At 42.9% G+C, this 288,358-nt stretch overlaps 1 protein-coding gene across 1 annotated transcript; it reads right to left on the bottom strand.

The window, feature by feature from the left end:
• Positions 1–157,162: 157,162 nt before the first annotated feature.
• On the bottom strand, positions 157,163–267,230 carry LOC124805396 (myrosinase 1-like). The gene is made up of 11 exons (XM_047265958.1): positions 267,059–267,230; positions 245,312–245,445; positions 228,428–228,562; positions 227,587–227,709; positions 219,107–219,290; positions 208,873–208,967; positions 190,865–191,012; positions 172,376–172,524; positions 165,515–165,649; positions 157,551–157,657; positions 157,163–157,289 (listed from the first exon to the last, which is right to left on the bottom strand). Exons 1-11 carry the CDS (start codon positions 267,228–267,230, stop codon positions 157,163–157,165), a joined length of 1,509 nt encoding a protein of 502 aa, XP_047121914.1.
• Positions 267,231–288,358: the final 21,128 nt, after the last annotated feature.

Raw genomic sequence — 288,358 nt, 5'->3', positions numbered from 1 at the left:
AGAGGTATGGCTAGCACATCGGCAATTCACTATGTGCTTCGTGTCTTTTCGTTTAGACAATATGGCGAACAGGTGGTCAAACATGTCCGTGTGGAAGTTAGCGGAAAGACGGCAGGTGGTAAGTAATGCTGTAAATGACGGAAGAAACGTTGAGCTGGAAGTGTGTAGAAGCCCATCTAGCAGAAACTGAATACTTCTGAAAAGTTGCTTTTATTGGGACTCCTTTCTTACCGTGAGTTCGTATAAGCAATGAAATGACCAGAGATGTGTGCACGTGTCGATCAATGGCAGAACTCACACAGTTCTCTCTGAGCTGACCTGTGGCTGGGCTACATAAAACCCTTTCAGGGATTTTGGTGTGGTGGCAAACCAGGCCTTGGCCGAAACGTGATTGAAATGTGCAGTTTCTGCTTTCTAGCTCTTGCGGTGAAATTTAGGAGCTGACCGGACGAACATCTAGGCAAGTCCACATGCTCCTTTAATAGATGGGGTCGCATGGTGCTCTTGCAAGTTGGGAACACATTACTATTAAAATTTTCTGCGTAAACTTCAGTCTGCTTCCGACGTTTCTTTCACACGTGATGAGTTCAGTCACTTTATTGACGGCTCATATGAACCAGGATGCAGTCTACCATACACGTTAGACTTTTTTTAGAATTAGATTCAAGTTTTCTTTGAACCTTTCAGCAAGTGTATTATTTCAGCTGGGAGGTCGGTAAAACGATCCAGTTATTATTTTATTCCGGTTGTCAAGAATGACATGTACCCATACTAACTCACAGGAACTATCTACTTCCATTTCGGTACAGAATAAACTGCTTCTAACAGCAACAAACACGCGACTGCCAGCTGTATTTAGCCTGTCCTTTCTGAACTCTGTTAGGTTCTTCGCAAAAAATGACGTCTAAGCATAACTTTAAGTACCTATAACGATTAGAGCATCAGTACTTTCTATTAGCCACCTGCAGTTGGCTGCACCCTGTGCTCTTCATGGCATCCGGAAGAATACGTTCCACATCTGGATTGGCCCCACCGGGTACGCACACGGGCTTTCTTCCCTTCCTTGGCAGTCATATCCCTAAGGGTCTCCATAACGCGCCTGACATTGGACCTCCCAGCTACCAATAATCCAACCCTTTGTGAGTGCCCGGATCTTGCAGGCCGAGAGGTTTCTTTTGAAATAGGGCAAGTGACTGCATCTGACTCAGGGACATTGTCAGCCGCAGATAGCACCTGGAATCTGTTTGTCAGCCTAACCGGGGTGGCCTCCCGGGGAAGTCTTCTGTAGCCTGCCCCCACCCCCTCATATGCAGACGTCGTTTCAGAACTTTACATTCCTGTGAACTTTACATTCCTGTCCTTGCCTTCTTGTGGACTTGCGAGGGCTCTGTGTGAACGTGTCTCGGATTTGGTCGACATTATCATCACACGTGCGTAGCCGACCAATGCCCTTCCCTGTGGGTATACAACCAACTTTCAAGGATTTTGTATACCACTAATAAATCGCCGGCAAAATGATGTTGGACGTGAACAATGGACTGACCTCACGCAAATTCCAACACACAAAAGATTTCTCTTGTAAAGTTGTAACCATGTTATAGTGTTGGTCTTACTCACACCGTCGTTCAGCTATCTCACGTGAAATTTAATTCATTTGCTTTAGCCACTTAAGAAACGGGATTGGTTCACCTGAAAAGTTTATGATCCATTTAATAGTACACCTATAACCAATCCGAAAGTCGACGAGTCGTCAAAACCAACTTTCCATGTCTGTGAATATAGAGCTTCACAGCATAGGCCGAAGATCAAACGCTGCTCTAGAAATCAGGTGGTAAATGTAATCAACTTTGCATTATCTTCCTTCCTTCCTTCATTATTTTGTGTAGAGATGAAGAGTAAAGAGTGAAGCAGTGCGTCATGGAGTCAATCGGCCATGCACATGCATCCACATGCATCCCTCTTTGTGGGTTGTCTCTTAAGTAGGGAACGATTCCTACGACCAACAAAGCTAAACAGTTTCTTTCATTGCATTAGTCAAGAATTTCAGTAAATAGTCCGATAGTAAATACATCATGATCAGACACTTCAGATTCGCAAATTAACTGCTAGTTGCGTTTACTGTAAACAGTTACCAGTGTTACAACACAGCCCAATGTGCAGCCACAGCAGAATCAGAAAATTCGGTGACTTTGTAGCGTACATCTTGTGATGGACGTGCGCATCAGACTTGAGAACATTTAACTAATTGTATTAATGTCACACCTTTCTTGTGACTGATATATCGTTGTGTCCGAATGAGAATACTGAAGATCGTAGTTTCAGGAACATGCAAACAAGTTGTTAAAATCTAAATTGTCATCTTATATCTCGTACTTAGATGCAAAATCCTGCGGAATGGAGGAAGATTAATACGTACATCACATGATGACATGCATGGTGCAGTGTCTTTACCTTCTAATTCCTAAGAAAACTCATGTAATACATACTTTACTGAACATGTAAACTTCTATAAAATGTTTCGAGGAACTTCAATGGGAATGTTAATGCTATGCTGACAATGACATTCAGTATGAACGCTGTCCTACGAAACACTTCAATTCTGGACCACATAATGAATGGTTCTAAGTAATGGAACAGCAAATTCTGATAATGAGAAGCAATAGTGAAAATGATTCCGTATCAGGGATTGTATTTTAATTATTTATTCCTAACATTATTTTCAGATGCATCTAACCACATATTTTAATTCACTTCCACCTTCATGTGTACTGAACATAAAGGACTTAATGGTAATCAGACAAATAGGTTCGTACGTAGTGAGAAAACACGTTATTTAATTGGGATGCTTGCTTTACTACTGCAGTTTTACATTCACGTTACAAACGCAAAACAAATAGAAATCGATCTCTCCTGATTCTCAAAAGAATTTAATTTGATTGACGATGGATATAAGGCGATCTGTTTTGTTTAGCATATATCCCGAAGAATTAATCTAAGATGGCGAAGGGTCGGAGGTTTGCAGATGAACCGTTTAACAGACCTGTTTCCTTCGAACGTATATTTACTGCTTGTAGGAACATACACACACCTGAGCTGGAGTTAAAATTTAGCAGCGTGCATTCTCGATTACTGCATCTACGCTAGTTTCACGTGGTTTAGCGAAGAAGTATCCGCTGCTCGTTTTGTCAGTCTCATGAGGCTCATGCTGAGAGCATCGTAAGTGCAGATCCACTGAATATGTGTGAGTTCATCGCAAGTCCCCTTAAACGATCAAAGTTTTCTGATTAGTTGCTGCGTTAGCCCTACTGGCCCAGAAATAGAAGACAATAAAGAGAAGGACGAATTGCTGTATTTGGCTGTCCGAAAACATTATGCCACGAACGAAATCAACAGAAATCGTTCATCAGAGGAAATACATTGTTGATGCGTGAGACAGTGCGACATTCTACACAGACTACTCGGATCAAGCGATTGGAAAAGAAGTGCAAGGCATTCCCGTATTCAAGAGGGGTCGACGGGTACTTGCACATAATTGCAGGCTAGTATTACTGTAATTCATTCACAAGAGAAGTGGCTTACAAAAATTTTGTTCCACCGATTTTTAAGAATTTCTGATCACCCTGGAGCCTTTGTCTGGTTTGACTAATATAAGTGACTGAGAAGATTCAACTAAAGTCGGAACGTTTTGTCGAAGGATTCTTGTGTAGGCGTGAGAACGTTACGAGTATGCTCAAAATATATACTCCAGTCGCAGACACCACAAGATATACATCACGAAGATGGTACTGTAGAAATTTCAAGAGCATACATGTCGAAGAAAGATGGGCACAATATTCTCACGAAATGCTAACTACTGGGAAATCAGAACAATTCGAGTCGTTACGATGGTTTGTTTACAGGAGACCTTCACTGTTCCACGTGCGAATACAAGAGGGAAGGCAGAAGTGCTGAAACACTCTGTGCCACACACCGTAAAGCGGTTTGCGGAGCATATCTGTCGAAGCGGAGTGATACACGATTCACAGGAGACTCCCAAGCCAAAATACTAAGGAAATACGCGTATAAACTTTGGAAGTGGTTTTGGTGATGCTCGGATTCACGCTGTACCTTACCCTCATTAGGACACGCAGCAATCAGCAGTAGCAGCTTTTGACATTGTTGCCTAAAGTATCAGATTTCGGCGTGGACTTGTTATGATGGCTGAATATGGATTGATCACTTACCTCCATTGTTTTTCGTCAAAAGTCTGCTTCTCTTCAACAGTTAACCTTCTTTCAAAGCCTTATTTAACTTCTATGTGCTAAGAACGGCAGCAAACTCCTTAATCACTGTATTACTCTCAAAGAACTCCGACGCACGCCCGGATGACTTGAGCTCTCGTAGCAGACAGTTGCTAAGCAACGGCAGAGTCAAGTCGCGCGATTTTCGCATTGTTGTGAGCCTGCCCTGGGACCGATGCTAAGCAGCGAATATTGGTGATGAATAGCGCCCGCAGTATCGGGTTTTTGTAAGACTGATTTTAGCGTTTTGGAGTCCTTCAACTGAAAGTGTAATGGACTCCAATATTAACACAGAAGCCGGCATTATTTTTTTGACAGAGCCATTCCAGTTCTTTGTGGCAAATGAGCGCCTAATTATTCCCTATGTCGAAACTCGGAAAAATTCACAAGCAGTTGAGATATTTACAGGTGATACAACTATCTTCTCTTTTGGTAATATAGTAATGGGACGCGTTTTACGGAAAAAATCCTATCATATGTCACTCACACAAAACACAGACTTGTTATGCGTACCTGAGTACGACCACAGTCCGTGGCCTAACGCTACAATCATATAACATTTTGGAACTGCAGTACACAATGAACCACACACTTCTAAGCTGCGTAATATGAAACTTTTCTGCTGTCTCTCTGTACATTTTTGGAGGCTGAGAAAGGTCTGCCACAGACGTCTGTAGTCCCGTCGACTGAAAGCCAAATGCAGTGGTCATAAATGTCTGTTTTAATACCAGCAATCGTCTTTTCATACATCTGTTAGAAATAATTTTTGCAGTGTCGACTTTCCTGGTATATTGCACGAAGGTCTTAAAATGTTGTGTTCCTTAGAACGACCCATGGCAGATTAGATGACACTAAATCCTCACACAACTCTAGATGAAAGCTGTCCACATTAAAATTTGCCATAGGAGAGTTTAATGGTTCAGTCTGTGTTTGCTCTACTTACTAGTGGAGCGCGTAATGTGAGCTGTGGAGCTTGGTGCTGAAGAAAATGTCTTTTTAGAACGGAATACCTAAACAAACGATTACTAAGATGACAGTAACTAAAAAAATAAGATCGTAATCATATAAAATGTCAACTTAAGCTCAATCACATATACCTGTCAGTCATCCGATTTTATAAAGAACGATTAGAAAGTTTCTGCTTAACAGACGTGGAGTCCAGAATCGGTAAGCCGATCAGGAAAAATGGGCGTGGGTATTCAGGAAATCATCCCACCGACGCTTCAGGCTGCAGATAACTGTTAGCTAAAAGAACAAGTCCTGCTGGTTGACGAAGTCCGTAACTAACTGATACATATCATTTGACAGGTGTAGCTGATTTGTCAAGGTCTTATTTTAAGCAGCAGGTCCATATGAAGCTTCCAGGCAGATTAAAACTGTGTGCCGGACCGAGACTCGAACTCGGGACCTCTGTCTTTCGCGGGCAAGTGCTTTACCAACTGAGCTTCCCAAGCACAACTCACGCCCCGTCCTCACAGCTTTACTTCAGCAAGTACCTCGCCTCGTAACTTCCAAACTTTACAGAAGCGCTCCTGCGAACCTTGCAGAACTAGCACTCCTGAAAGATAGGATATTGTGGAGACATGGCTTAGCCACAGCCTGGGGGATGTTTCCAGAATGAGATTTTCCTCTGCAGCGAAGTGTGCGCTGATATGAAACTTCCTGGCAGATTAAAACTATGTGCCAGACCGAGACTCGAACTCGGTACCTTTGCCTTTCGCGGGCAAGTGCTCTACCAGGAGAGCTTCTGTAAAGTTTGGAAGGTAGGACGCGAGATACTGGCAGAAGTAAAGCTGTGAGGACGGGGCGTGAGTCGTGTTTGGGTAGCTCAGTTGATAGATCACTTGCCCGCGAAAGGCAAAGGTCCAGAGTTCGAGTCTCGGTCCGGCACACAGTTTTAATCTGCCAGGAAGTTTCATATCAGCGCACACTCCGCTGCAGAGTGAAAATCTCAATACGGGGCCTGTGTTCGGCAAGCTCCTTGCCTGGCACTGATGCGCTATCTCTCCCGCTTTCAAGCGGCGCGGACTCGGAACGTTCGCTGCTAGACAGCACAGGGAAGAGGACTGAGGGACTGTAAAATTCCCGCCAAGAAATGATTTTAATTTAATGACGTTTCGTTAGCGCCTTGGCGTTATGCAGGATCACTCAATCTCGCTCTCCGCTCGACCTCTTGATAACAACACGTCAATTGCTCAGATCATAATGGGGTGAATGCCTACTAATGATAATTCAAAATTGATTGTCTTAATCTGTTTAACTCGATTGCGGGTGTTCATTATAATAATGGTGTTAGAAAGGAAAATAACGTTATCGATTCACAGGGTTATAAAAATTGTAGTTTCATTTTCAGAACGTTGTAAACAGCTAACCTAACCACTTCTCAGAACTATTTATAACTTGAACGGGTTATTATCGAAAAAGGGGGAAACGCTATAGGAAAAGAAATACGAAAGTTTTGCGATCAGGTGGCGCTGTAAGGGGGAAAATATGCAAAATATAAGACGCATGGTAAACGGCTGTTTTTAAGTTTGCATCTGAGATACTCAGAGTAACTATCTCAATGCAAGATCGCAAGCTGCTTGTAAAGCTCTTTTACAAGAACGGTGACTGTGCGCCAGTAGCTTTGCAGAAGTTCTGGACACTCAGGGGTATGGAAAAGATTGTTGGTCCGATGTCTGCCAAGGGTCTGGAGTAAATGATAACGATATTCCTGAAGAAATATTCTGCATTGCCAGGGGGCTCGAGTAGAGGTGTGTAAACATGGAGTGCACGGGGAATTACCCGAACTTTGGACATGCCTGTGAGACTGGTGCACAAAATTATACGAAACATCATGTATCCATATCCAAACAAAATTACTCATTTTCAGGACTTGCTGGCGTGGAGTTAGATAAACGTTTGCTCTAGAATTCCTCACTCGCATGGCAGTGTACAACGAGCGACCATGGGACATTCTGTAGACGAACCCCGTTTCTACGAGTATTCCGAGGATCTGTCAACCGGTGGAACAATGCTTCTATGGGAGCACAAAAAATTCGAATAAATTCCTGTTTATTTAAAGGACTCTGACTGAAAAGTAGGTTATCAGCTCCCTCATTTTACCTTTTTCAGTACCTTTAAAAACTTTCCCAAAAATTGTGGCTTGCGAACGTACTCGGGCTTTTCTTAACATGCAACTCACCTCAGAGCCCCACCAGCTCCCCTAACCAAACCCACTAGTCCATCGCTGTAAGTCACTCAAACCCATCCATTTCTGCCGAGTGATACTTTTTCGGAAGTCACACTGTAAATCACTAGTCTCATTTATTCTACACACCAACGTGACTAGTCGTTTTGTTGCCACACCCCCGAACAATTTTAGAAATTCTGACTGAATGTTATCCATCCCTTCTCCATTATGTGAGCGCAACTCATCGGAAACTCTTTTAAACTCTAATGCTGGATCTCCTTGCCCTTTCCTGTCGACTTCCGTTACTTACTTCTTCCATGATGTCATCAGGTAAGTCCTCCCCCTCACAGAGGCCTTTAATGTACTCTTTCCACGCATCCGTTCTCCCGTATTCATTCAGTAGAGGAATTTCCATTGCACTCTTAGTGTTAACGCCTTCGTTTTACTTTTCCATATGCTGAGTCAGTCCTTTTGACAGTAATTTATTGTCCAATTGCTTCATATTTTTCATGTAGTCATTTCGCCTTTGCTTCCCTATTTAGTTCCTAAGTGTTTTGCACTTCTTTATTCCTGAACTTGCCTAAACATTTTTGTAGTTCCTTCTTTCGTCGGCCAGCTGAAGTATTTCCTTTGTTAGACATGGTTTTTTCGCAGTTACCTTTCAAGAACTTACATTTTTCTTTCGAACGTTTATGACTCCCATTTTTAGATACGCTCATTTCTCTTCAACTGAACTGCCGACTGACTAATATGTTTTTCGCAGTATCTATAGCTTCAGAGAACTGAAAGCCTATCTTTTCATTCCCTAGTACTTCCGTAACCCACTATCTTACGCACTGAATCTTTCTAAATAGTCTCTTGATCTTCAGCCAACTCTCCATCAATACCAAATTGCGGCTTGAATCTATATCTGCTACTAGGTAAGCCCCACAATTCAGTATCTGATTTCGGAACTTATGCCTTACAAAAATGTAATTCAGCTGGATTCGCCCTCTATTTCCTGTCCTATTACAGGTATGCCTCCTCCTCTTGTGAGTTTTGAAGACAATAATCGCTATTAGCACCTAAAAATTTATTGCAAAACTCCGTTAGTCTTTCTCCTCTGTCATTCCTACGACCTAGCTCGTATTCTCTCCTAAACCCTTCTTCTAATCCGTCTCCCACAGTGTCATTGCAATCTCTGGCTGTGAAAGATGTCGTGTTCAGGGCTCAACTGAAGGCACAAATTGCCCAACGCACTCTCAACGTGACCCCTGAGATGCTACGATCTGTTGTGGAACATGTTTTTTCTCAATCTCAACTTGTGCAGAAAACGTTGTGCAGCATGTTGAACATACCTTGGAACAGTCTCGCGACAGGTAAAAGCCAATTGTTTGTTGCTTTTCATGGAATTTCTGGGCTCACAACAATGAAAAACATATTTTTCCTCTTCTGATGATGTCCGCAGTTCCTGGTCTAGTGGCTGGCGTTTCTGCCTCTGGATCACGGGGTCCCGGTTTCGATTACCGGTTCCCAAGGTTTACTTCCGCCAGTACCTCTCTCCCACATTCCAAACGTCGCAGCAGTTGCCCAGCACTGTCACTCCTGGAAGACGGGATATTTCAGAGAAAGGCGCTAACTAAAGCCTAGAAACTGACAACAATAACAAAGTCGTGAAGATGTGTAAAAGAAAACATTGAGTAGAAAGCAAAAGTTTAAAATTTCTTCATAACAAAATATTAATTGGGGCAGAACGCACATACGCAACAGAGACGTTGAACTGAAGATTAATAAAGGAAAATAAATGTATCACGAAAATGTTATAAAGGAGTGTCATATACAGTAAAAACATTTAAAGAAACAAGCAACAGAGAAAAGGCCACGCACGGAATTGTTTTTTGCGGGCTCTTGGTGTTAGGTTCCTATTTGACCTAAGAACATAGGGTAGGAATATTTTTCTTTAGCCCGGACCTGCGGCCATTTTTATAGACGTTCTGACATCGGTTTTGCTGTGGCTTCTTTACATTATAATAAACAACGTTTGATCGAGACCCGGAGCTGGCGCTCAGGAAAAATGGATGAATCGATTAATTCCATTCGCAAAAGATTGTAATTGGGCTGAAATTAATGCTCAGTTAATGATACCATTTGTATGCGAACCATTCCGGTTTTATGAGGAAAAACAGTCGCCCTTAAATAACTGCTGATTGGAGTGAGACTGATGGTTCAAGTTTGGTCCACTCATGTGTCGGACCTTCGTCTAAGGTAAGTTTCAACAGTTTCAAAACAATCTTGCTTCGTTTGGATTTTGCGTGCAAACACCTTTCCCTGTGAGGTTTCTGAAGCGCGTCACTTCTATACTTGAACTGAAAACAATTTTGTTTTAATCCAATAATGTTGTTGTTGTGGTGGTCTTCAGTCCTGAGACTGGTTTGATGCAGCTCTCCATGCCACTATATCCTATGCAAGCTTCTTCATCTCCCAGTACCTACTGCAGCCTACATCCTTCTGGATCTGCTTAGTGTATTCATCTCTTGGTCTCCCACTACGATTTTACCCTCCACGCTGCCCCCTTGATGCCTCAGAACATGCCCTACCAACCGGCCCCTTCTTCTTGTCAAGTTGTGCCACAGACTCCTCTTCTCCCCTATTCTATTCAATACCTCCTCATTAGTTATGTGATCTACTCATCTAATCTTGAGCATTCTTCTGTAGCACCACATTTCGAAAGTTTCTATTCTCTTCTTGTCCAAACTATTTATCGTCCATGTTTCACTTCCATACATGGCTACACTCCATACAAATACTTTCAGAAACAACTTCCTGGCACTTAAATCTATACTCGGTGTTAACAAATTTCTCTTCTTCAGAAACACTTTTCTTGCCATTGCCAGTCTACATTTTATATTCTCTCTACTTCGACCATCATCAGTTATTTTGCTCCCCAAATAGCAAAACTCCTTTACTACTTTAAGTGTCTCATTTCCCAATCTAATTCCCTCAGCATCACCCGACTTAATTCGACTATATTCCATAATCCTCGTTTCGCTTTGTTGATGTTCATCTTATATCCTCCTTTCAAGACACTGTCCATTCCATTCAACTGTTCTTCTAAGTCCTTTGCTGTCTCTGACAGAATTACAGTGTCATCGGCGAACCAATAATGTTGATCCGTTATTAAGATAAGATGGTTTAGATTCGAGGTTATTGTAGTACATAAAATTCGTGCTTACTTGAATCGAATGCGCGTAAACGGTTTCAAGTAAATCAAACTAATACAAAACGCCTTACGACGGTAAAATTGAAAACTCGCTTTCGAAAGTTTGGATAGAGTTAGATTTTATGCGCAAAATACACATTTCTGTGAGCCTTTCTAAGCACGCTACGCCACTTCTATGTTCCCAAATTGCGCGAATCGGTTCAAATATTGCAAGAAGTTAGACAAAATCGTGTAATTAATAGCTATCCTATTGCTTTGTGAAAGCTCTATCCCTTACCACGATATAGCGGTCTAAGTTTGGACACAAATGGAAGTGAATTCTGGTTTTATGTGAATAGCACAAGTTGAGACCGTTTAAGGAGACAGAGGTTATAGTAATAAATTGAGTCCTACTGTAAATGTAAGAAACGTTTGCCAAAATCTTTTATCATTCGTCTTTTATTTGCGCAAAATCATGCATTTTCACGTGAAATTGTGTTTCGTAGAAATGCATTTCATTCTTAGCTGTGTATTTGGACAAAATTAAAATAACGTTTATTACAGTTGATTATCATCTCCTTGTTAATGCGTTTACATTTTATTCGCCAGTGGCTTATAACTCTCGAAAAATCTTTGGACATCAAAATAAAGCATGTAACAAACCATAATTATGCCCAGTCCTGTATAAAATGATATATTGTTTGCTAGAGCGTTTAAAGCTTTGTCGGCGACCCCTCAGACAGTTAAACTAACCTACGAATTGGTACAAAAATAAGTTTCAGGGAAGAGGTCACCTTACTTCTAACCAGTAGATAAGGTTTTTCTGTGTTATCTTAAACACTAACGCGCTGTCTTACAGAAAATTTATTTTCGGACACAACACGCTTAATTTCGTCATTTTTCGTACAGGATTGAAAAGTTGATAGTATTTTGTCGTGCATAGGATGTTTCGCTGTTCGTCTGTTTATTTCAGCCAATCATACTCACTCCTAATTCGGTGTAGTTGTTGCAACATTTCGTGCCAAAATTAATTATGTGAAATTATCTGGCGATGGATTTTTAATGTTCAATTTTTATTATTATTGCAAGATCCGGGCAATCACAGAGTGTCGGATTATTGGTAATTGGGAACTCCAATCTTAGACGTGTTATGGGGCTTATTAGAGACATGACTGTCAAGGAGGGGAAGAAAGCCAGTGTGCACTCCGTATGCATACTGGGTGGAGTCATTCCAGAAATGGACCGGGTCCTTCCGGATGCCATGAAGAAAGAGGTTAGAGCGAACTGCAGGTGGTGGCTCAAGTCGGTAGCATTGATGTGTGTCGCTTTGAATCGAAAGAAATTCTCTCTGATTTCGAGCGGCTAACAGACTGCCAAAAGCTGCTAGTCCAGCTGGCGAGATGAAAGGAGAGCGCAACGTTTGCAGCATAGTCGACAGGACCGGTCGCGGATCTCTGGCAGAGAACCGAGTGGAGGGTCTACATCAGAGGCTCAGACGGTACTGTGACAGTGTAGGCTGCAGAGTCCTCGATTTGCGCCATAGGGTGCTTGGGTTTTGTGCTTCGCTGAATAGGTCAGGAGCCCACTACACACGTGATGCGGCATTACCGGGTAGGAGGTGCTGTGTGGCGTGGACTGGGCGGTTTTTAGGGTTACAGAGTCTCGGGGAAAGACAAAAACAGGTTCTGTCTCAAAATGTGCAAGATGAACGTAGGTCTAGGAATCATCGGTTTAACAGTTGTAAATTGTTGCAACTGTGTTGGGAAAGTACCAGAGCTTCAAGTGGTAATAGAAAACACTGATGATCAAATCGTCATAGGCACTGAAAACTGGCTGAAGTCGTAGATAAGTTCAGCCGTATTATTTGCAAAGAATCTAACGGTATTCCGAAAGGATAAGGCAAACACAGTCAGCGTTGTCTTGTTTGTTGCTGTTAGAAGTAGTTCATCTTGTAGCGAAATTTAAGTAGGTAGTTCCTGCGAGTTAGTATGGGTGGATGTCATTCGTAGCAACTGGAATAAAGTAATAACTGGATAGTTTTATAGACCTCCCAACTGAAATAATACAATTGCTGAAAGGTTCAAAAAAAAAACTTCAGTCTAATTTTAAATACGTACCCGACTCATACAGTTATAGTTGGTGATGACAAAGGATATGTTGTCGAAAATACTTGTTTATATCCGGAGGTATGCATAAAACATCATCTGAAGCTGTGATAAACGCATTCGCTGAAAATTATTTCGAGCAGTTAATTCATGAGCCCATGCCAGTAGTAAACGGATGCGAAAACATTGTTGACCTCTTAGCAACAAATAATCCTGCGCTAATAACGATCATCAAAGCAGATACAGGGATTAGTTTACACAGGGTTGTCGTAGCGAGACTAAATACATTAACTTAAAAATCCACCAAAAATAAACTAAAAATACCTCTAGTCACGAAAGCTGATAAAAATTCGCTTGACGCATTCCTAAGGACCAGTTTCAACTCATTCTAAACTAACAATGCAAGTGTAGACCGGTGTTCAAAGAAACAGTATCGTCAGCAGTTGAGAGATTTATACCAAATAAATTTACAAACGACCGAGCTGATCCCCTTGCTACACAAAAATGGTCAGAACACTGTTGCTGAAACAATGAAAGAAGCACGCCAGATTTAAACGAACGCAGAGACTCCAAGATTGGCGATCTTCTACAGAAGCTCGAAATTTAACGCGTAATTCAGTGCGAAACGCTTGTAACGGTTTCCACAACGAAAATTTAAGGGGATTCTGGACGTATGTAAAGTATGATAGCTGCAAGAGACAATCAGTGCTTTCTCTGCACGATAGCAGTGGAAATGCTATCAATTACAGTCTTGCTGAAGCAAAATTACTAAACACAGCCTTCCTAAATTCCTTCACCAAAGAATACTAAAAAAGTATTCCACAATTCGAATCAAGAACAGCTGGCCGGCCGTAGTGGCCGAGAGGGTCTAGGCGCAACAGTCTGGAACCACGCGACCGCTACGGTCGCAGGATCGGATCCTACCTCGGGCATGGATGTGTGTGATGTCTTTAGGTTAGTTAGGTTTAAGTAGTTCTGCGTTGTAGGGGTCCCATAGTGCTCAGAGCCACTTGAACCATCCTTATCTATGTAAACAGATTTAGGAGGCAATCTGAACAGCCGACTGAGTTTGTTTGCAGATGACGCTGTCATTTATCGACTAGTAAAGTCATCAGAAGATCAAAACTAATTGCAAACGAATCTGAAAAGATGTCTGTATGTTCGAAAATTGGAAACTGACCCTAAATAATGAAAAGAGTGAGGTCACCTACACGAGTGCTAAAAGGAATCCATGAAATTTCGGTTACACGATAAATCACTCTCTATTCTAAAAGCATTAAATTCAAGTAAATACCTTTTCATTACAATTACGAACAACTTAAATTCGAAATGACACATAGAATATCTACATCTACTCTACATCTACATCCATACTTCGCACGCCACCTGAAGGTGTGTGGCGGAGGGTACCTTGAGTACCTCTATCGGTTCTCCCTTCTATTCCAGTCTCGTATTGTTCGTGGAAAGGAGGATTGTCGGTATGCCTCTGTGTGGGCTCTAATCTCTCTGATTTTATCCTCATGGTCTCTTCGCGAGATATACGTAGGAGGGAGCAATATACTGCTGACTCCTCGGTGAAGGTATGTTCTCGAAACTTCAACAATAGCCCGTACCGAGCTCCTGAGCGTCTCTCCTGCAGGGTCTTCCACTGGAGTCTATCTATCATCTCCGTAACGCTTTCGCGATTACTAAATGATCCTGTAACGAAGCGCGCTGCTCTCCGTTGGATCTTCTCTCTCTCTCTTCTATCAACCCTATTTGGTATGCATCCCACACTGCTGAGCAGTATTCAAGCAGTGGGCGAACAAGCGTACTGTAACCTACTTCCTTTGTTTTCGGATTGCATTTCCTTAGGATTCTTCCAGTGAATCTCAGTCTGGCATCTGCTTTACCGACGACCAACTTTATATGATGATTCCATTTTAAATCACTCCTAATGCGTACTCCCAGATAATTTAGGGAATCAACTGCTTCCAGTTGCTGACCTGCTATTTTGTAGCTAAATGATAAGGGATCTTTCTTTCTATGTATTCGCAGCACATTACACTTGTCTACATTGAGATTCAATTGTCATTCCCTGCACCATGCGTCAATTCGCTGCAGATTCTCCTGCATTTCAGTATAATTTTCCATTGTTACAACCTCTCGATATACCACAGCATCATCCGCAAAAAGCCTCAGTGAACTTCCGATGTCATCCACAAGGTCATTTACGTATATTGTGAACAGCAACAGTCCTACGACACTCCCCTGTGGCACACCTGAAATCACTCTTACTTCGGAAGACTTCTCTCCATTGAGAATGACATGCTGCGTTCTGTTATCTAGGAACTCTTCAATCCAATCACACAGTTGGTCTGATAGTCCATATGCTCTTACTTTGTTCATTAAACGACTGTGGGGAACTGTATCGAACGCCTTGCGGAAGTCAAGAAACACGGCATCTACCTGGGAGCCTGTGTCTATGGCCCTCTGGGTGTCGTGGACGAATAGCGTGAGCTTGGTTTCACACGATCGTCTTTTTCGAAACCCATGCTGATTCCTACAGAGTAGATTTCTTCTCTCCAGAAAAGTCATTATAGTTGAACATAATACGTGTTCCAAAATTCTACAACTGATCGACGTTAGAGATATAGGTCTATAGTTCTGCACATCTGTTCGACATCGCTTCTTGAAAACGGTGATGACCTGTCCTCTTTTCCGATCCTTTGGAACGCTAGGATTTTGTAGAGACATACGGTACACCGCTGCAAGAAGGGGGACAAGTTCCTTCGCGTACTCTGTGTAAAATCTAACTTGTATCCCGTCAGGTCCAGCGGGCTTTCCTATCTTTTTAGTGATTTTAATTGTTTCTCTATCCCTCTGTTGATTGTTTCGGTATCTACCATTTTGTCATCTGTGCGACAATCTAGAGAAGGAATTACAGTGCAGTCTTCCTCTGTGAAACAGCTTTGGAAAAAGACATTTAGTATTTCGGCCTTTAGTCTGTCATACTCTGTTTCAGTACCATTTTGGTCACAGAGTGTCTGGACATTTTGTTTTGATCCACCTACCGCTTTGACATAAGACCAAAATTTCTTAAGATTTTCTGCCAAGTCAGTACATAGAACTTTACTTTCGAATTCATTGAACGCCTCTCTCACAGCCCTCCTCACACTACATTTTTGCTTCGCGTAATTTTTGTTTGTATGCAAGGCTTTAGCTATGTTTACGTGCGGAATCCAAACCAAAGACTGCCTTTTATTGGCAGAACACTTAGAAAATGTAACGGATCTACTAAAGAGACTGCCCACACTACTCTTGTCCGTCCTCTTTCGGAGTAGTGCTGCGCGGTATGGTATGCTTACCACGTAGGATTGACGGAGTACATCGAGAAAGTTCAAAGAAGAGCAGCACGTTTTGTATCATCGCGAAGTAGGGGAGAGATGCCATGATAAAGATCCATTAAAACAAAGGCTTTCTTCGATGCGGCAGAATCTTCTCAAGGAATTTCAATCATCAACTTTCTGCTCCGAATGCAAAATTATTTTGTTGACGTTGACCTATATACGGAGAAACGGGCATTATGATAAAATAAGGGAAACCAGAGCTTGCACGGAAAGGAATATGTGTTCGTTTTCTCCACGCCCTGTTCGAGATTGGAATAACTGAGAATTGTTATGGAGGCGGTTCCATTCACCCTCTGCTAGGCATTTAAGTGTGATTTGCACAGTATCAATGTAGATGTAGATGTTATTGCTTTGTTCAAACAAACAATGGCAAGAGCTTTACGATAAGACATAACAGCAACATGTATGCTTTGCGGTAATTTATTATATGTTGCTCGAAACTTTCAGCGTTCGTATGATTCATTACAGAGTCACTTTTTTCTTGTTGTGATTGAGGTGAAACATTTCATTTACAGGATCATTCGGAAATTTTCTAAATTTTGAAACAACACATACGCTTAGCTGACAAGCAAATTCCATTTGACCACAGATCCATACGATTCCCAATAAGTTGGGTATGTGTTGGTCAGCCTGTGCTAGGGCGTGGTTATCTGCTTGTCATGATACATTATGAAGATACTTTGACATTTTATAGTGGTCGATTGTAACTTTGTCTATAAACTGTTTCATAACGTGTTTGGTCACTTGGATCTTGGTGGCTACTTTGCAGCTACTTTCACGAAGCAAATGATGTAACGTCTCTTATTGCTGTTGAAATAGGCGAAAGCCATTTGCCGTCGAGAAAGCCTTTGACAAGTAACCCTTTTTAACAGTAGTATGTGTGAGTGGAGAGATTTACACATTTTCTTAAGCTTCGAAGCTGCTACTTCACATGAACCATGTGTACACGTCATTTTTTGTACAGCCATTCTTCATTTTTGTTCGCATCCTAAGTTTATCAGTATATTATGGTTGTATCGTAAGTTTATCTAGGCAGCATAAACTATTTATATAAATATTATCAAAAACTTTGAACCGTATTTAATGTATCCTGTTTTTGTTTGCTGTTATTTTGTACACTGTGTTGAGCGTTTATCTTTACAATGGGTAGACAGCCTCATGCGTATATGAATAAGACGTAACTACAAAACAAAAAATTAAGAATAAAAAATAAAAAATATGCAGAATTATAAAATACAAATTATAAACAAAAATAGAAAAATAGTAAAAAATAAAAACGTACGAAAAAATAAAAGCAAAAACCGTCGTACAAGCATGTGAACTTGGAATGGTGGTCATGCTTGCATGCTCTGAGGACACAGCATGCGATACTGGACAAGTTCAACCATCCCAGGTTGGTAATCGTAGAGGAGAAAGACTAACGGTGCCCAACTCAAAGAACATGGTAGAAAAGACAATAAAAAAACCTATACCGGGTCGGTCGTCGTAATAGTCAACAAAAACATACATCGATTGGCAACCTGTGGCGGTCTAATGTCAGAATTGTGATACAGTAAAAGTTGGGACACACGAATGAAAAATGCTCTTACTGTAGCATAAAAAAGATGAGTACCGCCTGGGCAGAGTTAGGGATGCAGAAGAAGGAAAATTATCTGCCAGCTTCAGCGAAATTTAAATGGAAACGTCTTGACATATTCACTCTTTTTTGAGTTAACCCTACATCCTCAGGGCAGTGAGCTATCTGAGCTGCAAGGTGTTGGTACACCTGATCTTGCAAAAGTTCCTCATCCTGTGCCAAAATCCATAATATCCGGCACCCATACTAAACAATATATAGTACCACACGCCTGAAGAGCATACATTCAATTTCTGAGAAAATTTTTCTACAGGGTCAAAATTTCTCGGGCTGGGTTTGCTACTGTTTTTTGTGGCGGTGTTCGTAGCGACAAACACTTGGCTGTAGAAATGGCTTACGAAGTCACCGCCACACTTTTAATAGCGGGCCGACCGGTCCGCTGGAACAGTAAACAGAAAGATGAAACCCCAAACACTCTGATTAAATAAAAGTCGGTACTTATCTTTATTAAGGAAGATACAGAAACACAGTAGTGAACTCTGTGTCTACAGAAATCGGTCTAGTTCGAGTCGGAGCGGCTAGGTCAGCGTCGGCTGACGACAAACAACAACTCTGCTGCGATGAACACACAACTGACTAGCAAGTACACAATTCGGTGGCGAGTATACAACTGAGCGGCGAATACAGAACTGTCCTAGCGCTCGCGACTCCAGCGCTTAAGAAGCAAGAAGCCAGCGGTGGCGCGCGCAGACTTGCGGCGATTTCCTGTATCGCTGGCGCTGCTTATGCGGACGGCGTCCGAACTTTGATGCTGCCAACCTTTTGGCAGCGGGCTCGGGTGGCATTACTGGCTAGGACATAACACTCCTCCCCCCCCCCCCCCCCCCAAATCGCCGCACCGTCGTTGAATAATGACGTGGCGAGCGTCGACGGCGGGGGAGGGGTCCGGCCGCAGGCGTAGCAGAAGAGACCGGGGCGGAGACTGTTGTCGGTGGCAGGCCCCGGTCCGCACCCCAGCATTGGCTGCGTGGGACCTCGGGAAACACCGACTGAAAACCGAGGTCAGGGTGCACGCCGGTGACCACGGGCGCAGCTTCTGGTACTGGACGCGACGAGGTGTCGGGACCCACGAAGAGAGGCAGCGTCTCCTGACGCTGCGTCGACGGCTGCTGAGTGGGCGCCGGACAAGGCGCTGCGGTGTCAGACTCCTTGGGGGTGCCCAAGGAAAGCGGCTGCAGGACAGGCTGCACAGCCACCGCTGGGGAAGGCGGCCCGGCTGAGGGGTCGACGTCCATCAGCTCCGAAGGCGGTGGCGACTGAAGAGGGACCGCAGGCGCCGGAGCGACCACCCGGGGCGCTCCCGGATGAAGCTGCGCGGGAGGCATCAACGGGACGGGCTGTCGGCGTGGTAGCGGCGACGGCTGCTGCCGCTGCCCTGGGGGCGGCAGCGAAGTCGGAAGGCGCGGCTGGAACCCGCCGCGGACCAAATCTGTGGACAAAGAACGAGCGGCAGAATCCGGGCGGCCAGCGCGGCGCAACTGGTTCTGATGCCTCCTGTGCACCCCAGTAGCACCTTGAACAGTATAAAAACCGCGACCCTGGACACTTATCACGGTACCACGTTCCCAACGACGGCGACCGTGATAAACTCTGAAAAAAAACGGCGTCGTTGCGCTGAAAACGCGTGCGATGCTCAGAAGCGGCGGGTCGATCCGGGGGGTGCAACAACCGTAGTAGGGTGCGATGACGACGGCCGTGGAGAAGCTCCGCAGGCGAAGGGCCGTCGCGTGGCGTGGTCCGGTACGACGACAGGAACGTGATGAGGGCCTGCTGACGAGAGTGCGTAGCACGAAGGCGGTCCATATGATCCTTGAATGTGCGTACAAAACGTTCCGCTGCACCATTCGATTGAGGGTGGAACGGCGGAGTAAGAACATGGCGAATGCCATTGGCAGAGCAAAAACTTTCAAATTCAGCAGAGGTAAATTGTGGACCATTGTCAGACACTAAAACTTCTGGAAGACCCTCAATACAAAAAATTGAAGTCAACGCCTGTATAGTTTGTGCAGACGTTGTAGACTGCATGGGCACAACAAACGGAAAATTACTAAATGCATCTATCACGATGAGCCAACGAGAATTCCAATATGGACCAGCGAAATCAATATGTACTCGCTGCCAGGGACCGGCAGGGCGTGCCAACTCAAAATAGCGTGGAGGCGGAGCAGCTTGGTGTTCGGCACACGTCGAACAATCTGTAGACATCTGCGTAAGCTGCTTATCAATGCCGATCCATGTACAATGACGGCGGGCAAGCTGCTTGGTGCGGACCACTCCCCAATGACCTTGATGCAACAAGTCGAGGACCTTGGATTGGAGCACTTGGGGAACCACTACACGAAGCTGGTCATTCTCGGTGCGTAACAACAAAACTCCGTGCGAAACAGACAACAGATGACGTTGCGGATAATAGCGACGAACCACAGGATCCGATATGTCCTTTGCCTTGGACGGCCAACCACGTTGAACAAAACTTAATAGTAAACTCAGATGAGGATCCGTAGCTGTATCACGTGCCACCTGACGATAATCAATCGGAAAATCCCGGAGGGATTGATGCTCATCGGCGTCAATCTGATGGCAAGAGTCTTCAGAGGAATCGAAGACATCATCCGCAGCAATCGGCAATCTAGAAAGCGCGTCAGCGTTTGCATGCTGAGCTGTAGGGCGATACAGTATCTCATACTGGTATTGTGATAACAAAAGAGCCCAACGTTGTAGTCTCTGAGCTGTCCGCTGAGGAACTGGTTTAGACGGATGAAACAGTGACGTCAGGGGCTTGTGATCTGTGACTAAACAGAATAGTCTACCATAGAGGTAGCGATGGAATTTTGTGACACCGAACACAATAGCCAACGCTTCCTTGTCCAATTGGCTATAATTACACTGAGCTTTGTTTATCAATTTAGATGCGAACGCAATAGGACGTTCGGTGTTACCGACTCGGTGAGACAACACAGCACCGAGGCCGAAAGAAGAGGTATCACAAGCTAGCACCAGAGGCTTGTTAGGGTCGTAATGGACCAGACAACGATCATTCAATAAAGCCTCTTTAAGCTGCTGAAAGGCTGATTGGCAATCAGCTGACCACACAAACGGAACATTCTTACGGCGGAGACGATGCAACGGAGCAGCAATCTGATGCATTAGGTATAAACCTAATATAATATGTCAATTTGCCAAGAACTGCTTGCAATTCATGCAGATTGCGAGGGGCGGGCAAATCACGAATAGCTGCTAAATGTGACTGGGAGGAATGAATGCCTTGAGCATTAATAACATGTCCCAGATACTCCATCTCCGTAAGGAAAAATGAACATTTATCGATGTTGCAACGTAGGCCTGCCTGAGACAACACTTTAAACAAACACTCCAAATTACGGAAATGTTCAGCAGGCGTCCGACTGGACACAACAATATCGTCTAAATAGTTGCAACACGATGGCACATTAGCCAGAAGTTGTGACAAAAAACGCTGAAAAACAGCTGGAGCTGACGCACAACCAAAAGGCAAACGCAGAAAACGGAACAACCCCAACGACGTGTTTATGACAAAATACTGTTGTGACTGCTCGTCGAGGGGCAATTGCAAATATGCTTCACGGAGATCAATTTTGGAAAAGAAACGAGCTTCCCCTAACTTGTCCATCAGCTCGTCCGGTCTAGGCAAAGGAAAAGAATCAATGACAGTCTGAGGATTAACTGTCGACTTAAAATCAGCACACAAACGTAACTTGCCAGACGGTTTCTTTATAATAACTAAGGGAGAAGCCCACTGGCTCGCTGAAACGGGTTGAATAACACCGTTGTTTTGCCAACGACGAAGTTCTTCTTCTACAGGTGCCCGGAGGGCGTGAGGCACTGGACGAGCACGACAAAATCGAGGCTGAGCATTATCTTTTAAATTAATATGAGCGGCAAAGTTCGCAGCACAACCTAGTTCGTCTTTAAATATGTCACTGTATCGTTTACACAACTCGGTTATGCTGTCTTGAGGAACAACAACAGAATTAATTTGCAACACATTGTCTTGGATAGACAGGCCAAACAAGTCAAAACAGTCTAATCCGAAAATGTTTACACTGTCTGTAGCGCGGAGCACTGTGAATGAAACTGTTTTTGTATTGCCACGGAATGTGGCTGGCACGCTACATACACCTAACACAGGAATTTGTTCGCCACTGTAAGTAGCCAAAGAATGTTGTGCCGCTGAAAGTTTAGGGCGGCCGATAGCCGCATACGTAGCACTATTTATGAGAGTCACAGACGCACCAGTGTCTAATTGAAAATTGAAGGTCTTATCCTGGATGCGTAGCTTCACAAATAGTTTATTACACTGTCTCTGGATCGGTGCAGTGGAGGCGGAAGACACAAAATCAGCGCGTTTAGCGCGTGTTCGCTGCTTACGACAACTCGTGGGTTGGGCGGGTGGAACAACAACTCCCGCTTCACTTGCAGTCTGTACATTACTTTTTACAGCGTTTGAATTACGCTTGGGTCGCATAGCAGAGGGCTGGGTGGGTGGCTTATTGCGAACAAGTTTATTACCCACACGAACCGTGGAAGAGTCTTTAAACGCGACCTTCTGGGCGGGCTGGCTTTGAAGAACATGAATATCCATGGGCTGGGCAGCACTAGAATTGTTCTTGCGTTTACGCAAACAAACAGTCTGGATGTGTCCTTTCCTTTGACAAAAGTGACAAACCGCGTTTCTTAACGGGCAACGTTCACGAGGATGAGCAAGAACACACTTAGGGCAAGACTTAACTCTATCATTTTGCACACGCGGCCGACGAATGTGTTTAACATGACGCGGCCGGCTAGTGTTTACAGTCTGACTCTGCCGGTGGGGCCGCGTGCGTGACATAACTTGCTTTGCACAGGCAATTTGAGAAATACATGGCTGATCTAACTCACACTCAGCATAGTCAAAAGTATCTTGGGCTTCAATGATGTTCATCACAGTCTCTAATGACGGGTCAGGCAACTTTAAGATAGCAGCACGAATACGAGAATCTGCAATGTTTTGCGTAATAGCGTCTCGTAACATGACATCACTGTAGGAAGCTCCACACACACAATTAAATCGGCACTGACGGGTGAGGCCCCGTAAATCTGTTAACCACTGTTTATTAGATTGATGTGGCAGTTTCTTTAATCTGAAGAACTTGAATCTGGCTGCTGCCACATGAACTCGCGACTCGAAATACTCAGCAAGCTTGTTAACAACAACGTCATAGTCTAAAGCTTCTGGCTGGGATTCCGGGAACAACTTACAAAGTAGTCGATAGATTTCCATGCCTGCAGTGGAAATTAAATAAAGCTGCCGCTCAGTACCTGTGATTTTGTAGACTGTCATGTGCGCCTGCAACTGCGCGAAATATTCTCGCCATTCCTCTCTGGATTCATCAAAAGCCCGGAACTGTGGTGCTGCCTGTGCTTGTTCCTTTTGTGTTGGAGGATTAGCCGCTTGTTTGGCGATTGCTTCCACCAGACTTTGTATTTGCTGACTCTGTAACAAGATCAACTGTTGTAATTCGGCAGACATAGTGAACACAAATTAAACCAGCCCCCAAAAGTTTATCGCTATAATTAGTATAACAAGAACAAGTTGAACCAGCCTTGCACACGAGTTCGGAAGACCTCGTCGCCAGTTTTGTGGCGGTGCTCGTAGCGACAAACACTTGGCTGTAGAAATGGCTTACGAAGTCACCGCCACACTTTTAATAGCGGGCCGACCGGTCCGCTGGAACAGTAAACAGAAAGATGAAACCCCAAACACTCTGATTAAATAAAAGTCGGTGCTTATCTTTATTAAGGAAGATACAGAAACACAGTAGTGAACTCGGTGTCTACAGAAATCGGTCTAGTTCGAGTCGGAGCGGCTAGGTCAGCGTCGGCTGACGACAAACAACAACTCTGCTGCGATGAACACACAACTGACTAGCAAGTACACAATTCGGTGGCGAGTATACAACTGAGCGGCGAATACAGAACTGTCCTAGCGCTCGCGACTCCAGCGCTTAAGAAGCAAGAAGCCAGCGGTGGCGCGCGCAGACTTGCGGCGATTTCCTGTATCGCTGGCGCTGCTTATGCGGACGGCGTCCGAACTTTGATGCTGCCAACCTTTTGGCAGCGGGCTCGGGTGGCATTACTGGCTAGGACATAACACTGTTGGTATGAAAAAACATTTTATTCTTTATTTTTTTGGGTGGGGGATTTGATTTTTTTCCTCGAAGGGACAATTTCTCCCCAATCCCACCACCTGTTACATGTACAGTAAGAACCGTAAGAACAAACTTATGTGCTTCTAGGGAGTGGGATGTATCTACAATAGGAAGTATCCAAGATATGTGTTTGCTCGTACGTGTATGTAGGATGTATCCCCGAGTGGGGATGCATGGATCCTAAACTTCAGTGACCAGTTGTATCATACCGCATGACAAGGCAAACGCCATTCTGGTAGACATGATGACATGTTTCATGTTATATGACATCTTGTACGATGTTACTTGACTTGACATGACACATTATATTACATGGCATGTGTACTAATACTAACAAGTAAAAAATTGCGAGTATATCAAGATATTTTGATTTAAATGTCTCTGAACGTGCCAGACAAGTAGAAAAGCTAGTTCCCTTTCTTTTACATCCTTAAGTCTGCACAGGCCTTCCTTCCTTTTTTGTCCTATGATACCATTTTTCATTCTGCCATTGTTATGTAAGATACCGTTCAGTCTTCCAGTCTTCCATCATTTGTTCTTGTGTAATGTTTACGTAGCCTCTCTCGGAGCAAGCAACCAAAGTCAACATGTAAGCATAACAGGTATACGTATTTTCTTAAACTGTAAAGTACTGTTTCATGAATAATGTATGTTGTTACATCTTAATATCCCCATTGCTAGTCTATTTTGTAATTCATTTGATGGTTTTTGTAGATTTTTAGTTTAAAATTCTACAATTTGGATGACTGAGGGATCTCTCTTTATAATATCAACGAAAACGATATTGCAGTGCTGGTACTGCTAAAGGCTGAAAGCAAGGGGAAACTAGATACGTAATTTTTCCCGAGAGTGCGGAGCTTTACAGTACTGTTTAATGATGATGGCATCCCCTTGGGTAGAAAATTCAGTAAATAAAATAGTCCCCCATTCGGATACTCAGGAGAGGACTACTCAAGAGGATGACAACATCAGGAAATACAAAACTGGCGTTCTACGGGTCGGAGAGTGGTGTGTTATATCTCTTAGTAGGGGGAGGTAGGTTAGAAAACCTAAAAAGGGAAATGGAGCGGCTACAGTTAGATATTGTGAGAATAAGTGAAGATTATTGGAAAGTGGAACAGGACTTTGGGACAATTGAATACATGGTTATAGATACAAAATCAAGCAGGGGGAATGCAGGAGTCAGCTTAATAATGAATAAGAAAATAGGAATGGTGGTAGGCAACTGTGAACAGTGCAGTTAACGCATTATTGTAACCAAGATATCAAGATAGACACGAAGCCTACACCCACCACAGTAGACGGTGAAGAAATTGCAGAAATATACGATGAGATAGAAGAAATTATTCAGATAGATTAGGGAAACGAAAATTTCGTCATTGGAATTCGATAGCAGGAAAAGGAAGAGAACGAAAACTTGTAGGTGAATATAGACTGGGCAAAAGGAACGAAAGAGGAAGCTGCCTGGTAGAATTTTGCGCATAGCACAATTCATTTATCACCAAGATCTGGCCAGAGAATCGTTAAGAGACCTGGAGACACCAGGAGGTTTCAGATTTATTATACAATAGCAAGACAGAGGTTTAGGAATTAGATATTAAATTTCAGCATATTTCCAGGGGCAGGTATGGACTCTGACCACAATTGACTTGTTATTAATTGCTAATTAGAACTGAAGAAATTGCAAAAAAGTAGGAAATTAAGGAGGTGGGATCTGAATAAGGTGAAAGAGCTAAATAAACTGGTACATCTGCCTAATATCGTGTAGGGCCCCCGCGAGCACGCAGAAGTGCCGAAACACGACGTGGCATGGACTCGAATGATGTCTAAAGTAGTGCTGGAGGGAAATGACACCATCAATCCTGCAGGGCTGTCCATAAATCCGTAAGAGTACGAGGGCGTGGAAATCTCTTCTGAACAGCACGTTGAAAGGCATCCCAGCTATGCTCAATAGCGTTCATGTCTGGTGAGTTTGGTGGCCATCGGAAGTGATTCAACTCAGATGAGAGTTTATACAGACATTCTGTAGCAATTCTGGGCGTGGGGGGCGTCACATTGCACTGCTTGAATTGCCCACGTCCGTCGAATTGCACAGTGAACAAGAGTGGATACAGGTGATCAGACATGATGCTTACGTACGTGTCACCTGACAGAGTCGCATCTAGACATATCAGGGGTTCCGTATCACTCCAACTGCACACGTCCACACCATTACAGAGTCTCCAACAGCATGATCAGTAGCCCATACAGGGTCCATCGATTCATGAAGTTGTTTCCATACCCGTAAACGTCCATCCGCTCGATACAATTTGAAACATGTTGCCAGTCATCTAAAGTCCAATGTCAGTGTTAATGGGCCCAGGCGAGGTGTAAAGCGTTCTGTCGTGCAGTCTTAAGGATACACGAGTGGCCTTCGGCTCCTGAAAGCTCATATCGAGGATGTTTCGTTGAATGGTTCGCACACTGACACTTGCTGATGGCCCAGCATTGAAATCTCCAGAAATTTGCGGAAGGGTTGCACTTCTGTCGAGTTGAACGGTTCTCTTCAGTCGTCGTGGGTCCCGTTCTTGCAGGATCTTTTCCTGGCTGCAGCGATGTCGGAGATTTGATTTTGTACCGTATTCCTGATATTCACGGTACACTCGTGAAATGGCCTTACGGGAAAATCTCCACTTCTTCGCTACCTCTGAGATGCTGCGTTCCATCGCACGTGCATCGACTGCAATACTACGTTCAAACTCATTTAAATCTTGGTAACCTGCCACTGTAATACGAGGGTCGGTCAAAAAGTAATGCCTCCCATTTTTTTTCTACTTAAAGAAATTAAGTTAAGTGAAAAATTTGAATTTGGCGCCATTCCTCAAACCTTCTTCTGCAATCCACTGCAGTAGTAACTTTCTGTGTCAACAGGTGGCAGCACAGCAGAAGTTTGTAAGATAGCCGACATCGATGTTCGTTTGAGACAGCGTTGTGTGATTGAATTCTTGAATGCAGAAGGTGAAACGCCCATACGCATTCATGAAAGACTGAAGAAGGTGTATGGTGTTGTGACAGTGGATGTCAGCACTGTTAGACGATGGGTTCGTCGTTGTAAGGAAGCTGAAGGGCAAACACCGTTGACTGACGAAAAGCGGAGCGGCAGGCCGGTGAGTGCAGTGACTCCACACAACATTCAGCAAGTTGATGACATCATTCGTGGTGACCGTCGGGTGACTGCAGATGAAGTGTGTCGCATTATTTCTCTTAGTAAAGGCAGTGTGATCACGATTATTAAACAATTGGGGTACTCAAAAGTTTGTGCACGGTGGGTTCCAAGAATGTTAACCGATCAGAATAAAGAGGCAAGGAAAACAATAGCCTCCCAACACTTACAGCGCTTCCGTTTGGAGGGAGATGAGTTTCTGAAAAAAATTGTGACCGGGGACGAAACATGGGTGCATTTTTTTGAACCCGAATCAAAGAGGCAGTCAATGGAGTGGCGTCACACAAGCTCGCCGAGGAAGAAAAAATTCAAAACTGTGCGATCAGCAGGGAAAGTTATGGCAACAGTTTTCTGGGATACAGAGGGTGTGATTCTGGTTGATTTTTTGGAGCAGGGATGCACAATAAATTCTGTTCAATACGTCACAACCCTCAACAAACTTAAAGCACGTCTTCAGCGAGTTCGCCCAACAAAATCAATGGCAGATGTTCTTCTTTTGCATGACAATGCAAGACCACACACCAGTCGTCACACCTCTGACGAGATTGTCAAAATTGGATGGGAAGTTTTGCCTCATCCCCCATACAGCCCTGACCTGGCACCATCAGACTTCCATCTGTTCGGGCCACTAAAAGAAGCTCATCGTGGGATTCATTTTGAAGATGAGGAGGCCGTCAAAACATCCGTGCGTCAATGGCTTAGGAAGCAGAGCTGTGATTTTTACCGTGCTGGGATACATGCCCTTGTTCAAAGATGGACCAAAACTGTAGAGATGGGCGGAGATTACATTGAAAAATGACAAAATGATCCTCAGTGTTGTGGTTTTCAACCTATGTAATTGCATTTAAATTTCCTGACAATTAAACGTAGAAAAAAAAATAGGAGGCATTACTTTTTGACTGACCCTCGTAGCAGTAACCGATCTAACAACTGCGCCAGACTCTTTTTGTTTTATACAGGTTAGTCTGCTGTTTACATATCTGTATGTTTGAGTACGCATGCCTATACCAGTTTCTTTAGCGCTTCAGTGTAGAACTTAATTGATGAAAGGAGAAAATATAAAAATGCAGTAAATGTAGTAGGTCGAACCCAATAAAAATGTCTAAAAAATGAGACTGATAAGAAGTACAAGATTGTTAAGCAGAAATGGCTAAACGGTAAATGTAAGGTTTCAGCAGCGTATTTCAATATAGGAAAGACAGATATCTCCTACAGGGATATTAAAGGGGCCTTTGGAGAAAAGAGAAGCAGTTGTATAAACATCAAGAGCGCAGACTCAAAACCGGTCCTAACCAAAGAAGAGAAAGCTGAAATGTGGAAGGAGTATATAGAGTGTCCGTACAAGGGAGATGAATTTGAAGGCAGTAGAATTTGAAGGCAGTATTACAGAGACAGAAAAGTACTTAGATGAAGATGAGCTGGGAGAAAGGAATATGAGAGACCACTGAAAGTCTTGAGCGGAAACAAGGCCTCGGGGGTAGACGATATTCTGTCAGAACAACTAATAACCTTGGGAGAACAGCCATGACAAAACACCCCCCTCTGCTGTGCAAAATATGTGAGACACGTGAAATACCCTCAGACTTCAAGAAGAATATAACAATTACAATTTCAAAGAAAGCAGGAGCTAACAGATTTCGATATTACCGAATTATCAATTTATTAAGCTATAGTTGCAAAATGCAAACACGAATTCGTTATAGAAGAAAGGAAAACCTGTAGAGGCCGACCTCGGGGAGGACAAATTTGGATTCCGGAAAAATATAAGAACACAGGAAGCAATACTAGATCTATGGCTCCTCTCAGAAGACAGGGTAAGGGAAGGCAAACCTATGTTTATAGCGTTTGTAGACGTAGAGAATGCTTTTGGTAACGTTGATTGGAGTACTTTGTTTGAGATTCTGAAGGTGGCAGGGCAAAATACATGAAGCCAAAGTCTATTTACAACTTGTGCAGAAACCAGACAACTGTTATAAGAGTTGATGGGTACGAAAGGGAAACAGTGACTGATAAGGCAGTGGAGTGGTTTGTAGCCTACTCTCGATGATATTCCATCTGTACAATGAACAAACGGTGAAGAAAACCAAAGAAAACTTTTTAGTAGGAATTAAAGATCAGAAATAAGAAATAAAAACTTTTAGGTTATACTATGACACTGTAACTCTGTCAGAGACAGCAAAAGACTTGGAAGAGCAGTTGAATGGAATGGACAGTGTCTTGATATAAGAAGAACATCAAGAGAAGCAAAATGAGGATAATGGAATGAACTCGAACTAAATTAGATGATGCTGAGGGAATTAGGTTAGGAAACGAGACACGTAATGTAATAGATATGTTTTGCTATTTGGGCACCAAAATAACTAATGATGGCCGCAGTGGAGAGGATATAAAATGCATACTGGCAATGGCAAGAAAACTGTTTCGAAGGAAGAGAAATTTGTGAATATCGAATACAGATATAAGTGGTAGGAAGTATTTTCTGAAAGTATTTGTATGGAGTGTAACTAGGTATGGAAGTGAAACATGGATGATAAATACTTTAAACAAGAAGACAATAGAAGTTTTTGGAGTTTGGTGCTACAGAAGAATGCTGAGGATTAGATGGGAAGATGACATAACTAATGAGGAAGCATTGAACAGAACTGGGGAGAAAGAAATTTGCGGCACAACCTGACTAATATAAGGAATCGGTCGATAGAACACATTCTGAGACGTCAAGGTATCGCCAGTTTAGTAGTGGAGGAAAGCGTGGGGGATAAAAATTGTAGAGGGTGACCAAGAAATGAATACTGTAAGCAGATTCAGATGGATGTAGTTTCCAATGGTTATTCGGAGATAAAGAGCCTTGCGCAGAGTAAAGCACCCTGGAGAGCTGCATAAGACCGGTCTTCAGACTGAGGACCACAACAATAACAGCAAGTGTACCTTGCATGATAAACTTGTGTCTAGAATAATTTAATTATCTGAATAATTTAATTATCTGAAACAATCACATATTTTTCTAACAAATAAACAGAAAAAATGAGTTGTTTCGGGCGACATTTGCCACTCTCACATCATAAAATACAAAAGGTGCCTCAGCCCCACCACTGACAACGTGGTTTACGCACCGGTGGGATGGAACCACTGCCTGTGTTTTATTATCTGAGGATGGTCGATGTCGGCCGAAACAGGTCATTTGGTAGGAATAAATTTAATTGTGCTGGATAGTTAAATTATTCTAAAAGTAAGTAATCACTTGATCCTATATCGATAGATATGTCAACCTTCCCTTTGTTCGTGCAATGTTAAGGACTAAATGAGGAAAATGTAAACCTCATATCAGCTTTCCCAGCTGTTAATTCCAGTTTCCTTTGCTTACCAACTATCCCATATTTTCATAAGCCTCTAGTTAGATGGAATTTCATGCACCAATTATCTGTTGTAACTTACATTGCTGACAGAAAATCTAAGCAAGAAAGCATATTAGATAAACTTGCTCTCCCATGCACGATGTGGTACAATGTCTACCAACAAACAGTCAGAAATCACGTATGCCACCCCGGTTGAATCAGAAAGTATCAGTTCTTTCGACTTCCATGTGAGGACGACGCTGCAACGAACATCCGGCCAACAACGCTTACCTGGTTCAAGAAGAAGGTTGAAGAATTCCAAATACCATGTTAAATCTGGTCCAAGATTATGGCAGGTCAACGGAGATTTAGTTATACCTCGACGAAGATGTCTCTCCGTTTGTTTCTGACTGCAACTTCGTAGCACAGGAGCAAACTATAGAACACCTTTTTAAGCAGTGTATTTTACAGTGATCTGAGAACTCTACACCAAGTGACTACGAGTGCTCTGGACTAGTTGCCAAGTGTCATCATTTCCGTTTGGTTGTATATACAGGGTGTTCGAAAATTCTGGTTGCAGGTTGCCATTACTTCCTATGCAGGGGAGTGGACATGTAATATTTTCATCCAGAACCCATGTCTGTAAACATACCGTTCCCGTACTAAAACCATTTGAAAACGTATTGCTGACGCGAACACTTTTACAAGTGACTGGTTAGTCGTGACCCAGCACATCACTTGTTTTACAACACCACAGTCACGCCTGCGTGCGGTGATGGTACCATTTCTCTAAGCCGTTGCGTAATTGTGGGTAAAAAAAAAGGGTATGCGATAGAGCCGGACGTTGTGGAAAAAATCGTGACAAAGGTGAAGGACAGCTCTTCCATTACTATTCAGCAGCATGATGTCTGTGTATTCTGCAAACGTGTACTCGAGCATGTTGCTCTAACACTCACAGACATGTGAATGAGGCTCGACCAGGTCAGGGAGGTAAGACAGACGTCAAATGACTTCAGTCGATCCGACGTAAGTACCCCTCACTATGATACCCTATTGCATACCTACCTAGCAAACATGTTTTTAAACGGCTGTAGCACGGAAACGGTACGTTTCTGGAAATTAGCTCATATTCAGAATACGAGTATGTACTCACTCCCCTCTACAAGTCCTAGAACTTGTATCGGCTATTTCCGAACACCATATATATATATATATATATATATATATATATATATATATATATATATATATATATATATATATATATATATATATATATATACAGGGTGTTTGTTTTAACTTGAGACAACCAAATATGTCGTAAAACACGCATCGTACGGAAAACATTTCTAGTTGAAAAGTTAACATTAGTAAAGGGGACATTTGTCTGTGATAAAACTAGCCACTCCTAACCACCTCTCGTGTTTGTGAGGAATCTAGTTTATATTTTCAAACGAGAAGCCTCCCCTCCCCCTATTTTTATTTCCTATTCGGATTCTAAACCAAAAAATACTTGCTGTTTTTTTGAAACCATTGTTTCCCATTCGTCATAGACGGTGGTGTAATCGATAAATATAAAGTGTGCTTGTTTGCTATTACTTGGTCATACATTTCATTTACGGTGTAAATGAAAGCCTTTGTGTTCTAACAGCTCGTATTTATGTTCGAAATTTACTCCTGTGTTCCATGTTTGTTTGTGCAGTACAATACGGTTAGCCGTTTCAAAGTCTGCCTAGAAGCTAAGTTTAGCATGTGAATGTGATAGTTCTCTGTTCCCCTAGGAATGCTTGATTTCGGCGAATCCCCATGCCTCTTACCATTGGGTTGCCTCATTTCGTTGAGTATCCATGGCACATGGGCCTGTCACGTTCACTTCACGGACATTTTACGTTATTTCAGAGGTTGTGGTTCGTATTCCATCGATAGCAGCACAGCTGCCAGTGCGAGAGTTACGGGGATTCGATGGAAACACACCGGTATCAGCCACTCTGGTGGTGGGGTTCGCAGGTGGTCTCCCAAATCAATCATTCCGTTGGTATCGGGACTCACCAAAAGCAACCCTACAGCAACATAAAACTACGTCACCATTCAAGTAGCTTATCTGCCAGAAATTTCAAGGCCTAACCATACTATTTGTGCTGTACAATCACATCATATGCAACTCTCAATTAACATTGAACATAAGCATCAACCAATAGAACATACAGATTTACACTTACATCGTAAACGAAATGTAGGATAAAATGCATCGGTTCCTAATTGCAAAAACAGGCACATATGATATTTTTCGATTACGGCGCCATTTACCACGGATGGGAAACAATCCCTTGAGTAAACCGTACGTATTTTTTGGCGTAGAATCCGAATGTGCTAAAAAAATGGTATTTCCCATTTGAAAATACGGAGCTGACCCCGCCCACGTAGGAAGAGTGATTAGGAGAAAGCCAATTGCAGCAGAGATAGACGTCAACTTTTAACCTAGAACACTTTTTTCGTGCGATGAGTTGTTTCCAAAATACTTAGTTTTCTCAAGTTAAATTAAAACGGAAAAAATCGCAATACCAAGATGGAATTTGCGACATAAACCAAAGTTAGTAGGCGTGTTTCTACATCTGAAACATGATATTTATTCTAAATTTAGCGCCAGTCGCATAGGAGTGGCGCTACTAACGCCAGTGTAAGGATTCAAATCAGTTTTAGCTGCTGGTAAACCTTTCGGGACGTGGGGTCATGGTCCCAGAAACTCCTCTGTTCCTGAAGTTTCTTCTAGGACTGCGTTTGGTTTGCTCAGGTTTGCTTTAAATACACGCTGTAACGGTCGTGGGCGTTAGTTGCCTTTAAGATTGGACATGGTGACTCGATGTTTAGCAGTAATGCCTTTAAGGCGACTAAGATTCCATTGTCATCATTTCTTCGTTTTTGAACGAGAGCGTCATCCACAACCAGCGTTAACCGTACGTATATTTACGGATCAAGTGCAGCAGACGTGGATCTCAACATCGCAAACCAACAATCGGCACCTGTAAAACACACAGCAGGTACGTTTTCATGCTTATATTCAACATTCTGGAAGGTACACCGGTTATTAATGTACCAGCGTTTCACTTTTGCAGTGGCTTATCTCATGCGTACATTAATTTGTTGTTTTACGTTGTTAATCACTTACATGCCATCTGGCAAATGTATTCTGCTTTAATTACTTTTCGGTGTTGCGATTTTTTTCCCTTTACCATATATAGTGTGTGAGTGTGCTACACATATGATAGTGACGCGCCGAGTAACTGCTCGGTTTGAGCGCGTCTTGTCACGGTCCGCGCAGCTCCCCCCGTCCAAGGTTCGAGTCCTCCCTGGGGCATGGGTGTGTGTGTTGTCCTTAGCGTGAGTTAGATTAAGTTAGATTAAGTAGTGTGTAAGCTTAGGGACCGATGGCCTCAGCAGTTTGGTCTCATAAGATCTTACCACAAATTTCCAATTTTTCCATATGATACTAATTTTTTGGACATTCCATTCCAGGTGTCATGCACTGGAAGCTACGTACGTAAGTATTTTAATCACGTGTAATTTTGAGCCTCGGGATGTAAGAGGACGTGCAGTGAATCTAGTGACCACAGAATGAAATAGCCTCCCCTTACATGCTGAATTAACGTGCTTATAATTTGCAGTCATTTGAGTACCCCTTTTTAATTGCTTTTCAATATATTAATATAGGTTTCATACTGTATACACTACAGACACATGCACATTACACGGGTGATTCCTATAAGGACCAAATTAAACAAGTCAATATACTCAAATTTTGCACTATTGCAACATTTACAGATTACTAACCACTCAATTAGGTTACCCTGCGGGCATTAGTTATGCCACACGATATAAAACCTAATTATGTCTTAGAATTGGCTTACCATGCCAGGACACTTCAACTAGCAGTTCAATACAATTAAAACAGTACACTTTCTTTTGCGTCAGAACGAAAATCTTTTTGTAAGTAAGTTACACAAAACTGCAACCAGTCACTTTTTTGAATAATTATAATAATTATGTTTTATTACATTAACCGGTTTTCGAACCTTTTCAGGTTCATCTTCAGATGGTTTCAGGAAATTACATCATTATTGCTAGCATAATGCTGGCTCTATGACAAAAAGATGGAACACTCTTTAATGTATCGCCATGACTATAGCTTATCTGTCCATATGGATGTAAATTTAGTTTTTTACTTCCTGCGACGACAGTATAGGCAGCTTTTTCCGGTTAGTGTACATCTGGCTACCTCCATTTTGATGTCCGGTTGTTGTATCACTACACACACTTCCACACAAACTATATTGATTACAATCTGACAGAGAGACTTTTCCAGCATCCAGCATGCTTGTAACAAAGGACTTGACCGAAAGATATGGCATAGGCCTACTTTGCACAGATATGTAATTTGTTCTTCTTTATATGTATTAAGATCGATATAAGGGCAAATATCTTAATCAGACTGGCGATAACATGAGTGTACAAAATAAAATAAATAAATAAACTACTACAAGAACAAACTTCAGGTGATCTGACATCTTATTTCTATTTGTATATTACGTATAATACAGGCAGTTTATAGCGTTTTTATTTATTTGTTTATTTTTTTATGTGACTGGCATTAACATGGATATCCATGAATCAATGCTACAGAGTTATTGTATCTGCAGTGAGATGCAGCTGTATGTAGATGCAGCTGTGAGATGCAGCTGTAGAGTAGGACCTTTATATTTAATTTTAAATTAATAACTAACCTTCAGATGAACTGTTGACTTATTTCTGTTGTTATGTTAACATGATCTGGGGTATTAGCAAGAATAGATTCTGTTTATTTTAGCTAAAGGTATATGTATAAAAGTTATAGTGATTGTAATGGACTAAAGCTGTTTGTATGGCTGTACACTTTATATTTAAAAACCATGAACAAAAGTTATTTAACTGTTGACTTATTTTTATTGTAACATTAAAGTGATCTGGAATATTGGTAAAGGAAGCTTCTGTTTGTTCCAGCTAGAAGCAATATGTATAAAAGTACTGATGTATGTTAGTAGTAGAGGGCTTTAACATTTAGAAATATAGTACAGATTTTATTCTGTGGTAGGATATTACATTGGCACCAATGTTGGTAGGATGTAAGGAGGGGGAGGGGGTCGTTGGAGGGGGGGGTGGAGAGGCGGTGTAGGATTCGTTGACTGGTTATTTGTTTTAAACTAGTAGATCTTAAAGTTCTGAAGGAAAAATTTGTGTCTCAGTTCAGTTGATCATTGAGTCAGGTGCTGTATTTGTGTAGATAAATGTTTCAGTTTCTTCAAGAAGGTCAAGTATTGTGCCTTTGTTGGCAAAATGGAGTATTTGTAGATTCTCTTCTGTGTTGTTTACAGAATGATTGTGTTGGCAAGATGTGAGGCAAAGCTGGACTTATTAAGATGGAGTGCATCTATGTGTTCTTTAAATCTTATTGTGAAGCTTCTACCAGTTTATCCAATGTAGAAGCTTGGACATGAGTTGCAAATGAGCTTGTACACACCTCACTTTTGATACTGTTTTATAGTGGTTTCGGTGCTGTGTGTGATTTTAATTTGTATTTGGTTGTTGTTGAAGAAACTTATTTTTATGTTGTATGTCTTGAAGAGGTTGGCAATTTGGTCAGAAATCTTCCCTAGGAAAGGCAGAGTTATAAATGTGGTCTTCTTGTTTGTGGGTGGTTGTTCAGCAGTTGGTTGATTTAATTTGGCTGTATGGATTAGTTTATCTATTATTGCAGGGTTGTACCCATTGCTGGAGGCAATTGATTTAAAAATTTCTGTTTCTTTTTGTCTTTCATTTGTGTCCATTGGGATTTTAGGCACGCAATTAACCATTGTTCTGAAGAATGCTTTCTTATGTTGGTCTGTATGGCAAGAGGATTTGTGTACGGTAAAATTGGTATTTGTTGTATTTCTGAAAATTTGAAATTTATGCTTTTGATTTTTATTTGAGATTGTTAGATCTAGATAGTTAATGCCTTCTGGTGTTTCATGTTCTACTGTGAATTGAATTTTATTGTGTATTTTATTAAGTTCTTTGGCTAGATTATCTATTTCTTCTGTTGTTCCATTGAACGGAAAGAGAGTGTCATCAGCATAGCGTTTGTAATAAAGCAGCTTACCTTTTAGTTGGGTTTTGGAGATATAAAAGTTGTTTTCAAGGTTATTGATATATATATGTCTGCTAGCAGGCCTTCAAGACAACTACCCATTACCAATCCATCTTTCTGAATGTAAAACTTGTAGTTGAACAGGAAGTAGTTGTGAGATAATATAAGCTCCAGGATGTCTAAGAGTTCATAGATTTCAGCTGTACCCATTGTCTCATGTTTGAGTAAGTATTTCTTTTTAAACTAATTGTTTCTTTGATAGGTATTTTGTATATAGGTTGACTAGGTCAAGAGATGCAAATTTGGCTGTGACAGGGCTGGGGATATCTTTTATACTATTGATGAGCTCATATCTATTTTTGATGGAGAAGTTATTTTCAAATACATATGCCTTATCGATAATATCATTAAGTTTCTTGGTGATTTTGTAGCTTGGACTATTGATGGAGTTCACAATGGGACGTATCGGACATTCTGGTTTGTGGACCTTTGGCTGTGATCTCAGTTTTGGTGCGGATGGGTTCATCACTATACAGTGCTTTCCTTCTAATGGTGTCAACAAGAAGTTGCAGTTTTTAAGCAATTTTTAAAATTTTATCATGGAATTTCGGGGTAGGATCATATGCTATTTCCTTTATGTTATTGTTTATGAAGAATTCGCAAGTTTTGCTAATGTAGTCTGATTCATATATGACAACAGCTGTGTTGCCTTTGTCTGCTCTGTCAATGAGGGCATTTTGAGTTGAAAGTTTCTTGTTTATGCCACATAAAGTCCTATGTTCAGTATTCACCTTATTGTACATTTTGTTCTGGTGAATGTTTCTCATACTGATGTTGTTTGCCTTATGAGTTATAGCATTTTGCTCATTGTGTTTTAGTTTAGCTGCTGTGCATGCAATTTTTGTGCTAACTGCGAGCCACCTGTTGCCAGATGATGCGACGCACAGATTTTCTACTTATCGTTTGACTCGCCCCGGAGCTCACTAATTTACGAGACTTGTGCAACTTCTGTGTAGCCAACTAGAAAACTGAGGTGACACGCGCAGTGTCTCAGTGTCTTATTTTTAGATGTAGTGTTAGAAATATATATAATGTTGAACTACTGAATATCAAGTGATCAACTTTTCTCCAGCGACATAAAGCAGTAAATAAATAAAAAATTCAGATAAGTGTCGCTTGCCTCTTACTTGCCGCGCGGGGAAGCCGCGTGGTTTTACGCGCCCTGCCACGGTTCGCGCGCCTCCCTCCGTCGGAGGTTCGAGTCCTCCCTCAGGCATCGGTGTGTGTGTTGTCCTTAGCAGAAGTTAGTTTAACTTAGATTAAATAGTGACCGATGATCTCAGCAGTTTGGTCCCATAATTCTTACCACAAGTTTTCAAATTCCACCGTACGGTGAGTGGCGGACGGTACCCTGTACCACCACTTGTCATTTCCTTTCCTGTTACACTCGCAAAAAGAGCGAGTCAAAATTAATGTCTACATGCGTCCATCAAGGAGAGATTAAGGAAAGGCAAACCTACGTTTCTAGCATTTGTAGACTTAGAGAAAGCTTTTGACAATGTTGACTGGAATACTCTCTTACCAATTCTGAAGTTGGCAGGGGTAAAATACACGGAGCGAAAGGCTATTTACAATTTGTACAGAAACCAGATGGCAGTTATAAGAGTCGAAGGACATGAAAGGGAAGCAGTGGTTGGGAAGGGGGTGAGACAGGGTTGTAGCCTCTCCCCGATGCTATTCAATCTGTATATTGAGCGAGCAGTAAAGGAAACAAAAGAAAAGTTCGGAGTAGGTATTAAAATCCATGGAGAAGAAATAAAAACTTGAGGCTCGCCGATGACATTGTAACTCTGTTAGAGACAGCAAAGGACTTGGAAGAGCAGTTGAACGGAATGGACACTGACTTGAAAGGAGGATGTAAGATGAACATCAACAAAAGCAAAACGAGGATAATGGAATGTAGTCGAATTAAGTCGGGTGATGCTGAGGGAATTAGATTAGGAAATGAGACGCTTAAAGTAGTAAAGGAGTTTTCCTATTTGGGGAGCAAAATAACTGCTGATGGTCGAAGTAGAGAGGATATAAAATGTAGACTGGCAATGGAAAGGAAAGCTTTTCTGAAGAAGAGAAATTTGTTAAGATCGAGTATAGATTTAAGTGTCAGGAAGTCGTTTCTGAAAGTATTTGTATGGAGTGTAGCCATGTATGGAAGTGAAACATGGACGGTAACTAGTTTGGACAAGAAGAGAATAGAAGCTTTCGAAATGTGGTGCTACAGAAGAATGCTGAAGATTAGAAGGGTAGATCACATAACTGATGAGGAGGTATTGAATAGAATTGGGGAGAAGAGGAGTTTGTGGCACAACTTGACTAGAAGAAGGGTTCGGTTGGTAGGACATGTTCTGAGGCATCAAGGGATCACCAATTTAGTACTGGAGGGCACCGTGGAGGGTAAAAATCGTAGAGGGAGACCAAGAGATGAATACACTAAGCAGATTCAGAAGGATGTAGGTTGCAGTAGGTACTGGGAGATGAAGAAGCTTGCACAGGATAGAGTAGCATGGAGAGCTGCAACAAACCAGTCTCAGGACTGAAGACCACAACAACGACAATGCGACCATACGAGCCCTGATTTCTTGTATCTTATTTTCGTGGTCCATAGGCGAAATGTATATCACCGGCAGTAGAACCGTTGTGGGGTCAGCTTCAGATTCCGGTCTTGTATTTTTTTCGGTAACGTTCCTAGAAAAGAACGTCGCCTTCCCTCCAGGGATTCCATTTTAGATTTCCGAAACATCTCCGTAGCTCCTGCGTGTTGTTCGAACCTACTGGTAACATGGGGCGCAGCCCGCCTCTGAACTGCTTGGATGTCTGACTTTAATCCCACGTGGTAAGGATCCCAGACAATCGAGCAGTATTGAAGAATAGGTTGCACTAGCGACCTATGTGCGGTCTCCTTTAGAGACGAATTACGGTTCCCCAAGATTCTTCCAATAAACAACAGCCGTCTGATCACCTTTCCAACCACAATCCGCACATGTTCGTTCCATGTCATATCGCTTTGTAGCACTACCCCCATACATTTAAACGACGTGACTGTGACCTGGAACACTACCAATGCTGTATCCCAACATTAAGGGTTTGCTTTTCATGCTCAGCTTCATTGCCTTCGATTGTTCTACGTTTAGAGACAGCTACTATTTATCACAGCAACTAGAAAATTTTTCTAAACCGTCTTGTATCTTCCTACAGTCACTCAGTTCTGACGCCTTCCGTACTCCACAGCATTATCAGCAAACAACCGTAGATTGCTACCCACCCTCTTCGCCATATCATTTATGTATATAGAAAATATAGCGACCCTATCACACTTCCCTGGGGCACTTCCGACGATACCGTTGTCTCTGATGAGCACTCGCCGTCTACATCTACATCTCCATCTCCATCTACATCTGCATTTATACTCCGCAAGCCACCCAACGGCGTGTGGCGGAGGGCACTTTACGTGACCTGTCATTACCTCCCTTTCCTGTTCCAGTCGCGTATGGTTCGCGGGAAGAACGACTGCCGGAAAGCCTCCGTGCGCGCTCGAAACTCTCTAATTTTACATTCGTGATCTCCTCGGGAGGTGTAAGTAGGAGGAAGCAATATATTCGATACCTCATCCAGAAACACATTCTCTCGAAACCTGGACAGCAAGCTACACCGCGATGCAGAGCGCCTCTCTTGCAGAGTCTGCCGCTTGAGTTTGCTAAACATCTCCGTAACGCTATCACGCTTACCAAATAACCCTGTGACGAAACGCGCAGCTCTTCTTTGGATCTTCTCTATCTCCTCTGTCAACTCGACCTGGTACGGATCCCACACTAATGAGCAATACTGAAGGTCGAACGAGTGTTTTGTAAGCAACCTCGTTTGTTGATGGACTACATTTTCGAAGGACTCTCCCAATGAATCTCAACCTGGCACCTGCCTTACCAACAATTAATTTTATATGATCATTCCACTTCAAATCGTTCCGCGCGCATACTCCCATATATTTTACCAAAGTAACTGCTACCAGTGGATGTTCAACATACTGGGCTGTGTTACTTAGGAAAACTTCCAGCCACTCACATATGTGGGAAACTGTTCCGTATTCTCATAGCTTCGTTAAACATCTGGAGTGGAAAACCGTGTCATACGCTCTCCGAAAATCTAGAAATGTGGAACCTGCCTGTTGGCCGTCGTCCATAATTCGCAGTACATCATGTGAGAGTTGAGTTCTGCACGAGTGATGATTTCTATAACCATGCTCAATCGTGAACATAAGCTTCTTGGTCTCAAGAAAATTTATTATGTTTGAAGTGACAATATGTTCAAGGATTCTGCAGCAAGCCAGTGTTAAGGATATTGGTCTGCAATTTTGCTGGTCCGTTCTCTTCGTTCTCTTACCCCCCTTATACACAGGAGTCAGTTGCGCTTTTTCCAGTCGCTTGGGACTTTGCGCAGGGTGAGAGATTCACGATAAATACAAGTTAAGTAAGGGACCAGTGTCTTAGCGCACTCTTTGTAAAACCGAATTGGGATTCCTTCTGGGCCTAGTGAGTTACTTGTTTTCATCTCTTTCAGTTGCTTCTCTACGCCAGGGATGCTTATTACTACGTCGCCCGTATCGGAGTCTGTTCGTGCGACTCCACTCCGTGAACGATTTCTTAAACGCGAGATTTAAAACTTCGGCTTTAGTTTTGCTATCATCAAGTGCCACGCCAGACAGGTCAACAAGGCACTGAATGGTAGCCTTAGCCACGCTTAGCGATGTTTCTCGGGTTCCCGCCCATATCTTTTGCCAGGATATGGCGGTGGTAGTTGTATCCTTCGCGCATAGATCTTTTCACGCAGGCACGAATGTATGTTAACCTTTGTCTGTCGCCATTTGCGCGTTCTCCTTCGAACCGAAAGTGCAACAACCTTCGTTGTCTTAGCATTTTCTTAATTTCGTTGTTAAACCACCGTTGCTCTTTTCCGTCCTTATTCCACTTACTAGGACCATAATTCTCCAGTCTACGATTTACAAACTGTTTAAGCTTCGGGGATAATTTTTCTGCGTCTGTCTCACTAAAACTAAGTGATTCCAGTTCACTGACTAAGTGAGATGCTGACAACTTCTTATCTGCTCTTTCTTGAAGAAACATTCTCCTAACTTTCTTGACTGATTTATTAACTTTTGTAACCATAGTTGCTACAATGACATCTTGATTATTAATTCCTACCTCTACCTACGATGTCTAACAAATTTCAACTGCGTGTGGGCTATCAAACTAACTGCTCAAGATTGATTTCAGCATACGTGATCAAAACTACTTCGCAAGACTGTCTGTCTGTACCCCATGCGATGAACCTATAGACGTTTCAGTCTGCACTCGATAGGTCAAAGTCGCCTCCTACTGTTATTGCGTGATCTGGGTATTTACGTGCAACTGACCGTAGACTTTCTTTGAATGACTCTAGAACTGTCACAGCGGAATTGGATGGCTGGTGAAACGTATAACAAATAACATAGTTTCACTTCGACCTCTAATACGCGACCAGATAACGTTACTGTCACACCCAACTTTGAGCTCAGTAAAGACAATATTTTCGTGAACTGCATTAAATACTCCCCCTCCTATGGCGTCTAATCCAAGTTTCCGATATATGTAACATTATTTGCCAAATACCTCAGAGTCTTCTACTTCAGGAATGATTTGAGTGCGACAACTTTACAGAAAATAACACAGACAATCCTTAAATTTGATAATGCCCAATCCACTACCCAAAAGAAATTCACAGCTGTCCATTAAAACTGCAACCCCAGGAAGATCAGTAAGTAACTAAGTTGTACTTACTTTACGTAAAGGCAAGAGCAGCAAGAAAACACGATTAAATTTGCTGGTGATCAGGGGGTATACAGAGTACGATCTATACAGAGCTCCCATCTCAGTCAGCAGTAATAGTTGTAACACGATTCCACGTAGAGCTTGTATCGGAGATATTGGTACCTCATCCCGTGCTACCTCAACTCAGTGCCAGAGACCATCGGTCATTCCAGCTATCAACTGGTGGCGTACTTAGTCGCTCGTCAGCTCGTGACCAGATATTTTCAATCTAGAGAACTTACTGGCACTCGAAAATACTAACACTTTTTTTATGCTTCATGTGTTAACTGACATGTGACCACGTGTAGTGTTTACTGATTTATTTTCGTCTCCATTCAGAGATATACATAATACAGAGATAAATAACAAACAGAGAACTTACTCAGTCATCAACAGCCTCCCCAACCTAGTCACTCTCAAGTTGGGTGACCGTCTGCACCGGCCGACCAAAGTTTGAAGGATTAAGGTCCGCCCTATTCCACATTTCCCTGCACTTCTTTCAATAGTGCGGATTCTCTTCCACATATGCTTCAACTGTCAGCTAAAGAGTACAATATCGCCAACTCGGTATTTCTCAGTTTTCATGTGAGGACGGTGGTATTCATAAACTTTCCTCAACTCGAGGAGATAATGTTTCTTCCATCTCTTCATGAAGTTATTTTGCAGTTTTTCTGCTACTTTCGCATCTCTTCCAAGATTATTGTGTATACGAGATTCAAGAGCAGTGGCTAATGAAGTCAACCGTTCTCCAGTTTAGAAATCTACATCTACATCTACATACATACTATGCAATCCACCATACGGTGCGTGGCGGAGGGTACCTCGTACCACAGCTAGCATCTTCTCTCCCTGTTCCACTCCCAAATACAACGAGGGAAAAATAACTGCCTATATGCCTCTGTACGAGCCCTAATCTCTCTTATCTTATCTTTGTGGTCTTTCCGCGAAATGTAAGTTTGCGGCAGTAAAATTGTACTGCAGTCAGCCTCAGATGCTTGTTCTCTAAATTTCCTCAGTAGCGATTCACGAAAAGAACGCCTCCTTTCCTCTGTAGACTCCCACCCGAGTTCCTGAAGCATTTCCGTAACACTCGCGTGATGATCAAACCCACCAGTAACAAATATAGCAGCCCACCTCTGAATTGCTTCCATGTCCTCCCTCAATCCGGCCTGATAAGGATCCAAAACGCTCGAGCGGTACCCAAGAATAGGTCGTATTAGTGTTTACAGATGAACCACATCTTCCCAAAATTCTGCCAATGAACCGAATTCGACTATCTGCCTTCCCCACAACTGCCATTACATGCTTGTCCCACTTCATATCGCTCTGCAATGTTACGCCCAAATATTTAATCGAGGTAACTGTGTCAAGCGCTACACTACTAATGGAGTATTCAAACATTACAGCATTCTTTTTCCTACTCATCTGCATTAATTTACATTTATCTATATTTAGAGTTAGCTGCCATTCTTTACACCAATCACAAATCCTGTCCAAGTCATCTTGTATCCTCCTACAGTCACTCAACGACGACACCTTCCCGTTCACCACAGCATCATCAGCAAACAGCCGCACATTGCTATCCACCCTATCCAAAAGATCATTTATGTAGATAGAAAACAACAGCGGACCTACCACACTTCCCTGGGGCATTCCAGATGATACCCTCACCTCCGATGAACACTCACCATCGAGGACAACGTACTGGGTTCTATTACTTAAGAAGTCTTCGAGCTACTCACATATTTGGTAACCAATCCCATATGCTCGTACCTTAGTTAGGAGTCTGCAGTGGGGCACCGAGTCAAACGCTTTCCGCAAGTTAAGGAATATGGCATCCGTCTGATAGCCTTCATCCATGGTTCGCAAGATATCATGTGAAAAAGGGGCGAGTTGCGTTTCGCAGGAGCGATGCTTTCTAAAGCCGTGGTGATGCATTGACAGCAACTTCTCTGTCTCAAGGAAATTCATTGTATTCGAACTGAGAATATGTTCGAGAATCCTGCAACAAACCGATGTTAAGGATATTGGTCTGTAATTTTGAGGATCCGTCCTTCTACCCTTCTTATATACAGGCGTCACCTGCGCTTTTTTCCAGTCGCTCGGGAGTTTATGTTGGGCTAGAGATTCGCGATAAATGCAAGCTAAGTAAGGAGCCAATGCAGTAGAGTACTCTCTGTAAAACCGAATTGGAATCCCCTCAGGCCCTGGCGATTTATTTATTTTCAACCCATTCAGCTGCTTCACAACCCCAGGGATGGCTATCACTACGTCCTCCATACGGGAATCTGTACGAGACTACAACTGCGGTATGTTTGTACGATCCTCCTGCGTGAAAGATTTCTCAAATGCTAAATTTAAAATTTCAGCTTTCGTTTTGCTGTCTTTCGTTGCCAGGCCAGACTGATCAGTGAGTGACTGGATGGAAGCCTTCGACCCGCTTACCGATTTTATGTAAGACTAGAATTTCCTTGGGTTTTCAGCAAGATCTTTTGCTAAGGTATGACGGTGGTAGTGGTTGAATGCTTCGCGCATCGCTCTTTTTACAGAAACACGAATCTCTACTAACTTTTGCCTGTCCTCATTATCCCGATCTTTCTTGTACCGCGTGTGCAACTGCCTTTGCTTCCTGAGTATTCTCCGAATTTCGCTGTTAAACCACGGTGGGTCTTTTCCGTCCGTAACCCACTTTTTCGGCACATACTTATCCAATGCGTGATTTACAATGTGCTTAAAATTTGCCCATAATTCTTGCACGTCCATCGTACCGGAAGTAAATGAAGTCGATTCATTTACTAAGTGGGATGCTAACAACTGCTTATCTGCTCTTTCTAGTAAGAATACTCTCCTAGCCTTCTTGACCGACTTTTTAAATTTCGTAACTATAGTCGTAATGACAACATCATGATTACTAATCCCCGTCCCGACACTGACACCGTCGATGAGGTCTGGTCTGTTCGTGGCTACCAGATCTAAAATATTTCCATTACGCGTTGGCTGTCGATTTAGCTGCTCAAGACAGTTTTCGGATAATGTGTTCAAAAGTAATTCACACGACGGCTTGTCTGTACCATCTGTAATGAATCCATAGACATCCCAGCCTATACTAGATAGGTTGAAGTCGCCTCCAACTAATATAGAATGATCCGGGTACTTCTGCGATACAGAATGTAGACTGTCTTTGAATGATTCTAGAACTGTCACGGTGGAACCTGGTGGCCGGTAATAACACCCCACAATTAACTTTCTTTCCCCTAGCCCTGTTAAACGTGTCCAGATAACTTCACAATCACACAAATGGCTTCGTGTCATTATTTCCCAGTCGCACTTCGTGATCGATCGCGAGCTGATGGCAGCATCTACAGTGAAGCGCCAATGAAACTGGTACAGGATGCGCATTCAAATACAGAGATATGTTAACAGGCAGAATACGGCCATATGGTCGGCAACGCGTGTATAGGACAAAACGTGTCTGGTACAGTTGTTAGATGGGTTATCGCTGCTGCAATGGCACGTTATAAGACTTAAGTCAGTTTAAAAGTGGTGTTACAGTCGGTGCACAAGCGGTGGGACACAGCATCTCAGAGGTAGCGATAAAATGTGAATTTTCGTGTGCGACCATTTCATGACTGTACCGTGAATATCAGGAATCGAGTAAAATATCAAATCTCTGGCAGCGGTGCGGCTAGAGAAAGATCCTGCAAGAACAGGACTAATAACGACTGAAGAGAATCGTTCAAAGTGACAGGACTGCAACCCTTCCGTAAATTGCTGCAGATTTCAATGCTGGGCCATCAACAAGTGTCAGTGAGCGAACCATTCAACAAAACATCATCGATACGGGCCTTTGGAGCCAAAGGTACACTCGTGTACCCTTGATGACTACACGACACAAAGTTTTACGCCTCGCCTGGGTCCGTCAACACCGACATTGGACTGTTGATGACTGGAAATATGTTGCCTCGTCGGACGACACTCGTTTCAAGTTGTATCGAGCGGATGGACGTGCATTGATATGGAGAAAACCTCATGAATCCTTGGACTCTGCATGTCAGCAGGGGACTGTTCAATCTGGTGGACGCTCTGTAATGGTCTGCGGTGTGCGCAGTTGGAGTGGTATCGGACCCTTGATACGTCTAGATACGACTCTGACAGGTGACACGTACGTAATCACCCTGTCTGATCATCTGCATCCATTCATATCCACTGTGCTTTCCGACGGAGTTGGGCAATTCCAACAGGACAATACGACAACCCACTCGTCCAGAATTGTTACAGAGTGGCACCAGGAACACTCTTCTGAGTGTAAACACTTCCGCTGGCCACCAAACTCCCCAGACATGAACATTACTGAGAATATCTGGTATGCCTTGTAACGCACTGTGTAGGAGAGATCTCCATCCCATCGTACTCTTACGGATTTATGGACTGCCCTACAGGATTGATGGTGTCAGTTCCCTCCAGCACTACTTCAGACATTAGTCGACTCCATGACATGTCGTGTTGCGACACTTCTGTGTGCTCGCTGAGGCTCTACACGAAATTAGGCAGGTGTACCAGTTTCTTTGGATCTTCAGTGTATTTCTACCAATAAAGTCCTAAATGTTTCTTCCTCTACTATCGTTTTCCAAAATCCTTCTCAGATAGTGTTTCTCAGTTCGTACCATACGCTCATCCACCAAGCCGCACGTAGTACAATAAGCTTCAAAGAAACTCCTTGGTGTTCTCGAAGAGGTGAGTGAGGTATTTTAGTTCAGTGCGTGACATGAAATATAGTCCCTGGCAGTCTTCTTCTCTCCGGAAATATGGGAACGGCAGCATATATTTGCTTGTTTTCATATTTAACATTAGTTCAAATTGGAGAGATGTTGTTATAGCAATCTAAAATGAAGGTTGTAGCACCGAAACAAGTTATCGAGCTTGACGAAAAGTGAACCTACGAAATCTAGGCCTGTTACAGAAAACGACTTGGTGATTTCAGTACAGTCAGATGGTACAGGACCTCCTACCTCGGATACGCAGGCACTTCTGTTTAGTTTCCAAGGAGACACGCATGTATGATCATTTTTACCGTTTCTCTTCCCTTCAAGATTCAAAAGTCGTTACATATTTCAGACAGCAGTTCCTAGGTGGTGTAAATGTACATGCCTCTGTCGAGTGAGTAGTTTTGTGAACGGGTGGGTATACTCTATGAGTAGTGGGTGCTTTTCTTATATCTTATACTCTGCAAAGTGTACTCGTCTTTCAAGTCGTACAAGTTCGTTACGAAGAAACTTGTTATAACGTTAAATTTCATATTCCGTTGGAAGCTGGGTATTTGTCAGGGAAGCTATGATGCTGGACCATCCGCATCCCTGCGTTTTTCTGATCTTGGAAAGTGAATTTGCTCTTAACATTTTCTGAGCGTCGAACATTATAGACCAAAGGCAATAATCCATGCTGCTATGCGTAATGTTTCCTGTAAGCTCTATATTTTGACGCGTCAATGGACCACACCAAAGCATTAATAATGAAAGAATGTTCGATATCTTTCGCATCTCTGGAACGGAATCGTCAGAGATTTTTTCGAGAGACCACGTGTGAAGTGGCTGACTTTCACACGGAGGTCCATTCCATCATAGTACAGAAGACCGGAATTTTCCCATTGATGTTCCACGTAATACTAGATCTGCAGGATCATATGTCATGGGACAATGTCGCCCCTGCAATGGCGTCAAACTCTCTTAAGTATCAATTACTCTACGGACAAACGTAGTCTGGCAATTTCGGTGTTTCCGTATCTAGTCCAGAGTCACCATAGGATCGCTCCACATTCTGGCGTTTGCGATGTCAATTACGGAGAACTGGTGAAAAAATCTCAGAAGTCGCGAACCCAGGAAGGCGTATACTTAGTCAAGGCGCGGAAGCGTCACCATTTTAATAAAGGTACACTGCTTTTACTTACGATCAAAATAACAAATGTGTTTTTAGTCCTGGAGATTCTGATGTACAGCACTGCTCCATGAACCCTACCCAAGGCATCACATACCCTGAAAAACAATTTTTTCTACAATCCTTTTGATGAAAAGATACCAAGAGAATCATAGAATTTCGCAGTCACGTGCAGTAACTTTCGTTTAATTAGCAGGCTCATACTGCAGTTTATCGGTTACGGGACGGTAATCATAGAAAACTTATTCCGTGTCCCAATCAATGCCTAACACTGCTGTGTGTTCTTCAACTCTTCGCTGATCCGTTTACCATATGACCTCTAGTATATTATAAATACTATCCCATTTTTTCATTGGAAGTTTTTTCTGTTTCAGCAGACTTGTCAGCTGCTTTTGTAAGGATATCAGATTATTTTCGTCCTCGCAACAGGCGGCACAGTCGTCCACGAAAGTACTTTCCAGCAGGAGTTCTGCTGCAGCAGGATATGTGCCCCTAAGACGTGTATCCAAATCACTCAGAGTTGCGGAAAGGAGAAACCTGGTGTATGTGAGACCAAACGGTACACGTGTATTAAACCTGTGAATGATGACGTCATCATACTTTGCCAAATTGCATCTTTTTTCTCGACATGAAACCGGGGCAATCTCGTTGTATCTCTATCCTTTTCGTTCTACGTCAGTTGTAAATATACCTGAGTGCCATCTCCAATGATTGTCTTCTGGAACATCCTGAAGCAAATTCATGATGACAATATTTCAGACGACAGATTGGAGACTGTGTCCAAAATGTCGTTGAGTCATGGTGAACTGTTTATCCGAGTTGAAGCATCAACTAATTCTGTGTTTTGTAACTCTCAGTCTTTCTTTCCTCGCAGCCTGATAAGGAAGCTAGGATACATTTTTTATAGTATCCTGCGTACTTATCGTTTATTCCTGCTGGTTCTAAATGTAAATAAATATTTGGGAATGATACATCTCACAAAACAGAACGTTTTCAGAAAATTATCGTTTTAATGATATGCAACGTTTACCTGCGTTGCAACGATTCGAATAAAGGACTCCTTGCGTCTAGAACGGGCTACTTTAGTTTTCTTGCTTTATTAGTTAATCTTGCTACCACTTAACAATCGTAAAATTCCATTGGCTTCATGACGTGCCTTTCTGCGTTCTATAGTCTTGTAGCACACATAAACCATGTTGAGCACGCAGAATTTTGGGTGCCATCATGCGGCTATAATTGTTCACGTTTTTCACTTTGGCCCGTAAGGCTTATCGGGATATTTAGAGGATGACCTTCACAGCTTAAAATATTGCTGAACATTGTTTTATATTGTGTTTGTCGTGTACGTTTTGTGAAGAAATTTCGTTCATTTTATGTGTTAGATGTAAAAAAAGAATTCTATGCTTTAAGAATTTGTTCACAGATTATCATTAATGTAATGATTTTACATCATAATAATGAGTTACTGATTGTTATCAGTTAACAAAATACATGTATGTGAAACGGTAAAATAAAAGGAAAGATGGACATAAATGTGAAATGTAAAATTACAATTTAAAACATAATATTTAAATACTCTGGCAGCATATAGTGACAGCTTATCTTCCAAAAATGGGATTTTAGAAACCTCCTTTAACGTCGCGAGTCAATACGCAATAGCATTTTATTGCAGTAAGCTACTTCGAAGTACGGGCTCGTAGCTCTGGAACCATTGGCGGTGGCAATATACGGCCTTTGGTATCTTAGCGTGGCTCACTCGCACCTGACGCTAGCCTAGCCGTGGGAAGCGCAACCTGTGTTAGTTCGACCGACAGATTATTCAAGTCCCTAAGAATCTAAATAAACTGTATTAAATATTACTTAGTTTTGTTAAAAGTCAATATACAGCCCTTTGTTATTGAAAGAAAGTTTGTGCTAAAATCCCAGCTATCTAGCTGAGATACTTTCAGATTTAGAGACAATTACCTAAAACACCAAAAACTGACACTAATAGGATTAAAGTCAGTTAGGATTCACAGCAGTTTGTCTCTTAGTATCATTTGGAATTATTACTGAAGTTCACTAAGTGGCAGAACAATTTATTTACATTTTTTATAATTAAAAATGTCCACTATTTTTCATTTTAGTAACATAGAATTCAGAGAGGGTTAATATTTATTTAATAACAATTTGTTTCGTTTTGCGAATAAATGAGATTGAGTAAGAGTGTATATGTGGGACATACGTAAAGATTCAATATTATCTGATGTTTAACGTTACGTAACTATGTCATGGGAAAGTGTGAAGCAAGCAGTTGCAATGAAAGCTGTACTTTCCCTACCTTGCTGATGACGTGCGTCCAAGAGTACTTGCTTTTGTAAGAAGGTAGCCAGAATAGCCATTTGCAGAGTGAAGATTTTCTGAAGTCACTTCAAGATTAGTTTTCTTTTCGTTTGGTTTTGTTTAACACTTTATTAAGATTTGAACGATGAAGTGACGTAAATGCATATTTGAATATTGATTGGCGTTGGACAGTTTTGGCGCGAGAAAGAACTCGAAGGATTGTTTCGATTGGCTGGTCATTTTGAACAACCAATCAGAGTTAAGCATTTCCCGCGCTCTATCAAGCAGTTATAGGCCCTGGAAGGAACGGCAGGGAGTCAGTCGTTGGCTAGCTACTGGACGTGCCTGCCTGTGACGTTATTTTCGTGAAGTATGCAGTAGAATGTCCCAGAAAGAAAACACAACTGACTACATACCGAGGCTTCAGATGCAGTAATTTATCTGAACTTGCAAGTAAGGCGCAAGAAATAGTTTGAGTGACATTCTTCCTTGGAAACGAAAAACCTCTCGATTTACTAAAAAATATTTATGAAAAAAGGTACTCCCCTACGGACAAAAAAAAGGAGGAAATCTGCACGTTGTCTAACTGAAGAAATAAAACAGCTCATGAGTATGAGAGATTCGGGACATCAATGATACAATCTATGCCCTATGCCGGAAAATCGCCTCGCCTACAAGCAAAACAGTAATAATCAGTCACGGAGGGAAAACTCAGGAATGCCTGTACGTTGACCGACAACAGAAACAAACTAGCTGCCCTAAGGAAAAACTTGCGTTCTCTTGGCATATAGAAAGTTAAAGCTGCAGCTGATTTCATTGTCGCAGCTGAAGAACTCAACCGATTCTTCACATTGACAATAACCACAATTGAACGGCAACGAAACAGAAACTCATTGATTCCTTGATAGTGGTAAACGACTGTAGCACGAAAAATTCTATCTGAACCATGTTACTCGTAATACTGTCACGAAAGCTGCCATGCGTATCAGATCAGCATCTACTGGACACGATGGCACCACAGTCCAAGTGATGAAGCTTGCTATTGACTCACTGCTGCCACTATAACAGTTATAGCATCCCCTTGTCTCACGCCGGCCAGAGTGGCCGTGCGGTTCTAGGCGCTACAGTCTGGAACCGAGCGACCGCTATGGTCGCAGGTTCGAATCCTGCCTCGGGCATGGATGTATGTGATGTCCTTAGGTTAGTTAGGTTTAATTAGTTCTAAGTTCTAGTCGACTGATGACCTCAGAAGTTAAGTCGCATTGTGCTCAGAGCCATTTGAACAATTTTTTGAATCTTGTCTCACGTGATGTTCTACAAACCATGATTATGTCAGGCAGATTCCATATTTCTAGATTTCCGGAAAGCATTTGACTTCATGCCCAATTGCAGACTGTTAAAGGTCCGAGCATATGTGTTAGGTTTCGAGATATGCAAGTGGCTTGAAAGCTTTTTAAGTAGTAGAACCCAGCACAGAATTTTCGACGGCGTGTGTTCAGGTCATCTTCGGGAGTGTGCCTGGGAAGTGTGGTAGGAACGTTTTTATTCTCCATGTACATAAATGGTCCAACGAACAGGGTGAGCAGCAACCTACGGTTGTTTGCTGACGACAATGAGGTGTTCGGGTAGGTATCCTAGCTGAATGACTATGGGAACATACAAGATGATTTAGATAAAATTTCTAGTGACAGCTTGCTCCACACGTAGAAAAGCGTAAGTAAATGCGGATGAATAGGAAAGACAGTCTTGTAACCTTCAAATACAGCATTAGTTGGGTGCAACTTCGATTGAAGATCCAGGCATAACGTTGCAAAGCGGTATGAAATGTAATGAAAACATCATTTTGGTTATGGGTAAGGTTGATGCTCGACTTCGATTTATTGGGAGAAGTATGGGAAAGAGTAACTCATCCATGAAGGAGACGGCGTTTAGAACGCCAGTGCGACGCATTCTCGAGTACTGTTCGAATTTTTGGGATCCCTGCAGAGGACAAATTAAAGTAAGGCATCGAAGTAATTGAGAGGCGGACTGCTAGCATTGTTACCGACAGTTTCAATCGGTACATGACTATTACACGGATGCTTCGTGAACTCAAATGTTAATCCCTGGAGGGGATACGATGCTCTTTCTTCAAGATACTACTGCACAAGTTTAGAGAACCGGCATTTGAGGCTGACTGCAGAACGATTCTACTACTGCCAACGTACATTTAGCGTAAAGACCATGGAGATAAGATGCGAGAAATTAGAGTTCGTACGGGGGCTTTTAGGCAGTCGTTTTCCTCCCGCTCTATTTGCGACAGGATTAGGAGGGGACATGACAAGTAGTGGACAAGATACCTTCCGCCATGCAGAATACGGTGGTTTGCGAAGTATTGGTGCAGGTGAAGGTGGAGGCATCTAACACCACTCTTTAACCACAAGTGTCTTCACTGAGGTCTGAAAATATGGACTAGTTACGGAACTACCTAAAATTGGCGCTGCAACAGTACCCTCTGATTACAGACCTATTTGCATTCTTCTTGCGGCGCCGAAGGTCTTAGGATAAACATTATGAGGCCAGCTAACAAATTACCTAACTACAGACAACCTACTAGAGGAATAACAATCATGCTTCCGTAAACATCGAAGCACAGTATCTGCCTTAATAAAGTTAACATACAGTATGACCTGAAGCTTGTCATGGATGCACAAGAGGCAACTATCATGTACCGCTCGGACTTCAGCAAAGCATTTGACATTGCCTATATTTAGTTTTCGAACTTAGCAGACTAAATTTCTCGCCGAGTGCAGTGTAATGGTATTGCTCATACATGTCGCATCGCCAGCAGTGTGTCATGTTGGGTACCATGGAGACTCAAAGGACGCAGGCAGTTTTAGACAGGTCCTACGGTTATTTATTAGTTTCTATAATCTGTTCATTGAATGCCAATGATGTGTCATCAGTTTTGCCCTGCTGAAAACACAACGTGACAAAGCTGTATCTAAGTACAAAACCAATAGGCCTGAAGACAGTCGTCGAGAATGTCAATACCGACCTTTGCGCGATACCAAAATGGAGACAGTCTGTCGGGTTAAAGGGCAACCCACCCTAAATCTCAGCAGTTCTGAGCCGTCATTCTAGCCTCATTAGCCCGAATTATCGGAAGTTCCTACCACCTTCAATCCTAATTGGAAAAAATATCAACTTATCTATCTCAGCATATGTTCTAGCAGAAATAATAGATGAAAATATAGATTGGGATGAACACGTAACTGCTCTGTACAAGACGGCATCAGCATCTCTGCATGTCCTACAATAGTATACCATAAAAACCTCTTCCCTCTTGAACAGAAAAAGAAATTACTACAAACACATATACTTCCAGTTATTGATTACACTGAATGTACCCTGCAAGGTCCTTCTCAGGAAAGCTCAAGGTACCTGTAACTGGTCATGGATGCCTATGTTCGTCGCATCTGTGGTGTTCGACTCCTTGATCATATTTCACCATCATATACATACCTATCCCGACTGCGTGCAGACTAGTCCAGATTTTTTCCATATCCTTCGGATTCTCTACTGTCATACCAACGTACACTGTTCTTCATATCACTCCTGGACCTTAACGTTCTTGTCTCAACAACATCGCAGTAATACCCACTCCTATCAGAGAAAAATCCTTTCTACACCACTCCATGGTTGAGGCACTTTCACGAAGTCCTTCTCTGAAGCAGGAACTCGACTCTGGCATAACCTCCTGCACTATACTAGATAACTGAATAACATTTACAACTTCAGAATAGAGCTAGTGACATATCTACTGAAGCATAAATAATGGATACGACTGTTCCTCAACGCACTCGTTTGCGCCATACATACTTAAATTTCCTTTCCCCAGCACTCGCTGTATCGAAAAAGATCTATTTTGTACACCTAGACATTCTTATTACATCTGCCGCTATCACCATTGTCATCGCTGTCATGACTACCATTTTATTGTTATTAACGTTATTAGTGGCGGCGGCAGTGGTAGTAGAAGTACTGCCAGTATTAACCTCTCAGCTCATAGTATTACTCACATTATTCGTATTGATACTATAACCATTTTGATACTGTTTATCATATTAAAACTTCTATTTTTTAGGTAAATATGCCGTAAAAATGTATTTCATATGTGAAACTTTGCTCAGATGCATGACAGGGCCCGATGGCCCTCAGCTGTTCAGATTTAGAAATAAATAAATATTTCTCCTGAAAGTAGCTCTAAGCTGATGGCTGGGAGTTTAACGGTGTGTGTTACAGCTACAGCTGCTGATGTCGCGGCTGGAGATGGAGTAAGTGTCACGTTTGCAACCAATTAGGATACAGTATCTGCTGTCGCTCATGTTCCTTTCAAAACTTCCCCGTTAGCAATGTCGACATTTTCTTCGCAGTTCTTTATGTCAGCGTGTTAGAAAGCAGATCCTGAATTGTGTCATCTCGGACTCTCGAACCGTCTAACACCTCTTTCAGCGCGTTTGAAAGTACTCATAATCTGTATCTTTGTTTTTGCCTCCCTCATCAGTTGCCGTACTGAACAGCGTTACTAGCTTTCTTTCAATGATTCGTTTGTTATTGAAATTGCACAAACGTATTTCTGTATCCGTCTCCACATCATACCTTGATTTGATGTCACATGCGAAGAATCAGAGAATATAGTACAAGACACTGTCCATAGATTGCGCTATCGCGAGTTGGTGCTACGCTGGAAAATTCAAAGATTATAGCAATATAAACAAACAATAGAAAGCGCTGCCTGCGGTTAAATATTTTATCATTACACGACGTTGTTTAAACTATTACTATCCAGCCTGTGACTGAACCTGACAATACTTGGAGAGTTTACTTAATATACGTTTACTAGAATAGTAAAGCGTACAACTCAATTGCTGTGCCGAGGCTATGCGGCTGCTGAGTATTCTGCTACATGCTGTCTCCGTTCTTACCTCGACTCGAGGGCGTGAAGCAAGTGCACGTCGATTTTCGTCTGGTAGCTGGACTCCCACTCCACCGCCATACTATCCTAGGCACAGGTTCCCGGGTGACGGCACCATATTATGCACCGTGCATTAACTGACGTGTGATGTTTACAGCTTTATTTTCGTCTCCAATCAGAGATATATATATTACAGAGATGAATAAAGATCAGAGCATATTCACGATGAAGATTATGTCGAACGTGTATTCTATGTAGATGGCTGAGGAATCACTCATGACTAAATGTAATGCAAATTATGGAACATAAAAACTTTATTTGCCTTGACTCTGTGAAACCAGGAACTAGGGCTTAAAGGGCATGTTTGGCTATGTTTGTCCATAATATTTCCATTTACTGCTCCTTGATGACTGATATTCGAGTGCCCACTCTAGTCTTCCTCTTCTGTATAATGCAATCTTTCGGTGAGATGGCATATTTTAAAGAGCCATTTTTATCAGCGATCCCCACTAACTCATCCACTACTTCATTAAATATAATGTTAGCGTGTCCCCTGATCCACATAAACGTTAACTTCTACGCGAGATTACAGACCTTTTTTTGTGGCATTCTTAGTGTCCGCTACCATTAAATTAGTTTTCCTGAGAAGAGCTCACGTCTGAATGTCTTGGAACAACCTTCTACAGTATAGTAAAAGCGCAATGTTTATATTGCGAGTTTCCGCAACTAATTTAAAGCTTCACGCATAGTTCGTTGGCGCTTCTATGGAAAGTCTCCCTGGGAAGTGCAATCTGATTCTTTTCAACATGTGCTTGGCCACAGGAACACGCAGCAACCCCTGCCATTAGCTGTGGTTTTGGATCCGTCATTATATACACTACCGGACAAAATTTTTCGATTACCTATCACAACTACGGATTTTTAATTAAAACAGGGAATTCATTCTGAATATTATATCACATCCCCAATTCCGATAATAAAACAATTATAATCATGTAAAACTGGAAGCGCCTGTACTGTGTATTTGACTGGTTGTTCACCTACAGGGGCACTGATGAGCATCCGCTACAACACTGACGTAACTTAACGTAAACTGGTTCCGTTCTAATAGGCCTCATTCCTTCAGTTTGCTTTAGTGTACAGTACAGTGGGTGAATCTGGCAGTGTGCTTGTATACCTAGTGACGTTCATAACGTATTATCTCCTAATGAGACAGAATCAGAAGACTGGAATTGAAAAACGTGCTGTAATTTTAGCCCTGCATCAGGAACGCTACTCCAGAAAGACTACAGCAACAAAAGTTGGCATAACCCCATCTACAGTGATATATACGTTGTAGCGGTTCAAGTAAACTAGTGTCAATGTAAGTGTGTCTGGAAGACACCGAGTAACATCATACAGGGAAAATCAGTTCATATGTGCACACACTAATCACCAGAGGACGCGTACTGCACCTTAAATTCTCGAGAAAGTGAATACTGTGCGAGCAACTCCAATCGCTGTCCCAACAGTGCAACGCCTTCTCCGTGAACCAGTTTTAAAGTGTTGATAGCGGCCGTAAAACGGTTATTATGTGACCAAAATAAGGTGGAACTATTACAACGGGCACCGCGAAAGCAGTGGTTTTCACGGACGAAGCTGGATATGAAGTATTTTAGAAGCCATCGTCGACTTCGTCGACAACGTATGAGCAGTATTGTTTGGCGGCAACGGCGGATGGTCAGCCATGGTGTGGGGATGTTTTATGGTTGATAAAGTCAATGGCCTAAAGAGAATTAATAAAAAATTAGAGAAGGAGTAATAGCTCAAGGATACTCATCAACGATGCAGTTCCATCTGGCAAGGGACTTAACATTTCGTGGATTTGTTCTGGAGCAGGACAACGATCCGAGACATGCATCTAAATTGTGCAGAGGGCTTTTCAATGGAAAAGAAAAATCTGGGTATCAGAAGAATATGATTTGGCCAAGTTAGTCTCCTGCTTTAAATTCCATTGAAGTCTTACGGGATGGACTTGACAGGCAGAATAGATAAATGAGGTTATCTAACGTTGATGGTCTGTGGAATAATTTACAGAAGTGTTGGACTACAGTATCTGCAAAAACACTACAAAATCTTATTTCCAGAATGACAAGACTTTGTGTAATTGTACTGAGGGCACCGTGTTGGTACTTTGAAGAGGCTAAAATCTAAACCATATTCAACTGTACTTAATCGCAGAGAGAGAAAATATTTATTTTGTTGGTGAATTTAGTTTGTATGTTGTGTTTGAACACTGAAACAAAGTATATAGCTTTTTTCGTAAGGGATCGAAAACTTCTGACCGGCAGTGTATCTCAAAATACTACAGGAAATTATCAGCAATGCTGTTTTTTACGAAGTGCGCTGCTCCGACGAAAGTTTTTGTTGGAAAGTAGAAAAGGTCTGCTGCTAAACTCTATTTGTTGTAATGGTAATCGGCATTATAAAATTCACACATTCGAACGGGGTTTCCGATGTAGCCGTTGCACAGTCAGTTACGAGTTAGTGTTTGATCCAGACCGTCCTCCTCGCGGTAATTTGCTAGCACTGCCCCTCCAGCTGCAATTTTCGACTGTGTATGCCGTGCAAACAACAAATTTTGTTTAACAATAATGGACGCCTTTGCAATAGTTACGTCAGTTCCGTTAGTGAACGTTGAAGATAAGCGGAAAAAATAGCGGAGAATATTGTGGACATGTCGGTGGAATTAACAATGAATTGTAACGCGTATTTAAAGAACTGCTTTGACATTCCTTTGGAGTATTAACTCCGGCCTGACGCATTTTACTTTTTCACATGCGCGAGAAAGTGTCCGGGATTCGGATTGTCTATTGTTCTAATTGATAATATCCACACTGAACTAACACTGCCTCTCTTTCACAGTGTGTATTAAAGCGAATATTTGCTCCTTTATCAAGATGTCGTTGTGCCTGTAGGACACACTGTGCTGAATTGTGAGGTAGTCAGCCAGTGATGCAGAAAGAAATTTTTGCAATTAAATGGTCGATGTTCCGTACGACGTTCCAAAATGGAACAAATACAGCCCCAAACTTATATATAATATACACACTTATATAAAACATCGAATATTCCAGAATATGCTTCTATTAAATGTAGAAAGAGGTCATAGATGCCGAGAGAAAATACACAAACGACCAAAAAATGTGACTTCTGAAGAAGTCTAAAAAATGACTCGCTGAAAGGAGATCCTAGCCAGAAACCGCTTCGTTCTCAGCTCGTGTCCACATGCGTAACACTATTTATTTGATTTTACGATGTTGTCAAAGCCTTATCTATCGAGATGTCGTTAACTGACATTTAATTACAATAAATTATACAAAAAAGGCGCGATTTTGATAAACTTCTAATGCGCTGGTATCTTGAAACGGGATCCACCAAGTAACGATGCGAAAAACACCAACAACGAAAAACACCAAACACGAATATTTTTAACCAAGAATACTTCGCTACCTACATTTATTACAAAGAACCGTACCACAAGCGGCTCTTTTTTCTAGAGATCATCAATATGATAGCATTACATCAGATCATATTCAGAGTATTTAAGCAATAATGTAGAAACATCAGCAATAAGGGCCAAAATTACAAATATGGTGGCTCATAAATTGCGTTTGTTAGGCAGAAAGCCCTTATGAATCTCATCAGTCACATTTCTCTCCATGAAGCAAAATTCTGCGGCATCTGATTCTACCTGCCACGGTCGATATGCTGCTCGCTGTGAAATTCCCCGTTGTGACGCCATATATATTGGACCAGATTCTCGTCCAAGTTCGCTTTCCCGCCTTGAGTGAGGACTGCTTGACCTGTTGTTTACTACCAATGAAATCTGTGTACAGTGAAATACAAAGGCAAACTAATAAAAGGGCCAGAACATTCAGAAAACTGTTTTACAGTATTTTTGTTGTATGTCGTTTCAGAGCAAAATTATTAGAAAAACCTATGTTAAGTGTTTGGGAAACTCTGCGAACTGTTGTTATTACTCATGCAGAACGCCGTGTTTCACTGTGCTGCACAGTTTACCATCTTGATGTTCCCTCTGTAAGCGTATGTTGCTGCTTCATTTAGCCGTTCGGCGTGTGGAACGCGGGCTTTAAAATAGCTAATGCTTCGTGATTATTGCTGTTATTGTTGTCGAGAGCGTTGAAGGCCCCACGACTCGTAGAATCATAGAAACTGTAACCTTTGTCAAACTCAATCATCGTTGTGAATTAATTTCGCAGAATATTATGCTACACTGACTATAGCCACGTGAGGTACAATCCACGTTATTCGTTGTCAGTGTTCCACTTTGACTGTCGTTGAGATTACTGACTTCTGATAGCCTAACAGTGGCGAGATCAGCAACGCACAGATTCCATTGTTCCGTGATTCTATTGCTGAGCAGACGAGACGACTCAACCCTTATTTGTCAATGATTACACACTGAAGCCATGCATGACTCTTTTGCTCAGGACGAAAGGTGACTCGTAGTAATGACTTACAGTAATGACTTACGGCACACAAAATGTAAGTTAAAGGCGCCTCAGCAAAACCTGAAGTTCTCCGAACTGTATAACCACAAATTCGATACATACAGTGCACTGTGGCCGCTGTTAGAGGTCAGATGTAATTCACCATTAAAACAGGGGGTTCATAGGGTTCATAGAACCACTTCACACTATTTCTCTACAGTCCCACTCCCGAACGGCGCGCAGGGAAAACAAACGCTTAAATATACTTAAATCTTTCTGTGCGAATACTGGTTTCTCTTTTTTTTATGTTCGTTTCTCCCTATGAGTGGGGGGTGCATCTCCAGCACAAGCTAAGTGGGGGAGTACTGTTCTCTTATGGAACCAAACTGACCAATTGCCTTAGTACCACTTATATAAATAAAGCTTTCATTTAGGTCCTTCTTTTGTTCATTTTGGAGGTGATCTATAACTATCATGACAGTTACTATAATTTATGGCCATGGTAGCTGTCGAGTAGCCTACTTGCATTCATGTTTAAACAGGAATTCGATTACTTTCGGTATGAAGTGGCAACTGTCATGTCCACCTTGGTAGCTACGTGGCTAGCGTGGCGAATTGCTGAGTGAGGGGTCTCAGGTTCAGTTCCTGCTATGTCGGAGATTTTATCCCTTTTCGGACTGCACGTTGTGTTGTCCTTACTTTGGTATCGTCATAATTGACATTACTATTGAGAGGGCTGAACGGGCATGGCCCAGAAGAACGTAAAAATTACAAAATAAAAATAAACTATCGTAATGAAGACGGCAACTTATGACCCACAACTGATGCCACTCCTCCCCCACTGGAGCAGTGTGCTCTTTCTCCTACCAACAATGTTGTCGTGTGCTCACATTGGTCCTCCCACCACCGCCACCACCCTCCTCCCTAGTGCCTCCACCATGCTGAGACCGTCATTCTTAGCCTGCACCTCCACTGGGCAACTGCAAGAAATATCTGCAATTTCCAGCATGGTAATGCATCCTCAATGCTGTTTGCTGATTATTTGAGGAACGTGGTTGTAAATATGGAACTTAACATCAAAAGACACAAAAAAATGCACTATTACTACTCTCATATTATAGCAAATAACGTTCCTACATAAGAAGAAAATAGGACTTTGTAACTAACATTACAGGACATAAATGGCAATCATGCGTATAAATGTGTAGTTAACGTCACTCTGCGTCAACAAAATACTCACTTTCTACTTTGTCCGCGGCTCGTGGTCTAGCGGTAGCGTTCTCGCTTCTCGCGCACGGGGTCAGGGATTTTCTCTGCCTCGAGATGACCGGGTGTTGTGTGTCTTTCATCATCATTCCATCCTCATTCACATGCAAGTCGCCGTAGTGGCGTTAAAGAAGTTGTGGAGCGGCGGCCGGAACCGCCCCGCGAGGTGTCTCCCGGCTACCAATGCCATACGCTCATTATTATTATTACTTTCTACTTTGATAGTACAGTACTGTGGCAAATAACAGTCATATACGGTATCAATGTATTTTATTATATACCTTCTGCACACTGGTACTGCACTTGATTAGGGATACTTGAGAGAGCAGATCAATGCAGTCCATTTCCTCCTTCTCGTCCGCTCCAGTAATAACATGGATACACTGCCTGATGTCTCTCTTGCAGCATGATTTGCATCAAATTCAAAACGCTTAAGGATGTGCTGCTGGTTTAGCACAACCAAGAGGGTACTTGCTAATAGAGAAAGGGAGTAGCCCTCATTGTTAACGAGTCTGCAGCTCGTGGGCTAGCGGCTAACGTTGCTACTTCTGGATCACGGGGTCCCGAGATCGATTCCCCGCCGGTTTGTGGATTTTCCCTGCCCGGGGACTGGGCCTTTGTGTTGTCCTCATCATTCATGAAAGTGGCTAGACTGCACTGTGTACAGATTGGGAATGTGTACAAGCGCTGGTGAAAGAGCATTTGAGCGCCCGACAAACTAAACATAATCATATTACCAACTGGTTCCGTTAAACCAGCCATAAAATTTATACAGAAGAAGAGAAAAAAAACTTTTTTTTTTAAAAAAAAAGCCATTTTTATTCGAATCTTCATTTACTACCTTCACAGTGCAGTAATGGAAGATGTGCCATCAACATAGCAATTTACATCGAACGGTAAATGCTTATCACAGAGTCGTACTTGGAAATAACCTCATCACTATGAAACACAGGTGGTAGCTTTTGAAATTTCTGTGTTCTATTACAAAAAACAGATATTAGTTTTTAGGAAACAGATAGTAAGTACTCTACTGCATTCAAATTATAGCGCGCATTCATAATTCTTTTATAAACTTTAGGAATAACTTTATACAGTTTTCAGATACAAGTGGGTAGAGAATATATATTGCTACCTTTTCACCCCAAACAGAAAAACATTCTTAAATGTCATTATCGATCTAGACGCAACAACACTTGTACTACGAGAGATGGTCTAGATAAGCATCTGACTGATTGTTTCACGTAGGAACCGGCGACATGTGGAAATGACAATTGAAAACTAGAAATACCAGCACGAGGAGCGTTACCCCTTCACAGCATAGACTGACTTTAAATGTCTACTCATTCATATCGCGCTCTGTAAGGGAGACTGCACTGATACATATGCAACCTTTACAGAGCAGCATGTACCACATGTTGCGACATATAGAGTTGTATGGTGGTAGGACTCAGGTAAGGATCGTTTGATATCATTTGTCAGGGATAATTCTGGGAGGTGGCTGCTCAGTGAGGTAGGACAACTTGCGTGGTATTTTGATCACAATAACGGCACCAACATCTCCATGATCATCCCCCAGGGGAAGTTCTGCAGCGCAGCAACACTGCATGCAACTTAAACAACTACATGCCATGACTCATACTCACATCCTTCCACAATTTGAGCAGTTATAATGAATATTTCATGACTGTGCATTTGGGTGATTTTGGTTTGCACAAAGACCAGGTCATGTCCTGCCTGAGAGCGTTAAGCCACACATGTCGTTCTCCAGGCGAAAGGACGCCAAACATTACATCACAGTTCCTGGACTTAATTCGATTCATGGAAGCGCTGCTTTAGAAATACATTAGGAGGACAAGTAAATCTCTAAAGCTGCATTTTCCGATGATGCGAACTTCCACTCATGACGAATAATGTTGTCTTTCCTTATAAATACCTGCATTTCAAAGAGAGACTCAACGAACAAGGGGTGGCCACGACGTTTGGAACGCGGATTTACTGCAAACTTCGTACACTCGTAGTACTCCACGAGAACAACAAAATGTGTAAGCAGTAGCGCGTACTTCTCAAGCGTTACTGAGAAAATCGCAAGATAATTTCGGTCGTGGAATATATATCTGTGCGTGGCCATTTTAACCATGAAGCGTGTGCAGCCGCGTGGTGTCGGGACAGCGGCTCAGCGTGTTCGGTCAGAGCGTTAGCTTTCCTTTCCAATAAAAGAACTAAGCGAACAGATGAACGAACAAACTCAACGGGTGTCATCGGACGTCGCCCTGAACAAATTCAGCGAACAATATAGAACAAATTTCTTTTTTTTTAAGACGCTATTAAAATACACTCGATACTTCATAACCAATTATCATCGCCGAAATACTGCGTGATGCATGGTTTGCTTCCAAACAATCGTCTGAAAGAGAGGTTTTTGAAAATGTTAACAAGGTTTTTTTCCACAGGAAACGTCAAAAGACCTTGCGTGTGCGGAGACATAGCATTTATACAATGGAGCTGGTGCCGTTTAACTTTACGTTTTCCATGTTTTTACGAAAAATACCATCCTGAAACTTGAACTTGTAATGTCGAAAGCGACGATTAATTGTACATCTTTCGAAAGCCGTCTGTGCCGGTTGTTTCGGGCTCCTTCCAGGTATAAGGGATTTCTCAAATCACGGACAAGCATACATTTTCAGTATAACTTTATGAATTTGTTCGTTTACTAGTCGATAGTTATGAATATTACATTATTTGTGATAATAAAAATTAGTAGAATGCCAAATAACATTGTAAATTTAATAAAATTTCATCCGATTACATGTACTTTCCCCATTATATGAGTTGTAATGTAAATAATAAAGAAAATAACTGACGAACGCAACTCGATCCAGCGATCCAGCGGCTACAACACAAAACTCTTTTTTTTTTTTTTTAATTTTTGATCTATATTGTTCGTTGAATTTGTTCAGGGCGTACGTTCAATGACACCCATTCAGTTTGTGGATGATCCGTTCGCTCAGTTTTTTTTATTATAAAGGGTAGCCAACGTTCTGACCAAACACGCTTTTTTCATTTTGTTCGTTATTGATCGTTGTGTTTGTGTTTGTTCGTTGCGGACGTCGCAAGACATCCTGTTCAAATTCGGTGGTTGATCCTTCCACTCAGTTTTTTTGTTACAGAGGCCAACCGGCTCACTGACCGAACACGCTGAAATACCGTGCCGGCACCACACGGCTGCAGCCGCCTCATGGTTAAAATGGCCACGCACACACACACACACACACACACACACACACATATGTATATATATATATATATATATATATATATATATATATATATATATAGGCCACCCAGGCCGGCAATGGGCGGACAGTTTAAAGCATATGAGTATGAGAGTTACATACGTATATATATATATATATATATATACCGAAATTATCTTGCGATTTTCTCAATAACGCTTGAGAAGTATGCGCTACTGCTTACACATTTTGTTGTCCTCGTGGAGTACTACGATTGTATGAAGTTTGCAGTAAATCGGCGTTCCAAACGTGGTGGCCTCCCCTTGTAAGTCACATTGCCTGACACACCCACATTCACCAGTACTCTTACAGGCTATACCATAACGAATTCTGAGTATAAGCATCTGGTGAATGTTTAGCAGGAATTCAGCTTCCATGATTTAGGGGAATATACAAAGCTATATATGGGCATGGGCGTACAACTACTTGCAGACATTTTCGAGAAGTTCTGGATAGTATGCATGACCACATACACTTTGAATTCCACATTATATTATATGTCGCCACTGAATTTCAAAGTCAACATGGTTTTCTCTTTCGAATGCAGCATGCACGGTGGACTTTGACAGTGTGTGCACAGACACACCAAGGCAAACAAGATGTGAATGGGCGGACAAATGGCTCTGAGTACTATGGGACTTAACTTCTCAGGTCATTAGTCCCCTAGAGCTTAGAACTACTTAAACATAACTAACCTAAGGACATCACGCACATCCATGCCCGAGGCAGGATTCGAACCTGCGACCGTAGCGGTCGCGCGGTTCCAGACTGTAGAGCCTAGAACCGCTAGGCCACCCAGGCCGGCAATGGGCGGACAGTTTAAAGCATATGAGTATGAGAGTTACATACGTATCTTCGTGTTAACAACTTATACGGATATGCCACGCAACATAATCTGGCTGTTGGGAAGTTTCGATGGCTGTCTGTGGAGGACAGCCATATATTAGGTGATTTCAAAGGTGTGGCAGCTGGTCTGGTAAAGGATATGGTGTGGAAGACAGACTTGGCATATTCTGCTAGTTTGCATGATACGCACAGCAATGGAGCACCTCGTCCCATAAAAGGACTCCAGTCTCAGTCTAATGACGGCGCTGGGTCGAAAACAGATATGCATTATGCACTGCAGATATCTCCAGCAACGTATCCATTTGGAATGGTTCTGATTAGCGTCACCCGTGGAATGTCTTTCAAGTGAAGTCACTGGTTGAGGAAGTATATTGACGTTAAAACGGAACGGAGTGCCCTTGTGACACGTGACTTAGAGAAATATTTTTTTTAAAATTGATGAATAATGCTATTTTCAAGAAAGAGTCGACAAATTAAGAAAACACCACGAAAATCACGAAGTTTATTGCTGGGAGAGGTGTTATGGCGGCATTATTATGTCGCTTGGCCACATTCTTCAGCCAAGGTTTAGTCGTTCTCGCGATGGATAAGTTTTCGACGGAGTTCATGAGACCTGTTTATGTTTGTATGTGTATATCGGACATTTCCTAACTCCATGTGCAGCAATTTCACTATGCCTTTCTGAAGACCAAATTCACTAACACCGAGTTACTTTATATGGATGAAGACTGTTTCATCTACTGAATGAAAGACTGCAATCCATATAAAGTAACGAAATATAGTCCGGAGGAATTCGACACGTCTGGATATTCGACCAATAATACGGTGTACACCTCATAACAAGAGGGTTATCAGAATCGAGTCTTCTCGATTGTAAAGCCGCGTCAGTTCGAATAAAATTCTCAAGGTTTTCTGGCTGTCACCGCCATCGTTGTCAGGAGCAGGGGATAGCACTATGTTCCGATTTTATAACCACGAATGTGGCGGCTGGCACCAGTGAGAGAGGGCCGAAACGATGCGAGCGAGGAAGGTGAGGCGGACAGCTCGTAGCAACTCCGGCCCGCCGCGGGACAGGGTGACATCAGGTGGCGCAAGAGCCCGGCGACAAGTTTGGAACTGCAAGCGTTAAGCATCCGCCGTGGTTTCCTTTCGGCACCCACAGCCCACCCCCACGCACTACTCACTGTGTGCCTCTTTTCTCTGTTATAATTGTTGTTCTTCATTCTACTCTCGGCCGTCTATTTTACACTACTGGCCATTAAAATTGCTACACCACGAAGATGACGTGCTACAGACGCGAAATTTAACCGACAGGAAGAAGATGCTGTGATATGCGAATGATTAGCTTTTCAGAGCATTCACACGAGGTTGGCGCCGGTGGCGACACCTACAACGTGCTGACATGAGGGAAGTTTGCAACCGATTTCTCATACACAAACGGCAGTTGACCGGCATTGCCTGGTGAAACGTTGTTGTGATGCCTCGTGTAAGGAGGAGAAATGCGTACCATCTCGTTTCCGACTTCGATGAAGGTCGGATTGTAGCCTATCGCGATTGCGGTTTATCGTATCGCGTCATTGCTGCTCGCGTTGGTCGAGATCCACTGACTGTTAGTAGAAGATGGAATCGGTGTGTTCAGGAGGGTAATACGGAACGCCGTGCTGGATCCCAACGGCCACGTCGAGATGACAGGCATCTTATTCGCATGGCTGTAACGGACCGTGCACCCACGCCTCGATCCCTGAGTCAACAGATGCGGACGTTTGCAAGACAACAACCGTCTGCACGAACAGTTGGACGACGTTTGCCGCAGCATGGACTATGAGCTCGGAGACCGTGGTTGCGGTTACCCTTGACGCTGTATCACAGACAGGAGCGCCTGCGATGGCGTACTCAGCTACGAACTTGGGTGCACGAATGGCAAAACATCATTTTTTCGGATGAATCCAGCTTCTGTTTGCAGCATCATGATGGTCGCATCCGTGTTTGGCGACATCACGGTGAACGCACATTGGAGGCGTGTATTCGTCATCGCCATACTGGCGTATCACCCGACGTGATGGTATGGGATGCCATTGGTTACACGTCTCCGTCACCTCTTGTTCGCATTGACGGCATTTTGAACAGTGGACGTTACATTTCAGATGTGTTACGACCCGTGGCTCTACCCTTCATTCGATCCCTGCGAAACCCTACATTTCAGCACGATAATGCACGACCGCATGTTGCAGGTCCTGTACGGCCCTTTCTGGACCTGGGCAGCACATTCTCCAGATCTCTCACCAACGTCTGGTCAATGGTGGCGAGCAACTGGCTCGTCACAATACACCAGTCAGTACTCTTGATGAACTGTGGTATCGTGTTGAAGCTGCATGGGCAGCTGTACCCGTACACGCCATCCAAGCTCTGTTTGTGGTTGTTTTGGGCATCGCCGGCCCGGGTGGCCAAGCGGTTCTAGGCGCTACAGTCTGGAACCGCGCGACCGCTACGGTCGCAGGTTCGAATCCTGTCTCAGGCATGGATGTGTGAGATGTCGTTAGGTTAGTTAGGTTTAAGCAGTTCTAAGCTCTAGGGGACTGATGACCTCAGAAGTCCCATAGTGCTCAGAGCCATTTGAACCATTTTTTCTCAGGACCTATGCACGCAAATTGCGTGAAAATGTAATCACATGTCAGTTCTAGTATAATATATTTGTCCAATGAATACCCGTTTATCATCTGCACTTCTTCTTGGTGTAGCCATTTTAATGGCCAGTAGTGTATAACGGAATCCCATTACGTTCACGCACAAGCCAATCAGTATTTTGTGTCCGTTTACCAGGCAACGCTCAGCTACGGCCGACTTTTCAAACTACTTTTTTTTTTAAGATGTCTGTCGTGCCCGGTACGATTTGCTGAATTGTCTGACCTACGTAGATGCTGCTGCACTCGCAACGGCACCATACGCACGGGGCACACGAAGAGCTGTGTCGTCTTTAAGATGGCGCAGCACATCTTATATTTTGGGCCGGTCTGGGACTCTGGTGTCAATCCATGTCGCTGCAATACACGTCCTTACTTGCTGCTTATGTGCCAGAGTGTGTCTCCTACTCTACAGTAAAAATTTTACTGACCTGCTTTTTCTTCACTTGTTTACACATTGTAGTAAGCAACGGAAACTATAGTGCATTTGAAGTTAGTTGCGACTTATGACAGTTCAGTACGGATCGAGTGGAGGAAAGCGTAGTTGCCAGCGCGTGCTGAATGCGTCAGCATGCGAAGATAACGCCAGGCCTGCTTTTGCGTAAAACTGTCGGCCGCGCAAGCTGCTCTATCTGCAGTCTTTTTCAAACGATTTTGGATAGGGTGACCAGATGCAATAGTTTAAAAAGGAGGACAAACAGCTTCGAAAAGGAGGACAAAGGAAGAAAAAAGAGGAGACATCAAACGGGTCAACTGCAGATGAGGTTACCACCTGTCAGCTTTGGAGAAGTCACGTGACAGCCGAGTTGGTCCAAATGGCTCTGAGCACTATGGGACTTAACTTCTGAGGTCATCAGTCCCATAGAACTTAGAACTACTTAAACCTAACTAACCTAAGGACATCACACACATTCATGCCCGAGGCAGGATTCGAACCTCCGGTAGTTTTAAGATTTAACGAAGACGGCTGCCTAAACGCCACTCCTGACTGCCTACTTTCATGTAACTTGTCCAGAGCTGACGGGTGGTATCCTTATCTGCAGTATTCGCCATCAAACACACGTTCAATTTTAATAAATGAGTTTATTATTTATAGACATAACATACATACTTTCTTTGGCGTACAATTCATTGATCTGTAGCTAAAATGATGGCTAACATTATGGAATGTTAATGCTCCTTCTCCTACAAGAACTCTGTGGCTTATAGCACAAGTAGATTGTTGTTGCTGAAATAATGTCTCTATCCTAGACATTGAACTGGAAGCCTGAATGTTTTTTTTATGCTTCTGAGTGGCAATGTGATCACCAAGATCTTGGCCACCTGTGCAAGAAATTTAAGATTTCAGTGCCAAAGCAACATGCATTTCGTTTTATAGCGTTCTGGCAGCCAATAAGACTGCGTGTTTCTACCGGGAATTAAAACTAGTTGTCAATTGTTACTGATGGTCCGGTGGTAGTTAACTGAGCAATATAAAAAAAAATTAAAAATATTGATTATGGTGACTGTGTGGCGTCAATTGTTTTGCTATGTCAACAACACGGAATTGTTTACAAAGTGAAAAACGTAAGACTATTCACCTCCCTTCATTCGACGCACCGCCACCAACATCTACAATTCAAGCAGCAGCTGACGACATGTAAACTGCACTTTAACCTTCCGAATACAAATAAATTGAGTGACTATTAAACAATGAAATAAAACCATGACAGCTAATCTGTCGAGTTGTTTCTTACCTTTATTGGCCACTGAGGCGTACGTTCCAGCTCCACATATCTTACATTCCGCTTCAAATTCATTTCTCCCTTTCTTGAAAGCCGAATATTTGCAGGAAAGGACATCAGAAAATGTACACTATCGTTTAGGCATAGCCAAATATTTTACGTAACTCACTCGGTTAAAAATTACACTCACAAATCAAACGTGTACTACAGGAAGCCAAGCCAATACAAAGCGAAGATACGAAACGAAAATTTTAAATAATCTATATTTGCATTCGCTTATAGGTCGATCAACGATAACATCGACGATCCTGGTACCACCTACTAACACCGCCTTCGTGCGTGTTTATCACGAAGGCTGTGCCAATAGTTAAAGTATTTAAGGAAACAGCAATAGAACGGGTCGAATTGTGAATTTAGCTGTATTACGCTCAACTTTGCGACAAAGCCGGACACTGTAAAAATCCGTCCGGACCCCGGACAAAGAGCTAAAAATGAGGACCTGTCCGGAGTAATCCGGATGTCTGGTCACCCTAATTTTGGAGAAACTATACGGTAGTAAACTGTGAGCTTCATTCGTCAGCTTCAGGATCACTTACCTATTACTTCGTTAATGGTCACAGTTATTGCGATATTTCGGTATTATCTAAACTACTGCGAGAAATTCTTAAAGTTTGGAGTGAAAAATAGGTATCGCTACGAATTTTCGTGTGATGTGGTATATCTTATGTTGCTGCATACAAAATTTAGGTAACACATAGAATTATTTATTAAACCTCGAAGAATATCGTTATATATCTCCAGCGTCCAGAAAATGGAATGTGTGTAAACGTTTCCGTCACGAACGCACAAGCCACTGAAAAAGGCAGAATGAAATATTCATAAAGCCCTCGTAACTCATAAACGGTCTGAGATATACAAACAAGATTTTGGCAAATGATAGAACGCAGAGGATTTTGCCATATGATTAATACGCGCAACTTCCATGTCTACCACGGTATTCAAGCAACTATAGAATTTTTTAAAAGAAATAATGTAATGTTCAAGGACCTTCAGTAGCCTGTGAAACGAAAACTGCTGTGAATTTTGGAACAATGTAAATGAAGAACCTGCACATTTATTTTTATACTGACAATGGGCTCTCTCATAACTAATGATATGTGTCGCCCTCTGTTGCTAGTTTAATAATACGCTGTTTTATGATTCTGCCACTATTTCAACTGCAGTAGAATCTTAGTCAGATGTGTATCTGTAAATTCTGCTGAGTCTAGGCAAAAGAGGTAGTTGCTAACACAATAACAAGAGAAGGGAAGTATTACATAAATACATTTATGGTATGACTGACAACTTGACACTAGTCCTGTTATGTAACATTTCAACCTCAATGAGCGTAAATTTCTTATTTCTGCCAGATTACTTTTCACCTAGGTCTATATATTCTCAGTCGGATTTAAATGTGGATGATACGGGGGGAGCATTATTAAACTATGCCCTTTAGCGTTAGCCTGTTCTCGGCCTGTTAGCGTGGAGTTTTTGGCTTGTACAGTACTATCAGTTCCATTAGCTTCGCCTTACACAAGCTAGGTTCAATTTATCCAATCGAATATTACTTTGCACCTATGGTTCAATTCTTTTATCTTGGCGGCTCGTGCATGCCCGCCCAGACGCGGGAGATTGCTGCGTTGCCAGTTGCACACGACACACGCGCCAAGAGAAGCAGCGCCGTAGTATAGTATAGTTCGCAAACTTAACGTTTAGGGGGAGCACGCAGTTCATGAAGTAAAGCCACCACGGTCGCATTAACCCTTTCGCTGCTACAGAGACGTGCTCCCCGCATTCCGCGCTGTGCGCGATTTTGTCATCACTGCACTGCTCGCCTGTACAGACACGTGGTGTTCCGACTGCTTTTACACACTTATCATTCGATTTCACAAAAATTTTATTTTTACACACCTTATTGACTGATACCTTCCCCTCATAAATGACTTAATTTTGTTTCGATGTTAAGCGCAGTTATTGTGCACCATTGAATGTAGTATACCATTGCACGAAATTTTGAAGAGTTTGCAGAGGTAGAAGTCCATAGCGTATACTTTACGTATGGTCGATTTTAGTTGCCACAATGTTGAGAATGAAATGTGGACAAGATACCTAAATTTCATATAAAATTTACTGTATAACAACATCTCAGTTAATTTAAGTACCAGATAGGTATCGTATGTAATATTGATAAATATTCCGTCTTTCGCGACTGTAATAAAAGTTTTATTTACGCTGGGCGCGTTTGGCTTTATTTTAAAGCACTTCAATCAATCAAAAGGAAGTAGACAAAATACATTAAACAAAACTTGTAACACCATAACTCTAGTACTCTATTGATTTATTTTGCATTTGTTTATTTAATGTTACTTCGTTGAGCTTCTGTAAATGTGTTTGATTGAATCGATAACACAGAATTGTATACTCCTTTCTTTGTAAAAACTTTGATGTCTTGGTTTGATTCTATGCAATGTAGTGTATCTGTCATTTAAACTCTTTGTCCCATTTGGAGGGAACAAAACTTACTATATATAATTGTAATTTCTGTGGGAATAATTTTTTGTAGAAATGTCAATATGTGCAAATGTTCTGTTTTATTTAATGTATTTGGTTGCTGTTATGTGAACTGCTGATCCTCGCTTAGGGTTCTTAGTTAGTTTGTATGTAAAAGGTGTAGTGATTCCCCTCAGGAACGGAACTGTGTAGCGCGCGCAAATTGTGGTTGGCTTAGGTAGAAAAGGTGAAACAAGAGTCAGTCCGGGATGAGCTACCAGTCTGGGACGAGCTACGAGTCGGGGACGAGCTACCAAACTGTGCACTGCCATGTAAAAGAAGCATATTGTGCTGGTTCCGAGAGAGGCTTTTTCTGCTGCTTTCCAATGCCTCGGATAGATGGATAAATAGCTGGAACGATTCTGGATTTGGTATTCATCATCGCCACCAAGAAGGGCCAGAGTCCAGCAATTCTGCCTGCGAATCCACCTACCAACATGCAGTTGCCACCACGTTGCGCGAACACTGTAACGTAATACTATAATGATGTACAGTGAAGGATCAGCTCATTGGATGCTTTAGTGTGCACAAATATAAGGTAACTTATAACTGAATTTATGTATCTACCCTGATTTTTCTCCTCATCAGAACACCTCTCAGGTTCCTCTCCGTTTGAGCTAAAGTGATATCCGAGTGTCCTTACTAAAAGAACATTAAAGCCCAGTATTTTGCTCATTAATGCCTCTTCAACATAGTAAAAAGAAAGTTAAAGTTAATGTGGCAAGAGAGTGAGTTAAAGTAAATGTTGTTTGCTGAAAATTTTCCTATTGAAACTGCTTATTAATGTGTTGTTGCCAACTTCAAATTAAAAGTTCTCAAGACTGAGGATTATAAAGTTTTGCTTAGTAAATGATCACATTGCTGTCTGTAGTATATTCTAAAAGGTGAGTCAGTTTCTTGCAATTTCGCCAACATTGTGTTTCACTGTAGTAAAAGTGGAAAATTGCAGTTGTGAAACGTTATATACTCATGTTTGCTAAGTGTATGTTTCTCTTGTGTATAGGAAGTGCATATTAGTAGTATAACAGGATCCACAGTTTGTCTATTGTATTAATGCTGAATAACAAGTAATGGGAAGATCACTAATTATAAAAACCATAATTTCTTTATTCAAATGATAGTGAGAAGTAACCTGTTAGTGGATTCCAATTAACTTTCATTTTAAATAGTAAAGTATTTAACTGAGAGAGGCTTAACCTATATCCAATTAATGATTCTGCAGTGAATAGTAATAATAACGTTATAAAGACCATTCAGTTTGTGTAAGCCCTGAAAGTAATAGTGTGTTTCGGTATGTGTTATAATTTTGCAAATAGTTTGTGCTGTTCTAGCTGCTAGCTTCAACTTTAACGTAAACAAATGTATGTGTCAGAGTTCACTGCACTCCCGTGTGACAAAGTATAGGTTGTATTTATCCACTAAAATCACTAATAACTATTTTCTTGAACGACAATGTTAATCATTCTCTTGCCTAGTTAGGCTGGCGACCGTTTTCTTTAGACATTAAACAGTGCAGATAGGCAAAATTTCGTCTGTTACTGTTCAAATATTTACGTAATTCTGACTTTCATTTCCGATAAGCCACCTCCGTTAGGTACAACACGGTCAACATAACAAAATTCTTCTCAGAGGGTAACACTGCTCTGTTGCTTTATACCATAATTGCTTTAACAAAATAGTTTTATTTCACAACCTGTTTCCAGCTTTAAGGTTATGGTACAGTAGTAACAGATGGTAGTGTTATAAACTGTGGACTTACAAAAACATTAGGACTTGAATATACTGTGTATCAGTGAAGTGCTCTGAGCTATGTCAAATATAATTTTTGTGTGTGGCACACACAAACAGCATTTATTTACTAAAACACTGATCAGCCGACACAAACGTTGAATATTGTGTTACCGCAGCACAAAACTACGAAAGGCTACTTGGCAATGGAGGAGACAAAATACTGTCCACTGAAGATGCTTCAAAAGAGAAAAACGCGTCTGGTCTAAATAAGACGCTTATTACAGTTGCAGAAGAGGAATATATTTCAAATTCTGCTCTAAATAATACAGGGCTATTGCAAATGATTGACGCGATTTCATAAATTCACTGTAGCTCCATTCATTGACATATGGTCACGACACACTACAGATATGTAGAAAAATTCATACACTTTTGTTCGGCTGAAGCCGCACTTCAGGTTTCTGCCGCCACAGCGCTCGAGAGTGCAGTGAGACAAAATGGTGACAGGAGCCGAGAAAGCGTATGTCGTGCTTGAAATGCACTCACATCAGTCAGTCATAACAGTGCAACGACACTTCAGGACGAAGTTCAACAAAGATCCACCAACTGCTAACTCCATTCGGTGATGGTATGCGCTGTTTAAAGCTTCTGGATGCCTCTCTAAGGGGAAATCAACGGGTCGGCCTGCAGAGAGCGAAGAATCGGTTGAACGCGTGTGGGCAAGTTTCACGCGTAGCCCGCGGACATGCTGGAAAATTGGCTCATGCCACAACTGGAGACCGACAGCGCCGACTTCATCTTTCAACAGGATGGTGTTCCACCGCACTTCCATCACGATGTTCGGCATTTCTTAAACAGGAGATTGGAAAACCGATGGATCGGTCGTGGTGGAGATCATGATCAGCAATTCATGTCATGGCCTCCACGCTCTACCGACTTAACCCCATGCGATTTCTTTCTGTGGGGTTGTGTGAAAGATTCAGTGTTTAAACCTTCTCTACCAAGAAACGTGCCAGAACTGCGAGCTCGCATCAACGATGCTTTCGAACTCATTGATGGGGACATGCTGCGCCGAGTGTGGGAGGAACTTGATTATCGGTTTGATGTCTGCCGAATCACTAAAGGGGCACATATCGAATATTTGTGAATGCCTAAAAAACCTTTTTGAGTTTTTGTATGTGTGTGCAAAGCATTGTGAAAATATCTCAAATAATAAAGTTATTGTAGAGCTGTGAAATCGCTTCAATCATTTGTAATAACCCTGTACTTTTAATACTGTCGCAAAAGAATATATCTCAATGTGAGTAGTAAAACAGCGACTGCCGAAGAGACGATACACAAACAAAACAGATATCATGAATATTGTATGTGTGCCTTTTCATTGTTTTTAACTGCTGTGAAAAGAAATATTGGAGGACAAAATTAGAAAAACCGAAAATCTATTACGGTTATAATGAACAGAAAAAGCATTGGAAATTTCAAAAAATTTCATTCAAACGAATAAAATTCATGAAGTAAGACACTTCGATATTGTTTTTAAATAAAGAAAATATTAAATACCGAATTAGGTTTGATATCAGAATCTTACACTTGGCAGCCAAACACCTTAACCATTACGCCAACATAGCTCGTCATACGACAGAGTTCCTGGAGGACTCTAAAATATCACGCAATATACCGACAAACACTGTTGGTATTACTATGAATTACTCACGTTTCGTAGAAGTACAATAGGAAATAAACAATTACCGCTGTTCTTTATTGTTCCTCGTCACTCTCACACTGCGATGGAATGTTAAACATGTCAATTATAGAGAGTCTGTCACTTCCAACTGTTCGTCCGAATTTAACCACTCGCCTACTTCCACCTCTTCTGCCTCTTCACACCCTGGCAATCTTCTGATTAAATTACACAATGGTCGATCGTCCTCATCTGCTAAATCTTCAGTTTCTGTGTCTGGCACACTTTCCTGTAGAATTTTCCTCCCTGACTTAGAAATTGTGTCTGACTTCATTTCGCTCCAAGATTCGCTAATCCAGTACACGACATCCTTCTAAGTCACTTTCTTCAAAGCTCCCACAATGCTTTCGTTGTCTTCGGAATGCAGGATTGACTGTAGCAATCGCCGTCGATACTTTTTTTAGACATTCCAGAACGCCCTGATCCATGGGCTGAATGAGACAGGTAACGTTTGGTGGGAAAAACAAGGCTCGGATACCGTCACACTGCAATTCTCCTGCACTTGGATGTGAGGTCGCATTATCCATGAGCAAAATTGCTTTGCATGGCAGTCCCCTTTCTTTTAAAAATTTTTTGCAGTCAGGTACAAATGAGTTAAAAAATCAGTTCTTGAAGAGTTCCTTATTCATCCAGCCATTATTCTGATGTGTATAGACAACCGGAAGACCTGAGATGGATACATTCTTGAACGCTCTTGGCTTGGCAGACTTCCCAATCACAACTAGTTTTAGTTTGTGATTTCCAGTTGCATTTGAAGTTACCATAACTGTGAGCTGCTCTTTGCTTTTTTTGTGCCCAGGAGCACTTTTTTCTTCACAAGAAGCAAGTGTTCTCGCTGGTAACATTTTAAAATTTAGCCCAGTTTCGTCACAGTTATATACTTGTTCATTAGACAAATTTTCGCCAGTTATGATTTTTATAAACTCGACGATAAATTTTGAAACGGTCTGAGCGTCACCAGAGGGTTTTTCTCCACATACATCTAGTTGACTCACTCCATACCTCTTCTTCCACTTGTCGAGCCAGCCCACACTAGCGGCGAAATTGTCATCTCCTTCCTGCAGCTGGTTTCTGAAAAACAAAGCTTTTTCTTGCAAGATTGGGCCAGAAATCGGAGCACAATTCTGTCTCTGTTGGGTAAACCACATGAACAATGCCTCACTTGTTTTTTCGAAGTTTGACTTCTTTATACTTCTTCGACTGAGAGATTCATGTGAGCATTTCTGTGAAGAAAACTGTTCCAATTTAACTCGGTTTCTTCGCCAGTCACCAACAGTAACTTCACCTACACCGTATTCGAGAGCAAGTATTTTTATTGTTTCTCCTTTGTCAAGTCGTCTTAGTGCTTCTAACTTTAGATGCAAAGGCACAAATTTCCTCTTTTTTGTTACAGCACTCATCTTTGTAAGGTGTACAACGGAACACACAGCCAACAAACAAAACGACACACAACACTGTACAGTACAGATACTGGAAACTACAGCAGAATATGAACTCCCCAGTTTTGATCGGTAGCAGCAGGCAGCAGTCGGGGTATTTCGTGCCATACTGACAACTGATGTTCGTGCAACAGGGCAGCGGGCTAATCGTCGGTGTTCAAAACCGGTTCAAATGGCTCTGAGCACTATGAGACTTAACTGCTGAGGTCACTAGTCCCCTAGAACTTAGAACTACTTAAACCTAACTAACCTAAGGACGTCACACACATCCATGCCCGAGGCATAATTTGAACCTGCGACCGCAGCAGCAGCGCGGTTCCACACTGTAGCGCCTAGAACCGCTCGGCCACCCCGGCCGGCTCGTCGGTGTTGATTGCATTGTTGTCTGCTTTGTCACTGAGATGTACTCTCCCTATCTATCTTTTGCAACGATGTTTTCATTATTTATCATGTCAGTAAAAAAAAGAAATTAGATCGTTGCAATTTTTTTTTTTCTAAGAGGCGCGGATTAATGGAAACTCGAACTATCGAGACTCGATTGAGACCCGAACTATCGAGACTCGAACTATCGAGACACTACTGTAGCACCTCGCACCTGTTGCTAAGGCATACGGAGCCAGGTGTAAGCGTATTCCCTCTTTCGCCTTCCGCCCAGAGACACCCCACGTTAACCCACCACTGTCTATCACTCTCTGTCGAGTGAGGACGGACCGGTCAGATCTTGCATATCGGAGGATACAGCGACAAGCGACAACTAGGTCATCAGGGGATTCCAACGACACCAACGGTGTCGTAGGCTTCAACACTGGCACGCTGATGTCGCCGACGCTTTGAACAGAATCTAGAAGCCTGTCGACAATGGCCAATTTAGCTTGCAGCAGTTTACGGACAGCAGCCACTTCTCCTAGTGTCCATTCACAACAAGCACAGTCCGTATTGATGTCGTACTGTCTAAAGTTACTGAACAAGATCTCAAAAAAATACAAGCAAAGCAGTCAGGAGTAAATGAGAAAGTACAAACAGACCCCCCCCCTCCCCCCCCCCCCCCCCACGAAAGGGAAATTATCCGATCGCGGTGTTACTGAGGTTTGAATGTAAGCAAAACATAACGAGGCGAATAAACGAACACCAAAATTTGCTCTGCAGGTTCGCGCTATAGCCTGGGACCGCAAGATCTGCAACCTCTGAAAACATAATTAAATGTCTCTGCTATCAATTTGATAAATCAACAGTTCCTTTTTTACTAAAAACTCTGCTTCTACGAAAGCTACTCCAGGAAATAAATGTGGAAAATCTAATGCACTGATCTAAACTATGCACTTCGTGCTAACATGACACTGAAATGTAATCACAAGACTTTGCACTTCTGGCGGGGGAAGAAATACGCGAGGAAGCCACCTCACACAAGGATATGCACTAATACTTAAGCAGAAAGAAAGCTTTGAGTAATTTGCTAAACAGTAGTTTAAGCAGTAAAATACACAGGTACAGTTCACAGAAACTAACCTAAACTACTCTGTATCAAACAACAGGTACTGCTGCTACCGCTACATGGGCGTTCTCTTGCCTCGGTGCCTGACACTGCTCTTATGAGGAGCTGCCCGACCACCGTACCCTAAACTCCGAAGTGCTGGCTTTATGTCAGGTGCATTGCTGGCAGCACTTTGGAACGGACGAGTCATTCGTTCGCTGACCTCATACAATTTTGTACACCCATCCTCCACAATGCTCGACTTTCCCTGCCCGTTAATACAGGAGGTCCGACTTGGTCTCGATTCAGCTGTGGTTTCTCCTTCGCATTTTCACTTCAGTAACAACCAACCAACAGTTGACTTCGAAAACTTTAGACGGACTGAAACTTCTGTTGATGAATTTGTTACTCAGGTGACATTTAATGACTTTTGAAGTGTCTTAGTTCTTCTGACTGACCAGTTCTGCAGTTATTGCCTCTCGACTGATAGCACAACACACTCCTCCGCCTTCGATACAGGCGAGTCAGCCTCTAGCGATGCATTTAGTTTTCACTTCTGTAATACTTAGTGGCGTCCGAATACCTTTGATCAGATAGAGTAGCAGGTACCTGTGTACAGTGATTACCAAGTGTGCTCCCTCTTTCTTGTGGTAGATGCTGGGCAGATTGTAATACCTTCTTGAGAGTACTTTACAATTTCACGTGCTAGCACCATTCTGAGTTCTATCTCATATGTACACTCGACAGCAAAAAAAGTGGGTCACCCCTGAATTCCAACGTGTAGGCTGCACCTGAATGTATGCAACCAACAAAGCATATCTGTGTTGCACATAGTCGCAACCCTCCACAGTACAGTCGTTGTAAGATACACAATGGGTACCGCTAGAGACTACTAGAGAACACCAGTCTTTATGACAGTCCGTCCAGATGTAAAGTAAAATCATGATAGTACAGAAGAGATCAGACAGTCCTTAACGTTTGTAAACTAAACTTAATTACAATAAGTGACATTTCAAATGTTATGGGATAACTAGTTTTGTCACATAAATCGTTCAGTAATCCTTAGGCACAATTAAATATTTGAGACAGTATATGGATTTATAAAGTTGTATGGCAATTGGAAACAAGTTCTTTGCTGTCTGAAAGGATTACCCAACACATGCAGAACGTCATTCAACGTTCAACGGGGAGTGATTTCGCATCAACTTTATGTAATACTAAGCAGTTAAAAGAAAACGTGATTAACGGCGGCAACCACTCGAAGGAAATCCCAACATTAACAGCGAATCACAAGTAATATCATTGTTCACATTACTCATCAACAGTTACTTGTACACGAAGTTGTACTTTAAATGACATGACCAACGTCTTCGTTCTGGATCCGGATGCAAACCCAGAACGTAAAGCCATTGTTAACCAAGCAAAGCTTGGCAGATCACTAGGCAGAAAGAGACGTCAAATATTGACGTTTGCACCAGTATCAATTATCAATTCTCAACTTGAACGTAAATGACGATAATGTTTGTACGAAAGCAGGAACCCTAACATGACAATTACCTTCTTGATAATTAACCTCGAAAGACGTTGTATAGTGTTGCATTGTCAAGGAATAAAGGATGCACATGTTTAAATTAAATTAAAATTAAATCGGGTGATGCTGAGGGGATTAGATTAGGAAATGAGACACTTAAAGTAGTAAAGGAGTTTTGCTATTTAGGGAGTAAAATAACTGATGATGGTCGAAGTAGAGAGGATATAAAATGTAGACTGGCAATGGCAAGGAAAGTATTTCTGAAGAAGAGAAATTTGTTAACATCGAGTATAGATTTAAGTGTCAGGAAGTCGTTTCTGAAAGTATTTGTATGGAGTGTAGCCATGTATGGAAGTGAAACATGGACGATAACCAGTTTGGACAAGAAGAAAATAGAAGCTTTCGAAATGTGGTGCTACAGAAGAATGCTGAAGATAAGGTGGGTAGATCACGTAACTAATGAGGAGGTATTGAATAGGATTGGGGAGAAGAGAAGTTTGTGGCACAACTTGACTAGAAGAAGGGATCGGTTGGTAGGACATGTTTTGAGGCATCAAGGGATCACAAATTTAGCATTGGAGGGCAGCGTGGAGGGTAAAAATCGTAGAGGGAGACCAAGAGATCAATACACTAAGCAGATTCAGAAGGATGTAGGTTGCAGTAGGTACTGGGAGATGAAGAAGCTTGCACAGGATAGAGTAGCATGGAGAGCTGCATCAAACCAGTCTCAGGACTGAAGATCACAACAACAACAACAACATGTTTAAAATTGAAATGCCATCATGTAATGCTGGGGACAAGGATGCGAACCCAGCACCTAATCGGATTGTTGAATAAGTACGTAAAATCAGAATGTAGATATCACAGTTTGCCACCAGTAGTGGGGTGGGAACCTTGAATGACGACTGAAGTTGTATTTCCTGACCGGGATTCGAACCCGGCGCCTACCGCCGTCGTTGTCTAACCAGGAACAGACGAGAAATGTCCAATGTTGGTTCACCATCAGCGAGATGTGCACACGTTCAACTAGAAATAAGGTGACGAAAACGTCTACGCTGACTGAGAGTCGAACGCCGCACACATGGTTATGAAGACACGTTAACAACCAACTTCACAGTCAGTAGTAGCTAGGAGTAGCATGTTTAGTTGCAAACCTTAAGGCCTTCTCATCCCTAGTAACGTGTTGCCTAATATCTGCGATATCATGATGTTAATTTACAAGTGGATTGACTGCCGTAAAGAGCAATGTTCTCTAGTAGTCGTGTATCATTGAGATGTAAATGAAGTGCCTCAGCGGAAAGTAATTTCCGCCGTGCAGCACGTATTGTTTCAGAGACACTGAGTACATGTTATAAGTGCACAAAACGTGTGTTATATACTAAGTATATACTATTATTCGGAGAAGCTGCCGCCAAACCTGTTTACTTTTACATTCCGCTGAGTTGTCGTGGTTGAATACAGGTTTTCTTGAGGCTACATCTAATGCACAGCGCTTACAAGGTAGTATAGTTTCCTGTGTCATGCTATTGCTAGCTAGGTGAAATATTTTGTGGTAGCTATGTTTAAAATGAATGTATTTTTGAAAGTATTGTTCGTCAAATATTTGAATAAATCGTCAACAGTAGGTGTGCCTGCACATGTTATAGCATAATAGCTGTAGCTGCGTTAGTTCGTACTACAGACTTGGGTAGATTAGGTGTAACTTTTGATCCTTCAAGGCGTGATCATGGCCCTGCGGCCCGGGTCTGTACTAGCCGCGGCTCGCGAGCTACGGGCCAGCCAGGCTGGCCGAGGCGAGACGGAAGTGAGCGATCTGGCGGTGGCGTTGGTGGGCCAACAGCCCGGGACGAGCGAGCACGGCTGCGCCGCATGCCTCTGCCTCTGCCGCTCCGTTTGACGTAAATATGTTTACCTCCTCTCCTGGAATCAGTATGAGAGCGGCAAGCAGAAATACACATCAGGCTGTCTGCCGTAATGCCTCACTGGGAGAGGTCTATTCGAGGTAGAGTCAAAAAATGGTTCAAATGGCTCTGAGCACTATGGGACTTATCATCTGAGGTCATCAGTCCCCTAGAACTTAGAACTACTTAAACCTAACTAATCTAAGGACATCACACACATCCATGCCTGAGGCAGGATTTGAACCTGCGACTGTAGCGGTCACGCGGTTCCAGACTGAAGCGCTTAGAACTGCTCGGGCACTCCGGCCGGCCGAGGTAGAGTCGTCGCTCTCATTGAGGAAGGAGGATGTTCCATCAGAGAAGCTGGCAGGCGGTATGGCGTACCACATACCACTGCAACGAGATGGTGGATGTCTGCCTTGCACCACCAACAGGGCTCCTGGCTCAGGCAGGAAGTGATCTGACAGCAGGAAGACAAGGACCTATTGTCTAGGAGCAGAGAAAATCCCTTTCTGAACGCGAAGCAGTTGCGGCGGGAGATCAATTTCCCCGGCTCCAGTGACACGATTCGCCGAAGGCTGAGGGACGCTGGACTGCATGCACCACGATCCGCCGTGAATCAAGAGCTCAGCGAAGACAACGTTTTATACCGGCTAGCATTTGCGGAGCTCCATCTGAGGGCGTCGTGGGACAACGTCATTTTCACTGATGAGAAGGTGTTTTCCACCAATAACGACGGTCCACGAATCGTTTACAGGCCACAAGGGACTCGCCATCGACGCGAATATGTAACCACGACGAGAAGAAGTGGCCGGTTATCTGTTACTTGCTGGGGTTGGAATTCTCCGACAGGGGCAGGAATCCTTCACAGGATAGAAGGAACTCTGGACAGCGCGCAGTATGCCCACATATTGGAAAATGTGATGCTTCCGTCAGTGCGAATGCTGTACGCAGAGGGGGACGTCACATTGGAAGAGGACCATTCTCCCATTCACAAGTCTGCATTTGTTCAGCACATATTGTCTTTACTCTCTCCCAAATCCACGATTGGCGTTAACGTCATGGACTGGCCGCCACGAGCAGCTGATATGATGGAAAACATGTGGGCTGAGGTCGCCAGAACATTAACAGAGAACTGGCCACGAAACCAACCAATTACTGCGGACGCTCTTTGGGACTGCGTCCTGGAAGCCTGGGAGGAAGTTGTTTCTTCAGGCTGTTACGTCCGACGGCTTATACATTCTATGCCAAGACGCGTGATTGAAGTACAAAATAATGAAGGATTCTGGATAAAATATTAGAGTTCTTAAAATGTTTTGTTATGTCTTCTTTTTCGGCATTTTTCCTCAAAATTCAAATGGCTCTGAGCACTATGGGACTTAACTGCTGAGGTCATCAGTCCCCTAGAACGTAGAACTACTTAAACCTAACTAACCTAAGGACATCACACACATCCATGCCCGAGGCAGGATTCGAACCTGCAACCGTAGCTGCCGCGTGGTTCCAGACTGTAGCGGCTAGAACCGCTCGGCCACTTTGGCCGGCCATTTTTCCTCATTGGAAGCTAGTGGAAGCTCGCGTGGCAACAGAAAAGGTACAATATGGGTTAGCTTTCCTTTGAGTTGCCCTTTTAATTCAAGTGGGTTTCTTTTGAATATACAGTTTGTTAAGTATTCTATTCTGATTTCATTTATACCATGTCTACATACCTACATACTAATCAGCGAAGGCCGGCCGAAGTGGCCGTGCGGTTAAAGGCGCTGCAGTCTGGAACCGCAAGACCGCTAGGGTCGCAGGTTCGAATCCTGCCTCGGGCATGGATGTTTGTGATGTCCTTAGGTTAGTTAGGTTTAACTAGTTCTAAGTTCTAGGGGACTAATGACCTCAGCAGTTGAGTCCCATAGTGCTCAGAGCCATTTGAACCAATCAGCGTAGATGGGCTCTGTCACAATAGTTTTTGTTATTTCAAATACGTCTCTGTCTTCCCCTCCATCCATGAATACACTCTCCGTCCTCCACACAATACGCCAACGATTTCATATTATGTTTACTCGCCGCGCGGGATTAGCCGAGCGGTCTCAGGAGCTGCAGTCATGGACTGTGAGGCTGGTCCCGGCGGACGTTCGAGACTTCCCTCGGGCATGGGTGTGTATGTTTGTCCTTAGGATAATTTAGGTTAAGTAGTGTGTAAGATTAGGGACTGATGACCTTAGCAGTTAAGTCCGTTAAGGGTTCACACACATATGAACATTTATGTTTACTCGTTGTTAATATCTCTTCTGTTGTTAATATCTCTGACGCTACATTTTCTCTTTTGATTGCTGCTGTCTTTACTCTCTGTCATTCCTCTCACCACCTATGAAACCGTATTCGTTGATCTCCTCTTCCCTGTAACCCATTCTTCGTTCTGAGAACAGTCCTTCCTTATCTCTCGGTCCTAAGATAAAACGAACTGTGGCACACGTTTAAATACGCAATACTTTGCAAGCATTTCACGCTTATATTTTTCACATCTGCACTTCAATCCATTCCCAGATCCCGCCCTCCTTCCTGTTACGCGTCCCTTGACATCTGCATCTACATCTAAATGAATACTCTGCAATTCATAATTATGTGCTTGGCAGGGGGTTCTGTGGTCTGGTGGATTAATCTTGTATTGAGGTGTAAAACGTGTAGGTTCACATCTCACGTCGGGCGTAAATTTTTAACACACACAAGTAGCTCTCCTTCACCCCTAGTAACGCCAAGTGCAGAACGCCTGTAAGCTCCGTAGTTCAATATCCGCAGTAAAGATAACATCCTTCGCTGCCGACTGGGCATTTGTTTGAGCTGTGACAGATGGAGAAACCCCGTAAGGCAGAGACTCTGTCACCAGCAAGCCGTCGTAAACTAGAAAACGTATTTCATTTTAATGAACCAATGGCCATGTAAGTTCAAAAGGGTCTTACTTGATTTGAAACTGAGACGTTGAAAATTGTGGTGCTGGACTGGGATTAGAATTCGATTTCACTATGTTCCCGAAGATTGCAAACTTTTCTAGGTGTCCTCGAAAGCCACCTATCTGATTTCGAATCCTGATCAGCACAAAATATTCATTATTTCATTTCAAGCCCTAGCATGTGCACTCCCAACTACTGGTGAAAAATAGTTGCATTTTCAACGTCTCTTCGTGCGTTGTCAGCTGTAACGTGTTCGTTTCAACTCACAACCACATGATGAGCGTTTTATCACAACATTACAAGATCAAACGTTTCCTTACATCTTTTCAAGTTCAAACATTCCTCCCCATCCTACTGGTGAAAACGGATTTGGGTTTGACGTTGTGTTCGTTGTGATCACCAACGATGACATGTTGTGGATTCAACTTCTAACCAGCAGAGTATTTTCCATCACATCATTGACAGTAAAAACATGCCATTCCTAGCTATTATTGGAAAAGAATTTGATAGTTAACATTTCTTCATGACCACGTGTGCGGGGTTTGAATTCCATTCAGCACAGAACTTTTCGTCGCCTGATGTCTAGCTAAACATGCGCCCATCTCGCTACTGGTGACCAACAACCGCTATTTATCGTCTGTTCCTGGCTAGAAAACGACGGTGCTAGATGCTGGGCTCGAATCCCAGTCAGGCAAAAACAATTCTATCGTCAATTAAGGTTCCAGCATTTTGCTATTGGTGAAAACATTTGATATTTAACTTCTGATTTTATGTACAGTCGTGCTCAAAAGTATTCGAACGACCTGAATTGCATTTCACATGATTCCCATGCGACCTACATAACGCAGCTGTCTAGCAGGTCCTCTAATCGCTCCTTGATACAGTCGTTTGACTATTGAAAACGGTTCCAACAAGTCACTACTAGAAAACACTGCTCTGTATCGCAATAACTCAGGATGTCAAGTAATACTACAATACTAAAAATATCAGGGAACACCTCATCACGGGTAAGACTGTCCTTCAGGCTTGTAAGCTCGCATTTATTGCAATAACTGACATACCTGAAACGTTAGCACTCTCATTCTTACGTCAGATAGGTAATGCACGTAGTAAGTTCGTCGTATTCATTATTTCCTCTTCAAAGTAACATACCATACTTGTTATTTAACACAAAATGTCATTAAAAAATTACGTTATTCACGAGCAGCTAGTTGAGAATATGCATGAACTTCAAATGCCACGACGAACCGCCTCGTTCTGCATATGGGTTCAAACCCAGGTCATGCAGGCTAGGCCGCGGTGGCCGTGCGGTTCTAGGCACTTCAGTCCGGAACCGCATGACTGCTACGGTCGCAGGTTCGAATTCTGCCTCGGGCATGGATGTGTGTGATGTCCTTAGGTTAGTTAGGGTTAAGGAGTTCTAGGTTCTAGGGGACTGATGACCTTAGATGTTGAGTCCCGTAGTGCTCAGAGCCATTCTACATCTACATCTACATCTACATTGATACTCCGCAAGCCACCCAACGGTGTGTGGCGGAGGGCACTTTACGTGCCACTGTCATTACCTCCCTTTCCTGTTCCAGTCGCGTATTGTTCGCGGGAAAAACGACTGTCTGAAAACCTCCGTGCGTGCTCTAATCTCTCTAATTTTACATTCGTGATCTCCTCGGGAGGTATAAGTAGGGGGAAGCAATATATTCGATACCTCATCCAGAAACGCACCCTTTCGAAACCTGGCGAGCAAGCTACACCGCGATGCAGAGCGCCTCTCTTGCAGAGTCTGCCACTTGAGTTTATTAAACATCTCCGTAACGCTATCACGGTTACCAAATAACCCTGTGACGAAACGCGCCGCTCTTCTTTGGATCTTCTCTATCTCCTCCGTCAGACCGATCTGGTACGGATCCCACACTGATGAGCAATACTCAAGTATAGGTCGAACGAGTGTTTTGTAAGCCACCTCCTTTGTTGATGGACTACATTTTCTAAGCACTCTCCCAATGAATCTCAACCTGGTACCCGCCTTACCAACAATTAATTTTATATGATCATTCCACTTCAAATCGTTCCGCACGCATACTCCCAGATATTTTACAGAAGTAACTGCTACCAGTGTTTGTTCCGCTATCATATAATCATACAATAAAGGATCCTTCTTTCTATGTATTCGCAATACATTACATTTGTCTATGTTAAGGGTCAGTTGCCACTCCCTGCAACAAGTGCCTATCCGCTGCAGATCTTCCTGCATTTCGCTACAATTTTCTAATGCTGCAACTTCTCTGTATACTACAGCATCATCCGCGAAAAGCCGCATGGAACTTCCGACACTATCTACTAAGTCATTTACATATATTGTGAAAAGCAATGGTCCCATAACACTCCCCTGTGGCACGCCAGAGGTTACTTTAACGTCTGTAGACGTCTCTCCATTGATAACAACATGCTGTGTTCTGTTTGCTAAAAACTCTTCAATCCAGCCACACAGCTGGTCTGATATTCCGTAGGCTCTTACTTTGTTTATCAGGCGACAGTGCGGAACTGTATCGAACGCCTTCCGGAAGTCAAGAAAAATAGCATCTACCTGGGAGCCTGTATCTAATATTTTCTGGGTCTCATGAACAAATAAGGCGAGTTGGGTCTCACACGATCGCTGTTTCCGGAATCCATGTTGATTCCTACATAGTAGATTCTGGGTTTCCAGAAATGACATGATACGCGAGCAAAAAACATGTTCTAAAATTCTACAAGAGATCGACGTAAGAGATATAGGTCTATAGTTTTGCGCATCTGCTCGACGACCCTTCTTGAAGACTGGGACTATTTGCGCTCTTTTCCAATCGTTTGGAACCCTCCGTTCCTCTAGAGACTTGCGGTACACGGCTGTTAGAAGGGGGGCAAGTTCTTTCGCGTTCTCTGTGTAGAATCGAATTGGTATCCCGTCAGGTCCAGTGGACTTTCCTCTATTGAGTGATTCCAGTTGCTTTTCTATTCCTTGGACACTTATTTCGATGTCAGCCATTTTTTCGTTTGTGCGAGGATTTAGAGAAGGAACTGCAGTGCGGTCTTCCTCTGTGAAACAGCTTTGGAAAAAGGTGTTTAGTATTTCAGCTTTACGCGAGTCATCCTCTGTTTCAATGCCATCATCATCCCGTAGTGTCTGGATGTGCTGTTTCGAGCCACTTACTGATTTAACGTAAGACCAGAACTTCCTAGGATTTTCTGTCAAGTCGGTACATAGAATTTTACTTTCGAATTCAATGAACGCTTCACGCATAGCCCTCCTTATGCTAACTTTGAAATCGTTTAGCTTCTGTTTGTCTGAGAGGTTTTGGCTGCGTTTAAACTTGGAGTGGAACTCTCTTTGCTTTCGCAGTAGTTTCCTAACTTTGTTGTTGTACCACGGTGGGTTTTTCCCGTCCCTCAAAGTTTTACTCGGCACGTACCTGTCTAAAACGAATTTTACGATTGCCTTGAACTTTTTCCATAAACACTCAACATTGTCAGTGTCGGAACAGAAATTTTCGTTTTGATCTGTTAGGTAGTCTGAAATCTGCCTTCTATTACTCTTGCTAAACAGATAAGCCTTCCTCCCTTTTTTTATATTCCTATTAACTTCCATATTCAGGGATGCTGCAACGGCCTTATGATCACTGATTCCCTGTTCTGTACATACAGAGTCGAAAAGTTCGGGTCTGTTTGTTATCAGTAGGTCCAAGATGTTATTTCCACGAGTCGGTTCTCTGTTTAATTGCTCGAGGTAATTTTCGGATAGTGCACTCAGTATAATGTCACTCGATGCTCTGTCCCTACCACCCGTCCTAAACATCTGAGTGTCCCAGTCTATATCTGGTAAATTGAAATCTCCACCTAAGACTATAACATGCTGAGAAAATTTATGTGAAATGTATTCCAAATTTTCTCTCAGTTGTTCTGCCACTAATGCTGCTGAGTCGGGAGGTCGGTAAAAGGAGCCAATTACTAACCTAGTTCGGTTGTTTAGTGTAACCTCCACCCATAATAATTCACAGGAACTATCCACTTCTACTTCACTACAGGATAAACTACTACTAACAGTGACGAACACTCCACCACCGGTTGCATGCAATCTATCCTTTCTAAACACCGTCTGTACCTTTGTAAAAATTTCGGCAGAATTTATCTCTGGCTTAAGCCAGCTTTCTGTACCTATAACGATTTCAGCTTCGGTGCTTTCTATCAGCGCTTGAAGTTCCGGTACTTTACCAACGCAGCTTCGACAGTTGACAATTACAATACCGATTGCTGCTTGGTCCCCGCATGTCCTGACTTTGCCCCGCACCCGTTGAGGCTGTTGCCCTTTCTGTACTTGCCCAAGGCCATCTAACCTAAAAAACCGCCCAGCGCACGCCACACAACCCCTGCTACCCGTGTAGCCGCTTGTTGCGTGTAGTGGACTCCTGATCTATCCAGCGGAACCCGAAACCCCACCACCCTATGGCGCAAGTCGAGGAATCTGCAGCCCTCACGGTCGCAGAACCGTCTCAGCCTCTGATTCAGACCCTCAACTCGGCTCTGTACCAAAGGTCCGCAGTCAGTCCTGTCGACGATGCTGCAGATGGTGAGCTCTGCTTTCATCCCGCTAGCGAGACTGGCAGTCTTCACCAAATCAGATAGCCGCCGGAAGCCAGAGAGGATTTCCTCCGATCCATAGCGACACACATCATTGGTGCCGACATGAGCGACCACCTGCAGATGGGTGCACCCTGTACCCTTCATGGCATCCGGAAGGACCCTTTCCACATCTGGAATGACTCCCCCCGGTATGCACACGGAATGCACATTGGTTTTCTTCCCCTCTCTTGCTGCCATTTCCCTAAGGGGCCCCATTACGCGCCTGACGTTGGAGCTCCCAACTACCAGTAAGCCCACCCTCTGCAACTGCCCGGATCTTGCAGACTGAGGGGCAACCTCTGGAACAGGACAAGCAGCCGTGTCAGGCCGAAGATCAGTATCAGCCTGAGACAGAGCCTGAAACCGGTTCGTCAAACAAACTGGAGAGGCTTTCCGTTCAGCCCTCCGGAATGTCTTTCGCCCCCTGCCACACCTTGAAACGACCTCCCACTCTACCACAGGTGAGGGATCAGCATCAATGTGGGCAGTATCCCGGGCAGCCACAGTCGTAGTCCGATCGGGGGATGCGTGGGACGAGCTGGCCGTCCCCGACAAACCCCCATCCGGACCCCCACAGTGATGCCCATTGGCAACAGCCTCAAGCTGTGTGACCGAAGCCAACACTGCCTGTAGCTGGGAGCGAAGGGATGCCAACTCAGCCTGCATCCGAACACAGCAGTTGCAGTCCCTATCCATGCTAAAAACTGTTTTGCAAAGAACGTCTTAACTAATTTACAGAGAGCGCAAACAAATCGACAAAATTTAAACGGTTATTAAAATACAAGATTGCCTAGTAAATGCAGTAATGCTGCTACTTGCGCACTGCTGACACTGCTCGGCGGCGGAAGGAGACTAAGCGAAATTACACTATTCAGGTACTAAAACGCGATGCTACACTCTCAAATACTATAATACGCCCGGAATTTATGAATTAAACAATGCAAGTACCAAAAACACGCAAAGAAATTAAGAATTAAACTATGTAACAAATGAGTGAGCTAGGAGTATACGACTTGCTGCTCAGCTGCTTATCCAACGGCGGCAGGGAGCACACTTGAAATGCAGTGAGGTAAAGCTTTGTGTTGGACAGGGATTCGAACCCAGAATCTAATCGGATTGTTATCGAAGCACAATCAACTTTGACATATCGGATTCTCTCAGCAGTAGCTAGATGTATTAAATGAAATGACGGGACGTAAATTAATTTTTCCCTTCCAGGACTCCAACCCGGCACATATCGCTGTTATATTCTAGAGAAAAGGAACGTTAAGTATGGGTTTGTTACACCAGCAGCGACATGTGAGGATGTTTGAACTAGAAATAATATGACGAAGTGTTCAGTGCTGACTGAGAATCGAACCCCAAACATATCGTTGTTGACTACACACAAAGAGGCGACACTTACCGAATTTTTCTCCACCAGCAGCTCGGAATAACATCCCTGAACTTACAGTGATCTCGCAAATAATTCTGTGTCTCACTGGGAGTCAAAAACGTCAGATATCTTTAGTGTTGACAACGAATGAAAATGCATTAAAAATAAAAATTATTATCCATCAGCAGATAGGTGTTCTCATGCTAGAGCTTGAGAATATATAGTGAAAAGTTTAGTGCTGGGCCAGGATTACAACCCATTCATGCGCAATATGTGGAGATGTTAAGGAATCTGCAGTTTTGAACAAACAACAACTTGTAGTAGAGCTGTATTGTCTCGAAGGGATCAAATTCCGCGTTAAGGGCGGTCTGAGTTGCGTTCCCAGTTCAGAACCAATTTTATCGACATACAGAAGCTCAAATAAAAGACGGGATAAATGTCCTGTGACCATACACAGTGTTTTTTTCGTCACTAGAAATAAATAACTAGTATAAGAAAAGTTACTGGTGATAGAGTTTCTACATGTCGCCACTCCTTACTTTATTGTGGTTCCACCTAACGTCTACTTGGTAGATAAGGAATATCATGTTTAATGTGATTTTCAGACCACAATGCCACTATACCTTCTTCACTTGGCGTAGCCAGACGAGAATAGAATCTACCTCTCCTTATCAAGTAACATCGGCAGAAGTTGGAATCGAACCGAGACCAACAGCATATGAAACTATCATCAGTCCTACAGACCACCACACCCACTTCACTACGGCTCATTTCTCTATCATAACACCGTTGCGGCACACAAGATGAGAATTCCGACACACAGGCTCCCTGTAGTGGTTTGCAAGATGTTCAGTACATTCATTTACATGGTTGACCGAATCACCATGAACTAGCTGCCTTGGCTACCCAGTGCATACATTCGACTCTATTTTTTAATCACCGAAATGAAATAACGTAACTGCCACCTACACAGAACTGCCAACAGTGTAGGATGCAGAAATTTAAATAGGAAGTGTTCCTTTCGATTTGAGCTACTCTATTCCGCTATCTGTTTGTTGAAACCATCGTGCAGTGCAAAATAAATGCTGTAACTGTCTGTCTGTCAGAAGTCTATATCCGGCCATATGCATTATCCCACAGCGCTGTGGAATGCAGCAGTTCTGAAGGAATTGTTCTTGACTTTTGGAGCGGCTGTAGATATGTGTGGGCTAGTAGCGTAATGGTAAGTATCGCACACAGTAGGTAAGATGTCGCGAGTTCGAGTACATTCACCTCTATATTTTGTAAAACGCAATTCTGCTGTCTGCTAAAGTATTCAATTTAATGGAATTTTGAACACAATTCTCTTCACTTCTCAACCCAAAATAGTCGCATGTGGAAAAAAGGCTAACTTCTGCGTCATTTTGTTCTTTTCAGGTTTAATAGACGGCCAGGCAGCAGATGCGCTCGAAGCATTTGTATTATGTATGGGGAGAGCGCATCGTGCCAAAATAGTCAGAAAAGTATTTTCTACATTAGCTGTCGTCTGGTAGTGGCATTTTATTCTTCTTCAAACCTTGTTTGACAGCTTTAACTCAGAACAAGTTTTCTGCATGCATGTAATCAATAAACTGCATGTGCATTGTCAGACTGTTATAGATAACATCAGAAAATTCGCATATATCATTGATGATTAATTTCTCTCTCATGTTTAGCATTGTTTTAACAACACTAAAAGAAACCTTATGAAAACTGTGGACTGTATTGTAAGAAAGGAAATAAAACTACCCACGATAACCTTACGACGAAAGTCTGTTTTAACAAAACTGAGTATCTGTACAAAAGCGTGCCTCTATCTGCACGAATTAGTAAAACACTATTCACTTAGATTTCGATTGGGTCTGTGTTTAAATTGTATGCTGTGTCATACTCAACAGGTATGCAAACGTGGCATTTCATAAATAAAGTTACGTATTCCTAGAAACCCTTAAATTTGCTTGTCAGCAGCGGAAAGAGGCGTTACCTGTTGTGCAGCGTTGTAAGTTTTTCACCATTGCACTATGAGCTGAAAGTATTTTCTTACGATTTGCTAATCAATTTATTTCCTTCATACTTATCACTCTGGCATGGGAGTCTTAAATGATCAACATTATTGAATTTCGTATCGTTGACGGTCGACTCAAATTTCTTCAGAGACGCTTGTATTGTATAGCAGCTTGGCAGTCAGAAAGCCGAGATCTACGACCATTAACACAAGTTACTGAGTCGAGCTGCCAAGAGGATTTGATGTGTAAAGGTTTTCTTCTGATTTTGTTACAGAATTTTTTCTGGGAATTCGCAGCTCCATGAAATAATACACCTCGCACGTTCTGCCCCTACCACAGTTAGAACTGACGATTTTCTAAACCGGTGGAAAACGAGACGCGGGCGGTACCACGGGGCTACGGACACGCTGCTGCCAGCACGCCACTCTCGTCATGGTATTGGTCGCTCAGCCTCATAACGCATCGTGAAAGATGTTAAAAGTTGTCACTTATGTGAAGAATAGCATTTCTTAAGCCCAAAAATTGAAATTTCTGTCTCAGTGTCTTAGTTTACGTGAGGATTATATACCACGAGTCATTCAAATGGAAAGGGAATATCAAGTGAATTTAGCGAGTCAGTTCAGTACCATACGCGGAAGTAATTGCACTGTCACAGTGTTGCCAAATGTTTGTGACGATGTTGCCAAATCTCAGCTGTGCTAGGAACAGCTCTGTAGCGTTATAGGAGGAAAATCCTGTGCTCGTGTCATAGGAGGATACGGAGAGGAGGCGCGGGGTTTGGTTAATATGCAGCGCTTTCTCCTACCAGCTGTGTCAAACATTTAGGTGTGTAATCTTCCATCACGATTACAGTTTCCCACGAAATATATACGAATAAAACACTTACCTTGTTACTTTGTTACAAAAGATTATTTCAGTACAATAAAAAGTCTTTGGAAATCAACTTTGCCAACCTGTCACGAAAAGTAAGATAACAAACACTTTGCATCTCGAAATCGATTGCATCTATGTGCAGTCTTGTGATCATACAAGAAAAATTTCATGAATTGCACGAGAATGTAGAAAAATGTTGTTGCGAATGGAAGCTGTAAGAAACACAGTTACCTAATTATTCTGTACCACGTAATAATCAATTCATTTGCTAATTCATAAGAAATGAAACTAAAAATTATGGCCATTAAGACAGAAACTAAAGTGCAGATGCGGGCACTGTGCAGATCTGCGCTTTTTCATCTTCAGATCTATACAAATAATGAATACTAACCAGCGTATTCATTGCTTTCGTAATGTTTTCCTCTTGTTTAGTCTTCTTATGATGAACTTATGATGAAATGGATCCACACCCATGAGTCTGATTTTTTCTTTGTATCCTTCCATCTGCTATCTTTGTGTGTTATTGTTCGGTGTTCAAAAAGCAAAATATAATGCCTGCTCCCACGAGGTATTAAAATGAGGTCGCAAACTGTGGGAAGTTTGTTTTACAACCTTCGTACCTGGATTAAGAGCTTTTCCTATTTGAAATAACGGCACTAAATCGTGGTTTGTAAATCGTTTACCAGCTGTACTCTGGCGCATTTCGCTGGTTCGAAGGCAAAAAGCTTACTGACAAATTTCACAGAAGGAAAAGGGGGACGAAATGTCTCCCACTGGAAGGTCATGTTGTTTTACTTAAACGATTACAAAATCGGGTAAAACGAACAATGAGGTCGTCAGTATAAGCACATTACTGTCGTCAATATGATGTTGCACCGCCCAGGGACTGTAATGATAAAGGGCTCGCTTAGGTCAGTCATAATGTACACAGAAGTGGAAGAGAGAGCACCACTAAATTCTACAATCCGTATACATTGCATACATACAGAAATTACTGTTACAGTGTACTTATGGAGCCCAGTGAGTGAATTGCATATTTTCTGGCGAGAAAGAGCACTGGCCAACAGTCTTCGCTACATTAGGTTACTTAAACTGGCGTCACTTTGAGCTAGAATTTATGGCCAGCGACTAAGTTTAAGGACAGTGAGTCGGATGCGGGTTTTGCAACTGTGAAATACTTTCCTTACATTATGGAAGCGAATATTAAATTTGAACTAATATTGGGAAAATTTTGGACTTGGATATCTTAGAATGAAAATCTTTCTGTTTATTGCAAAGGAAAACAATTGATTTTCTAAAACATTCTGTGTCATACACAACTTGAAACAGGCCACGTCGACCAAATCATACGGAAGAACCGACAGTGACGTATATTGGAAGGCAGTAAGATCCCTTTGTTTTTGGTTTGGCAGTATTCGACAGCCATTTCTAGGCGCAAGTAAATGAAGAAAGGCAGCGCGTTTTCGTTATCAAGTAAGGTCTTCATCAATTACTTTAGTTTTAATGTGATCTACGAGTAATTGCTGATGTTCGATATTAACGTGAAAAGGATTCCGTAGACAGGGAAAGAACTTGTTCTTGGGCAACTACTTCTATAATGACCAAAAGGACTTAAATGATCTTCAAGCACATGAGTTCCAGCAGCGGTATGAAGGAAATGATAGTAATAATGACGGTGATAATCGAATTATCCGGTAACTTCACACTTCACAGTGGATTTTCTGGAACTAAGAAATTTCCTGAATTAGTAAAATTTCCAAATGGCTTCAAATCGAGGCTATGACGCCTAGAAGAGTCTTTACATCCTCCTGACATGATAATAGCATAATCTCCACGTCAGAAGCTTGCTTCTACTTAACCATTTAATAAACTCGCGTTTTTTCCACCGTGACTAGTTTAGTAAGCTAAGCACATCATCCATTACAGCACACTCCTGGGGCTGGGAAATGTGGCCGCAATGGTCTGGTGGAACGAACTATCACAAGTGCAATGCGTGGGTTCAGGCATTTACTTTTAAGACGCAGAAACAGATTTACTTTACCTCTGGTAACCTCAAGAGAAAGCTGTTATAATCCAGAATCCGCATTAAACATCACGTTCCTTCATTCCAAACTGGGCAGAGCCGGTTTACGTTGGAAAATGTCATAGGTGGAGGTCAGGGAAAACAGAAATACTGTCACCAGTAAACTTACTTACATTAGAAAATTTTATTTTATTTGATGAACTGATAGCCGCCTAAAGGAACAAGGCTCTTATTTTACTTGTACTTGATTGAACTAGAGACGCTGAAAAATTTGGTGCTGGGCCGTGATTCGAATTCGTATCTCCTCTTCCGAGGATCTGAATCTCTCGGAACAGTATAGTTCAATCATTTCATTCCTTTTCCCAAGACTGCAGTCTTCTCTAGGTCTCCTCCAAAGGTAAATATGTGGGTCCGAATCCTGATCCAGTACAAAAATATTCATAACTCCATTTCAAGCCCTATCATGTGCACACTGGCCTGCTAGTGAAAATTAACGTGCATTTTTAATGTCTGTTCACGTTGCCAACAATTTCTGGACAAATACGCACACATCTTACTGTTGGTGAGTAAGCAATTGACACTTAAGCAATATTTGTGGACAATAAAGAAGAACGATAGGAGTGCGGTTCGATTGTCGCTCAGACACAAAAATTTGTGTCCTTATTTTAGATTAAACACCTAGTAGCTGGCAAGAAAAACCTATACGTAACATTTGGTTTTACTTGATTAACAATTCGATTACGTCTTGGGTTCGTATCTCCGTTGCAGAACTTCACATCATGAGCTTCATCTTTAAATTCATACACACTTCATTACTTCTGATTTGAGGCATATGAGACATCTTTCATGGTTAGTTAACAGGGATGAAAAGGTCTTGATAGGAGTCCCGGTTTATTACAAAAACTGTCGTCTTTTATTTTCAAGTTTAGATTTGGTTACTGATATAGGCGAAAATTTCGGTACTTCATGACTCATCATGGATAGTCAGCAATATGGTATGATTAGATTAGATTAGATTAATACTTGTTCCATAGATCATGAATACGACATTTCGTAATGATGTGGAGCGAGTTATTTTAATGAAAGATTTCTTTACATACCAGTATTCAATGGCTTTACAACAATTTTCTCACACACACACACACACACACACACACACACACACACACTCCCTTTTTATATTTATTTGTTTGTTGTGCTCGACTATCTGCGAGTCACGAAAACGTCCTGAATGAATTTCTTAGTTTTGAGTACAGTTACGAAAGAAATATAAAAACAACTATGAGAGTTACTGATTTATGATGCTTAGTAGCAGTCAGTTCTGACTATTATTAGCAACTAAGCTCCAGTCCCTAAACTTAGTTACAGAAATGCGAATCAGACGCATTGCGTATTCCAGGCCGTAGCAGTCGCGTCTTTCAGGCGCCAGCTATGGTCACTTCCCAGCCCGCTGTATGATCACATCGGTTCGTCTTCTTCCTGCTGGTAATGTAACTGAGATTTGGCAACGACGCAAGGTATATTCGGCAACTCAGTGATCGACGAGTTACTTGCTGGTGTGCACGGAATTAAGCCTCAAAGTTCACTTGATTTCTCGTGTCATTTCCATTGAATAACCTGAGTTGTTATCGCTTGAGGTGTAACAGAAGATTGTAAATTTACGGTTTTCAGCCCAGAAAAGTCACTGAACGTGGCAATCGCAACTAATCTCGTCCTGTAAATATCGGTTTACGAGTTGTAACAGCTATTGAGCTAAGAGGATGGCGCAAACCATATCTATCCGCTAGCTCTGTATTGACGTGCTGACCTGTGAAAACGTGACTGTTATGGTTCGCAGTTCCCGCCTCGATGAAGGTAACGTTTTTATCCCGTTTGTGTAAGAGCTGCAAGCAGTTAGATCAAACATTGATAAGCAAATCGTAAGAAAATACTTTCAGCTCACAGTGCAATGGTGAAAAACTTACAATGCTGCACAACAGGTAACGTCTCTTTCCGCTGCTGACAAGCAAATTTTGGGATTCTAGGAATACGTAACTTTATTTATGAAATGCCACGTTTGCATACCTGTTGAGTATGACACAGCATACCATTTAAACACAGACCCAATCGAAATCTAAGTGAATAGTGTTTTACTAATTCGTGCAGATAGAGGCACGCTTTTGTACAGATACTCAGTTTTGTTAAAACAGACTTTCGTCGTAAGGTTATCGTGGGTAGTTTTATTTCCTTTCTTACAATACAGTCCACAGTTTTCGTAAGGTTTCTTTTAGTGTTGTTAAAACAATGCTCAACATGAGAGAGAAATTAATCATCAACGATATATGCGAATTCTCTGATGTTATCTATAACAGTCTGACAATGCACATGCAGTTTATTGATTACATGCATGTAGAAAACTTGTTCTGAGTTTGCTTCGAGTGCATCTGCTGCCTGGCCGTCTATTAAACCTGAAAAGAACAAAATGACGCAGAAGTTAGCCTTTTTTCCACATGCGACTATTTTGGGTTGAGAAGTGAAGAGAATTGTGTTCAAAATTCCATTAAATTGAATACTTTAGCAGACAGCAGAATTGTGTTTTAAAAAATATAGCAGTGAATGTACTCGAACTCGCGACATCTTACCTACTGTGTGCGATACTTACCATTACGCTACTACACATCTACAGCCGCTCCAAAAGTCAAGAACAACTCCTTCAGAACTTCTGCATTCCACAGCGCTGTGGGATAATGCATATGGCCGGATATAGACTTCTGACAGACAGACAGTTACAGCATTTATTTTGCACTGCACGATGGTTTCAACAAACAGATAGCGGAATAGAGTAGCTCAAATCGAAAGGAACACTTCCTATTTAAATTTCTGCATCCTACACTGTTGGCAGTTCTGTGTAGGTGGCAGTTACGTTATTTCATTTCGGTGATTACAAAATAGAGTCGAATGTATGCACTGGGTAGCCAAGGCAGCTAGTTCATGGTGATTCGGTCAACCATGTAAATGAATGTACTGAACATCTTGCAAACCACTACAGGGAGCCTGTGTGTCGGAATTCTCATCTTGTGTGCCGCAACGGTGTTATGATAGAGAAATGAGCCATAGTGAAGTGGGTGTGGTGGTCTGTAGGACTGATGATAGTTTCATATGCTGTTGGTCTCGGTTCGATTCCAACTTCTGCCGATGTTATTTGATAAGGAGAGGTAGATTCTATTCTCTTCTGGCTACGCCAAGTGAAGAAGGTATAGTGGCATTGTGGTCTGAAAATCACATTAAACATGATATTCCTTCTCTACCAAGTAGACGTTAGGTGGAACCACAATAAAGTAAGGAGTGGCGACATGTAGAAACTCTATCACCAGTAACTTTTCTTATACTAGTTATTTATTTCTAGTGACGAAACAAACACTGTGTATGGTCACAGGACATTTATTCCGTCTTTTATTTGAGCTTCTGTATGTCAATAAAATTGGTTCTGAACTGGGAACGCAACTCAGACCGCCCTTAACGCGGAATTTGATCCCTTCGAGACAATACAGCTCTACTACAAGTTGTTGTTTGTTCAAAACTGCAGATTCCTTAACATCTCCACATATTGCGCATGAATGGGTTGGAATCCTGGCCCAGCACTGAACTTTTCACTATGTATTCTCAAGCTCTAGCATGAGAACACCTATCTGCTGGTGGATAATAATTTTTATTTTTAATGCATTTTCATTCGTTGTCAACACTAACGATATCTGACGTTTTTGTCTCCCAGTGAGACACAGAACTATTTGCGACATCACTGTAAGTTCAGGGATGTTATTCCGAGCTGCTGGTGGAGAAAAATTCGGTAAGTGTCGCCTCTTTGTGTGTAATCAATATTGATATGTTTGGGGTTCGATTCTCAGTCAGCACTGAACACTTCATCATATTATTTATAGTTCAAACATTCTCACATGTCGCTGCTGGTGTAACAAACCCATACTTAACATTCCTTTTCTCTAGAATATAACAGCGATATGTGCCGGGTTGGAGTCCTGGAAGGGAAAAATTAATGTTTCGTTTCGTCATTTCATTTAATACATCTAGCTACTGCCGAGAAAATCCGATATGTCAAAGTTGATTGTGCTTCGATAACGATCAGATTAGGTTCTGGGTTCGAATCCCTGTCCAACACAAAGCTTTACCTCACTGCATTTCAAGTAAGTTACTTGTGAAGAAGCAGTATTTAACATCTCTCGTAGTTCGTTAACAGGGACAATAGATGCTGGGTAGGAATTCGCGACCGTTAAAAATGTTTCATTATGTAATTTAAAGTTGATATTTGTTAACTGATACTGTCTAAAATCGTGGTATATCACTCTCTCTATGCTTAGTCAGGAATGACTATTAGTGTCCGTCAGTCACGAAATCATAGTTTGCATGACCTGGGTTTGAATCCATATGCAGAACGAGGCGGTTCGTCGTGTCATTTGAAGTTCATACATATTCCCAACTAGCTGCTCGTGAATAACGTAAATTTTTAATGACATTTTGTGTTAAATAACAAGTATGGTATGTTACTTTGAAGAGGAAATCATGAATACGACGAACTTACTACGTGCATTACCTATCTGACGTAAGAATGAGAGTGCTAACGTTTCAGGTATGTCAGTTATTGCAATAAATGCGAGCTTACAAGCCTGAAGGACAGTCTTACCCGTGATGAGGTGTTCCTGAGTTATTGCGATACAGAGCAGTGTTTTCTAGTGGTGACTTGTTGGAACCATTTTCAATAGTTAAGCGACTGTATCAACGAGCGATTAGAGGACCTGCTAGACAAGTGCGTTATGTGGGTTGCATGGGAATCAGGCGAAATAAAATCCAGGTCGTTGGGTTACTTTTGAGCATGACTGTACTTCGTTAACAATCCGATTAGGTGCTGGGTTCGCATCCCTGTCACAAGCTTTATATGGTGGCATTTCAATTTTAAACATGAGCATACCTTGTTCCTTGTCAATGACACCATATTAAACGTCGTTGGGGGTAGTTCTCAGGACGGCAACTGTTACGACAGGATTTCCAGTTCAGTACAAAAATTTTCGTCATTTATTTTCAGGATCTGAATTGATAACTGATACTGGTGCAAACGTCTATACTTCACGTCTCTTTGTGCCTAGTTATCCGGTCTCAATAAGGCACAAACAAAGCTTAGCTTAGGTGGCAATGGCTATAGGTGCTGGGTTTGAATCCAGGTCCATTACGACGACGTTGGTCATGTCATTTAAAGTTCAAATTTGTGTACACGTAGCTGTTGATGTGTTACGATAAATTACTGGTGATTCACTGTTAATGTTGAGATTTCCTTAGAGTGCTTGTTGCCGTTAATCGCGTTTTTCTACTGGTTCGTCCAATATCCAGTTTCCAGAGCCACTCGCCGTTGAGCGACCTTCAGCACGTGGACGGGGAAACCTTTTAGAGAGCGAAAAACTTTTTTCCAATTGCTGTACAGTTTTGTAACTCCATATATTGTCTCAAGTATTTAATTTTGACCAAGGATTACTGTACAATATATGTAAAATAATCCGTTTTCTCAGAACTTTTGGAATGTTACTTGTTGTAATTAAAGTTAGTTTATGAGTGTTAGGAATTTCTCATCGCTAAGAACGTGTTTTCTAATATGTTTTGTATGACGATATTAGTTGACGCTTAGACTGACTGCCATAAAGACCTTTGGTCTCTTAGTAGTCTCTTGCGGTACCCATTGTGAGTAGTCAAACAACTGTACCCCACGGGGTTTTGGTGTTTAGAGGACCTGCAACACAGCTGCGTTATGTTGGTTGAATTCGGCAGTGACCCACTTTTCTTGCTGTCAAGTGTACAGTCACGCTTAATAGTATCCGAACGACCTGAATTGCACTTCGCCTGATTCGCATGCAACCCACATGACGCAGCTGTCTAGCAGGTCCTCTAATCGCTCCTTGGTACAGTCATTTGACTATTGAAAATAGTTCCAACAAGTCACCACAAGAAAACACTGCTCTGCATCGCAATAACTCAAGATGTAACGTAATAACACGATACTACAAATATCAAGGGACACCTTATCACAGATAAGACTGTCCTTAAGGCTTTTAAGTTCACATTTATTGCAACAATTCACGTACATGAAATGTTACCACTCTCATTATTAAGTCAGATAGGTAACGCACGTAGTACATTCGTCATAGTCCTGATTTTCTCTTCAGAGTAACATACCGTACTTAATATTTAAGAGAAAATGACATTAAAACTTTAAGTTATTCACGAGCAGCTGGTTATGAATATGTTGTTGTTGTTGTGGTCTTCAGTCCTGAGACTGGTTTGATGCAGCTCTCCATGCTACTCTATCCTGTGCAAGCTTTTTCATCTCCTAGTACCTACTGCAACCTACATCCTTCTCAATCTGCTTAGTGTATTCATCTCTTGGTCTCCCCCTACGATTTTTACCCTCCACGCTGCCCTCCAATACTAAATTGGTGATCCCTTGATGCCTCAGAACATGTCCTACCAACCGATCCCTTCTTCTGGTCAAGTTGTGCCACAAACTTCTCTTCTCCCCAATCCTATTCAATACTTCCTCATTAGTTATGTGATCTACCCATCTAATCTTCAGCATTCTTCTGTAGCACCACATTTCGAAAGCTTCTATTCTCCTCTTGTCCAAACTATTTATCGTCCATGTTTCACTTCCATACATGGCTAAACTCCATACGAATACTTTCAGAAATGACTTCCTGACACTTAAATCAATACTGGATGTTAACAAATTTCTCTTCTTCAGAAACGCTTTCCTTGCCATTGCCAGCCTACATTTTATATCCTCTCTACTTCGACCATCATCAGTTATTTTGCTCCCCAAATAGCAAAACTCCTTTACTACTTTAAGCGCCTCATTTCCTAATCTAATTCCCTCAGCATCACCCGACTTAATTAGACTACATTCCATTATCCCTGTTTTGCTTTTGTATGAATATGTATGAACCTCAAATGACACGACGAACCGTCTCGTTCTCCATATGGATTCAAACCCAGGCCATGCAGACTAAGCAAATATTTCGTGACTGACGGAAACTAACAGTCATTTCTGACTAAGCATACAGAGAGTGATATACCTCGATTTTAGACAGTATAAGTTAGCAAATAGCAACTTTAAATTACATAACGTAAACATTTTTAATGGACGCGAATTCCTACCCAACATCTATTGTCCCTGTTAACGAACTACGAGAGTACCTAGATGTTTTAACTGAAATGATGAGGCGAAATATTGATTTTTCACTTCCCAGGTCTCCAAACCGGCACATATCGCTGTTAATTTCTAGGAAAAACGAACGTTAAATATGGATTTGTTACACCAGCAGCGACATGTGAGAATGTTTGAACAAGAAATAATATGATGCAGAGTTCAATGCTGACTGGGAATCGAACCCCACACATATCATTGTTGACTACACACAAACAGACGTCAGCTATCGAATTTTTCTCCACCAGCAGCTCGGAATAACATCCTTGAACTTAGAGTGATCTCGCAAGTAGTTCTGTGTCTCACTGGTACTCAAAAACGTCAGACATCGTAAGTGTTCTCAGCAAATGAAAATACATTAAAAATCAAAATTATTATCCACCAGCAGATAGGTGTTCTCATGCTAGAGCTTGATAATACATAATGAAAATTTTAGTGCCGGGCCAGAATTCGAACCCATTCATGCGCAGTATGTGGAGATGTTAAGGAATCTGCAGTTTTGAACAAACAACAAGTTGTAGTCGAGCTGTATTGTCACGAAGGGATCAAATTCCGCGTTAAGGGCGGTCTGAGTTGCGTTCCCAGTTCAGAACCAATTTTATCGACATACAGAAGCCCACATAAAAGATGGAATAAGTGTCCTGTGACCCTTCATAGCGCTTGTTTCGTCACCAGAAATAAATAACCGGTATAAGGCAGGATATTGGTGATAGTGTTTCTACATGCCGCCACTCCTGACTTTATTGTGGTTCAACCTAACGTCTACTTGGTAGTGAAGGAATATCATGTGTAATGTGAATTTCAGAACACAATACCATTATACCTTCTTCACTAGGCGTAGCCAGAAGCGAATAGAATCTGTCTCTCCCCATCACAATGCATCGCCAGAAGTTGGAATCGAACCTAGACCGTCAGTATATGAACATATCATCACTCCAACAAACCACCAAATCCTCTTCTCTGTTACTTATTTTTCTATCCTAACACCAATGCGGCACACTCGATGAGAATTCTGACACACAGGTTCCCTGTAGTGGTTTACAGCATGTTCAGAACATTCATTTACTTGGTTGACCGAATCGCCATGAACTAGCTGCCTCGGCTATCCTGTGCATACGTTCGACTCTATTTTGTAATCACCAAAATAAAATAACGTATATGCCACCAGTGTAGGATGCATAAATTTAAATAGGAAGTGTTGCTTTCCATTTGAGCTACTCTATTGCGCTATCTGTTTGTTGAAACCGTCGTGCAGTGCAAAAGAAAAGCTGTGACTTTCTGTCCCTAAGAAGTCAAGATCCAGCCATATGCATTCGCTCACAGCACTGTGGAATGCGGAAGTTCTGGAGGAACTGTTGTTGACTTTTGGAGCTGCTGGCTAGTAGCGTAACGGTAAGCGTCGCGCACTGTAGATACTGCGTCGCGAGTTCTATGACATTCGCTGCTACATTTTTTAAAACTCAATTCTGCTTTCTGCTGAAGTTATCAATTTAATGTAACTTTGAACATAATTCCCTTCACTTCTCAACCCAAAATAGTCGCATGCGGAAAAAGGGCTAACTTCTGCGACAATTTGTTCTTTTCAGGTTTAATAGACGGCCAGGCAGCAGATGCATCTCGAATTATGTATAGGGAGAGCGCATCGTGCCATAATAGTCAGAAAAGTAATTCCTACATTATCTGTCGTCTGGTAAAGGCATGTTATTCTTCTTCAAACCTTGTTTGACAGCTTTAACTCAGAACAAGTTTTCTACATGCATGTAATCAATAAACTGCACTTGCATTGTCAGACTGTTTAGATAACATCAGAGAATTCGCATATATCATTGATGATTAATTTCTCTCTCATGTTTAGTATTGTTTTAACGACACTAAATGAAACGTTACTAAAATTGTGCACTGTATTATAAGAAATGAAATAAAACTACCCACGATAACCTTACGACAAAAGTCTGTTTTAATAAATCTGAGTATCTGTACACAAGCGTGCCTCTACGGCACAAATTAGTAAAATACTACTCACTTAGGTTTCGATTGGGTCTGTGTTTAATTGATATGCTGTGTAATACTCAGCAGGTATGCAAATGTGGCATTTCATAAATAAAGTTATTTATTCCTAGAAATAGGCGTTACCTGTAGTGCAGCACTGTAAGTTTTTCACCATTGCACTATGAGCTGAAAGTATTTTCTTGCGATTTGCTTACCAATTCATTTCCTTCATACTTATCAAATGGCTCTGAGCACTATGGGACTTAACAGCTATGGTCATGAGTCCCCTAGAACTTAGAACTACTTAAACCTAACTAACCTAAGGACACCACACACATCCATGCCCGAGGCAGGATTCGAACCTGCGACCATAGCAGTCGCGCGGTTCCGGACTGCGCGCCTGGAACCGCGAGACCACCGCGGCCGGCCTTCATACTTATCACCCTGGCATGTGAATCTTAAGTAAATAACAATATTTAATTTCGTATCGTTGACGGTCGATTCGAATTTCTTCAGAGACGCTTGTATTGTATAGCAGCTTGGCAGTCAGAAAGCTGAGATCTATGACCATCAACACAACTTACTGAGTCGAGCTGCCAAGAGCCTTGATGTGTGAAGGTTTTCTTCTGATTTCGTTACACATTTTTTTATGGAAATTCGCAGTTCCATAAAATAAACCATAAGAAAAAGCTCGCACATGCTGGCCCCTACTACTATTAGAACTGATGACTCACTGAGCCGTTGCGACACGAGACGCGGGCGGTACCACGGGGCTAGGGACACACTGCTGCCAGCACGCCACTCTCGTCATGGTGTTGGTCGCTCAGCCTCATAACGCATAGTGAAAGATAAAAAAAATTGCCACTTATTTGAAGAATAGCATTTCTTTAGGCAAAAAATTTAATTTTCTGTCTCAGTGTCTTGGATTACATGTGGATTATACAGCACGAATCATTCAAATGGAAAGGGAATATCAAGTAAATTTAGCGAGTCAATTCAGTAACATATGCGGAAGTGATTGCACTGTCACAGTGTTGCCAAATGTTTGTGACGATGTTGCCAATTCTCAGCTGTGCTAGGAACAGCTCTGTAGCGTTATGGGAGCAGAATCCCATGTTCGTGTCATTGGAGGATACGGAGAGGAGGCGCGGGGTTTGGTTAATATGCAGCGTTTTCTCCTACCAACTGTGTCAAACATTCAGGTGTCTAATCTTCCATCACGATTACAGTTTCCCACAAAATATATACAAACAAACCACTTACCTTGTTACTTTGTGACAAAACATTATTTCAGTACAATAAAAAGTCTTTGGAAATCAACTTTGCCAACCTGTCACGAAAAGTAAGATAACAAACACTTTGCATCTCGAAATCGATTGCATCTATGTGCAGTCTTGTGATCATACAAGAAAAATTTCATGAATTGCACTAGAATGTAGAAAAGTGTTGGTGTGAATCTAAGCTGTAGGAAACACAGTTAACTAAATATTCTGTACCATGTAATAATCAATTCATTTGAAAATACAGAAGCGAAGAAACTAAAAATTATGCCCATTAAGACAGAAACTAAAGTGCAGTTGCGGGCACTGTGCAGATCTGCGCTTTTTCATCTTTAGATCTATATAAAAAATATATACTAACCAGCGTATTCATTGCTTTCGTAATGTTTCCCTCTCGTTTAGTCTTCTAATGATGATCTGGATCCACACCCATGAGTCTGATTGTTTCTTGGCATCCTTCCATCTACTGTCTTTGTGTGTTATTGTTCAGTGTTCAGAAAGCAAAATATTATGCGTGCTCTCACGAGGTATTAAAACGAGGTCGCAAGAAGGCTAACGAATTATAATCAAAATAAAGTGAAACGCCAATTTGTCTGTTGTCATGGTGTTAAGTCGACAGAAATAGTTGGGTGTTATTGCCTGCATCTCCGGCTTCCCGTTGTCGTCTTCTCTTATTGAGCGATGACTGTTTGCCAGTGCTCTTTCTCACCGGAAACTAGGCAGTTCACTCATTGGGCTCCATAAGTACACTGTAACAATAATTTCTGTGTGTATGCAATGCATACGGATTTTAGAATTTAGTGGTGCGCTCTCTTCCACGTCTGTATACAATATGCCTGACCTAAACGGGCCGTTTCTCATTACAGGCCCTGGGCAGTACAACATCATAATGACAACAGTAATGTGCTTATACTGACAACCTCGCTGTTCGTTTTGCCTGATTTTGTAATCATTTAAATAAAACAACATGACCTTCCAGTGGGAGACATTTCGTCCTCTTTTCCTTCTGTGATATTCGTCAGTAAGTTTTTTGCCTTCCAACCAGTGAAACGGGGCAGCGTACGGCCGGTAAACGATTCACAAACCACAATTTAGTGCAGTTAAGACGATTTCTTTAAACATTGTCGTAGCTGAAGGAATTTAGTTTTTTTCTTAAATCGCCTTATGCAGCAACGTTCACAGATATCTCAAATAGGAAAAGCTCTTTATCCAAGTACGAAGGTTGTAAAGCAAACTTCCCACAGTTTGTGTCAGGTTGATCTTTTCGTCTGTTAGCACTGCATAAGTATTTTGTCTAAGAGGAGTCACAAGTAGTGTTCCTGTAGTTGTGGGAATCATTGGTTGAGAACGAGTTTAACACCAATAGGTACAGTACTGCTAAATATTCAAAATGATTACTAACCTAAGTCTGAGTTCATCCACAAACTGAGGCGTATTTATAATATTGAAGCTAGACTGTGTATACTTGTCTTCCTTGAGAGGGCATTGGAAGGCGTTTGCACACACGTCTACAATACTATGAATACTTTGAACGCAGTAGTTAACATTCCTCTCATAAACTGATTTTTTGTAAATTTTTCTAGTTATCCAGCGTGCAATATGTGTTGTAAATACAGTCTTAGACAAAAACATTGACCGCCAAGTCGTTCACGTAAGGTGGACAATACAGTCGTGCTCCCCTCAGAATTCTATGTCCTGCAGTATGCTCGATCTGGCAACATTGTAGACTGAGGCACTTCCCGGAGGAAATCTTAACTGCAGTCTGAGTACATTACCCTTGACTATGACCATAGTCTTGAAGTAAAACGCGGGACTAGCTAATACGACATCTGGCAACACGTCGACAAAATTTTTATCGCCCTTTCTTCTCGGTGCTGAGGCTATGAGTGAAATTGAAGTGAATCTACAGTATATTTCGCTTTCTGTCACATTGGTAATAACAATTTGGTTCAACAACAGTATAGCGAGAGATTTCTTGACCGACCATCTGCCTCTGAACACCGCTTGCATCTGAGTTCTCTGGGACCCGTTTGCTGCCTACCGGCAGGGGCTGAGGCATTGCACTGCCTCGTCCTCTGCCGACAACGTCTGCCCCACTCCTCACTCTCGACGGTGTAAAATTTGATGGTCTGTTAGACTGATGATAGGATCATATACTTACGGTCTGTGTTCGATTCCAACTTCTGCCGATGATTTTTGATAGGGAGAGACAGATTCTATTCTCTTCTGGCTACGCCAGGTCAAGAAGGTATAATGGTATTATGGTCTGAAATTCACATTAAACATGATATTCCTTCTCTGCCAAGTAGATGTTAGGTCAAACCACAATAAAGTCAGGAGTGGCGACATGTAGGAACTCTATCACCAGTAACCTTTGCAAGATACCTCATGTGGGAGGGAGAAAGAAGTGTGAATTATATTTAGATTCTATAAATGAAATGCAAGGAGTGTTGTTCAACATGTATGTGGTTTATTCAGTGAAACTGCATTAAACTGTATATGCAATAATCATTGAAATTTTATCAAATTCACTAAACATTCAATCACACATTAATCAAATAATGATAAACAAAAATTTTAAAAGAAATAAAAATATTTGGGTCGCCAGATACTGTAGAAAGTATAAAAAAACGACAAATAGAATTGAATTGACACCAAGAGCTCCCAAGTGAATTATATAAGGTGCCTGCCCTGGTATTTGCCTTTTATCATGAGCATTGTACGACTTCATTCTACACTCCTGGAAATGGAAAAAAAAAACACATTGACACCGGTGTGTCAGACCCACCATACTTGCTCCGGACACTGCGAGAGGGCTGTACAAGCAATGATCACACGCACGGCACAGCGGACACACCAGGAACCGCGGTGTTGGCCGTCGAATGGCGCTAGCTGCGCAGCATTTGTGCACCGCCGCCGTCAGTGTCAGCCAGTTTGCCGTGGCATACGGAGCTCCATCGCAGTCTTTAACACTGGTAGCATGCCGCGACAGCGTGGACGTGAACCGTATGTGCAGTTGACGGACTTTGAGCGAGGGCGTATAGTGGGCATGCGTGAGGCCGGGTGGACATACCACCGAATTGCTCAACACGTGGGGCGTGAGGTCTCCACAGTACATCGATGTTGTCGCCAGTGGTCGGCGGAAGGTGCACGTGCCCGTCGACCTGGGACCGGACCGCAGCGACGCACGGATGCACGCCAAGACCATAGGATCCTACGCAGTGCCGTAGGAGACCGCACCGCCACTTCCCAGCAAATTAGGGACACTGTTGCTCCTGGGGTATCGGCGAGGACCATTCGCAACCGTCTCCATGAAGCTGGGCTACGGTCCCGCACACCGTTAGGCCGTCTTCCGCTCACGCCCCAACATCGTGCGGCCCGCCTCCAGTGGTGTCGCGACAGGTGTGAATGGAGGGACGAATGGAGACGTGTCGTCTTCAGCGATGAGAGTCGCTTCTGCCTTGGTGCCAATGATGGTCGTATGCGTGTTTGGCGCCGTGCAGGTGAGCGCCACAATCAGGACTGCATACGACCGAGGCACACAGGGCCAACACCCGGCATCATGGTGTGGGGAGCGATCTCCTACACTGGCCGTACACCACTGGTGATCGTCGAGGGGACACTGAATAGTGCACGGTACATCCAAACCGTCATCGAATCCATCGTTCTACCATTCCTAGACCGGCAAGGGAACTTGCTGTTCCAACAGGACAATGCACGTCCGCATGTATCGCGTGCCACCCAACGTGCTCTAGAAGGTGTAAGTCAACTACCCTGGCCAGCAAGATCTCTAGATCTGTCCCCCATTGAGAATGTTTGGGACTGGATGAAGCGTCGTCTCACGCAGTCTGCACGTCCAGCACGAACGCTGGTCCAACTGAGGCGCCAGGTGGAAATGGCATGGCAAGCCGTTCCACAGGACTACATCCAGCATCTCTACGATCGTCTCCATGGGAGAATAGCAGCCTGCATTGCTGCGAAAGGTGGATATACACTGTACTAGTGCCGAAATTGTGCATGCTCTGTTGCCTGTGTCTATGTGCCTGTGGTTCTGTCAGTATGATCATGTGATGTATCTGACCCCAGGAATGTGTCAATAAAGTTTCCCTTTCCTGGAACAATGAATTCACGGTGTTCTTATTTCAATATCCAGGAGTGTAATTTAACATGTAAATAAATTACATGAGAGGGGTTGACCTGGTTTAATAAATGAGGAAGGAATAAAAAAACAGCTGATCATATGACTCTCTTAGCGGACAAACGGTAAATACTGTGCCTTGCATCTTTATGAACATCTGACGCATTCCAAGGAAACTGAAGAAAGCGAAAGAAGAATGCGCAGCTAGAAAAGTTATCACTACTGGACGACGGTATGCGACCATCTGCAAGTGAAAACCTACGTGAAATTGCATTAAACAAAGCTCAAAACTGTTCTAACAGTACTATCGTCATCGGACATGTAGTAAATCAAAATGGTCCTGAGTTAGGCTCTTGATAACGCGCACAGTGAGTGAAGCCTACTTGGATCTAACAAACTTGGCTCTCTACGCTGATTGCAACGAATGCAAAGTGCATTGTCTCATGATAAGCGATAAGAGAATCATTGCGACTTATCGGAAGCAGTCAAGAGGGAACTCCTGCCTCCTCAGAAGCAAAATTCGGAATGCACAGTACTAGTGATCTCCTGGCACCTGGAGAGAGAGACAGAGCCGCTCTCCTCCAGTGTCTTGTCTCCGCCCTTTCGCAAATTACGGAGCTCGTACTATTTTTCAAAGCGAACATTAGATTCTTGCCAATGAAGAAGTCCCTTTCAAAATTTCCTCCCTCCTTGCCGTCACATTTCGCAAGGAAAAAGAGAGCGATATTCTGTGTGAGACAGAGTATACAAATAAATCAAGACTTCTCCCTTTGAGTATTGCCGCTGCGTTCCCAGGTGTTCTGCTCGCGGAAAACGACCAAACTTCCCCGGGCCCTTTGATATTCTTGGACGCCCAAGCCATACTGTTGCTATTCAACTCGCCGCTCTGTGTGTGTTACCTAGAATCGTGACAAAGCTGTTTTTCGCTCTAAGTTTGCAGTTTCCGCTGCCTCGGGCACACGTGCGAATGTCCACGGCTTCCCTTGGCAGCGTGTTGATGTATGCAGCGTCTTCGCTAATCCTCTGGGGGCCTGCCCTCTGTGAAGCGTGCCGACATGGGCACGCGACCGCCGCTCGCCCGTGTCCACCTGGCCGCCGGGCTTCCCAGCTAGGAACGCATCGGAAGAATTCCTTTCATGCACAAAGTGTACCAAGTTTGCAAAGAGAAGAATCATAGCCCTTTACCCATGCTCAATGACACAAGAATTCACCTCCATCACAATTCATATATTGCAATAAACTAAAGACTGATTTTAAAAGCAATTATCTCCTTTAATTATAAACATGAAAAGCTTTGACGCTTTTCATCAGACTCCCGTTGCAAAGAATTTTTATAGGGAGTATGGCTTACTTCATGCGTAGTAAGCGATACATACAAATAAAAATTTTAAACCATCTCTGGGTGTGTAAGACAAATTTCTATCACTAAACAGCTGTTTTTTCGGATTTGGCAAGGATTTACACCTGGCCAACGCCAGCATAAATAAATACATTATTAGTTTCCCACTCAAACACAGCATTCATACCTTTACAACGACATCCTATCAAAATCTTATTACGTGGCTAAGTACCACTATTGAATGTCTAACAGAAAAACATATGGAATTTCCCGAAAACTGGCAGAAATGTCTTCAAAAATGCGAGCATATAAATCTTACATCCAATCGTCATCAAGACATAAGAAGCTTATATCCATATTTACGTTATTATTAAAAACCGAGTTTCTTGGCCAATGCCTTAAGCAAATAATATGAAAAGCATGTCTATCATTGACTGACAAGAAAACTTTACCTTCTGCAAATACATTAAAACATTAAAATTCAACTTGCGCTCTTCAGAGGTAATAAAACAAAATTGAAACTGAAGCAAACATATTACATATGTCATTATTTATTTACATACGCTCACATGAGCAAGACTTGTATGTCATACGCTTACAGCATCCATACCAACTCTGCATTCTGTTTGCAGTCATTCATTCATTTTAAGTTTTTTTTTCAGTATAGACAATTGATCACATATACTAAACCAAAACAAGAAACTTTGCACCTCACTTATAACTAACATTAGAACATACAAAAACATCATAGTTATGAAAGAAAACTCTTAACTAAACACATAAAACATACGAGAAACATAGTAGGCATCAATTACATGTACACACATAATCGTCATGAACGGAACATCTTAACTAACACAAGAAGACATAGAAAGAGAACACATAAACAAATTAATATTTGTTTCACTTTGAACGGTCACCTGGTGCTGCTGTTGTACTAATCAAGGATCACTGTTTATACGGAGAGGGCCATGAAGCAATTGCAGACTGCTAGGTAAGGGTGCAGTTCGTTTTCTGCATCGATGGTACGCCACTCAACTCTCCCGTGGCTAGCTGAACGTTGAATTATTTTGCCTGGCCTCTTGATAGACAAGCCAAAAACATGGTGACGTTGTGCTGCTATGGTTGGCCTCTTGATAGACAAGCCAAGTCATTGTGATGTGCCCAGGGTGGTAAGCATACCAGCCTGTGCTCTCCGCTGTTGTACAACATCCAAGCGTCACCATCACGCGTGTTTTCCACGCTCTTGTTTTCTTCTTCTTGATGGCAATAGTATGGCGTGAATTGGGCGCTTTCATGACTCGTGAGGGGACAATTTGGTAGGCGCCGTTTGTTCTCGCTTGCGCGGTATGGCGCCGGGAAGGTACATGGGATTTACCGGATGGTTCAAGATTTCCGATGGCAGATAGGAATACAGATAGACAGACGGAATATTAGGTGAGGTTTTCGCCTTCTAATTCTCCTGTGATGTTGTTCTATGCCTTCGCCAGCGAATCCTTGGACAGTGACGTGCGTCAGCTGTGTTTACGTGTTTGGAGCATTGAAAAAATGTCGGGTGGCTAGGGCCTCCCGTCGGGTAGACCATTCGCCTGGTGCAGGTCTTTCGATTTGACGCCACTTCGGCGACCTGCGAACCCGGGACCTTAGGATTGACATACTTTATTTTTTATAGCCAGCTATCCTAGCCACTTGTTTTAACAAAAATAAAAAAAAAAGGAAAAAGGATTTTGGAAGGTTTGTTTTTCTGCTTCTTTTTGTTTTTTTATACAAATGGATAAAAAGAAGGCCGTTCCTCTTCGGCTATATGAACAGAATAATAGAAAGTCGTCCCGTTACGACAAAGGATGCTCCATACTGTAGGCCGCTGCGAATTTTTCGATGACTGTCTTCTCGTTGCTGTATTGTTTCCGTTGTTTGTTCAATCTCATAAAAAAAGGAACTGGGAAGAGGTGCTATGGTTATCTTCTCATGTCATCGATAATCCAGCTGCGAGGCGGATTATGGAATGCGCTCCAAAGGAAATTAGAAAAATATTGCCTGTATTTAGGGTTCTTGGCGATCGCACAATGTAGTTCGTTGAGGTAATACCAAAAATCGGGTACTGACTTTTCGCCATTACCGAGGAGGTAGTGAACAGCGTGGCCGCTGATCCACTTCACAGAGTTCGTTTTTCCTCTTGGGAAATACATCTCATGGGGGAAAAGAAGTGATCGGGTAGTTATCCCGTCGGGAGTCGTGCGTGTGAGAAAAGCCAATATCTGACGCACCAAATACCAAACGTCCTTTGCCGACCCGCACTCGAAACGATGTTCATCCGTGTCAATCACTTGGCATGTGGCACACAAGGGTGTATCAGCGAGGTGGATGTGATGTAGGCGGGACTGGCACAACTGTTTCCCATTAACAGTTACGTACCATGCAGATTGCACGTCAGTATCAAGGGTGGTGGCATTCACTGCCTGCCACACAGCGCGCCACTTTGTATTGGGGTGTTTGCTTTCAGTCACATTCGGCTTCCTGTTCATTTGCATGGCAGCATATATCGCCCCCGTTATCATCAAGCGTGTGGGTAGTAGTGCGGTGCGGATGTAGCTTAATTCAAGGAAGAATTGGCTGATGTAGAAGAAAGGTGCTGGGATGTCCGAAATCATCACAGGGGGTGCGAGTGAGGTCGGTCGTAAGGCTTCCAGTAAGAGACTTGTGAGGCACGTCGGGCTTCGTCGCCACAGTTGCAGGTGACAGCTGACGAACAGGGCCTTCACTCTGTTCTGAACATGACAAAGGCCTAAACCCCCTCTGCTCCTCGGGAGGGTTAGGGACTCGTAACGAATCTTAAATAACATGCCCGTATTAACAAAGGATCCCAAAGCCGCCAACATGCGGTGAGCCAGGGTAGATGGTATCGGGAGTACCTGTGCAAAATGGGGGATACGTGACGTCAAATAGACGTTAGCATGTCGTGTCCGTTGCAGGAGGTCTAGATGTCGCAGACGGTGGTCACTTATTCCCGCTCTCATCTAATTCAATAAACGCCTGTAGTTAAGGGCTGTTGAACGCTTCATGTCAGATGCGAAATCAATGCCAAGACAGCGGATTGTGTCACTGATTCGTAGCGGTGCGACGCTCTCGTCGGGTAGACCTCTGCCTATAGACAGGGCGTGCGATTTGTGGAGATTGAGTTTGCTCCCCGATGCCGCGCCGTAAGTCGCCACCCACGCCAGTGCTGCACGAACATCGTCATTATTGCGAAGAAGGAGTACCAGATCATCCGCATAGGCAGTGCAGCAAAAAGTGTGTCCACCAACGGACATCCCAGTCAGGCGTTGTCGGAAGCCGCAGAGGAGTGGTTCAAAGACGAGAGCGTACAATATTGCCGAAAGAGGGCAGCCTTGTCGCACCGATCGCTGGATCTGTATCGGCGGCGTGAGGCGGCCATTATATAACACCTTGGACGTCGCGCAGCGTAGGAGACGCATCAGTACATTAACTATGACGTCCGGATACCCCATGTGTCGCAGTACCTCCATCAAAAATGTGTGGTCGACTCTGTCAAAGGCCTGGCTAAAGTCGAGTGAGACCAAACCTCCTGGCAGTTGGCGAGCTTTGGCTAGCGCGATCATATCTCTATATCGGTACAATGCAGTGCGAATATTATGGACACCACCTAACGATGCCTGGTCCTGCGACACAACACATCGTACTGATCGCTTTAGGCGTGCCGCCAGAAGCCGGGTGAAAATCTTCAAGTCACTGTTGAGTAAGGCCAAGGGCCGATAGTCACTGATCCTGGATCCGCCTCCTGGTTTGGGTATGGGCACAATCAGTCCTTCTAGGAAGGCCCCAGGTATCTGCGTCGTAGGAGACATAAGATCGCGGCAAATATCAGTCCATGCTGGTGCCAGCAATTGTTGAGACGTCCGGTAAAATTCCAGAGGAAGGCCATCAGGTCCCGGGGACTTATGAGCAGCCCCAGCCTGTATTGCTTCAATGATTTCCTCTTCCGTTACATCTGCAGTCAAATCCGCCGCCGCTGTCGGAGAGATCGAGCCATAAGTGAGTTGAGAGACTTCAGCGATCACCTCTGGGGGATGTCGATGTTCCGAGTACAGCCTAGTGTAGTGAGCATGAAGGGCGTTTCCTATGTCGCGCTGGGTATCAAGGCGTCGTCCGTCCTCCGTCGTTATAGCTTGGATCAGTGTCCTGCGTCGGCGCCGCCGTTCTGCAATGACGTGGTACATGGACGGTTCCTCCTGGGCCACTCTGTCTTGAGTGCGCACTCTGACGATCGCACCCTCAAGGTGGCAACGTGTTAATCTGATGATCTGTGCCTTGGCACGGTTCACCGTCACCTGCCGTGCAGGTGAGTACGGCAGTGTCGTACATTCCCTTAAGATGCTGTAGTAAAAGTCCATGGTATGTCTCTTCCATGCTGCAACATCTCGGCCGTAGCCTATCAAGGTCTTCCGGAGGGCTGGTTTGGCGCAGAGTAACCACCACGACAGTGTAGACCAGTAGGTGCCACGCCGGCGGCTACAAGAGTCCCACGTGTTCTCTATAAGGCGGCGACATTCCTGAGAAGCTAGGTAGGCGACGTTCAACTTCCAAGGACCACGGCTGTGCCATACCTTCTGGCGGCCGAGGGTAATAGCGCAGATGTAGGCCTCGTGGTCAGAAAAAGCTGTGGGCCAAACTTCGGCAGCTCTTGTCCCCGCAGCTATGGAGCGCGAGATGTAAATCCGGTCGATGCGGCTGGAGGAATGGCTGGTGTAGTGAGTAAATCCGGGCCGGTCTCCACAAACATGTTCCCACGAGTCCACCAATTGAAGATTATTTATAATTGTCGTAAGTTCTGCGCAGGGAGAATGATGTGGTAACTGATCCTTAGGTGCTTGGCTACAGTTGAAGTCCCCTCCCATTATCAAGGCGTCCTGACGGCCCATAAAGAGGGGCGTGATTGTATGAGCGAAAAAGGTGGACCGTTCGCGACGCCGACAAGATCCTGACGGTGCATAGATGTTAATAAGTTTGACTCCTTGGATAGTAAGAGCCATGCCTCTGGCGTCAGGGAGATACTCGACGTCTTCTGCGGATATGCCTTCGCGGAGGAGGATCGCCACACCACTGCCATTGGCAGACACATGTGAGACCCAAGTCTTGTAGCCATAGGGTCCCTTGAAGTATGCGACATACACCTCTTGAAGGAGCGCAATGTCGATGTCTGCTGCGTTGAGCAGAACCTGTAGCATCGCTAGTTTATGTCGGGCACGTATGTTGTTGATGTTAATCGTCGCTAGACGGTATGTTTGGTCAGCCAGGTCGGCAACTGGATTGTGTAGGAGGACAGGTGTGGGCGGCCCCACAGAGGCTGACGATACAGCCGTAGTCACTGTGGTTGGTCGGTGCTGGGTACAGCCGAGGGAGCATCTCTGCCCTCGGCATCCTCCTGGTGCTGTGTCTCATCCTCGACATCATCCGCCCAAGAATCAGATGCAGCAATTGGTAACTGTTGATTAGTGCTGTCAGTAGGGCGCTTGCACGTATGTTCAGTAGTAGAAGTCATGTTGTCAGACCGAGGCTCAGAAATTGAATCCGCTGTAGCATCGTGACGGGAAGGGTTAGTTGTGGTGGTAGAGTCCTGAGTGTCATCCGACACCGGATGTTCGTCCGAGTCACACATCCGAAGCAGGCAATCATCGGATGGCGTATAGCGCCGTTTCTTGCGTTTTCGAGGGGATCGTTGTTTCCGGACATGTTGTTCTATGTCAGAGTGCGGGTTACAATCGTCTGATGCGGTCTCCATCAGGCAGGAAGGCAGAAGTCGGGACAATTTCCACTTCCATCTTCTCTTTAGGCTCGTCTCGGTGGCACAATTGATCACCGTCTTGAGGCAAGTCTGCCGATGACGTCGTAGAGGGGAATATGCTGTCCGCCACACTGTCATCGACCACTGGCTGCAATGTGGTGTTTTGACCCTGGGCAGGAACAGCTGTGGCGGTTGCAGCCGCTGCATACCTAATGGGGAGTGAGGTAGGCGTCGCCGGGGATGGAACTTCACCAACCGGTGTCTGGGTCAGTCGGCGTTGAATGCAGGCCGATCGGACATGTCCTTCCTGGTCACAGCCGGCACAAGCACGCGGTTGTCCGTCGTACATGACAATGGCTCTGCAGCCGCCAATTACTAAATAGGATGGCACATGCTTCGTCAGTTCAATCTTAATTTGTTGCACTCCATTTAAGACGGCGTACGTCTCAAACGTTTGCCATTTTTCAGCCAAATGGCTTAGCCCGTTGCCGTACGGTTTGAAAGCTGTCATCACAACATCTGGCGGGACTTCGAATGGCAGCTCGAAGACCCTCAGAGTGTGAAGGCCTAATCCAGCATGGTCGATCGTGACAGTTCCTATGTGACCATCAGAATGCTTAAATTTAAGTCCACGAGCGTGTCGGCACACAACATCAGTGCACGCCTTTTTATTGATCATTTTTATGTAGACGACACTTTGTGTTATAGAAAAGTGGATCCCAATGATGTCGTGAGGTACAATATGAAGTTCTTCCCGGATGAAACGTTCAATGTCAAGTTCTCGAGGTCTTGCATAGTCCGCTTGAAATGTGATCTTAATTGTGGACTTCCGATACGAGTGCGCCATGGCACTACCGAGACACGGACGCGTGACACTCGCCGCAGCAGAAGGTAAAGAGTAAACACTCGCGCGCGCGGTGCGCTAACAGGGGCACACTGGCACGACGACCGTGCCCCACCGCTGCTAACAGCCAAGGTTGCTACATAGGCCAACAGCGGACTAAACATTCCGTCACGCTGACCACTCAGCTACCGGGGCCGGACCGGAGCATTGAATTGGCTGCGAGTGGCTCGGCAATGTCGCCTTCGGCGTCGCCCATTGAGCTACACTGTCGCTGCTCAGCGGTAACCAGATTACAAGGTATTTCCTTGCGGCCGCTGGACACTTCTGCCCAGGCGCTGCGAAGCCTGGTCCCTTGTGACTGGTAATCTCCCCTTTCTCTCTCTGTGTTGTGTTCAGCCTCCCAAAGTTCCTTGTAGTTTCTGCGTACAGAACATTAAAGTACATTTTAGAAACAAATACAAATCTCCCCTACTTACATTCATTTACATGTTATTATAGTTTAATCCTCGTTATGGTCACCTCCCGCGACCTTTCCATACATTACAATTCACTGTGGAACTTGTCAATCGTTCCGTCATTATTCTCATTTAAAAGGACTGAGTTATTTTACTCAGTTCAGTTATAAAAGTTACATCCACTGTTATTACAATAATAAACAGACAATATAAGACATGAAGAAGAGAGAAAAAAAAACAGGAAAACATATAACCTATCCCAACCCAACTATGTAGGCCTTTGGATTACAAAAAGCCGGCCGCGGTGGTCTCGCGGTTCTAGGCGCTCAGTCCGGAACCGCGCGACTGCTACGGTCGCAGGTTCGAATCCTGCCTTGGGCATGGATGTGTGTGATGTCCTTAGGTTAGTTAGGTTTAAGTAGTTCTAAGTTCTAGAGGACTGATGACCACAGATGTGAAGTCCCATAGTGCTCAGAGCCATTTGAACCATTTTTGGATTACAAAACAAAATATCATTTCTATGAAAATATACATTTACACTCTTCTTTCTATCTGTTTACTAATAGTTTTTTAACAAGAATATTCCAGCTGGAATCTCGTTTTACGTTCTTTTCTATCTTACTTTTATGTTTGGAACAAGTGGGTGTGCTGAGGAATGAAGAATGCCCATTTGTTAGTATTCTAATTACATGCCATGGTATTCTTCCATCTAGCACTAACTACATTTTCCTTTCCTCCTGCATCTAACTACCTTCTACTTACTACTTTCTACGTAAACCTGGTAGTTCCGTTTCCCTTATTCCTTTTCTTCTGTGTTCTTCCCCGTAAATTCGTGGAAATACATGTAGGTTAGATGTCGCTTCCAGTCCACTGCATACTGGTAAGAAATTTTCGACTCTCCGATTCTCACTGCAATCTGTAGAAATTATTAAACGACGATTACAACAATTGGCGCTGTTATTTGGCTGCAGTGCTCGTGTGTTACTTAGTCTTCTCCTTTGTCTCCCATCTGTAACATTAGAATACATTCAATGGTTAGTACTGAAACGTCCCCTTTGAACTATTCTACAATGACTGTGCTTAAACTGACACACAATATTTTTAGCGCAACGCAATCTGACTTTCAAAATTCCCTACTAAAGAATGGCCCTGACAAACATTAAACTATATCTTTCACAAATCACTTACCTCACAAAAATCTTCGCTGCTCAAGCTACTGCAATACAGCGAGCGCCACTACTGCCAGCTAAATAAAAGATTCAAACTATGGAAGGCGCTAACTACTCATAGGGATAGTTAGCAAATGAAAGATATTAATAGAGAACAAACAATGTATTTACCTTGATATCATCATATATAAATAAAGCAGTTCATGAAAAATTACAAAACTCCGCCATCTTTCTCCCCACATCCACCACTGCTGGCGGCTCACCTCCAACTGCGCAACGCTACGCGCTGTTCACAGCCAGCTGCCTAACACTACAATGGCGAGTATTACAACAATGCAAAGCAGACACAGACTGCCCACAGCACAGCCAGTGATTGTCATACAGAGGTGGCGTTACCAATAAAAAACCTAAACAGCCTACTTACATAGAGAAAACATAAACAGCCTACTTACATAGAGAAAACATAAACAGCCTACTTACATAGCCCCCATGCTCCCCACAAAAATTTTTATAAATGGTGTTGGGCACTGGCCAATACAGATTTGACAAAAATTTTTCACAATTACAGTAACAAAGATATAAAATGCACACACTTATTAATATTATGTTGGTCAAAAGATCAAAATTTCTCACAGTCCATAAAGACAGTCCACATTGTTCATCACAGTAAAAATGCAGAGTTTTTCTCAAAGTCCAAGCAGTAAAAGAAAATGCACACGGAAGTAGTGGATTTCCATGCAGTCTTGAAGAAGTAGTGTTGTCCTTCCAACGGAAAGACAGTGCTGACTCTCGACATGCAGACAGGTAATGGGCCACAACAGAGCAAACCCACAGCAGAGTCATTCGAAGTTTGGAAGAATATTGGTAGGTAGGTCATCACAGAGCAGACCCACTGGAGTCCTGGTAGAGATTGTGGTATTGGTGGGCCACCAGAGGTGCAGACCCACTGCAGTCCTTGTAGAAATAATGGCGTTGGTAGGTCATCATAGATGCAGACCCACTGTAGTCCTTGTAGAGATAATGGTATTGGTGGGCCACCAGCGGTGCAGACCCACTGTAGTCCTGGTAGAGACGGCCAGCAGCCATCCGTTGCGACTGTGCAGGTGCACAATCACCATCGAAGATTCTTGCAGAGAATATAGCAAGTCCATAAACCACCACTTGTGCACTCAGAAAGTTTTTCTTTTAATTGTCCTTAGAACCAGCAATGCTGTTATCCAGTCCCTTGCTGAATTACCAACACACGTGCAAACACTATCAGTCCCTACTTCTCACATATTGTCCATATACTATGACCAACAGAAACGTGTGCAGTGAAATGGAACTTACAAGTTAATAATATCATGAACTGGTGACAATTACAATTTTATAACAGAAGAATACAATAACAAAGGTACAAAATACATCATTAAAGAACATAACAATACAGATAACATTTGTAGTAAAACAGGCGTTACAAAAGAATAGAAATAGACATATACGTCAGTGTTACAGGAATTATGACATGAGTACATACATAAAAGATCACAATAACTTTTGAAACATCAACTTCACACATTAGCATTAACACAAAACAGAGTAAATAATGTCTAAACATCTTTACAAAGTAAATAACATATTATTAATGCCAATTATATTCGAGGATAACAGTATTCCTCATCATAGTGAATGTAGCTTAATATTAAAAGAAGAAAAAATTCTATGAAACTACACAGAGACAGGAAGAAAACAAATACACAAGGGTACACACACACACATAGTGGGATAACACCAATAGGAAAGGACAGGGTTCGTTTTCAGTGTAACATTTGGTACTGCAGTCCAACCCAAAACTTCATATATCTTTCCTCTTATTTCATCCTTTGTTTCCACCAAAAAAAATTCTATCTAAGCATGCTTTCTGTATTTATATGTTCACACATTTCTTACCTCAACATTTATTTCCAAGAAAATCCTACCTAAACCTGTTTTCTCAATGCATTTCTTCCAATTCATCGCAACTCATTCTCTTAGAGGCTACCCCCTCTTAAGCTAACTTAAATCTACTGAGCTCAGATGCTAAACTAAGGGACGAGGCAATGCAGTATCACATAACAAATCAACACAAACAGCAATGCAAAAAATGCAAATTGGCAAAGCTAGCAGCATAAATGAGCAAAAGTCAAATTCAATAACACTATGCCTGGCAAACAGCAGCAACTTATACCTAAACATGACATAGCGCAAGCAGAAAAAATATTACACTAAACAACAATGCAGATAAGGGAAATGTATATTCACATCTTAATGTCTATGTAATTAAAGTGGTGCACCACAAGAAGTTATTCTACCAAAAAGTTACCAATTACTTGAAAAGAAAATTATGAATGCAGTTACTAGTTCCTTCTTATTGTTCTTTCCTTTCCAAGTGCTCCTTTTTTAAAGAATGTGGATCATAAAATAATTATTTAATAGATCTGTTGACAGAAAGTGTTCACATTAGCAAATGCATTTCATTTTATAAAAGCAATGCTGCAACACAGCTGGAAACCAGATATCAAATGAAATAAGCAATTACGCAAACCAAAGCATAAAAACATCATTCAATAGCTATGTGGCATTTCGTAAGTCAGTAGCGCTCAATTCTCGTAGAAAGACACTTGTCATTATCAGGTTTGCAGATGTAAGAATATTTCCAAGGATAATGGCCTCCCCTTTTTTTGTGCTACCGGTGCCGCTGAAAAGGGCTCGCAATAATGGCTTTTTCTCCAGGCGTCTGACACAGCTGGGTGCCCGCGACGCATTACGTGCAGGTGGTCACTTAACTTTCGTACGGAAATATTTACGACAGGAGATTCTGCTACCGTGGTAGTCTCATATAAAAATATTTCACAGGTCAAGAATTAGCGTTGCAAATCTGTAGAAACAAAACCCTATAAATATAACAGTGTCCAAAAAAATTTTCAGTGGCATTGTGATACATTCATGCATATACACACACATTTCATAACTCTTAAAGTACGATTCTTGGTTTCCAACAACCTTTTCATAAATCAGAGTCCCTACCCACTATTCATTACTCCTTACCTTATTACACATATACGTATCCATCGACACTCGTCAATATTTCGTCATTATAAATATGAAGCATAATCAAATAACTCATGTAGCCTCAGCCTATTAATCATAAACATACCTCAGCAGCATAATACACATCGTCGTCGTAAAAATAACATCATAACACCTCAGTCAAATCTCAAAATCGTCGTAGCTTCCTCCAATAATTAAAAAAATTCTCTGCTCATGTCAAAAGTGTCATCTGCCTCAAACGTACTTTAAAAATCATAATCCCTTTACCAAATACATCATTCAAAGCTCTCATAGTATCACAATGGTTCCGAAAAAATATGAACAGTTTACAATGCACAGACAAAATACAGTTTCATAAGTGTGAAGTTATCCAGCTGTGTAATTACGTAAACATCTGTCACTGACGTAGTAAAAAAATGTTTATCTCTCAGTTAAATGATCAGATAGCTGTGTAATTTGTGTGTTAGAGAAATATGGTACCGATGTGTAAAGTTGTATAAGCAAATACCATATTAGCTAGGGTTCCTTGTGGTTGCCACACACATGGTACACAAAGTAAGCGTGTACCCCCCTGAGGATTAATGTAATTATACCCTCAGGTGTTACAGATTACACCAATGGAATGAAATATATCACGGAAAACTTTCTTTGTAATTCAAAAATCTTTAAAAATAAATGTTTTAAGTACAAAATTAATCACTGAAATGCGTGTCCTGTAGCGCTAAATGTGCGTCTTGTTGCAACATAATCTCTGTGGAAGTGTCGTAGTTATCGTCCTCCAAAAGCTAAGTTCTGCAGAAGTCAATGTACTTACCACATGATAAACAAAAGTGAAATGCTTTGCGTATAGATGTCGTAGTTATTATGCTTATTGGCGTGATGAAGAAAGTACTGTACAGTAACGTAATGTTGTGCCACGAAAAAGGCTGTCTCCTTGTAGCTATACCATAAAAGTTACTACTAAAACATGTTTTACTTTCCAGAATAATACAGAAAAACTGTGCAGATATAAAACAGAAACACCGCAAAATCAACATTGTACATTGTCACTCATTAGTAGCGTCGTGATAAAAATCTTGTAGCTGTCACATAAACTAACCTCTGTGTCATCTGGTATCTCTCAGAAAGCACTTTAAATACAGAATGTATTTTCAGGTAACCAAAATGTTGCATTAAAATCTCATTAGCAGTACTGGTAAATGTTCTAAGTATGTGAGCCTTATAGTCGTTACGTAATCGTACAACTAACAAGCAAGAATGTACACACACAATAACACTGTGACGTCTGTTCACTATAACAATGCATTCGTCATTTCTGTTTAAATAAGTTCTCTTGGTTCTTGATTGGATACTTAACTTCAAACATTGTTGCATGTTAACAGTTTCTTAAGTCTGACAAAGCATACTAAAAATGTGAAGTGAAAAGTTATATGACAAAGACAAAGTTAAAAAGCAGATTATCTTTCAATAAACGGTTTTACATGTGAAATGTGGTGTAAACCTTTACTCTTCATAGTACTCAGAGTTTGAACTTGAATGCAATTGTCAGGCGGTATACGTCGGTAAAGAATACTGGAGTTTTTCTCAAGGTTAGCGTCTATGTTATTTTTCTCTGAGCCACCTGGCGCACGCGGCTGCCTGCTGTGCGAGTCATTGTCTGTCTCTTTGTTGGCGCGCGTCGTTATTGGGATTTGGAGACCTAACTTCTACAAATTCACTCTGACGGGAAGGCCCTGCTCTGTTTGAATCCCGCCAGTTCTGATGCAATTCAGGTCTGTCGTTACGATCACATCGTCTGTCGTCATGTCGATAGCTCCTGTAGTTTCTTTCTTGTCGGTTAAGTGGTGGAGAATTTCTCCCTGAATCGTAACTGCGCGCTGGACCGTTGCGTCTAAAGTTATTCTGTCTCCCTTGATAATAATTATTCTGGTTCCCATATTGTCTGTTTCTCTTATTGTCTCTGTGATAGTCATTACCACGGAGAGGTGATCTTTCCCTGTAATTATTACTACTCTGCCAACGCTTGTCATACGGGTGGTGTCTGTTTTGGTCACGATATGTGTTGTGAGAATAGCCTTGTCGTGTCCAGTTATTACTTCTTTCATCGTGGAATTGTGACAGATGTGACCTGTAATTGTTGTGCTCCTGTTTCCGCGTTCCCCGATTGTCAGTGTCAATTTCCAATTCTTGTAACAGACCCTGAAATGCTTCAATGTCATCTTTGCAACGTCCTGCTAAAATAATATGTCGTAAATGTTCAGGCAATTTGAGTAAGCAAATGCGGATGAGTTCTGAGGGGCTGTATGGGTTTGAAAGATATTGATTCTTATGCAACATGTCTTCAAAATATTTGACAAGACTGGAAAATTCAGATTGTTCAAAGTGTTTCATCATCATGATGCTATGTTTTACACGGTCTTGTGTAGCTTGAGACCAATATGCTGAGAGGAAGGCATGGTAAAATTCTCCTTCACTGTGGCAATCGTGAATGACCGACCGCATTCTTACAGCTGGTTCATTCTCTAAGTAGCCACACATAAATTCTAATCTGTGCTCTAATGACCAGTTGGGAGGAAAACAATGAGAGAATTGATGGAGCCATGCTTGTGGATGAATGTCGTTCCCAGAATTCTTAAATGTTTTGAATTTACGTGTAGTAATGAACAGCTTATAGTCAAAGTCATCATGTCGGCGAGTCGCATATCGGTCAGTGTTATGTCGTTTCGGCGGTTCCATTTCAAAATTCGGTGCACCTTGCCAATTTCTTTCATAACTTCCGAAGTGTCCTGTGTTATTATTTTGTGGTTGTTCCGTATTTCTAAGTCCCTCTTCCCGTATTGGGGCGCAAGTATCCTCTGAAATACGTAATTCTTGTATTAACTGTGTCAGCTGATCTTGTACTTCCCGGATTTCTCTTTGGTGTTGCGTATTAATCTGATTCTGATTTTGTTTGAATTTCCTAATTTGTTCGCACTCTTCAGTGTCAGTGAAGGCTACAGGTCTTGTGTCATTCAGATCATCATCTACCTTTGTAGATAAGTTAGTGACCTGATCCGAAAGTTCGGCTACTTTCTCCGATAGTGAACACATTTCCTCAGTGTGTTTTTCTGAACCAAGTTTCAGAGTGTCCATTTGTGTTGAAATCGTATCTACTGTGTCCTTTAAGTTTTCCTGAGTTATTGCAAGTTGCGTAACCGAATCGGTAGATGCAACTGAGTCAATTTTAGCCCACAAGGTCTCATGATTTTCATGAACAATGGCTTGCAGTTCTTTTATGGCTGCTTCGTGATTCTGTAATGCATTTTCATGCCGCGAAAAAATAGGTTGAAAATGCTCACAAATTTGTGTTTTTACGTCATTACAGACTTTTTGACATTTCGATTCAATGTTATGTAACTCAGTAGTTAAATCTTCACGTGTTTGTTCAAGCGTGGTGTGAAGATTTTGTTCCATTGCGTCTAACTGTTGCTGTGTTTGTCTCTGGTGTTGTTCCATTGTGTCTAACTTTTGAAGATTTTGTTCCACTGTGTCTAACTTTTGCTGTGTTTGTCTCTGATTTTGTTCCATTGTGTCTAACTTTTGAAGCTTTTGCTGTGTTTGTCCCATTTGTTGTATTAATTGTAATAACAATGCATTGGTGTCTGAAACATGTTCCTCAGTGCTTTTCGGCAGTGAATTTGCACCGGAAACATTCACATTTTGACAAGCAGAAAATGTGTCTTGACTCATTTGAGAAAACGGTGAGGACGCAAAACCTGAATCTACAGTGTTTGCAAAATTGTGTCCTATCATTTCGGATTCCTGAGGCGAGCTGTTGCCGACCGATCGATCGATAATGCTTCCCTCTTCACTAATTGTTTCACTGTCCACGCCATTGTTTGCCGCCCGCTCCATTTCCCTATGCACAGTTACCAAATTACTACTTTGAACATCAGTTAATTCATTACTCGGTGGCGCTAACACACTGCTCTCATTTTCACTGTCATTTCTCAGTTTACTTTGGAGCCTAGTATTACGTTTTTCACACGCCATTATTGTCACAGTATTTCACACGACAACACAGAAAAACACAATTTGAAGAGCAAAAATAAGAGAACACATTAACATAACACTGAAAATAATATCTAGTTAATTACAGCTGCGAAATACTTGGTGCAAATCTATATGCATGCCACAACTGTTTTACTGTACAACAATGAAAGGCTACAACTACAAAGGAGATTCTCTCTACAATTACGCGCTAGCAATAAACAAAAGCTACACTAAATACACAAACTACAAGAAAAATCAGAAGATTCCAGTGAGGTATCCTAGGCTAAGGGTCGACATATGAAACGTCCCCTTTGAACAATTATATACGACTGTGCTTAACCTGACACACAATATTTTTAGCGCAACGCAATCTGACTTTCAAAATTCCCTACTAAAGAATGGCCCTGACAAACATTAAACTATATCTTTCACAAATCACTTACCTCACAAAAATCTTCGCTGCTCAAGCTACTGCAATACAGCGAGCGCCACTACTGCCAGCTAAATAAAAGATTCAAACTATGGAAGGCGCTAACTACTCATAGGGATAGTTAGCAAATGAAAGATATTAATAGAGAACAAACAATGTATTTACCTTGATATCATCATATATAAATAAAGCAGTTCATGAAAAATTACAAAACTCCGCCATCTCTCTCCCCACATCCACCACTGCTGGCGGCTCACCTCCAACTGCGCAACGCTACGCGCTGTTCACAGCCAGCTGCCTAACACTACAATGGCGAGTATTACAACAATGCAAAGCAGACACAGACTGCCCACAGCACAGCCAGTGATTGTCATACAGAGGTGGCGTTACCAATAAAAAACCTAAACAGCCTACTTACATAGAGAAAACATAAACAGCCTACTTACATAGAGAAAACATAAACAGCCTACTTACAGTACCTCTATGAGTCTTTTTACTTACATCCTTGTGTTTACGCTCTGAAGTTTATGTTACCCTTTTCTCTGGATTTAGGCTTCCTTTACCAGTCCCTCCTTGCGTATCTTTTGGTCCGATTTTGTCTTACTTTGATCTTATTTGTCGTTCAATTTTCTTTCTTGCGTTCCCTATCCTAGAGATAAAAAACAGAATATTCAATTATTAAAGCTAACTACTTTAACCTAGAATTGTTTGATTTTCCGTCGGGTAACTTGGATGTTGTTACATTTCCTAGAATTATTTGTTCGCCAAGTTGATGGTTTGCCCTACGATCCCTTTCTCCCCACACATTACGTGCTCCTGAAATCTAGATTTCGCGCCTCAAAACTCGCCCTTGGATTAACATCACAGAGCCGTGACCAAAAATCTCCTCACATACGTCTCCCTGTCGGCGACCGAAAATAACTCCCAAAACTTTGTCCTTCAACGCATGTCCTCGCGGACTACTCAAAAATGCGCCCCCTCAACGCCACTAAAACAACGCTCTACCTCTTCCTGACTGGCAAATTGAATTCCGATATTTCATTTCGCGAACGCATCATCCTTTGCTTGGCTCAGTAGGCCGCTTTCAACCACTCAGCATCCCATAAGCTGACTCTGCGCACGCTTAGGCGCTCAAATACCTTCCGTATCATTGCTCCTCCGTTTTATTTGTCGGAACGTGCTTTTCCGTTGTGGAACAATCTTTTACGTAACATGCCCTGTTACAAATTTATCATTGAACAATCTGCTGATCTCTTGTATCGAAGACAATACACAAAAATAAGACACTACACAAAACAGAAAACCTGATACACTCTAAATCCTACGCATTTCAGAACTTATTACTAACGCAACACAAGAAACACAAAGGCAAACAAATTACCATTTTTAACCAATGAAAGGTCTCATATGCGTTATATGATGTAACCCTAATGATCGTTTACTCTTAATGTACTCCAACTCGTATGAGTTCGGGTGGGCCGTCCTTCTTAGTCTGAATGGTCCATCATAAACAGAAAAAAATTTCTGGCAGAGCCCCTTTTACTTGCATGACAGTCGTTGTGATTTCAATAGGACTTTCTGTCCGACCTCAAAGTGTCTGACCTTCGCCACTCTGCGAACGTTTTGCGTTTTTCTGCTGCCTTTACAACTCGTACTGGAAGTTTCGTATAGCCCCTGGTATCGACCAAAAATCTTCTAAGCTGTCCTTTAGAATGTTCCTCAGATCTTCTCGTTCCTTTATCGCTTTGTTCCCTCATGCCTCGACCTTGCCGTCTATTGCCTGTGCTAGTTCTTCCTTTACATGAACTGCCTCTTCTTGCCACCTTAGAACGCGTTGTTTCTGCCTCCTTGCACTACAATATGTAGTCGCAGACAGTTAGTAGGGAGTTGCGCCGGAATAGTCTGTTCTTCAAATCTGACCTGCCTTATCTTCCTTTCTGGAAGGTGACCGAGCCGCTACCTATATCAATTACGGCCTGGTTGTCGTACAAGAAGTGCATGCCTATTGTAAATTCGATCGCTAACTTTGGGACCACAATGAAATCGCCTTCGAACTGACAGCTAAATTCCAATCGTACCTGTTGCGATACTTCCATGCGTTTTCCCGCGATTGCCCCTCGTATTTTAATCTTTTTGACTTTAAACGTAGGCCATGTTTGATCACCCTTGCACCCTTCGAAGGCTGCCTCTGAAAAAGCCGAAAGCTGACTTCCGCTATCTATGATTCCTTGCAAGGCTACTTTTCCAATCGCTATCCTTACTACCGGGTGTAGGTCATTCGTAGTGTGTTGTTCGTTTTCTTTAAGCAAATCTTCAATCACGTCCCCATAGTCCAGCATGCGTATCCACTTTGTACCGAGTTTCTGCGCGGTTGTTTTAGAATTCTGTTCCGCGCGAGCCACCCGACATTGTCGGGATGACTCCGTTTCTCTGTCCTGTGGTCTCGGATTCGCCGGTCGTACCTCGACAATTTCGATTTCCTGTTGTCTCCGGTCATTGTTTCCCCCTTGATAACGGCCGTCATTTCGACCATTGTTACGATCGTCGTCGCCGTCTTGAGACTGACGCCATTGCCTGCAGTTGTTCCGATACGTCGGTCCGTTCCTACCATCGCCTCCATTGCCGCTGTAATTGCTATTACGCCTGTACGGCTGTTGATGCAGACCTCCTCCGCCAGAATTATTCTAATTGTTATTGTCACGCCTACGGTCCCTGCGCTGCTCTCTTCCCGTTTGCCCAGTCTGACCGTTCGCCTGTACTTGTTGCCTTCTGCGGTTTCCATCTATCTCTCTCTCTCTCTAATGCAAACTCTAATTCTCTGAGAATGTTTTCAAACTCCTCAAAATCACTGCTGCATCGTCCTATCAGCGACTGTTGGTAATTCAATGGCAGTTTCATATAGCAATAGCGGATGAGCTCGGTATCACTACATGGTGCACCGAGGAAGATATTCTTATTAATTAGAACCTCAAAGAACTTGACCGGGCTTGTGAATCGCGAGTTCTCAAAGTCTTTAAAGAGAATAATCTCCTGCTTGATACGTTCTTGGGTCGACTTTGACCAATAAGTGCCCAAAAAAACCTCCTTGAATTCCTCAAAGGAGGTGCAATTATCTGCGACGCCTCGCGTTCGCTCGGCTACGCTACCCTCTAGAAATTCGCAAACAAAAGACAGCTTTAATTTGATGGGCCAATTTGGTGGCATTGGCACTTCAAATTGCTGTAAAAAGGCCTGGGGATGCAGAACGTTTCCACTACCTGCACAGAGAGCATGTGTTTGTAATCCATGTCGCTGATCATTTGCGCTCCTGAATTCGAGTTCGCGCTGTCTACAATGGTTTCCTTTCCTTGTGGCGTCTTGCTCGTTTGGCTTGCAATACCCAGATTGGCCATTTCGCCGACAGTTCGCCTAATATCGTCGTTGCTGTCTGCTAATTCTTGCCTGCTCGGCGGCGCAGGTTGCAAACTGATTTTCTGCTCGCTGCTCGAACGACTTGCAATCTCCTGCAACTTCTCGCTAAGTTGTTTACTAATTAGTTCCTGCACGGTTTCCGTGGTTAACCGCTCGCGCACTTCTGTCGTCGCTTCAGCAGCCGCCCCAGTCGTCAAATTTGACTCCTTCTGCAGCCGCTGCAGCTCCGTTTCAAAAATGGTTCAAATGGCTCTGAGCACTATGGGACTCACCTGCTGAGGTCATTAGTCCCCTAGAACTTATAACTAGTTAAACCCAACTAACCTAAGGACATCACAAACATCAATGCCCGAGGCAGGATTCGAATCTGCGACCGTAGCGGTCTTGCGGTTCCAGACTGCAGCGCCTTTAACCGCACGGAGCTCCGTTTCGATCGACCTTTTATTGCTCTCTTTTATTCTTTTCTCCAAGTTTTTCTCGATTTCTTCCACCTTCTGTCCGCACTCTTTCATGCCCTTGACGGTCTTAGTTACCTCCGCCTGAAATAACGGAAGTTGCTCTACGGATACCGCTAATTTAGAGAATTTTGCCTCATTATTCCGAGTGTGATCGTCGACCTGCTCAATTTCCCCATGCAGTTTGTTATACATGTCTTCCCTGAAAGTCCTTGATGTCCTTAGTGGAATTGTTTGGTTCAAATGGATCTGAGCACTATGGGACTTTACATCTGAGGTCATCAGTCCCCTATAACTTAGAACTACTTAAACCTAACTAACCTAAGGACATGACACACATCCATGTCCGAGGCAGGATTCGAACCTGCGACCGAAGCGGTCGCGCGGTTCCAGACTGAAGCGCCTACAACCGCTCGACCACTCCAGCCGGCAGTGGAACTGTTTGACTTTCCAGATCCTTCTTCACGCTTTCTATGCTTTCATTCTGTTCCTTCATTTGACGTTGAATACCTTCCTGGATGTTCTTAATATCGCCTTTGATTTTCCTTCCTAGGTTTTCGTTATTTTCCGTCATTTGACCTTCTATGCCTTCTCTCACATTCCTTATTTCGTTTTTGATTTGACTTGTTAGTTCATCTTTGATTTCAACAGCATCATAAATTTGTCTGCTTCTGTTTTTTCTCGCGCTGCACCACGATTGTCTAATTGGACACCTATGTGGTGCTGTTGTGGCGACACTGCCCTATAGCTTTCGTCCTCGCTGTCTTCTTCCCCGTAATTTACAAAATTAACGACAGCCTCAACGTGTTGCGGGGCCTCCGTTTCAACGTCTTCATTCTGAAGTTGCGCGGCACCTATCGGGCCCGATATGTCGACATCCGTGTTTTGTACGTTTTGGTTTTTCATTTGTTCCAGCTCAGCCGTCGTTAGATTCTATAAATGAAATGCAAGGAGTGTTGTTCAACATATAAGTGGTTTATTCAGTGAAACTGCACTAAACTGTATATCCAATAATTATCGACATTTTATCAAATTCATTAAACAATCACTCACAAATTATTCAAGTAATGATAGACAAAAATAAAAAAAATAAAATAAAAAAATTTGGGTCGCCAGATACTGTACAAAGTATAAAAAAAAAAAACGGCAAATAGAATTGAATTGACACCAAGAGCATACAACAAGTGAATTATATAAGGTGCCTGCCCTGGCATTTGCCTTTTAACATGAGCATTGTATGACTTCATTCTACTTTAACGTATAAATAAATTACATGAGAAGGGTTGACCTGGTGTAATAAATGATGAAGGAACAAAAAAAAAACCAAAACAACTGAACATATGACTCTCTTATCGGGCAAACGGTGAATACTGTGCCTTGCGTCTTTATGAAAATGTAACACATTGCAAGGAAATTGAAGAAACGGAAAGAAGAATGCGCAGCTAGGAAAGCGGGCGTTTTCTGTATCACCATGTTCATACAGTGGTCGGCGTGGCGGTGGAGTCGGCTGATTGCGTGCGGCTGCATCAAGACTCTGCCGGCGTTGTAGTTGATAGCGTCTAACATGTCCTACGCTAGAAAATAGTGACCGGAACCTGCTACTGGAAGTTATCATTACTGGACGACGGTATGCGTCCATTTGCAAGTTCAAACCTACGTGAAACTGCATTAAACAAAGCTCAAAACTTTTCTAACAGTACTACCGTCATCCGACATGTAGTAAATCAAAATGATCCTGAGTTAGGCTCTTGATAACGCGCACAGTGAGTGAAGCTCGCCTATTAGGATCTAACAAACTTTGCTCTCTACGCTGTTTGCGACGAATGCAAAGTGCATTGTCTCATGACAAGAGATAAGAGAATCGTTGCGACTTATCGGAAGCAGTCAAGAGTGAACTCCTGCCTCCTCAGAAGCAGAATTCGGAATGCGCAGTACCAGTGCGCTCCTGGCACCTGGAGAGAGAGACAGAGCCGCTCTCCTCCAGTGTCTTGTCTCCGCCCTTTCGCAAATTACGCAGCTCGTACTATTTTTCAAAGTGAACATTAGATTCTTGCCAATGAAGAAGTCCCTTTCAAAATTTCCTCCCTCCTTGACGTCGCATTTCGCGAGGAACAGAGTGCGATATTCTGTGTGAGACAGAGTATACAAATAAATCAAGACTTCTCCCATTGAGTATTGCCGCTGCGTTCCCAGGTGTTCTGCTCGCGGGAAACGGCCAAAATTCCCCGGGCCACTTGAGATTCTTGGACACCCAAATCGTGCTGTTGCTATTCACGTCGCCGCTCTGTCCGCGCTACCTAGAATCGTGACAAAACAGTTTTTCGCTCTAAGTTTATAGTCTCCACTGCCTTGGGCACACGTGCGAATGTCCACGGCTTCGCTTGGCAGCGTGCTGATGCATGCAGCGTCTTCGCCTGAGTAAACGTTAAAACCTGCGAAGATCCCAGCGAGGATCCCCCCCACTCTTCCACCCTGCGACACTCACCCGCACTCAGCTCGCCCACGACGGGTCCTCACCCCTGCCCCATACCTCGCTCACGAACGGGACCTCATCCCACCCCCTATAGTTCCCTCACAACGGAAGACCGGAAACAGTACCTGCAATTACGGTTTGGAGCCCGGGTGGTGTTGCTACTTTGTGCGTCGCTTTGTGAGTGCGGAGAGCGCGTGATATCTTCGTGTGTCTCAAAATCATTGTGAGTGCGGAGTGCGCGTGCTATTTTTTTTTGTGCGACTTTTTTTTATGGTTCAAAATGGTTCAAATGGCTCTGTGCACAATGCGACTTAACTTCTGAGGTCATCAGTCGCCTAGAACTTACAACTACTTAAACCTAACTAACCTAAGGACATCACACACATCCATGCCCGAGGCAGGATTCGAACCTGCGACCGTAGCGGTCACGCGGTTCCAGACTGAAGCGCCTTTAAACGCACGGCCACACCGGCCGGCCGACTTTTTTTTATCATTGTGATTACAGTGTAGCGTTCGTGTCACTAAAATGAGTGCTTTTAAATGCCAAGTGTGTGGGCAAGTGTATAATTACAGAAAGAAACTCAGTCAGCATGTTTGCAAAAACCGTCAACAAGAGCTGCCTGTTGCCACTACAACTACTGTAGCTTCTTATCAGTGCTATGTGTGTGACAAAATTTTTTCTCTTAAAAATAATTTGTATCGCCACCAAAGAAATATTCATGGTTTGCAGGAAGGGGAGTTGTTCTTCAAGTGTACATTGTGCCCATTTCAAAGTAGTTCAAACCGGGGTTGGATGGAACATTTACAAACTGCTCGTCAAATTCAACTTAATTCTGAAGATCTGCAGTTCTCAAATGAAGACGAGTTTTTGCAGTGGAAAGAAGACACTGAACGCACGACACATTCAAAGTTTATTAAAACGCATGGGTCTACTAGTTCCACACATTATTATGGATGCCATCGGTCAGGTAACTTTATCTCCAAAGGTAAAGGCACAAGACATCTTAAATTGACAGGCAGCAACAAAATTAATGGAAAGTGCCCTGCAGAGATGAAAGTAACTGTACACGAAGGTGGAACATACCAAGTACATTTTGTGTTGACCCACATTGGTCACGAACAAGATTTAACGCACCTGCCCCTGAGTCAAAAAGACCGGGAAACCATAGCAACAGATATTGCAATGGGACTTCCGTATGACAAAGTTCTAGATAACGTACGGACAAGTTTGCAGAATTCGGACTTGCAGAGAATCCATTTGACTACCAAGCAAGACTTATATAACATTGCAGCAAGCTACAACCTCTCCTCCAAGTTGGTCAGACATAAAAATGATGCAATCAATGTCGAAGCTTGGGCAAAAGAAATGAATGAAAGTGAGAATCCGTCTGTGTTATTCCACAAGACTCGTCCAGTGAACATCAAGAACTGAGGAGTGAGGATTTTGTATTAGTGATAATGAACAGAGCACAACGCGAAATGTTATCAAAATATGGAGAAGACTGTATCTGTATCGATGGAACCCATGGGCTTAACGGCTATGATTTCGAAGTGACCACTCTCTTAGTACTGGATGATCTCAGGCAAGGATTCCCATGTGCATTTCTAATTTCGAACAGGAAGGACGCTGATGTTTTAAGTATATTTTTGCAGTACTTAAAATCATAGGTTGGACCAATTTGCCCCAATGTATTCATGTCTGATTTGGCAGAGTCATACAGTATTGCATGGAACAAGACAATGGGTGCTCCTAAGATGAGACTCTATTGTACTTGGCATGTGGACAGAGCATGGAAAACTAATATCAAGCGGAAAATTTCGGATCTGGATAAAAGAAATGAGGTGTATCGGCTCATTAAATCAGTGTCAATGCTGAGAAATGTAAGTATGTTTCAGGAATCACTGCAAAAAGCACTGCAGAAGCTCAGTAGTGACCCTGACACATCAGCATTTGCTTCATACTTCAAGACACACTATGAGGGAAATGTGGAGTGTTGGGCCTACTGTCACAGAATGTATGCCGGTCTCAATACCAACATGCATGTGGAGAGTATGCATAGGACGTTAAAGGAAATACATGGTAATGCAGGCAGATAAAACGACTGGACAAAGGCATATCTACACTAATGTCCCTAGTTACAGCCAAGATGTTTGACTGGCTTATAGCAAATGTAAAAGGGAAGGTTACAAGCAAAGTTCAAGACATTCGTAATAAACACAAAACTAGTTTGTTAATGGACAAGGACCTCATCACTGAGGTAGATGGTGGTTGGGAAGTGCCATCCACATCATCTTCAGAGGTGTACATTGTTAAAGATAACAGAGTCAACTGTGAGTGCAAATTAAAATGTAGTGATTGCAATGTGTGCATACATAGGTATTACTGTACTTGTATGGACTACAGTATTAGATTCAATATGTATAAGCACATTCACACTGTTTGCCGAGATGACAGTGTCGGTGAAAATCCCCTGCAAAGTCCAGAGGTACTGGCTACTGATGTTGATGCCACCAGTGAGAGAGCAGCAGTATTAGCTGAAGTAAGCACAAAATATGTTTCAAAAACACCAAAATAATTGTTCGAAGGGAGACAGGAGCTTATTTCAGTGTTTTCCAATATTGTCAGTGGAATGACTGAGACTGAACTGCAGTTGGCCAAAAAAACTGTGTTATCCTTAAAGGCAAATGTAGGAGCTGTTCGAGCCCAAAACAGTTATTTCAAACAAACAGATAAGGGCCAGAAAAGAAAGCTAATACCACAGCGGAGGGTGTTTTCTACCAAGAAGAAAACAGCACGTAATATTTCTCTGGCTGTTCCAAATGCTGAAGAAAGATGTGAAGTAGTAAAATCACTTCTGAATGAGGGTATGTATCAATTTTCAAGTTATTGAGTAGATACATTTATGTGTTGAACCTTGGCAGAGTAAAATGTAATTCATGGTTAATATACGAATTTGTGTTCAGTACCTGTCAACTTTGTGTGAATTATAATTTGAAATTTATATGCAGAGCTCGACATGAATCATGATGTTCCTGTGGAGCATAGTCGTGCCATGCCAGATGTACAGCACAGCGAAACAGGTAAAACTTGATGGGATCCATCATTCTAAATATGTGTGGTACTACTGTAATGTCCTCACACCAAATAAACATGTCACATTAAGCAAAATTTAAAATTTTGCTGTTCAGTAGCAATGCAGTGTGTTTGGAATCTGATGTAATAGTTACTTGCAGTACAGTATATGTATATACTATCTTTCAGTACCTATCAATTTTGCCTCAATTGTGACATGAAATTTATTTGCAGGGCTTGACACCAAAAATCACTTGTATGTTGTAGAACAACCACACAGTATGTTATGGCAGTTAGGTATTCATCATGGTGCATCAGGTGTTTGTAAAGTAAATCTAATGGAGATAACATATCTGAGTATGATAATAATCTGAATTCATATTAATGTATATTGATATCAATAAATTCTATTTTACTGTGTCTGCATTATAATATAAAATTAATTTACAGGGCTGGACATGAACCACATTGTTGCTGTGCAGCATGGTTATGCCATACCAATTGTGCAGCACAGCACAACAGGTAACACTTAATCGTACCCATTATTCCGAATGTATCTCATACTGCTCTAATGTCCTCATATCAGCTAAGGGTGTCAGATTAAGTAATATTCACAATGTTGCTGTTCAGTAGCAATGTAGTGTGTTTGGATTCTGATTTAAAAATCACTTGCAGTGGAATATATGCCACTTTTTAGACCTATCAATTTTGTCTGTATAATAACACAAAAATTACTTGCAAGGCTTGACACCCACAATCAGGTCCATGTTGAACAACCACACACTATGCCATGGCAGCCTGGTGTTCATCATGGTGCGTCATGTGCGTGTAAAGTAAATCCAATGGAGATAATATTATTGGATTATAATGAAATTCTGAATTTATATATGTATAACTGAACTGTAGTTAGCCAAAAAAACTACGTTATCCTTAAAGGCAAATGTAGAAGCTGTTTGACCCCAAAATGGTTATTTCAGACAAACAGATATGGGCCATAAAAGAAAGTCTATGCCTCAGAGGAGTCTGTTTTCTACGAAGAAGAAAACAGCACGTAGTATTTCTCTGGCTGTTGTTGATGCTGTAGAAATCCAGTTCTTGATGACTGGACCTGCAAATAAAATTCATGTGAGATCGCGTAAGATATTAAATTAATATTTGTTTCACAGATCATGAATATGACACTTTATAATTATGTGGAATGTATCAGTTTAACAAATGTTTACTTGTCATGACTTTTTGTGTTTTATAGAGGAAATTATAGGAATTTGATAAAAGCAGTGTTATCTGGTGTATTACTACATGAATTATTGTTACTTACTTCAAGCATTACTGTGGTGACCCGGCCATGCCAACAGCATTTCAGTCCCTAATTCTACTTATTATAGATGAATGACCTCCACACACTTGAGTCTTCCTGAAGATGCTGAGTGGTCTTTAGTTCTGGGATCAGATATTGCAGTTCCTCTCAAATCTGATCCTGATGCAGCTGTAGAGAACAGGGTGGAATGCTATCCTGAACTCCAAATGGTGGAGACATCTCAGGTCCTTCGCATCTGCTTTCAATGCATCACACTCTGGACTGTAAATAAAGATTTAATTTGAATTCAGCCATGCCATATTGCTATCAAATACCAAAAGTGTGAATAATAATTAATATTATACTGGGTTGAAAACCAGTATCAAAAAATACTTATATTGTGCCGGATTAACTGAAATACCATTACACACCTGACTTGCCTTTCACTAGGCCTGGTGAGGCTGAGTGAATGACAATCCTGACCTCTGGAGTGCTGATATTTCATGGACATTTCCACTCACCTTCTGGCAGCCAGGTAAGGCAGAGTGCATCCCAGTCCTGACCTCCTGAAGTCCATATGTTGGGAATATAAGGTCCTCCACTCTTGATACAGTCTATGGGGCCTGACTCCACATCAGTGCCAAGCTCCTAATGTTTGGGACTTCCCTCTAGTCCTCAAGATGGCATAGTCCGGACTGCAAGTAAGCATTTACTCAGAATTCAGATATGTCACATTGCTCCCAAGTAATAACAATTTACATAATGGTTAATGATATACTTGACTGAAAACCAGTATCAAATCATTCTTATATTGTGCCCTATTAACTGCAATACCATTACATACCTGATTTGCCATTCACTAACCCTGATGATGCTGAAAGGATCCGGATTGCCACCTCTGAAGTGATGGAATTCCAAGGTCCTTTCAAAATGGTTGAAATGGCTCTGAGCACTATGGGACTTAACATCAGAGGTCACCAGTCCCCTGGAACTAACCAACCAAAGGACATCACAAACATCCATGCCCGAGGCAGGATTCGAACCTGCGACCGTAGCAGTCATGCGGTTCTGGACTGAAGTGCCTAGATCCGCTCAGCCACAGCGGCCAGCTCAAGTTCCTTTCCACTCTCCTTCTGGCAGCCAGGCAAAGCTGAGCAGATCCTAGTCCTGGCCTTCTGAAGTCCAGATGTTGTGGATATAAGGTCCTTCACTCTTGAGGCAACCTGAGGGGCCTGACTCAACATCAGTGCCAAGCTCGAAATGTTTCGGACTTCCTTCATTAGTCCTCAAGATGGCATAATGGCATAGTCCGGACTGCAAGTAAGCATATAATCAGAATTCAGATATATCGCATTGCTCCCAAATAATAACAATTCACATGGTGGATGATGACGTACTGGACTAAAAACCAGCATCAAAACATCCTTATATTTTGCCCTATTAACTGCAATACCATTACATACCTGTCTGGGCATTCACTAAACTTGATGAAGCTTAATGGATCCAGATTGCCCCCTCTGAAGTGATGGAATTCCAAGGTTCTTTCCACTCTCCTTCTGGTGGCCAGATAAGGCTGAGTGTATTCCAGTCCTCGTCATCAGCTCTTGTGGCATCCTAAGGTGCCTGACTTGACATCAGTGTCAAGATCCAAATGTTTGGGACCTCCCTTGACATGGCATAATCCAGACTGCAAGTAGACACTGCATTGAAGTTCTACTGTTCAGAAAGAATATAATTACAACTACTACTCTGTCTTCTCCACAACTACCACTTTAGAAACTGTATAGGCCTTAAGGCGAGTAAAGTAGAAAGTTTGCATTATGGTATCTTGATATATTAGACAGGCAGTCATCAGATGAAACACTATTGCTTTAATAAATAGGATTACTTAATTAAAAAAAAACAATGTTACATACCTGATGTGCTCATATATAATTTGTCATTGTTAAAGAATATAAGGTCACTGGAGCAGTACCACAGACATTTGATACGATGGGTTCCATCAGGTGTTACCTGTGCTGTGCAGCACATTTGATGTGGTGTAACAATGCTGCGTAGCAACAATGTGGTTCATGTCCAGCACTATAAAATAATTTTATATAATATTGCAGACAGTAAAACAGAATACAAAAGTATCAATATACAGATATAAAATCAGAACTTCATTATCCTCAAATATTGTTATCTTCATTAGATTTACTTTACACACACCTGATGCACCATGATGAACACCAGGCTGCCATGGCATAGTGTGTGGTTGTTCAACATGGACCTGATTGTGGGTGTCAAGCCCTGCAAATAATTTTTGTGTTATTATACAGACAAAATTGATAGGTCTAAAAAGTGGCATATATTCCACTGCAAGTGATTTTTAAATCAGAATCCAAACACACTACATTGCTACTGAACAGCAACATTGTGAATATTACTTAATCTGACACCCTTAGCTGATATGAGGACATTAGAGCAGTATGAGATACATTCGGAATAATGGGTACGATTAAGTGTTACCTGTTGTGCTGTGCTGCACAATTGGTATGGCATAACCATGCTGCACAGCAACAATGTGGTTCATGTCCAGCCCTGTAAATTAATTTTATATTATAATGCAGACACAGTAAAATAGAATTTGAAGATATCAATATACATTAATATGAATTCAGATTATTATCATACTCAGATATGTTATCTCCATTAGATTTACTTTACAAACACCTGATGCACCATGATGAATACCTGACTGCCATAACATACTGTGTGGTTGTTCTACAACATACAAGTGATTTTTGGTGTCAAGCCCTGCAAATAAATTTCATGTCACAATTGAGGCAAAATTGATAGGTACTGAAAGATAGTATATACATATACTGTACTGCAAGTAACTATTACATCAGATTCCAAACACACTGCATTGCTACTGAACAGCAAAATTTTAAATTTTGCTTAATGTGACATGTTTATTTGGTGTGAGGACATTACAGTAGTACCACACATATTTAGAATGATGGATCCCATCAAGTTTTACCTGTTTCGCTGTGCTGTACATCTGGCACGGCACGACTATGCTCCACAGGAACATCATGATTCATGTCGAGCTCTGCATATAAATTTCAAATTATAATTCACACAAAGTTGACAGGTACTGAACACAAATTCGTATATTAACCATGAATTACATTTTACTCTGCCAAGGTTCAACACATAAATGTATCTACTCAATAACTTGAAAATTGATACATACCCTCATTCAGAAGTGATTTTACTACTTCACATCTTTCTTCAGCATTTGGAACAGCCAGAGAAATATTACGTGCTGTTTTCTTCTTGGTAGAAAACACCCTCCGCTGTGGTATTAGCTTTCTTTTCTGGCCCTTATCTGTTTGTTTGAAATAACTGTTTTGGGCTCGAACAGCTCCTACATTTGCCTTTAAGGATAACACAGTTTTTTTGGCCAACTGCAGTTCAGTCTCAGTCATTCCACTGACAATATTGGAAAACACTGAAATAAGCTCCTGTCTCCCTTCGAACAATTATTTTGGTGTTTTTGAAACATATTTTGTGCTTACTTCAGCTAATACTGCTGCTCTCTCACTGGTGGCATCAACATCAGTAGCCAGTACCTCTGGACTTTGCAGGGGATTTTCACCGACACTGTCATCTCGGCAAACAGTGTGAATGTGCTTATACATATTGAATCTAATACTGTAGTCCATACAAGTACAGTAATACCTATGTATGCACACATTGCAATCACTACATTTTAATTTGCACTCACAGTTGACTCTGTTATCTTTAACAATGTACACCTCTGAAGATGATGTGGATGGCACTTCCCAACCACCATCTACCTCAGTGATGAGGTCCTTGTCCATTAACAAACTAGTTTTGTGTTTATTACGAATGTCTTGAACTTTGCTTGTAACCTTCCCTTTTACATTTGCTATAAGCCAGTCAAACATCTTGGCTGTAACTAGGGACATTAGTGTAGATATGCCTTTGTCCAGTCGTTTTATCTGCTTGCATTACCATGTATTTCCTTTAACGTCCTATGCATACTCTCCACATGCATGTTGGTATTGAGACCGGCATACATTCTGTGACAGTAGGCCCAACACTCCACATTTCCCTCATAGTGTGTCTTGAAGTATGAAGCAAATGCTGATGTGTCAGGGTCACTACTGAGCTTCTGCAGTGCTTTTTGCAGTGATTCCTGAAACATACTTACATTTCTCAGCATTGACACTGATTTAATGAGCCGATACACCTCATTTCTTTTATCCAGATCCGAAATTTTCCGCTTGATATTAGTTTTCCATGCTCTGTCCACATGCCAAGTACAATAGAGTCTCATCTTAGGAGCACCCATTGTCTTGTTCCATGCAATACTGTATGACTCTGCCAAATCAGACATGAATACATTGGGGCAAATTGGTCCAACCTGTGATTTTAAGTACTGCAAAAATATACTTAAAACATCAGCGTCCTTCCTGTTCAAAATTAGAAATGCACATGGGAATCCTTGCCTGAGATCATCCAGTACTAAGAGAGTGGTCATTTCGAAATCATACCCGTTAAGCCCATGGGTTCCATCAATACAGATACAGTCTTCTCCATATTTTGATAACATTTCGCGTTGTGCTCTGTTCATTATCACTGATACAAAATCCTCACTCCTCAGTTCTTGATGTTCACTGGACGAGTCTTGTGGAATAACACAGACGGATTCTCACTTTCGTTCATTTCTTTTACCCAAGCTTCGACACTGATTGCATCATTTTTATGTCTGACCGACTTGGAGGAGAGGTTGTAGCTTGCTGCAATGTTATATAAGTCTTGCTTGGTAGTCAAATGGATTCTCTGCAAGTCCGAATTCTGCAAACTTATCCGTACGTTATCTAGAACTTTGTCATACGGAAGTCCCATTGCAATATCTGTTGCTATGGTTTCCCGGTCTTTTTGACTCAGGGGCAGGTGCGTTAAATCTTGTTCGTGACCAATGTGGGTCAACACAAAATGTACTTGGTATGTTCCACCTTCGTGTACAGTTACTTTCATCTCTGCAGGGCACTTTCCATTAATTTTGTTGCTGCCTGTCAATTTAAGATGTCTTGTGCCTTTACCTTTGGAGATAAAGTTACCTGACCGATGGCATCCATAATAATGTGTGGAACTAGTAGACCCATGCGTTTTAATAAACTTTGAATGTGTCGTGCGTTCAGTGTCTTCTTTCCACTGCAAAAACTCGTCTTCATTTGAGAACTGCAGATCTTCAGAATTAAGTTGAATTTGACGAGCAGTTTGTAAATGTTCCATCCAACCCCGGTTTGAACTACTTTGAAATGGGCACAATGTACACTTGAAGAACAACTCCCCTTCCTGCAAACCATGAATATTTCTTTGGTGGCGATACAAATTATTTTTAAGAGAAAAAATTTGTCACACACATAGCACTGATAAGAAGCTACAGTAGTTGTAGTGGCAACAGGCAGCTCTTGTTGACGGTTTTTGCAAACATGCTGACTGAGTTTCTTTCTGTAATTATACACTTGCCCACACACTTTGCATTTAAAAGCACTCATTTGACTTACTACCATTAATTGCTGGTTTAATTCAAGTACATGGAGGAAATATTGCAGACATGGGGGCTAGCCTGAGTGGCCGAGCAGTTGTAGGTGCTTCAGTCTTGAACTGCGCGACAGCTATGATCGCAGGTTCGAATCCTGCCTTGGGCATGGATGCGTGTGATGTCCTTAGGTTAGTTAGGTTTAAGTAGTTCTAAGTTCTAGGGGACTGATGACCTCAGATGTTAAGTCCCATAATGCTCAGAGCCATTTGAACCATGTTTGAAGACATGGGTGTAAGTGCCACTCTGAGATGAACAGACGGGAATTTGTGTCTGTCTTTCTGACAATTTTAATACAAATGGTGGATACATCATACTTGCGCAAGATTTCTTCTAGTATAATTCACACAATGTATGTGTCCTCTGTAATATTATGATGTAATATAACACAGCTGGAAATGTTATTAATTTTAGCTTTTTGAAATAGTTAGGGATTTCCCATATTACTGCAGAAGTTGTGTTCTAATGCATGGCAATTGGCATAAACATAAGAATGTCCCAATTGGACACTGGTGATAGATACTCGTGATGTTTTCCATGTATCTATTACTGCATTTGTGACCTACACAAGCATGTTTTTATAGGTTTGAAAACAACATCAAAATTGCTGGAGGTAAAGACAAATAGGTACTTTCAACTCTTAAGATTTATGTCTGTCATTTATAATACTGTAAGATTGATTGTTCACTGTCATCATGGTACAAGCAGTATTTCTCCTTAAGAGCCCAATGTAATTATGTTTGTTGTATGTCTACTTGTAATCTGTTTCTGTAATACTTTATTATTCATGACACTTCTTTTTGTACTAATGTATCTGCAATTAAATGATTGGTTGTATATTGTCAGAGTACTCAGTAAACTTTTATTTTGGACAACGTACAATGTATGTATCATGTTGTAATTTCATTTTACTGTTGGTACTGTATGTATGGAATTATTTCATAATGTTCTAAATTGTACAACTTTTGAATGTTAATGTGGTGTACTTTCCTAAGAAACAATTGAAATTGTGGCATGTAGTGTAACACAGATTGTGTTTTCAAATATAGTTATCTGAATAATCAAATATAGTTTGCTACATCATTTGTATGACCAGTGAGAGAATTTAACCATCTATGATTGAGACTGTAGTTTGCAAAGTGAAAGGAATTCATTTGTGACCTATGAGATGTTTTTAATGATTAACTGTTGACATTACTACACTCCCAAAAATAATGGTATCCTCTTGGAACATCAGATATTGAGTCCCAGGCTAAATGCCCCTTGTTCCCCACATTTGGTTTACTCTGTTGTGTTAGTGATTTATAGAAAGTTAATGATTCAATGAAATTATATCACTGAAGAATTTTCATTTCCATTATTGCATTGCCTGTCCTACATAATTAAATGCCATTCTCTGTGCTGCAGTGTCAAGAAATTAGTCATCCTAAATGTGTTATGTAATGTGAATGTACTGAAGGCATAAACAAATTGAGCCTCTGAAGCAAATCTCATAGGTGGTTCACGATTTTATCCCCAGCACCTCCCTCCATATCTTTCTACATTTAACAGAAAATCAGCCCCTAGGTTGAGAGTAAGAATTCTTCTCTATCATTTCATTCAATAAAGATCTTCCTGGAAGGTCTTGGAGAGAGCCACTGGTTTGTTTGGAAAGATGTGGAATGAGGTAGTAGATTATCAAAGTTTGATGACTGGCTCAACTGGCATGAGAGCTACTCTACAAAAACCAGTGTGGTATCTGGATTCAGATTCAGGCTGGTTCACAAATTTCATGTTTCATTAATGTTTCAAAAACAGTACACTCCACTGCACTGTAAAAGATTTCATTTTTGCGGTGTATACATCACAAATGGTTCTAATTGGTACATCACTTCCTATGAAGCTAGGTTATTGTTCATGTCTAATAGTGGAAAAACTGGGATGTGACAAACAAATTAAGGAATTAAGTCACCATTAATCTCATTATCTTGCAGTTCCTTGGAAAATATTTCTGACCAGTTTCCTGGTTTTTGAAATCCAAGTGCTGCCACCATGCGCCACAGTACTGACGCTTGCTTGAGTTGAGAACTGGTAACACCTAATATCATGACAATACACATGATGTATTGAACAATTAGTCAGGATATTTTAATAACACGGGACATTGAGCCAGAATGGAGTCTGGTACCTTTTTTCTCGCCAGGGTATATCACCCGTGCAAGAATCTTTTCCATGTTCTGTGTGTTTACACATAATCCCTGGGGTTCTTGTTATGCATCCAATAGCCAAGATGGTGACTGCATAAAGATGCAATTAATGAAACTTGTACTTCTGTGCAGAACACTTTTAAAATAAAAATATTAGGTTTCACACTATAGATAATTGATAATATTTGAAGTCTTGTGGTGATATACAAAACTTTTCAGAGGATAATAGAATAGCTACATTTTCAATTGTGATCAGTAACTTCATACCAAGAATGATCTCAAGAAAGAGATGTAAGGTAACTACTGAGAAATTAACTGTCAAGAGTCATGAAATATACTGGATCTAGTGTTATAATGAGACTGATGAATTCTTTTCGTAGGAGGAAATTTGCATTACTGTGATAAATGTCAATTTCACAGCAAATTCAATTATATAATCACTTTAACTACCTTTAGAATTTCTATGTCTACCTAATCTTATTATGATCTGAGGTATGTTGGTAGCTGTCTTTGTAGGATTTTGTTGTGAAACGATGTTAGATGAAATGTAGGATGCATAACACTTACACAAGTATACTGCAGCTAAATGTATTATGAACTGATATAAATAACATTCTGATTTACAGTGTTATGCATTGTTATGTTTTCAGTGTGTGTTGTATCTGATGTACAACTATATTATGAGTAGTAATATAAGTCAGAAATGGAATCAGACATTTTAACTTTAGAGTGAGGGTTTTCAAAATAATACTCAATAAAAAATAATTATGTATAAAGGAAACTTACGTTAAAGTGACCATGTTCCACATCATTACGAAATATCGTATTCATAATCTATGGAACAAGTATGTATAATAGAGATGGTACAATAATACTATTATACAAAATAAAACAGTAATATGTAATACTTATGTATGGTTAGTTTTCGCCCACCACAATATGTGGTTGGGGGATTTGGATTTTAAAAAAAAAGTTCAGAGAAACAAAATTTAAACTCTTGTCAAGAAGGGGAAAATAATTAAAAATATAACAGAATAATTTTGCTGCTTAGAAAATGTGGAACATATTTGGCCAACCGCAGCCACCCTCTGAACACACTAAAATCTCCCATGAAAAAAAACGACAGAGGGTCTTCAAGACAAACTTAATGAGATAATCAGACACAAACAAGAGTAGTGTCACTGAGTAAACACCAGACTGATGTGAATTATCAATCATCTTTAGAAAAACAATTCTGTTAATCATTTTCAAGTAACAATCAAAATTTAGTAACAAATATTTGCAAAAGTTGACTTGTTGAAGGAACTCAAAAATTCTACTTAATCTCTAATTATTTTCCTTCAAGTCAGTAGACGTTTCTTTGCTAATCAAAATTCGTGAGGATGAATGTGTGAGTAGCTTGGTGGAACATGGAAGTAATGAAATGCTTTCATAATGCTTAAAGACAGCCAACTGGCTGGCTACTGCCCAGTTAGCCATTTTGGGTACTCCCTCTGTCAGGTCTACTTTATCTGGTGCATGGGTTCAGATGGGGAAGAAGTCACATATACAAAGGTTGACAGCCATGTCCCAATGTGCAGTTTCTGTCAAGATGAGCAAGCAGGGTGAGAATAGATCTATGGTAGTAGGTGACCGTGTAGCACTACTGAAGCAGGTAGCATGCATTGCATAGCATAGAATGATATCTTCAGTCTGTGTGAGACCCTCAGTTTCTCAAACCCTCAACCAGGTGCCACTCCCCTCGTATTACACTGTATGCAGGAGAATTATCAGTGAAAACTGAGCAATAACCTCTTAGAGGGTCTCACTGTCAAGGATCATGTGGTGGAAGACACTGTGACATTAAATAGGCATGTACCATCACAGCAACTGCCTATGCTGATGTGATTAAGGGTGCTGTAAAGGCTGATATATGTCATTGACAAAAGCAGCCAGCCCGCATTTTGCTCTGTGATTGGTACTGTCTTCTCTTCAGTGGAGGCTATTGTCTACCATTACAGGAGTGTCAATAGGTTCAAAAATGTTCCTTGCAAACAGAGACACAATTGTCTTCCCAGCACTATGAGCTTCATTTCCTGTATGTGAATTCTGTAACCCATTACATGGGTGTAATTTTATCTACTTTGCTTCTTCTACCCTTCTATTGTGACAGTGGGGCCACACAGGATTAGCCAAGTGGTCTAAGGCACTGTAGTCATGGACTGTGTGGCTGATCCCAGTGGAAGTTCGAGTCCTCCCTCGGGCATGAGTGTGTGTGTTTGTCCTTGACAGTGGGCAACTGATTTGTGGGGTAGGAAAAGCAGGATTTACAGACGCGAATGTGGAAGCATCAGTGTTGTGTGGGTTGGGGAGCATTTGGCATGCTACATCCATTGTGTATATGCTGCAAGAATAAAAGTATTTGTAGCAAGTGCTGAGTGATTATTTATCATCATAATTGCCAGCTCCTCACTGCCTGCAACATCAACAGAAACATATGCACGAGCCAACTCTCAAAAAACAATCAAAATCCTCCACCTTCAGGTGATCCTGTCATAAGGAAATAAGAGTAGTGGTCATGGCAACTGGAAGATTATGGAAGAAAATGTTTCAGTGTCAAACTCTAGTGGTAGGCTTGCTACCCAAAAGCCAAATGCTCCCCAACCCACACAACACCGATGCTTCCACATTCGCGTCTGTAAATCCTGCTTTTCCTACCCCACAAATCAGTTGCCCAATGTGAAAAAAAAAAGGTTCAAATGTTTGTGAAATCTTCTGGGACTTAACTGCTAAGGTCAGTTCTCTTCTCTTTAGAGATTTGATCTGGCAAAGAGACAGTTCTTCTTGCTGTCATATAGGGCAGCAATATTATTGGGGGTTAGAGCCAGCGGTTTGACATCCCCACACTATCTTCACCACTGTAACAGCATAGGCCAGAAATGCTGGGATTTGATGACCTACAATTAATCTCAGAGTCCACTGAATGTGATTCCTTTCATTATTTTTACTTATTACAATCTTTCTCTGCTTGGAAAATAGGGTAATCACTTCTCAAATCTGAGAGGTATCTGAAGTAGTCAATGTGCACCAATGAGGTACATACTGCCTGCTTCATGTGTGCCTCAACATATTTGCTGTAAGATGTCTTACCCTTGCAGGTCATTACCATATGACCCAACTAGTGAAATTTAAAACATCACATGGTGCTGATGATGAATGCCCTAACCACTGCACACATTACTACCTGTGTTTACATACTGTGGTAAGTAGGAATGCTAAATCATAATAAATGTAACAGTTTTTCCAGGTCTTTATTGTTCCTACTAGTGACTTGTACTGCATCCATGATCCATTGATAAGCTTCTTCATATTTTAAAATCATGTCCATGAGGTCTCTACGTATTACCCTTTCTACTATTTGGAGCATAGAAGCAAGCCTCACTGTTTCCTTTTCTATAAGTAGTATGCCATTAAACAGGCCCGTTATTAAAGTATATTGTCAAAATTCAAACAACAGAAACACCAGGGAAGGATATCAACAGTGTAGGAAAAGACACATTGCTGCTTACCATAAAGTTTATATGTTAAGTTGCAGACACACTCAATTAAAACACACTTAAACACAAGCTTTCGGCCACAGCCTTCATCAGATAAAGAAAACCACATCATTCATTCACACAAGCAAGCACATCTCACGCACACATGACCGCCACCTACAGCAGCTCAGCCAAAATGGGGGAGTTGGGGAAACCTTCTCAGAAGATCCCTCCCTTCTCCCATCATCAAAACCGTATCCCTAGATACTGGAGCCCTGATAGTTTTATCATAGCTTTCAAATAATTATTTAAGAACTCTGAATCATTATAACTGTTTTTCATGGAACTGAGGTATTTAATGGCTCATGAGGACTTTTTGATATCTGCCGTTATCCACTTGTTTTGTGAGACATTGATATGATGTAGGTACCTCTGGAAATGTCTTTTCAAAATTCAATTTAAAAATGTTGAGAATTTAGAGATTTTCACATTTACATCAGTTTCTCCATATGATTCATCTCAACTTTGGTTTGCTTGTTATTTTGAAATATCTTCTATTTTTACGTCTGATAGATGTCTTTCACAAACTTGCAGTTTCGGGGATTTTCCGATGCCAGATTTTACTGTTGTTATTTGCCAGAAATGGTCTGACAGCCAAAGATATTTTTCAGCTACATCACACTTTTCCCTGTCCATGTTTGTGGCCACAGTGTCAATCACCAATGGAGTCACTGCAGTAATATTTATTACACCATTGACCAACAGGGACATGTGAAAACTCTGAAGTATATTGATGAGGGTTCTACTTGTTTTTTTTTCATATTTGTGTTTATGTCTCCACAGAGAGGTTTGTTTACTTTAGTGTCTGAGGCCTTTAGAACTTCTGTTAATTTATTGAAAAAAGTTCCCACACTACTACCAGGAATTTGATACACACACAATATGATTAATTTTCTGGTTGTATCAAGCCCTGTTAATTCAGTAGCTGATATTTCAAAGTGTTTGTCTTCACTTATTGTAGTAAGGACACACCTTGATTTGAGCCACATTTCTTTTCTTGTATAAATTCACAATCCTCAACCCTTTCGAAGTAGCCCTGCGGTAAGGGTCTGTCCTTACATACAGTGCTAATAATACATGTTTGATTTCTGAGTCTTTACACCAGTGCTCAGTGACAGAAACTACTGTGCAGTACAAGGACTGGATCTCACCTTCAGACTGTTGTATTTTATGTTTTATTGATTGTATGATTTGATGGAGAGTTGTTAAGTCTCTGGAATGTCCCATGATACTTCTTCCGATGGGTTCTTGTTTTCTTATGACATGTAAAAATATCCATATTGTAAACTATTGTATCAGATTTTTTTATCTGCTGCAGATACCCTTCAGTTGGGGAAATCTGTTATCTGGATTTATTATAAAAAGGATCTGCTTCTCCTGTGTATGACAGCAAATATTTCATCATGCTTGGGCCGAGGTACACCCCATATACTATGGTGAATCTACTGTACCAATTTTCTCTTCCTCTGCCTGCTTAGGACTAGGCCATGTCTAGTGAGACACCATGATAGTATTGACTGGCATGACAGCAACATGTGTGAACCTGGCTGCCATCACTGCCTTCTGTAACCCCACATTAATCTGCTTCAAAGTTCCATATAGGTGTGGCTGATCATGACACTGGGACAACTCATCAAAGTGTGCATTTGTGCCATGTGTCAGGGAAACTGTCTTGTCCAGGTCACCACCTATGTCTTACGCCCCATTCCTGTCGAAACTGTTTCCAACCCCTACCCACCATCACCACATGGTCATCTTTTGTGAAATCCGTAACTAAAGACCTTAAGTCCTCCATCATTTGACAAAGCCCTGAATTTACTTTGAATATACTCGTGACCTTGTAAGCTACCCTAATTTTTTCTGTAACTGAGGCCTACATCTTGTCCATGACTACTACCTAGCAGCACCACATTTTTTCTTCCCAACTCGTTGTATACTCCTAGGTTTCCTGACATTGGTTGAAATGTATTGTAAATTTCCTGTTGCTAGTCCTACCCGAGGCTCTGCTCCACTGAACTCTGGCAGAAGCAAATACCTGTTTTTTGCGTTGATAATAAAACTATCAGATCACATTCTCTTTCTTCTTGCCCACTGCCAGTTCGTAACCACTGTCCTCCCCTTTATCTCTCTTGATCCTGATCAATTCCTACTTGCTTCCTTTTCTGTTCTTCAGACAAAATGTTCCTACTGCATACTCTGCATTTCCAGGAGATTTCCCAGTGTTCTCCCCACAGCATCTCTACCCCCCCCCCCCCCCTCCCCTTCAGTGAGAATATTTTCTACAAGACTGGCAACAAATCACCCTACTCACTATGCTATAACAGCTCCTGTATCTCTCACTCATGATTGAATTCCATAGAAGAATTAAGTTCAAATTTGTCAAGGACGTGAGATTGGCTGCAAGTACACACACACACACGATGATAAATTGTTTTGTGTTGTTGCCACTGTTTACGTTCTGTTTTAGAGGTACAGTGGCAGAAGAATTAATTACTAATTGCTTTGGTTTTGGAGAATCTCGTTATAAAGAATGTTTAGATATGTTTTTAAACGTTAGCAACTCAGAAATTGTATGCCTACATCACGTCTGTCTAACCAGTAACAAATACGAACTGTGTTGATAAAAATGAATTAAAACGTTTAATTACTCTTTTCTGGTAAGAACAGACAGAATAGACACTACTGGAACTAACTGCTGCCTTGTTTTAACGAAATTTAAATTATTAAAAAAACTTAAGCAGATATTTTAATCTTTATGTAACTCAAAATTTCGGCCTACCTCGCGAGTATTGGGATTTCTATTAAACGAATTGCTTTTAAGAAAAAGTATTACTGAAAACGCTAAATATTCATTTTGTAACAAGAACGGACAGTACAGCAAGTATACAAAATAAGAGCTCCTGCTTCTTACTTAAGGCACTCGTGCACCCACACAACATTTAAGTCACTACAGATAAACTGAAAGTATATCAATAAATAGTACGTAATTTTGAAGTGAATTAGTCGTTCCATTGAAGTATTTGGTAATTATAACAATAATTCATAGGTTGCAATATACCTACTTCTAACTTTAGATACAGACGCAAATACTATATTAATGAAATACCTCGTGTGTCATGTATGGAAAATACGACTGTCTTCATAACGTTTTTGTTATCAGTATGATTTTTATATTCTTCATTTCTTTAGGTCTAATGATTCAAGCTACATTTTATAAACATAAAAATATTGAGTCAAGTGAGGACATTGTAAACAAGTAGGCCTGTCTATTCTTATTAGATTATTGCTTCTATTCCGTAGCAGAATATTTTGGATGTTTGAGATACAGAGACTAGAAACAAGATAGTGAAGCTAATGCAAATAGTGCAAGCTGTTTGGTGGATAAAGCTTACATTTATGTCTCTACTGACATAATACAGTATTTTTACTGTGCTGTTTTGGTTTGTGTTTGTTCTGTGTCTTATAATCTGGAAAGATTTTTTTGGATGAATAAAAGAAATAAACTCTGTTGCCATCTGCGACATCGTAAGCTTTTATTACCGACATACGTAACATTTCCAACCACATTATTTGCGAAGTGTAGTTTCCCGAAAGATCACGTTATATTAAGCGATTAATTTGATGATAATTGGCTCACATTATAATTAACAGACAGCACGTTTGTATTTCGCTTTCATTTCTTATTTTAAATCATTCGTGATTTTTTGTTCCGCTTGTTGTAAGTACCATTAGGTACCGGAAATCCATTTTAATTTATAGACACTTCTACTTCATCAATAACATACAGTTATAATCATAGTCGTGTCTGTAAACGTTTACATTAATACCTGAAACTTAAAGTCTTTGCATTATACGTTGGAAATTGTTCATTTTCTAGTTCTCGTTCTAGGAGTAACATATCTGCGACGATGAGTATCATTTTGTTCCGGTTGGGCGGAGTGGGTGGAGCTTTTGTGGGGTGGGCGGGGACTATGTGTCGGGATCTTCGCAGGTTTTGAGCTCATGTATTCATTGGTGCCACCAGAGTTCAGTTATTGACAAAGTATTATATTTAGTAGGGGATGTGTGATAGATTTGCTGTGATCGGCATGCTTATAAAGTTTGTGTTGGGGCGTAACGTTACTGTGGTCATTGCTACGACATGTGCGGAGAAAATGACATGTCTGGTCTTAAAGGGAGGTATGGATTTGACTTGGGAAATGGTGACAGCCGTAAGAGGGATGAAGGACATTATGTTGAAAGTTATGTCCACTCACAGGAGGGATACAGATACTGATATTTTCAGTTAAAGTGGAGAGAAAATATTTCCAGATTTTTATTTAAGTGGAAATATGATTGATTCTCGAAAGAAACATAATTTCATTATTTCTGAGAGTGTGACAATTTTAAAATGAATTGTTGCCTTGGTATGCAAGTTATGGAATGATATTTTAGCGTGGTTGCGATGTGGGGAAGTTACCTCTGATTAACGTCGTCAATTCAACAAGAGTGTAAACATTATATCTCTGAAAGTGTGACGTAAAATAAATATTATTTAAAAGTACAGACAAGCCCAATGCAGTTTGCTGGTTCTGCGCAGTCCGATTGTGGTTTCCAATTGGAGAGACTTGTGGTATAATTCATAACGGCGACTGGTATTTATTTTCAATAAAAGATTCAATATTGTTGTTAGGCCGTTGTTTAGCGAGGCTCACTGTTGTGTAATAGAGATATATACTGGAAGATTTAGTTTGTGGCAGTGAGTTGTGAGATCGAGTCTCTGATTCTGTCCAACGTATACATAGAGTATAGTATTTTCCACTGATGCTGAGATCTTCTTCGGTGGTAGTGATTCGTACGCACTTTATTGTCAGATGCATTATTAATTCATTCTCATCATATTCCAGTTGCTACCACTAGCCCGTCAAACCGCAAATAGTGTCTGTGGAAATTCTGTAGTCCACAACATTTTCGTAGTGGTACGTAGCGTGGCCTGTATCGTGAGAATTTCAACATACAAGTTAAAGCGTCCACGTTCTGACTGGACAGACGCTACTTCCAATACAGATGTTAACACCCGCTGGTTATCTTATGCGTAGTCTTACCTGTAAAGTGGAGTGACGTATTTCCGCAATAGTGCTAACATAGCAGATTCTTGTGTTGTGCTTTCTGAGTACAACTGAGCGAAACTAAGGTGCTGATTGCTGCTGTGCGTCGTCGTTCTCCCCTTACTTGCCACTGCGCGTGTGTAGTGTCTAATCGTTTTGTTATTTCTATTAGGGTGGTCGTGTCTATAGGGTGGCGTAGTACAAGTTGTGTCTCTTCTCCGAAGAGATGAGCTTGTACTATTCCCTCTCTAGACAGGCAATAACATTATTGCCACGCACTTAATGCCAGTGGTTGTAAATACGTATTTCATAATTTTCATAGCAGCGGCAAGCGTCCACAGAAAATACCCCTACCATAATTATTACTGAGTGACTGGTTACTAATACGCCAGAGTATAAATTCTTTTTGGTTTATTGAGTTACGTCTTACCTTCTCTCAAAACAGGATAGAGCACTATTCACTCTTTTGTGAAAATTGTGTAGGTAGTTCCTTTTCTTAGCAAATAATCCCACTCAAAAATCTTCCATATTATCTGACATATCACGGAATAGTTTTTATCTTCTTCCGTAATTTCATTCTTTCTTTCTAAATTTCGTAATATTTGGAATAAACAATCCATACACGATCCACGAGATAGTATTGTTCTGTATCCAAATATCGCAACTCGGGCAAGGCTCCCAGTTACTTAGCGAGAGTTAAGCAGTCTGTGCGATTTTCAGTGAAGTTACGGATTGTTCAGACTCTTCGTTAGGTGTCAGGTAAACATAAAGCGGTAGCTTTAGATGGCCAGAACTCTTTTTTATCGCAGTTCAGTTAAAATACTACACAGTAACTGAAATTCACGTGAACATTAGTTAATCCGAACGTCAGCTACGTTTTACTACCACAGGTGACCAATTTCCTTCCAAAGAGGGTAATGGCTGCTGAATGAGGCGGATATTATTGACGACTATTGATACATCCGGAAACGGGCGTTATCGTGTATTTTTCTGCCTGTGCGCATGACGCACCCACTATCTCCTTGCTTTTGTCGCTTGACGCCTTGGCGATCAGCGGTAGCCTGTCCTGCGCGAAGAGAAGTTCGTAATGTAGTAAAGTGAGGCAGCTGCAGCCGCCGTTTTGATGTCATTTTGTTACACTGCAGCCAGTTCGGTGACTCCGTACACCATCTTCAGCCCTTAACTGAAGCTGAGGCGTTGAACATCAACAGTTTAAGCGATCCCATCAGTGGCGAACATCTATGAACTGGCTTCCGTACAATACTGTAAAAGCGATGTTGTATCTGTAGCCGTCATCTACCAGGTCAACTTGAATTCTTCGTTGACGGTTGCAGATACAACATCGGTTTTACAGTGTTGTACGGAAGCCAGTTATAGATGTTTGTCACTGATGAGATCGCTTAAACGATTGAAGTTCAACGCCTCAGCCTCAGTTAAGGCCTGAAGATGGTGTAATGAGTCGCCGAAACTGGTTGCAGTATGATAAAATAACATCAAATCGATGGCTGCAAGTGTTTCATTTCATAATATAAGTGAACGACTAAAGTACCGCATATCGTCAATCGCAAGGAGATACACACAAGAACTAGAAGTTCGTAAGGTTGTAATACTTCCAGGCGCCAAAGCTGCGCGTATAAACTGAGTGGTTTTGGATAAGCTGGCGGAGGGTGATGTAGCTCAACGTTTGTGTCGATTATAGATAGAATCAGTCAAACATTTGAGAAAGGTTTGCTCCTATTTTAGGGAACCTTGTTTCATGATAATAGTGAAAAAACACAATGGGTTAATACCAACAATAGCTTTATTTCACCATCTATCTCATATATTTAGCAGGAAGAGTTTTTGTTCTGAATATCTCCTCCAAAAATCTACTAGATGCCTTGGGAGTCCTCTTCCGATCCGGATCAGTGATATCCACGTAGTGCAGTCCAAATCTCGTCCTTGAAACACAAAAAAAGCACAGTTTCAGTACATTATACAAAATTTGTCTTTCTGATCAAATAGTTTGTTCTGTGTGTTAGTGAATTTACCAGTTTCAAAATTACTAAAACAGCACAATCCTCTCACCGTTATGTAAACTTTTAGCGTTATTTAGGTAACAATGTTCCTTAATACTTAGAAATTAATTAACTTATATAAACCCCGATGAGGATGACGCCGAACATAATGTTAGTTGCAATCAGTAGTCTAAGATAGCTTACGTGAAACCGGTGCCCCACTCGAAGTTATCCAGAAGACTCCATGCGGTGTAGCCTATTACAGGGACGCCGTCCTCATTCATAGCGTTCAGCATCTCCGCCAAGTAGGCCTGGCGAAAAGAAAAACAGTTAAATGTAGGTGATTTGCCCCGCTTGGCTAACGAATGTTTGCTGTATAGTTTGGAAGTACGAGAGAATCTACATTTGGTGTAATTAAAATTCCAAGCTCTTGTCATCTAGTGTGAGGAGAGAATCGTAAATTTTTTCTGGTGTCTTATAAATGTTTAGTGGGCTATCCAAGCCATCCATCCTCACAGCTTGGCCAGTACCTCATCTGCTTACTTCCAGGAATGTTGATTCTGGAGTTATGCAAGAGAACGTCTCTGAAATTTGGAAGTAAAGAGAGAGGTAACGGTCGAACTGAAGCTTTGGGGGAGTATTGTGGATTGTGCTTGGATAGCAGAGCCGCTGAAGCAATTGCTCGCGAAAGTCAGAGGTCTCACGTTCGAGTTCCACCCCGGTACACAGCTTTGGCCTGCCCTTAAGTTTGAGATCAGCGCATACTCCGCTGCAGGATGGAAATTCATTCCGTCACGCACTATGATGCGTTTACTGCAGTTGGGACATGCGTTATCAGCGAATAATTATCCACAATATACTACCATTCACGTATCATCACTGATGGAGTAGTTATCATAAAGTTGGTGGATGAACAAGCTACAGCAAGAGAGGTTTCCTTATTGTAACAGACGAAAACTTTTTTTGCAGTTATCAGCAAGTCTCTCTGAGATGCAACGTCAGCAGCCCCTACAGTATGTGACTATTCTGAGTCACCTTCAGAAAAGAAAGGAAGTTGCTCACCGTCTCTCTTTATGGGGACTGGATCGCTCATCAGGTTTATAGTGCTTTCCTGATGTTGGAGTATTTGTAAAAGACATAAACATATATTCATTCGATTGAAACAAGTGTTTGGCTTCGACAGTACAACAGGGTTTGGTGCAATTCAGAATTCGAGTTCAGATCGTTCTGAATACTCGTAGGGGTGTAAGGAACGCTGCATGGAACAATTTCCGATGCAGTTGAAGAGTGAATTGCATTCATCAAGCCGAAACAAAAATGCTGGCAGTAAAACTGGTGTCGACGCAATGATTCAAAAAGCTCCACCATGCCGAAAGTATACAATTTTCGCTTAGCAAGATAATAAAAAATTAATATACAGTGTATTTCACATTTCATGTTACACACTTCTAAAGGCTGTAGAGGGCAGTTAGTAGATTAAGTTTTACATGGGAACCCATGTTCACAAACGCCATCCAGCCTGGTTACAATGGCTCTGAGCACTATGGGACTTAATATCTGAGGTCATCAGTCCCCTAGAAGTTAGAACTACTTAAACCTAACTAACCTTCACACACATCCATGCCCGTGGCAGGATTCGAACCAGCGACCGTAGCAGCAGCGCGGTTCCGGATTGAAGCGCGTAGAAGCGCTCGGTCACAGACTGGTAAAACAGGACAGACGGCGTACTGTGGCGGAGCTGACATCAAACTTGACTACTGGCCAGAGCACAAGTGCTTCTGAATACACACAGTGCACCGAACACTCCTAACTATGAGCCTTCGCAGACGACGATCAATGCATGTGCCAATGTTGACACCATGACGTCAGCAACTACGACAGACATGAGCACGTGACCATCGGCACTGGATGTTGGCGCACAGGCGAAGCGTTGCATGGTTCCGATCTACATCTACCTTTATACTCCGCAAGCCACCCAACGGTGTGTTGTGGAGGGCACTTTACGTGCCACTGTCATTACCTCCCTTTCCTGTTCCAGTCGCGTATGGTTCGCGGGAAGAACGACTGTCTGAAAGCCTCTGTGCGTGCTCTAATCTCTCTAATTTTACATTCGTGATCTCCTCGGGAGGTATAAGTAGAGGGAAGCAATATATTCGATACCTCATCCAGAAACGCACCCTCTCGAAACCTGGCGAGCAAGCTACACCGCGATGCAGAGCGCCTCTCTTGCAGAGTCTGCCACTTGAGTTTGTTAAACATCTCCGTAACGCTATCACGGTTACCAAATAACCCTGTGACGAAACGCGCCGCTCTTCTTTGGATCTTCTCTATCTCCTCCGTCAACCCGATCTGGTACGGATCCCACACTGATGAGCAATACTCAAGTATAGGTCGAACGAGTGTTTTGTAAGCCACCTCCTTTGTTGATGGACTACATTTTCTAAGGACTCTCCCAATGAATCTCAATCTGGTACCCGCCTTACCAACAATTAATTTTATATGATCATTCCACTTCAAATCGTTCCGCACGCATACTCCCAGATATTTTACAGAAGTAACTACTACCAGTGTTTGTTCCGCTATCATACAATCATAGAATAAAGGATCCTTCTTTCTATGTATTCGCAATACATTACATTTGTCTATGTTAAGGGTCAGTTGCCACTCCCTGCACCAAGTGCCTATCCGCTGCAGATCTTCCTGCATTTCGCTACAATTTTCTAATGCTGCAACTTCTCTGTATACTACAGCACCATCCGCGAAAAGCCGCATGGAACTTCCGACTCTATCTACTAGGTCATTTATACGTATTGTGAAAAGCAATGGTCCCATAACATTCCCCTGTGGCACGCCAGAGGTTACTTTAACGTCTGTAGACGTCTCTCCATTGATAACAACATGCTGTGTTCTGTTTGCTAAAAACTCTTCAATCCAGCCACACAGCTGGTCTGATATTCCGTAGGCTCTTACTTTATCAGGCGACAGTGCGGAACTGTATCGAACGCCTTCCGGAAGTCAAGAAAAATAGCATCTACCTGGGAGCCTGTATCTAATATTTTCTGGGTCTCATGAACAAATAAAGCGAGTTGGGTCTCACACGATCGCTGTTTCCGGAATCCATGTTGATTCCTACATAGTAGATTCTGAGTTTCCAAAAACGACATGATACTCGAGCAAAAAACATGTTCTAAAATTCTACAACAGATCGACGTCAGAGATATAGGTCTATAGTTTTGCGCATCTGCTCGACGACCCTTCTTGAAGACTGGGACTACCTGTGCTCTTTTCCAATCATTTGGAACCTTCAGTTCCTCTAGAGACTTGCGGTAGACGGCTGTTAGAAGGGGGGCAAGTTTTTTCGCGTACTCTGTGTAGAATCGAATTGGTATCCCGTCAGGTCCAGTGGACTTTCCTCTGTTGAGTGATTCCAGTTGCTTTTCTATTCCTTAGACACTTATTTGGATGTCAGCCATTTTTTCGTTTGTGCGAGGATTTAGAGAAGGAACTGCAGTGCGGTCTTCCTCTGTGAAACAGCTTTGGAAAAAGGTGTTTAGTATTTCAGCTTTATGCTTGTCATCCTCTGTTTCAATGCCATCATCATCCCGGAGTGTCTGGACATGCTGTTTCGAGCCACTTACTGATTTAACGTAAGACCAGAATTTCCTAGGATTTTCTGTCAAGTCGGTACCTAGTATTTTACTTTCGAATTCACTGAACGCTTCACGCATAGCCCTCCTTAGGCTAACTTTGACATCGTTTAGCTTCTGTTTGTCTGAGAGGTTTTGGCTGCGTTTAAACTTTGAGTGAAGCTCTCTTTGCTTTCGCAGTAGTTTCCTAACTTTGTTGTTGTACCACGGTGGGTTTTTCCCGTCCCTCACAGTTTTACTCGGCACGTACCTGTCTAAAACGCATTTTACGATTGCCTTGAACTTTTTCCATAAACACTCAACATTGTCAGTGTCGGAACAGAAATTTTCGTTTTGATCTGTTAGGTAGTCTGAAATCTGCCTTCTATTACTCTTGTTAAACAGATAAACCATCCTCCGTTTTTTATATTCCTATTCCATATTCAGGGATGCTGCAACGGCCTTATGATCACTGATTCCCTGTTTTGCACTTACAGAGTCGTAAAGTTCGGGTCTGTTTGTTATCAGTAGGTCCAAGATGTTATCTCCACGAGTCGGTTCTCTGTTTAATTGCTCGAGGTAATTTTCGGATAGTGCACTCAGTATAATGTCACTCGATGCTCTGTCCCTACCACCCGTCCTAAACATCTGAGTGTCCCAGTGTATATCTGGTAAATTGAAATCTCCACCTAAGACTATAACATGCTGAGAAAATTTATGTGAAATGTATTCCAAATTTTCTCTCAGTTGTTCTGCCACTAATGCTGCTGAGTCGGGGGGTCGGTAAAAGGAGCCAATTATTAACCTAGCTCGGTTGTTGACACCTGTACAGCGGGACGGAGACAAGTTGGTGGGGGCTCCCTTATGCTCTGGGGAAAACTGACGTGGGCATCCAGGGTCCAGTGGCACTCACAAGGCATCGTGACGACCTAGGAGTATCGTACACTGGTTGCAGACCACTTATATCCCTTAATGACGATGTTGTTTCCCGACGGCAGTGGCATTTTTCAACAAGATAATGCGCCATGTCACAAGGCCCAGAGTGTGATGGAGTGGTTCGAAAAACAAAATAGCGAGTTCCAATTGATATGCTGGCTCCCCATCTCCCTAATTATGAACCCGATAGAACGCACCTGGCACGTGAGTGAACGTGGCGTCAGAGCTGATCGAATTCCTCCGCGGAATTCACGGGAATTATGTGACTAGTGTGTGCACATGTGGTGTGAGCTGCTCCAGCGAGCTACCAAGGCCTCACCCCTTCCATGCCACGACGTGTCGCCGCTGTTGTCTGTGGCAAAGATGGACGTAGCGGCTATTAGGTAGGTGGTCATAATGTTCTGGTTGATGAGTTTATAGTCAGGGCAATTCCGTGATGACCTCATAAACTTTGAGGGACGATGGAGACGGATAAATTCATCACTTAGAAGTAAGAGGCCCTGGTTCGGAAAGTTGCAAGTGAAAATCATTGTGATACTTCTAACAGTGGAACACATGTACGGGTACTGTAGTTGCTGAGAATGTAGGGTAGACAGCTTTTAGAGGTGTGACTAGGGCCTCCCGACGGTTGGACCGTTAGCCGGGTGCAAGTCTTTCGATTTGACACTACTTTGGTGACTTGCGCGTCGATGGGTTATAAATGATGATGATTAGGACAACATAACACCTAGTCCCCGAGCGGAGAAAATCTCCGACCCAGCCGGGAATCGAACTCGGGCCCTTAGGATTGACATTCTGTCGCGCTGACCACTCAGCTACCGGCGGTGGATACTTTTAGAGGTGGTATCACGGACCAAGACAAGGAAAAACGTCTAGTAGACATGGGCACTAAAATGCATGCCTGAGTAGCTATGAGCACTTGTTCATCTGTGCTAGTGCGAAACACTTCTCCTCCATTGAACAAGGGCTCATAGCTACTCAGGTAGGCATTTTAGGGTCCATGTTACCAGACGTTTCTTCTTGTCTTGGTCCGTACTACCACTTCTGAAATTTGCCTACCCTACATTCTTAGCAACAACAACACCGGTACATGTATTCCACTGTAGGAGGTACCACAATGATTTCCGCTTGTCACTTTCACCTCGTTTGTTTCCGAACCAAGGACTCTCACCTCAAATTGACATATTTATCCTTGAGAGTTTTCAGCGTCATCACGGAATAACCCCTATATACATACATTTACAGGCGCCGGCGTCTCTAAGTTCTGCGCTCTGTAGCGTCGCTGGATCACGTTTCTGGACTTGGGTTCCTATGTGAAACTTGATGTACTAAGTCCCCTCTACAACCTCTAGAAGTTTGTAACATGAGCCGGCCGTGGTGGCCGTGCGGTTCTAGGCGCTTCAGTCTGGAACCGCGGGACTGCTACGGTCGCAGGTTCGAATCCTGCCTCGGGCATGGATGTGTGTGATGACCTTAAGTTAGTTAGGTTTAAGTAGTTTTAAGTTCTAGGGGACTGATGACCTAAGATGTTAAGTCCCATAGAGCTCAGAGCCATTTTTTTGTAACATGAATTGTGAAAAGCCCTGTGGAATGTGTGTGGAATCTCTACCTATATTCATGTTTTTTTTTTGTGGAAATATGAATATAGTCTCCCCCGTTTTTCTTCGGCCTAGTACATCGATTGTGCATCTTTCTCGTGTGGATGGTTAGAGATCTGGAAGAAAAACTGACGGTAAAATCTGGTGACGTGCAACTGCCCTCTCCTATCTAACAGCAAAAACTGAGCTTATCATCTCCGTCCGGCTAGGCGATCGCTTGTACTCCTCATTATTCGGGACTCTGCAGAGAGATTTTGGGCAACACCGGCTCATAGGTTGCTGGACGACACCATCTCTCAACTCCCTTCCGACCAATAACTGAGGATTAAATTTGTTTCCACAAGAAAGAATCGAACCGGCTACTCTCAAGTCACCCGCCACTGCTTCCTTCACGGAGCTTGCCTTCAGAAGTGACTATTTCTGTACTTGCTGGTTGCAAGGAGGATATACTCGTCGTGACATAACTGTACTTCAGCGAGACCCACGACGAATGCGTATCTGCAGGTTTCAATCTACACACAATTCGTAGGATCATCGCCGTTACCCACTGATATTCTGAAAAATTACGTACTCCGAAAAAATGATAATGCAAACCATTATCTAATTAAAAAAATGCTCTTTAGCGGCCATTGAATGGAGTATTTTGATAGTAGTTTTCACGAGTTATGGACAAATACATCGAGAAACATAGACAAAAGTGCCTGCTGATGATATCATCATGCAGCCACTGTGGTCCATGCCGCCGAAAGTTGCACCATTTTGTCGAAAGTTATCACATCGCCAGCGAATACAGCAGCTGAACAAGGTAGGAGAAGCATTTTGCAGAGGAGGCGACTTGCAGTACCGCAAGAGACAGCGATAAAGCTCAGAGATTTTTCTGTTCTCAACAACAAAAGATTCAGGAATGGCGAATTGGAAATCGATGAAACACGCAACAAAAAAGCCTTCCTCCATGCGAGAACACGTATCAATGGAAAGAGACACGCTTTTCTAAGATTACTCAGTATAGAAGGTGAAAGGTATCAGCGTCTCCATTCTCAAAAGAGGCCTGGAGTACGGTTCAGGTATTACAGTCACCTTCCAGTTCCAAAAAGAATTTGTGGTAGTACTAGATTGCCATGCAACTCAGAAACCACTGCATTGAACTCATCCATCTGCAGCTTTTACCACCTCCAAAGGACTACATATGACGTCATTTGGCCCCGTTGCTGATAAGCTATCCACCTGCATGTACATCAGAGCTACACTGCGCTGTGACATCTGCTTTCTGTGCTATACGTAGAGGTTTTATACGACATTAAGCCTCGTACTATGAGCTGAGGAGACGAACCTCCCGTCATTTTGACCCACAAGGGTCCACTGCTGTAAGTAGCGTTCCGCAGCTGTCGGTCGCTTCTGTCACGGTGGGCGACAAAAGTGACGAAGATCCACTGGTCATTCCAGTGATGTGAAACGTGTCGTTGTGGCGCCTGTAACAACGTAATGCGTGTGAACCTTAACACACGTACCGCATTTTTTTTATGTGACGAACCGAGAATTACGGTTTCTTCAGCGAGTTATCGTTCACCTCTCAGTATTAGTTTCTCGAATTATGAATTCTGTAAACTATCAGAGAGCGCTGGCCAAGTTCCTGTAAGCCATGCCGTTCTAACAGGCTGAAAGTGATCAATATCTCGCATGATGAGATTACTATTACAACAAAGTGAAGCTCCTATCTCAGTCATGTTCGAAATGAAGCGAGAGAAGGTATTAATATATCAAATGCCACGATCTCAATGAACTTAGTATTTTTTGTATGAATTACTGATAACCATGCAATACGTAAATTATTGCATTGAAGTTCGTCACGATGAGTGAGGAGAGGAATAACATGAAAAATTAACAACACTCTCGCAAAAAGTAGGGCGTGTGTCGCCGAAGATCGACGCCACGTCGTTATGTCGCCACGAAACTACAGGCAAGTGGTTTCGCGTGTACGTCGAAATGCGCGTCAGCTTGAGACACTTACACCGTAGTAGTCTATCCGCCCCTGGTCGTCCAGCTCTCCCGTGTCGGACCAGCCGTTCTCCATGACGAAGATGGGGTACCCTGGGTACTGCTGGACCAGCCAGTTGAGCGTCTTGCGGAAGCCCCACGGCACACTCTGCAAAAAGACAAATCACACGTAAGTACACAGGCTAGTGATTGGCTGTCATCATCATTTGGCGTGGAAATTCAACATATATTGTCAGTTACAGTCTACACAAATTAATAAGTAGCTGAAGAGAACGCGCTACAAATAATTTCCAGTAAAAGATCTACTGGAACAAAGCTTCAATTTTAAATGGCTACAGAAATGTTTAACGCTTTCGACTCTGACGATCTTCCGAGAGAGATCACCAGCGCATGTGACTATTCTTCCTCACTGCATTCGTAAGGCGTAGTTCACTTTCAAGAAAGGCAGCTAATTGTTGCGCACTGTGGGTCAAAGTCTCCCAGAGGACAGAATTCCGGGATACAAAGAAACACAGAAGAAGAAAGAAAGTACTAACCTGACTGTAGGAGATGAAAGTGACCACCTGACGCTCTTGGGAGCTGGTCAGAAAATTGCCGAAGGCGGATGGACGCTGGACTGCTGGCATTGCTGCAGTCTCATCCGAAATGTCCTGCTGCAGGTCTTGAAGACTATGAGGGTTGTTCGGATACAACTTAGACTTGGGGGCTCCCGGCAGAAAGTAGTCGCACGCTGACATGACCTGTGGGGCCACCGCACTGACCTTTGACAAAGTCTTCACGCCTGACACAGTTAGCAAAGTGCTACAAGGTTCGGCCGGTTGAATGGGCAGTTGCTCCATCCTGTTGCAGATAACTGTAGGTCTTTTCCTTCTCCGTTAATTCTGCCACAAATGATCGTCCAATCGTATCCTGGCCACTTTTATTTGCCCCATCCTGCATTTTCTAAATTGGGGGGACGGGGTACTAGTTCATTAATGTTTTCATGAAAGACTATCACGATCACTACATGAAAGACTATTCACTGTCACTGTGAAGAATACCTTAGACCGTTTTATAACCACAGGCTGTTGGAGCTTTCTCACATTTCTAACAGACTGCCGGATCTCCGTGCTCTTCGTGTTGTCCATTAATCTTGTCGCGCTGCCGAAGCATAAAAACGTAAGTCGAGATTGAACAGGTCGCTAGTTTTCAACCGAAAGAAAGTAGTCTTAAGTCACGTGGCCGAGCGGTTAAAGGCGCTACAGTCTGGAACCGCACGACCGTTACGGTCGCAGGTTCGAATCCTGCCTCGGGCATGGATGTGTGTGATGTCCTTAGGTTAGTTAGGTTTAAGTAGTTCTAAGTTCTAGGGGACTTATGACCGCAGCAGTTGAGTCCCATAGTGCTCAGAGCCATTTGAACCATTTTTTTCTTAAGTCACGTATGTGAAGCGTTAAAACTTTGGCTGACTTTAATTACCGCATGACAGCATTAGGCACATACAGGGCTTTCATAAGTATCGACTGTGCTGATGAAGAGATGAAGACTTTCTAGTCGGTTTCAGAAGTAGCAGGTCTCATATGACGTTGATGCTTACTTGAATCACTTGACGCGAACGGCAAAATGTCTTTTAAAACGCTTAACGCCCATCTTCCTTATCACTGTCCAACGGGGCCAGAGCGCTGGTTCCAGTCTTCCCAGCAACGCGTTAGACTACAGTGGTGTGTTGAACATCGTGACCGCGACCATCGGCCGGTGTACATCGTGATTCTGTGACATCAGTGCCGAGCGACGGGATCCTCAGCGAATGCTACTACAGTAAAACTTAAACTCCGCCCAAACAGGTCCAACGGTACCGACCGGCCGCCATGTCATCCTCACGGCCCTATTCTGTATCGTTCATGCCGATCGGTGTAGTAGGTTAGTCTCGGTAGTGACGTCATTTTCGGTTCTTTATCGAAATATCCTATTCAGTGAGCTTCTGAGACTTGTTACCGGACGGTCCTCCTACCGATTTTAAGACAATTGTACCGAGAGGTTTTGGATTTCGGTCTGGCACTGTCGATCAGTGAGCTGTGGCTTATGTACACCTATAATTTGTTATTTTAAACATATTTAGCGGTTTTAGCTTTGGATTTAGTGATTGTGTTACTATAGAATCGCCAGAGGACGCATCCGGTTGGAAAGTGAGTTCATAATTGACTATTTTCCTTTGTTAGAAATATGGTTAGGTTAGGTTGTTACTGTGAATGATTACAGCCAAAAAAACAAAACTTTTCGGTCAATATTTTCTCAAAATACGCGTTATCTTTATGCAAATAAGAGTTTAAACATAATTAAATATCAAGACATCGGCTCTGCTTACGTATATTACATGAGTGTGAACTGACGTTACTAGTGCCTTTGTGTACTTTTCCCCACAATTAGGTTAGTTAGTAACTATCGAAACGTGTTTACAACTTTCAAGTAACAATAGAAAGGAAATATGTGAAGCCTGATATTGGAAACCTTCCAAACTATCATGCATTTATGACTTACGCAGCACCGTTTGGCAACGAAGTCAGCCTACGTCCCTCTGCACAATACAACATGAATTGACCACTACGTGTCTGTTGGCTGGCGTGGCCAAGTGGTTAGCGCGCGGGACTGCGATACGAAACGACATGGGTTCGTAGATGCAAAAGTTTTTTTTTTTTTTTTCCTATTCATATATGCGACACGTTCTGAGGCATTGTCATTCGTGTAAGTTAAGATTTTTCTGCAGTATTCGTTATTACGTACATGTAAGAGCGCACTTCTTCAGTAATGATTTCGTGATTTCTGTGTGTTTAAAATACGAAATATGAAACTGTTGGAGATGAAATTGCTGTGAGTGAAGCAGCCGACAGTGACCTTTATATTTTTTCTTGTCAGAAATAATACACCATCTTTTCCGAATATGTAGCGACTTCCGAGTATGCGGTTAGACAGAAATCTAAGAGCACAACTTAAATTACTGGGAAAGTAACTAGAAGCAGTCATCTTCATAATCTTGCTTGTAACAAGTATTTATCTGCGATCGAATCCTCAACCACTGTAGACGGAGATGAAAGATCTCTGCCGTAATATTGTCAGACTTTAGCACCATATACGAAACATTTTCATTCATGAGATGCATGTTATAAAGTTCAACGAACTGCAGGAACTCTCGAAAATGCGTTTTTTTGGTCAGTTTTGTTTTTAAGACCCAAACAGTTGACTCATCATATAGGGAAGTGGGCTGCTTAATCATCTGGATATCTAGGAGCGTGTTATAACCACATTCTGTTTATCTTCCTATTCTTTGAAACTCTCAGAATCAGTTTTTCGGGTGTTTTTATAGATGTATTAGTACAATGTGGTACTACACACTATTCCTAACTCATTCACACTGGCATCGTGTTTTGAATTTTACGTTTCAGAAAATAAGATGATATAATGCTGCATTTACAATCTGCAGAATTCAGTCAAGTACGCTATCGTTATTATGCATGCATGGAAACATGCGGTCAGAGAAACTGTAAAAAATTTTATGGATTTCAGCTGAGAATCATGGAAATAGATATACTGCGCCTGATACTGTTAAGGAGGAGGCAAGGGCGATGATGGCGGGCACGTCAGCTCGATGTAATGCGGCGTCATGCGTTATGGCAACGTAAACGCAATTTTCAGTACTTGGGTGAATAGCGCGCCTGTGTCGTCTGCTAACCGCTTTGTGGTGGTGGCGCTGTGCGGGCTGCAGTGCGCATGCGCGGATCTGTGGCCGCTTGCTTTTGATTGGCTTGCGCGACACGAACCGACAACAGCGCTTCGGTTCTCTAGGCCCGAACGGTATCGCTACCGAAATGCATACTGAATAACGCAGAGACTTTAATTCGAGTACTAGACCGTTCGGTGCTATTGAGTACCGAAATGGGCACAATGGCGGAAAGATACAGAATAGGCACACAATTCACAGGCGTCGCTGGAAGTGGATATGGAGGGGCATGTGGTCAGTACACCTCTCTCCCGGCCGTATGTCAGTTTACGAGACTGGAGCCGCTACTTCTCAACCAAGCAGCTCCTCAGTTTGTCTCACAAGGGCTGAGTGCACTGCTCTTACCAACAGCGCTCGGCATACTGGATGGCCACCCATTCAAGTGCCAGCCCAGCCCGACAGCGCTTAACTTCCGTGAAATGACGGGAACCAGTGTTACCAGTGTGGCAAAGCCGTTATGCTATTACCATACTGTGCTTTTTTTCTTTATTACTTAATTTATCTGAGCGATACCTTTAGCAAGAATTCGTATGTCCAGGAGAGAATCTCACTTACAGTTTGTCAGGAAGTCACATTACGCTAAGAAGTATGTTGAAGAGTAACAATACTTGTTCTTTAATGATATGACGTAGGTGAAGTTTTGTTATTCGTTCTCAATATAACGAATTTTGCTTTTGATTTTTCTAATATTTACGTCGTCGGAAAATCTCCTTTGAAGTAAAAGAGACCAAAGTTATACATTTACAAGCACTATAATGAGTCTCCAAAAAAATTGCGAACTGCATTTTATTGCTGTGTAATTTATCATGCGCAAAAAGAGGTAAATTACATTAACACCGGAGTTCAGCTGACAATTTCATGTTAGCCTGTATTCCTGCTTTTCTTCTGCAAATTTTAGTAATTTTCATCCAGTACTCAAATTTTTTAAGTGGAGTAATTCTTCTCTAATATTATTTGCCTGCAAGGTCGATAAATAATTCGTCTGTATTCCTTACCTAACTGCTGTAGATTGTAAACTGAAGAGACAGTAACTAGTATAAAAGAAGCAAGGGATGCTGATCTGGGTGCCTTTAGTCAATGTAAACTTGTTTGATTTTCCAAATATCTTATTTACTGAAACGTTTCTGTATATTAAGCAATGAAAGCTGCATAAGACTCATAGATACCGTTGTTGTTGTTGTTGTTGTGGTCTTCTGTCCAGAGATTGGTTTGATGCAGCTCTCCATGCTACTCTATCCTGTGCAAGCTTCTTCATCTCCAAATTAGTACTGCACCCTACATCTTTCTGAATCTGCTTAGTGTTTCATCTCTTGGTCTCCCTCTACGATTTTTACCCTCCACGCTGCCCTCCAGTACTAAATTGGTGATCCCTTCATGCCTCAGAACATGTCATACCAACCTATCCTTTCCTCTAGTCAAGTTGTGCCACAAATTCCTTTTCTCCTCAATTCTACTCAGTACCTCCTCATTAGTTACGCGATGTATCCCTCTAATATTCAGCATTCTTCTGTAGCACCACCTATTCTCTTCTGGTCTAAGCTGTTTATCGTCCATGTTTCACATGCATACATCGCTACACTCCATACAAATAATTTTAGAAAAGACTTCTTCAGAAACGCTTTTCTTGCCATAGCCAGTCTACATTTCATATCTTCTCTACTGCGACCATCATCAGTTATTTTGCTCCTCAAATAGAAAAACTCGTCTACTACTTTAATTGTCTCATTTCCTAATCTAATTCCCTCTGCATCACTTGATTTAATCAGACTACACTCCATTATCCTTGTTTTGTTTATGTTGATGTTCATCTTATATCCTTTCAACATACTGCCTGTTCCTTTCAACTGCTCTTCCTGGTCCTCTGCTGTCTCTGACAGAATTACAATATCAATGGCAAACTTCAAAGTTTTTATTTCTCCTCCAGGGTTTTTAATTTCTAGCCCAATTTATTTTGTTTCCTTCACTGCTTGCTCAATATACAGATTGAATAACATCGGGGATAGGCTACAACCCTGTCTCACTCCCTTCCCAACTACTACTTCCCTTTCATGCCCCCCGAGTTTTATAACTGTTATCTGGTTTGTGTACAAGTTGTAAATAGCCCTTCGTTCCCTGTATTTGACCCCTTGCCACCTTCAGAATTTGAAAGAGAGTCTGCCAGTCAAAATTGTCAAAAGTTTTCTCTGAGTCTGCAAATGCTAGAAACATATGTTTACCTATCTTCTAAGAGGAGACGTAGTGTCAGTATTGCCTCACGTGTTCCTACATTTCTACTGAATAGAAACTAAGGTCGGCTTCTACCACTTTTTTCCATTCGTCTGATACTATTTTGCAACCGTGACTTATTAAGCTGATAGTTCGGTAATTTTCACACATGCCAACACCTGTTTTCTTTGGGATTTGAATTATTATGTTCTTCTTGAAGTCTTAGGGTATTTCGCCTGTCTCATACATCTTGCTCACCGCATGGTAGAATTTTGTCAGGGTTGGCTCTCCGAATGCTATCAGTAGTTGTAATGGAATGTTGTCTACTCCCGGGGCCTTGTTTCGACTTAGGTCTTTCAGTGCTCTGTCTCATTCTTCAAGCAGTATCCTATCTCCCATATCATCTTTACTTACGTCCTCTTCGATTTCCGTAATATCCGTACATCTCCCTTGTATAGAGCCTCTATGTACTCCTTCCATCTTTCTGCTTTCCCTTCTTTGCTTAGAACTGATTTTCCACCTGACCTCTTGATATTCATACAAATGGTTCTCTTTTCTCCAAAGGTCTCTTTAATTTTCCTGTAGGCATTATCTGTCGTACACCTAGTAATATATGCCTCTACATCCTTACATTTGCCTTCTAGCCATTCCTGCTTAGCCATTTTGCACTTCCTGTCGATCTCATTTTTGAGACGTTTGTATTGCTTTTTGCCTGCTTCAGATACTGTTAGAAAAACTTATATCGCCCGAGAGATCTGTGTCTCGCTGCTATTCAACATTTATTTTGCGTTATCTCCGTCGGAAGCGACCTAAAGAGTCCAAAGCGGACACAACGTCGACACCTGACACAATGGAGAGACAGTAAGGAAAGATTTCGGCAGGGGTGTAGGTGTAGACTTATGGTAGAGTACGGACCCTGAGCCAGGAAGAGGCAGCGAGCGGATAGTCCGTGTAGTCGCCGGCCACGGCGCCAGCGTCTAGGTCCATGGACGGGTTGGAGCCGCTGACGCCCTCGGTGGTGGGGTAGCTGGTGTAGTGGTTCAGCCCGAAGAAGTCCGCCGTCCCTGCGACAGGGTGAGAAACATTCAGGAGGGACTAGCGAACATTTGGCTGAAGCGTAAGTGCAAGATTACAATAAATAAAATTACTGTGTGATACAATGCTACGTAACTCACCGCATTTTCATACGTCTTATGCAACAAAATTCAGTTCTGAAGCAACATAAGATACATTTTCCACCACTACACAAAATTACCTGATACTGTTTGTCTTTTTTCATATCACGCCCTTTTCTTACATTTACTTTATCAGTTTTCTCCCTGTGGTTAAAGTTTTTTGTATTTGGTTCCTGTCTTAGAAATTATACCCAGCTTTATTAATGTGTGTTGTAAGTAAGAAACATCTTTTATCCGCAAAGGCTTATAGGAAACAATTACAGTTTTGTAATCCTCTGATAGAACGGCGTCCTTTGGTGTACATCCCAATAATATACGCTACTGGCCATTAAAATAGCTACACTTCGAAGATGACGTGCTACAGACGCGAAATTTAACCGACAGGAAGAAGATGCTGTGATATGCAAATGATTAGCTTTTCAGAGCATTCGCACAATGTTGCCGCCGGTGGCGACACCTACAACGTGCTGACATGAGTAAAGTTTCCAGCCGTCTTCTCATACACAAACAGCAGTTGACCGGCGTTCCGTGGTAAAATGTTGTTGTGATGCCTCGTGTATGGAGGAGAAATGCGAACCATCACGTTTCCGACTTTGATAAAGGTCGGATTGTAGCCTATCGCGATTGTGCTGGATCCCAATAGCCTGGTATCACTAGCAGTCGAGATGATAGTCATTTTATCCGCATGCTGTAACGGATCGTGCCGCCACGTCTCTATCCCTGATTCAACAGATTGGGATGTTTGCAAGACAACAACCATCTGCACGAACAGTTCGACGACGTTTGCAGCAGCATGGACTATCAGCTCGGAGACCATGCCTGCGGTTACCCTTGACGCTGCATGACACACAGGAGCGCCTGCGGTGGTGCACTCAACGACGAACCTGGGTGCACGAATGGCAAAACGTCATTTTTTCGGATGAATCCAGGTTCGTTCTGTTTACAGCATCATGATGGTCGCATCCGTGTTTGGCGACATCGCGTTGAACGCATGTCTGAAGCGTGTATTCGTCATCGCCATACTGGCGTATCACCCAGCGTGATGGTATGGGGTGCCATTGGTTACACGTCTCGGTCACCTCTTGTTCGCATTGACGGCACTTTGAACAGTGGACGTTAGATTGCAGATGTGTTACGGCCCGTGGCTCGACCCTTCATTCGATCCCTACGAAACCCTACATTTCTGCAGGATAATGCACGACCACATGTTGCAGGTCCTGTACGGGCCTTTCTGGATACAGAAAATGTTCGACTGCTGCCCTGGCCAGCACATTCTCCAGATCTCTCACCAATTGAAAACGTCTGGTCAATGGTGGCCGAGCAACTAGCTCGTCACAATACGCCAGTCACTACTCTTGATGAACTGTGGTATGGTGTTCAAGCTGCATGGGCAGCTGTACCTGTACACGCCATCCAAAGCTCTGTTTGACTCAATGCCCAGGCTTATCAAGGTCGTCATTACGGCCAGAGGTGGTTGTTCTGGGTACTGATGGCTCAGGATCTATGCAGCCAAATTGCGTGAATATGTAATTACATGTCAGTTCTAGTATAATATATTTGTCCAATGAATGCCCGTTTATATCTGTATTTCTTCTTGGTGTAGCAATTTTAATGGCCAGTAGTGTACTTAGCTTTTTATTCTGGCACTTTTTTAAAGTGTTTTAGCCTCTTTCCATTCCATTCAACCCTGTTCAGTCTTAGCGTTCCAAATTAACGACGATACGAAACTGCAGTGTCTGTTTTGTTAAGAAGAACGATGCAATGTTTCTTCGGACATGCGTGCATCTCGGAAGGAACGTTGCAACGTTGTTCTTAACAACACAGGTATTGCAATATCATACACTCCTGGAAATGGAAAAAAGAACACATTGACACCGGTGTGTCAGACCCACCATACTTGCTCCGGACACTGCGAGAGGGCTGTACAAGCATTGATCACACGCACGGCACAGCGGACACACCAGGAACCGCGGTGTTGGCCGTCGAATGGCGCTAGCTGCGCAGCATTTGTGCACCGCCGCCGTCAGTGTCAGCCAGTTTGCCGTGGCATACGGAGCTCCATCGCAGTCTTTAACACTGGTAGCATGCCGCGACTGCGTGGACGTGAACCGTATGTGCAGTTGACGGACTTTGAGCGAGGGCGTATAGTGGGCATGCGGGAGGCCGGGTGGACGTACCGCCCAATTGCTCAACACGTGGGGCGTGAGGTCTCCACAGTACATCGATGTTGTCGCCAGTGGTCGGCGGAAGGTGCACGTGCCCGTCGACCTGGGACCGGACCGCAGCGACGCACGGATGCACGCCAAGACCGTAGGATCCTACGCAGTGCCGTAGGGGACCGCACCGCCACTTCCCAGCAAATTAGGGACACTGTTGCTCCTGGGGTATCGGCGAGGACCATTCGCAACCGTCTCCATGAAGCTGGGCTACGGTCCCGCACACCGTTAGGCCGTCTTCCGCTCACGCCCCAACATAGTGCAGCCCGCCTCCAGTGGTGTCGCGACAGGCGTGAATGGAGGGACGAATGGAGACGTGTCGTCTTCAGCGATGAGAGTCGCTTCTGCCTTGGTGCCAATGATGGTCGTATGCGTGTTTGGCGCCGTGCAGGTGAGCGCCACAATCAGGACTGCATACGACCGAGGCACACAGGGCCAACACCCGGCATCATGGTGTGGGGAGCGATCTCCTACACTGGCCGTACACCACTGGTGATCGTCGAGGGGACACTGAATAGTGCACGGTACATCCAAACCGTCATCGAACCCATCGTTCTACCATTCCTAGACCGGCAAGGGAACTTGCTGTTCCAACAGGACAATGCACGTCCGCATGTATCCCGTGCCACCCAACGTGCTCTAGAAGGTGTAAGTCAACTACCCTGGCCAGCAAGATCTCCGGATCTGTCCCCCATTGAGCATGTTTGGGACTGGATGAAGCGTCGTCTCACGCGGTCTGCACGTCCAGCACGAACGCTGGTCCAACTGAGGCGCCAGGTGGAAATGGCATGGCAAGCCGTTCCACAGGACTACATCCAGCATCTCTACGATCGTCTCCATGGGAGAATAGCAGCCTGCATTGCTGCGAAAGGTGGATATACACTGTACTAGTGCCGACATTGTGCATGCTCTGTTGCCTGTGTCTATGTGCCTGTGGTTCTGTCAGTGTGATCATGTGATGTATCTGACCCCAGGAATGTGTCAATAAAGTTTCCCCTTCCTGGGACAATGAATTCACGGTGTTCTTATTTCAATTTCCAGGAGTGTATTTATCCGCCGTTATCAGGCAGCGACTTTCAATTAAAGTGTCCTCTCCTGTATGGGACTTCATAATGTGTCCACGAGTGCAGCTAAGTCGTGCACGGGTAGCCAACAGGCCACACTTAGCAGCGTTGGGGAGCGGACGTCAGTTTGCGTGCGGTTAGCGGAGCTGCGCGCGGACACCTGTTTACTTCGAGTGGCCGTCGCGAGTCGTTAGGCTCACGTCCTAAATACTGCACAACGATCCAAGTCACTTTTCAACAGGATGACGCCAGACCACGCGCGCATGACGTCGAACGATTCCTTCGAGACGATCTCCTCCTGGATCCTATGCACATCGTGGGCATCCACCTTTCAGTTACGGCTAGCGTCGTTTACATCAAGATGACAAATGCCGAGATGTGCACAACTGTGGTGAACCAATGCGCGAACTCATTTGAGTTGTAACACTCCATTCGTCACACGAGGGCGGCCACAGCGGACGACACGGGCCTGGGCTCGCGCACATTCAGAGTCTTTCAACTTCCCTTTGAGGTGCCAACCGACGTCGTAAGTGCAGCTTCCCGACCGTACGGCAGCGTGATCAGCAATGTGCCCGAGAAACGTTTGGGTTTTGTAGGGTGTATAATGGTGCCGTCAACTAAAAATCGAACTGAAGAAACACGTCCCGTTCCTACCTGAGCATCGGTGTTTGCCACGCGTTAGTAATATACGATGGCCAATTGGCCAATCACGCAAGTGTTCTGACTGTGGTCGGTGTACTTGACGCCGGCTGACGCGAACACCGACCGGAGCATCGGCGCCACTGGCGGAGGAGACAGTCGTCCTCGTCTACTAAATCATAGTGGCGAAGACGTCCCCTGTGGAAGAAGAAGCCACTGATCATCTGCGGCCGGCCGCGGTGGCCGAGTGGTTCTAGGCGCTTCAGTCCGGAACCGCGCGACTGCTAGGGTCGCAAGTTCGAATCCTGCCTCGGGTATGGCTGTGTGTGCTGTCCTTAGGTTAGTTAGGTTTAAGTAGTTCTAAGTTCTAGGGGACTGATGACCTCAGAAGTTAAGTCCCATAGTGCTCAGAGCCATTTGAACCATTTTGAACCGGCTCGGGACCAGACGGCTTCCCGTTGCAGTTTTATTGGGCCTTCAAGCAGCTGTTGGTGCCATGCTGGACAGAGATTTGCCAAGAATTGATGTCTACAGATCTATCACTTCCTCTAAACTTCTTAGAAGGAGTAATAACGCCTGTTTATAAACCGAAGAAGAATCCCGTATCCACGATTACAGGCGCTTGACGCTGCTGAAGAGCAACATGAAACTTTTCACCAGGTTAACGGTTAAGCGTTTTAGGAGTACAATACAGTATGTAATTCCGCAGGATCAAGCATCGTTGGAGGTGGGGTGGGCGGGGTCGACACAACATACGTGCAGCTATGTGCCGATACAGGGAGCTGACACCACTGGCGACTTTGGTCAAGCATCTGACCGAGTTGACCACTCATTCTTGACTGCATTTCTCTGGAGCATGGCATCCACACTGCTTTATCGAAGTGGTGTGCGCCTACTGCGCAATGCGTCATCAAAGGTGCTCGTTAACGGACGTTTAACAGCAGCCATCCAGATTCGACGCTTGGTGCGCCTAAGCTGCCCATTATCGACGATATTATAAGCGTTGGCCGTTGAATCCTTGGTATGCGGCCTGCTGGCTGGAAGAAAGTTCGTTGCTGCGACATTCCTATGCACCGCATATGTGAACGACTTGATACTGGTACTTTGCAGCGGTGATGATATGAGGGACGCCATGGAATGGATGACGATATACGGGGCTGCCCCTGGTGGTCTATTTAACGTCGAAAGTCACTAGCCATGCGAAGCTGGACGGGATTACCACCTGACAGTGTCACCCCATTACGTATCAGCGGCCAGATGAGGTGCTTGGGTTTAGATGAAAGATGTACGCCGTACGAAGACCCGAAATTGAAGGCGCTTCCTGCAAAAATGGTTCAAACGGCTCTGAGCACTTTGGGACTTAACTTCTGAGGTCATCAGTCCCCTAGAACTCAGAACTACTTAAACCTAACTAACCTAAGGACATCACAAACATCCATGCCCGAGGCAGGATTCCAACCTGCGACCGTAGCGGTCACGCGGTTCCAGACTGTAGTGCCTAGAACCGCTCGGCCACCCCAGCCGACAACGCTTCCTGCACCAAATTAGAGCATGGATAGCAAATCACCACCTGCAGACTTCGAACATCCTCCAAAAAACACGGTATGGCAATGTTTACCTAGCGTCGCCCACCCTGCCTGCCGCACAGGCACTTCCAGCATTATGGCGACTCTCGGCAACTTCACCTTCCCCAAGGACAGGGGAAGACTAGGGCTGGTAAACGTTTACGATAGGATGGTGACCATGTTTGTTAGTTCACATTTAGGGTTCTGCTGTCCCACCATCCTCATGAGCTTGCTGTGGGCAGCTTTGGCGCCAGCCTCCCTCGCGTCCCTAGCGTCACTGCAAAACATCCCAGCACCGTTCTTCTACCTTGGCGGTTATTATTTGGAACTCAGTTACACACGCGACGCTTTACTGGCTCCAACTTCGGCGACGGCGATGGAGATCTACTGCGTCATGCAATGCATACGGCAACCGAATGTGGTGGAAACGATATACCCCATCGTGCAATGGCGTATCGTGTGGCAGACACTTCACACAGCCTTACTCGCCTCTAATGTCCGGTCCAATTGATACGTGACAGTCAACATGAAACACATCACATAGGTACAGCTACATAAGATCCACATGGCAGAATCCCCCAACGGTGTGCAGTGCAATGTGACTGACACAGACGGATGCCGCCTTATCTGAGCAGAGGCTGTGCTTCGTCAAACCAGTGTTGGCTTTCCTACTGACGGTAACACTGACACATGTCACCAGTCAAAGTCTTCTTCATCCAGACGAAACATACTATCTGAGGACCAGAAACAACGCCGTCTCGTTGGTTCGAGGCCATGCAGTCCATTACGTATTCAGTGATGGCCCAAAGGATGTACTCGATTTCTGGAACTACATGAAGGAACGGCATTGTACCATTGTTAGGAAGTCCAACTATAGACATTAGTTTTCGAACTACCTCTGGAGTGCACTACACAGTCTGCCGTGTAGCTGGATCATTCATTGCGAGAGACGATGAACGTGTTGAAATGCAGATGACTTTGGAACAAACAACGGTACCCAACAAAAGATGTGAGAAGACACGCTGCGATGACCAGGCAAAGACGAGGGCCCTAGTTGCAAACTGCTAGTGGAGTGACTGCTTACTTTTTTCACTCGGAGTGTACCTCCCTTTTCTTTTCCATTACAATAATAATAAAAAAACATTTAACAAAAGCAGATAAGATGACCGCTCGTGTAAAACGGGAAATCCGGTTCGAGTCTCGATCCGGCACAAATATTCATTGTCATTATTCCCTTATACAGCTCACAGTTATTCGTATTGGTAACTGGGAATACGTTTCATGGGTTTCATAACGGCTGTAGTCGCCGCAGTGTCCGCTCCTTTGGACGTGTATGCATGCTGGAAGGAACATTGCAGCGTTCTTCTTAGCAACACAGGCACTGTAATATCGTATTTACCCGCTGCTACCAAGCAGTGATTTTCAATTAAAATGTCCTCCCCTGCGTGGGAATTACGTAATGTGTCTATGAGTACAGGTTGTGACACAGGGAACGACAACACATGGGCGTTTGAGTCTGGCTGTGAGTCATGCATGGATAGCCAGAGTAGTTAGCCGACGGTTCGCCTAATGCGGGTTATCTGTGTTCGAGTCCCGGTCTGGCACAAATTTTCATTGTTGTGTCGTCCATACACAGATGACGGTTGTTCGTATTCGCAGCTGTGAATACATTTCACGGGTTTCGTAACAGCTGTAGTGTCGTCCATACACAGATGACGGTTGTTCGTATTCGCAGCTGTGAATACATTTCATGGGTTTCGTAACAGCTGTAGTGTCGTCCATACACAGATGACGGTTGTTCGTATTCGCAGCTGTGAATACATTTCACGGGTTTCGTAACAGCTGTAGTGTCGTCCATACACAGATGACGGTTGTTCGTATTCGCAGCTGTGAATACATTTCACGGGTTTCCTAACAGCTGTAGTGTCGTCCATACACAGATGACGGTTGTTCGTATTCGCAGCTGTGAATACATTTCACGGGTTTCGTAACAGCTGTAGTGTCGTCCATACACAGATGACGGTTGTTCGTATTCGCAGCTGTGAATACATTTCACGGGTTTCGTAACAGCTGTAGTGTCGTCCATACACAGATGACGGTTGTTCGTATTCGCAGTTGTGAATACATTTCACGGGTTTCGTAACAGCTGTAGTGTCGTCCATACACAGATGACGGTTGTTCGTATTCGCAGCTGTGAATACATTTCACGGGTTTCGTAACAGCTGTAGTGTCGTCCATACACAGATGACGGTTGTTCGTATTCGCAGCTGTGAATACATTTCACGGGTTTCGTAACAGCTGTAGTGTCGTCCATACACAGATGACGGTTGTTCGTATTCGCAGCTGTGAATACATTTCACGGGTTTCCTAACAGCTGTAGTGTCGTCCATACACAGATGACGGTTGTTCGTATTCGCAGCTGTGAATACATTTCACGGGTTTCGTAAAAGCTGTAGTGTCGTCCATACACAGATGACGGTTGTTCGTATTCGCAGCTGTGAATACATTTCACGGGTTTCGTAACAGCTGTAGTGTCGTCCATACACAGATGACGGTTGTTCGTATTCGCAGCTGTGAACACATTTCACGGGTTTCGTAACAGCTGTAGTGTCGTCCACACACAGACGATGGTTGTTCGTATTCGCAGCTGTGAATACATTTCACGGGTTTCGTAACAGCTGTAGTTGGCGTAGTGTCTATTGCTTTGGGCACGCATGCATGTAAACTCAGGCAGCCTCTAGTGCAGTTTTCATTTCTTATGAACAGTCAGCTACATAGCTCATTGTGCATTAGCGTCAATTGCTGTCACATCAGAAGGGTAGCAATTTGCATGTCTAGCATTATGTCTGATTTTAAGGTTTACTTCTTCGGTTAGTCTTGCTATGATGGGTAGGATGTATCAAAGCTGTGCGCAGACCCAAGAGGAACTCGCCACTGTTCACGAACAGCTGAATGCTCATTTGGCTACGGTCAGCCACCTTCAGACTGCTGCCTTGGGACGTAGCGGTGGCAGATAATCTGGCGCATTGCAGGGGCGCAAAGCTGTCGTTTGTTTCGCTCGTGGACTCTGCTGCCGAGGCACCTCATAAAGTACCCGACACGGTGGGTCTGCCCTCACAGCAGAACAAGTGGCGGGTGGTAACGCATTTGCGTCACTTGATGCGGCCGGCCCGTGTAGAGACTGGACGGGTGACCTCGCCAATTCACCATGTGATTGGACAGGTCGCTGCTCCTCCAGCAGGGTTCGGGAAGGCAGGGATTTACCGGTACTAGCTATTAGGAGCTCCACTTTAGGTGCGTTATGAAGTCCCTTTGGGAGATAGCGTTCAGGGCTTGAAAGAAATCCAATGTGCAGTCGGTATGTGTGCCGAAAGTAAGGGGGAGGAGGGGGGGGCCGGAGTGGTTCAAATGGCTCTGACTACTATGGGACTTAACATCTATGGTCATCAGTCCCCTAGAACGTAGAACTACTTAAACCTAACTAACCTAAGGACATCACACACATCCATGCCAGAGGCAGGATTCGAACCTGCGACCGTAGCAGTCGCGCAGCTCCGGACTGAGCGCCTAGAACCGCTACACCGCGGCCGGCGGGGGCGGGAGTGGCTCATCCGAGATGTGCGACCTCTCCTGCAGCTATCGGGCGCGCAGGGTGCAGTCATCTGCAATGTGTGACTCACGTTGCACCTACGACACCTGAGCTGTCGACAGTTCATACAGCGACTGGTGGAAGTGGTGAAGACTGCTGCCCTGAGATGTAAGGTGCAAGCAGAGCTCGCAGAATGGAGCGTTGTTACCAGAGTAGAGCGGTGATCCTGTGGTTTGGAGCCAAAGCACTCATCAACTCTGGATGGTCGGCTGCAGAGGTCTAGACCTGTATTATCGGGCGAGGATTTGTAGAACTCCCTTTGATAGATTAAGGGCGCGCTACATAAAACGAGCAGCTACTCAGGTAGCAGAGTACTTGTGAAGTGCACATGGTTTTTGTTTTTAGTCTAGGCGATAGTTTAAGGTACTCTGATGAACACTTGCCAGTCATTACGCAGCAGGGGAAGTCAGACCATACTCAAGAGTAAAGACACTTAAACTGTAAAAATTTTATCAGTAAATTGTCTAAATATTCGTAACAGTTCCTGAATTTACTTCCATCCGGAAATGTTCTCACGCTCAAATTATTCTCGGGACTGAAAGCTGGCTGATACACGAAGTGGAAAGCTCTGAGATATTTAGCAAGTCATGGAACGTATTTCGGAAAGACAGCTTAGGGGTCATAGGAGGGGAGTGTCCATTGCTGTTGACAAAAGTGTTGTCTCTATTGAGGTCCGCAATTCTGCTGGGACAGTTCTAGAGTCATTCAAAGACTGGGTGACTGGGTGGCTGGGTGACTGGCTGACCGATGTGGCAGCTCATAAATACCGAACTCATTCAATGGTAGTTGGAGGCGACTTTAAGCTATCGAGTATAGACTGGGATGTCTACGGGTTCATTGCAGGGGTACAGACAGGCAATCGTACGAAGTACTTCGAACATTTTTTTCTGAAAACTGTCTTGAGCAGCTAGTTCGGCGTCCCACAAACAGTGAAAATATCTTATACCTTGTACAAACAGGCCGGACCTTATCGACAACGCCAGTATACAAACGGGGATCACTGATCATGATGTCATTATAGCAACTATGGTTACGAAACTTAGTCGAGAAGGCATGGAGAGTGTTTCCGCTAAAAAGAGCAGATAAGCAGTTGTCAGCATCTCAATTAGACAGTCAACTGACTTCACTTAGTTACAGTGGAATGGACGTAGAGGAATTATGGACAAAGATTAAGCAGAGTGTAAATCGTGATCTGGAGAATGGTGTACCCAGTAAGTGGATAAAGAATGGAAAAGACCCACCATGGTTTCATAACGAGATTCGGAAAATGCAGAGGGAGCAGAGGCTGTTGCTCTCTCGTTTCAAGAGAGAACGCACAAAGGACGAAAAGCAAGGGTTAGCAGAGATTCGTGGGCCTGTGAAAAGTTCTGTGCGCGAGACACACAACAGTCACCACCGCCATACCTTAGCGAAACATCTGTCAGAGAACCCGAGGAAATTCTGGTCCTATGTAAAATCGCTAGGTGGGTCTAAGGCTTCCATCCAGTCACTTGTTGACCAGTCTGGTGTGACAGTTGAAGACATAAAACGAAAACAAAAGTTTTAAATTTCACATTCAAGAAAACGTTCAAGCGGGAGGAAAGTGCAAACATACCGTTGTTTGACCATCGAACAGACTCCAGTGTGGACGGCATAGCAATAAGTATCCCTGGCGTACAGAAACAAGTGGTAGGTTTGAAAACAAATAAGTCACCAGGTCCGCATGGAATTCCAGTTCGGTTTTTCAACGAACGCTCTACGACATCGTCCCCTTACCTAGTATGAATTTATCGCGAATCTCTCGCCCAGCGCCAAGCCCACAGAGACTGGAGAAAAGCGCAGCTGACCCCTGTATATAAGACGGGCAAAAAAAAAAGAGACCTGCAAAAATTAGAGAGCAATATCCGCAACATCGGTTTGCTGCAGGCTCATTGAACTCATTCGCAGATCGAATATAAATTTTCTTGAGACCGAGAAGTTTATGTCCACGAATTAGCATGTTTTCAGAAAGGATCCGCTTTATGAAACAGAATTTGCACTTATGTCACATGATATACTTCGAACTATGGATAAAGGGCAGCCGCGCGGTTTGAGGCGTTACGTCACGGACTGCGCAGCCCCTCGCGTCGGAGGTCCGAGTCCTCCGTCGGGCATGGGTGTGTGTGTTGTTCTTAGCATAAGTTAGTTTAAGTAGTGTGTAAGTCTAGGGACCGATGACCTAAGCAATTTGCTCCCTTAGGAATTCACACCCATTTGAACGTTTTGATAAAGGGCAACAGGCACATTCCATATTTCTAGATTTCCAGAAAACTTTTGTCATAATGCCCCACTGCAGGCTGTTAAAGAAGGTACGAGGATATGGAATAGGTTCACAGATATGTGAGTGGCTCGAAGACTTATTAAACTATAGAAGCCAGTATGTATCCTCAACGGCGAGTGTTCATGAGACAAGCTTATCCTCAGGAGTGCTCCCAGGGAAGTGTGTTAGGACCACTCTTATTGTGTATATACATAAATGATTTGGCAGGCAAGGTGGGCAGCAATCAGCGGTTGTTTGCTGATGATGTTGTGGTGTAGGGGATGGTATCAAAATGGTTCAAATGGCTCTGAGCACTATGGGACTTAACTTCTAAGGTCATCAGTCCCCTAGAACTTAGAACTACTTAAACCTAACTAAACTAAGGACATTACACACATCCATGCCCGAGGCAGGATTCGAACCTCCGACCGTAGCGGTCACGCGGTTCCAGACTGTAGCGCCTTTAACCGCTTGGCCACACCGGCCGGCGGGGATGGTATCAAAGTTGAGTGACTGTAGGAGGAGACAAGATGACTTAGACAAAACATGAAGTTGATGTGACTCATGGCAGCTAGCTCTAAATGTAGAAAATTTTAGTTAATGTGGATGAGTAGGAAAAACAAACACGTAATGTTTTTACACCATTAGTAGTGTCCTGCTGGACACTGTTCAAATGTGTGTGAAATCTTATGGGACTTAACTGCTAAGGTCTTCAGTCCCTAAGCTTGCACACTACTTAACCTAAATTAAATTATCCTAAGGACAAACACACACGCCCATGCCCGAGGGAAGACTCGAACCTCCGTCGGGATCAGCCTCACAGTCCATGACTGCAGGCTGGACACAGTCCTGTCGTTTAAATATATGGGTGTAACGTTGCAAAATGATATGAAATTAAACGTGCATGTGATGATTTTGAGAGGGGAGGCGAATGGTCGACTCCGGTTTATTGGAAGATTTGTAGGCCAACGTGGTTAGACTGTAAAGAAACTCGCATGCTAATGCCACCTGTTCGTGAGTACTGCTTGAGTGTTTGGCATCCGTACCAGGTCTGATTAAAGAAAGACATCGGAGCAATTCAGAGGCCAGCTGCTAGATTTGTTCAAATGGCTCTGAGCGCTATAGGACTTAACATCTGAGGTCATCAGTCCCCTAGAACTTAGAACTAGCAGTCGCGCGGTTCCGGACTGAAGCGCCTAGAACCGCTCGTCCACCGCGGCCGGCGCTAGATTTGTTACTGATACGTTCCCTGGAGGGAAGGCGACATTCTTTTTGAGGAACACTACTGAGAAAATTTAGAGAACGGCATTTGGAATTGACTGCACAACAGTTCTACTGCCTCCACCATTCATTGTGCGTAAGGGCCACGAAGATATGATACGAGAAATTAGGAATCATACGGAGGCGTGTAGACAGTCGTTTTTCCCTCGCTCAGTTTGCGAGTAGAACAGAAAAACAAATGGCTAATAGTGGTACGGAACACCCTCCGTCACGCACCGATCATGGATTGTAGAATATCTATGTAGAAGTAGATGTGGATGCATATCGGAAGGAACACTGCATCGTTCTTCTTAACAATACAGGCACTGCAATGTGGTACTTATTCGTCGTTAGCAGGTAACCACTTTAAATGAAAATGTCCTCTCCTGTACTGGAATTGCGTGATGTGTGTACGGGTACAGTTTGTGACGCAGGGACGACGGCATTGGCAGTTTTCATGTGGCCGAGAGTTGTACAGCAGTTACCAAATGTAAGGAAGGCTTTTGGCTGTATCTTACCTCGTAGCATATGAAAAGGGTAGTTGCTACTTACGAAATGGCGGAGGTGCTGTGTTGCAGACAGGCACATCAAAAAGATTGTCAGACAATGAGCTTTCGGTCAACAAGGCCTTCGTCTGAGACAGAACACACACACACACACACATCACACCTCACACTCACATGACAGCAGCCAGGGACTACGGTCACGTGAGTGTTCCTTGCTTTTGAGTGAGTATGAATGTGTATGTTCTGTCTTCGACGAAGTCTTTGTCGGCTAAAAGTTAGTTTTCTGACAATCTCTTTGTTGTGCCTATCTGCGACTCGGCATCTCCGCTATGTGATAAGTAACAACTATCCGTTTCATAATATTGTTATTCCCGAACACCAAAAGCAATGTTGTCAATTTGCTCATGGGACATCCAGTCCATTACATCCACACAGCAGTTACCAAATGTAAGGAATACTTTTGGCTATATCTTACCTCATAGCATCACAAATTATCCAAGATAAAAAATATAAGCAGACATAAGCTAATTATTTGAAATATACATGCAATATTGAATCACCACTTGTGTTGCACCTGGTCTGGAACACATTTTAGCTTATCGCTGCTGATTCCGCATTATGTCACGGTGCAGTAGACATCAATAGTTCCTTTCCTTTCCTTTCATTTCTCCCACTCCACCCACAATTTACGAAACAATTTACTTGTATTGCAGTATATGCTACCTGTGATTAGGTATGAAATATGATATTACTCGGATGCCCATCACCACGGCGCAGTCACAGTCTAGTTCTTTTGATACTGTCATCCGCAACTTTTCGGTATACTCGCACCATTAGTTCTGAAATTACATGCTACATTTCGCTCTGGAGCTCTGAGTGTGACCGTAGTTTGTTGGCGTGCACACGAGATTTTTTTAAATATTCCCTCAGAAAGAAATCACGTGGTATCAAATCACAAGATCTAAGTCGCCATTTCACGTCACTGTTGCGAGGAATCACCTCGCTGGAGAATCTCTCTTGTAACAGGTCGACTGTCGCAATCTTATAGAAATCAGACCTCTTCAGCATTCGGAAGGTCAAATCTCAGGCCACAAAAACTCCTTTAACATATTGCGGTAGCGTTCGCCGTCCTCTGTTACTGCATATCCGTCACCATCTTCGAAGAAGTAGTACGGCCCATTGACGCCCTCGGACCGAATTCACACTACGAGCTTAGTCGATATGGATGTAATGGCTATTCCATATTTACTCGAGTATTTTCTGCGCCGTAAGCCCTGCAAATCTGCTTATGTGCGAAGTCATTCTACAGAAAGTTTGCATTGTATTGAACATTATTTTCTTGATGAAATTCTTGTCCTCTCTTTGATTAGTAAGCATCCAATGGGCAAATGCTCAGCGTTTTTCATGGTCGTTTGGCTTCCGTCGTACGGGAAAATCCCGACTTCATCGCTACCTCGGAGGTGCTGTACCCCATCGCCGGAGCGCCGACTATAACACACAGCGTTCAAACTCACTTAAATGTTGATAACCTACCATTGTAGCAGCAGTAATCGATCTAACAAGAGCGCCAGACACTTGTTGTCTTAATAGGCGTTGCCGACCGTAGTGCCGTACTCTGTCTGTTTACATATTTCTGTATTTGAATGCAAATGCAGTTGGGTTTTGTAGGCTCAAAAGTGCAGACCGAGTTTCAGAATTCGTTACTTTCTGGTTCTGGGAATATCTAGTTTTTGGGATATTCAGCGAATGGGTTTCACCAGACTTGAATTAATGCTATTACTTACGATGGCGCTTTTTCCGCGTATGACACCCCGAGGTTTTATTGTCCACAACCTAAATGGATTTCTCAGATTTAGCAACCAGTCCCATAACAGTGGACTTAAACGGTACATTACGTTGGCAATACTTTCCACGGAGTTTGTGAACGGTCTCTGGACAAAATTGACCACAAGTGTAATACGTTTTCACTAGGGTAACACACTGTTCCGTCGTGAAGCGCTCAGTTGCTAACCACTAAGAAAAGAGATGAAAATCGTGCATTCGCCTGCGCTGCCAGCTTAACTAGAACAGGAATGACCGGCATTTCAAAAGTTTCTCCGTTCATAGGACACCTTTTAGTTTGAGTCTGTATGTAATAACCCACGTTTCTGAGTGGTGTGTGGTACTCAGATAGAGGCGGATGGGGCGGGTGTTGCGAGAAGAGTTTCGTGTTAGAGAGAAGGGTAGGTCAGTCCAGGTGTAAGTTTCCCACTTATTACATACTAACCTTCCTTCCTGGGAGTACTCAGCAAGTGGTTTCCCTACCAATTCCCGCCACCACTCGATGTTGTCAGCAACATTGTTTGCTAAGATGTGTGTGTATTTTCAGCAGCAACTGCCACCTGTTCTTGTTGCTGAGCCACAAACCACACGTATTTAGCAGCAAGCGATATCGCTATACTCTTGTCGTCTAGTTTCCCAATTTCTTGCGTCAATTTGACAGTAAAATTTTCATAATGTGCCTGTCGGAATCACATATCGCAGGTTGTTCTCCATCGAGATGTTCAAAGAGGAATTAGTAGTCCTTACGAGTTGATGGACGTCGACGACTTCTGCTGTGAAGAGCGCTACTACAACAACAGGGGTAAGAAGGGATGAGGCAGAGTATGTAATACACAGTTTCCACTCTGCGCTAAAGTAACTGTTCCAACCTTTCTACAGTACTATCCGAGACTTGGCAACGGAACCTCACACAACGTCTAGCACGTGATAGCGGGAATCTTCCGTTCGCCTGTCACTTTCGATGTAGTGACTCATTTTCATGGATGTCACCTACATCTAATACACCGAAACAGTGAGGTTGCGACCCCTTTGTTACCTTAGTATAGAGAGAGCAGCTGGTATCCGCGACATGTTGACGCGTTGCACCTCACATTTTAGCTTAGGTTTTAGTTATTTTTATAACCATCCTGAAGATCAACGCTTCACTGTAAGATAGGTAACCATCAAATTACTGAACATGGGACCAGCGTCTGAGATGGGTAAATACCGACAGCATCATTATTAGGAGACGAATGATGGGATCCTTTGCATGGAATGATTGCAAAATAAATTAAAACGATCGGGCTTTTATCTCATGGATGCTGACTGCTATGGACAAGTACAAAGTCTGTTGACAACGATCTGTCGACTTCACCTGAATCCTTTGGGAGGGAAAAAAAATTCCAAGGAGGTAAACTTAAATAATTACAAAAGTTGTTAACAGATACTACATCTAATTACTCTAAAACCAGCAAACAAAAACATTGTAACGCAACTTACACAGCATGTCTGCAAGCTATGACAAACTAGGAAAGAGGGGCACGGTAACTGAGTCTGACTCGCGCTCCTTTTCAGATACATGAGAACATTTTTCCCTACTCTATTATGTTTCAGGAACAGGCCATTTCAGTATCGCTGATTATCGACAAATCTCCACTACGGTGTCACAGAATAGACTTATTATTACACACAGACTGTTACAGAAAAAAAACCGCATGTAAGGGAGCCTGGCTGTTTACAAAAGTGAACGAAAATATGTGGTTCATCCAATAAGTAACATTTTAATGTGCATTACGGAATTGAGGAATGAACGTTAGTACGCAACGTTTCTTTGGAGTTAAACGTATTAGAGGATATGCTGGTGCTGGACAAGCATTGGGGAACTTTACGTAAATGATCATATCTACAATTCCGTGTAGTGATCTTTAGATAGCCCGGAATGTAATTTGCACGACCAAATGCGGATATGTACCGTTATTAACCAGAGGTAGTTATCGTTTCCTATTTGATTATTTGTTGAAGAGTACGTGCAGCCGACTGAACAGTTTACGAAATAATTTAAAAAATTGTTTTTGCCACGAACAGATTTTCGCATTACGGAATTTGTCGTAAGAAACTATTTCCTTAATTATCACTACGCGTCGAATAAGTCTTAACCTGGATGTAGTGCTCTCATACGGCAAATACTACAGTGCAGCGTGCAGTGGTGGGTGCGTTTAGCAAAAAGTATAATTTCAGCACGAGATTCATTCCACAAAACTAAGTCTTACAGTTTCTTTTCAAATGGAAAGATAAGGTGAAGTACTGAGCCGACAGCTTTAAATTACGGTCATTTTAAAGTAATAGTATCGGATTTTACACCTTGACTGTTTTATGTTGCCAGCATTGTCTGTAAGTTACCTAAGTTCAGCAGATATTGTCCCGGTTTTATGCACTTCCAACGATAAGATTTTTTTTTTAAGTCAGCACTGACACTAAAGCAGGAATACCTCTGTGCAATGATTATTATAAATACTGCAAAAATATTTTATCTATTTCTCGGACAAACTGTGAGAAGTTTTGACTACTGTTTGGAAATCGCATGGACGGATCGTGACAACCCACTCATTAAGGGAGCTGTGAACACGAGCCCGGATGATTTCAGTATTCTCGGTGACTGGAATGCTGCCCTTTCTTCTACATCTTCATGATGAGTGTGCTATAGACACTCTTGTCTTCCAAGATGACAACAGTCATTTGACATGGCTGCATCCGTACGTCCTGGTATGGCGAACACTCAAGCATCCTATTCCACCCCGACTGATGCTTTAAATCACCTCATCACATAGCCTCAGTCTCATAGAAATTGTTTGGCAGCATTTGCGACTGGAGCTCCATGCGATCTGATATCGTCAACGAGTGACTCCGGCCGGTCGTAGTGTACCTGAACAAACTTGAGGACTGTTTTGCTCGTCGAATTGGGTTCATAATCAAGGCTGGAGGCGTGTCACACGATGTTACCGTTATTTCTCCTGGGACGACAAAAGTATTTTTTCCGTTGTGTTGATTACACTTTCATTAACACGACATTGTCATTGTTGTTTTTACAGTTTTATTACTCCCATTAATCTCTTAGAACTGAAGTGTCATAAGCAGTTTTACTTCACTTACCAATACATGGAATAGATCCGCTGTTGAAAGTAATTCACGTTTTTCATGGACGTTGTAACTTTAAGTGTTTCGTAGAATGCTGCGAAAGCGCACACTACTCACCTTTGATGTACTCGACTTCCTCCGGCGTGAACTCAATGAGGCGGGACCTGGGGTACCCCTCAGCCTGACTGTTCTCCGCCACCCTCTGCTTCACGACAGCTGGGTAGTCACCCTCTGACGTGAAGATTGGGTGACCGTACAGCCCGGCCTAAAACACGATTAAATTTTCACTGATGACTAATAATTAGACGTCGGATTTTAGGCAAAAACCTATTTTGTTTGTCATCAAATAAAGACAACAGAAGTTGCAGATACATAAATTACGCCAATTTATGATCGAAAAAGATAGTTTTATAGCACCTAAAAATACATAATTTCAGGTGAGTACCTGATGGTACCTAAATTTTAAAAATCAAATAAAATGGAATTTTTATGACTAATATTCTCTCGTGGTCTTCCCAGCTAAGAATTAACGCAAATATTTTATCGAAAAGTGTAATTTTATAATTCCTTAAATACCTAATTTCATGTTAGAACCTCATTGTACCTCATTTTTAAAATTTTTTCTACCGATGTTACTACAAGATGTTTCACTGCACGACAGAATGGCGATGTACTTCCAACATGATGGATGTCTGATACATAGCTCGCGTGCGGTTGAAACGGTATTGAATAGCAAATTTCATGGCAGGTGGATTGGTCGTCGAAGCACCACACTATGACCCGCACGTTCACCGGATCTGACGTCCCCGGATTTCTTTCTGTGGGGAAAGTTGCAATCGTGATCCACCGACAACGCCTGACAACATGCGTCAGCGCATTGTCAATGCATGTCCGAACATGACGGAAGGCGAAGTACTCGCTGTTGAGAGGAATGTCGTTACACGTATTGCCAAATGCATTGAGGCTGACGGACATTATTTTGGGGATTTATTGCATTAATGTGGTATTTACAGGTAATCACGCTGTAACAGCATGCGTTCTCAGAAATGATAAGTTCACAAAGGTACATGTATCACATTGGAACAACCGAAATAAAATATTCAAACATACCTATGTTCTGTATTTTAATTTAAAAAACCTACCTGTTACCAATTGTTCGTCTAAAATTGTGAGCCATATGTTTATGACTATTACAGCGCCATCTATCACAAAGCGAAAAAAGTGTTGCAACTAAAACATTCATATTTCTTTACGTACTACACGAATATGTAATAAAAATGGGGGTTCCTATTTTTAAAAGCGCAATTGATATCCTTTTGACCTATGGCAGCGCCATCTAGCGGGCCAACGATAGCGCCATCTGCTTTCCCCCTTCAAGCTAGACAAGTTTCGTTCTTTGTAGATTTTCGTTTGACGCTTATTTCGTGAGATATTTGGCCCGGTTACTATCACTGGACCACCCTGCATAGTTCTCGTATATTATTTTCGTTCTCAGTTACAAATGTTTGGTGTGATGCTTTGTAATGTCTGTATTAAAAAATGTAAGGGGTAAGCTTCTATCGATAACCATAGTTGGGTGAAAATTCAATTTACCTTAGAGTGGAACCTTATCTCACCTTCCCCTACTGCTGCACTCACACGTACTGAGAATGAAAAGTCTACAACCTGTCTCTTGTGGATGAAAACTTATCTGTCCATTAAACATGAAGGTTGGAAGGTTTTCATTCGTTCGTTACTGCTGAAAGAAACACTGGCCAGACTTTGTTCTCAAAGGAAAGTCAAGAGGGTGTGATGTTCCAAGTTACAAAGTTACTTTGTTAATTCTTTAGACTGCATTTTTAGTCATCGAGATTTCAGACGGTTTATGTAAATCTACTGAGCGCAGGGAGTGGAACTGTGTATCAGTAGCAGATGTGTCAACAGTCAGATACTTGCGGGCAGCCAGGTTCGCAGATCCCGTGTGCCTAACTACACCGCCGTCCGGGGTGGCTGAGCGGTTCTAGGTGCTACAGTCTGGAAGCGCGCGACCGCTACGGTCGCAGGTTCGAATCCTGCCTCGGGCATGGGTGTGTGATGTCCTTAGGTTAGTTAGGTTTAAGTAGTTCTAAGTTCTAGGGGACTGATGACCTCAGAAGTTAAGTCCCATAGTGCTCAGAGGCATTTGAAAGATTTTGAACCTAATTACACCACGAAGAGGATGTGGGCGCCAAAGAAACTTTTTTTTTTTTTTCACTACTAGCTTTTGCCCACGACTTCGTCCTCGTGGATCTCGAACCCGCATGAATCTTGAAAAATTATGAATGTGAGAAAAACAGGTGTAAAAGACTGAAGGTGAAGCTGTCAAAAGGGGCAATGGAGAAGAACTCATGTGTTTTTAAGTACACATACTGATATTTGAAGTATGAAATACCAGTATACCCGGATAGGGGAGCAACGATATTTTAAGAAATTGCGAAAATTAGGAAATTCCTTTATATACAAAATTTGATATTTTGCCCATTAGAAACAAATAATCTTAGCTGTGACCCGCGAGCAAGCTATGTAGAGTTGTCCATGAGAGACAGTGGCGGCTCGAAGCGCCTGTGCTGGCGACATGTTGATGGTCAGGTTGGAGCATAAGCTTACGGGGAACTGCATGCGTTTGAAGAGGAAAGGGGAATTGTTGGGAATGACGGGTATGCGTGGCATGAAAACTATTTCACCAGCTCCCCAGTCCACGAGAATTTCACCTTTTATAATATTATTACGAAGCGACAGCACCTTAAGGTAAGTTTCATTACACAGCTTCGGAGTGGTTAAGTTTGCTGTGTCGTCCGAACAAGACACAGCCAGGGCAAAAACACCACAGCCGCAAAGATGGGAGCTGGTGCCGGTGCCATAGAGACTCGCCACTTACACCGGCGCCACGGGCGGCGCTGAGGATCAAGATATCGACTTCGCCTCGGCCAGTTGCCGCCCGAGTGCACTCCGCCAATGACTCAGAAGGCCAGCTCTCGCCCCCTTGGCTATAGATCATCGACCAGGGCTGACTCAGACAGGGAACGTCGTTTAGTGAACTCTTAGAAGTGAACGGACAGTAGTTGTAAACTGCTTTTGCCATGTACTGTGAAGTTTACCTACGATTCGCACTTAGCCACTTGAAACACCCCGTTTAAATTCCTTGTTGGATTTTGTGTAATTCATCGAAGCCGCCAAGCAGTTAATTAATGTGCTTATATGACCGTGTGCTTAATGGAAGAAAGGATACCGGTTTTTCTGCTGTGGTTTCGGTGGTATTTCAACCGAGTGCGGCTGTTTTGCAACTGAATAGTGGCATGACTGAAAGTTTGTCTGTTATTAAGGAACATAAAGGTTGCGATGTACAAACTGTATTGTATTTGCTACGAACACACAAATTCTGAGGCAGTTGCTACCTTCGCCTTACACGTCTAATTACATTTATATCTTTTTATTGGTTGCTGATTTTCAGTACTTCGTCACACGCAATGCTGATTGTTAACATTCACAACAATCCTCACTGCAATTCATGGTTGTTGCTGGCCGACGCGGTTGACGCGAAACACGTAATTCGGCACTTGTCACTTTCTGTTTCATATCACTCGCGAATCAGTATTAGTGAGGGTCAACCCCATGACGATCAGGGGGACGTGCTCACTTGTCATCACTTGTCATTTTCTTTTCTTTTTTTTTTTTTTTCATCAGTCTACTGACTGGTTTGATGCGGCCCGCCACGAATTCCTTTCCTGAGCTAACCTCTTCATCCCAGAGTAGCACTTGCAACCTACGTCCTCAATTATTTGCGTGACGTATTCCAATCTCTGTCTTCCTCTACAGTTTTTGCCCTCTACAGCTCCCTCTAGTACCACGGAAGTCGTTCCCCCATGTCTTAGCAGATGTCCTATCATCCTGTCCCTTCCCCTTATCAGTGTTTTCCACATATTCCTCTCCTCTCCGATTCTGCGTAGAACCTCCTCATTCCTTACCTTATCAGTCCACCTAATTTTCAACATTCGTCTAAAGCACCACATCTCAAATGCTTCGACTCTCTTCTGTTCCGGTTTTCCCACACTCCATGTTTCACTACCATACAATGCTGTACTCCAGACGTACATCCTCAGAAATTTCTTCCTCAAATTAAGGCCGGTATTTGATATTAGTAGACTTCTCTTGGCCAGAAATGCCTTTTTTGCCATATCGAGTCTGCTTTTGATGTCCTCCTTGCTCCGTCCGTCATTGGTTATTTTACTGCCTAGGTAGCAGAATTCCTTAACTTCATTGACTTCGTGACCATCAATCCTGATGTTAAGTTTCTCGCTGTTCTCATTTCTACTACTTCTCATTACCTTCGTCTTTCTCCGATTTACTCTCAAACCATACTGTGTACTCATTAGACTGTTCATTCCGTTCAGCAGATCATTTAATTCTTCTTCACTTTCACTCAGGATAGCAATGTCATCAGCGAATCGTATCATTGATATCCTTTCACCTTGTATTTTAATTTCACTCGTCATACTCCGGTGAATTTTGCCGTTCACAACTCACACGACCACCATTCTTGCCTGTCTCTCCGGCACCACCGGTCGCTCGACATTCTCCGGTACTACTCCGCACTCGACACTCGTCTCACTGCCTCCTGCAGCGCTCGACAATCAACTCCTGTTTGCTATCGACCTGGGCGTCGGATACTAGCATCTATGCTTGTGGGATCACGGATCCCTTACACACTGAAGGCCTTTTTTGTGTTACATTACATGCACTGCTCCAGACTTAATTATTCGACAAGTCTAACAGATAAGTAAATCTTTTTATATCATTTGTGCTACTTTGTTACTAATTTGTTGGAGCGTTGTAGAGCCTTCGTTCACCTATCCTGTTACTGAGTCTGGGACATAGCCGTGTAATATTGGCATGGATCATGATGTTTCGATTGTGAAGCGCTCAACTGCGCGGTCATCAGCGCCCGTACAAAGTCCCAATTTTTACACAGTCCAATTTTTTCTCAATCCGGTCTAGCCACGGTCACGAATGATGATGATGTAATGACGAGGACAACACTAACACCCAGTCCCCGGACAGAGAAAATCCCCAACCTGGCCGGGAATCGAACCCGGGACCCCGTGATCCAGAGGCAGCAACGCTAGCCACTAGACCAGGAGCTGCGGACAGAGGCCGGGAAAAATTATCTTAGCGGTGTACTGGACCAGAAGACGTTTCACGAACTCACAAGCTCGGCCTTCCGTAACAACAGTGGCACCTAGGCCTCCTCAGCAGTAGCGACGAGACCTAGCGACTACGGTCTACAGAAAAGTTCAGGAGCAGCGTAGTCGGAATAAATACTTTCAGAAGCGTATTATGCGCGGTGAGTCCTGGTGCAGGGAAGGGAGTTAAGAAGCTCTACCGGATAAATGGTAGCATAGATCTGGTGCAGAACTGTATTTATGAAACGATACACCACTTCGTTCCCATCAGTTTCATAGCAGCAGCATTATATGTTATTTCGGATATATCTTCATCAACGAAACGAATATGTTCCTCCATCGAAGCAATAACTAGACAAAGGCACTGTGGCAGAGTCACAGACCCATTCGATTCGGGCAATATATCCTCGCCGGTATACTCTACAAGACATCCACTGAAACGATCGCATTACGAGAGGCGTCGCTGTTTTATTTTGTGTGATATCCGTCAGACTTCTCCTGTTATAACCCTAGGAACTAGAGCAGATAAGGTGAGCGCATGTCTCTAGTACCCAGAGCTACAACAGGTGAAGTCTGACGGAAAGCAGCGACGCCTTCCGTAAATGTGATCGTTTCAGCGGATTCTTGCAGATTGGGACTGACTGCTTTCACGCCTTTTTTGTGTGCCTTGGTGCACTCGTCGCAAACGCTTAGGCAACACTCTGATAGGATCTTCGCCTTGTTGCTCTTTCGCGATACTGCGCGTACTGGGGTTTCATTTATGTCTAAATCCAGAGATATCTTGTAGACAAAAAATGGCTCTGAGCACTATGGAACTTAACAGCTGAGGTCATCAGTCCCCTAGAACTTGGAACTACTTAAACCTAACTAACCTAAGGACATCACACACATCCATGCCCGAGGCGGGATTCGAACCTGTGACCGTAACGGTCGCGCGGTTCCAGACTAAAGCGCCTAGAACCGCTCGTCCACACCGGCCGGCTCTTGAAGACAGTGTGGGCAGTTTTCCCGCCGTGGGTAAGATAGCAGCAATCCCAGAAGACGCAACTGTTCAAAAAATGGCTCTGAGCACTATGGGACTTAACATCTGAAGTCATGAGTCCCCTAGAACTTAGAACTCCTTAAACCTAACTAACCTAAGGACATCACACACATCCATGCCCGAGGCGGGATTCGAACCTGTGACCGTAGCGGTCGCGCGGTTCCGGACTGAAGCGCCTACAACCGCTCGGCCACACCGGCCGGCCGCAACTGTTAATTCTACCTTCCCGTGCCTTCTGATTTCAACCAATGCTAATGGAATCAAAATTGTTTTGCCTGTACCACCAAGGACCTCAAGGAAAAAGATTTCAGCCTGCTCTTGAGCAACACTCCGTAATACGTTGTCCTGTACTGACTTTTGGTCACTGGAAAGGCTGCCAATGTTATTATTCACGATCTCAGCCATTGCAGTGAAATATAATTTGTCTCCGCAGCATATACGCGATTGTCTCACAGATGTCAGCGCTTTCCTGCGATTTGGGAAGACCGTAATGACTTACAGGATTGCCGCTAATGGAAATAACAATATGTCGAAGCGAGCAGAGGCAACGACTGATAACACTCTAATCACAGTCTGCTATCTCCATAAGCGCCCCTACCCACTAAAGAAGTAATAGATGTCGCTGATACTTCTTTCTCAGCTGCACAGGATGGGAAAGTGCGCAGAAGATCATCATAACTGATAACAAATGACGCGATCCACTTGCACTTCCACCGATTACGGCGTCGTCGAGCGTTTCTATCTAATTTAGATCATGATCTAGCAGCCGCAGCGCACTGCAACCTGCGTGAAATGTTGAATGTTCAACGCCATTTTCAGTTCTCCGAAATGCGAGACACCTGGCTCTGCGAACAGTGTGTAATAAAAGGCACAAGTAAAACAGCATTCACCGTTACTTGGATGGACAGTGCACACACTACCTAATGTGGGGTCCTGATAAACGCCTGGAAAATCCTTCCATTGACTGACCGCGTCAGCGTCTACTGAAAACTGTTATATCCTAGCCAGTAATGCTACCCGAGCCCGCTGCCAAAAGGTTGGCAGCATCAAAGTCCGGACGCCGTCCGCATAAGCAGCGCCAGCGAGACAGCAAATCGCCGCAAGTCTGCGCGCGCCACCGCTGGCTTCTGGCTTCTGAAGCGCTGGAGTGCGAGCGCTAGGACAGTTCTGTATTCGCCGCTCAGTTGTATACTCGCCACCGAATTGTGTACTTGCTAGTAAGTTGTGTGTTCATCGCAGCAGAGTTGTTGTTTGTCGTCAGCCGACGCTGACCTAGCCGCTCCGACTCGAACTAGACAGATTCTGTAGGCACGGAGTCACTACTGTGTTTCTGTATCTTCTTTAATAAAGATAAGTACCGACTTTTATTTAATCAGAGTGTTTGGGTTTTCATCTTTCTGTTCACTGTTCCAGCGGACCGGTCGGCCCGCTATTAAAAGTGTGGCGGTGACTTCGTAAGCCGTTTCTACAGCGAATTGTTTGTCGCTACGAACACCGCCACAAAAAAAAACCCTCATTGTTTGTCATAAATATAGTAGGAGGGCAATTGTTGTACGAGGGCAGTTCAATAAGTAATGCAACACTTTTTTTTCTCGGCCAATTTTGGTTGAAAAAACCGGAAATTTCTTGTGGAATATTTTCAAACATTCCCGCTTCGCCTCGTATAGTTTCATTGACTTCCGACAGGTGGCAGCGCTGTACAGAGCTGTTAAAATGGCGTCTGTAACGGATGTGTGTTGCAAACAACGGGCAGTGATCGAGTTTCTTTTGGAGGAAAACCAGGGCATCTCAGATATTCATAGGCGCTTGCAGAATGTCTACGGTGATCTGGCAGTGGACAAAAGCACGGTGAGTCGTTGGGAAAAGCGTGTGTCATCATCGCCGCAAGGTCAAGCAAGACTGTCTGATCTCCCGCGTGCGGGCCGGCCGTGCACAGCAGTGACTCCTGCAATGGCGGAGCGTGCGAACACACTCGTTCGAGATGATCGACGGATCACCATCAAACAACTCAGTGCTCAACTTGACATCTCTGTTGGTAGTGATGTCACAATTGTTCACCAGTTGGGATATTCAAAGGTTTGTTCCCGCTGGGTCCCTCGTTGTCTAACCGAACACCATAAAGAGCAAAGGAGAACCATCTGTGCGGAATTGCTTGCTCGTCATGTGGCTGAGGGTGACAATTTCTTGTCAAAGATTGTTACAGGCGATGAAACATGGGTTCATCACTTCGAACCTGAAACAAAACGGCAATCAATGGAGTGGCGCCACACCCACTCCCCTACCAAGAAAAAGTTTAAAGCCATACCCTCAGCCAGTAAAGTCATGGTTACAGTCTTCTGGGACGCTGAAGGGGTTATTCTGTTCGATGTCCTTCCCCATGGTCAAACGATCAACTCTGAAGTGTATTGTGCTACTCTTCAGAAATTGAAGAAACGACTTCAGCGTGTTCGTAGGCACAAAAATCTGAACGAACTTCTCCTTCTTCATGACAACGCAAGACCTCACACGTCTTCGCACCCGAGAGGAGCTCACAAAACTTCAGTGGACTGTTGTTCCTCATGCACCCTACAGCCCCGATCTCGCACCGTCGAATTTCCATATGTTTGGCCCAATGAAGGACGCAATCCGTGGGAGGCACTACGCGGATGATGAAGAAGTTATTGATGCAGTACGACGTTGGCTCCGACATCGACCAGTGGAATGGTACCGTGCAGGCATACAGGCCCTCATTTCAAGGTGGCGTAAGGCCGTAGCATTGAATGGAGATTACGTTGAAAAATAGTGTTGTGTAGCTAAAAGATTGGGGAATAACCTAGTGTATTTCAATGCTGAATAAAACAACCCCTGTTTCAGAAAAAAAATGTGTTGCATTACTTATTGAACTGCCCTCGTACATAAGAGCTCGAGCAAAACTATCCTCCTGAGAGAGATTGAAATAAGCTAAAAGTATGGCACGGTGAGGATTTTCTAAACGTTCCTGCAGTGAAATGAAATCGTTGACTGTTTTCTAAACGAACATGTGAGTGCATAACGGTAGGGTGTCGTTCGTGAAAAGGCAAACGCCAGACTGCTTGCGTGGTACCATTATAGCGACCTGACTGATCTTTGGTCACTTAGTCACGCTCAACGCTCTGAAAGCCAAACGTCACCTGGTGGCTTCCCTCATTTCACGTGTTTGCAAATGTATTTGCTCGATTCTATGCCAGTGCAGTATTCGACATTCAGGTGAGCTTCAAATGCACGTACTGGTGAGTATTGTGCTACCAACAGACTGTCTACTGCAATACTCGTACTTTCACCGCGCGTATTAACTTCAGCTGTGAAGCCGCCAATTTCAGGTGCCCGTCCACGATACACTGGACACATGTTCCCAGTAGCAACATGTTCACCAGAAACAGTTTCGCTAACAAATTTGTTCGGAAACTTCTTCCGGCAACGGTCTTCTCTCTGGCTAGTTGAACTGGTATTTAATGAGCCACATGGACCATGTATCATATTGGTTTCGACAGTGCTGTGCAGATGGGGTCTGTGTCAGGATTTGGTATTTCGGCGCTAATAACTCGATCAATGTCATTGGACCTAATCTTCTCTTCGAACAACAAAAGGTTGTGCGAATAAGGCAAAGCATGCTTCTGTCATTCTATCGAATGCATATAGCCACCGTACTGCTCCAGATAACTTTTCGCTTGTAAGCAGGTCTATCAGACGATTTTGTTTCAAATGAAATACTCGAGAAATCAAGTTGTGCCTGTCGTAGGATGCGTGGCCGGCAAGTTAATTCGTTCTCTATTTCGGGCCACTTTGGATAGTTCGTCTAGTAATAAATAAATATCTGGCGCCGTATTTTCTAACGCATCCTGAGTACGCTCTGCCATATTCCTGGGAGCACCAGTAAATGTGGATGAGAGAATCACCACCTTATCGAAGTTTTCAGCATCAGAATCTTGCTATAAAGTGTCTCTAAGGTCGATGCAATTTTCCGCACGTCATTTTCTCTGATCAGCGCCGATGAGCACTGACCGTTCAGTTCCAGTTTTTGCATATACGTCTACTAAAAATTGGTTAAAAAGGCCTCGAAATCGGTGTAAGTAGGTACGTCGGTTCTTACTTAGCTGGATTCAAAAACTGTAGAACTTCGTTGCACAAGGTTTCTGTTAAAATTAGGAGAACCCGTGGGAGGATCAACATTACACACAGCAAAATTATAGCTGTCTTCACCTCGGGAAAACACTGAAGGATACTGTAACGGATCATAAGCACGATGTGTTTCTCTGAAGAGGATCATCATGAGTACTTAATTAACGTCTCTCCAATCACATTCCTGCTCGACTAACACGACAGCCAGTTAATTTGTAATTGGTGCATTATTGCGACCCGAGTGAGATTTTCTTGGTATTTTTCAGCTGTAACTACAAACTTGTAACTATTGCGCTAGTCATTTGGAACTGATCGAAGTGCGACTTTAAAGCTGTCGACATACGGGTTCACACTGTGTAGCATATTTTGCAGACTTGTTATCAAACCTGAATTTAAATTAGGAATACTTTGTTGCCTAACATTTGCCTGGTCTTGTTAATTAGCTACAAAATAAATTTGTAAAAACCTTGGATTATCTGTTGGCAACAAAGATCCAATCAAATGTTACAGCCGCGCGGTCTCGGGCGCCTTGTCGCGGCCCTCGCGGCTCCACCCGTCTGAGGTTCGAGTCTTCAAAAACGTTCAAATGTGTGTCAAATCTTACGGGACTTAACTGCTAAGGTCATCAGTCCCTAAGCTTACACACTACTTAACCTAAATTATCCTAAGGACAAACACACACACCCATGCCCGAGGGAGGACTCGACCTCCGCTGGGACCAGCCTCACAGTCCATGACTGCAGCGCCCGAGACCGCTCGGCAAATCCCACGTGACACCGCTATGGTCGCAGGTTCGAATCCTCCCTCGGGCATTGATGTGCATGATGTCCTTAGGTTAGTTACGTTTAAGTAGTTCGAAGTTCTAGGCGACTGATGACCTCAGATGTTAAGTCCCATTGTGCTCAGAGCGATTTGAACAATTTTTTTGAGTGATCCGATTCGCACGAAAAGAAGTCATTTGGAAAGCGCTCTTGTAGGCCCCTAAATTCTCCAAAAAGTGTTTCGACAGCGGATGTTCTGCATTCAATAAATCTTTCATGGCCCTAGTGGGTCTTGTAGTGTTTCTTAGGAGAACGTTGCTAGATGAACCACACATTCCCTTGAGTTCTTCGTGACAATTCAAAGCACCGTAATGCGAGCATATTTCGTGCAGTGAGTCAAGTAGAGAATAATCGACATATTTTATTACGGAATCGTAGTCAGATCCATTTTTTTTCTTTTTCTAGCCACTGTAGGTCCTCAGTATTGCATACTGTCGGCTCGTCATCACTACTGACTGACAGCCTAAAAACGGCATGTCGCACCCGGTCTGCCTCTAACTACGTCATTCGGGTCTCATTGGATTGTGTTTGCCGCACTTCCTTTAAAGGACCGCTGTCATGTTCCAGGTGATGGACGGTTGCCCCGTCTCTATCAGGGTAGCGGCTCCGAGCAACAAACGAAGCTCATGCTACTTATCTGTCTCCAACAGACGCGAAATTTCATTACGGCTACCATAAGCGGATAAACGTGCTTCTCTTTCATGGTGCGTTTCTAGAGAAAATGAGATTTCGTGACGGGTGCAGTCATCGGCCAAACGCATTTCTCGTTCAGAATTCGTATCTACCGATCGGGAAGTCTCGTTACGCCTACGATCAAAGGATAACCGAATCTCACCTTCTTCGTGAGGTTCTGCTCTTCGGGCTGCAGCGTGACGACGTTCTCTCTAGAGACCGCGACACAGCGTTACGGTGTGTGTCAGGATTCAAACGTGATTCGTGTTCACACGAAGTCTCTTGAGATCGGGACGAAGCAGTGCTAGCACGCTGCAGTGCTAAACGCTCTTCACACTCCGGTTCACTTTCTGTTAATCTTTGCAATTGTGCTCGTTTGGCTTGAGCAGATACAGAAGAAAAAATGGTTCAAATGGCTCTGAGCACTATGGGACTTAACATGTGAGGTCATCAGTCCCCTAGACTTACAACCACTTAAACCTAACTAACCTAAAGACATCACACACATACATGGCCGGCCGGTGTGGCCGAGCGGTTCTAGGCGCTACAGTCTGGATCCGCGGGACCGCTACGGCCGCAGGTTCGAATCCTGCCTCGGGCGTGGATGTGTGTGCTGTTCTTAGTTATGTTTAAGTAGTTTTAAGTTCTAGGGGACTGATGACCTCAGATGTTAAGTTCCATAGTGCTCAGAGCCATTTGAACCATGTTTGAAGACATCCATGCCCGAGGCAGGATTCGAACCTGCAACCGCAGCAGCAGCGCAGTTCCGGACTGAAGCGCCTAGAACCGCTCGGCCACATCGGCCGGCTTACAGAAGAAAGGTCAAGATCGTTTCGGGAAGGCATTATTAGTAATCGAAAATCTTATCACTGGTAACAGGTATACCCGCTGAAGAATTAATTCAAGAATGTAATAAGCTAAAGGAACGAAGACGCTAATACGAAATCACAATAATTGTGTCACTTCACTTATACCGATAACACCCGATGAAACTCTCTGAGGAAATGTACTTATAAACGATAATAGTTACACAGATTCAAGAATCAGTTCCAGAATGTCTTTCTATAACCTGATTAAACTGTTAACATTATTATTTCTTTACTTTCTCAGACGTTAAGTCTGGTTAAAAATGGAACATTATTATAATTATTATTATTATTATTACGATAAAACGTTCCAAAATACTACTTTTTACGGATTCTATCATTTCTATTCTGGTTCATTTGGTTTGGTTTTATAAAACTTCAGCTGTTCCGATCTTTTCCTTCCAATACAATGACAGGATTCTTACACGAAACTGAGTCGATATACATAAAAATTTTTTGTCAATTTTACTCATTACATGGACAACTCTCGCTTGACCAAAATTTTAATTATGAAAAAATTGTTTTCACAAAAGTGAACCTAAAGGTTCCCAAGAGAGTTTCTCTGTATCTCCTGAAGATTCAGAATTTCCCTTGCTGACACAGTTAAAGGAAGCCCTCTGTATATATAGATAATTCTGCTACTAGGCAGTGTATCAAGATTAAAGATGCGTCAGAATTGAAGTTAGACCTCCAACAACGCAAACGCGAAAACCGCATCCAAGATCATGCAAACGTGATGCGCGTACTAGCATACGTACAGACAGACAACAAACAAAAATTCTAAAAATAATTGTTTTGGCTTCTACTGCTATTAAAAAGAGCCCTCATATTACGTTTTCTTAAATACCCCCTACGCATAGACATCGGCCAATTACAATTTCTTTATATCTGTAGATGAGCGAAAACATTATAATCACCTACTTAAAAGCGTGTTCGTCCATTTCTGGAACGCAATTCGACACTGAACCTGCGTGTCATGGATTCGACAAGTACTTGCTAGGTTTGCAGAGGTTTGTGGCACCGGATGCCAACGAGAAGGTCACACACTTGCCGTAACTTACGGGCGGTTGGTTTGTGGGCACGATAGCGTCCGAGTTGGGTTTCATCGGACTCAGATAAACCGAGTTTGATGACCAGGATATCAACGTGAGTTCACTAGCATGCTCCTCAATCAACTGTAGTACCATTTTCGCCTTGTGATAAGCACAGTTTCCCTGCTGGAACATGCCACCGCAGTTGGGGGTGTTTAGGGTAAGGGTTTGCAAGTGCTTCACAATAATCATAGTGTGTAGGCTTTCACGGCCGGCGCCTTCAGTAATTAAAACTTCCGGGCTAAGAGGCCGTGGTCCAATAGTAGAAATACTTCTCCCTGACGTTTCGTTGCCAGCTGCGGGCAACATCATCTGAGGTGAGTCTACGAGTCGTAGACTCACCTCAGATGATGTTGCCCGCAGATGGCAACGAAACGTCAGGGAGAAGTATTTCTACTATTGGACCACGGTCTCTTAGCCCGGAAGTTTTAATTACTGGATTCACAATAATGTTCACGTAGACCACGGCTACCACGGTGCCCTCAGTTACTACCGCAGGTCCCATGCAAAACCAGGTGAACGTCCCCCATAATGTAATACTTTCTCCCACCGTCCGTGGCGCGCTGCATGTCTCGAGCAGTCTGGATGACGGCATATCTGGACACGGGCATCGATATTGCTTAAGTCGACGGATTTCCGCATTTGCGCCACTTGTCTTCGCTATAATGTTTTCCCATTCGCTCCGCTCGTATACTTCTCTTACCTCGCCATGTGCCCCCAGCGCCAGCAAGCAGCATACAACCTCGCGGTGGGCAGTGGTCATGATATGTTGGCTCATCATTGTAGATTTCGCTGAATGCCAAGCGTAGGCCGGGTATCCACTTCTTCTAAATCTATTAGTCTAACCCCAACTAGCCTCCCTCCACTCTCTCTGTCCATCACCTCCTGCCGCTCTCCCTGTACATCTTCTCTTTTCCCCCTCTCTGTCCATCTCTTCCTCCACCTTCTCCCTCCAGGTTATCATCCCCACCTAATAGAAGTTTGCTTGTGCTTACCCCCACAGTATTTCTTTCCAGATTGTAAGTAGTACGTGTACAGCGTTTCTTTGAAATCGATACAGGATATTAGGAGGAGCTTTTTACTCGCAGCTTTGTCCGCATACATACACGTCACATAGACCTAACGTATTTCGCACATATGTCTACACATATTTGACCTTTATCTCCAGCGAATTTCACCCTGCAGTTTCGTTTTCAAGGAACTGAATGTTTACGACGTCATGTGTCCTGATCTATGTGTCGCTAAACAAAATTTCGAGATACATTCTCTAGTATATGTAAATGCTGTCTGCTAAACGTGTTGCGATTACAGTTATTAGTAAAGAAGTAATGCCCTGAAAGTTCATGCCTGATGTGGCAGTTTTACTGCATGAACAACGAAAATGTATTAACATATAAACTTTTTTCGTTTCATCATTTCGTAGGGGCGTGAGCGAGAATAAACCTCGTAAAGGCTTGAAATTGTATTTCAAGTTGGTTGCTGATCACAAAGTTATCTCATTCTTAAATAATGGATTAACATAATCTGGCTATTTGGGCCGACCGTGGTGGCCACGCGGTTCTAGGCGCTGCAGTCCGGAACCGCACGGCTGCTACGGTCGCAGGTTCGAATCCTGCCTCGGGCATGGATATGTGTGATGTCCTTAGGTTAGTTAGGTTTAAGTAGTTCTAAGTTCTAGGGGACTGATGATCTCAGATGTTCAGTCCCATAGTGCTCAGAGCCATTTGAACCATTTGGCTATTTGGTACACTTCTTCATCGCCACTCCTCCCCTTTGGAGGTAGGTGGTTCTTATCCCTACAGTGGTTCTTTACAAGCGGTAAATGACGTTTTAGCAAGTTTGGTTGAAATCGATCCAGTGGTTTAGGGTAAACGTACTTCCAATTGTATAACATGTATGGATTAGCTACATAAAAGACTAACGGTAGTGTGCCAATACATAACCTAGTGTGGCCTGTTTAATATTTTGTACCCGCACTAGTAAACCACACTCGTTACACTCCATCGGAAAACCTTATCCATTTCATTGCCATGTTTCTCTCACTATTACCTTGTTTGTGACATGAGTAGCAGACAATTTCTCAGTCTATTTAAAATTTCGTAGGGGGCCAGGTGTCGACCGGGACATCTGTTGCAGTATGAATAATTTTCTACACCGTGAACGGCATAAAAGACTTTTTTATTTTTTATTTATATATATTATTATATTTTTTATTTTATATATATTTTATATTTATATTATATATATTTTATATATTTTTTATTATATAAAAGTCATTGAAGCCTTGCAGAAAATTATCAGAGGACAGGAGTGTGTTTCCTAAAACTCACTCTCGAGGCTCTTAAGCGATACACACCACCCGCAGTGAGTTCTGGTGACACGTAATAGATCGAAACACCAGCTCAAGTCGCAAGCACGGCTTTATAACTGAGTTGACAAAGGTCTGTGACACCTCCTAAATGCGGGTCGGCCCTTCTTCTGCCCGGAATAGTTTAGAAAGTCGACGTGTCGTGGACGCAACAAGTCCCCTGCGGAAATATTGAGCCGTGCTGTCTTTATAGGTGTGCATAATTGCGAAACTGTTTTTGCACAGGGTTTTGTGCACGAACTAACCCCGCGACTTTGTCCCGTAAATGTTCGACAGGATTCATGTCAGACGATCTGTGGGCCCAAATCATTCGCTCCAATGGTCCAGATTGTTCTTCAAACAGTCGGCCGCTGTGGCCGAGCAGTTCTAGGGGGCTTCAGTCAAGAACCACGCTGCTGCTACGGTCGCAGGTTCGAATCCTGCCTCGGTCATGGATGTGTGTGATGTCCTTAGGTTAGTTAGATTTAAGTAGTTCTAAGTCTAGGCGACTGATGACCTCGCATGTTAAGTCCCATAGTGCTCACAGCGATTTGAACCACTTGGTTTTGTTCTTCCAACGAATGACGAACAATTGTGGCCCTATGACATGATATCATTCGGGATATGAACTCCATGAATGGCTGCTAATGGTCTCCAACTAGCTGAACATAAACACTTCCAGTCAGTGATTGGTTCAGTTTCACCAGAGAACACGGTCCATTCCACGTGAACAGAGGCTGCACCATTCTGGAGCCACCTCCTGCTTGCACAGTGCCTTGTTGACATCCTAGGTCCTTGTCATCGTGGGATCTGCGCGCACTCGAATCCCACCATCAGCTCTTACCACCTGAAATCGGGACTGACCAGGCCACGGTTTTCCAGTTGTCTAGGATCCAACCGATGTGATCACGAACCCAGAAGAAGCGCTTTCGGCGATGTCGTGCTCTTAGGAAAGACACTCGCGTCGGTCGGCTGCTGCCATAGCCCACTAACGCCAAATTTCGCCGCACTGTCCTAACGGCTACAATTGTCGTACGTCCCACATTGATTTCCGCGGTTATTTCGCGCAGTGTTGCTTGTCTGTTAGCACTCTACGCATACGCCGCTGCTCTCGATCGTTAAGTGAAGGATGTCGGCCACTGTGTTGTCCGTGGTGAGAGGTAATGCCCGACATTTGGTATTCTCGGCACAGTCTTGACACTGTGGATTTTGGAATATTGAATTCCCCAGCAAGTTCCGGAATATAATGTGCAATGCGTCTAGCTCCAACTGGTATTCCGCGTTCAAAGTCTGTTAATACCCGTCGTGCAGCCTTAATCTCTTCGGAAACCTTTTCATATGAGTCTCCTGAGCACGAATGACATCTCCGCCAATGTGCTGCCTTTATATGCCCTGTGTACGCGATACTAGCCATCTGTATATCAGCATATTGCTATTCCATGACTTTTTTTCACGTCAGTATACAGCAGCTCAGGGAAGACCAGTAGCAGGGTGATACGACTTGTCCTGCTGCGATAGGTCTGGTGCAGCAGTTGTTTAGAGGACATACACCCACAGCCGTTAGTCATGCATTCCAGTACACTGTTTTTAACGGTCTGAAGGTGATTCGTTGGGGTTGGTAAATAATTTCCATCTGTCGTTTGCTCGAGGTCAAAAATATGACTCGGAAACCAAGCAATTATGATCTCACCTTGATGTACCATTGTCTTTTTATTTTCATATGATAAATTGACTTTACAGTTCTTATGTGTTCAAATGGAGTAATTGGTGTACGACGATTTTTGATAAATGAGAAATCATACAGAGTGTTGCTAAAACCAAAAAAGTATGCACATTCAGTAGAAGCAATGAATGTTTGTGGCTAGCTACAGTCCAATGTGTGTTAAGACCGTCGTAAGAGAAGAGCGCATTATGGCAGTGAAAGACGGATAATGTAGGAATCCACACTTACGTAAAACTGATTCTTGCGTTCAGCTGCGTCGACGTCTGCTTGAGCGTCCGTGGCGGGCTCATACCACATTACGTTGATGGTGATGCCCACCTTCCCTGAAACACGTAAAACAGTGGTCATCAATTAGCTGTTGAAGTTATCAAGGAATTCACCTCTACTGATAAAATCGAAATGGAACATAGCAACAGTACCACATAAGAGAAACTAAGAAAAATAACAGTATGGCATAAAAGTCCTCACGGTTAACTCAGAAACAAAAATACATTAAACATTAGTATATGTGTACAAAGTAGGAATTATATCAAAACGTTAGAAATAGTCACAGCGAGTGGCAGTAGCCCATTACAAAGAGTGCCGTAAGCTGCTTAACAATGTCATTAAGGAGACAAAAATTTTTGGTATGCAAATAGAATAGCTAATTTTCAAAGTGTAATTAAAACGATGTGGTCAGTCGTGAATGTTGCCAACAGCACAAGGTCGAGGATACGAAGCCAATGTGTAATAAAAAGGTTTTTATTATTAGTTAGATATATTTATATTATTTAAGTATCACTTTGGGAACATAGTATGTAAATTAAATAAAAACTTCGTTTCTGAAGGTAATCCTATAACTGTATTACAAAATGGCTTTCCAAAATTGCTGTCTGGGATACACCTCCGTGATACTGACAAGGGGGAGACGGAGTCCCTAAAGACTGAGGATTATCAGGGATACAGTGACGAACGATTAAAGTACTTAATGGAGAAACTAATTTATAAAACAGCTAAAAGGAGCAATATAGACAATTTAGACCTATTTCTATACTATCGGTATTTGCAAAATTTATTGAAAAGGCTGTATAGGAATTGAACATTTACGTTCACATAATTTGCCGTCAAACGTACAGTTTGGTTCAAAAAGTGCTTTAGTAAGTGAAAACGCTATATTGTATTTTCAGTGCGAGGCACTCGACGGGTGAAATAAATAGTTGCGAATACTTCATCATCTTTGATTTAACAAAGGCGTTTGATTATGTTGACCATAAATATTACTGCAGAAATTGGGCCATTATGAAATAAGAGGAGTAGCTTACAATTCGTACCTCTCATACTTTAAGAACAGAAAGAAGGGAGTCATTCTCTGTATTAATGACAATGGTTATGAGGTGGCGTTCTGAATGGGACAGTGTAAAGTTGGAGGTTGATCTATGTCAGTGCTAGGAACATTTCTGTTTGTTATGTGGATAATGATGTATTTCTGTTTGTTGATGACACTAGCTTGGTAGTGGAGGATGTTGAGTGCAACACGGGCAATGTAACAAACAGTACAGTTCATGGCTTGTAGAAAATGAACTGATGTTAAATCACATTAAGATTTTTTTAAATATCAAATACGCAATTAAACTATTACTGATATTTTGATTACATAGTACTGGGATATGGCTAGCGCGTCTGAAGAATCCGTATTCCTGGGTGTTTGGATACATGGTAAGGCGTCTTGTAAGGCCCATGTTGCAATAAGTTGTACATTATCTGTGGTTCGTACCTATCTCAAACGTGGTCAGAGGAAAGATTAGGTTTAAACTATCTTGCAGAGGAAACTGTAACTAGAAAGCAGCGCATCGGCAGGCAGAACGGACTGCCATGAATAAATAAGACTGGGACACACTGTGGCTGCATTTTAATATCAGTCTCATCAACAAAATATGTATAAGTATGAAAGGAAGAACTACTTGTTGTTGATGTCCGTTTGCTGACTGGGCTAAAACGGAACGCATGTGGATCCACATAGCTTCCCAGAATGCCTATAAATTATCTGAATGAACATCAATTACATATATCAGTTTAGTATCGCAAAAGAAAACATATTTTACATGTTATGTAATAAACAAATTGTCAAACTGCAATGGTGATACGACTGGGGAATAGCGAATTGAATCTGAACAATCATCATGAACACATAGATGGGGCTTGTTCACATTTAAATTGTCACGTCACAATAGAGCACAAAACAGACATGTGAATTAAAAACATGACTGGTTTCCACTAGTAATGTAACTTGCATATGGTAGAGGTGTATACTGTTATTAAGGCAATGTTTTCCGTGGGTAACCACCGCTAATATTGCGGGAGTCACTGTGTTTCTGGAACGAGGAACGTACGAAAACATCCTGCATTAGGACATCCATTCATAGACTCATTCAGAATAGCCACTCTATTATAACACTACGGCATGCAGTGCTGCAGCACGTAGAGGGCGTACCACATCACCGAGAACAGAGTTCCGAGTTTACAAAAACTGTTTCCTCTGAGAAAACCAGTATTTTCATCATCTGTAACTATTGTGCATGATTAGGTAACTACGAGGAAAGAGGCTGTTATTTCACCATTGGTGCTGTGGGTGCCAGGGATTGTCGGAGAGGCGTGACACTGAGCATCAGTGTACTAACAACAAGAAAATCAATTAAAATCCTGATACAGAAGGCATAGTAACTCGCGTGGAACATGTAATATGAACGAGTAACGCATGGTTTATACCTCACACAAAGTGGTTGTATGTTACGCACCAGCCGCACAAAGGCATGTGGATCCAGAATTCTTCAGTAACACAAAAATGGCTATAAAGTGGGAAACTCGCGTGAAGCGCATTGTTTCACGATAATTATTCCTCGAAACTGAGAAATGGTTTGTAGTAATAACCGTTGTCTAAACGTCCACTTCCTTTGTATAGTCGGTACGCGTGGCCCCGATGTTCCTGTGCATAAAGCAGTGATGCTAATAAACGAAAGTACTTCTAAACGGTTGATTTTCGTGCGTCTAAAACCTGGAACTTCAACAGAAATATAGTCATTAAAAAGAAAACCGATTAAACAGCCTAATAACGGGCGAATCTGGAAATCTGAACATCTACACAACACAAAAAACAATATGGAACGTGTCCACGTCTGCCTCATCTGATGCCTGGCCCGCCAGTGCTTCCCCAGGTGATATCCGCTCCACCTGCCACAAGTTGTTGTTGAGGGAGAAAGCACACCGAGCCCTTACCAACTTATAGAAAACATCCTTTGTCTACCAGGTGTACCGGTATGAAATGAGCGTTTTTCTGTGAAAATGAAACACTAATTTTGAATTGAAAAGTAAAAACATTTTATTCAAAGTATTGACCATTGCTTTCTATACATTTTGACCACCTTTATAGCAATTTGTGGACACCACGCCAATAGAAATGTTCGTCTTTTGAAGCAAACCAATTAGACAGCCAATTTTCGACTTCTTCGTAGGAATCGAAGTGTTCCTTAGCCAATGCGTGTCCCATTGACGAAAACAAATGGTAGTCGGAAGGGGCCAAGTATGGTGAAAACGGCGGGTGGGGTAGCAGCTCCCAGCCAAGTGTTTTGATTGTATCCTGAACCAGTTTTGCTTTGTGTGCCGAAGCATTGTCGTGAAAAAATTACTTTGCCATGTCTTCTGGCCCAGTCTTGTCTTTTTTCGATCAATGCGTAGTTCACATTGATCATTTGTTGTCTGTAGCGATTAGTATTCACAGTTTCACCGGGTTTTGCCACACCTTTCTGATCCCACCAAACACAGAGCATTGTCTTCCTGCCAAATCGATCTGGTTTCGAAGTCGATGTTGATGGTTGTCTCGGATGATACACCACACCTTTCTGATCCCACCAAACACAGAGCATTGTCTTCTTGTCAAATCGATCTGGTTTTGCAGTCGATATTGATGGTTGTCCCGGATTAACCCATGATTTTTCCCGTTTAGGATTCTTAAAATAAATCCATTTTTCATCGCCAGTAACAATTCGATGCAAAATTTATTTTCTTTCATGTCTTTGAAGCAAAATTTGACAAATGGTTTCTCGGTTTTCCATCTGTCTTTCATTCAATTCATGTGGCACCCATTTTCCACACTTTTGGATCTTTTCCATAGCTTTCAAACGGTCAGAAATGGTTCGTTGTGCAACATTTAGCATTGATGCCATCTGCTTGTGACTCAAAGTATCATCTTCATCCAATATTGCTTGCAATTCGGCGTCTTCGAAGTTTTTTGGTGGTCTTCCACGTTCTTCATTTCTTACTTCAAAATCATTATTTCTGAACCGTTGAAACCATCTTTTGCATGTTGCTTCTGATAGAGCATGATCACCATATGCCTCGAGAAGCATTCGATGCGACTCTGCACCACTTTTTTTCAAATGAAAACAAAAAATTAATGCTTTCCGCAAATCATCACTCTCTGGTACAAAATTAGACATTATTAACACGATGAAAACATAAGATGTTGTTTGTTCCATGACTTGATGCATACTAAATATCTTTGACAGATGTCATATCAACCAAACAAACAAAAATTAAGCCTCGTTCACAACAAATGTTCCCTATCGACACATTTGTATCTTAACGCTTATTTCATACCGTTACACCTGGTACATCCCGAACCAGCCGTACAGCTCTCTGGCCACGCAGCACTATTTTAGTATTGCCATACCTGCATTAGCAGACACGCTACTCTTCACCCAAAGAACAGACTCAAACTCATTTTAGAATACTTCATTTTCCCGAATAAATAGGCGGTTGAAAGTAGAAATAAACATTTAGCCATCCTATCATTCACATTTATTCACTCTATCCTTCGTTGAAACTGGCTTACCCTCCGCATGGATAGGAAGAGGCGTAATGCTGAAACACATTGATATACTTCTCCTTCTTCGAGGTCTGCTGCAGACGCTACGAAGTAGCGAGGGCCAGTAATGATGGACATGTTAACTACTATGAAAGGGATCTGATCGAACCCTTTCAAAATGAGAGTCGAACACGAAATTTCGTCAACCGTTCATATTGTCATTCGTCTATGACCTCAGCGAAGGGCAGTTCGAGCAATACGTAGCGCAAGTTTGCGAACTTTTTTTTTTTTTTCTTTATTGAATTTCAATTCCCCCCGAAGGGGGCGGGCTGCCAGCAGCTTAGTATGCCGCTCTTCAGCCTACAGATTTTGTGACAAAGATCAGGAGAACAAATAATAACAAAAAAACAGGCGATAAAATCGGAGACTTAGAGAGTAACAAGGCGAAAAGAAATCGTGAAACTTAAAACAAACAACAGAGGGATGATGATGCTAATAAAAATACATACGAAGCAGACAGGGAAAACAATAGACAAGTAAAAAACACGGCGACAGTCTGGATTCTGTTCGCAAAAGACATAAAATTCACACCTGGCGACAGCATGGTTTCTGTTCGCAACACGAGAAAGACAAACAACACTGAACAGTCACTGGAACACTGCACAAAAAAGTTGGCAAATGTGACATGTGACACCACAGTCGAGAGCAGGTGGAGGGGGGGGGGGGGGGTTTGCGAACCTACAATTTCACCTTTTGTGGTCACGCGTCTAGAAAACCTGACAATGGTCTCTCAATGTGTATTTTGTTTAATGCCTTTTGATTTTAACAATATGAGCTCATTCCCAAGAAATAGCAGCTTTCACTCAGCTAGTACTAAGCTAAAGTCCAATCCGTGTTTGGGTCGCACCTCCTTGAATACTTGTGCGCAAAGTCGCAGGAGAGGGTGGGGTAAAACCGACTGGGAGGGACAGAACGACCCCTAGAAGATATCCCGTTAGGTGCTGCTATCACGCGGCCACGTTATGAACTAGTGAAGAGGCAGCGATTATGAGCAGTTCGAGCTCCGTTTGGTTCCTGTGCTGGCCGTCTTTCGGATGGTGCGAATTTTTAAAATTCCAAACAGTTTCTTTTCCGATTTGCGCGAAGTTTGTTCATGGTTATGAGAATTACTACACCATCTTTACCCAGCGATGAAGAACTGAAGAAAAAGTGGCTGAAAAAAATTGCCACTGAATTCTCAAAACTAAAGAAGCCTATAATATGCACAAAACAATTTATAAACTATGGAAAAGTAAAAACATTTGTAAGGAGTTACTGAAAATTGAAACTAGATGTAGTCATATTAATTCCTTAATTTTCCACGATACTTGACAACAGCTGGAGCTTCTTGCAAATGCAGAAAAAGAAAATTTCGAAAAAGTGATGGTAAGAAACCTGGGAGATGGATAGGCAGTACGAAATGCAGAATGCTATTCATAATGTGGAAGACAAACACACATACACTCATGTTCAGAAGAAAAACACAATATCTTGAACTACTAGAGATAGGACGTTCATATTCATAGGACATATACGTAGAATGTTCTGCAGAAATGATTTGCATTTGAACCATGGCAACCAGCAGGTTCAAGGTCAACATCGATATTGCGGCGCAACACCACCTGCCGATGAAATGCGTCTGCGGCTCTCGTTGTCGCTGTAAACGAACGGCAGTGGATCAGTGTGACTCCTCAAGTCACGCAGGCTGCCTCGATGACCTATGCACAAACCGTATAATCAAATAAGTGAGTGCGAAAGAGGGTGCCTTATTAGCATGAGAGAATGTGATGCATCCATCCGGGAAATTGCTGCTCGTGTGGGACGAAGTGTTCCGGCAGTGCAACAGGTGTGCGCAGAATGGTTCACGGAAGGCTGTGGAACTTGGAACATGAAGAGACTGATCAGATCGCATCGCCAGAGCCCCCCCAAGAAGTTCGACACCTCATCCAAATGGCATTGTGGGACAGATTTGCGTCGTCCTCGCCTCTGGCGCAACAGTGGAACACTATGAGGGGTGACAGTCCGTCGCTGTTTCTTATGGTTACGTGCGCGTCTTCCACTTTTCCACCTACCTTTGACGAATGTTCAGAAACTTCTAGACAGAAATGGTGTATGGTACGACGTCAATCGGGACAATAATGGTAATAATAGACATTGTTTCTGGACGAATCCGTGTTCTTTTTCTTTGAAAATGGTGGCCGCATTTTGGTTCGATGCACACAGGGGGAGCGGCATCACAGTGACTGCATTCGCACAAGACGTAGCGCGCCAACTCAAGGCCTTATGGTATGGGGTGCTACTGGGTACAACCACAAATTACAGTGTGACCAGTGTGAATTACGTGAGTAACATCCTGCGACCCGTAGCCATGCCCTTTCTGCACAATACCCTTGACGCCATTTTTCAGCAAGGCAATGCACGACCACATGTTGCTGCACAAACACATGACTTCTTGGTGTCACAGGATATCAGCGTTTTGCCTTGGCCCTCCAGATCACCACACTTGTCGCAAATGGAAAATGTGTGGGATATGGTGAAATGACGGGTGCAATATTGTGACCCAGTTCCAACCACCGCAGATGAACTTTGGAACCAGGCAAATGCAGGACGCCATTCGCGCCTTATACGCGTCGCTGCTATCACGCACAGAACAAGTTATTAGGGCGCATTGCAGATTCTGTGCCCTCTAGGCAACAGGACACATGCTGAGCTGAGGTGACTGAAATGCTAGTTATTTCTGCAGAACATACCAATCTACATCTCCGGTGAATATGACCCTTCTATCTCTAGTTATTCAAGGTGTTCTGTTTTCTCTCAACATGAGTGTATTTTTCGAATTCTGTCCATTTCAACAAGAAACAATGGTGCTGTGTTTAGAATGAACAAAACATAGTGCTGCGTTTTATTGATACGAGTGGTGAAATACCCAGCATTACTGGCTCTGTAAGTGCTATGACCAATTTGAGTGTCCTCATTACCCTAAAAAAGAATCTTGTGATTCAACACATAGTGAATATGTTGGAAGACAATTTTTCAGGCCACAGATAATGGAAGAAACCGAGTTATTAATTAAAAACGTCGACAGTCTCAGGCTGAGTTGGACCACGAGCTGCTGACTCTTTGGATTTGATATACAGAAAATAAAGTGGCTCTCTAGCAATATACAATCGTTTTCTGTCATTTAAGATCCTCTTCCCGTGTAACATTCAGAAGCAAAATGTTAATCTAGCACTGATAGTTTTTGATGAAAGGACGTAGCTGTTTTAAGTTCTTAACTTCTAAGGACACAGACTTTTCAGGGTCAGAACATCATTCATACAAATAATTTGAGACTGGTGGCACACAGTGGATGTTGAAGGTGCATATGAACGTGAAAGATTCAACAGTCAGTACAGGCAACCTTTTAGGATAAATATCTTCTTACAATTATACTTAAAAATAGTTGAAAAATCTTTAAGCCCTCAGACTTTTTAGTCATTAATGAATACCCTTGATGCATTTTAGCCTTGATTCCATAAGTATCTGTACATTATAAAACAGATTAAATATTTATGAACAAGTTTCTGAATGACAATCTGGACGATAGATTTAGTTGTTACTGTCAGCTCAGTAGGCCAAATTACTATCTAAGTTATGTCCAAATACCTGAGAGTGAGAAAAAAAATTAAGATTCGAAGATATGGCGCTGCTTAATTCTTTGAATAAAATAATACAATTGATGACTCTCCTTCCTTGTTCTGACACAAATGATAAATGTGCAACTGTTGACAAATATCCTATGGTGTTAAGGGAGAATTTTAAAATATCAAAGGTACCAGAAAGTTTTCTGCATTTACTGTTGGAGGTATATGATTATGCTGCAAAGAAGGAACTTTTTCTTAAAAACTGAGAGATTTGCACCTCTTGTGTGCAATCTGATAATGGGGTTGAATTATCTATCCCAAGGGACTTCGTTGCAGAATGAACCCTGGAAGGTTGACACTTCCCACTGACAAAGTTATTGTTGTGACTACTATTGCTTGGTTAATATTGAAACATACTGTATATTGGATGTGTGTTCAAGTACTTTCATTGGTGATTTACATCATCGTTCTGTTTTGTGCAAAATTTGTAGTCTAAAGCTTGAGAGCTGTGATATTGTTGAGGGTGAGACCCGTAAATGCCAGAGAACTGTGAGCGATGTACTGCAAAACATCAATTCCCAATCATGCAAGGTAGTGATAAATGATTTGACTAAGAATGTCAGTGACACTGTCGCAGCAAACTTAAGTGGCTGGCACTTAAAAATAGTAATGACAACACAGAATATTTTGTAAATAAATATCTAAATGCTTTATTGTCTGCATATTTTACTGTAGTTTTGAGTAAATACATACGTAAATGCTATATTTTTCAATCATTCCATCTCACTTCCCATTTATGAAAATTTCGGACTATAAAGTTTGAAGAATCCTAGAAACAAAAGAAAAAATTTCAGTTTTAAGTTTGTGTGTGTGTGTGTGTGTGTGTGTGTGTGTGTGTGTGTGTGTGAGCTGTAAGTTTTTTTTTTTAATTACAAATGAAACAGTACCATCATTTGTTTCAGTGAGGACACAGATTTCAGATACTTCACAGTTAAAGCAGTTAATGAAAGCGCTGTGCTTTTTGCTGTGAGAGTAAATAATAAACAAACAGTTATGTCATTTATACTTTCTTTAGAGCAGGGGTTCCCAACAAAATTTTCTTGAGGACCCCCTTATCGCGCTTGATTGGTACCTTGTCGTATCACAGTATCAAGTACCTAAAAAGCCAAATTAAAAGTCTTTTTATATGTTTTCTATTTTTGGTACTTGGAAAAAATATTGACAGAGTCATTATTGAAAAAATATTGAGCTTAAAACTTTTTCAATTTAGCCATCATTGTTATTGTTAAATTTTTGATTATTACTTAAAATCTTTGTCTTCAAATCTGGCTGTTTAGTATAAGAAACTCATTAAAAAAATAAAAATTGAGTATGAACTGAAAATGGCAGGAAAAAATTAAAACTGAGTGTATTGGTCTGTCAAGTGTACTACACTTGAGATTGCATTGAGTAGACATGCGTGAAAAATAAGAAAACACAAATTTCATGCAAGGTGTGCTAGTGTCAGTTGGCTCTAGGAAGACGCTATACGCAATACGCTATACGCAAAAGCTCTGATCACGCAGGAAGCAGCCAAAACAAAAAAATCTCGTATCATACGAAATAATTTAACATATTTTTTTTTTTTTATTCTAATAGCATCTTGCGGACCCCTCTGGCATATCTCGCGGACTGCTGTTGGGAACCACTGGTTTAGAGCAACATGAGAGGCAAGTGTGCGACGTTGTGCACAGCTCTGGCCACGAACCGCCAGCGGGCGTCGTCAAGCCGCAACTCTGCTCGCGGCTGATGGAGCTACTTTGCTGACGTCACCAGTGTGCGCGCCAGACCAGCGTTTCTAGTCGGCCGTGAGGCACCCTAGGCCCATTTTCACTTCGCCCTCAGTCGCGGAGTGACCCTGCTGCCGCTCCGGGAAGAGCACACTTACGTTAGGCGTGCAGTGGGGGAAACGGTTGCCTACCTTGCTGGGTGGCGCGGTACTGCTCGTCGTAGAGGCGGTAGGCGGCGGCGTGCGCCTTGAGCAACGTGTAGGCGGCCATGTAGTCACCCACGCCCGAGGAGTTGATGGCCGGCGCTATGGCGGTGTTGCCCGAGTAGCCGGCCACGAAACTGGCCGGCTCGTTGAACGTCTGCCACCACTTCACCTGCAACCAGCAGCACGGTGTGTCGCGTGAGATCTGGAGATCGTTGCGCTCTTAATCACTGCTACTTTATTATCCACGTTCTTTCTTCGGAGGATCTACCAATGTATACACGGCGTTTCCTGCTTGTTTCTCAGCTCTCTGCAAACATATGGTGACGCATAATTGACGATCGAAAAGTTTCTGTCACAGGACGTTGCTGCAGCGTATAGCCCGCATCTCGTGGTCGTGCGGTAGCGTTCTCGCTTCCCACGCCCGGGTTCCCGGGTTCGATTCCCGGCGGGGTCAGGGATTTTCTCTGCCTCGTGATGGCTGGGTGTTGTGTGATGTCCTTAGGTTAGTTAGGTTTAAGTAGTTCTAAGTTCTAGGGGACTGATGACCGTAGATGTTAAGTCCCATAGTGGTCTGAGCCATTTGAACCATTTTGCAGCGTATACGCTGTAAGTAGGCTGTTTAGGTTTTTATATTGGTAACGCCAGGTAGCGCTCTGTATGAAAATCACTGGCTGTGCTGTGTGCAGTCTGTGGCTGGTTTGCATTGTTGGAATATTCTAGTGTTGGGCAGTTGGATGTGAACAGCGCGTAGCGTTGCGCAGTTGGAGGTGAGCCGCCAGCAGTGGTGGATGTGGGGAGAGAGATGGCGGAGTTTTGAGAGCGGATGATCTGGACGTGTGTCCGCCATAAAGAGTAAATTTGTAAGACTGGATGTCATGAACTGATATATATATATATATATATATAATGACTTTTAAACACTATTAAGGTAAATACATTATTTGTTCTCTATCAAAATCTTTCATTTGCTAACTATGCCTATTAGTAGTTAGAGACTTCAGTAGTTTGAATCTTTTATTTAGCTGCCAGTATTCGCGATCGCTGTATTACAGTAGTTCGAGTAACGAATATTTTTGTGAAGTAAGTGATTCATGAAAGGTATAGGTTATTGTTAGTCAGGACCATTCTTTTGTAGAGATTATTGAAAGCCAGATTGCGTTGCGCTAGAAATATTGTGTGTCAGTTTAGTGTTGATCAGAATAAGTAGAGAGCGAAATGTCTAAGAACGTTCAGTTCTGCTCAGCTGTTTGAAAATCAAATAACGTAAGAGGTTTACCAGCACAATCATTTATAAGTTTTTTTTAGGGGGACGTTTCAACGCAACGTAACCCAGGTGCAAGTATGTATACACCAACGTGCAGGCAATGGACTGGTGTGGTTCAAATGGCTCTGAGCACTATAGGACTTAATATCTGAGGTCATGAGTCCCCTTGAACTTAGAACTCCTTAAACCTAACTAACCTAAGGACATCACACACATCCATGCTCCAGGCAGGATTCGAACCTGCGACCGTAGCGGTCACGCGGTTCCAGACTGAAGCGCCTAGAACCGCACGGCCACACCGTCCTGCGACTGGTGTGGCATTCGCGGCTTTTGATGTGCGCACGGTAAATGGGGAAACGTCAACTATGGCAACGTTATTACCAAATACATCCAAATAGGGCCAACATGCTGTTATTACTTTCTTGGCTGCCAAAGGACAAGCACTGATAGACATCCTTCACAAAGTGAAGAATGTGTATGGAGCAGCATGTCTATCGAAAACCAGTCTGGGAAAACTGCGACGAGGGGTGCTGCTGCTTCATTATAACGCCCTCACCGTATCGCAGGTGTCGTAACGTAGAAGCTGCGTCCAAACAAGTGGGAGACACCAGCGCATCCGGCCGATAATCCTCATCTCGCCCTGCAGTCCCTTAAGAAAGGCCTTCACGTGTCGTCAAGTTCTGTCAGACGAGGATGTGCAGTATGCAGTTACGAACTTCTTCACACCGTAGAGCCGGCCGGGGTGGCCGAGCGGTTCTAGGCAATACAGTCTGGAACCGCACGACCGCTACGGTCGCAGGTTCGAATCCTGTCTCGGGAATGGATGCGTGTGATGTCCTTAGGTTAGTTAGGTTTAAATAGTTCTAAGTTCTGGGGGACTGATGACCTCAGAAGTTAAGTCTCATAGTGCTCAGAACCACTTTTTTTCACACCGTAGAACACAGTGTCTTACGAAACGGGTATCTTCAACCTGGTGCGTAGGTGGGTTGATTGCCTCAGTATTCACAGCGATTTTGCCTGATTGGCATACCGATTCTGCACTGCGAATTACCAGTATCAAAGTGAAGGCTTCAGTACTGTTTATACCACATAACGTATTAACGTGTACTCGAGCTACTCATTTCATTACATCTCATTTATTTACGTGTCTTCGACCGGCCAGTCTGACTCCCCTTCTCGATGCCGACCGGATCATCTAATTGCGGTACAAACGTGAATTTTATACTATAATAAGTTTTCTGAGAGCATACATTTTATTAGTGACACCGCTAGATCTTTGCTTTCTCGTTGAGGAATGCAATCATCACTCGCCATTGGTGTACTAGAAAGCAGTGTGGTTTCACGTTAGCCTGCCTATCCTCTCGATGGATGTTGCCTCATCGTGGTGTAGATTCGTTCACAATTTGATCACGACCAAGGAACGCCTTCATCGCATTGGTCGCAGTCCCACTGATCTTTGCGACGCTTGTCATCTACCTGATACGTTACGTCACAGACTCGTCTCTTGCGGACGAGAACACGCACCGGATTCGCAGGCAACTGGCTTCTCTTACCCGGTCACCTCAAAGTGCTTTCTCGGTTGAACTTGTCTGTCCGGACTTTCCCATTTTCCATCGGGCGAAGAGTAATTCGATCGTATGGCTACTCGGACACCAGACCCACTACGTAATCGGGTGTGAGAACGATAAAAATACCCGTGCTTTTTAACAATAAATGGTCAACGCCATTGGCTTGCACGTTATTGTGCTGTATTTGCAAATACAAGCGTTGGAATTTTAATAGTTTCAGCTATTTATTTACAGCTCGTACAAAATAGATACGTGTTTTAAAGTATTACTGATCTTCAGACTAGCCACGAGCATTGTTTTTAACCCGTTGACAGCGATGTGGAAGTCATAGGATACTCTTAGCAGTGCCAGTTGTGTTGACTGTTCGAGCGGAGCGGTCTATTGCCTGACGAATTTGTAGCAGTTCTGAAGCGAATGCCGTGAAGAGTTTCCTTCAGTTTAGAAATCGAGTTGAACTCACGAGGGCTTAAGTCAGGGGAGTGCAGTACGTGGTATAGCACTTAGCAGCCCCATGAGTCAAACAAACCAGTGACAGGAAACTTCCAGGAAGATTAAAACTGTGTGCCCGACCGAGACTCGAATTCGGGATCTTTGCCTTTCGCGGGCAAGTGCTCTACCATCTGAGCTACCGAAGCACGACTCACGCCCTGTCCTCACAGCTTCATCTCTGCCAGTACCTCGTCTCCTACCTTCCAAACTTGCCCGCGAAAGGTAAAGGTCCCGAATTCGAGTCTCGGTCGGGCACACAGTTTTAATCTGCCAGGAAGTTTCATATCACCGCACACTCCGCTGCAGAGTGAAAATCTCATTCCGAAACCAGTGACAGCTTGCACTGTACGTTCTTGAGCATTGTACATCAAAACGATGGTCAGGTCCTGCAGAAACTGTCACCACTTCTGTCTGTAAGCTGGTGGTAGGTTGTGTTCCAAAAATGAACAGCATAGAGACCGATGTGATGACACTTTCTGCATGACCTGACCATCATTTTGTAGGACAATGCTCAAGCACGTACAGTGCAAGCTGTTACTGGTTTGTTTGACTGATAGGGCTGCTAAGTCCTATACCAACTACTGCACTCCCATGACTTAAGCCCTTGTGAGTTCAACTCGATTTCTAAACTGAAGGAAACACTTCACTGCATTCGCTTTAGAACTGATACAAATTCGTCGGACAGTAGACCGCCCCGCTCGAACTGTCAACACAACTGGCACTGCTAAGAGTATCCTACGACTTCCACATCGCGGCAACGGGTTATACACAATGCTGGTGACTACTATGAAGGTCAGCAAAACTTTGAAACACGTATCTATTTTGTACGAGCTGGAAATAAATAGTTGAAACTATTAAAGTTCCAACCCTCGCATATATCAGCTTGCCTTTAACCGTCAAGTTACTGGTTAGTTTTTTTTGTTCGTTTTTTTTTTGTTCTTTTTCCGTTTGTTCTGGAGCCTTGTTTCATTGTGTTCTTCCAATTTTTGTTTTTTTTTCTGTCCCGGAATTGTAGATTTTACATCTGTAGAGTTTTATTTTCATAAAAAATTCAAAAGTAATAAAACAAAAAACAAATGGCCTAGTAATCAGTAAAGCATTTGCCCCCGAGAAGCAAAAGGTTCGGTGTTCAAGGCCCGGTCCGGCAAACAGTTTGTCTACCAGGAAGTTTCGAATCAGCGCACACTTCGCTGCGCAGTGAAAGTTCATACTGTACTATAACTGCTTACATCGATTATAGAGATAATCAAACTTGCATTTCTAAGCTGACTGTTCGGATACGTTTTAATGAATTAGACAGTCAACCATTACTTGTGCAGCACGAAATAAAGGTTTGTAAAAATGGTTGGTTGGTTGGTTGTTTCGGGGAAGGAGACCAGACAGCGAGGTCATCGGTCTCATCGGATTAGGGAAGGACGGGGAAGGAAGTCGGCCGTGCCCTTTGAAGGGAATCATCCCGGCATTTGCCTGGAGCGATTTAGGGAAATCACGGAAAACCTAAATCAGGATGGCCGGACGCGGGATTGAACCGTCGTCCTCCCGAATGCGAGTCCAGTGTCTAACCACTGCGCCACCTCGCTCGGTTGGTAAAAATCTTAAGCACTTTAACCACCCTACAATACACACCGACGGCAAAAAATTGCAGCACCAAGAGGGAGTGCGACATAAACGAAAGTTGACAGGCGGCTTTCTAAATCTGAAAGACGATGTCTGTTCAAATTTCGCGCCAGTCTCATCAGTGTGGCGCTAGTAGTGCCACTGTGTTGATGCAGATCAGGTTTGCTTTAAATACACACTGTAACGGTCGTGAGCGTCAGTTACATTTGAGAATGGACGTGATGAGTTGGTTAGTCAAGAATGCCTTTAAGACGACAGAGACGACGTTATTAAAACCTCACTGAGTTTGAAGGAGGCCGTGTAATGAGGCTATTGTCGTGGTGAACTGTTGGCCTTTAAGGCAACAAAAACACAATTATTAGATCCTGAATGAGTTTGGACGAGGTCGTGTAATAGGGCTACGAGAAATTGGACGTTCCTTCTGCGATATTGAAGAATGTCTTGGCAGCACTATAGCCACTGTACATAATTGCTGGCAGCGGTGTTCATGGAAGGACTTCTCCGACCCAGAAGCTCTGTAGTGTGCATTCCACTGACCCCGAACCACCACCATTTGCGACTTCAGTGGTGTCGAGTGAGAGCTCACTGGAGGTCAGAGTGGAGGTCTGTTGTGATGTCTGGTGAGAGCTGGTTCTGCCTCGGTGCCAGTGAAGGCCGCGTGTTGGTTAGGTGGAGGCCGGTTGAGGGCTTGGAACCAGCCTGTCTGCGTGCTGGACACAATGGACCCATACCTGGAGTTATGCTCTGGGATGCGATTTCGTATGACAGCAGGAGCACTCTTGCGATTTCCTACGCACCTTGACTGCAAATTTGTGCGTCAGTCTGGTGATCCGACTTGTTTTGCTGCCATTCATGATCAGCATTCCAGGAGCTGTTTTCCAAGAGGATAACGCCAGCCCACATACCGCTGTTGCAGCCCTACATGCTCTGCACAGTGTCGACATGCTACTATGGCCTGCTCGATCATAAGATCCGTTTCCAATCGAGGATATATGGGACGTCATTGGACAACCACTCCAGCGTCATCCACAACCAGAATAAACCGTCTCTGTATTGACCAACCTAATGCAACAGACATGAAGCTGTATGCCACAAACTGTCATCCGACGCCTTTAAAAGACAAGGGATGCACGTTTCAACGCTTGTGTTCAACATTCTAGAGGTTAAACCGGCTATTAATGTACAAGCACTTCACATTTGTAATGTCTTATCTCGCGCTTACATTAACCCATTATATTCCATGGTATGATTTATCATACGCTTACTCTTCTCAGGCATATTTGTTTTCAGAAGCTCTATGTCAACAACTGAAATATTTATTTTACGTTTTATTCTTAGTATGAAAGTCCATTGTTGAAACTGACAGTAGGAGCGGAGATCAGGATTCTTTATTTCCTAATGGAAAGCATTTGTTCTAGTGCTATTGACTCTGCTGCTTCTCGTAATTATAAAATTATGATGTGCTGGTTCATAATTTCGCTCATGTTATCACAGATTAGTAATTTGAATACTTAAATGCAGTTTATAAGCACAAATTGGAAAATAGTACGTTATCTGCTTCGTTGTGGTTCTGGCTTTACGTATGAACCGTGGGGTAATTTTCTCGCAGTTGGTCCGATTCATTTAAGATGTAATGTATCCTGTGATCCTACACCTGATATAATAGAACATCTCTGCACATCAAACTCGACTCCAATAGGTCTTTTTCGTAAAGTTTTTGACGCTGATTTGGTTGAGATTCTGACGAGAGAGACAGTAAAATATGCTGCTCAAAAGGGACAAAACGTACAAGTAAGTCATGATGACATCTACAAATACATCGCTATTTTGCTGTTATCTGGATATTGTAAAATCATGCATAGACGTATGTCCTGGGAGATCAGACCCGACACAAACAATGTCCTTGTTTCGGATTCTATCTCCAGGAATACGTTGGCAAAATTCATAGCATCTTTCATGACAATGATAATGACAGCATTGAAAAAGAAGATAAAGTTTATAAGGTTCGGCCATTAATTTCACATCTAAATAAGAAATTTCAAGACACCACAGAACCTCTAGTGTCAAACTTCTCCTTGGATGAGGCCATGGAGCCTTATTATGGCCACTACTTTGTGAAGCGGCTGATAAGAGACAAGTCAATTCGCTATGGTTTCAAATGGTGATGTTTAGCTACATCTAATGGATATCTCATCAAATTTGTCATTTGTCCTTTATTATTATAATGCCTTAGTTTATTAATGTAATGCAGTACAGCTATTTTGTTGATTGCACTATATGAATTTGCCATTTATACTTGATGTTTAAAAATATAATGGAGCCTAATAACACAAATAAAATGAACATTACAATTCCTGGAAATTATTATTGTACTTTTTCTTCATTTATTCGTCTAATAAATGATAATAACAAAAAATTCAACATATTACTTGTGGTAAAATTGTGTAAGGAATTGTACCCCTTACTGCCCATCGTATGATATATCATACGTTACTAAAATTATAAATTTAAGGCCGTCATCATATATTAACATTCATAATGTGATTATTAATCCTTGTGGGTAGTGGATCTGAAATCAAAATCTAAGGAAAAAATTAAGTCTGGGATTAATGGGTTAACTGGAGATTTTGCAGTGTTAATCACGTAAATGTTTTACCTAGGCACATGTATTCCGAAATTTCACTACTCTACATTAATCATTTTTTAGGGGTAGCAATTTTTTCCGTCAGGGTACTTTCACAGTATGATCCATCGTACTGCAAATTTTCATGCACAGGATAAGTGAGGGGTGCCACTAATTTCTATTAATGTTGCTGATTTCAATACTTCGTTTATTGTGAACGGAAGTGTACTCGTGTATTTTTCTGAGAGGCAAAGAAAAAAACATGAAGGTCGTAATGGAAAAAGGGGAAGAATCGTCATTTTCATGTTGGCGCTAGAAAGTGTGTGTGGAGGGGGGGGGGGGGGGGGGCGCGGTTCTAGGCGCTTCAGTCCGGAACCGCGCGACTGCCACGGTCGCAGGTTCGAATCCTGCCTCAGGCATGGATGTGTGTGATGTCTTTAGGTTGGTTAGGTTTAAGTAGTTCCAAGTTCTAGGGGACTGATGAGCTCAGATGTTAAGTCCCATAGTGTTCAGAGCCATTTGAACCATTTTTTTGTGTGTGTGCTTGTGTGCGTGCAGCGACCTATGGGTAATTACAGGCCTGTTGAATGAATTGGTAGATTTGTGTGAAATCAATTTGTTGGCACACATTATACTGTAGAACCATATCGATGGATAAACAATGCTCCTAGTAGTCCCAACACTCACACAGGAGTGGCCGACAGTGGGCAACTACAAACTGGTAACTGTGCCAACAGTGCACTGGGCTCTCCGCGTACGGCACAACCTCACGGCATCCAAATTACGCACTACACGAAATACATATCTCTTTGTTGCTCCTTTGGGTGAGCACTACTTCAAAATTCTCCGGTCTCGACAGCCATGGCACAGGACGGGCGCAGCGTGTCGCTGGCGGTCTACTCACCCTGTCTCCGTAGTTTTCGTAGAGCACTCTTGCGTACTCGACGAAGTAGTCGGCCAGCCTGGGGTTGGGCCATCCGCCGATGTCCTGCAGCTTCTGTGGGAGGTCCCAGTGGAACATAGTTATCTGGAACACACACACACTCACACTCACTCACACTGAATGTCAGCAGCAGTGCAGAGAATGTGGCAGTAGGGCGCTGTTTCTGCCCAGCGTAAACACCACAGTCTCCGTTCTCTCGTTAACGGCGGTTATTTTCGTACTCAGAATAACATATAATTATTATATGCTAACCATTCTTAGAAGAGAACATTTCTAAGAAATTTGCATCGCTATTGAATTTACTGTCTTCAGAAGCAAAGTACGAAAATAGTTTGTGACTAATTCAGGGTGGGAACGTTTCTATCGTCGGTCCTTCTCCTAATCTAAGCAAGAGCGCAGTAGCACGCTTACTTTTCTACTCTCACAGAGAGACGCGGTCAGCAGTGATATTCTCGATTCGTATTCCAGAGGGCGGAGGCTCAATTCTCCGTCCAGAGCTCCAGATTTAAGTTCCCCATGATTTCCGTAAATCTGTTAAGACGAAATCCGACAAATTCTTGCAAGGTGTTCCCCGATTTCTTTCCACATTTTCTTGAATTTGCTATTGCGATCTGTCTTTAATGGTCACCTGAACGTTAAATATCAGTCTTACTTTCTTCTCTCTGAATTCTGAATTTTTCGAGTGGACAAATCTTGTTAATTTCCGAATGTCAAGAGGTATCACAGTTGACAGTGGCACCGAAAGCATGCGACACATGTTCACAATACTCATATACTATAGACAATAAAGCCTGATTCTTACCACGGGCTCGATGTCATTTGCCAACAGTCCATCGATGACGTTGTTGTAGTAGTCGATGCCCTCCTGGTTGATGTTGTTTATGTCCCCAGTTGGGAGGATCCTGGCCCACGCTATGGACAAGCGGTAGACATCCACCTGCAACAGCACTGACACGTCACTAAAAATATAAAACTACGTACTTTATCTTATGCTGAACAGACAGTTTTGTACCTCTCATCATACGAATTGTTAAAAGTTGCTATCCCTTTAGTACACGTGCATAAAACTTTACATATTCTGATGTAAAGGTTGTGTAGCATTATTAGGTGGAATATCCCACTGGGTTGACTTAGGCTCGTGTTAAAAAGGGTATTCTTTCTCCGCGGACGACGGCCCCTTACCTTGTGGATGCATCTACATCTAAATACACTCGGTTACTCTGCAATTCGCAATTGAATGCTTTGGCGGACGGTTCATCGAACCACCTTCAAGCTCTTTCTCTACCTTTTCTCTCTCGAAGAGCGCACGGGAATTAGGAACACTTAAATGTTTCCGTGCGAGCTCTGATTTCTCTTATTTTGTCAAGATGACCATTTCTCCCTGCATAGGTGGGCACCAACAAAATATTTTCACACCCTGAGGAGAATGTTGGTGGTTGGAGTTTCATGAGAAGATCCTACCACAACGAAAAACGCGTTTGTTTTAATGACTGCCACCCCATTTCTCGTATCATATCCGTGTTTATCTCCCCCCTATTCGCGATAATGCGAGACGAGCTACCTTCTTCGAACTTTTTCGATTTCCTCCGTCAGTCCTATCTGATGCGCATCTCACATCGCTCAGCAATAGTCCAGAACAGGGCGGACGAACGTAGTGTAAGCAAACTCTTTAGTAGACCTGATGCATTTTCTAACTGTTCTGCCCAAAAATCGCAGTCTTTGATTTGCTTTCCCCACAACGTTATCTGTACGAGTATTTGAATTTGAATTATTCGTAATTGTAATCGCTAAGTACCGGTACTTAGTTAAATTTACAGCCTTTAAATTTGTGTGTATTATCCTGTAGCCGAAATTTAGCGGATTGATTTTCGTACTCATGTGGATTGCTTCACACTCTTCGTTAATTAAAGTCAGTTGCCACTTTTGTCACCATACAGAGAATTGTGTCGTATGCGTTTCTGTAGATTGTAGTTCAGTGTATAATGCAGCGCTATGTTTGTGCTGTGTGATGATGAGGAGATGTGGGACAGGCTGAAACCTGATGCCGGTACATAGCCTGCTCCCCACCTACACTCACATCTGTGTACATCTGCTAACCACCTTACGGTTCTTGGCGGAGTCTGCTTTCCCCTCTTCCTGTTCCAGTTGCGTATGGTTTGCGGGAACAACGACTGTTGGTAAACCTCCGTGAGGGCTTGAACCTACCTATTTCTCTCGAATAGGACAAGAGGGCCGCCGAGCGTAACGTTCACACCCGATGGGCGAGTCACCATCAACAGTGGCGCATGACTTCACCTAATGAATCACCTCGCAGATATTTTGAATTTAACCCAGTGCATTTGCGCAGAGACTGCCGCTCAGGAACTGTACGCCACCAAGTCTCTTCCCAACGCTGGACAAATACTGTCAGAAAATTTTCCAGCTTGCACCTTCCTGTCTTATCTTTCACATTATAATATTTCTTTTCACTCAGAGACGACGTAGCCAAATAATATTTGCTTTGCTCCGGGAAACAACAAAATATACAGGGTTTGCTTAATACAAACAAACAATGCGGAAGGCGGTATTTATATTATTAAGAATTTATTTCTGCAGAGGTAAAATTAAAATTAAAATTCAGAACGTATCAAAATATATATATAATGCATCCTTCTTGTATGACGTCCAGAAAACGAAAGACGACCATCTCGAGTCTATCCGATAAAAGAAGAAAACGGTAGCAACGATGGAGCTGCTGTGAAATAGCGTCCTACCCGAGAGAGAGATCATGATGAATCAGCGAAACAAAACAGAAAGACTGCTGTCGCTGATGTGGGAGATTTGTATATGACAATTCCTAACTTGCTACCTGTTAGAAGATACCGTGCTGGCGGTTAAAGGTGCCGTTTTAAGCACCGTAATTCGAGCACTTATCTAGTCGTTTTAGTTGGGCGCTGCAAGCCACAAACAATCACTCCGATTGCTTCAGTCTCCACAAGATGATAGAAGAACCAGCGTTTCAGACACTTTGTCTTATACTCTGCTTCGACACGGGGTGGTCAAAAACGTGGAAACACAAAACATGAAACACAGTGTCCATTGCGGTGTAGAAAAACTGTTGCCATTCAAAATAGCTTCCCGCTGTCCCGGAATGGTTAAATGCAGAAGCTGAATGGTTTTCAAAGGTATCTTTCACCGTTCGTCCCGAAAAACAGCAACAAGTTTAAGTAACGATGATGAAGGTGGATACCAACCACACTTCTCTCTAAAGTAAACACGTAAGGCTCAGTAGTAATGAGATCTGATGACTGTGGTGTCCAGGGGAGACTCGACAATTCATCCTGGTGCCCACAAAACCCGGGTCGGTGCAGGCTGTGTGAACAAGGGCCTTGGCGTTCGGAACACATCACCACTGGGAAACAAATATTGTGCCACGGCATGGACTTGATAAGCCAAAATGGTCACCCACTCCTTGGTGGTTATACGACCTTGTAGAGTAACAGTGGGGACCACAAATTATCACGATAATGGCTGCCTAAATAATTGTCAAACCCCGCAATGTTTCATTTTTGGGACGTAACGTTGGTCAGAAGTTGGACACAGTGCGAAACATGACTAATCGGACTAAATGACTTTTTTCCATTGCTGCCTAGTCCAGGTATTACGGCTTCGGCACCACGATATCCTGTTACAGACATTTGCATTGCTAATGAGCGGTTTTGGAATTCCAGTTATCCCAGAAGTTCCCTATTTACGGAGACCCTTCGTGTTGTTTTGGTGCTGACAGTTTGTAAGTGACATTCAGTTTTTCAGTGACTTTTGCAGCTTTCGTAATCTTCTTTTTAGTGATTATTCTCTTCAACGACTGTCCGTCGCGTTCAGTGAAGATACATTTCCATCCACGTTGTCACTTAGCGAGTGAAGTACTTGCTCTTTACCTCTATGCGTTATACATCTTCGATACGGCGTCTCTCAAAAGACCAGCCATTACGGCTACCTTGCTTACGGGTTCACCCACTATACGAGACCCAACAACTTGCCAGTGCTCTCAACTTAGACATATTGCAGTCCCAACTACGCAGAACACTGTCCTGAACACGACTAATGCGTGTAACGCATCGAGGGCATTCCACAGATGGCGTTCGTGGTGAGACGCAACATTGCAGGCTGCAGGCTTGGATAGCATCTCATCTACCTTTACACTGATCAGCCGGAACATTACGACCACCTACCTGACAACTGATACGGATAACAGCGGCGACGCGTCGTGGCATGAACGCAGTGAGGCCTTGCTAGATCACTGGAGGGAGCTGGTACCACATCTGCGCACACAAGTCATCTAATTTCCGTAAATTCGGGGAGGCGGGTGATGAGCTCTGACGCCACACTCGATCACGTCTGTTTTGTGTTCCATTGGGATCTGGTGAGTTAGGGGGCCAACACATCTATTGGAACTTGCCACTGTATTCCTCGAACTACTCCATCACACGCTTGGGTTTGTGATATGGCGAATTATCTTGTTGAAAAATGCTACTGCCATCGGGTAACATGAAGGGATGTACGTGATCTCTAACTGGTGTACGATAGTCCTTGGCCGTCATGGTGCCTTGCACGAGCTCCTCTGAACCCATGGCTGCCAACGTAAATGTTCTCCAGAGCACAATGGAGCCGCCGCCAGCTTGTCTCCGTCCGGCAGTACAGGTGTCAAGGAGCTGTTCACCTGGAAGACGACGGATTCGCGCTCTCTCATCGGCATGATGGAGGTATCGGGATTCATCAGACCACGCAACGCAACGCTCTGTCACTGCGCCAAGGCGATGTCGTGGTGTTAACATTGGCACATGCATGGGTCGTCGATCGCGGAGCACATCGCTATGAGTGTTCGGTGCACGGTGTGTTCAAACACACTTAAGTCTGATTTCCGGCACAGTTCACCGCCTGTCCTGTTTTACCAGTCTGCCCAGCATATGACGTCCGACATCCGTCATGAGTTGTGACCGCCCAACTTCCCGACGTCTGGACGTGGTTTCACCACGTGTTGAAGACACTCACCACAGCACTCCTGGAACACCCAATAAGTCATGCAGTTTTCGGAATGCTCCCGCCGAGCCTCCGGGTCATCACAGCCTGCCCTCGGTCAATCTCAGATAGATGGCGCGCCTTCCAATTCTACACAAGGACACCACGCTCACGCTTCGCATCATACGTTTGAGTCACTGACGAAAACTTTCACTATTGTTATTCGTATACCCGAACAACTGCAGCCTACTCCTTGTTTTAGAGGGGTGTGTAAATGTTCCATTTTCTTCCGGTACGAACTTGCAACCACCAGACACTGATTCTAACCGTTTTTCGACAAGCACCTCAGGCTTTATTGCGGAACTAGTTCATTTTTCGTGGGCCCAACACTTCCGCAGCTATCTTTATTCCTTACGCTTTGGCAGAATTATGACTGCGAATTTGTAATAAACTGGTGATCGCGTGCCTTGCACTTCTATCGTAACATATTCAAGGGCCGACTGGTGGTTCAATGTGTGTACTGGCTGTTATGGATGTACGTGTTTCTTGTGTTCCTTCTTCATAGAATACTGTATTTTCTCTACATGTGCTTTATCGTTGCTTTTATAGTACTGATTACTCTGTATGTTCGTGTAGATCGCATATCAGTAGCACACTGTTGTAGACTGTATGTCATTAACACATCATCACACATTGTGAGCCTTCAGCTGTTGGCCACGTACTCTTGCATTCATGAAACTTCCTGGCAGTCCTGCCGGACTGAGACTCGAACTCGGGACCTTTGTCTTTCGCAGGCATGTGTTCTAGCTACTTTTTTTAAAGCATTTATTGAAGGAACCATATAACACATTCCAAATACATACTGAGTACATGTACTAACCATGCACACATGTTATACATGAAATGATTTAAACAAAAACAGTCTGATCATTGCAATTATGCCGATGTTAAACAAATACAACGGAAGATTGTGTTACTGACTAAATTACCAGAAAGAATTAATCTGAATATGAAGAAAAGTTTTTTTAAAGACATTCAAACTTCTTCAAACATGAATAAATAAAAAAACTGCTCTTTGAATTACATGTGCTCCAATCTTTACAGAAGCAGTAATAGGATTTACCAGCAAGTTTGTCGGATGATTTTTAATATATTAATGCATACAAGGAAATCGTCTCCGTGAGAGACAGGTTGAGGGAAGAAACTGATCTTTAACTTTCTCAGATCAGTCAGATTAGTTATGAGCATTTCACACAATTGTAAGGAAGTTATCAAAACGTATACAGAATATGGAAGATTTATGCCCAAGGCACACAAAAACAATTTAATAATCACATTAGGAAATCTCTTAAATACTTGAGAATGGCGTAAAAGAGATGTTACCAAGTGGACTAGCCTTCAAACTATACTTTCTGGACATTAATGGAATGTTAATTATCTGCAGCGATTAGACCTATATAATAGATCTTTCACTGGAAAACTGACTTACACATCACAGTGCAAAAATGAACAGGGCAATTTGCCAGCCATTGAATATTACATTGTATCAGATACAGTATTATGGTTTTAACCAGTCGATAAAGACATTTCCATAAAAACTGACAATTTTCGTATTTATACTGTAAACCAATAATGCAGCTTTATTGTTTTTTTTTTTTTTTACACTATTGGAAGCACAATCTGACTGTCACGTAAGTTCTGAACCTTAGCTTATAAAGTTTCAAAAACTACTTTCTGAAGAAGAGAAAGCACCCACAAAACATTTACAGTAAAAATATAAATCATATCCTTAAGGGAGCCACAATACATTACTGTCAACACCGTCTTCTTTTTTTTTTTATATAACCAATGCCCATACGTTCAAATTTAATTTTTAACATAGTACTGAACTTTTTCTTATGATTCGAATACCTTCTACTGTTGCGGTATTCACACAGCATGTGTACCTTGAACTCTATGGTGCTGTCGGATCCTAGATTGTTAATCAAGTAATTAACGAAATTTCCCAGCAATCAGTACACAGCATTGTTTTTTGCCTCTGGGAAACAGCGTGCTTCAGGCCTGTGTATCAATGACAGCGATATACTCTCAGGGGATGTCGTTGTAGTCAGAGCTGTTTGCTCTCGGATCCACTTCCAATTATTCATGTGACCGATGCAAGTGTATCTATGAATTATTGAGTCAACGAGATGGCATTGTTGACATAAATTTGTTTCACAGAGTCCGATTGCGTACAGTCTTTCATTGGTGCTATGTTGTTGACTGTCTTGTACCACGAAATTTTTATATTAGACGTGAGCACAATTCTACTAATGTTCTTCCAAATCTCAGTGCAATCAGTGTTTGGAAACTGCCGTTGTATGTTCTTCCTTCCTTCGCTTTTCTTTCGTTCCCGCATTATCGGTCTTGATGTCAAGTGTCGTGACTGTCTGATTTCGGCACTTACATAACTGAACTCAACATAGAAAACATTCACATGCTGTAAACGACTGTTGATATTCTGCACATCAGTCGGGGAAAGCAGTCTTCGAGTTTTAGTGATCTCGAAAAGTTGGCTGGTTATGCTTTCTCGCGATTCTCTTATTAAATTGACTTGCCTTTTGGTAAAAAGTGCAGAGGCTTTATCCGTTATATCAGTTAATCCTAGTCCACCATTTTTAGGATCTAAAGTGCCTACTTTAGCAGTTACTCTGAACACTTTACTTTTCCACAAAAAGTTTGTGATTCTGGACGTTATTCTCCCTGCTGTCATTCTCTGTATTGGAAACAGCTGGGCCGTACAATAAGCAAGGATGCATAAGTTGATATACTTTGTTCTTTGAACTTGGTTCATATATCGAATTAAATTCTCTATAACGGCTCCTTGCACTTTATCTGCTGCAACTTTCCAATTTAAAGCCGTCATTTTCATCGGGTATGCTGTCAGGGTGATCCCAAGTGTTTTATGTTGTCGGACTAATTTTGCCCACGCGACGTTGATATTATCAAAACCTCTGAGATCTAACATCTTACTTTTTTCGTTTGCATTGGCTCCAGATGCTCTACAGTACGTATCAATCACTGCTGCTAGCGTGGTTACCTCTTCATTATTCCTTATAATAACCCCTATATCGTCAGCATAGCCTCTTATAACTGTTTTATTTCCTGATAATGTTAAGTTAAGCCTTTTAATCCAGCGTGGACACGTCGGAAGAAAGGTTAAAGTGAAATGGCGAAGAGCTACATGGACAGAGGATTTCCTTGAGGAACGCCTCGTTTTATTGTTGACAGTTCACCGCTATTTTGGCATTTATCCCAGTTGCTGTGTTCTTTATCAACTGTATGACCCTATCGTTTATACCTATGTTCTTCAATGTCTGTAGAAGATATTCATGATTTACTACATGGAAGGCTTATAAAAACCTAAAAAAACATAAAGCACACTTTATGGTTGTTACAGATAATAATTTTATCTGTAAGGCATGAAATTCTCTTGTTTACTATTCTAGCTATTAATTTATAATCAGAATTCAGCATTGAAACTGGACGAAAATTATTTAAATCTTTGTTTCCATTATTTTTTGGCACGAGAACAATTTTACTCTCCTTAAACTCAGTCGGAATCATTTTACCCTGAATAACTTCATTCAACAATGTCCGTGATTTTCGCACTCACTATTTGCCAGTTACGGATGTAAAACTCTGCTGGCGGACCATCCGATTCTGGGGATTTTTTTGGTGGTGAGGCGCACAGAGTCTCATACACGTCTTCTTCACTCACTACCTCGACAAAATTTTCGTTGTCATCTTCTGTCGGCTGTGGGGCTAGGATGTCAAGGAATTCTTCCAAGGAAGCATCACTACTTTGATGTACAGAATAGAGCTCGCAATAATAGCGATAAATCTCGTCCATGATATCTTGCTGGATTCTGAGAATCTTACCATTTTTTGTTCGAATTTCATCAATAAAAGCCCTCCTTCCATTTTTCTTATGCTTCACTAAATGATACAGGGAAGTAGTTTCGTCTTCTGACGCCGAATTTGCCTTCGATTTTGTGTTCAACCCTTCCATTTGATTTCTCATGATATTAAGTAACTTGGCTTTGACCTTTTTGAGGTCTGCTATCCGACGTAACGAACCTGCTGAAACCTTATCATATAGACCTCTCAAAACGGAATAGTAATATTCTATAGTGCATTTCATTTCTCTTGCACTCTGGGCACTGTATTGAATAAGAACCTTCCTCGACTTTGGCTTCGCCATTTTAACCCACCAGTCGATAGCAGTGGCATATCTACTATGAGCACGCAGGCATATTGGCCGTGTTTCTTTAATCAGGTCTTCTAAATGATGACTTACTAACAAGGAAGTGTTCAAATTCCTCTGAGTCTTGAATCGGCGAACTGGCTATCTTCTTAGATTTATGCGAGCTAAGACACTTGAATGGTCTGAAAAAAGTACGTAGGAATGCTTTCTACTTTTTTCACGGAAGTTTCAATATTTTTATAAATATCTAATATATCAATTCTGAAACGAGATGTTGCCGTGACATAAGTGAACTCAAAAATGGAGGGGTATTTGATATCCCATAGATCCTTTAATTCTAAACCAGTATCTAGTTGTTTTAGTTCATTTGAGAAATTAAAATTAGGTAACCGAACTTTTCGATTTAAATCACAATTAAAATCACCTACAAGTAATAACTATCTTGGATTTCTCCTTAACAAGTATATCAGTTCATATTTGAAGAAACATGCCCTGTCAGCTCGGTGAGAACTTCCTGAAGGGGCATACAAGTTGATGATAGTCACATCATAAATATTTAGTGCTATTCCCTTCCGGATTCCAGTCGTTCCACCTCACTTACTGGAATCCCTTCCCTCACCAAAACAGCTGTTCCAACGCTTGTTTCGTGAGGCACGTTAATGTAACTGACATAACCGGGAATGACTAAACCCGACATTAGAACTTCTTGTAACAGGGCAATATAAGTCGCGGATTCGTACAAAAATTCCTTAAGTGCCGATATTTCAAACCAGACGTAATCTTATTTATCTTTACAGTGGTGACAGAATAAGACTACGTCATTGCGCTGTCACTATATAGTTACTTATTTATTAATGGCAACAACAGCAAACGTTGACAGGTACATAAAGTTTAATTTTACTTGCCTATCTAGTTAAATATTTACGTATAGTTTAGTTTTACTTTTGGCACAAATTTTATACACATTTTTAAGTTGTGAAAATTACTAACTTAATATTATTGACTACTTTAACTGATATAATTGCAAGTTAAAAATAAGACGGATACATTTAATCATAGTTCAATATCTAATGATTGAATAACTAACAGCAGAGGGAGTAGCATTAATGAAGTCACTGTATGGTCCAGGGTACTTCCTCTGAGGACAGTCTCTAACAATATGTTGAACAATTTGTTCTTGGGTCCCACAGTCACAGGCTGGAGAGTCTCGGCGTCCTCACTTGTGCATCTGGCGTGGCCAGTTCTTATTCTGCTGAGTCTTATCCAGTCACTTCCCTGCAGAAGAAATCCTGGTAGGCTGGCAGTTGGGTCTTGATCACCTTGATGTGCTGTTGTTGCAGCATTCCACCTCTTACACCACTCTTCTTTAATGTCGAACTTCTCATCGTTCCTTCCATTATGCCACAGTGGATTGCGAGATTTTAAGCGGTCTGGGGGAGGGTTGTTTAAGACTGTATGAACTGGGAGGTCTTGTGGGTAGTCGGGGTGGTGTAGTTTCCTCCATTCTCGGTTGGTTGCTTCTTAAGGTCGGAATTCAGGTGGTGGGACGCTGCTGACGCTGTGCAGCCAGGGGATCGGGGTGGATTTTCATGTGCCCGTAGTAATCCTCATTCGCTCGTTCAGCTGTACGTCCAGCTTGCTCGTGTGGGCACTATGTGGCCACACTGGAGCACAGTATTCGGCAACTGGGAACATCAGCGTAAGTACCGTAGTACGTAGACTCGATGCGTCGGCACCCCATGGTGTACCAGCTAGTTTCTTTACTATATTGTTTCGGGCCTTTAGTTTTTGGCTTGTTTTTTCCAAGGTTTTTTTATATGTCAGAGACCGATCTAGTGTGGCACCCAAGTATTTAGACTGCCAATTATGTCTAACCTTTTGTTGGCGGAAGTTCACATTCAGCTGCTGGTTTGCAATTCTGTTGTTTAGATGGAATGAGCAGCCTTTTGTCTTTGCTGCATTTCGCTGGAGTCTCCGTGCTTTGTAGTATGTATTGAGAGTTTCTAAGTCTCTAGATAACATAGTTCCTCCTTCCTCGAGTGTGCTGGTTTGTATGGCTATGGCAAGGTCGTCGGCATAGCAATACTTTTCTCTAGCAGTGTTTGACAAGTCACTGGTGTTCAGATTGAAAAGAAGGGCGCAAGGACGGACCCTTGTGGGTACCAATTTTTCAACGACTTGCTAACCTTAAAGTAACGGTTGGTTAACATATTTTTCACAAGTGTCGTCTGTTTCTTACTTGGGACATGCTTTTTTAACTTCAGCAGGAGTCCATCTAGCGACGCTGTGTCATATGCTTCTGATAGATCAACAAAGGCCACTGATGTCTTTAGTTTCTTTTGGAATCCAGCCTCAGTGTTGGACGTCAAGGCTAGGACCTGCTCACAGCAGCTCCGCTTGCTTCTGAATCCAGCTTAATGTGTTGGGGTTACGTTGTTTATTATTCCTTGTACTCTGTTATGGACGAGTCGTTCCAGTAGTTCGAAGCACACGCTCAACAGTGCAGTTGGTCGGTAACTTGATGGGTCATGTACTGGCTTTCCAGATTTGAGGATTGCTAATGTGTGTGCGATCTAGAACTGTTGAGGCACCCTTCCGGTCTTGAGTATATCAGCCAAGTTCCTCCATCCTTCGGCTTTTCTCATGTTCAGTGTTTTGATGGCCTCATTTATATCTCTTTCAGAAAAGGGTCTGCGAATGTGGTGTTATCATGGAGGTGCCTATTGACTTCATTCAGCTCGTTCTTTACTTTTTCTTTCATGGTTGTGTCTACAGGGACCTTCTCAGCTCTTGATTTTATGTATAGTGCCAGTTCTGATGGCGTTATCTTCGGTTGCTGATTGCAGACGTTGTTTGCAGTGCCAATTTTTCTTAATAATCCCCATGCCTTTCTGTATGAATGAGTGAAATTTAAACTACGCGTCAGGTCCATCCATTTCTGCTTTCTTGCTTCATTTAGCTGTTCTAGTATTATTTTATCAGTATCAGGGTTTTCAGTTTGTTGGTGTTCTGCATACAAGTTTTCTATTATGTGGCTCCAGCAAGAGGTGTATTGTTTCCTGAGCCCTCGAGGTATATTACGTTTGGCTGCACCAATTATGATTCCCACGAATCTTTTGTAGTGCGACGTGTAGACAACCTCCAAAGTGGTGTACCCCGGACAACGGACTGCTAAGACAGGGCTTCGATTAAATCTATACTACCGGCAACCATACTAGACCAGTCTCTCATGGCTACTCAAGACGACGGCACAAGAAAACAAACTACAACAAAGGCTCTTCTAAGAGCTAGACAAAGAGTATGCAGAATTTTGGACAAAGTAATAGTATATTACAAATCATTATATAGTTGTTTTGATGAACTAATTTAGTATCCTGTGGGTCAGGGTTCAGTTAAACTATTAACAGTTTTCTCGGAAGACTGAACATGGAATAACACTTCAATCAGTATATTAGTTACTGTCTCGTTTTTTTCTACTTCTGAGGTTTTCTCTTGTACCGCTAGCAGGCTGATTTCCTTGTAAACTTCCTGATTTTTCCTCCAATGATTCGTGTAGGACCGTCTCGTACCGAACATTCTGTGGGCTTGGGTCGCCCTTTCCGGATTTTCCCTTCCCTTGGTTACGAGCTACATTCACATTTGTTTGCGTTTTGATTTTACTTCGCGGCTCATCTGGGGCAGTAGCAGACGCTATCGCAATTTCTGTCGCTGGCGCCTGCCCTGCGGTGTTGCCCGTAATTTCATTTTGGCCACCACTTCCTTGTCCTTTATTAATACCATTTACTTCCTGATCGAGGGAAACAAATGGAGACGGCAGTTTTGCAACCTCTCCTTGAATTTGTTTATTAAAAGATAGCTGCTGATCTTTGCAGTCTGCTACTTCACCTGTGGTTTCTTGCAAATTAAGACTGACTACACCCACTTCATTTTCTGGTACCATATGGTTATTACCTTTCTGTTCATCAGTTTCCATTCGCATTCTGCCTTCCGGTTCCTCTGCCTCCTCATCGCACTGTTTTTGCTTGCGAACTGAGGGAGTTGTACAGGTCAGCTCGTCCTCTGAACAACTATCGTTTGTCTCCAGAAGTCGTTTTTTTGGTTGCATTTCATTTTCACGAGTGGTGGTGACAGGGTTCCCCTTTGTTGTTAACGGGAGAAATTGACTGTTATCGTGAAGGGAGACATGAGCTTGGCCCGCTGCGTTAACATCCTCAACCAGTTGATCCGTGCTATTCTTTGGTAATAGATCATTTAAGGTAAGTTTCTGACGCCGTATCAAATCACTTTTAAGAACAACAGTTTGTCACGGACATTCCTGCCTGCAGTGGCCTGTTTCGTTACATATGTGACATGTAGCTTCCTGACCTGTACAAACAATTTGTGCCTTATACCCACAAACAGTTCTGTGAGACGTAATATTTGTCTTAACGTCCATCGCTACACAGCGGCCCCCGCTGAAACATTGCAGTTTAAAGCGAGGCGACCATCTTTCATTTGCAATTGATTTCATGTCTCCGTAGTTTGAAAGAGCTTCCATAATCTCATCATTTTCAGTTTCAATGGGAAGATTCAAGACACGAACGGTTTTGTAATCAATGTCAGTTCTGTAGATAGAAACCTTACTTTTATAACCATTTCTATGCACAAAATCTACGTCATAGCCGCACTTTCGTAATACTTTATCATCAGTCGCAGCACTGAATAACTTGACAAAAACGCAGTACTTTTCCTGATCCAGTTGCCAGGTAGGGACGGTTTCAGAGTTGAGACAAATTATCTGTGTAATCCAGTCATCTGTTTCCAGGGATGTAGGCTGAACAGGAAGGTATTCCTTGTCAAAAGCAAATACCAGAATATTGTCCCTGAGGTTTGTAGCCCTGGTTAATCCAGCGAATAAATTTCGGTTAAACAACCGAAATTCCAATTAGCAGCAGCATGACCAGCAGGAGCGATCAGATCACAAGGAATATGAACGAACACGGAGATTAACGGACGGCCAGCACTCGGCGAAGCACAAGTACAGCGATGTAAACACAGAGGTGCAGCGCAACAGTAAACAACGTCCACTAGCAAGCGTGGCTGGAACGGAACTGTGACTGAGCTACCCAAGCACGACTCACGACCCGTCCTCACAGCTTAATTCTGCCAGTACCTCGTCTCTTACCTCCAAAACTTCACAGAAGCTCCTCTGCGAACCTTGCAGAACTAGCACTTCTGGAAGAAAGGATATTGCGCAGACATAGCTTAGCCACAGCCTGGGGGAATGTTTCCAGAATGAAATATTCGTTCAGCAGCGGAGTCCGCACTGATACGAAGCTTCCTAGCACACCGTTTTCATCTGCCAGGAAGTTTCATAACAGTGCACACTCCGCTGCTGATGAAAATTACATTCTGCTTGCATTCATATCTAGAAGTTGAGGTGTATTATCTCTGCTATTCATGTACATTTTAATATCAGATCGCTCTATTTATCTTGACCTTCCAAATTTTTTTTCTGGAAGGAAAATGGGAAACACTATGGGGACGCTAACCAGCATGGTTGCATTTCTTGGAACTTCGTTCGTTACGTAAATAATGAACAGAGGCATGTCTTTTTAAACAGCAGTGTTCTTTCCTTATTCGGTGTGCACTTTCAAAAAGCTTATCAATATGATAAACATAACATAACACAAAATCCTCCCCCCCCCCCCCCATGAACCATGGACCTTGCCGTTGGTGGGGAGGCTTGCGTGCCTCAACGATACAGATAGCCGTACCATAGGTGCAACCACAACGGAGGGGTATCTGTTGAGAGGCCAGACAAACGTGTGGTTCCTGAAGAGGGGCAGCAGCCTTTTCAGTAGTTGTAGGGGCAACAGTCTGGATGATTGACTGATCTGGCCTTGTAACACTAACCAAAACGGCCTAGCTGTGCTGGTACTGCGAACGGCTAATAGCAAGGGGAAACTACAGCCGTAATTTTTCCCGAGGGCATGCAGCTTTACTGAATGATTAAATGATGATGGCATGCTCTTGGATAAAATATTCCGAAGGGAAAATAGTCCCCCATTCGCATCTACGGGCGGGCACTACTCAAGAGGACGTCGTTATCAGGAGAAAGAAAACTGGCGTTCTACGGATCGGAGCGTGGAAACACAGTTCTAAGCAAAGAAGAGAAAGCAGAAAGGTGGAAGGAGTATATAGAGGGTCTATACAGGTGCGATGTACTTGAGGACAATATTATGGAAATGGAAGAGGATGTAGATGAAGATGAAATGGCAGATATGATACTGCGTGAAGAGTTTGACAGAGCACTGAAAGACCTGTGTCGAAACAAGGCCCCAGGAGTAGACAACATTCCATTAGAACTACTGACAGCCTTGGGAGAGCCAGTCCTAACAAAACTCTACCATCTGGTGAGAAAGATGTATGACACAGGCGAAATACCCTCAGACTTCAAGAAGAATATAATAATTCCAATCCCAAAGAAAGCAGGTGTTGACAGATGTGAAAATAACCAAACTATCAGTTTTTAATAAGTCATGGTTGTAGGGGATTGGAAAAACAAGTAGAAGTCGACCTCGGGGAAGATCAGTTTGCATTCCGTAGAAATGTTGAAACACGTGAGGCAGTACTGACCCTACGACTTACATTAGAAAATAGATTAAGGAAAGGCAAACCTACGTTTCTAGAATTTGTAGACCTAGAGAAAGGTTTTGACAATGTTGACTGGAATACTCTCTTTCAAATTCTGAAGGTGGCAGGGGTAAAATACAGGGAGCGAAAGGCTATTTACAACTTGTACAGATACCAGATGGCAGTTATAAGAGTCGAGGGGCGTGAAAGGGAAGCAGCGGTTGGGAAGGGAGTGAGACAGGGTTTTAGCCTCTCCCCGATGTTATTCAATCTGTATTTTGAGCAAGCAGTGAACGAAACAAAAGAAAAATTCGGGGTAGGTATTAAAATCCTTGGAGAAGAAATAAAAACTTTGAGATTCGCCGATGACATTGTAATTCTGTCAGAGACAGCAAAGGACTTGGAAGAGTAGTTGAATGGAATGGACAGTGTCTTGAAAGGAGGATATAAGATGAACATTAACAAAAGCAAAACGAGAATAATGGAATTTAGTCGAATTAAGTCGGGTGATGCTGAGGGATTTAGATTAGGAAATGAGACACTTAAAGTAGTAAAGGAGTTTTGCTATTTGGGGAGCAAAATAACTGATGATGGTCGAAGTAGAGAGGATATAAAATGTGACTGGCAGTGGCAAGGAAAGCGTTTCTGAGGAAGAGAAATTTGTTAACATCGACTATAGATTTAACTGTCAGGAAGTCGTTTCTGAAAGTATTCGTATGGAGTGTAGCCATGTATGGAAGTGAAACATGGACGATAAATAGTTTGGACAAGACGAGAATAGAAGCTTTCGAAATGTGGTGCTACAGAAGAATGCTGAAGATTAGATGGGTAGATCACATAACTAATGAGGAGGTACTGAATAGAATTTGGGAGAAGAGGAGTTTGTGGCACAACTTGACTAGAAGAAGGGATCAGTTGGTAGGACATGTTCTGAGGCATCAAGGGATCACCAATTTCGTACTGGAGGGTAAAAATCGTAGAGGGATACGAAGTGATGAATACACTAAGCAGACTCAGAAGGATGTAGGCTGCAGTAGGTACTGCGAGATGAAGAAGCTTGCACAGAGTAGCATGGAGAGCTGCATCAAACCAGTCTCAGGACTGAAGACCACAACAACAACAACAACAACAACACAAAATCGACTTTCATTCTCCTGTACTACTACACAATAAAGATGGCGGGAGTAATGCAACTCGTCTTGGTTTGTTTGACAGCTTTTTTTATTTTTAAAACGTTAATTTAATTTAATTTTATATTTTGAGACAGCAGCCTTCTCTACCAACCGCTTCATCCTAGAGCAGCCCATGCATACAACACCCAACGCCCAATTATTTGTTTGATTCATTCCAATCTCTGTCTTCCGCTACAGTTTTTACCCTTATAAGCTCCCTTTGCTGCTGTGGAGTTTTTCTCTGATGTCTTAACATACGTGCTGTCAGCCTGTCCCTTGTTCTTGTCAGTGTTATCGAAATGTTCCTTTCTTCGCCGATTCTGCAGAGAAGCTCCTCATCCCTTATCTTATCAGTCCACTTGAGAGTAAACAAGTGGGAACACCAAATTTACATTTGTATCTTATCTTCGTCGGTGCACATTGTACTAACCTTTGGCTGAACGCGGTTGACTGAATGACCTGTGGGCATTTCCCTGTCGTTCCCAAGATCACAGTCTCGCCTTTATGCAACGTGTTAAGCTTTGTATACTGCACGTACAGGTAGACACACGTTTTCTCTTCCTGCTTGCTGCAGTGTAAGTTGGTTTTCGTAAGTAAATCTACCATTTCTTACAGAAGCCTTGGAGTGAGATGCGATGTCGGAGCCCATACTTACGCTCATGTTTTTTGCGAGCTCGATGTCCGTCTCGTACTTGTGGTAGGAGTCGCAGGCCACGTCGCCGTTGGTGCCGTCCGTCGTTAAGTTGGGCGTGGTGTGGAACATGTGGTCGAAGATGTTCTCGCCCTTGCCTGCAACACCGTCAACCGGCACTTAGCAATAAATCTACTTTCCTTGCGAATAGAGCTACGTTTCGATGGCTGCGACATATTTCGGTTACTATCTGCGATTTACAAAGATTCTCTTTCATTAGCTCTGATCTCAGAACGATTAAGAAAGAGTAAGTATGACGTTTGTCCTCCAAAACACTTATTGTTAGAAAAAAACGTTTTAAGTTTCTACTCCAGTTTCCACACGTTAAAGTAATTTAATTGCAGTTACATACGCTGGTCTGGAGAAAAAGTGTCCAATGTATATTTTCATGTCACAAGAGTAACATCCATATCCAACCAGGGTTAACTCATGTAGGGAATTTAATTTCAGTTGTAGAAATGTGCTAATTTGGGTGATCGAAAATGAGATCTGTTGCGAAGGTGTACATGTGGGAGGCTAGAAAATGTGAAAATTCTAACGTCTGGATTGAAATTCACGACCTGACGGCTGACAAACAAATAGGTATGAAATTTTGTAAAAATAATGTTGCGTTACCAGCGCTTTTAGATTTTGGCGTCGTGAGGAACTGAGAGCAATGAGGGGTTGTGCCCGTCATCGCTTCCCTTACCTTCAGTTTAAAATGACCTTATCTTATATTTTTCTTCTTCGTGAGCCGTTGAGACATCAGACAACCTTTCCCTACAAAGGGAAATGTTGCCACAATTATTAACTCGATTACTGAAGGGAACACGTGGAGACCATACACCAGTAGAAGGAAGAGAAATGTAAATAAACCAGTCATATTCTCTATGAAACACAGAAATGAGAGGCAGTTTTGCCACAAAAAGTGGAAATCTGCCAACCCACATTTTTTAATTAATCGGCGATCCGCTAGCTTGCCGTGGGTCAAGATAAATGTACGGACAAAGAAATACGACCACTTGCGCAACAACGGAGACTTATCCATTCCCTACGATAACGACTGGTTAGAAAAACAGAGACGAATGTTAGGGATTTATAATAGCACCTATATAACGAGCTGCGAGTAATTAACGTAATTCGAGGACCAGACATGGGCAGTGGGACACAGTTTACTGCTCAGACACTGATGGAACCATAACGCTGTTGCATCGCGGTAAAAATTGCATGTTGTTGTTGTGGTCTTCAGTCCAGAGACTGGTTTGATGCAGCTCTCCGTGCTACTCTATCCTGTGCAAGCTTCTTCATCTCCCAGTACCAACTGCAGCCTACTCCTTCTGAATCTGTTTAGTGTATTCATCTCTTGGTCTCCCTCTACGATTTTTACCCTCCACGTTGCCCTCCAATACTAAACTGGTGATCCCTTGATGCCTCACAATATTGCATATTTGAATCTTAACCACGGACGAAATTGCTATGAGCTTTCCACCGTGAATGTCTTCACTAAAGCTGAATGTAACCCTATACGGTTGCTTCCAAGACAGTGGAAGCCAAGGGAAATGACAGCAACTACCGCGTAATTACTCATGACGAAGTGAAGCCCGCTAAGAACCGCAACCAGCTGGGCTGAGGGAGCGTCAAAAACAATGGTTCAAATGACCCTAAGCACTATGGGACTTAACATCTGAGGTCATCAGTCCCCTAGAACTTAGAACTACTTAAACCTAACTAACCTAAGGACACCACACACATCCATGCCCGAGGCAGGATTGGAACCTGCGAACGTAACGGTCGCGCGGTTCCAAACTGACTCGCCTAGAACCGCTCGGCCACTCTGGCCGGCGAGGGAGCGTCTATTAGTAATTTTGTTTACTCAGACGCAGCACAACAGGTTCCCGCAGCCAACCTGACTAGATGTGGCAATGCAGACTGTTGCTACAGCTTTGGGCAGAGGCGGCAGATCGCTCACACAACGCGCAGGTTGGTGCACCTGTGGCTACACCAGTTCTTTGACCGTGGGTCAGGTTACAGTCCCTACGTGCCGCCGCTGCCGTGCGTTGAATTTCAAATTAATGGCCCCTGGAACCTTAGCAGATTTTCGCTGTCTTGTTTATTTTACGAATTACAGGATTGGTGATCATGAAAACTGCTCCAACCTCTCCCTTCCCCGTCACTCAACCCCATTACCACTACCATTCGATAGTGCTCTACGTAGACGAGCTGTCCGTTGTTTCAGTTGACTGGGGAAAATTGATTGTAATGTGTAAACAAGCAGATTAAAGTCCCTGAGTTTTTAATTAATTGATTTTCAGGCCCAATCCTTCTACCATTGAACTTGTAATTGCGCAAGCAATACAAGTCTGTGATTTGAAACGCTATTATGATTTTATTCAAGTCTCTTCCTGTGTACTGGGAAAGCCGATACGATTTCGTCACGTGCCTTAAAAGTGCCCGAAAAGTCTCTGGGTTACTCACTGAGTGGCAAACACACGACCTGGAATACAGTCACAATAGGCATAAGCGAGGAGAAGTCTATTCAATATTCGCGAAAAGTTAGAATAGTGGAAAGTATCAAACATCAAGAGACTCCGATAACTTCCTCCAACAGGAGTTAAACCGAAAACATCCCCAGTGCTCACCCCCTTGTGAGGTGACTGCCTTCCTTTTTGTCGTACGTAAGTGAAACAGCCTCACATGTTTCTAGTTTCATCAAAATTTAAATTTCCTCCTAGGGTTAGAGTTCTTTTACAGAGTGCATCTGGCTTATCTGAACGACACGCAGTGTAACCTAAGAAGTTAGTAGAGGGGGCAGGAAGAATAGTGGAGGAAAGGAATGAAAGGGCATCGGAGAGGGGGGGAGGCGGTATAACCAAGCTAGTCTGTGACGTAACTAATTACTCCCTTAGAGAATGTACGTTAAGGTAATGTTTGGTAATTTTAGCCACAAGATACTTATGCCTGTTGTTAAGTTTGTTTTATAATTAACAAGGAGAACAGTTGTGACTTTGAGAAAGTGGATAACGATACCAGGTACTGTACAGACAGGACGCCAAGTTCGTCAACAAGTTGCTCACACTTCGTGACTCGACTACAAATGTTCTTTCTGCGTAGCAATCAATAATTTTTTTATTGCTGGGTCTACGCAGTCAGTGAAGATTATAAAACTCGACCCATAGCTCAAGCAGCTGTCGAGACTGTCATAGCGCAGGGTTCAAGTACTGTTCCTCAGGATGTTTTGAAACGTTTATCATTTTACCGTTATCGGAGAGAGGTCGAGAGTTAATTACACTGTCATTTAAGTCAGTGGGTGGAAGTCCATATGAAGAGCACCTGGCTATCTGAACAGGTTGCAATAAGTTTATCGACCTTGTAGATAACAATCGGTGCAGTCTGTTCATGTCGTAGAAATGTGAAACTATTAACGAAAATCTGTATTTCATTACGGGCAGCACAGCATCAACATGTGGCAGAGCATAATTAGATGATCAGACGATATCTGTTTTGACAATATTGATAAAATGTTGTTTCCAGAGTAAAATCAAAAAATGGCATGTGTTGTTCCTGCCACTAGCGAAAGAATAAAGATTTGATCATGGATGGCCACCAAATGTTGTTCGGGGTTTCTAAAACTATCTGCTCTCGCCGCACAGTTTATATCACTGGGAGGAGTGGGGCTCGAATCTCCTTCAAGCTGCCGTGATCTAGGTATTACGTCCTTTCTCTAAATCGACCATGATTGATACTGGTATTGTCGTTTTCAGAGACATACCATCAGTACTCTTTAACACTGAGCTGACTCCGTACTTAATTACTTCAGAGCTCTCTCACGTTCATGTTTAGATTTGTGGACGTGTTAATCAACGATTTCCGCATTTCGTGGCAGAAGATGGAACTTTGTGACTTCGAAATTGAACCCAATTAAATTTAAAACCCAAAAATACAGCTCTAAGGATATACAAATAAACAGAGAATAAATAGCATTTATTATGGCCGGTGATTATGACACCCTATTCCTAAATTTCGCTAAATAAGACACAAATTACGAACTGAAATGATTGCAGTTATTTAATTGAGTGAAATGGAGCTCAAATCTTGCAAAAATGGAAAATCCATTTGTTTTCTCAAAAAGCAAAAAGAAGAAAGAAGTTCAGTGTTCTATAACCTGTCGACGATGCGGTCACTACAGATCGACTACAAGCTCGAATAAAGCAAGGATGAAGAAGGAAATTGGTCGTGTCTTCTCTAAAGTAACCAAACCAGCCTTTGCCTTGAAGCAGTTACGGAACCCGTGGAAAGACTGACAGTAAGTATTTTGCGTCTATATTATTTTTCAGAATGTAGATCGTGGCGATAGACTTATTTGTAGCGTAGCGCAAGGTCTAGGTTAGACTGAAAGGTGACGGTTTCGTCGCGAGTCGTCCAATCCAAAGTATATATAAGCGAAGTCTTAGTTCTCGTGATATACTGACCCGTCGCCTAGCCTGAGACACAGATTGGCTCGAGAGGTGACAGTTTGGTTGTATTTTGATGAAGCGGTATCGAAGGCTTTACTTGAATCGTCTTTTTTCTTTACTTTTGCCGATGGATGACTTCATACGTCCCGTTGTCAGAACTTCACGGATCGAAGCCGACGTCCGGTATCAGTAAGTTCAGCTGATCTCTTTCTCCCAACCAGGGTAAATACAAAACACAAAAAGAAAGCAGATAGGTGAGGCCAAATGACACATTAATGAAGGTTCTGTTGGTAATCCAATCAGGAACACGTCCTCTTACACAATGCTCAGAACTGCATTTTTTACGCGAATGTCAGTGAATCACCTACAGCGCACCGCTATCAGTCGCTTGCCTTAGGTTTATCAGTAACTTTAGGCACTGACCTCGGACTGGACCGCGTTTCGCTTTTTTGAAGGTTAAGATATAAACAGCGAATCAGGTGTTAGTGCTAACACCTGATTTGCAGTGGGCGTCTAATCTATCTTGTCAGTTATCTTAGGAAGATATCATATGCGTTACCGAACCTCACTGTTCCCAACAACAGGTGTGTTGCCCCACGATAATCCGAATTAATATCACGTAAATAACACAATGAAAGTTTTTGAAATGTTTCACGTTCGCATTATCTTATTAGAAATCGAAATCACGTTGTTCGCGGCTTTGTGCTGACTTTCACTGCTATTACACAGCAGGACGATGCTAGAGATACTAAGTAAAAGAGGCGAACCGAAGAGTGGAGTGCGTAACTAATCAAGTACTTGTGCAATATGCAATTCCGTTCAGAGACGTGTGTTACTGTTATTAAGTAACTCCTTTCCACTACTTTCTGTGCAGAACTGGCTGCCCACGAAAGTACACCTAACACATCTATTGACTTACGTAAGCCAGTACCCTTTTTTTTATAAACGGAAAGATGTTGCATTCCTGTACAGAGATCGAAATACCATGATGAGAGTGATACAGCCAATATTTATCTGTGCAGATGGATTTCTCTCAGTATCCAAGGAAGAAAAAGTATATGAAAAATTATACAACGAGTTAGAGATATAGAGGTAAGTGCAGATATTGCGATCATTGGTTTCTTAATATGTACTCACTTCAGTGTGTTAGATCTTTCTTCTCTGCGTATAGCAGTCTTCCCTCAAACACGTCGCATAGTTTACTGCCTGATGCTTTCTGCACGATCGTACCTGCACCAATAAATGGTTTGCGCCTCTCAGTACTGACTAATGCTTTTCTTGTACGTGTCCTCACTTCAACACCTAACCTGCTGCCCAGAGGAAAATACGGATGAATGGCATGCTCTTGCCATATGTACTGGGAGCTACTAACGAACCTAAAAGCATACTGGTCCCGGTAGCTATATTTATTAGTCTGCAAATGAAGTAAATACTGACGTAATGTTATTCAGTACATTTTCTCACTCACCAATAAATCTACAGTTAGACCACAACATCCAGTATGTATAAAGTATGAAAATGAATGTAATTTTTCAGTATTGTACTGGTCGCTGTTCCACCTACAGTATGTACGTAATAACGATCGCTAAGCACGCGACAAAAGCTACCTGGAGTAGCCTACGTTTACCTGTCTTGAAGTTTACGCTTCTGTTAAATGAAACTTTGATGTCGATCGCACACTATATCTTCATTCCACACGAATTACGAAAGGCAGCATTAAAACTGTTCTTCGTGTTCTCCAGGAAGTATGCAACTAAATTCTAATCTTTGAGCAAACGTAATCACTTGAAAATGTGGTAGTCAAGGAACTACATACAGAGTGCAACTCAACTCTGTTGGAAAACTCTCGGAGGCCATGTCACGAGTAACTGCAGAGATAAAACAGTGACGGCAGCAGTGGGTCAAAGTGCCGAAACAACAGTCTAACGGAATTTAATTAAGAAGAGGGGAAAATATAAAAACGCAGCAAATGAAGCAGGCAAAATTGGAATGCAGTTACAGCAGAGAAAAGTAAGGGTTTGAGAATTGGAACATTTTAATAAAACTCGTTCACCTTGCTACAAGCAAAGTGCGGTCAAAAACAAACACAGAACCAAGGAAATAAGCGCTATGTCACAGGCCTCGGCACGTTACAACACCGCGCCGAGGGAGAGGTACAAGCTCAGCAGAAAATAGACCGGGGCAGAAAACCAAAACACAAAAATGACACCCGTATTCGTTACCTCGTAGAAGATTCCGAAAGAAACTATACTTTTTTTTAGTAAGAACCAGTATGAGAGGGCCTACACAGCACTAAAGAGCCTGTGAAGCGAATATAACAGGATAGGGAGGACTTGCGGTCATTGCGAACCGAGTATCGCGCCGTAGCCTCACCTTAGCTCCCTTTAATCACTTGAGCTCCGCAGCTCTCAAGAAGCTCATCACTGCAATCGATGGCGTCCGCAGTAACAGTACTCGATTCCACGATTACGATACTGTAGCGAACCTACGTCCTAGGTATTCCAGAACGGTCTACGAACCGTACCTGAAATGACGGTCTTCGCCTGATGAAGTTCGTACAGTTGGCCGCCTACCATTGCTGACGTAGAATCTGACAGTCTTCTGACAACACCACGTCGCGGAGTGCTGACAGTGTCGAACTTAGGCGCGCAAACCGGCAGCAGGGCCACGTGGGGTGCACGTTGCTGTTCAACACTTAAGCCGTCGGCACACGGACCGTGCATCCGAACCTTGAGCGTGCCGAGTTTTTGACGTCACAGCATGGAATAGCACGCTTGGCCGTCTTTCCGAACGTGCAGAGCAATGTCTGGCATGTGAAATATTCTGAGCGTGCGTCTGAGCGTTGACCAATGAGATGGCATAACGCCACCTACGTCACAAGCACGCCGTCTCCTTTCAGTACAGAGTTGTGAGGCGCCATATTGGCATTCATTTCAAGCCTATATGTATATACGCCGTTCCGAGCACCAGAAAATTGAGAATCACTGCAAAACCCGTTGTTAACTGTGTGATTCGTTCCAATAAAATAATGAGAAACATCATATTCGTGGCAAAAGAATTTTTGTAACTTGCGTATAATGAGAGTAGGCAATTAGAAGGCAGCGAGACACTGAACATCCACCCAAAACGCATTGTTATTGGTACAATTTGTTATAATTAAGTTTCAGTTAGTAACATATCTACGAATAAGGTTTTTAACAAGCGGTGAGATACTATGATTAGATACGAAATGTGTGATGTTGGTTTAGTTTGCTGGCACGGTAGCTCAGCGTGTTCGGTCAGAGAGCTGATTGGCCTCTGTAATAAAAAAAAACTGAGTGGAAGGAGCAACAAACGAACTTGACCGGATGTTATGTGATGTCCGCAACGGCCAAACACAACCATCAACAACGAAAAAAAAAGCGTAATGAATAGCGTCACTGTCCTACAATGAGATTTTTTGTTGGGGCGGTGGTTCGCGTCCTGACACGACCAATCTTTTTCCTAACATTCGCGATTTTATTAGGTTCTGATATTTTATTATTAGTTTGATATAAGTATAATATTTGATGTTATGTAAATACAAGTTCACCTTTTTTTGAGGGATGACTTTGTTCGATTGGCTTAATCTAAAGGACAGCTTGCGCTACTTGTATAAAGATATTTTGCTCCTTCTTCTTTCGTAATTCACATGTCGCAAAGATTCTGCTACTGGGTAGGAACAGTGATCAAGTAAGACTGACCTTGGGGTTTTACTAAAATGTGGGAATGATGAAATAATGTTTATCTTATGCGGAGAAGTATTCCAAATTTGTAACGCACTGTTTGTAATGGAAATTTTATAAGCCTGTGTCCTTATTGATTGGACATGGTACTTTCCTTTTCGTGGACGATGGAAGAAATGTGCGTTTTAATAGAGCTAACGCGGGAATTTTACGCGCACCCGTTGAATAAACAGTGTGATTTACGAACTAGAAACATCCCTCAACTGTCTCTGGAGTGCGTTGCGATCGCATATACCACGCTGGGGCCCACGTACCGTATGCACAAGTCGCATCGTTCCTGAGCGTTCAGCAGCACGTTGAACTTGGCACGCCCAACGTTAACGTTCGACAACACGGTCCGTGTGCCGACGGCTTTCGGCGCCTGCGCGTGCTCAAACCTACCAGGCCGGTAGTAAAAAGATCGACCGACCACACGACACCCAACAACACCACATCGTGGATGGGTCATCAAGGGTCAGCACAGAATTCGGAGTGGGATCGAGCACACGCGAACGAGACCATTCGTGCTGGACCAAAGCGGCGCCGGCAGCTCGCCGTGGCGCGAGGTCATTCACCTCTTCCCCTAGTCCTGCCGACGCAGAGCTGCCGCTATCCTGACTTCACGCACGGCCCCTCTGCAATACGGAAGTTAAGAAATGAGACTGAGAGGGGACACAAACCGACAAAACTGCAGTGGCTACAGAACAAGTATAACGATTTAGAACCATGTGTGACTACAGGAAAGACATATGTCATGCAAACGAAAATTAAAGACACTTTTTGAGAAAAAAGAAGCAGCTGTATGAACATGATGAGCTCAGATAGCAAACCTGTACTGAGCAAGAGAGGGAATGCTGTAAGGTGGATGGCATACATACACTGAAGAGCTAAAGAAACTGGTACACCTGCCCAATATCGTGTAGGGCCCTCACGAGCACGCAGAACTGCCGCGACACGACTAATGTCTAAATTAGTGCTCGAGGAAATTGATACCATGCATCCCACAAGGCTGCCCATAAATCAGTAAAGAGTACGAGGGGGTGGAGATCTCTTCTGAACCGCACGTTGCAAGGCATCCCAGATATGCTCAATATTATTCATGTCTCGGGAGTTTGGTGGCCAGCGAAAGTGTTTAAATTCAGAAGAGTGTTCCTGGAGCCACACTGTAGTAATTCTAGACGTGCGGGCTGTCACTTTGTCCTGCTGGAATTGCCCGAGTGCGTCGGAATGCACAATGGACATGAATGGATGTAGGTGATCAGACAAGATGGTTCCGTACGTGTTACCTGCCAGAGTCGTATCTAGACGTATCATGGATCACATATAACTGAACACGCCTCACGCCACCAGCTTGAACAGTCCCCCGCTTACATGCAGGATCCATAGACTCATGAGGTTGTCTCAGTACCTGTACACGTCCATCTGCTCGATACAATTTGAAACGAGACTTGTCCGACCAGGCAACTTCTGTCACATTGAACGATTCTCTTCTGTCGTCGTACGTCCCGTTCTTGTAGGAACTTTTTCCAGCCGCAGCGATGTCGGAGAATTCAATTTTTACCGGATTCCTGATATTCACGGTATACTCGTGAAATGGTCGTACGGGAAAACCCTCACCTCATCGCTACCTCGGAGATGCTGTGTACCATCGCTCGTGCGTCGACTGTAACAACACGTTGAAACACACGTATATCTTGATGACCTACCATTTTAGCAGCAGTAGCCGCTCTAACAAGGGCGCCAGACACTTGTCTTATGTAGGCATTAACGACCGCAACGCCTTATTCTACCTGTTTACTTATCACTGTTTTTTAATACGCATGCCTATACCAGTTTGTTTGCCGCTTCCGTGCAGAAGGCCCATGGCAATATTATGAAAGGGACGAGGAAGTGGACGAAGGGGCGATGGGACAAGTCATGCTGCTAAAAGTATATAACTGAATACTGAAAACATAAGTCGAAACAAAGTAGCTACCTGAAGTAGACGACCTTGTAAAGAACTGTTAAGATTCTTGAAAGAAGCAACCACAGCAAAATTGTTTCACCTATGCGCAGGATATGTAATAGAAGAGAAATACCTCAGACAGAAAATTAATTTGTTAATGCCAGTATCAAAGAACGCAGTTGCCGGCAAATTTGTTAACGAACTATCAGTTCAGTATGTCATGGTTGAAAAATAAGAATGACCGCTAGAACCCGACTAGCAGGGAGATCATTTTGGAACTTGCAAGGTAGGAGAAGATAGTGGGGAAGTGATGCAGTCTTCTCCACACGTTGTATAAACTGCACACAGAGCAAGCAATAAAGAAAACTAATGAGAAATTTGCAAAAGAAATTGATGTGCAGAGAGAAGAAACAATTTTTTGAGGTGTGTCGTTACTGTGAATTGTTAAAGACGACAAAAGACTCCTAATATCAGTCGAACGGAACGGATAGAATTTTTAAGATGAACACTAGCAAAAGTACAAGAAAAGTAAGAGTGTAGGTGAACGAAGTTAGATGAAGTTGAGGGAATTAGGGTAGAAGACGAGATGTTAAAATTAGTAAACGAGTTTTCCTGTTTGGATCACTGACGAGGGATTAAGTGAGGATAATACAATATTCAGACCGGAAATAGCAAGAAATATTTTTCTGACAGCGTCCAATACAAAGTTAAGTGCTAGGAAGACTTTGCTGGAAGCATTTGTCTGGAGTGTAGTCTTACGTGGAAGTGGAACGTGGACGATAAACACAGCAGGGAAGAAGCGAACTGCACCTGTGAAACGTGGTACTATGGAACAGTGCTGAAGATAGAGGGCAGATCGAGTAACCAAAGGAGAAGCACTGAATCGAAGGGGAAGAAAAGGGATTTATGGGAGCAAGTGACTAAGATGGGCAAAGTATGTGGGAAATAATGTAAACAGAGACCGAAGTTTTTCCTATAGTAAAGAGGTTCAAACTGATGTGGATTGCGTTAGTCACACAGAGGTGGAGAGACTCGCAAAGAATGAACTGGTGTGGAGATCTGCATCAAACCAGCGATATGAGTGAAAAATACAGCAAAGGTAACGACAACAGTTCGTTTCACGTATTTTGAAATCAAAGACATTTTTAGGTTATCTCAGTACTATGAGTTGAGTAAGTGCAATTACGTCGTCTTTATCGAGATTCATTAAGTGTGTGTCTGTTCACAATTTCCATCGGAACAAGATTAGTTTTGGTCAGAAAACATCTATCAGCGTCTTCTTCTCCACTTTGCACACTTAGGACAGCAGCACAATGAGGCTCTACCGTACTTTAAATGACTCTCCCCACAGCGTGGCACTGACAATATGGTCACTGTAAATTATTAACGTCCAGGATACTGGAGAACTGTCGAAATTGCGCCGAATGTCGGTTCCACACCTCAGCAATTTATGGAAGAAGTGTGATCATTAATATACACTTTGTCTCCCCCTAAGATTTGTCAAGCGCTTTTTCTCTGGTGTTCTTGCAATGTGTAGCCGGAGTCAGTCCAAACAAACACTGCTTTCACGCGGCGCCAGTGTCGGCGAGAGGACAATATGAGTTTAAAGTGGAACTGTACGTTCGCTTCGATAGAGCGGTCCCAGATTAGTCCAGTGCGACATTACTAACAAGGGCAGTGAAAGGCGCAGAAATTTCGCTACGCCTACACCAGCAGCCCAGCACTGGGGCCCGGGCCCACCTTGACTGCTACCACCATGCAACAGCGCAACTCAGTCGCTGCTGCAGTACTGGTTATTCGTCGTGTTTGACTGTCCCTGATGATATACAGGGTGTTACAAAAAGGTACGGCCAAACTTTCAGGAAACATTCCTCACACACAAATAAAGAAAAGATGTTATGTGGACATGTGTCCGGAAACGCTTAATTTCCATATTAGAGCTCATTTTAGTTTCGTCAGTATGTACTCTACTTCCTCGATTCACCGCCAGTCGGCCCAATTGAAGGAAGGTAATGTTGACTTCAGTGCTTGTGTTGACATGCGACTCATTGCTCTACAGTACTAGCTAGCATCAAGCACATCAGTACGTAGCATCAACAGGTTAGTGTTCATCGCGAACGTGGTTTTGCAGTCAGTGCAATGTTTACAAATGCGGAGTTGGCAGATGCCCATTTGATGTATGGATTACCACGGGGCAATAGCTGTGGCGCGGTACGTTTGTATCAAGACAGATTTCCAGAACGAAGGTGCCCCGACAGGAAGACGTTCGAAGCAATTCATCGGCGTCCTAGGGAGCACGGAACATTCTAGCCCATGACTCGCGACTGGGGAAGACCTAGAACGACGAGGACACCTGCAATGGAGGAGGCAATTCTTCGTGCAATTGACGATAACCCTAGTGTCAGCGTCAGAGAAGTTGCTGCTGTACAAGGTAACGTTGACCACGTCACTGTATGGAGAGTGCTACTGGAGAACCAGTTGTACAGCGTGTGCAGGCACTTTCAGCAGCTGATTGGCCTCCACGGGTACACTTCTGCGAATGGTTCATCCAACAATGTGTCAATCCTCATTTCTGTGCAAATGTTCTCTCTGCGAATGGTTCATCCAACAATGTGTCAATCCTCATTTCTGTGCAAATGTTCTCTTTACGGATGAGGCTTCATTCCAACGTGGTCAAATTGTAAATTTTCACAATCAACATGTGTGGGCCGACGAGAATCCGCACGCAATTGTGCAATCACGTCATCAACACAGATTTTCTGTGAACGTTTGGGCAGGCATTGTTGGTGATGTCTTGATTGGGCCCCTTGTTCTTCCACCCACGCTCAATGGAGCGCGTTATCATGATTTCATACGGGATACTCTACCTGTGATGCTAGAACATGTGCCTTTACAAGTACGACACAACATGTGGTTCATGCACGATGGAGCTCCTGCACATTTCAGTCGAAGTGTTCGTACGCTTCTCAATAACAGATTCGGTGACCGATAGATTGGTAGAGGCGGACCAATTCCATGGCTTCCACGCTCTCCTGACCTCAACCCTCTTGACTTTCATTTATGGGGGCATTTGAAAGCTCTTGTCTACGCAACCCCGGTACCAAATGTAGACACTCTTCGTGCTCGTATTGTGGACGGCTGTGATACAATACGCCATTCCCCAGGGCTGCATCAGCGCATCAGGGATTCCATGCGACGGAGGGTGGATGCATGTATCCTCGCTAACGGAGGACATTTTGAACATTTCCTGTAACAAAGTGTTTGAAGTCACGCTGGTACGTTCTGTTGCTGTGTGTTTCCATTCCATGATTAATGTGATTTGAAGAGAAGTAAGAAAATGAGCTCTAACATGGAAAGTAAGCGTTTCCGGACACATGTCCACATAACATATTTTCTTTCTTTGTGTGTGAGGAATGTTTCCTGAAAGTTTGGCCGTACCTTTTTGTAACACCGTGCATAACGATAAAACAACCATCGAAGTAGACTAATTTAGGATCGCGCGATGCATTTCTTACGAGAAGTCGGTGAACAGCTGGGAATCGAGTGACAAGGTGGCCTGGACTGACCGCAATGTTCCTTCCAGAATACTGGAGAACGTTGTAGAATGTCATACAACAAGAATGACAGCGAGACAGTTATCAAAGTATACAACTGAAACAAATATAGTGCCACAAAGAGATTAAACAAAAACTCTATTTTTTTCAGAGGATACAGCTCATATACATGTAACTGCCGCTTCGATTCAGAAGACAGCATTTTCCAATAAGATTACGATTTTGTATCACTATAAACAAGACAGAGTGACAAATTTTAAGATATTGTGGTGTAAATGCAAAAGAATCATCTGTAGAGTGGGAAAACCCAAGAATTTATATATTTACACACTAAATGATAAGGAGAGAGGGTGATTGAGCATGGACGAGGCAGGTTCAGAAAGTAAGTCTACTGTGACTATAGTGGGCTACTGGTTTTTCTTTTTTTAGTTTTGGCAGCACTGAGAGGTAGAGGGCGTTCCCTTGGCCAGAGCGAGCATCGCAAGAAGGCGGAAGTAAACACACGTTGTAGAGTGAGAGATGTCGGTAAGAAATCCAGCCAAGTGCGAGCCATGTGCCATCACCCGCCCCCTACACACGGAAGGAATAACACCGATCGCAAATTTTTCGGGAATCGAAACAGTTTACGACGAAGGTGTTACGAACAGAACGAGTCCGTTTAAGTGATGTAGGGAGTTCAGTGGAGGCAGAACATATGTGCATGACCAACAAAGGAGTGGAAGAAATTCCATTTTGACTAATAAGTTGGTGCAAAAATTCGGGGGACTGTTCATCAAGACCGCCGATTGACGGTGGACGAAATTTCTGCGATGTTCTCATAACTGTCCAGAACTCTCTTATACGAGACACGCACAGAAACGCTGTGATGCCGGAGACTGTGCTCAGAATGATTCCCGGAAGAGCTGCCAGAACAGCACAAGAGAGATCGGATCAGTGGCGCCCGTGAGTTTCTTGAGCGATTTCAATAGGAAGGTGGGGATTTTCTGAAATCTTTTATGACTAGAGATGAAATGAGGCTGGGTCGTTACACGCGTGAGACAAAAATACAGTTGTCACAGCGTCGTCACATCAGTCCCAGACCTGCAAAAAATTCAGGACCACAATTTCGAGCAAAAGAAAAAAAAATCATGGACTCAGTGTTATAGCAAGATAAAGGTCAGATTTCTGCTTCAGGTGGAGACCATAGGGCAAAACGATATTGTGAGTCCATGAGAAAAAAACTAAAAATTGGTTCAGATGGCTCTAAGCACTATGGGACTTAACATCTGAGGTCATCAGTCCCGTAGACTCAGAACTACTTGAACCCAACTAACCTAAGGAATCACACACATCAATGCCCGAGGCAGGAATCGAACCTGCGACCGTAGCAGCAGCGCGGTTCCGGACTGAGGCGCCTAGAACGGCTCGGCCACAGTGGAGGGCAAAACTCAAAAGGAGCATTCAAAACAAAAGGAGGGGGTGGCTTTCGAGAGGAGCGTGCCTGTTGCACGACAGCGTCCGTTCTCACACAACGTCAGCCACTAAGGCGCTGTTGGACTCATTTGGTTGGGATGTTTTGAACTACTCTCTGTGTTCCTCTGACTTACCCCTTCAGGTTATCGTCTTTTGACCTACTTGGAGGGATACATAAGTGGAATTAATTTTTCAACCGACGAATAGGCGCCGAAAGAGGTTCGAAAGTAGGAGAAGGAGTTCTTCGAGGAGGGCATGAAGGAGTCCGATGGCTTACCGCATGTTCTGAACGGGATGGCGAGAACGTGGAATAATAGTCTACAAGTGTCCCGACAGTATGCTCTAATTTTTTTCAAGTATACTTTTCCCAAAAAGTTTAAAAGTCTAGTACACTTACCGTCTGAACACGTCTGTATAGAAAAATAATGTTTTTGGGAGAAGTTTTCGATACGTGTAAACCCATTCATAGTCGGACACTGGCTATCCGATTTTGTATACTATAGTGGATGTGAGGTGGTAGCTTTTCTTTTTGAGGAGTTATTGAGAGGTGCCAGTCTGTTTCTGACCTGACACATCTCATTTTATTGCGCGAAATGCATGAATCATAGTCATGTTTGTACAGATCGAGTTGCGCTTATGGCTAAATACAGTAATGATGCCAGTGATTGTACTAGACAAGTCATCTCTTCCTGTGAAGATGTCAGTGACTGTAGAGAACAAGTCAGTTTTCCGAGAGATTAACTGTCCCTGTTCTGACTGGGAGTTCTTGCGTGTGGACCTGGGCCGACAGCAGGAGAGGTTCTGACCCTTGTCAGGTGGGACACGGGTACTCAGCCAGCCAACGATGATCTGACCCTTCATCCAGCACAGGTTCTGCTAAAAACCCTAACAACAACGAGTCATCGTGAGACTCGCACGTAGTGAATAAATGGTTGTTATACTAGTAGACCCAGCTCGGTCAAAGAATGCTTTGAAGAAGGCAGTTTACTCAGTCCGGTGGCTTCTCGGGAGGCCGGTAGAGTGGGGAACACTTTGAACAGATCCCTGTCCCCTGTCGTCCCGAAGAAAGTGGTGCTCTCTTTACTGAGTTTCTTTACTCCCAGAGACAGTGATATCCGTTAACCACATGCTACTCCCCGTGGCATGAGGAATTCTTCCACCAAAAGTTGGGAACCGTCCTCATTACGAGCTGTTAAAAAAAAAAAAAAAAGACAGAGTATGAGGCTAGGAGGCCACTCGCCATGGTAGCCGAGAGCGCTAATGTGCTGCTTCCTGGACTCGGGTAGGTGCGCTGGTCCCCGATCGAATCCGCCCGCCGGATTAAAGACGAGGGCCGGTGTGCTGGCCAGCCTGGATGTGGTTTTTAGGCGGTTTCCCATATCCCACTAGGTGAATACCGGGCTGGTCCCGACGTCCCACCTCAGTTACACGACTCGCAGACATTTGAAAAACGCTCGCACTATTTCATGGCTTACACTAGACACAGACAGTTGGGGTACACTGATTCCGTCTCGGGGGGTGCGGAGTGGCGACAGGAAGGGCATCCATCCACCCTCTGACACTAACATCGCCAAATCGATAGCAACGAATCCGACCCTGCAAATGATGAATGATGAGGCTAAGAGGCGACATCTTGAAAATCTCGTACAGCGAAAAACTACGGATTGGCGATTAAAAAAGGAATCAGTCGTGTAGGGAAGCAACACAGAATGTTCTAGAACAGCGTCGGCTGGAAGCCGGATGATTGAACAGCTCTTTATGACGTTTCTTTGGTAGTAGAACAGGCAACGCCTTAACAATTCCGGCATCGAAAAGACTTTGACACGCCCTTTTCACTGGAGGATTATACGAGGATTGGAACTTTGATAGTGGCAACAATTTATATACAGCTCGTACAAAATAGATACGTGTTTCAAAGTTTTACTGACCTTCAAAGTAGTCACCACCATTGTGTATAAACCGTTGCCAGCGATGTGGAAGTCGAAGGATACTCTTAGCAGTGCCAATTGTGTTGACAGTTCGAGCGGCGCGGTCTATTGCCCGACGAATTTGTATCAGTTCTGAAGCGAATCCCGTGAAGTGTTTCCTTCAGTTTAGAAATCGAGTTGAATTCGCGAGGGCTTAAGTCAGGGGAGTGCAAAAAAATGGCTCTGAGTACTATGGGACTCATCTGAACTTAGAACTACTTAAACCTAACTAACCTAATGTCATCACACACATCCATGCCCGAGGCAGGATTCGAACCTGCGACCGTAGCGGTCGCTCCGCTCCAGACTGAAGTGCCTACAACCGCTCGGCCACACCGGCAGGCTCAGGGCAGTGCAGTAGGTGGTACAGCACTTAGCAGCCCCATGAGTCCAATAAGTCAGTAACATCTTGCACTGTACGTGCTTGAGCATTGTTCTGCAAAATGATGGTCAGGTCCTGCAGAAAGTGTCATCACTTCTGTCTCTAAGCTGGTCGTAGGTTGTGTTACAAAAATGAACAGCATAGAGACAGAAGTGATGACACTTTTTGCAGGACCGCGCCTCTCGAACTGTCAACACAACTGGCACTGCTAAGACTTCCACATCGCTGGCAACGGGTTATATACAATGCTGGTGACTACTTTGATGGTCAGTAAAACTTTGAAACACGTATCTATTTTTTACGAACTGCCACTATTAAAGTTCCAACCCTCGTTTTTGCGGCGCGGTGTCTGTTCAGATCACGGAGAGGAGACACGGACAAGAAAGAAACTATGCGAGCAGATGCAGGGCGGTAATGACGTCAGGGTTCAGACCAGAGGCTTCAGTCTTCGGGCGACGGCGTGCAGCAGCGAATGGAACTTGCGTCTGAAGAGACGGACTGGACGTTGTGTGATGAAGTTGTCTGACAACCATACACAGCCTGCATGCTTTCACAACGATCGTGTCGAGATTTTCTGGTAGCATCCGCTGGTTAGCGCTTAATTAAATGGATTCGGGCTTTTTCGTGACAAGGTGGACAGGGGTAGTTTCTCTTCTGTGATAGGTATGATCCTGCAATCACCCTGCATTCACCATGGTTTTGTTTCACGTGATGAATTTGGTAGCAAGACAGTATTTCCGAAACCCGACTCCTTTTTTCCAATTTTGCCAAGTTCATCAGTGCTAGTTGTATCGGTAGACACGCGATACCACGCGGTACCTAATTCATTGCAAACCTCAGCCATATGAACGGGTTTCTCTCGCGGTTTCTGCGTCAGTTTCTGTTGGCGACAGAAAGATACGGTTGATGTTTTGTATAGCTCTTGGGCTAGGGACTATTTGTATACCCCACAGAAGGTCTGTCTGTCTCAGTGTCACTATCCTACAGTAATGCAGAAAAGGGTCAAAGTATGAATATTACACAATTCCTCCTGCCGAGGCAAATGGAGCACTTAGGTTAGTTCTTCTTGCATATGGTGTAATGTGTGATGGGTCTTAAGCGGCTTCTCGACGTAGCAATAGTTCACGAGCGGATTCTTAGGAAACCTCATGAGAACAGTTTTTTGTACCATTTTCTCGCTCCAAAGCCGAGCTGTGTATTCCAAGACGACTATCGACAGGAAACGGCTGAAATTTTTACGATGTATTCCTAAGATCACGATCTCGAACGACCTTGAAAATTTTCTTGATATCTTTAACCTATACCGAATTACAGAGATATTGAAGAAGTTTTTATGCACACTAAAGCCGCTTTAAGGTGTAAATTAGTTTACCGTTATTTCAATGTGACATAAGTAAACTACCATAATTTTGTTGTTCCATGAAGTTGGGTTTCATAGGAGTGACGCCCCCTGCTGTGGCAGGGAAAAGCAGAGAATAAGGGAAAAAATACTCCTATCAGAGCACAAATAAGGTGAATATGCTCTGTTTAAAAGATTCTGATTGAAAAGCGGGATACCAGCACCTCATTTACCTTGTTACCTGTAAAAATTTTCTCATAAATTTTGGGATGCGAACATATTCGCGCTCTTTTTGCTGAGAGGAAAGGACGCACGGCAATGGGAAAGATGCGGAAAAGTAATATATGTTGGAAGATAGTAGAAAGTGGTTGTGGTACAGTAAGAGTGGAGGAGACAACGGCAGTGTCAGTGAAAGAAAAATACACAGTGGCAGTGGAACAAACTTGACAGTAACAGAAAAATGCTGGCAAAAGACAGTGGAATATACGTGACAGTAATAGAAAAGTGCTGGAAAAAGGGTGAAAGAGACAGTGCCCGTGGGATAGGAATAAAGAGAAGGAGAAAGTTGAAGTGGGTGGGAGCCAGTGATACAAGAGACAGTAGCAGTGGGAAGGAATGAATGAGACAGTAGCAGTAAGAGAGAGCAAGAGGGAGATGGTGATGTGAGCGGAGATGGTGGTAGTAGTAGTAGTAGTGGTAGTAGTAGTAGGACAGAATGAAGGAGACTGTGGCTATGAGACAGGGGACAGCAACAGTTAGAGAAACACAAAGAAATAATAACAAAAAACTGGGAGTGGATGGGCATGAGCGACTTATACCGATGGACGAGTGGGTGTCAACGAGTTACGGTTAGGGGAGCTTGTGAGAGTGAGAGGCGAGTTACGTGTTGAAAAGAGCGCGAATACGTTCGCATGCAAAAAATTTTTGGAGAATTTTTGAAGATGCTGACTAAGGTAAAATAAATACATGGCAACTCTCTTTTCAGTCGTAATCTTGTAAACAGGAGCGTATTCGACTCCTTGTGCTCCGACAAAAGCGTTTTTTCCGCTGTTCTCCTTTATTTCATCTAATCAAATGTTGTCATTAAATTCGTCGCGTGCAGTTCTTAATTCAGTACTGGCTCGCGTTCGGTTCGGCCGGTGTGGATAGGAATACTAGGCGCTTCAGTCCGGAACCGCGCGATCGCTACGGTCGCAGGTTCGAATCCTACCTCGGGCATGGAAGTGTGTGATGTCCTTAAGTTAGTTAGGTTTAAGTAGTTCTAAGTTCTAGGGGACTGCTGACCTCAGATGTTAAGCCCCATAGTGCTCAGAGCCATTTGAACCATTTCGCGTTCAGTTGGCGCTTTGCAGTACGATGACGTTTGGTTTGTGGGTGTTCAACTGCATACTCGTCAGTTTTTATCACATTCCAATTTCTTACATAGTACAATCTAGATACTGTCACGAATGATGATGAAATGATGAGGGGACAACACAAACACCCAGCTCCCAGGCAGAGAAAATCCCCAACCCGGCCGGGAATCGAAGTCGGAACCCCGTGATACAGCGGCAGCAACGCTATCCACGAGACCACGAGCTGCGGACGTTTTGCGGTGTTTATGACTGTTTGGAGTGGTCGCTGTCACGCTGTGGTGTTGAGCGAGACATCATCCGTGTATTTCGCTTCAGTGTGTATATCAAGTGGAAAAAATTTGGTGTTTATCTGTACTCTTCTCGATCTTTTACGAATATTCTTGAATGTCAACAAAAGTTTTCCAAATTTCTCGAATGTTCTAGAATATTCCAGAGTGTTCTGCATTATTCCGGAGGGTTCGTTAAAGTTTTCCAATGTTCTTGAACGTTTCATAATGTTCAAAAATGTTCTCCGGATTCTGTAAAGAAGTGAATGAGTGACTGTGTATTTCACTTCAAATTAGAGTATTTTTGAATACTTAAATGGATTTACGAGCATTTTTGAGCAGTCAGGGCTATTTTTGAGCGTGAAATGCGAACAGTTTTACAGTTTTTTGAATGTTCGTTCTTACTAAGTTCTCGAATGTTCTCAAATGATCAGGAATATTCTCAGAAAAGCACTCAAGCCAAAAACCGTGCGAAGCGGATCTGTTTCAGAAATAAAAACAGGTGAGGGGGAACTCACAGTCTTCGTGGGAGCCGACAAGGCTTAAATTCCCTTTAGTGTAACGGCTGCCACAAATCTGCTGGTGACAGTCGCGGCTTGCGAGGAAAATACCAGCTGAATAAGGGCGCGACACAACAGATGTTCCGTGATGAATAAGTGAAACGACCATCCACATTGTGGTGGAAAAGAGCACACGAATTCCGGCTCAGTCAGTCTGATTATATTTTCCATCAACTGCCAGCTCTGTGACATTTAGTTCAGTGTGGATGCACTAATATCGCCCGAACTCCCACGGGAATCAATAATTTGCGAATAGGGGTTTAATGGGCGAGGGGTAAGTTGGAAATCTGAGTCGATCAGGGATCGTATCCTCATGGCCGGAGCGGTTAAGGCAACTGCCCACGACAAGCGGTAAATCCGGGCTCGAGACCCGGTGCAACTCATATTTTCAGCTTTCGCCATTGCATTTCCACAGTGCCCCGTGCAGCTGGAGGCCAATAGTTTTTCGCCAACCCTTTCCCTTTCCTTACCATTCCTCTTCTTCATACACAAAGTCACGCAATTCACAGATAGGGCTGGCACGACTTCCCTCGCTCTGGTAACTGCCAACCGTGGAGATAGGAAGTGCATCCGACCGCAGAGGTGGATGAAGGCATATTTTCCAAATCTCGAGTACATCGGAACCCTTACTGGAAGGGATTAACGAGAAGAAAAGTGTATGCTTGTCCGCGACAGGTGCTTGCTGCTGTTTGGGTGCTGGTGGTCGAGCGTTTACCTCCCTCGTTCCAGGCGCCTTCTATCTGGTACGACGCCGTGGCCACGCCGAACAGGAAGTCCGCCGGGAACTGCCCGGCGTCCTGGGCGACCCCCCAGGCGGCGGTCGAAGCCACCAGCAGCAGCAGGCTGTGGGCGCGGGTCGCTGACGTCATCTTCACCGTGGTCCGCATCCCGCGGCCCGCGCGCGTCCCTTTATACGTAGCTCCCCCGACCTATCGGTGCAAGAGTGCGTGTTCTTATCTGGGCGGCTGCCAATGATTGCGATAACTCCGCTGACGGGAACGTGCGCCAACAGTTGGGTTCGGCCGTGCTTAGCTACACATCTAACGGTGAACTGATAAGTCCGATGAATGTCCGTGAAAGAGAACGGCTAGTTGTTAACTGGCAACATAGGTTCCAGCGTAACTTCTTTCGCTTAAGCGACTGGCGCCATTAGTTCAGATGCGAGCCGATGAGAAACATTTGTGTCGCCTTTACACCCGAGTGAACGCGCATTCGCAGACAGTTAGCCAGCGTTCTATAGCATTCGCTTGTATCTGTTTACAGAGCGTTTACACTAGAGGACAACACGAGATAACGACCGTGGCTTGTGAACGCTGCGTTACTGAAATTTATCGCTTGCAATCGGTACACCGGACATCGACAGTGACCGGGCCAAATATCCCACGAAATAGGCGTGAAACGAACAAACTGCAAAGAACGAAACTTGTTTAGCTTGAAGGGGGAAACCAGATGGCACTGTGGTCGGCGCGCTAGATGGCGCTGCCATAGGTCAAACGGATGTTGTTGTTGTTATGGTCCTCAGTCCAGAGACTGGTTTGCTGCAGCTCTCCATGCTACTCTAGCCTGTGAAAGATTCTTCGTCTCCCCGTACCTACTGCAATCTTCATACTTCTGAATCTGTTTAGTGTAGTCATCTTTTGGTCTCCCTCTACGATTTTTATCCTCCGTGCTGCCCTCCAATACTAAATTGGTGATCCCTTTATGCCTCAGAATATGTCCTACCAACCGATCCCTTCTTCTACTCAAGTTGTGCCACTAATTTCTCTTCTCCCCTATTCTATTCAATACCTCCTCATTAGTTATGTGATCTACCCATCTAATCTTCAGGATCCTTCTGTAGCACCACATTTCGAAAGCTTCTGTTATTTATTTGTCTAAACTATTTATCGTCCACGTTTCACTTCCATACATGTCTACACTCCATACAAATACCTTCAGAAAAGGCTTCCTGACACTTAAATCTATACTCGATGTTAACAAATTTCTCTTCTTCAGAAATGCTTTCCTTGTCATTGCCAGTCTACATTTTATATCCTCTCTACTTCGACCATCATCAGTTATTTTGCTCCCCAAATAGGGTCAAACGGATATCAACTGCGTTTTTTAAATAGGAACCCCAGTTTTTATTACATATTCGTGTAGTACGTAAAGAAATATGAATGTTTTAGTCGGACCACTTTTTTCGCTTTGTAATAGATGGCGCTGTAATAGTCACAAACGTATAAGTAGGTGGTATCACGTAACATTCCGCTAGTGCGGACGGTATTTGCTTCGTGATACATTACCCCTGTTAGAATGGACCGTTTACCATTTGCGGAAAAGGTCGATATCGTGTTGATGTATGGCTATTGTGATCAAAATGCCCGACGGGCGTGTGCTATGTATGCTGCTCGGTATCCTGGATGACATCATCCAAGTGTCCGGACCGTTCGCCGGATAGTTACATTATTTAAGGAAACAGGAAGTGTTCAGCCACATGTGAAACGTCAACCACGACCTGCAACAAATGATGCCCAAGTAGGTGTTTTAGCTGCTGTCGCGGTTAACCCGCGCATCAGTAGCAGACAAATTGCGCGAGAATCGGGAATCTCAAAAATGTCGGTGTTGAGAATGCTACATCAACATCGATTGCACCCGTAACATATTTCTATGCATCAGGAATTGCATGGCGACGACTTTGAACCTCGTGTACAGTTCTGCCACTGGGCACTAGAGAAATTACGGGACGATGACAGACTTTTTGCACGCTTTGTATTTAGCGACGAAGCATCATTCACCAACAGCGGTAACGTAAACCGGCATAATATGCGCTATTGGGCAACGGAAAATCCACGATGGCTGCGACAAGTGGAACATCAGTGACCTTGCCGGATTAATGTATGGTGCGGCATTATGGGAGGAAGGATCATTGGCCCCCATTTTATTGATGGCAATCTAAATGGTGCAATGTATGCTGATTTCCTACGTAATGTTCTACCGATGTTACTACAAGATGTTTCACTGCATGACAGAATGGCGATGCACTTCCAACATGACGGATGTCCGGCACATAGCTCGCGTGCGGTTGAAGCGGTATTGAATAGCATACTTCATGACAGGTGGATTGGTCGTCGAAGCCCGCACGTTCACCCGATCTGACGTCCCCGGATTTCTTTCTGTGGGGAAAGTTGAAGGATATTTGCTATCGTGATCCACCGACAACGCCTGAGATCATGCATCAGCGCATTGTCAATGCACGTGCGAACATTATGTATGGAAGGCGAACTACTCGCTGTTGAGAGGAATGTCGTTACACGTATTGCCAAATGCATTGAGGTTGACGGACATAATTTTGATCATTTATTGCATTAATGTGGTATTTACAGGTAATCACGCTGTTAACAGCATGCATTCTCAGAAATGAAAAGTCCACAAAGGTGCATGTATCACATTGGAACAACCGAAATAAAATGTTCAAACGTACCTACGTTCTGTATTTTCATTCAAAAAACCTACCTGTTAGCAACTGTTCGTTTAAAATTGTGAGCCATATGTTTGTGACTATTACAGTGCCATCTATCACAAAGCGAAAAAAATTGGTCCAACTAAAACATTCATCTTTTTTTACGTACTAAACGAAATGTAATAAAAAATGGAGGTTCCTATTTTAAAAAAAGGCAGTTGATATCCGTTTGACCTATGGAAGCGCCATCTGGTTTCCCCCTTCAAGCTAGACAAGTTTCGTTCTTTGTAGTTTTTTCGTTTGACATTTATTTCGTGAGATATGGCCCGGTCACGATCAATGGACCACCCTGTATAGTGACAATGCAAAATGTTGATATTAACAGAGAATTATTTCGCATGGCAAGTGCACTATTTTGGGCGAAGTAAGCGAAGTGGGGTGGAAAGAAAAGAATTTAGGTGTCTGAATTTGTACGTAAGCGTGGAACACCCTGAAGTGCAGCTGCAGCTCGGCCGAGCGTATTACAAAACTTCCAACACACGTCGCTTGACGCTATTCGCTTGCTTCTCACTACAACTCAGGAGGAAATTTAAACGTAGACCTCTAATTACCGATTACCAATATAAGCAACATAGCACTCTAGATCTTAGCATGGCTCTGAGCACTATGGGACTTAACATCTGTGGTCATCAGTCCCCTAGAACTTAGAACTACTTAAACCTAACTAACCTAAGGACATCACACACATCCATGCCCAAGGCAGGATTCGAACCAGCGACCGTAGCGGTCACGCAGTTCCAGACTGAAGCGCCTAGAACCGCACGGCCACATCGGCCGGCAGATGGTAGCAACTGAAAACATTTACGTAAGTGTACTGTCGAGTGTCAGTATCTCCTCTATCGCAGATAATTTCTGATGTTTGCAGTGAAACGTGCGAGGCGCTTGAAGGCTTTAAGTATAAAGTGCGTGCAACTAACATAATGCTAATAAAATGTGATTAATGAAATATACTTTCGATCTGTTACATAGGCTACTTGATAAAATCTGCTATATATAGGGTGACCCAAAAGTCCATTAACATTTAAAAATTCAATACTTCACAAAGTAGTAACACCTAAAATTGACACACATGCTTGAAGTAACGTGGGGTTCTATTGAAAAAAAAAAAAGAAAAAATGATCAACAGACGGAACTTAATATGATAAAAAGCTATAATTAGCGTAACAATTGATTTTTAGCAAACACGATGTTCTTTATAACAAATGCTCAACATGTCCACCGCCACCCGTCAACATCTGTAGTCGAGGGACAATGTTGTGAACAGCAGTGTAGCATTAAGTATGGTGAGAAATTCCCTAATGAGGTGGTATGATCGAGTTAGAGGTGAGACTTTAGCTAAGCCCACAACCAATAATCACCAGGATAGTGGTCTGGGGACCTGGGAGGCCAAGCGGCTCAGCACGCGATCCTCACCAAACGATGTGCGCAAGAGGTGGCCCACACGCGTCGCAGTGTTGGGTGGAGCGCCATCCTGCGTAGAAGTCGTACCTTCCAGCAGGTGTTTATGTGCTGGGGTAGGGTTGATCTGACTCCCTCTCCCACTACAGCTCGTTTTATACACGATTCTCACGCGGCGTCACTCATGTCTTGCTGTCCAGCGCCATCTGTTGGCCAGTTTTTGTACTCGTTTTTGGTTACAACAGAAACTCATGTCACTTCAGACATTTGTGTCAATTTTTACGTTATTCCGCAAGAATTAGTGGATTTTCGAATTCTAACGGAATTTTTCTGGGTGGCAGATATAATGGTCCCTAGAAAATCATTTTTATGTACCATCAAAAATCTCTAAGATAACAATCATTCGTCAGCCATGTAATTACAGGTACCGTGAACGTAAACAATGACAAAGATGTTTTTAATTTTAGTCAATGTAATGTATGTAGTTGTTCTTGTCTTCTTGCAAAGAAATTTCTTTTAATAAAATAAGTAGAAAGCTTGCGCTTTCCCTTCCCCGCATGATGTTTGCATATACTGTAATGGTGTTCCCGCCTTTCTCGCATCCACACTAGGGCTTTAGAGTGTGTCTCGTGTTCTTCGGCCAAAGAAATGTCTGCCGAAGAAGTCGGGACAGAAACCAACAGGCAGTTTCTCGACAAGTGGCCACGAAAGCCTTGAAAAATTTGTATGTGTTACTTTTTCTTTGGTATTTGTGCTGTGGATCTCCTGTATCCCTGAAAGAAGTGCAGAGGGTGCACTAAAATATGGAAACACTGAGAGAAATACTTGCTTCACCATCAATGCAGATTTTTACCAAGAGTGTGCTGTTGTATCTGATCACAAAGGGCACCCACCTGCACGGTCCTCAACACGTTGCAAGTGTCAGTGGTCCGAACAGCGTTCTGTGTAGTTTTTACTGTATTGTGTAAGAGCGAAGTGAATTCTAACGTGGAAAAATTGTTGGTTCTCCCATGTGGGTGCTTCCGTAACCAGGTATCCACAGAGCGTGGTGTTTCAAGAGGCATCGTATAGAAAATTTGTACCGCTTACATGGAAAGCTGGAAAACACCTTCCGCTAAGTTGGGACTCAGCCTAAGGTGTGTGTTGAGTGATGTGACAGACGATCATTGGAGAGAATTGTTACGAAAAGTAAAAAGACGACACAGCAGTAAAAGTGTCTGCCGAACTGTATGTTGCACTCGCGAGCAGCAAGACAACACGATGGCAGTTCCAGAAGCAGAAAATTTCAGGTAGAGATGAAATTCCAAAACGGTCTATGGAGTAATGGAAGGTACTAGTCTGGTGGGATGAGTTTCGCTTCACGCTGTTACCAAGTTCTGAGCGAGTTGGTGTCCAAATACATGGCGAAGGTTCGGTGATGAGCAGGCTTATCGTGGTACTCCATGGGTCCCATGGTTGGTAAGCAAGATCGCATTACCGCCAAGGACTACGCGACCACTTTGGCTGATCAGGTCTGTAGTCCTAATGGACTGTGGGCTGTTGTTGCTCAACGCTGATGCTGTGTTGCAAGATGAAAGGGCCTCTGTTCACATAATATACATCACCTAGGACACGTTTTGTGACCACGAGGATGTATTGTCGCATTGTCACCACAGTCACCACATATAAATCTTGTTGAGCCTTTATTGACAGTTTTGGAGACAAGGGTGTGTCATTGTTGTCAACCACAGCCATCGTTACCTGAACTTGCCACTATTTTCCAATAAGTTTGGTATACGATTTCTTTCAAAACATTACAGGATCAGTATCCAACCATCTCGAGACGACTGGAAGCTCTTTTGAATGTCAGAGATTTAAGCATGCTAACGTGGTTTATGACACTTCCACATTTTCGTTCTCCCCTATATTACACCCACATTAATTAGTCAGTAACATCACAATGCCTTCAGACTGTTTTATCTCTCACACAGCTCATGTCAAAAACAACAAAACAGAAGACGAACGCTTTCCATACTGCTTGCGCCGAAGCAGGGAGGAGGGGAACTTCTTTTAATGGTTCATAGTGATATTCAAATGTAGATTCTGGCTCACTTTGAGAAATCTGTTAAAATATAAAAATTTTAACGGTTAAATTTTAGGTTCCTGCTTAAAAGATTGTTTTAAGGTTCAAGTTATACCATATAATTCATTTGGGTGAAAAATTTGGTTCTGTTCATTTACAAAATTATGCTAAATTTTTATTTGACTCAAATACAGTACATAATGAAAACAGTCCAAATAAAAGAAGGCAAAGGAGATAAATATAATAATCTGATAAAAGTAATTGTTGAAGAATGTTTTCCGAGTGTTTCAAAAAGAAATCTTCACAGTTCATTAGAAAAAGTTCATGAAGGTTTAATAAAGAAATATTCAGAAAAGCCAGTCGAATATGTTTTGGTGAACGATGTTTGTCAGTGAATCGAAAGATTGTCAGCAATTCATAGTGAAGAATTATTTAGAAATAAAAATTATCCCAATGAAGTTGGAATAACTTAATCATTAACATATAAATTTAGTCATTTTACTATTAATGATCCAAAAGGAATTCCATATTTGATTAGGTTTTTCATTAATCTTCCTTATATATTTTGTAAATTCGAAAAAAGAAAAGGATTATTTAATACTTTGATTAATAAATTACCTTATAAATTATATATTCCTGGTTATAATTATTGTGATTAGAATAATGTTTATGCTAAAGTGATAAAGGAAATAATCAATTGGATGAAGTTTGTAAAAAACATCAAATTTTTATAAAAATAATAAAGATTTGGAAAAAAGACACAAATCTGATAAAGAACTAAAGTCAAATGCAAAACAAATCAGTTAGGAAGATAGTGTACAGAAAAAGAAAATTAGGAGTGAGTACTGAAAGTGATGAAGATGGATGGAGTTTATAAAATTCGTTCATAATTTTTTAATCTCTATAAACGAATAACTTTAGTATAGATGGTAAATTGGTAAAATTAAACTAAAATCAATTAAAGGTAAATTACATATTGTACAATAAAATAGTATCTGTAAGTTTTTCGCTGATACTCAAAAAAGAAAGACATATAAGAAAAATTGTGGAAATTTTCGCACTACATTGGATATTCATATTCTGAAAAGAATTAACCTACATCTAGTAAAAAAGAAAGAAGGTTCTGGATTAACAAAATATGAAGGAGGATATTTACCAGTTTTATTGGCTTCCTTGGGTGCTGTTGGTTCGTTAATTGGCAGAATTTTGTTTGTTGTTTCATCTGTTCATAATAAAGAAAAAATTATAACAAAATACAAGAACAAATAAGACATAAAGATAGAAAAGAAAGGCACTCCATCTTCAGGCCACAAGTGGCCTACTGGGACCATCCGACCACTGTGTCATCCTTGGTGCAGGATGCGGATAGGAGGGGCGTGGGGTAAGCACATCGCTCTCCCAGTCGAAAGATGGTATTCTTGCCCAAAGCCGCTACTATTTGGTCGAGTAACTCCTCAATTGGCATCACAACGCTGAGTGCACCCAGAAAAATAGCAACAGCGCATGGCGGCCTGGATGGTCACCCATCCAAGTGCTGACCATGTCCGAGAGCACTTAACTTCAGTGATCTCACAGGAACCGGTGTAGCCACTGTGGCAAGGCCGTTGCCCCAGAAAAGAAAGGACAAGATTGAAAAAGTAAAAAAATTCAAAGAAATAATCAAAAACATAGTTACTGTGTTTCTTTTTTTGATGTAGAAGAATTAATTAAACAAAAATTTGACACTTCTGTGGTGTATTCATGATTTATGAATTATCTGGTAAATCATTAATAACTGAATATGGAGTAGTTAATTTAGATACTTCCAATAATATTCATACTCATTGGATTTGTTATTATAAATCTAAAAATAAAAATTCTGTATTATTTTGGTTGGTGGAAATATCCAAAAGAATTATTAAATTATTTAGGTAAAATAACTTGTAATATAATGCTGATAGAATACACAATTTTTATGAATTTATTTGTAGTCATTTATATTCATTGGTCTTAAAACTATTATCAAATGTTTACAAATTTTATAAAATTTTAAGTTTAATAAATGGACATTTTTGGAAATAAGTTATATCCTAAAGACAATGGAGAATTAGAAAAAAATCAAAGATTTTCAATCATTAGAACAGACAATTAAACAAGAATTAGCTAATCTTAGTGAGATGATAAAGATAAGAGAATAAAAATTATAGATATTCAGTCACTAGAACCGAAAATTAAAAGTTAATTTTATTCAAAATTGAAAAAATAAAATTGTCATTACAGTCGTTAGAAACAAAATTTAAAAATAACGCTTGTCTCAGGATCTCAGGGTTCCGGGTTCAGTTCCTGGCTGGGTTGGGGATTTTCTCTGCCCAGGAACTGGGTGTTTGTGTTGTCCTCATCATTTCATTATCATCATCATTCGTGATAGTGACTAGATGGGACTGGGTAAAAAAATGGACTGTGTAAAAATTGGGACTTTGTAAGGGTACTGATGACTGCACAGTTGAACATCCCAATATAAAAAAAGAAAAAAGAATTGTATTGATCTAATAAATGTTTATGATGTTGGTAACAGTACTGAGAAAAAAGGATCAAACAAACTTTTTACAACACCTGAACACACAAGTATTTTAATACAATTCAATAATTATATCAATAAAGAAGAATTTTAAGAAATCTTGTTAGAAAGAATGAATATTCAAGTATTTTTATACAGTTCAATAATTATGTCTCTAAAATGCATTTTAATGAAAAGGTTAATCAACTTAATAAAACTAATCTAACAAATTGCTTCACAAGAACGGAAATAGAAAACGTTCTTGCAGATTAATCCTCAAAGAAAGATTTAGCTCCACATATGAATCAATGAACTAATCTTTGAAATAAAATCTGGTAAACAAATAGTTGAAACTTCGTTTATAAGAGGAATTGTACAAATAGCACATAATTTCGAGGAGTATGATTCTATTTTTAAGAAAATCGTTGTTGTTGGTGAAAACATAATTAAAAAATTACCTTTAACAATTCTGATATTTTGTTAAGTGTATTTCATAATCGCTACAAAATAACCAATTCTATAAACAAATAAAATTATTACATAAACAAAGTTTTCCAACAGTAAAATTAACAGCTTCTGATAAAACTGTAGCAGTATATTTAAAAATAATTTTGTTTGGTGCATTACTGTTAGAATCAAATGAAGACGAAAGGTTAGAACTACAATTATTTAACCGAAATTCAACATAATCTTTTTGTATTTTTTAATACTTTCGAAGGAAACCAAACGACAGTTAAAATCGTCCTTTAAACCAGACGCCAGTTAAAAGAACAGTCAAGAATTTAAAATTTAAGCGTTAACATTTAATGGTTAAAATTGTAATATATTAACGAATTGTTGAACTTGGACCTTAAAACAGTATTTTAACCAAGAACCTAAAATGTTGTAGTTAAAATTTAATATTTTATCCGCTTTTTTCAGCCTGAGCCAGAATGCCCATTGTATACTACTGTTCACTAAAAGGCCGACAAGCAGCGCAATACGACCGATCACGGCGAATGCGAACCGAATGCTACCGACTGCCAGTTGCTCACGCGCACTGGCATGTATAACACAGAGAACTATCGTTCGCCGTTGCGCTTTCGCTTACATTCTCAAAATCGTAAAGGGAGTTTAAGACACAGACTGCACTTAGCATTTCGTGCAAGAATATAAGACTGGTCATTTTACAAGAAGGCATCACTCCACGGAAAAGCACTTACTCATCGTACGTCGCAGGACCAGCGAAGTGTACCAGGCAGTTGTTGGGAAAAAGCGCAACTCATGCTGATTATCAACAAAAGTGTCATCGCACTCATACGGATAATTATAGGCCTATATCACTGACGTTAGTCTGTTGTAGAATCATGTGACACGTTCTCACGTATTATGACGTTTCTGTAGAACGAATCACCTCTATAAAAAGCAACAGGGATTCCTTATACACAGATCTTGAAAAACACATGTCACTGTGTTTCGTCCATGAAATACAGAGCACCGTATACAACGGTACGCAGGGTGGTGCCGTGCTCCTTAAGGAATGCATTCGATGCGGTTCAGTCTTGTCGTAGAGTGAACAAGTACTCGACATCGTTCTTAACAGAACAAACACGACAGATGTAAAGGCCGTATCGAAAGGACCCCAATAGAGTGTTATTAGGGATTTACTGCTTGAAAACTATATATATTTACAGTCTTGCGGATGCTCCGTGGAGGCTTCGCGAGGCTCCTCTCAAATCACGCTCCTGTCTATAGGAAGGCAGCAACGCCAGCAGACTGTAGGGAGGATCAGAAAGACCAACAGAGGATCGACTGATGATGCATGGGTCGTAATAAATGTAGCTTGCTAAGTACGAATACGCGAAAAGTTCCGCTATTCTTCGAATACACAACGGCTAACAAACACCTGAAACAGTAGTAAAAGCATATGCCAGTCTGTGGTTCATTTGGAGAATCTTAAGGAATTGTAAATGATACATAGAAGAAGTGGCCTAAAAACACTTGTTGGAGGGAGTCTTGCGTACTACTCCCTGTCGGGAAACGAAGTGTGAGGCGTTTCGTCTTGCGATCGTTTACTCGGTGCGCGAGAGTTAGACGTATGTTGATCAAACTCTAGTGGCAGGTCTTGCAAGAGAGGCGTCGTGAGCCACGAAGACGCTTACTTTTGAAACTCTAAAAGACTGCCTTCCACGAAGCGTTGGACAACATATTAATCCCTCCCACAAATCTCTCGCGAAATGATCACGACTACGAAATCAGAAAAGAGAGCAAATATGGACCTTCACCAACAGGCATCCTTCAAGTCTTCCATTCGTGAAATGGTCTAAACAATATCAAATAGTTTCTCCTAATCCAATATAGATGCCTATCTCCGAACATATAACCCTGAAAATGTATGCTTGTGCGTTTTCAGTACACTGAAGATCCAAGGAAACTGGTACACGTGCGTAATATCGTGTAGGGCCTCCGCGAGCACGCAGAAGTGCTGCGACAAGACATGGCATGGACTCGACTAATGTCTGAAGTAATGCTGGATGGAAATGACACCATGAATACTGCAGGGATGTCCATAAATCCGCAGGAGTACAAAGAGTGGAGATCTCTTCTGAACAGCACGTTGCAAGGCATCCCAGATAAGCTCAATAAAGTTCATGTATGGAGAGTTTGCTGCCAGCGAAAGTGTTTAAACTCAGAAGAGTGTTCCTGGAGCCACTCTATAGCAATTGTGGACGTATGGGGTGTCACATTGTCCTGCTGGAATTGCCCAAGTATTTCGGAATGCACAAGGTGATCAAACAGCATTCTTACGTACGTGTCCTGTCAGAATCGTACCTAGACTACACACGCCCAACACCATTACAGAGCCTCCACAAGCTTGAACAGTCCCCTGCTGACATGACGTGTCCATGGATTTATGAGGCTGTCTCTATACCCGTACACGTCCACCCACTTCATACAATTTAAAACTAGACTCGTCCGACCAGGCAACATGTTTCGTCATCAGCAGTCCAATGTCAGTATTGACGGGCCCAGGCGAGGCGTAAAGCATTGTGTCGGGTTGTCATCAAGCGTAAGAATGCTGTTTGATCACCTTGTGCATTCCGAAATACTTGGGCAATTCCAGCAGGACAATGTGACACCCCATACGTCCACAATTGCTATAGAGTGGCTCCAGGAACACTCTTCTGAGTTTAAACACTTTCGCTGGCAGCAAACTCTCCATACATGAACTTTATTGAGCTTATCTGGGATGCCTTGCAACGTGCTGTTCAGAAGAGATCTCCACTCTTTGTACTCCTGCGGATTTATGGACATCCCTGCAGTATTCATGGTGTCATTTCCATCCAGCATTACTTCAGACATTAGTCGAGTCCATGCCATGTCTTGTCGCAGCACTTCTGCGTGCTCGCGGAGGCCCTACACGATATTACGCACGTGTACCAGTTTCCTTGGATCTTCAGTGTACTGAAAACGCACAAGCATACATTTTCAGGGTTATATGTTCGGAGATAGGCATCTATATTGGATTAGGAGAAACTATTTGATATTGTTTAGACCATTTCACGAATGGAAGACTTGAAGGATGCCTGTTGGTGAAGGTCCATATTTGCTCTCTTTTCTGATTTCGTAGTCGTGATCATTTCGCGAGAGATTTGTGGGAGGGATTAATATGTTGTCCAACGCTTCGTGGAAGGCAGTCTTTTAGAGTTTCAAAAGTAAGCGTCTTCGTGGCTCACGACGCCTCTCTTGCAAGACCTGCCACTAGAGTTTGATCAACATACGTCTAACTCTCGCGCACCGAGTAAACGATCGCAAGACGAAACGCCAGTCCGTCTGCCTGCATTTCGTTGTCTTATTCACAGTTATCATAAAGAGATCTTCAGCCAACTGCAGTGGTGAGGGCAAGCGCCCTCACCTGAACGAGGTCCCACATAAGGTACTGCTATCGTATGAGTGTTATTTAGTGTGTGAAACCCCGTTTAGAATACAGGACTGCTCTGTGCATGCGTGAAAGTGAATTTGTTTTCTCCTCATTTCAGCATTCGTCGCTGAGGTGCTGGACGCGCTGGATGGTGCGCTGGGAAGAGAGAATCCGACCCTGATAGCTCAAAAACGCGAATATGAAATTTGTTTTGTGTTTTTGCAATATGTTGAGTGTGTGGTAACACCGTAATATAGTGTATACTTCATTGGTGGTGTTGCAGATGAATCGGCAGAGGGTGCAGCGCAGCCCTCTAATTCAGAGGACGGTGTTCATCGCCAGGAGGAGGAGGAGCCATCTCTCCTGTGTAAGATTCGAATCCATCGATATGTAAACACATTTTTGTGCACATACATTTTCTCTAATTCTAATCTCTTTTTTATGCTATAGGTGATTTGGATTGGCTTGATTATTTAAATGTGCACTTATAGCATGAGGCATTCATCGACGCACAGTTTGTGGTAGGTGGGGACTTCAATTCTGAAATTCACAAAGAAGGGCTGGCTGCTGTGACTGACCCGTGGCCTGGGAACAAATAAGGTGAGTATTATTATATCTTTCATATTCTTCTGATTATTATCATTCATATTTCCTTATCAATCTATTTATAATTATCTAAACATGCTCTATAATGCAATGCTTATGGTCCAGCACTGAAATCTGCAGCAACTGGCGGAATGGTTGCACTTCTGTCACGTTGAACGGTTCTCTTCAGTCGTCGTTGGTCCTGTTCTTGGAGGATCTTTTTCCGGTCGCAACGATGTTGGAGATTTCATGTTTCACCGTATTCCTGATATTCACGGTAAACTCGTGAAATGGTCGTACGGGAAAATCTCCACCTACCTTGGAGATGCTGTGTCCCATCGCTCGTGCGCCGACTATAACACCACGTTCAAACTCACGTAAATGTTGATAACCTGCCATTGTAGCAGCAGTAACCGATCTAACAACTGCTCCAGACACCTGTTGCCTAATGCAGTGGCTGCCGACAGCAGCTCGGTATTCTGCCTGTTTACATATCTGTATATTTGAAACGCATGCTTATACCAGTTTGTTTGGCGCTTCAGTGTTTGTGTGTAGCTAGGCGTGGTACGAAACCCACTCCTTCCGGATGGAACGGTCGATAGCGTTAGTGGTGACAAAAGAATGCGAATGAGAAAAGATTGTGTCGTGTTGACTCTGTAAGAAAAATCAACACTCGAACGTTATGTCTGGTCAAGTTGAAACATAATGTGAAGGGAGTCTGGAGCCATAGTGCAAATCCTGAGAGATACCTTCTGTCGTAACTGCACTTCTAAAAACAAGTAGTAGACTCTTTGTTGTTAGGAAAAGAGACAACGATCTTCCCGTGAGTCACAGTCATTATTTCGAAATCTATTGGAGTTTTTCGATTCTTAACTGAAAATTTTGAAGCTTAAGCGAAGAACTGCACGCAGAACGTGATATTGCGCGGCTGTGGTGCACCTCAGCCACTGAGATGGCACAATTGGACTGTCAGAGATTCTAAATTTCTCCCCACCCATCCTTTTTCCCAGAAATGCGCGTAATTTCCCTCGTCAATGTCAGTGTTTTGGAGGAATGAAATTTTCTTAGAATAAAAAAGTTATCCGTACCGTAAACGACTGTTGTACAGAGATGGAGTAGCTTTTTTATGCTAAGGCGGTTTAGGGTTTGGAATTTACGATTTCACACGTCAAACTAATGACTCCTTTCCCGTGCATCGTGACAGCAGGACTCGCTTCTTCTTAACTGGGCAAAGTGGCGAAACCTAAGACTTCCCACAGTACTTGGGCTCCGTGACGTAGCTGCACTACTTCAACACTGGAACAAACGTGACTCTTCAGGCTTTTCCCGGTGCATATGTTCAATACAAACCTCCCGAAATTAACACCAGATCAACTTTTGTGTATCTGACAACATTTCCTCGATACAACTCCTTGACATGGTCAAATGGTTTCTGCTGGGTACTGCCGACAAGTGGACGTCCATTAATTTCGTGAGTTAAATCGGAGGGGAAGGGGTCCAGCAGAATCTCACCGGAAAAGGAGAAGGAAGTGGACAATGAAACTTTCACGTCAACTATTGAACTTTTGAGCCGTCCTTGAAGTAACCGATTTGTAACAGTTCGTTGTGTCTCTGTGGTGCCAAGTTCTGCTCAGATTGCTGGTGCAGATGCAGTCCGAAGCTCCAGAGCCGTAAGCCGGGCACTACGGTCTTCCCTCTCGGTAGGACCACGGGACCGTCCAAAGGCCGGTCTTCTTGCGCCGTACATTCTCGTGACCACCGCTGCCAGCAGTCATGTGCAGCGGCACGTCTTTCTGCAGTATGGCAGAAGGAACATCCAGCTTCTCGTAGTCCTTTTACACGACCTCGTTGAAACTCTGTGAGGTGCTGATATTGCCAGTGGCGTCATTCTTGACTAGCACCTACTCACCACGTCCGGTCACAAAGGTAGCTAATCATCATTAATGTTACAGCGCATATAAAGCGAACCTGATTTTCATCCTCATAGTGGCGCGAAATTTGAATATGCGTCATGTTTCAGATGTAGAAACACACCTATGAACTTTAACTAATGTCGCACAACTCAGCTCCTTCATTCGTGTTGCGATGTTTTTCATTCAGTGTATATAAATACCTGTAGAAGGTCAATTGCTTTGGGGTCCGTCAAAACAATTGATACTAATTTCGTGGAGCCTCTTGGCATGTCACTCCGTCTGAATACTACACAGGATTGGCGTGTTTAAAATAAAATGTTTTTCATTATGATTTAAACACACTGCTTCTTACATCTAATAAATAAAACACGGTTTTTTAAAATGTTTTATTCATTGTCGAGAACACATAAAAATCTCGCGTTTACGTATTTTTATCCGACTGTGGAATAAATCTCAAGTAAATCTCACACCTTAGACCTCATAGAATGTATGGTTGGTAGGTGGGGGGGAGGGGCGTCTCCAGGTTTTAAAGAAAACCCATCACCTAATTAATGGAGGTCCCCTAGGTAGCAAGTCCCTGTTTCGTTTGGAAGTTACACATGCACGATCAATCTGGTTGCAGGCAGACCGATGATGGTAAGGAGTTCATCACCCCCTACAGGACGAAAAAGGAGAAGAAGATGATGACGATCAGTTTTGGGCAGTGATAAAGTTGTAGCTCTAGAATATAAAAGAAAGAAATGCTAATTACTATGAAAAAATCTGTAACTTTGTAAGGTGCCGAGTAACAAAGACTTTTTGGTGTGCTACTTGATGTGAATATATCTATATTAAGTTCATAAATTGAAAAAAAGAACTGTGAGGCGGTGATCTGCGTTCTTCTGGACGGGAAAAAAAAATTCGTTTTCAGTATTCACATAATTAATGATCGAATTTAAAAATTTAAAATTCTATCATAATCTACTTATTGACAGGTATGATCTTACGCTGAAGGTTGAACACAGTAAGACAAATATTACAGTTAGGCGCAGATTATATTCATCCAGCACGTGAGAATGAAAGCACTTGGCAGGTTCCAACAAACTTTACAAATCATTTCATACCTTTACGAAATGTTATTTGGGTGACGTCATCCACAAAATGCTGAAAAGAACCAAGTATCAACTCACTATGTGAGGTGTCACCGCCAGACACCACACTTGCTAGGTGGTAGCCTTTAAATCGGCCGCGGTCCGGTAGTATACGTCGGACCCGCGTGTCACCACTATCAGTGATTGCAGACCGAGCGCCGCCACACGGCAGCTCTAGAGACACTTCCTAGCACTCGCCCAGTTGTACAGCTGACTTTGCTAGCGATGGTTTACTGAGAAATTAAGCTCTCAATTGCCGAGACGATAGTTAGCATAGCCTTCAGCTACATCATTTGCTACGACCTAGCAAGGCGCCATTATCATTTGCTATTTATCTTGTGATGCATGTACCGTCAGACCGATGTTCACCAATTATGGATTAAAGTATTCCAGCAGCTACGTACTTTATTTGCTAGTCTCAATTACTTTACCTGTTCCAGATCTCACGTAAGCCTGTGTGAGTTTAAACGTGTGCCTTTCGGCTACCTGTCATAGTGGATTGGCTGTCTTGCCAGTCCACAACAGTTGGCGACGAGAATTTTGCGTTCGTATTGATATTGCCCTGATTTACTTGTGTAATGGCTTCGCCACAATCTCCAGATGTACTGTCCGAATTTTATCGCTTACAGAATCAGCAGACGCAGGCCTTATTGGATGCCCTTGGACAGCTCATCCAGGGTCAACGTGCAATGCAAAACGATGCGGCAGCCGACGCTCCACCGCTACCGCAGCCACAACACGCAGTTGCACCACCTTTTCGTCCTTTTGATGCGGCACTGGAACACCAATTTGGATTCCATCTCGCCGCCTACAGAATTCAAGGTAACGAGCGGCAGCCTTTTTTGTTAGCATCCGTAGGCGTCCAAACATACCGTGTGATAGTGAAATTATTTCCCTGACGCGACGTATCAACTCTGTCCCACGAAGAAATTTTGTCTGCATTAGATGCATATTTCAAAGAATCAGTCAATGTAGTTGCAAAAAGGTATACCTTCTTTCGTACAAAACGTACGGCAGGTCAGACTAATAGGGAGTGGGTTGCAACCTTGCAGGGCCTTATTAGGGATTGAGCTTTTGAGTGTCAATGTGGACTCTCTTATTCAGATACTATGGTGCGTGATGCAATTGCACAGAACGTTTCTGATGTTCGTATAAGGGAACAGATTTTAAAACTAGTCAATCCCTCCCTTCAACAAGTGATGCACATATTGGATCGGCAGGTTAACCGGCCCGCCAGGCGAGCTGCACGGAACAGTAAACTGTCCTCGCGCCCGGCCGCGCCAACGCCGCCTGGCTCTCAGCCACGTGTCCCGTGTCGGCAAGCAAATGCAGTGCTAAAATCATGCCCGCTGTGTGCTACTAGACATACGTGTGAGAATTGCCCGTCACGCCAAGCTATTTGCTTTTTCTGTAATAAAAAGGACATGTTCAAAGTGTTTGCCAGAAAAAGCTCAGATTGGACGCTCACAACCATTCCAGGCCCTTTGCTTCGCGCCGGAATTGGAATCGAACCAAGAATACTCAGGCTCGTGAACCTTCGCCCACGGAAATTCATGTAGTTCATTCCACTCCGCCCAGTGCCACTCTCTCTAACAGTGACTGTGTTCGTCCCACAAATAGTGTGCGTCGACATCGACGGAAATCCCGTCACGTCGCAAGTGCTTCTGTACCAGTGTCAGTTCACGTGGCACGAGACAGTCGCTCTTGTCGTCAGAAGGACAATAAACTTTTTGTAGACTTGGACATTAATGGCAACGTGATACCATTCCAGCTCGATACCGGAGCTGCAGTTTCCTTGATCAATCAGGACATGTACAAACAGCTGGGCACACCTCCGTTGTGTGACACAAATGTTAACTTACGTAGTTATTCAGGACAAGCAATCCCTGTGTTAGAACAGTGCAGCCTTCTTGCAACATACAAGGGACAAACAAAACTTGTGTCATTGTACGTCCTTTGTTCTTCTTCTGCAGTGAACATGTTTGGTTTAGATTTATTTCAGTTGTTTAACCTGTCTATAGTCAATCAGGTCCTGTCAGCGAACCAGACTGTGCCTTCAGCCAGTGTTTCTCGTCTATGTGAAGAGTTTGCGGTCATTTTTGCACCGGGCCTTGGTTGCGCTAAGAACTATAAAGCACATTTGGAACTGAAAGTAAACGCGCAACCGAAATTTTTCAGAGCACGCAATGTTCCCCACGCATTGCGTGATGAGGTCGCAAGAACATTACACGATTTGGAATCGCAAGGTGTGATTGAACGTGTGCAGGCTTCTCTCTGGGCATCACCCTTAGTAATTTTGCCAAAACATTCTGGAAAATTGAGACTTTGTGTGGACTTCAAGGCAACAGTGAATCCACAACTCGTGACTGCAACTTTTCCTTTACCCCGCCCGGAAGATCTTTTTGACAAACTGTGCCCGGGTAAATATTTTTCTAAGTTGGACCTAGCAGATGCGTACTTGCAAATACCGGTGGACGAAGAATCCTAGCGCGTTTTGGAGGTTAACACCCATCTTGGTCTGTACCGATTCAAACGACTGCCATTTGGGTGTGCATCCGCCCCTGCATTGTTTCAGCAATATCTACAAACTATTTGATCGTCGGTCCCTACTGCAGCAAACTATCTGGACGATATTGTGATCTCCGGAAAGACGGAAGAAGAACATTTCGCCAATCTCAGAACATTATTTCAGGTCTTGCGACAAAATGGTCTTCGCTTGTGGAAGGACAAATGTGTGTTTTTTGCTTGTGACTTACCCTATCTGGGACATGTCCTCAATGCCCAAGGCATACATCGCAGTCCAGAGCACCTCCGTGCCATACAAGACTTGCCTTCGCCGCAGAATTTGAAGCAGCTACAGAGTGTGCTGGGTAAAATTAATTACTACCATAAATATGTGCGCCACGCCTCTTCCATTTCAGCTCCGCTTCATCGCTTACGCCGTAAAGGCGTTCCGTTCGTCTGGACGACGGAATGCGAACTCCCCTTTCGCCAGTTGATATCGGCGTTGCTTTCCAATACTTGCCTTACGCCATTCGATCCCCAGAAACCCCTTTTGTTGATAGTAGATGCATCGGATTTCGGGATCGGTGCTGTGCTTGCGCACAAAGATGGTTAGCACGATCGCCCTATTGCCTTTGCGTCCAAATTGCTCTTGTCTGCGCAAAGAAATTATTCACAGATCAATAAAGAAGCATTGGCTCTCGTATTTGGTGTTACAAAGTTTCATGATTTCTTGTATAGTCGTCACTTTACCATCATCACAGACCACAAACGTTTGACATCGCTTTTTCATCCTACCAAGCCTGTACCTCCACGTACAGCGCAGAAATTCATTCGCTGGTCTCTTTTCCTCTCGCAGTACCGCTACGATATCTTGTATCGGTCCACTGCTAAGCACGGAAACGCCGATGTGTTGTCCCGTTTGCCTGTTGCTGAGGATAGAGCATTCGATTCCTCCGAACTTGCTTGCATGTTCATTGATTCGGAAACCGATGACGTGGTCGAATCGTTTCCGGTTGATTTTGGTCGTGTAGCTACAGCCACAGCTGCCGACCCTGCCCTTGCTACCGGTCTGCGTTTTGTTGCTACGCAATGGCCCTTGTTAAAGTCACGGATCGGGGATCCGTTGGTTCGCCGATTTTTTGCTCACAAGGAGAGACTCTTTGTATGACGTGGTGCTTTGCTGTTGCGTTCTGATAATGATCAGTCCAGGGTCGTGGTCCCACGTTCGTTACAGTCCTCTGTCTTACGACTTCTCCACCAAGGACATTGGGGTATAGTGCGAACGAAACAACTTGCTCGTCAGCACTGTACTTGGTTCGGAATCGATGCTGCGATTACGAATATGTGCTCTTCTTGTCTAGCGTGTGCCGAACAACAATCCGCACCACCGCGGAAATTCTTTGCATGGCCAAAAGCCACTTCCCCTTGGCAACGTTTGCACATCGATTTTGCTGGTCCATTCTGGAATGCTCGATGGTTGGTTCTGGTCGATTCATTCAGTAATTTTCCTTTTGGGATGTCTTCCACGATGTCTTCTGCCACCATCCAAGCGTTATCCGCTATCTTTTGCATTGAAGGTCTTCCACAGACTATTCTTTCCGACAATGGCCCACAATTCATGTCCGCAGAATTTCAGTCATTCTGCCAGGCCAATGGTATTCAACATCTGCCGTCCGCGCCGTTTTCGCTCTGACCGATTGGTCCGGACTTTCAAGTCCCAGATGTTGAAGTTAAAAGAGTCGCATTCTCGGGAGGACGCGTTATTGCTCTTTTTGTCCTCGTTTCGCTCTCAGCCCCGTGATGGTCGCTCGCCGGCTGAGTTGCTCCATGGTCATCCTTATCGAACCTTGATGTCTTTGCTGCATCCGCCGCATCAGGTTCCTGTGCAGCGGCAGACACCTGCTTTTGCTCCAGGCGACGTTGTCTACTATCGTAACTATCGAGGTTCACGGCGTTGGCTCGCAGGGCGCATTCTTCGCTGCCTCGGCCGCGCTATGTATCTGGTTTTGGGGGCCTCTGGTGAGGTGCGTCGGCATCTCAATCAGCTGCGCCTCTGTCGTCGCACGGGTTCTGCCGCTCCCCGTCTGCTTTCAGCGACGGTGCCGTCCGGTCAGCGCCCTGGGGACCCATCTACTGGCTCACCTCAGCCCCAAGTGTTACCGACGCTGCCTTCCATTTTGCCCCATGGCGACGCGCCGCCACCGCCGCCGCCGCCGCCACCTGTTCTCCCGCCGGCGACGCCCGCATTGGACGCCTCGCTGCAGCCGCCTGGCGCCTCCCTGGGTCACGCGCCGCCGATCGCTTCCCGTGACCATTTGTCCTCCGACATGGAACTCTTGCCCGCTCCGGACCACATGTCGTCTTCGCCCGTCGGGTGCCCCGGCCCGATGGAGGTCGACCCATCGGCCCCTCCTCTCTCTCTACGGGCGCATACACCGCATGTTGGCGTGCACCCTGGACTAGGTTTTCAGGCGTTTCCTAGC

Source organism: Schistocerca piceifrons, chromosome 7 (genome assembly GCF_021461385.2).
Source record: "Schistocerca piceifrons isolate TAMUIC-IGC-003096 chromosome 7, iqSchPice1.1, whole genome shotgun sequence".
Taxonomy (NCBI): domain Eukaryota; kingdom Metazoa; phylum Arthropoda; class Insecta; order Orthoptera; family Acrididae; genus Schistocerca; species Schistocerca piceifrons.
Note: the sequence above shows the minus strand (reverse complement) of the source record. Positions and strands in the feature narration are given on the sequence as shown.

Excerpts from the sequence above, each read along its gene's own strand:
- LOC124805396 (XM_047265958.1), bottom strand. The coding sequence starts at position 267,230 with ATGCGGACCACGGTGAAGATGACGTCAGCGACCCGCGCCCACAGCCTG. Across the intron at positions 227,710-228,427 it reads CAAATGACATCGAGCCCGTG|ATAACTATGTTCCACTGGGA; the intron begins GTAAGAATCAGG and ends TGTGTGTTCCAG. Across the intron at positions 157,658-165,514 it reads GGCGGATAGACTACTACGGT|GCCTACTTGGCGGAGATGCT; the intron begins GTAAGTGTCTCA and ends TCTTTTCGCCAG.